This window comes from Gopherus flavomarginatus, chromosome 3, assembly GCF_025201925.1.
Source record: "Gopherus flavomarginatus isolate rGopFla2 chromosome 3, rGopFla2.mat.asm, whole genome shotgun sequence".
Taxonomy (NCBI): Eukaryota; Metazoa; Chordata; order Testudines; family Testudinidae; genus Gopherus; species Gopherus flavomarginatus.
This window is the reverse complement of record NC_066619.1, coordinates 92,163,788-92,452,145: the sequence shown is the minus strand read 5'-3', so window position 1 is coordinate 92,452,145 and position 288,358 is coordinate 92,163,788. Positions and strand designations below refer to the sequence as shown.

Sequence of the window (288,358 nt, the reverse complement as noted above, 5' to 3'; positions counted from 1 at the left end):
CAGGGCTCCCCTGCATTATATTCCACAATAAATATCTAAATTGTGGCTCTTTTCAGTCAAACACAGGTAGACAGGAAAGTCCTGATTCTCTTCTCATTTCCAGGCTTCTCTCTTGCAACACATTCCTTTTGGGTCTAAATGCCCCTACACATCAAATCAAAGCGGCACCAGACAAAGCAACAAGAACAACAGATGCAAAATCTGCAGACATATCTCACGGTTACAGTGATCAGCACCCTCCACAACACACTGCAATAGCATTGGCCTGCTAAACCCAGGGTTGTGAGTTCAGCCCTTGAGGGGGCCATTTAGGGATCTGGGTCCTGCTAGTGAAGGCAGAGGGCTGGACTTGATGACCTATCAAGGTCCCTTCCAGTTCTAGGAGATAGGATATCTCCTTAGAAAAGTAAAATCCATGAGTCCTACCCTGCCTATCACAACAGCTGGTGAACCTCATCCAGGTGCCAATAACAACTATGTGGGTAAAACCAGCCAATCGCTATGCTCTCAAATGAACTAACACAGGAAAATGATAAAAGACAAAAACACCATATTACCTGTGGGTGAACACTTCTCACAAAGTGGCCACCTCATATCTGATTTATCAGTCCTCATCCTCAGAGGAAACCTGCATAACATTTCCAAAAGATGAGCCTGGGAACTTAAATTCATAACTTTGTTAGACACTAAAAATCATGGTCTTAATAAAGACACTTGATGTATAGTTTATTACAACAATCTGTAACCCACTAACCCCCCCCTTTTTGTCCTATGAGCCCTTCACCTGGAATGCTGCCTTAGAATATGTGCTTAGAATACTTATGCTAAACTATCTGTTCAACATGGTATTTAGCTGTGTGTGACATTCTATACCTTGGGGGAGCATGCTGTAACCCCCATATTCCTCATTTTCATATAATCATGATCTTACGTATAAAACATGCCTTGCAAGGTATCAGGAGAAAGGTTATGATCTCTTGAAAGTCATTTCTCTATCCATATATGTATATCATTAATGCATATGAAGTTATGAGAATTGTGTAGTATGGTTGTCATTAAAACATGCTGTAAGTTGGGGGAATCAGCCAAATATTAGTTCTCCAGAGGCAAAGGCAAGGAAAGTAACCAATGCCCATGCAGGGTGTCAAACAACCCATCAACAGCCATTGTCCAGCAAGGTAACTACAATGCAGTGACTCATCTGCATGGGGCCACACCAGGGGAATTGCTCAGCCTTGCTGGGAGAGACTCAGTAATGCTCACCTGACTCTGAAGAAGGGGACAAGGCCAAGGGGGAGGAAAGGACCTGATAAAAGGAAGAGATGTTTGCCATGCTCTTCCTCTCTCTTCCACCTACATCTACAGACATCACCACCAAGTGACTGAAACACTGATCAAAGGGGAGATCCTGGCTGAAGAGCAACCAGCCAACCTGTGGTGAGAAACATCTAAGTTTGTAAGGGCACTGAAAGTGTTAAGATCAGCTTAGAATGTGTTTTGTTTTTATTTCATTTGTCCAAATCTGACTTCTTATGCTTTGACTTATAATCACTTAAAATCTATCTTTATAGTTAATAAATCTGTTTGTTTATTCTACCTGAAGCAGTGTGTTTGGTTTGAAGCATATCAGAGGCTCCCCTTGCGATAATGAGCCTGGTACGTATCAATTTCTTTCTGAAATTGACAAATTCATATAAGCTTGCAGCGTCCAGTGGGCATAACTGGACACTGCAAGATGGAGGCTCCTAGGGTTGTGTCTGGGACCAGAGATATTGGCTAGGGTCATTCGCTTGCAAGTAGTTGGGAGCAACTTACGTGCCAGAGACAGTGCATGAACAGCTCAGGAGTGGGGGTTCTCACAGCAGAGCAGGGTAAGGCTGGCTCCCAGAGACAAAGATTGGAGTGCCTAGCAGATCACTGGTCTGGATAACACCAAAGGGGAATGTCACACTGTGACACTCTGAGTACCTTTTCCAGACCTGAAGAAGAGGTCTGTGTAGCTTGAAAGCTTTTCTCTCTAACCAATAGAAGTTGATTAATAAAAGATATTACCTCACCCACCTTGTCTCTCAAGGAATCATCTGTCTATTATGAATGATGCTATCACCAGTAGTACTTTCCAGGAAAACTGTATTGTTGTTTTGTTGTTCGTTTCATGGTAGCAAAACTAGAGCTGGACTCGAAGCCCCCTCCCCCTTCCCTAAGCCTAATTATTTTACATAGATGGGGCTGGCTCCAGGCACCAGCCGAGCAAGCTCGTGCTTGAGGCAGCAGATTCTAAGGGGCAACATTCCCTCGAATCTTTTTTTTTTTTTTTTGGTTCACCGCTCTGGCTGCCCTGTCGGAGGTGGTGGTGTGGAGGAGGGGAGTGCCTTGCTGGGAGCGGGCTGCGCCCTCCGTCTGCCCCAGCTAGTGCCAGGTCTGTAGCAAGCCCGACAGGACAGCCCACGTTCTTCCCTCCCAGCCAACTGGAGCGGTGCGGAGCCCTCCTGGCAGGCGGCATGTAGGAAGCCCAGGCCGTGGCCTCGCTTCTCTCTCCCCCTCCGCTCTCTCCCCCCTACTGCCCAGGGCATGTCTGCAGCGCCTGGAGTCCCCCTGCACTCGTGCTCCGGCCATCCTGCACGGTTTTTTTTTGCTCTGCTGCTCCGGCCGCCCTGCAGGTTTGCTTTTTTTTTTTTTAGTTTGGGGCAGCAAAAAAGCCAGAGCCGGCCCTGTACATAGATATATCCTGTAAACAGCAGTTACACCTAAGAGTTAAGTCAGCGACACTGACGCCCCAAATCCTGCAAGTGGCTTCATGCGGGCAGACTCCTGTGTGCAGAACTCCACTGATGTAATTGTGGTTCTTTGTAGGTACAGAGGTTTGCTCACAAGAAGCTAGTTGCAGGATCAAGGGCTTAAGGCTTACCAGTGGTACGCTCAGCTGCTTTAAAAACAAAAAACATCCTGCATCACAATTAACTATGAACACTTCTCCAAGATCTAATTGCCTACACATTCAGCCAAACAGAATTGTAGGACTTCAAAAGAATTATCTGGCAATTTCTAACGTTACAGCAGCCACCATCTCCTCATTCAAACCACTCTAAGACATTTATATGAAGCCTGTCAAAGTTAATTTCTGAGTGACAGGTTTGAGATATAGCTACATGATATCCAGCACTATTTTGAGTTTTGACCAATCACCTGGCCATCCACACATTGTGTTTATAAATGTGTATTTGTCTACCTTAGAGCTCATCAGCTTCTGTGAACATAATAGACTCACATATGTGTTTCATATAGGGAAGGACATAAGCCATTTGTAGCATTATCACCCTTTCGAATTTGTCATTTAAAGGGCAAGCATCACAAGCCAGGGACCTCTATATTTTATACATAAGTTTGGAAGGATTAGAATTTTAATGTGGGTAAATGTCAATTTCACCAGACCAACAAACTGATAATCAAAACTGAAAGTGAAGCAAAGTGAGAAAAATTTTGCTTGAGAAGTTATTAGAGTTTGAGGTAAGTGTATTTGTTTTGTTGAGAGGTTGCCAGTTTTTGTTTTAATGGTTATAAAGCTTTAACTTATTGAATCTCAACATCCACTGTAATTAAATAATTGATCCCCACCCATACTTACCTGCTATTGTGAAATTTTAAATTAAAATGGAAAAAATTCTTAAAAATAAACATTGCTGTTAGCTGTCAAAATGATAAAATAAACATTGACTTCCACCAAGCCTATTTACAAACATCAGATACAAACAGTGACTCAGGCCTGAAGGACCCTTGGAGGCAGAAGCCCAAACAGAAATCCCTCTGGATGGACAAAGAAAGGAGAAAAACGTAATAGCAAAAAAAAATTTAAGAACATCAGAAGTAGGAAGTCTGCTAAGCAACCAGTGGGGCCACTAGACGATCGAGGTGCTAAAGGAGCACTCAAAGACAATGAGGCCATTGTGGAGAAACTCAATTAATTCTTTGTATCGGTTTTCATGGCTGAGGATGTGAGGGAGATTCCCAAACCTGAGCCATTCTTTTTAGATAACAGATCTGAGGAACCATCCCAGACTGAGGTATCATTAGAGGATGTTTTGGAGCAAACTGATAAATTAAACAGCAATAAGTCACCAGGACCAGATGGTATTCACCCAAGAGTTCTGAAGGAACTCAAATGTAAAACTGCAGAACTACTAACTGTAGTCTGTAACCTATCATTTAAATCCACTTCTGTACCAGATGACTGCAGGATAGCTAATGTAACACCAATTTTTTAAAAGGACTCCAGAGATGATCCTAGCAATTATAGGCCTGTAAACCTGACTTCAGTGCCGGGCGAAATGGTTGAAACTATAATAAAGAACAATATTGTCAGACATATAGATAAACATAATTTGTTGAGGAAGAGTCAACATGGTTTTAGTAAAGGGAAATCATGCCTCACCAATGTACTAGAATTCTTTGCAGGGGTCAACAAGCATGTGGACCAAGGGGATCCAATGGACATAGTGTACTTAGATTTTCAGAAAGCCTTTGACAAAGGCCCTCACCAAAGGCTCTTACACAAAGTAAGCTGCCATGGGATAAGAGGGAAGATGGTCTCATGGATCGGTAACTGCTTAAAAGATAGGTAACAAAGGGTAGGTATAAATGGTCAGTTTTCAGAATGGAAAGAGGTAAATAGTGGTGTTCCCCAGGAGGTCTGTTCTGGGACCAGTCCTATTCAACATACTCATAAATGATCTGGGAAAAGGGTAGACAGTGAGGTGGAAAAATGTGCAGATGATACAAAATTATTAAAGATAGTTAAGGCCCAGGCAGACTGCAAAGAGCCTCAAAAGGATCTCTCGTGACTGGGCAACAAAATGGCAGATGAAATTTAATGTTGATCAGTGCAAAGTAATGCACATTGGAAAGCATATTCCCAACTATACATATAAAATGATGGGGATCTAAATTAGCTGTTAGCTGAAAGAGATCTTGGAGTAATTGTAGACAGTTCTCTGAAAACATCCACTCAATGTACAGTGGCAGTCTTAAAAGCAAACAGAATGCTGGGAATAATTAAGAAAGGGATAGATAACAGGAAAGAAAATATCATGTTGCCTCTATATAAATGGTCGCCCCATCTCAAATAAGATATATTGGAACTGGAAAAGGTTCAGAAAAGGGAAACAAAAATTATTAGGAGTATAGAACAGCTTCTGTATGAGGAGAGACTAATAAGACTGGGCCTTTTCAACTTGGAAAAGAGATGGCTAAGGGGAGATATGATTGAGGTCTATAAAATCATGACTGGTGTAGATAAAGTAGATACGGAAGTGTTGTTTATTACTTCTCATAACACAAGAACTAGGCATCACCAAATGAAATTAATAGGCAGCAGGTTTAAAACAAACAAGAGGAATGTTTCTTCACATAATCTATGGAACTCCTTGCCAGGGAATGTTGTAAAGGCCAAAACCTTAACAGGGTTCAAAAAAGAACTAAAGTTCAAGGAGGATAGGTCCATCAATGGCTATTAGCCAGGATGGGCAGGTTGCCAGACGCTAGGAAAGGGTGTCAGGGGCTGGATCACTTGATGATTACCTGTTCTGTTCATTCCCTCTGGGACACCTGGCACTGTTGGAAGACACTTAGGATATTGGGCTACATGGACCTTGGTCTGACCCAGCAGGGCCATTCTTCTGTTCTTCGGGCAGAAGAACGGGAGGGAAGCAGCTAACAGTCAGCCCAGTGCAAGGTCAGGGCTGCAGCCTGAACTCTAGCTTGGCCTCACGCTCGCAGGGAGCAGCACAGCACAAACCTAGGCAGCGAAAGGCCGCGGTGCCTCTTCAGGGACAGAGCCGGAGGAGGGGCGGGGCAGAGCGGAGAGAACGTGAAGGCGGCAGGGGCTGGGCACAGAGGAGGAGCAGGTGCGCGGCGGGAGAGGCTGCTGCTGGGCTTGGCATGGTGCTGCTGGTGGTGATGGGAGTGAGCGGCTCGGGGAAGTAGGTGCTTTCCCCTCCCCGGAGCCCCTGCGGGGGAAGCTCCTCGCCTGGACGGCTCCTTCCGGGTCCCTCCCTGCGGGCGGGGGGCGGGCTCGGGTCCCCGCGTGTCTTGTCCCGGGCTTGGCCTGAGGAAAGCGGGTGGCCCCCGCTGCAGGGTCTCAGCCTGCCCGCTTCTGGGCCAGGGCTGCGGCTGCCGGACAAGCCGGGGCCCCTTCGGGCTGCAGCTCCAGGGCTCCCAGCATTGCCCTGGCCGACAGGGAATTAGCTGTGCAGTAACCAGGAGACTGGTTGCGTTGCCCTCAGCACCACGCGTCTTTTAAAGGGGCATTTCCTCCTGTCTGCAAAGGGCAAAAGTCTTCTGAAACCTGCGCTGTTGCAGGGGCTCTGGGACAACAACTGAAGACTTAACCCAAAGGCGGCCTGTGCTGTGGTGCCTCTCTTGCGAGGGCACTTTTCAGTAGTTCGTGCTTTTTCGTTCTTCAGAAGGGCAAAACGAAACCACAGGTGCTCTAAGGAGCCTTTGGTGTTTTACACCCACACAAGTATGGAGGCGACTCAGGCACCTCATTACAGTCAGAAGATACTAGTTTCTATGAGCCCAAGTTGCCTACAAACCAGACTAGCTTTGTGTAATTTTTACATGCTAGGTTATGGTACACCTTGCATGCACTATTAGTGGATTTTGTTTAATTGAGTGAAGAGTTGTTACTGAGGGAAGGGTGGCTTTATATTCAGTTTCTTCTGTTTTATAGCTATGTAAACAATTTAAAAAACTAGCTCATGAATAACAAATACACACAAGTGAGGAGTTAGGCTAAAGTTTCCCTTTTGTTTCCTGATATTTCAGCACACATCAGAAACTGTTCAGGTAGCTAGCTACCCATTATGCACTGTGGGGCTTAGTAGAGATAACACTCTCATTTAATTGCTCTTGTTGGGTTAGAATAGACCTTTGACTGTTTAACTCGACTTGTATCTACTTTGCTTTGTCGATGACAGCAGTGACACTGTGGTAGAGAGGGGATCTCAGATTGCGGGACAATGGGAGAAATCAGGTTTAGAGGGTTGAGCAGGGCCTAACTGACCGGTGTCCTCATTGCAGGAGTTGGAATGCTGAATTAGTTTTATCCTATGCAGTTTACCTCACAGTTTACCATGTGCAGCTGTGGTTTCCCCCACTAAAGGGTTTGGAGGGTGACAACAGGTATGAAGCATTGGCAGCAAAGCTTCTGATTTAGTGACTGGGAAGCTTTTCCCTGGACTTGTAACTAAGTAAAAAGGACCAAATAACTTGGGACTCACAGCTGTGCTTGCTCTTGTCCACCTTTTTTTTTATTTTTTCAAATGGCCTTAACAAGAACTTTCAAGGGTGGACTTCCTCACACAAGATTCCACACTACTGTGACTCTTGTTAGCTTGAGCAGCAAAGAATCCTGTGGTACCCTATTGACTAACAGACATTTTGGAACATGAGCTTTTGTGGGTGAATACCCACTTCGTCAGATGCATGTAGTGGAAATTTCCAGGGGCAGGTATATATATGTAAGCAAGCTAGAGATAATGAGGTTAGTTCAATCAGGGAGGATGAGGCCCTCCCTGTTCTAGCAACTGAGGTGTGAAAACCAAGGGAGGAGAAACTGGTTTTGTAGTTGGCAAGCCATTCACAGTCTTTGTTTAATCCTGAGCTGATGGTGTCAAATTTGCAGATGAACTGAAGCTCAGCAGTTTCTCTTTGAAGTCTGGTCCTGAAGTTTTTTTATTGCAGAATGGCCACCTTAAGGTCTGCTATAGTGTGGCCAGGGAGGCTGAAGTGTTCTCCTACAGGTTTTTGTATATTGCCATTCCTAATATCTGATTTGTGTCCATTTATCCTTTTCCGTAGAGACTGTCGAGTTTGTCCGATGTACATAGCAGAGGGGCATTGCTGGCATATGATGGCGTATATTACATTGGCGGACATGCAGGTGAATGAACAGGTGATGGTGTGGCTGATCTGGTTAGGTCCTGTGATGGTGTCGCTGGTGTAGATATGTGGGCAGAGTTGGCATCGAGGTTTGTTGCATGGATTGGTTCCTGAGCTAGAGTTACTATGATGCGATGTGCAGTTACTGGTGAGAATATGTTTCAGGTTGGCAAGTTGTCTGTGGGCAAGGATTGGCCTGCCACCCAAGGCCTGTGAAAGTGTGGGATCATTGTCCAGGATGGGTTGTAGATCCCTGATGATGCGTTGGAGGGGTTTTAGCTGGGGACTGTATGTGATGGTCAGTGGAGTCCTGTTAGTTGGTTTCTTTCTTGGGTTTGTCTTGCAGTAGGAGGCTTCTGGGTACACATCTGGCTCTGTTGATCTGTTTCCTTATTTCCTAGTGCGGGTATTGTAGTTTTGAGAATGCTTGGTGGAGATTTTGTAGGTGTTGGTCTCTGTCTGAAGGGTTAGAGCAGATGCAGTTGTACCTCAGTGCTTGGCTGTAGACAATGGATCGTGTGATGTGCCCAGGATGGAAGCTGGAGGCATGAAGGTAGGCATAGCGGTCAGTAGGTTTTCAGTATAGGGGGGTGTTAATGTGACCATCACTTATTTGCACCGTGGTGTCTAGGAAGTAGACCTCCCGTGTAGATTGGTCCAGGCTGAGGTTGATGGTGGGGTGGAAGCTGTTGAAATCGTGGTGGAATTTTTCCAGAGTCTCCTTCCCATGGGTCCAGATGATGAAGATGTCATCAATGTAGCGTAGGTAGAGAAGGGGCGTGAGTGGACGAGAGCTGAGGAAGCGTTGTTCCAAGTCAGCCATAAAAATATTGGCATATTGTGGGGCCATGCTGGTGCCCATAGCAGTGCCACTGATCTGGAGATATATGTTGTCATCGAATTTGAAATAGTTGTGTGTGAGGATAAAGGCACAGAGCTCAGCAGCCAGTTGTGTTGTGGCATCGTCAGGGATACTGTTCCTGACAGCTTGTATTCCATCTGTGTGTGGGATGTTTGTGTAGAGAGCCTCTACATCCATGGTGGCTAGGCTGATGTTTTCTGGAAGGTCACCAATGCATTGTAGTTTCCTCAGGAAATCAGTAGTCTCACGGAGATAGCTGGGAGTGCTGGTGGCATAGGGTCTGAGTAGAGAGTCCACATATCCAGACAGTCCTTCAGTGAGAGTGCCAATGCCCGAGATGGTGTGGCGTCCAGGATTTCCAGGTTTGTGGATCTTGGGTAGTAGATAGAATAACCCTGGTCGGAGCTCTAAGGGTATGTTGATTTGTTCTGGTGTTTAGTGTAGGGAGTGTCCTGAGTAGATGATGCAGTTTCTTAGTGTATTCCTCAGTGGGATCTGAGGGAAGTGGCCTGTAGAATTTGGTATTGGAGAGTTGTCTGGCAGTCTCCTTTTGGTAGTCAGACCTGTTCATGATGACAACAGCACCTCCTTTATCAGCCTCTTTGATGATAATGTCAGGGTGGTTTCTGAGGCTGTGGATGGCAGCTAAAACTCCTCCAACGCATCATCAGGGATCTACAACCCATCCCGGACAATGATCCCACAGGCCTTGGGTGGCAGACCAGTCCTCGCCCACAGACAACCTGCCAACCTGAAACATATTCTCATAACTGCACACCGCACCATAGTAACTCTAGCTCAGGAACCAATCCATGCAACAAACCTCGATGCCAACTCTGCCCACTTGTCTACACCAGCGACACCATCACAGGACCTAACCAGATCAGCCACACCATCACCAGTTCATTCACCTGCATGTCCACCAATGTAATATAAGCCATCATATGCCAGCAATGCCCCTCTGCTATGTACATCGGACAAACTCGACAGTCTCTACGGAAAAGGATAAATGGACACAAATCAGATATTAGGAATGGCAATATACAAAAACCTGTAGGAGAACACTTCAACCTCCCTGGCCACACTATAGCAGACCTTAAGGTGGCCATTCTGCAGTAAAAAAACTTCAGGACCAGACTTCAAAGAGAAACTGCTGAGCTTCAGTTCATCTGCAAATTTGACACCATCAGCTCAGGATTAAACAAAGACTGTGAATGGCTTGCCAACTACAAAACCAGTTTCTCCTCCCTTGGTTTTCACACCTCAGTTGCTAGAACAGGGAGGGCCTCATCCTCCCTGATTGAACTAACCTCATTATCTCTAGCTTGCTTACATATATATACCTGCCCCTGGAAACTTCCACTACATGCATCTGACGAAGTGGGTATTCACTCACGTAAGCTCATGCTCCAAAACGTCTGTTAGTCTATACGGTGCCACAGGATTCTTTGCTGCTTTTACAGATCCAGACTAACACGGCTACCCTTCTGATACTTGTTAGCTTGAAAAGAACTTGGGGAAGACTCTTTTCAGAATGCACCAGGATTTATCTTGACTGGGATAAAATGTGTGTTGTTAGAACATGTTAGCTCAAGAGTTCTCAAACTAGGGGTCGGGACCCCTCAGGGGGTCATGAGATTATTACATGAGGGGTCATGAGCTGTCAGCCTCCACCCCAAACCCCGCTTTGCCTCCAGCATTTATAATGGTGTTAAATCTATTTTTTTTAAAGTGTTTTTAATTTATAAGGGAGGGGGGTCACACTCAGAGGTTTTCTATATGAAAGGGGTCACCAGTACAAAAGTTTGAGAACCACTGTTTTAGTTAGAATCTTAGGAACTTCTGAAGAACTAGAAAAGAGACAAGAGTGTAACTTGTAGAATAATAAATTCTCATTCTTCTATGGAGAGGTTAAAAAGAGCAGAAAGGAATCAAAAGAGGAAAACTAAGGTATGTGATTAAAAGTGGTACAAAGGTGAATATCACAAACCAGTATATGACAGATTTAAGAACATCAAACAAAGCAGAGAAAGGGTGAGGAAGAAACAGGAGGAAAAACTTTTTTTCGCTGAGAATAATTAATGCTTAGAATGTACTAGTAAAGGCAGCAACACAAACAGGTATCATTAACACACCCCAAAAAAGCATTAGTTACTTAAAAAAAAAAATCATGTGCTGTATCAGTGATCCCCAAACTTTTTACCTCAACACTCCCTGCCCCCAGCTCTGTCTGCATCCCCGCCCAAGCTGGGTCTGGAAGCAGGGCTGTGGCTCCAGGAGGCAGGGACACAGACAGGGATAAGGAGGCCGAGGCTGGGGGTTGGCGTGGCTGCCAGCACATTGGGAGTGGAGCCTCAGAGCAGAGTTCTGGGCCTGGCAGCTGGAGTGCAGGGCCAGGGACATGCTGGCCGCTGCTTCCTGCCACCACTTCCCACAGCTCCCATTTGCTGGGAATGGCAAACCGCTGCCACTGGGAGCTGCAGATGGCCGTGCCTGCAGACGGTCAATGTAAACAAACTTTTGCCGCATGCCAGTGGATTTCCCTGATGTTTCGCGGGTTGCCCATCACTAGATTAGACCATCTGGTATTCCCAGGCCTCTATCCAACATCTCTTAGAATCATAAAAAGTTAGATATTAAAGAGATTGGGTTATCTCACTCTGGAAGTTATCATGAAAATGTATCAGCCCAGAGACCCTTCCATCTTTTACCATGAAGTAAGGAAATGACTAATATTTCATCCACAGATCAAAATTACTTTTCCAGGCCAAGGTCATGTAATGAGTTTATCTGGTCCACCCTCCTGGGAAGTGCACAATTATTCCCTATAGTGGTTTATCCAGTTTAGTTAGTGCCACACAAATAAAGTTATCAATGAGGTTTCCACCACATCCTTTAGCAGGTTATTCCATCGTCTGATTTCTTCCTCCAGGATGAAACTGTTTTCTGATTCCCAGGATAAACTTCTTCATGCTCAGTTTCATCTTAGTATTCCTAATTATATACTCTTGAATTATTTCCCTTATATTTAATGTGGATGCATAGGTTTCACAATATGGTTGGCATTTAACTCCTCAATAATCCAACTCCGCATAGATACAATCACCCAGTCATTTAGAATGAGGCCCTCAGCACATGACCTCAGTCAAAAAATAATCATGTCTTTACATGCTGCAGCTTCTGTTGATCTAAAAGTTAAAAGCATCTTGTGATGGGTGAAACACTGGTGGAAATCATTGCCAAACTGATGTAACCAAAGACGACAGCTGACTGCTTTTCAAATAAAACAAGTGTGGCTGCAACTTTCAAAGTTTTACCAGGAGCCCTGCTGTTTCTAAAATCTTAATTTAGGATAACTTTTAAGAACTTGCAATAGTGAGTCAAATTCTTTTTAATAACTTGAATGATAATAGCTGTGTTGTGTTTAAACTTAATGTGTCAGATATTATTATTGTTTCCAATAGTACCCACAATGTGCTAGCTGCTGTACAAACACAAAGGCTAAACCCCATGCCCTAAAGGGCTAGAGTATGTCACATTATTATATTCTAAATATAAAGAAAATTCATTATTAGCCTAGGCTACTACATGACCAGCTAAAATGAAGCTAAAAGATGTTAGCCTGGATCTACACTAGGAGAAGGGTCAAGTTTAGATCAGGGACTAGCTAGCATGTGTTAGCTAAGCCCTACCTAAACTTGACTATTTTTCCTAGTCAAGACAAAGACTTAGGTGCCAGACAACATACATAAGTGTTCTATTTTGTGCTAGGCAGGGGGCATGACTGATGCTTTCAATAGCACTTTTCAGCCCCCATGGGACACTGGCAGGACTGTGCACCCACTGCAGATAACTGAAATCAAGCAATGAATACAATGTATGTAATCTGTCATATGTTCTGTTTGTTCAGCACCTAGCACAACAGGGTCTGGTCCATGACTGGGGCTCCTACATGCTGTGTAATAAAGGTAATAAATAAACTAATCATAATAATAGGAATGCGGCTGAATATGTTGCCGCTGTGCATCCTGCCCATTAAGCTTACAAAGGCAGAATGGTTCAGGGAACTTTGTTGATCCCTTCAAGTTTACTCCCCTCCACCAACCTAATTTCATTCCTGTTGTTTTAATAATAGACTTTCCCAGTTACAGCTATATATTCACCAGCACCTACCATTCTTTAAAAAATATAATTTAATAATATTGGGTGTGGGGTGAGTTAAGAGGTGGTAGTTGTACTTGTGTGTTAAAGTGAAGCGCTCATCAGTTTGGTCTCATGCCACAGAATGCTTAACTGCATATTGTTGCTTGCTGATGTGCTGTATCTTTGCTAAAATTCAGGTATAACTAAGGCCAGTCTAATTTATTCACTACAGACTACTACAGACAATATTGCTGGTAGATGCCATGTTTGCATATCCTCAGCCTTTTAAATATTACCAGACCAGAATATTATCAAGTAATCTTAATTGAATTTCTGGTTTTCCCACTTACAGTTGAATAATTCCCACTCTCCTCCCTTTTCCTTTCTCTGCCTGACACAATGACCAAAGTTTTATTGGGGTTTTTTTAGTTCAAAGTGTGTTTTTCTTTTTTTTTTTTTACGGGTACAGCTAACCATACATATTGGGGAAGAGGAGGAAAAAAGTATGAAGAGGCAAAAGCTGCCTACAATTTACAGCCCTGATAGAATCTCTGGCTTGATTTTATATGTGTAAGGATTTATCCTCACAGCAGATTATACTTATTCTTTTTATATGTTGATGTGGTAATTGAGTGTATATGAACATCCACTTTGTGCTGATGTTGTTATTATTTCTGACCACTTATGATTTGGAAACGTCAGGATTTTGGGGACAGAAAGGGACTTATACTTTACTCTGAAGCATATGATTCTGGCTAAAGCTAGAGACCAGATGAAGAATTAGATGGCCCATTTGTTTGAGGTACTGTGGCAATTACTACATTCCTATGACCTGTTCCATCCCAAGAAGGAGAGAGAACACCTCACATCATTTTAAGGGGAAGTTAAAATTATCAAGTAATGTTTATATAGTGCTCTCCCTGTGTTCTCTTACAGATCAACTGTTGGGTCGCATCTGGCAACTAAGGTATGGTATTTTCTAACTATGCTGGTTTCATTGTAATTTTACATAGGATTTTCTTCACTTCTAGCAAGTCATTGTTAGCTAAATTATAAATCTTATGTCATATGTAAATATTACCAATTTGTGAATAGTTGAATCTGTTCTGACTGAGTCAGGCATGGATGAATATAATTATATAGTGCAGTGTGAATTTGACTTATCAACAAACATGGTATATTGACTTGATATTTTCTTCCTCTTGATTATACCTTATATTTCTGGGAAGTGTCATTATGTAGATGGTGAGATTCATAGTGGGGTGCAGAAGTCCTACATGTATTCCACAACTGTACTTGCCAAAGTGTTCTTAATAAACTAGTGAGTTACCGTGAGCCAGTTTGTTTATGCTAAATTATGTATAACTTTTTCTTAGCTGGGATGGAAATTCTATGACGCTGATGAGTATCATCCTACAGAGAACATAAAGAAAATGGCACAAGGAATACCACTAAATGACCAGGTAGTTATGCTGTATATAATCCCAAAAGCAGAGAAGTCAACATATGTTTACCTTTCTAAGCATTGACATATCTTCTTACAGTGAGTTATGATTAGCTTTACTGCTTCCTGGCCCATTGATTCTGAACCCAGGCTGAGTTTGCAGGGCTGGTGTTAAGTTAGGGGAATTATTTTTTACTTGTAAACTATTAGTTATGTCAAATTATTTGAGTGTCCCCCAAAATATTCTTGGTGCCTCACAAAACCAGAAGATACACTATAAGGTGCTGGTCTGTCTCCAGGCCCCAAAGGAGCTCTGTCACAGCCAGAATCTCCTTCTAAGCACAGTTTTATTTCCCAAACATAGGTTAAAAAAACCCACAACAAAAAACAGTTCTTTGGCCCTTCCTAGAGTGGGAGTTATAGCCTCCCAGGAGATTTCCCCCCCTTTGCCTCTGTCACTCCCTGCTGCTTCAGGGAGTGCTGCAGAATTCTTCCTTGCCGTTTATGCAGGGCACCACCACCCACAGCTTTCTCCCTGGAGGCCCACAGGTTTTCACTGCCTCATCCTGAATGTGGGGTGGGGTAATAAATTCCTCCCTCCTCCAGCTGCTGATCCCTTTCCTTACTGAAAGTCTGACTCTTTATAGCCCCAGGTGCTGTCCCACCTTCCTAACTGGCCAAACTGGGAGCACTTGTTCTGGCACTGTGGCCTGGGACCTGCTTCATTTAAAGGGGCCAGACCCCTGGCAAAGACACTCTTTGATCATTAGAGTTTACATAACTGGTATGTGACATGATAAATGAGGGTAATAAACAGGAAAAAAAAAGGAGTAAGGGAAGAGGAAGAACAAGGGTGACAGTAGGATCAATTGCTTAGTAAGGGAGGCACATGCCTTGATGGCTGTTATTGGCTCGGGATGGGATTATGAAATGCGCTCAGCATTGGCCAAATTTTTCTCCCATCAAGGTATTTAGTTCAGTTCCACCCTTACATTATCCTTGCCCTCTCAGATGAGATGGCAAGAGCAGCTTGTAGGAGGGATTTGAAGGGGGCAGAAGACATGGCTTGGATAATAATTTGGGGGAAAGCACTCCAGGCATAAAAGTCAACATGAAAGGACACCTGGAAACATGTGAGAGGAGACAAGAAGGTTATTAAGACTGGCATCATTCATTATTAGCAAAGCAGAGGGTTGACGGTTGCTCCGCAGGGGCAACTACTCAGAGAGGATTTAAGATGGATATAGCACCAGTTTGTTGAACACCTTAGATTCCATATCAAAGCTGCCTACATCAACACAGCCACGTCTTTCACACCCAGTGTGTAAGGTGTACCAGGTGGAAGGTTGGCAATGATTACTGCAGAATTAAGATTACCTGGCTGATTTTGCTGTGTAATTACATTTGTATTTTCTGGGAAAGTTAGTGTTCCTAAATGTCCCCCCCCCCCACCCCCAATCCCTGCCCTACGTGATAAACATTTACAACCTTATCCCCAGTTTAAAAAGCTTGGTGGTGGTAGTTTGTTTGTTTTTCCCTCTTTTTTGCCCTTTGGAATTTTATAACATTTGTCCCAGAGAAAGATAAACACTCATCTATGCAAACAAGACACACACCCAAATGGGAGGCATGTGAGGGAAAAATGGGATCAGCAGAAATTCACTCTACCTGCCTATACACGCATTCAAACAATTAGTTACCTACTCACAAGCATAAATGAAGCATATACAGACTATTAAGCCCCATTCTGCAAGCTGAGCCACTTGGATGGACCCTAGCACCTGTGAAGGGCTTTACAGAGTTCATTGGAAGTCTGCTCATATGGATCAGCTTGTAGGGTTAGGGCCTTAGGACTGATCTACAAAAGTAGTTAGGTGCCTAAACCCCAGATTTAGGTGACTAGGTCCCAGTTTTGCTTCCACTGCAATCAGGGCTGGCTCTAACTTTTTTGCTGCCCCAAACAAAAAGAAGAGCACCGCCCCGCCGTACTCCCCCTGCGAGCTCCGCGCCGCCGAACCCCCCCAGCACCTATGAAAGCCCTGTCTCCCTGAGCACCACGCCGCCCAAAGCTTCCACCTCCCCCGAGTGCCGCACCGCCCGAAGTCCCGCCCCCCTGAGCGCTGCACAAGCCCCCACCCCCTCTCCGAGTGCCGCGCTGCCCAAGCGCCGCGCTGCCTGAAGCCCTCACTCCCCCCAAGCGCTGCACCGCCCGAACCTCCGCCCCCCTGAGCGCCACACTGTCGAAACAAAAAAAAAACCCCACGCACCGCCCCGCCCCGCCCCAAGGTGCCGCCCCAAGCATGTGCTTGATCAGCTGGTGCCTGGAGCTGGTCCTGACTGCAATCTACAAAACTCCTGCCAAACCTTGCAGGTACTTAAGCTCACTCAGCGCCTACATTTTTAAGGTAAAAAATGCCAAGTTTCTGCCTCTGAGCATGTGCACTCTAGGCATCCAGACACCTATCTCCTGCTTAAGTCCCAAAGTGATTCACAAATCGGAGGGAGATAGCTGTTCGTCCTCCTAAGTTGCTTGTGGGGTCAGGGCCCGTGCAACCATTTAGGCAGACTAGGCAGTTGCCTAGGGCGCCGAGATTTGAGGGCGCCAAAAAGCGCCCTCAAATTTTTTTTTAAATGGTTGAGCAGCTGCCGCTGCTGGGACAGAGAGGGAGTCTAAGGGCTTGTCTACATCAGAAAGTTGCAGCGCTGGTGAGGGAGTTACAGCGCTGCAACTTAGGAGGTGTACACATCTGCAGGGCACCACCAGCGCTGCAACTCCCTGTTTGCAGCGCTGGCCGTACTCCCGTTTTGTCTCTGGTGTAGAGGATCCAGCGCTGGTGATCCAGCGCTGGTAATCAAGTATAGACACTTACCAGTGCTTTTCTTGACCTCCGTGGAATAAGCAGGTATCCCAGCATACCTGAGGAAGCCTCTGGTAATCAAGCTGGTCTCCTTCCCCGGCTTGCTCTCGCGTTCCCCGAACCCCGAGCAAGCAGGTCTCCTTCCCTGAGGTTTGCAGGGTGGTTCGGGGAACGCGAGAGCAAACCGCGGCGAAGCTGGTCTCCTTTCCCGGTTTGCTCTCGCGTTCCCCGAACCCCCCTTGAAGCCGCCCAACAGCGCTGCAGTGTGGCCACATCTAACACCACTTGCAGCGCTGGTTGCTGTAAGTGTGGCCACTCTGCAGCGCTGGCCCTATACAGCTGTACTAATACAGCTGTAACAACCAGCGCTGCAAAATTTTAGATGTAGACATGGCCTGAGGTGCTGCAGTCGTGCCTGCGGATGGTCGGCTGCTCGCGTGGCTCCGGTGGACTGCCCGCATTCACCACTTATCACTGTTTGGAATGTTCAGTGTCCCCCTTAGAAATGCTAACAAGCTTATTCAGCGAAGTTTTGATGTACTTGATGCATGCTATTAGATCGTCAATTAGGCATCAACGAGATAATTTAAGAGTAAATGTCTTTTTGTTTGAAGTACCACTGAACACTAATCTGTCCGTTGCCCCCTCCCTCCTGTGTTACTGCTTGAAGCAGAATCCTGGGTAACAGTAATGGGGATGCTGGTAAAACCTTTTAAAATATTTCCCCTTTATAATGCCACATTTTTAATACAATTTTAAAATTAGATCCCATAATTTCAAAGCATCGATTTCCCTGTTTGGACAATTAAATTGCAATTGTTGGCATGAACATCATTTTAAAGCTGGGTTTTGAAAATCTAATTTAACTTCAAAAATTAATGACCAAAAGATGGGCACGTGAAGTAAGGTAAAAGTAATTAACCGAGGGTCTAGCATTCACTCCCAACACCGCAAAAGAGCTGAGGTATTTCCAAAGAACTCCACTACAGTGTATCATTCAAACATGAGAACATAGTTACTACAGATAATAAATAATAAGTTACCTGGGTTGGAAATAGATCTTTATGGAAGGGAAAGCAGGAAACTTGTCTTTTTGATTACAGAATTATTTTGCTTCTGGATCCATTAAAATCATAACCGATTTTTTGGGGGAGGGGATGTGGGGAAGAAACTCTTTTCTCTACTAGGTTTGTTTATAGGCAGCTGAAAAGAAAATTTAACCGGCTTTGCACAGAACTGAAACCTAAAGGTCTCTCTTCCCTCCTTCTCTACTCTGACCCCTCTGGGCTATTCCAAGTTAATTGTCATCTAATTGCCCAGCAAAGAAAGAGATAGTGGCAGCAATTAGGCATAGCCCCCACCAGTTCAGGAGTCATTAACACAGTACAAAGATATGCTGCATGCTTTACAGGCACCCAGGCCTAATGAGGGACTGGGGGCAAGAGGAGCAGAGCTGAGCCCCTAGGGAGTGAGCCGCAGAGAGCCAGTGCCCAGGAGGCTGAGAGGGCAAGGGGCTGCAGGGGCGTCCCCGCTAGTATTTAAAATGCAGATCCCACAGTGGTACCTCTCCATGTGACAGAGCCGGTTCCTCACAGAAGCTTCTGTCCAACAGCTCTTCCTTCTACAGCTGCTCTTTGTGCTCCAGCTCCATCCATGGCAGCTGAACCCCCTGTCCTGACTGCAGCCAACCCCTCATCCCCTGCCCTGCCTCCAGTCAGCCCCACACCCCTTCCCCTGCCTCCAGCCAGCCCCTCACCCCCTGCCCTGCCCGCAGCCACCCCTGCTGCACCCCCTGCCCTGCCCGCAGCCACCCCTGCTGCACCCCCTGCCCTGCCCGCAGCCAGCTCCTGCTGCACCCCCTGCCCTGCCTGCAGCCAGCCCCACACCTCCTGCCCTGCCCGCAGCCAGCCCCACACCTCCTGTCTCCAGCCACCCCACACCCCCTGCCCTGCCCACAGCCAGCCCCTCACTCCCTGCCCTGCATGCAGCCAGCCCCACACCCCTTGCCCTGCACGCAGCCAGTCCTGCACCCCCTGTCTCCAGCCAACCCCACACCCCGTCTCCAACCAGCTTCGCATCCCCTGCCCTGCCCAGAGCCAGCCAGCCCCATACCCTGTCAGGTTATTCAATTATTTTCATTAAATATGTAGGCTAAATAATGAAATTAATAAATTTTCAAGCCGAATATGTATTAATTCTAATGAACAATGCCACATTATGCAGTATTCATTTTTGAAAGTTTATAATAAGCAATGCTCTGGGAGGAGGGGTGGGGGCAGAGGGCGCAAGGTGGAAGTTTCGCCTAGGGCGCAAAATATCCTTGCACCGGCCCTGTGTGGGGCTTCCTTTTTTGTGTGGAGTGAGGCAGGCACCAAAGGTATTCCCTCAAAAAAATGCCTTAGGTGCCTACCTAAGCCACATGACTTCAGGTAGCAGGTTCCCATTCACAGATTATTTAGCAGAGCTAAAGGTATGGCTACACTTACAGCTGTACAGCGCTGGGAGTTACAGCTGTCTTCGTACAGCTGTGCAGGGAAAGCGCTGCAGTGTGGCCACACTGACAGCTACCAGCGCTGCAGTGTGGCCACATTTGCAGCATTTGCAGCGCTGTTGGGAGTGGTGCATTGTGGGCAGCTATCCCAGCGTTCAAGTGGCTGCAACGTGCTTTTCAAAAGAGGGGGGTGGGGTGGAGTGTGACAGGAGCGTGGGGGAGACAGAGAGTGTAGATTTTTGGAGCTGACACTGGGTCAGCTCCCTGCCTTGCAAGTTCTAAGGAGTGGAAGATACACAGTGCCTACCTTCAATCATTTTAAAAGTTCGACCCCTTCCCTCACCCCTCTCTTATTCACTAAATGCAAATTATGCACTCCTAAATAGCCTTCAGACCAGATAAGCAGCTGCTTCAAAACGGACTCCCCCCTCCTCCCTGCCGTGTTGCTTCTCTCCTCAAACAAACTGTGAACATTGCAAAGGAATCCTGCTGCCTGCCTCTGCTTGAGCAAACGAGCTGTGTTTGTTTTTTAGATAAGCAGCTCTGGGAGCCCGGAGTTCACAACAAAAGAGCAAAGTGGCTGAACAGGCATTCTGGGATACCTCCGAATACCTCGGAGGCCAACTGCAGCTCTTTTGGTGGCCACACTTGTGGAGCAGCGCTGCATCACCTGCACTGCAATCCTTATACCCGAGGCAGAGTAGGAGCACAGCCAGCGCTGCAGCCAGGGAGATGCAGCGCTGTATGTGCCTTGCAAGTGTGGACGGTGAGTAAGCTGCAGCGCTGTAAAGCCACCACCAGTGCTGCAACTCTCCAGTGTAGCCAAGCCCTAAGTGTCTCCCTGCAGCCTTGTCTTAGGCACCAGAGTGTCTGAGAAGGGGTGGGGCTTAGCATACACCCACATCTCCCCTTGGCTATCTTAGGTAGTTCCCTACCTAGTTTTCTGGCTTTTGTGGATCACATTGTAAAGCACTTATCTCTCCTCTTTCATTGTATAGGGAGCCTAGGTGCCTAATGAATGCTTTGTGGATTCAGTGTTGTTCCTGTGGTTTTCTAGTCACCATAATGCTCAGCATTGCAATGCTTAAGTCCCTTTGTGGATCCAGGCCATCGTGTGTATTCTGTGAAGTCAAACAGTTTTTCCTTAGTTACATACCTTAGTCTATGAAAGCTTATGCCCAAATAAATTTGTTAGTCTCTAAGCCCTCGTCCAGACTAACCCGCGGCATCGGCGGGTCAAAATCGATTGCTCTGGGATCGATATATCGCGTCTAGTCTGGACGCGGTGTATCGATCCCCGAGCGCGCTTACATCGATTCCGGAACTCCATCAATCCGAACGGAGTTCCGGAATCGACACGGAGAGCCGCGGACATCGATGCCGCGCCGTCCAGACTGGTGAGTACCTCGATTTTAGAAATTCGACTTCAGCTACGTTATTCACGTAGCTGAAGTTGCGTATCTAAAATCGATTTTAATTCCTAGTCTGGACGTGGCCTAAGGAGCCACAAGGACTCCTTGTTGTTTTTGTTAATACTAACAGACTTCTCGGTTGGAAGTAGTGTAGCTGTGGCCATGTCAGTCCCAGGATATTAGAGAGACCAGCTGGTAGGGTAGTATCTTTTATTGGACCAACTTCCATTGGTGACAGAGAGACAAGCTTTCAGGCTGCTGCTTCTGTGGGAAAAAGAGCTCTGTGTGGCTTGTCTCTCTCACCAACAGACGTTGGTCCAATAGAAAATAATTACTTCACCCACGTTGTCCTCGTTGTTTTTGCTGATACAGACTCACGCAGCTATCACTCTGAAAATGGTCTCTTGTGAGCTGGAAGTGCATTACCCACCACCTGCTGAAACAATCGCTATGTAAACTCTTATTCCATACATTCCTCTTTAAAACTGTGTTTCTTGCTCTGACTGGTCTGTACACCACAAATGAATCATCAGAAGCCTAATTTGAAAACAATACTTAACTAGCTTAATTCGACTGAGGTTTCAACATATGAGACTATTGACACCCAATACTTTAAACACGCCAATCCTTCGCCGGATTTAAAAACTCAAATCCGCTAAGTACAGTAATACACAGGAATCCCTAGTGTATTACTGTGATCGTATAATGAAGTTGCTAACTGTGTCATCACAAGTATTGCATCATAAGAATTCACTTTATATTTTTGAAGTGCACCAATATCTGCATGTTTTTCTTTTCCAATTTATTTTGTATTACTTAGGGTGTAGGGTTAAGCAGATAACAATATTAGTCTTATTCGTGATGATAGAATCTTGGAAATAAGCTACTTTGACACTTGAACAATTGAACTAATTCTTAAGTCCATTATTGTCACTGCAAATGCTCTCCTTTTGAGAAGCAGCCTGAACAAGTGAAGTGTACATAAACATACACCCAGAAAGCAGTTCATCACATACAGTACTCTTATCTTAATGGCTTTACCTCACTCCACACCAGAGGTGTTTTAATCAGTGTTCTGGTGCGTCTTGTTGCACTGTGGAACAAAGACAAGTCAAGATACAAAACATTTCAGCAGCAGAAAAATCAAACGGAAATAGAGGATCTTTGATATGATTAGGGCCCTACCAAATTCACAGTCCATTTTGGTCAATTTCATAGTGATAGGATTTTAAAAACTGTAAATTTCATTATTTTAGCTATTTAAACCTGAAATTTCATGACGTTGTAACTGTGGGGGTCCTGACTCAAAAGGAGCTTGTGGTGGGGTTTGCAAGATTATTATAGGGGGGTCACAGTATTGCCACCCTTACTTCTGTACTGTCTTCAGAGCTGGGCCTTTGGCCAGCAGCCCCTGCTCTTTGGCCACCCAGCTCTGAAGGCAGTGCAGAAGGAAGGGTGCCAAAACCATGGACATCCCCTCCACATTATAGCTCCTTTTGTGGGTTGGGACCCCCAGGGCCTCAATTTGAGAAACACAGGACTCCCCTGTGAAATCTGTATAGTATAGGGTAAGAGTACACAAAAGACCAGATTTCACAGAGGAGACCAGATTTCACGGTCTGTGATGCGTTTTTCATAGAACAGCCAGAAATTGTTATGACTATTTTTGTACAAGGCAGAATTGTGATATTCTTGAAAGGAAGCATGGGTGCTGAAAAATGTTTCTAGACCCTTTTTATAAAACTTGAGTTAATGCTATGAAATTCACACAGGTTTGTATCTAGTGTTTTCCAGCTGAAAGGCTTATACAGAGGCCTATAAATTCACTAGACAGATCAAACTACAACATACTGCACTGACATATAATGCCATGCAGGTGGCGTGTAGCTTTCCTGCACCATACCAGTCGTGAAATTGTGGAGAGGCCTACTTGAAGGCACCCAGGCAGGAAAGTGTTTTGCAATGGATGAACTAGCTCCTTTGTTGTTTCCATGCTCTCATTTATTAAACTTACTTGTCCAATATGAGTTGGATGGAAAGGTGAAACCTGGGCATCCATATAATACTGAGCAGTTATGATAGAAGCAGCAGGAATCTTAAAGCTTGAATTGGATTACATTAAGAAAGCTGATCAGTCATTTTTATTGTATTTGCCAAGCTCATTTGAGGTAGTGTAGTCAGAGGGCATTCCTTCAGTGAGCATAAATGTGGTTATGAGTGAGTTTGTGATTGCCATAGATGTAAATATGATGTAATTAACTTATCTGTGATAACTGAATTTAGGTCTGTTTTTGACTGTTTGAGATAGTTCCTGAGAGCCTTATGATTACATGTATCTGATCCAAAGCATTACACACATATACTAAGCTGTTAGGAGAAGTGTGCGGGGGGGGGGGAATAACAGTTCCAGCTATTTTAGATGTGAAAACAGCTATGTGAGAATACATTTGCTGTTTAAATTGTCAAATAAAACAAGAGCTAATTTGGTTCTTTGAAAGGTTCACAATATGTCATATTAAACCTAAAACATACGTTACTACTACATGCAACTTCCATTGATTCTCCTTTTCCATCCTGTATATAAAATTCAAAGCACTTAAAGTTTTCAGTGTAGATAAAAAATCTCCCCTCTCCATCCTCCATGAAGTGGTAGCAGTTCTGGATTAGAAAGGAAGAGGGGAGAAGGTGAAAATCTGTTTGCATGGTGCAACGTTACATTATTTATAAACTACATACTGAAGGAAGTAGGGGTCTTCTAGAAGAAATCTTATGTGATCATATCATTAGAGATGGGATCATAATGTATAGGCACAAGGGTAAGAATTAAAGTTGCACAAGCAACCTAACTGGTGTTTCTTAACTTTCAGTTGCTTGACTTTGCAACCTAAACAAATAAGGTATTTTGTTTATATGTAAAATATAGTATGTATACATACTGACAGGCATAAAGGCATGGATCTATTGCAGAATAGTATAGACTGAATTTTTAATTTATTCAGTTTTCACTTAATGGAAACAAATGTTAAGAATTCATATTCGTTTGGTGTTTTATTCTGTTCTGCTCCAGTAGTTTATTTTTTCAAGTAATGGGTTTACACAATTTAGATATGCTCTTGTTTTTGTAAATTTAAATGAAAAGTTGTATAGGTTAGCTTTGAAAGTAGAAACAGATACTGGATCAGTTTGCTAATGTGCCTGCAGGGGAAAAATAGTTGGCCTATTTGCCTCCCCACACCAAAGAAGGATTGAAAGAGATTCACCCAGTTTGATATTTCAAGTTAAGTGCTACATAGATGTTAAACAATTTAAAATGAAACTTCATAATACATAGTTTCAGCTAATTTGTTTTGTTTCTAGGACAGGATTCCATGGCTTTGCAAATTACATGATATATTAATGAGGTAAGAGAACCTCTGACTTGCAGAGTGATTGCATCTGTGGCCACGTCCAGACTAGAAATTAAAATCGATTTTAGATACGCAACTTCAGCTACGTGAATAACGTAGCTGAAGTCGAATTTCTAAAATCGAGGTACTCACCAGTCTGGACGGCGCTGCATCGATGTCCGCGGCTCTCCGTGTCGATTCCGGAACTCCGTTCGGATTGATGGAGTTCCGGAATCGATGTAAGCGCGCTCGGGGATCGATACACCGCGTCCAGACTAGACGCGATATATCGATCCCCGAGCAATCGATTTTAACCCGCCGATGCCGCGGGTTAGTCTGGACGAGGGCTGTAATGATTACTGGCTAAAGAGGTTTTTTTTCAGTTGCATTAGTGGGGATAAGTATGTAGTATTGTAAAAATATTGTAGAGTCAGTAAAACCATTCTGTAGTCATTAGTCTGTGAAATGCTTTAATATTTAAACAACAGTAAGGAAACACCTAATTACTACTACTTGATGGAATTGTTTGGGGATGAGAGTTCTTTACCCGTTGTCAATACGAAGATATTTACATTACAAGAATCCAGTTCAGTAATAAGTTTGACACCAGTTAGGTCTAGAGGGCACACTGTACAAACTTAGGGCATTTTTAGAAAATTTTGCCCAAGTGACTTCAAAGCATAAATTCCATTGACTTTCAATGAGATTTAGGCTCTTAAGTACCTAAGTCACTTTTGAACATAGGATTAGGCTCCAAAGTCACTTACGTGTTTTAGAAAATTTTATCTTTAGTCACTTACTCCGGTTGACTCACTTGCCATTGAACTTTGCAAGATGTGCACTTCCTAAATAGTGTTCCTTGCTCAAATATTTAGACCTGTTAAAAAAAAATGGGAAAAATAATGCAAAAGTAATTTCATGAGGCTTGGGGGAGAGAAGAGTCAAACCTGGAACTTTAAATTTCTACATTTTAAATTTGCATGGGTTTATCACAATAGCTATCACCCTCCTCTTCCCCCACAGACAATTACATACATTACAGTAACAAGTTGATGATCCCCATCAGTAAAGATAGGTCTGAACCAAAATCTGGATTTGGGTTTTGCAGCATTTACCCTTCTCTGCTTGTCAGATGTATACTCAATATATTCTCCATCCTGATGATTCATTTAAGTATCTGAATGTGAGAGAGACAGGAAAAAGGAGCTTTCACATTCCATATATGTGCTGCTTCTCAGAGGGGCAGGAGGCTGCTGAGCTCCCTGGATTAAGCAGGGGATGTAGTTTCTTTTAAGAAGGGTAAGGGAGGACATGGAACTCAGAAATAATGGAATAACCTTGAAAGGGGTAGTCCCGCCTTAACCAAGAGTCAATGACTCTTACTGCACCCTGCAAGTAACAGGGTCCAAACTGGCTATTTGCCTGTTGAATGTAAGTAACAGAATTGCTCAAGTATAATAAAGGGCAGTAACATTAGTTTACTACTACATATACTGTGTTCACAATTTGACTGCAGAATATGAGTTTATTTTTTTATTTTGCACATCTCAGTCATCAAACCTGTATATTCATTTACGGTGTCTAATGCCAAAACTAACTGGAAGGCAGGATATGGGATTTCCAGTGTAACAAACGCCAGTGCTGTCTGGTTACCTGAAGCTTTAAAGGACTCTTGCCAGAGTAAAATGAAAGAATTACTCAAGTGTATTTATGTTAATTTCACTAAATCCAACCCTCCAGAGTAACTAGAGTTAGGATATATACAGAGTTCCCATTAATATTAACAGTAGTATGGCTAATCCAAACTATTTAGTTCAAAATCTGAAAGTGGAACCGGTTAAGAAGTGTGTGTATTGTTCAGGATAGAACTATACTCTAGACAGACCCTTATAGTCAGCATGTAGGTGGGGCAGGAGAGTGCCTCATGCTGTCCGACAACCATCCTTCTCAGCAACTAAGGAGCAATGCTGATGGCTCTCTCTTTGGAATCTAATTACGCTTCCACATTTGGGATGGTGGTGGCCATTATGAAGGCTCCAGTATATGGAGATGTTAAAGGGACACTGGGTGAAATCATAGCTTTAAAAAGCAAGTGTCCTTACCTGTGTTAGAGAGTTGACATCAGAGTCTCGTTAAAATGAGGGAAGAATCCTTACACTTCTTTGTGAGGCCATGTTGGGTTGCCCACCTTACCATCTATCGAGAACAATCAGTCAGTGTTTGAATACACCAAATATGGGCGTGATATTATTAAGTTATTGCTACTGACATTTTCTTCTCTTAATAGAGAAGAGTCAGCTGGACAAAGTGTGATTCTAGCCTGTTCAGCTCTGAAGAAAATGTACAGACGCATATTAGTAAGTGGAGGGGATGCTGTGTATTCTAAAAGTGAACAGCTAGACTCTGCCACAGGGAAGGTCCTTTTTATCCATTTGGATGGATCTATGGAACTCATCACCAGCCGCTTGGACAAGAGGAGAGGACACTTCATGGCACTCGAACTACTACAATCTCAGTTTGATACACTGGAGCCTCCGTCAGCACCAGAAAACTTTATCACTGTGAGTCTAGAAAAGTCTGTTTCTGAAATAGTGTCTGAAATTGAGAAATCTCTTCACTTAGAGAAATGCTTTTCCACAGCAGTTTCTGAATTAGATGCACATTAATTCTTTTAACCATGTCATATTTGTGGAATAGCATTTTAGTTGCTTTCTCAAGTTAACCAGCATGGTTTGCAATATTAACTTAATTGGTTTGACATACTTTAAAGGGACTGGGACACTATTACTGATGTTTTCATTAAGATCTGATCAAACCTGGAGATACAATTTTCAGAAGTGAATGGCATTTGCCTAACTCTTTGTCCATTTAAATCACAGGTGAAACTCCCATTGGCTTTGATAGAAACAGGGGTAGGTCAACACCGAGTGCTTGTGACAATCCCACCCTAGGACAGAATATGAAAATCTCAATAAATTTAGCTTTAACTTTTTTCCTCCCAAAACACGGAAATTGGCCCCAGTCATCACTACTGACATTTAAGTGTTGAATGGACCCTTGAAAGGTGAACATCCGTTTAAGAGGAGGCAGAGTTCTCTAATAGTGCAGAGGGGCAGGAGCTGGGACAGCTGAGTTCAGGTCCTGACTCCACCATTAGCTCCATGCCTGATCTAGAACAGGTCACAACCTCGGTGTCTGTGTCCACATCTGTGAAAATATTTGCCGACCTCATAGGGGTGTTGTGAGATTTCATTGATTCTGACTTACACAGCTCTCTCCTCCCACTGTGTTTAACTGCAACATAATATTCTACCTAAATCTTTAACAATAAACTAAGTAGCACTGTATTGACTGTGATTTAGTCTTTCATATGCAAAATATGCACACAGTGAAACAGGAGAGAGAATGACTCAGACAATGAGGTATGATTTATGTACCACTGGGTTCAGCAGTTCAGAACAGATGAATGTTCTCTCTTCAGCTTGACTGGCAGGCAGCTGTTCAGCGTAACTTTTTCTGGCACCCTCCACCTGCTACCGCAATAGCCTCACTCTAGCCTCTACTGCTCAAGCTGTATCACACAGCATGACTTTCGCTGTAATAAAAATTCAGAGCTGGTGTGAGGAAGAGCAAGGGCGAAACTCCCCTGATAACTCACTTCAAGTAGGTGACTTGCACATTGCTCCTCACAGACACACATTCTTTGGATTTCGCAGATACATTCAAGCAATTCAGCATATTATTTTCAGTGTCCCTCTCAAACTGAGTCAGTGAATTAAGGTTCTTTGTTACAGTCGTTTAAAAATGTGCACACCAAAGGCCGTGCTCCCTGTTAGTTACATCTCAATTTAAGTACTCTGTTCTTAAAATCTTGTTTACTTTCTCTTCAATTTGTAATGCTTTGTAGGTGTTAAAATCCTTATTAAAGTTAAGATGATACAACTACAGCCTTGAGTAGTCTTAGCGGAGACAATGGACTCCTGTGTCAAGATATGCTCATACATATATGTGTTTACAGGATAAGGGCCTAGGACAGCTACATACAATCACTACTCTCAATCCAGTATATTCATCGCCAGTCTATTAAACAACAAAAACCCTCATTACAACAAGATGAAAAAAAATAGTCCACTTTCACATGTTAATTCTGTACTTAGAAATTTTTGCATAAAAAGTCATGTACATAATTGACAGAATTTAAAGAATATGAAAGCATGTTTAATTTTTTTGGTGTGTATGTATGTATCAAAATGTGTTTAAAATAACCATAGCTCAGTGAATGCTGGTCTGGACTGCCCATATTACTTGAAACCAGCCCTCCTCCTTGGTATCTACCTGTTCATTTTAACCTTGTAAGTCATCATAGGATACATTTTCTATGAGAGATGATCTTCAAGAGAAGTAATATTGTGAAGAACCTTTCTGATATATTGCTGTGTATATTTTACCCCCATTAGTCCTCTCATCTCAATTTATGACCTTGATTAATCCAACTAGCTCTCTCCTTTTCAGGCAAGGATGGTGGTGTGCAAAGACATCTTTGGGGAAATTAATTGAATCATTAGCTGGGTTACAAGTTTAAAAATGTGTTTTATAGCTTTTTTCTAGTAGAAGTTAGACTTGCTCTTGTGGTACCCCAAAGAAATACCAACACTGCCTCCTTGGCACCATGCTATGAATGAGCTTTGAGAACAGCAGTGAGAGAGAAACTCTGCTATACCAGACAAATCAAAAACTAATAACTGTCTGGTAGGTATTTTCCCTACAAGTGACACAGCCAAAAATCAGACTGCAAAAGATTGATCCATTTCTTTCTGTAATACTGTCTTGTATAAAATGCCCATAAACTTTAATCCAAAATCTGTACCCAAACTGTTTGCTTCAGTGCGACAGAGTCCAGGACTCTCAGCCAATTCATTTCAGATTACTTTTTGCACATCCTTATTTGTTATAAGAGAAACAAATTAGAAGTGGGCCCCAATTATAAGATTATGGTTCAGTGCATCACGTCGAAATGGCCAAATGCAACATTCCCAACACACACACAGTTTCAGATATTGTTCAGACCTATTGTCTGGTTCATGCCAACATTACATTCAGGTAAATGGCACCCTCTTGTGGTGATTCCACTAGGTCAGCTCTACATTTTAATAAAGTCACAGTTCTCCCAATACATGTATCCAGTGCAGCTCTCCAGGCAAAAAGGCTTACTCTGCCTCCTACTGCACAGTGTTGAAGTTATGCTTGGATTTTATGAAGTGTGGGCCAAAAAAACAAAACAAAACAACCCCTCTACCTCCAAAAAAACCCCCACACAATTCAGGACATGTATCTAACATACTGCTTGGAAAACAGTTACATCGCCTCGTGTCGTATATGACCAAGCCCTCGTCCAGACTAACCCGCGGCATCGGCGGGTTAAAATCGATTGCTCGGGGGATCGATATATCGCGTCTAGTCTGGACGCGGTGTATCGATCCCCGAGCGCGCTTACATCGATTCCGGAACTCCATCAATCCGAACGGAGTTCCGGAATCGACACGGAGAGCCGCGGACATCGATGCAGCGCCGTCCAGACTGGTGAGTACCTCGATTTTAGAAATTCGACTTCAGCTACGTTATTCACGTAGCTGAAGTTGCGTATCTAAAATCGATTTTAATTTCTAGTCTGGACGTGGCCCAAGAGTCAAAATTAACCCTCACTCCTTCCCACCCAAAAACTATATTGGCTAAAAATTTTAAATGTGTACCTAAAGTACCTAAACATCTACATAGGCATCTATATATAAGTGGGCTGCTTTCCAGAAGTGCTGAGCACCCACAAATTCCACTGAAGTCTTGGGTGCTCAGCACCTTTGAAAATCAGTCCTCTTTTATTTAAACCTATATTTAGGCACTCATATTTGAAAGTCTGCCCAGCTGTCTTTAATATTCAAACACATTTTTCTTTTTAATTACAATCCAGCTCAACTCCCTTGTACAGTCTGAGGCCTTTTTTCTGCAGCCATATTAGGAGAGCGGCAGCCATTAGCCGGGAAGCAGAAAGTCACATCAGCCTCGCATTCCTTCTAAATTATAGCAAAGCAATGTAATATTGGGCTGTTATGAAGATGTACCTCCTAAATCCACCATCACCAAATAAGCAAGGAGTCGCTTAAGATTGTTAAAGAAAACTTTGTTTGATGGCATTCTGGCTGGCAAGGAATAGCTTATCAACAGTTTGGGTGTGAAATCTCTACTTCTTTATTGTTTTGCCTTTATGGTCCCTATCATCTCTCTCTTGTTTATCTGTATCGTCCCTCTCTGGTTCTTTGATTGTTTCGGTCTGTTGCGTAACTAATTTTGTAAGATTTAAATCAACTAAGGTGGTGGGGTCTGACTGCGTAAAGAATTGTTTTACAACATGTTAGGACTCGGAAGAGAATTGTTTAGTAAAATGATTGGTTAAAGTACAGCAAAGCAGGACTCAAGTTTCACTATATAAACTGGGGTCCAAAAGGAAGTTCCTTGGAACCCACTCCAGGACACAGCCTCAATATCAGAGCTGCCAGACCTCAACACCCAGCCAATCACACTGTGCAGGAGCTGACGTCCCCAGACGACCTGATCCAGACTAGCCCCCAGGAAAAGTTCATCTGCCTTATTGGGAGTGGTGAGAATTGTATGCTTAGCGTGTGCATTCTGTTTTGGTGACTGTTAATAAATAGAGGTTGAGGATATTACCGTGTCAGGCTCTTTCACTAGTAAAAGACCCAGCAAACCTGCAGAAGATTACGCACTGAGCCCTAAGAACTGGGTAAAGGTAGGTGCCCTAGAGGCTGTGGGTAACACCCCTCCCATTTAAAATTAGCTTATTTTGATTGTTTATAGTTTAGTTCCTGCTTACAGAAATTAAACTAACAGGTTTCTCACTTGCCTGAGGGGAGTAGGGCTAATCCCTCCCCCCCCCAGATTTATCTGTCATATTACTTCAGATTAAAGCAAACCAGACTTCTGTTTCCAGTTCAAACAGCTATCAAGAGGAAAAACATCAAACCCAGCTATGTAAATAATTCTGCAATAACCATTGTAACTGACAAGTGTAGATTCTGCTACTGTAGCTCTCTCTATACTTTGTTCCGTTATGTCCTATTTGTTCCAAGCTGAAGGTCATGTAAATTCCCAGCTACATATTTAAAGAACAAGGTACCTCATTGGCTTAATTATACCAACCCCCACAATGGCCAGCAATTCCCAGTACATCTAGTTTGTGCACAGACCTCAAACTAGTTACGTTACCTTGTAGGGTTGCTGTGCCTATCAGCCTCACTCGTCCGAGAAGTGAGGCTCACAGTAAAGGATCGGTCTTGGTCAGATCTTTAGGCTGTTTGTAGCATCAGCAGCAGGAATGGGAGCCAGCAGCATCTGTCTGTCATAACAGGTCTGGAGAGCAGACAGCAGGCTCCCCTCCCACCAGTATAGCAATGAGCAGCAACAGGAATGGTGAGAAGCAGCAAGCTGTCACCCTCTGAAGGAAGAGTGGGAGGGAGCTCAGTGCCAAGGCATTTTCCTTTGAGTGCTTTCCCCCTAAATTCCTCCTACCCATCAGCTTTCCATTTATTTCACGAGATCAGGTCCACTCTTTTTCCTCTACAGGATTCCTGGGAAAGACACAATCTCCCCCCCATCATCTTCAAGCTGTTACTATCTGAAGCCAGACAATCTAGTTTTCAGGTGCTACTGCCCCTTCTAATAATGGAGGGAATTACCTGAGCAGGGAATGGGGTTTATATCTGCAAAAGCAAAGAGGGGTGCACTTAGTTCATGGGTTCCTTGCTAGGTTACCTCTTTTTAACCACACAAAGACTGGTCCGCTTCCTCACCATTAACTATTATTGTCTGGAAAATTTGATGAGTAACTACAGCTAGCCTTCTCTCTTAGGAATAGCTGCGCATTATGGCCTTTTTCCATTAGCAACTCATCCATATTTGTGTTTGTTTATAAATAATACAAACAGGAAACATTTCTCTTTCAAAACACGATTTCACCAAGACAGACCCAGCCTTACGGACTAAGCATGGCCTTGATATTCTAAGTCAGTGTTTCTCAAACTTTTTACTGTCATGCCCCCTTATACAAACAAAGGAGCTCAGATCCCAATTACACCCTGCTACAGACTATCACAGTGGCTATAAGGAGTCTCTGCAGCCCTCCAGCATGTGTGAGAGCCCACCAAGATTAGAGGAATGCATGCAGGGAACCTGACAAGAATGTTTTCATTTTAAAAGATGATAATCTCAGGCCCATCAGTGCAATCTGGCTGTATAATTTGAGAAAACCTAAACTAAGCAATATATACATTATGCAAAAGTGCCCTTGCCTCTATTAAAGGAATGCTGTCAGATTAAAAGATTTTTTATTTGAAACCAAGTTACCAATATTAGACACCACCTTACAGTGTTAAAACTGAAAGATGTAAGAATTTACTTTAATCTATTAATGTTTAGTTACTGTTTATACTTCCCTCAGTTTAGAAATTAGAGTTTATAGCCCCACTCCTGGAACATTTGCATTACTTTACACAATTAGGTCTATTGAGTTCATAGGACTACATATGTATTTACTTGTTGGATCAGGACCTGAATTAACCAGGATATTTAAATATAGATCCACCTGTGATTAGTCTGCACAAATTCAATCCTTGGTTTGGTTGCACTTAACAGTTTTGTTGTTTTTGTTTTTAAAATGAACCCACATTATATGTAGGGTTTGAAGGATTTGATTTTTATCCAAAAATGTTGGTAAATTTTGATTTAATTGTATATACATGTGCAAACCAAAGGAAAAATATTTCCATTGAAAGTTGAAATTTACAGAAAAATGTTTCACAACTGCCTCATTATAAAGCAGTTTTGACTTGCAGGAATCAGGCCAGTGTCCACGATTCAGTGCCTGGTTTCTCCAAAACAGCCAAACGTGGGGGTAGTTTTATTGTGTGGGCACCTGTTCACTAGAAACTGGACTGAGATCACCAGATCACTAAGTCAGCAGCCAGCCAATAGTAAATAAACTTTTAGACACTACTGACCTGGATTGAATTTGAACTAACAACTTTGAAGCAATAGGTTCAGCTTAGAAATGGCATGGGACAGGTTCAGTCCTCCATGACTATGAGGCTTTTTGCATTATTCACTGTGCCAACTCTTTAACACATTTGAAATTGTTTTCTTACAAAACTAGGCTCCCTCCAACACATGTACAAAATGGTCAAGTGTTACAGCACTGTTTGTGAGCAGGAGACTGCTAGGATTTGTGTTTTTGATAAGTGGAAATGTATATGCCTCAAAATATCAAACTTGGCCCAGCTTTCAAGGTAAACCCTTGAGCCTACCAGCTTCAACCTCAAACATAAGAACAGCCATACTGGATCAGACCAAAGGTCCATCTAGCCACGTATCCCATCTTCTGACAGTGGCCAATGCCAACTGCCCCAGAAGGAATGAAAAGAACAATCATCAATTGATCCATCCCCCATTGCCCATTCACAGCCTCAAGCAAACAGAGGGTAGGGACACCATCCCAAGAATTTGAAGCAGAAGCAAGAGTCCCCTTGGTAGGTTATAAAGAAATCATGATCCAGCCATAACTTAAAACCTATATATTTGTGACCTCCATGGACAGCTCATACAATTTGAACTTAATGCTTTATACTTCTTTCAGTGAATTTGAGGCTTTGGAACAGAGTTCATTTTCCCCTCTCCTACTTTTTGACAGTTTTTTTAAAATTAAAATTTTATTAAAATGTCTAGAGATATTTTAACAACTTTTGATTCTCAGTTCAAGTCCTCTGAACTACCTACGTTCTTTAAGACCATTGAAATCAAGGAATAAAAGCCCAGAATCACTAGTCACTTGAAAATCTCAGCTAATAGTAACTAACAAAGTAGGGTGGTTATATAGGCAACTTGCTATATCTTCACTAACTCCCTCTAAATTGCATCTGAAGAGATGCCTTTTCCACAGATTCAGTAAAAGTTTTAAATTGAAGATTCCCAAAGATTCAGATTAAGGTATGGGAAGAAAACCCCTTAGTTGTCTATTTTCTCAGATGAACAGTCCCAGTCTTGTTACTCTCTCTTTATATGGAAGTTGTTGCATACCCCTAATCATTTTTGTTGCTTTTCCAATTCTAATGTATCTTTGAGCTAGGACAACTAGAACTGCACACAGTATTCAAGGAGTAGGTGTACCATGCATTTATAAGTGGCATTTATAATATTTGTTTTATTATCCACCCTTTCCTAATGGTTCCTTACACTGTTCGTTTTTATTCCCACTGCACATTGAGCAGATGTTGTGAGCAAAGAGGTTTTCTTGAGCTTTTCCCAGCACTGTGCATGAGCTGTAATTGAACAATTTACTTATTAGTGCCAAAGTTCAACTAAAATGTTTACCATCCAGGAAAGGTGCAAGTCAGAGCATCACATTCTCTTGTGATTTGCTCTAACAGACGTTAGAAGATTTCAGTTTTATAACCAAGTGATTTAAATACAGAGTACCTGATCTCATTTTGCTGTTTATTTTTCAAAATTCTTTTGGTTCATCTAACTTGGTGAACTTTGAATCTATGAACTATGTTTGGAAGGATAAGTTTAACCTGTTTCCCATCACCTTTTAAAGTAAATCACATTTATACTCAACACCAAAGGAAGTGATTGTTTAAATGATTTGAAAAAATATAATGCTGAGATTAAAGTATAAATAGTACAAGTGAATAATCTTCAACTACTAACATATAAACTTGACATAACAGGCCCCAAAAGGGATGTATCATCCAAGCCAGAACCAGTTTGCTAAACAGGATATAAACAGTCGAATATGCTCTCTCTTATCCAGTGTTACATTTTACCTACTGTAAGGGGAGTCCTCATACATCTGATTTCCCTTACTTTCCCTCTCGCCTTTATAATCCAAACATTGTTTATTAATCCCAGTCAAAAGATAAAAGTGTGTATGGTGCTCCAAATGTTTCCCTTAAAGGCCAAACATCAAGATGTTTCACTTTTCTGAAAGTTTAAGAATCAGCAATTGTGCAAAAACACTTGAGACAAATTGCTCAAAGAATTTTTAATTCATTTATTACCTGTGCACAAGAGAAATAACTACCAATAAAAACTCAAAAGATATACAGTATTTTTACATGGTGGTTAAAAGTAATTAGAATATCACATGACACTGTCAGTGAAAGTAATTCTTCCAATTACAAATCATAATGCATGTTAGAATCTCAATGAGAGAAGCCAAAAAGCCTTAGAAGCAGTTTCAGAGCATACAGTAGTGCTCCTTCAATCTGCAAAAAGATTAAGATAATTTACAGTCAATCCTTGTGAATACTGAGAATGTTACAATGCAGGTTTCTGTACAGTTAGATGTAGATTTAGAGATAATTAGATCAATAATTCTAGCATATTTTAAATGAATTTGCCTAAACTCTTCTGCTGAGAGATGTTTACCAAAGATGCTAAAAGTTTCTGCACTAGAAATGTGTCAATTTTATTTGTTCTGGATTTTTTTGGTTACATAGATTCATTCTATTGCAATGTGCAAATTTCTAGATGTGAGCTGTTTCCAACATGTATATTGCGTGTATATTTTATACAAATAAAAGCAAAAATGACAGATAAATCAAATGGTATAAATCTTACAGCATTTTGCTAGCAAAAAATACATGCTGAAGTCACAAAAAGCAGTATTGGTACCCACAAATTACAGCTTCATTTAATTTGTTTCCTTTTTAATAATTTGTATTCTACATAAATTACTACCCAAAGCTAATGTTTAAGTAGTAAATAAATTGGACAATTGTAGGTCTGACAAAACCTGTTCATTCAACTGTAAAAGATGATTCAACAAAATCACAATAAATGCTGAACAAAGAAGTGTTTGATGCATGCAACAACTGTGAATGAAAAAGCATTGCTTCCTACTGTCCAAAGAAAACTACTGCACTCCACCTTAAAATGCATCAGACTGGGTTTACTTATGACAAGACAATCCCAAGAGTCAGAATGAAATAAAGCAAGTATTTTAAAGATTTAAGAGCTGTTATCAAAAATAAATTACATTTTTCAAATTAAAGAAATGTTGCTATGATGGTTGGGAGCCCAGTAGCCTTTCAATAGCTGCATTGATATCTCCTCCTGTTGCTATTAGAGCTTGTAAATTTGCTTCACGGTTCAAAAACCCCATTGCACTGAGCTGCTCCAGTTGTTGCTGAAATCTGACTTCTGGATTTTGTAACTGCTAAAAAGAGGACAATTTATTTCAAGCTGTAGACACAGGCTTAATACAAATACTGTGAAGAAATTGTACTAGATGATTAAAATACATTTGATTCTATTCCGCACTTCGGCCTGGTGTATTTCTGCAACTAAGGTTTCCTTTAAATCTCCAAAACTAGAGAGCAAAGTGGAAGTGCTTGAACAACTGCAACTGAATAGCATCCTTCTCCAAGGATAGTCTGCTGACTGGTTTAAGAACACCCTTGTACTAAAAGTCGATTGTTTCTGAAGTGACTACAGGAAGTGCTGCATGTTTGATGTGATGTAAGGGAGCAAAGCAAGATAATCTGATTGAGAATCATTTCCTTAAAATAGTTCCTTCAAAGTGTCATTAATAGATTGTTCTTGTAAGTGAAATGAAGAGTTAAATCCAATGAGGCTATTCTTCAGAGATTTTTAATAAACTCATTGTTGGTTACTGAATGTGATGAGGCACAGTAAAGTTATCCCTGTTAGTGGCATATCACCTTTATAATTTCTAAAGGCTTTTAAAAAGGTCAAGAAGTATTTGAAGTTTGCAGTTTTATAACAGCTAGAACTTCCAAATGGGAAACTGAACAGCTGTGCTTTTATGGTCTGATCATGCTCCCACATAATTAGTGGCAGAACTCCTACTGACTACGATGGCACAGGATCGAGTCCTTACAAACTTCTGATGGTTAGACAGATTCTTTGAAATCATTCTAGTTGTAAGTAACAGTACGTTTAACATGGGTATTTTAAAACAACAAGGCCAAAGAACTAAACTTCTTGCTGTTTCCAGAAGTTGTCATTCCAAGAGTTCTTTAACTCCAGTTTTGGCAGATAAGCAACAAAGGAAAAACTGTTTTTCAAATACTAGGTTTTAAAAAGAGTCAACACAGTTACAAGAGTTAGTGATCAACCCATAAAAATACAAAAACTTTTTTTGTTCATTGTTCAGGCTGCCATTCTGTCTTGATTCTAGCTATTAAGCCCATGTTCAAGTATTACCGCACAGATGGTATGGCTATTCTGAACTCCCTACATTACCTAAGTAGTAAGGGAAAATTAAATGGACACACAAAGAATTCTCTTATCCAACATTTTTATCTATTTTGCCTATTTACTATTTGTTACTTGGAACTCTCAGTTTAACTGATTAAGCAAACACATTTTGCTCTGATTTCTAGTTTGTGTGCATTTTGCAGAATGTTATCTATAGTGAGTGTCCTTTGTCTGTATAGGTCCTTGATATCGCAATTAGGCTGACAAATATTTTGAAGATAAAATGTTACTTTACAAACAAGAATTAGCAGAAATCTTAGGGGCTACTGAGTACCTGAAACAACAACAACTTGAAATGAACTAGATTGCAATAAAAGCAGTACCCAAATTAATAATTTTATAGCTTTTGTCAGTTTAAGTTTGCTCTTTGTACTATTAAGGACATTTGTGAGAAACTTCTACCACCATTTCAGTCTTCCACACCAATACAATACAAATGACACCTACACAAATTGAAATAGCTTTAAAAAACCCTGATTGGGCAGAGGCATAAATGAAAGGCTTAACATTGACACAATCTGTGCACGTTAACAACTCAAGGGCTAATGGTCCCCAGGACAGAAGTATTAATTTCAATTTTTCCAGCATTTATTTTCACATCTGGGAAAATAATAGTTTTCTAGCCTGGTCCACTCATCCATCCATGAGCCAGCAGTATTAAGCATGTGTTTTTTCAAGTACTTTCTCCTAACTGCACCTTTCAGCCTACATTGATAAATCAAATACTAGATACATCTTAAAGTTTTAGGATTTAACCATCTGCTACCTTACCTGAGCATTTGCACCAGCAAGTGCCTGCAACATTTGCTGAACAAACTGTTGGTGACCAGATTCAGCAACTCCTGAGGCTGGACTTGTATTTTCACTGGGGACGGAGCTAGGTACAGTTGTTCCTGTGCTTCCTAATCCCCCTCCAGTGCTTCCTAATCCCCCTACACCAGGATTAAATCTGCAGAGATGAGGAACAGCAATGTTAACATATTTTTGTATTAAAGTTGATCGTATACTGTTACTCCTCCCCCCACCATCTGTCTCACTGGAATTCTGTGGATACCAGTGGGAATGGAGAATGTGCATTTAATGTAAATAAAGCATCCAAACACAGTAAGATCCATTATAAATAGGGCCCGACCAAGTTCAGGGTCCATTTTGGTCAATTTCACGGTCATAGGATTTTAAAAATTTAAGTTTCATAATTTCAGCTATTTAACTTTGAAATTGCACTATGTTGTAACTGTAGGGGCCCTGACCCAAAAAGGAGTTGTGGGGGGGGGGGGGGGTTGGAGAAAGGTCACAAGGTTATTGTGGGGGAGGAGTTGTGGTACTGCTATCCTTACTTCTGCACTGTTGCTGGTGGCGGTGCTGCCTTCAGAGCTGGAGAGCGGCAGCTGCTGGCCAGAAGCCTAGCTCTGAGGGCAGAGCTGTCAGCAGCAGCAGCATAGAAGTAATGATAGCACATTATGGTATTGCCACCCTTACTTCTGCATTGCTGCATGCAAAGCTGGGCCCTCAGTCAGCAGCCACCACCAGCCACTCAGCTCTGAAGGCAGCGCAGAAGTAAGGGTGGCAATAACGCAGCCCCCCCAAAATAGCCTTGCAACTCTCCCTGCAACTCCCTTTTGGGTCAGAACCCCCAACTTGAGAAACACTACTCTCCCCCGTTAAATCTGTATAGGGTAAAAGCATACGAAAGACCAGATTTCATGGTCCGTGATGCATTTTTCATGGCTGTGTATTTGGTAGGGACCTAATTATAAATATTAGCATTAACAATTTTTAAGGGGAAAAAAAGTAGAAGATGCCTAAAATAAAGCTGTTTAGTAAATTGAAGATGGCGTTTGTGTGGAACAACCTGTGCAACTGGACAAGCTTCTAAATTTAAAGAAGCAAGACAAAAAGTTGACAAATAAACCAAATAGATTTAAAATAAATAAGTACAGAAATGTACAAGTTCGTTGGGCCAACTCTTACCCTGGTATAAGCCCTGGTGCTTCTGTTGCTAATGTCTGCAAGCCCTGCTGAATTTGTAGTAAAGCTTGCATTGCTCTAGGGTTTGACATTGCCGACAGCGTGTCCGGGTTCTGCATCTAAGAAAAGGAAAAACTCGTTATATAACTGAAACATGTACAAAGTTAATCATCATCACTGTTTTCTGTAGTGAACCCATCCCCTCAACACCTGCTATTGCTCATCTTTTTATTCTAATATCTCTCTGCACCCTTCTTGTGATGGTTCCCTCTTTTGCAGTAACAGCTCCACTAAGACCTTTTAAGTATGTGGAAGAGTGACAGATAAGGCAATATCCTCAAAAAAATGTTACTGTATTAAATGCAAAGCTTACATATTATTGCGGGCGAGGATTGCAGGTAACCTCTTGGGAGGATATGATGTAAGACCAGGGAGTTCCAAGGACTATACTGAGATTATGCCAGACAAGAATGGATTTTCTGTGCCAGTAAGGGTGAACTGAATTACCTAGGGAATCCCTAGGGAAACACTAATGCAAATTACTCACTTCTGGTGATGCAAAAACTCAGCTTTTTGAAGCTACACCCCGAAGAGAGGGTGATTGTCTTCTGACTATCTGGTCCTGGAGGCTAATGGCCTGAGCTGTATAGAAACACGATGACCTGCCAAGTCTTAGTTCTGAGACCGTTATAAACTTGTAACCAGAGGAAAAACCAGATGTGGGTTTTGAAGGACTGACATCTACCAGAGCCCGAAGTTGGAGCTCGAGTGATCTCTGGTAACTTTTTAGCATGCATGTAGGTTCTTCTATTGTTTTTGAACATTTTTTCTGCAATGCTTTTACCTTAAGAATAAATGTGCTTCCTTACATGGAGCTGAGCGGTCATTTATAATAGCAGGCAGTATATTGGGCATAGCTTTTGGAGAGAAAGAAAAGCACAGATGCTGGCTTTAGGCAGTCTGGCTTGCTAGGAATATCACAGTGTACATTAGAGAGCTGTGCAGCTGTAACATCCCAGGACAGGAGGGAGAGAGATGTGGATCTCTGCCCAGAGAGTTGACAGCTGAGGAGCTGGAAGCCTAGAGGGAGTGGCTTTGGTGAACCACCAGGGGATAGGGGCAGGAGGATAAAAATGCAATTGGCCTGAATTATGACAAGCAGTATTCTAGAAGCACTGTTTCTCACTATTCTTCCAGTGAAATGTATCATCTGACATATATGAACTTCAGAACAGGACTGCTATTAAGTTCAGACTTTGCAAGTGTATGCCCACTACCCCCTCTCTGCATTGTCTATAATGTCATAGCCTACTTATGTACATGAATGCTATCTAGATGATGCATACAGTCTGATGTATACACTTATGATGGCTGGATCAAGTTCCTCTTCACCTGCTGGAACATCTGAACCTGTAGCTTTCACAACTATTGATTAGCACAAGACAAATCCTGAGATCTGAAAATCTCTAGACACTGCGAAGTTTCAAATATGAAACTGAAGTTCATGGCTTTGGCCCATCTCTTATGAGAACAACTGCATAAACAAACGATGAAATCTTGCAGTGACTTTTGAGTAACAATCTTTGTCTAAGATTCAAACTCTCGGGGCTTACAACAACGACAGCATACTCATTTACCATTTGGATGATCACCTAATGGATCCTAAAATGAGGCTAGCTTAGTATTGGGTTGTGCTATTTATCATCTTGTTTTTAATGTTACAATGGACTGCTACTGGATTTTTGACGCACATTGTGCTTCAAAAGGAAGTGGCTGAAAATTACGACATGCCAACAACTATTTCCTTCTGTGTTTTGAGATTGTGGTACTCCTTTCCTCTTAGGGAAAGGGGTCTAGTTTCAAGGTCCACACTTGAAGACCAACAAAAGCAAAGTGTTTCAAGAAGGCCCTACCAGAAGTGGCTGCTCCTCTAACAACCATTCTTATTGGGTGATTTAGTATAGGATAAAAATTATAAAAATCCTACCATGTTAGGCTCCTAACCACCCTGTTTTCCCATTTTTCCCTTAGGCTATGCCTGCACTACAATAAAAACACCCATGGGAGCTGACTCAGGCTCAGGGGGCTCGGTCTGTGGGGCTATAAAATTGCAGTGTAGATGTTCGGGCTCAGGCTGGAGTCTGGGCTCTGCGACCCTTGCATGGATCAGGCCAAGCTGTCAGCTTCCACAAATGCAGAACAGGATCTGGAGAAAAATTCTAAAATCTTCTCTGGTTAAAGTTCAGGCCAGTAACGCTCAATGAGATATTAGAAGTGTTGTGGGCCCTTCATGCCCACAATATGTCTTTTAGATAGGTTGGGGAAGACCAGAGGAAAAGAGCTAGATCCACAGCTGGTGAAATTTTTCAGTGTCTCTGAGGAAGAACCCATGCCAACTTCTGTAAAGTAAGCTGCTACACACTCTTTGCTTAGCAAAACATAATGTTGACAACTTGTCTATCATCTAGTGTCCAACAGTCTGAGTTATGTTATAATAGAAAAGACTGACAATTCAGAGCACCTAGATGTCTTAGATTTCCTTACTCCTGTTAATCTGGTACAGATCTGAGTATAGATTAGAAACTATATTGATGGATGAAGATTTCTCCCAAGAGTGGGTAGGGCTGCACACAGCTGTGTGTGTTCTTCCTTGCCGAGCACTCCCACAGAGTAGAACTATGCGATTGCTCATTATCCCAAAAGACACAGTCACAACAATTGCCATGGGATTCTGTCTCCCCTTCCCTCCCCCTAGAGGATTGGTGCAGAAATATGGGCTGCAGTGCTTTTAGCTCTGCATCTCCATCTCACCCTACTCAGTCAGTGGTTTGAATACCTGACCCAGCCTCTGCAGAGACTGAAAAAATGGATGAGAGTGAGGTGGCTAAAGCTCAATCCAGATAAAAGTAAGGTTATCTTATTTGACATATGAAATCTGGTCAAGCCAAGCCAGTGCATTCTTATCAACCATGTTCAAGGCACGAAGACCTCCAGGAGGCTGAGTTATTGTGCAGTTCTCAACAATATGCGTCATGATTTGTGGCTGTACACACTGACATAGCGGACACTCATTCAGGGCACACTATCAGGCCTCTATCTTTTAGGGAGGGAAAGGCAAACCAAGAGCTCATGTTAGTGGTGGAAGAAAAGGGGTTTGATTTAATATTTGCAAAGCAGCACAAGGAAGAGGTAGAAAAACTGTACTCTGGAAACAAAGCAGCAGAAGCAATACTTATCTTCTAATAGGTGTGAAACTTTGGAACAAATGGGAATGGGGAGGTGAATCTGATGAATTAGCTATTTACAAGTATTTAAATCACTAAAAGCCCAACCTCCAACTGAAGCTAGAGTTTGCAGTAGAATCATAGACCAGCCTTTATGCTTTCAACCCCAGACCAAAGCAAGACCATATGTTTGCAATTCGGCTAACGCTACATGCAAGATGTTCACTGACAACAGTTAGCCTCTCTTTTACTCACTTGTTGAAGGAAAGTTGGGAGTTGTTGTCTCATTTGTTCCTGAAGCTGAGGATTTCCAGCAAATAAGGGATTATTCAGCATCATCTATGGGGCAAATGTTCAATTTTGGCTGCAAATACTAAATGCAGTAAATAACGCTGCTTCCCACCCCCCCAGCAGGTGATTTAGTGCAACTTATATATTCAGTACATTTATAATTAAACTGTTTTACATTACAATTAGGATCTTCTTTGAAAACCAGAAATCTTTTAAATGACCATGTTGTCTTCCTTCACTTCCTGTCCCAAACCAATTTCTGGTAGACATCCAGTCGTCTAACACTGGACAAAGTGGGATGTTTTGTTTTGTTTTTTAAATCCAAATGGAAGTGCCAGATATTTGCATAAACATTCCTTTGAGAGAGAGACTGAAGAGGATGAACAGGATAAAACTTGCATACTACAGAGTTGAGACTGTTCCCCTATGCACACATTCAGTGTGTCCAAAAAGCCAGTGAAGCTCCCCTAAGTTTTTTTTTTAAAAGCATGAGATACTTTCCATTCACTCCACATAGCACACATCCAACCTGTGCTGACGCTTTAGAAGCTGAACCCATAGGCATATTTGCACCATAAGCGATATTAGGAAAAGACTATGCCACCATTCATAAAGCTGTAATAGTATTTGCACTTATACATCCAATGAAGCTGTACAGGAAGGCCACAGCTGAAGAATGAAGATATAAGTGCCATGATCACACTGACAACCTGAACAACTAACTCCTAAAATCAGTTTGGGGCTACGTTTACCAGTGGCCCTGCCTACAAGTTTGAGACTAACTTTTCAAGGTGGTTCCTATATGAGGTCACCTTTACAGTTTTTAAAATGTTTCACACTAAAGTACACAAAAAAATTTCAGCTCCAGTGGTTGTTCTATCCATCTAACTTTGGTTCACCTAAGGTTCTGAGCCAAGTGTTTTTGCAGTTTGCTCTGCAGTCTTGCCCAGAGGAATGTCAATGCTCACTGTTTAGCTCTATCCTGCAGTTAAGACTCAGGAGGCTGACTGTTAAGATGTCTAGTGAGGCACTGGAAAGCATTTTAATAGGCTAGTAGGTGTTGGTGTTAGCACATAAAATCGTCAATTTGTTGTGACAAGTTATTGCATGAATTTGCAATACCTCTCTTTTCATTCAGTACATACAATACATAGGTGCATTTACCTGTGCTGCAAGATCAGGGTTCTGGCTCAGTGACTGCATCATGCTTCTCATATAGGGTGCAGACAACATGTTCTGCATAAGCTGTGGATTTTCTGTTATCTGCTGCAACAAACTCTGCATTCCTGGAGTGTTGAACATACCAGCTTAAAAAGTAGATATGGCCACTTTAGCAATTCATAAGCATGAAAATAGTGACAGATGCATTTTCATTTATTATAATTAAATATGGTGATGAGTCCATAACACATTTCCATAATTTAACATGAGAGAGTAATTACTGTCTATAATGGACATCAGCTACCACTCATCTCAAGAAGCGTTTCCACTTTTAACTCATAATCCAGAGGTGGGGAACCTATGGCCCCTGGGTCAGATTCAGCACCCTGCTTAATTTCATCTGGCCCGTTGCAAGTCTCGGTGCCGCAGGCCAAAAGCACTGACCCTCTGTGCCGCCCTGCAGGAGACTCACCCCGCTGTGGAGTGAAGCTGGGGTTGCCAGGCCATTAAAAGTCCAGTCGGTGGTGCAGCAGGGCTAAGGCAGGCTCCTTGCCTGCCCAGGCTCTGTGCAACTTCCAGAAGCAGCTGACATGTCCCTGTGGCCCTCAGGTGCAGAGGCGATCAGGGAAGCTCCACCAGGAACCGCGGCCAATGGGAGCTGTTGGGCGGTGCCTGTGGGCATGGGCAGCATGCACCGCGCAAAGCCATCTGGTCACACTTCCGCCTAGGGGCTGGACATGCCGTCTGCTTCCAGGAGCTGCATGGGACCAGGAAGCCTGCCTTAGCCCTGCTGCACTGCCGACCAGGAGCCACCTGGCAGAGCCTGCGCCCCAAACTCCCTCCCACCCCCCAACCCCCTGTCGCAGGTCAAAACCCCCTCTTGCACCCTAACTCCCTCCCAGACTCTGCACCTCCACCTGCATCCCAACCCCCGCCACCTCCTGCACTATGAACCCCTCATTTCTGGCCACACCCCAGAACCCACACCTCCAGCTGGAGCCCTCACCCCCTCGCATCCCAACTCCTTGCCGCACGCCCTCCTGAAGCCCGCACCTCACATCTCCTCCTGCACCGCAACCCTCTGGCCCAGCCCTGAGCCTGCTCCAAAGCCCTTGGCCCCAGCTCAGAGCCCTCTCCTGCACCCCAAACCTCTCATCCCCAGCCCCACCCCAGAGCCAGCATCCCCAGCCAGAACCCACACCCCAACCCTCTGCCCCAGCCCAGTGAAAGTGAATGAGGGTGAGGGAGAGCAAGCGACTTAGGGAGGGAGGCTAGAGTGAGTGGGGGTGGGGCCTCAGTGAGTGGGGAAGGGGTGTGGGTGTTTGGTTTTGTGCAATTAGAAAGTTGGCAACCCTAGGGGAAGCCCTGAGGCTCGAAGCCCTGCTGCAGGGCTGTGTGGGGTCCTCGATAGATTTTTTTTTCCTGTGGGTCAATGGCCCCTGATAGGGGTAGGGAACCTTTTTTCTATCATAATCAAATGGAAGGGATGCGCAGTGTTTAAATATTTTACAAGTAACTAGCACATAACTGCAACAAATAGCTCAAGAGTAAATTCCCTTTTTTGGGAAGGCAGGTTTCAGAATGAAAAGTAGATTCTAACAGTGGCAGAAAAAACAGTTACTCACCTTCTCGTAACTGTCATTCTTCGAGATGTGTTGTTCATGTCCACTCCAACCAGGTGTGCGTGCACGCATGGTGCATGGCAGCTGGAAGATTAAGAAGGAACTGAGGGGGGGCAGGTCAGCAGGGCTTTATATTGAGCGCCATGAAGGTGAGACTCCAGGGGGTGTCCAGGCCGACCCCCACAGAGGCTGCTAGGGAAAAATCTTCCAGCTACCGTGCATCTGCGCATGCACACACCTGATAGGAACTGACATGAACAAGCAGTCAAAGAACAGGCTGTTAAACTAATAAGGGCACTTCTCAAAATTGTTCACTCTCCATAATTCTTTTAAATCACTCAGAAAACCTGATTATCCTATCACAAATCGTACCAAACTTCTAGAACTGTGTCCAGTCACACCCTTCCAGTCTTACATAGGCCTTCTGCACAGAGTTTTGGACTGTGTCTTCAAATGTTAATGTACATCTCTTCAGTTATTCATTCTAGTCATTCCTTCACCATCTCATCACGTGCTATCACTACAAAGTCAGATCCAGCATGCCTCTTCCCATACCTTGTATGAATGTGGTGTGCTTTTTGGGTACCCTGAATAATCTACCAACATTAGTAAGCTTGCAAACAGCTCCGAAGAGAAGTCAACTTCCAAAGCTGTGTAAGAGCACTTTGAACAAGTTCTTCCTTAACCTGCAAAACTTCAGTTTGTAACCAACCGAGTTATATGAGTGTGGAGTTGACACTGAAACCAAGATATTCTACTTTCCATTTTGCACACTTATTCAAAAACTTTAGTTTTTGAAGTATCAGAGGGGTAGCCGTGTTAGTCTGGATCTGTAAAAGCAGCAAAGAATCCTGTGGCACCTTATAGACTAACAGACGTTTTGGAGCATGCATCTGACGAAGTGGGTATTCACCCATGAAAGCTCATGCTCCAAAACGTCTGTTAGTCTATAAGGTGCCACAGGATTCTTTGCTGCTTTTAGTTTTTGAAATTATTCTCTGGCAAAAAAAGGTTTATATGCCAAATTTTTGCCTGATTTAAATTTTCACATCTAAGTTTAATACCCATATCCAAAGACTTAGAAGTCATATTGAAAGATATGTACTAGTTACATCAGCATGAATTGAAACAAATTTGAAACTTTCACAACTGAAAAAAAAACCAAAAAAAACCCCAAGACTATCTTGGATATCAAAACTCTATAGACATTTGAGTTATATTACTAAATCCTAATTTAGGTAATTCCATTTTATCAAATAATCCTAGTCCCCCTTCTTTTGGGCGGGGGGTGCTTCTTGTCATATGTTTTCCATACTTCTGTGGCGGAACACAGCACTGGTTTAACACAGAAGTGGCTGCAACAGATCTTTCTGTACCTCCCCCTCTGCTCTTGTGCCTGCCCTTATCTCTCTCCCCATGTTTATCCCCTTTACCATGGACCTCTCTACTCTAAACCAGTCTGTCCCAGAAGACTGCCCCAGCGTTCCTCCTCTCTGCACAAGAGCAAGTCAGGCTCTTACCCTCTCCATGCTACCTGAGAACCAACAGGAGGATCACTGAGAGCACAGAGTCTCCCTGCTCTGCTCTGGTGCATAGAGCCACACACAAGGGCCCTTGGCCTACAGCACAGAGTAATTACCAGCAATGTCAGCCCCTGCAACCTAGGGATGCTGCATGTTTAGTAACTCTGTGGGATGGGGCATACTAAGTGAAGATGAAATCTTCAGTGAATACTGCTGCCAGCCACTAACAGATTTATGAGCATGAATTAAGTGCAAATTATTTGCAAAGCCTTGTAATTTGGAAAATTTTTGCTGTTTTCACAGGAATCACAAAAAAAATCCCTTATAATAGGGTGATCACTTTATATCTGCTCCAAAGCACAGAAATACTAGGGCTTCAAGGAAGAGAATAATTTTTTTTATTTTTAACGTGAGTTAACCATGTTTTCCCTGGCTCATTCTCAGAAATGGAGAAAAATTTTTGCTTTAAAAGGTTTTGCTGAAAAACCTTTTAAAAATTCAGTGTTAGATTGAAAATGTCTATGCTGGTGTTGGATTAAACTGTTAATATGGCAAAGTTATAGGCATCTGAAAACAAGGTTTTATAATGTGAAATGTTCAACAACCTTCATTAGAAGCCTTGATACCAGCACCAACGATAATATAATTTTATCTAAACAAGTACTTTATTTTCCCTTCTTATTACAATGTATCTTTTGCCTTTATATTGTAGCAAATCCTGTTTTCCTCCAAATCTATACCAAAGTAGTTGACATAGACTGATTCTGATCTCCACTCTGCCAGAGATGTCAACCTGCATCGACTACTTATTACATTTTCAAACAAGCACCTTTGTGCTCTCTTCTATAGTGGCTTTCACACATGAGAGGTGATCCCCATAAACATCCACTAAACTACTTCATTGTCCTTAAACTCTTGTTTGCTGTGTTGCCTACAGAAAACTTGGTATCAGTAAGTAGAGCAGGGCTGCTGAGACTCATGTGCATCATGCTGGTCGCTATTTTCTTGTTTCCATGGGCTTTTCCTGTCTACTGTGTCCACCCTTTGTTTCTTGACTTAGATTTAGACTGCAAGCTCTTGGAAGCACAGACAATTTTTTGTTGTGTGTTTGTGCAGTTCCTAGCACAAGGAAGCTGTGGATCCATGACTGGGACTCCCACGTACCATGATAATACAAATAAACTGACTGAAGTTGGGGCATTACTATTACAATTTCTAATACTGGTTTATTTAACATTCACATTTCATTCCTCTGTTTACATGGTAAAATTTCAGATCTCATATGAACTCCAGATGTCCTTTCAGGTAAGTGGGAAAGATTGAGAGGCTGTATCTAACAATATCTCATTCAATACCTACCTTACTGGGCTTTTGCACTCTGTCTAGTGTGCAGAATGTCTTTAATTTGTCTAGTGAGTCTCTACTTTTACTGTTATTTTAGCAGATTTGTGGCTCCTCTTAGTATTCTTGAGATAAGTTTACTTTGCATGTTTGTTTTCCTACATAGGACTTTGATACTAGTAAAGAGAGCTATGCAAGTAAATATTAGTAACACTACATCAAGTAATTTAAGCACAACTTTTTTCAACACAAAAATGTCTGTCATTTCAATAATTTCTTGCATAGGGGCAAGTAAATACAATTCTATCATAATGAACATACCTCCTACTCCGGGTCCCAGATTAGGCATGGTTGAGCCTGGTCCTGTACTGGTGGTGGTACTATTTCCAACACTACTACTGCCCCCACTTTCGCCACTGTTGCTGCTACTGGTTGTGGAATTCTGAGAACTGGACTGAGGAGCCCAAGGATTTGGTAAAGGGTCTCTATTTTCTGTACGAGACGGCTGATTTTCCCCACCTGAAGATGCATTGCTTACTAAGGAAGCAAATGGGTTACCTCCAAACTACAAAGGAGGAAAAACAAGGAATATCCTCTGTTAAAACCATCAATTTTATCTCTGCTAGAAATGACAGATTGAGACATATGCAAAATTACAAATTTGAAGACTACTGATCCTGAGAGCAGTCTTTAATTATATTCACCATCCTAAAACCAGTTTCATGGTAGAATAATCAGATGTTTTGAGATGCTAATCTTAAAAAGGGAAATTTAAAAAAAAAAAAAAAAAAAATCACATCTCTGAAAATGTACCTTACTATAGCAGCAAAACACCCAGGATTTCAGGCTGAAAGTAGTTAGGGAAAAATCTATTTTGTTAACTTGGTGCATTTGTCACTTTTCTTACAGTGAAACTGACTCTCTCTCTCCAGTATATTCATTTTCTCTCTTGTTGAAAAGACTTAAGAAAAGCAGCAAAAAGACTTCAGAATCTGTTCATCAGGAATCTAAGACAGAATTTCCTGAATCTATTTAAAGAGTACTTTTAGGAATTTAAGTCAATTTCAGAAAAATTCAAGTTAAAAAGGTGTTCCTTTATGAAACAGCCACATGCCATAATCACTTTCAGACAGTGTCACAAAACTAAGAAACAGAAACTTTACTTTTTCCAAGGTTGAGAGTTGGGATTTCTGCAGCCCTACTTCTATAAGTGGAAACAAAGTGCAGTGACATCTAGCACCTAATTACATTTTCTTGAATGCTTGTTTAAACAGTGCATAATTTCCTTCACTCCTGAGACAATGATTTAATATTAGGTTGTATGTAGCCATTTCTCACCTGCTCTTGGGCTGCATTCAACATTGGCTCCTGAATATCTGTGTACATGCGTCGCAAGGCATTGTATCCACCTGGGATACTCTCAAGGTTGCTCAAGGCTCGGTCTTGGTTTCTCATCATTTCCTGCATCATTGCAGGGTTTCTTGCAAGTTCTAGTGTCTAAGTAAGTGGAATATTTAATCTGTATTAGTAAAAAATACATTCTAAAGTGAAAATAATCTGAAGCAGTGTCTCAATTATAACAACTATTTATAGATTATCCAACCTGCTGCAGTTTAGTTTGAACTGCTGTTAGAGTTAGAGAAAGAATTTTTCTTGTTGGAATCATTAAAAAGTTAAGTCAACTGAATTTTCATTAGCCATTTTATCAAAATTGTAAAATTCTGAAAGTTTAGTTATATAGCACTGATACATTTATACTGTTTATATGGTACTGGACAGGAGAAAGAAAGGAAGACACAGAAAGGTATGTCCAAGTTCATTTCTATTCAAACAGAATTAGTGACTTTACTATTGTTTCAACTCAGAAATAGAGTATACTGCTTCCAAATAGGAACCATTAGAAATAAATACCTGGTTTCTCAAATCCACAGTATTCATTAGTTTGTGTCTTAAAAGCCTCTACACAGTAGACGTATACCAGCAGCTTTCAACTGCATTTAAAATCGGACTGAAGTACTAAAAGTTAGATTAAAACAGGGTTGGTTTTTTTGGCAAGTACAGCAACCCACCTTTCTCAATGAAAACAGGAGATCTGAAGTGCACACAAATTCTGTTCTAGTTTAATTTCAGAAAATTTAGTTATGTAATCCTGAAATACTCTCCAGGGAATGTTATAGAATTATTTAACATTAAAAGACAATACACTCAACTATTTCAGACATTAGTGACCAGAAAAAAAAAAATCAACAGTATTTGCCTAGAGTAACATTCTATGAGTTTTCCTATACGATCCTAAATTTCTCAGCAATACTTCAAACACTCAAGTCAGCATATTTAATTGTATTAAAGAATTTTAAAGTTTATTAATTTACAGAGAATTTTCAACATACTTGTCTCATTATATCTGGATTATTAAGCATGTGACTGATCTCTGGATTTCGCTGTATCAACTGCTGCATTTGAGGATTGGCCATAATTAACTGCCTCATCAGGTCAGGATTTGAAAGCATGCTCTGAACAAAGGGATTTTCCATTATCTGAACCATCATTTCCGGGTTAGACATGAGCTGTCGCTGCATCTGACTTTGTAACTCTGAAAAGTTAGATGTATTCAGGCCCAGGCTACTCAGACCTGCAAGTCCTCCAAGGCCACCTTGGGTTTGGGTTGGGGGGGGGGGGGGCGGGGGAGGAGGAGAGAGAGAAAAAAAACAATTGAACTTTCTGCGTTTAGTACATTTCTAAATCAATTTAATCCAGACAACTTTTCTTACATACAAAATACTTTAATGTATCACCCACATTTCCAGACAATGCGAAACAGTGGGAATTCCATTGTTCCTAGACACTAAAGAGTCCTTTCTCCAGTGTCTTGTTTTAATAATGAATACATTTGGCTAACAACCAATACTTCGGATAAGACATATATGTCACTACCACTCTAGTAATGTTGATGTCTGTGCCCCCAAGATTTCAAAAATTTCTTCCTTTTAAACCATGCAATATATACATACATGTCTCAAGAGTACATTTGCAGAAGGAGTCACTTAAAATTTAACTGACTGTAAGTCAAAGATAGCATTACAATACAGTATATTTTCCTTCTTTTGAGATAAAACAGAACTCTTCCCACTTCCTAATGCATCAAGTACTAAAATAAGGTAAATAGTTTTCTACAATCTTCATGCTGCCTAAATTGCATAACTGACCCCAAAATTGTGGCTCCCAAGATCACTTGTGAGATTTGAGCCACTTTAAACCCATAACAGCAAATGCTTACTAAGTTTAACTTTTTTATTCTATTCATTTTTCAGAAAATGGAGATAGAGGGCCTGAATCACCAGTGCTAAGTCTGGTGCGGTTAGCAGGAGAAAAACCACTTTTCAACTGCAGAACAGGGGCCTGTCTGTGCTTGGGAAATGTATGCTCTGGAAGAGAAGTTAAGAGAGCTATTAGGCCCAGTGATTCTATTTGGTCAGAGAAGTATGCTTGCAGGTGGGGAAGCAGTTTTGTCACAGTTGTTCACAATCTGGTTGACACTAGGGTCCCAATTTCTGCAGTGCCCTCACTCCTTGGACCAATCAGGATACACTGTAGAGCATGCACAGCTCACAGGGAGCTCTCTAATTTTCACATTACCAGTAATGTTGGAATGAAACACCAGCTGCACCTCGCTATTTGTTCATGTGCTATATATGAAGCAGTAGCATAGTGGAATACTCTTATGCAAGATTTTCCACAGAGGAAGATTTCAAGGAAATAAGATTCTTGCATTAGAATGCTGAAGTTAAATCCATTCCTCTAAATGTCTAGCACATGGGCTGTAACAACTAATGGAAGGGCAGTGTTCTTAACCCACAAAGTTAGCAAAGAATCATACCTAAACCAAAAGGGCTGCTGTTTGTTGAGGCTGGTGTGGAGGTACTACTACTGCTTGATGTCGATGTGGTAGAAGTATTCCCTGTGGTGTTTGTTTGCTGTACTGGATGATCTTGTGATCTGAAAAATAAAGTTAAAACTATAAACCACTTTATTGAGGCAATTTAAAAGATTTCTGAAACAATCCAGAGACAATTTAGCATGAAATAACCAGAATATAAATTATGACTACTCTCACATAGTGTGTCAATACCATTATTTAAATATGGACACCAAGTAATCTGGCTTTTTTTTTTTTTTAAATAAAAGAACATGCTTTGGGTATTTCTATTTTCTGTCCAACTGGATATTAAACTCATATCTCCAGCCCAGACAAAAAACAGAATCTCAGGATTCTCCAGGACAATCTCTAAAAGGAAAGATTTAGACTAATAGGGTTAAAAAGGTGATTGTGCATGTTTTATCATTCCAAACTGATGTTTTCACTGAGATCCCAAACCCCACCCCTCACTGCAGCTGGAACCATGATAGGATTTCAGCCAGTCTCTGAAGCAATGAACACAGTACCACAGCCATTATTTCTGACAAGTTTCAGTTGTTTTCTGAGCAAAAGCAGGTACCAATCCATTTCCCTTCCCACTGTTATCCTGCCCAAACACTGGAAGTAAACTGAGACACAAAACCATCCATTCCAATCTGGTGAATGTCAGTTGTGGATACAACCGTAAACAGTCTACAGCCAATACAAACAAAACAGAGTCATTTCGAGTTCCAAGTGTTGTGACATGTATGCAAACTACTGCCTATTCAAAGTTAGAACTCTTCAGAAAATGGGAGCACAATTATGTAAACCTGGCTAAGTTTATGACCAAGTCTGTTCCCAAACTTAGTCATGGCAGATTTCTCATTTTCAGTGTCAGGATAGCAGTTCTGCACTTGATGGATCAGCTCAGCTTTGGACAGGTCAATCTGTCCTTTGGTGAAATTATCTGGACCAGTCCCAAAAATGTGAACACACTGACTCACAGGAAGTTAGACATGAGATAGCCTCACTTCTACAGTACAAATCCCATCTCCAGAACATCAGTATGAAGTTGTTCCTGAAGAAACCAAATGGGTACAGGGAGGGACTCAACATTTGGACATGCACGCATTTCAAAGCCCATTCCTAATTGCAGATTTGTCCCTGAACTGTCACCAGCCCTGTGAAACCCAGAGGTTGGTTATTATCCAAAAAGTCCCTGCAATGCTTGCTCTCAACTGGGATTCTGGGGTCTGCTGAGGTTGTCTTGTGCCATGGATACCACAATTTCATCCATAAAATCCAGCTTTCATGTCAGCTCAGATCATGCTATTTTCTGGCTGACAAATCCTAGCCACCAGAACGGTGAATCTTGGATCCTATCATGGCACAGGAATGCTTGCAGTTGAACTGTGTTCTGCAGGGCTTTTATGTACTCCATGTATTGGCTAAGGACAAGTTTAGATTTAAACAGCTTAAGCATAAACCAGAGCAATGTGAACATACTGGTGGTGAGAATGAAGATATCCTCCAAAGAAGGATCCCTGATCAGCCATTCATCCAAATAGAGCAACATGTACTCCCAAACTCTGCAAGCAGGCATTTAGTGAGAAGAATACAGCACTGATGCAGGCCAGAGAAAACTGCTATTCCTACAATCTTAGATACTCAACGTGCTAAGGAAGAACCATTCATCCATGAGATCCACAGCATAGTCAGTTGCCTTTTCCTAGAAGAACCATGATGGTACACAAGGTGACTACAACAAATTCTTCCTTGACTAATTATGATTCTGTTCCGAGATCCAGCATAAGCCTTTTGTCTCTGACTCATGAAATACCTGAAATTCTTTTTCACTCTGTGGCACAAGCCAAAAGAGATTGGTTCTTCTGTAGCATATCTTCCTGATAAAACAGTGCCCGAGTGCTTTCCAGGGACAGAGGCAGTCATGTAATTCGGAGGGTTTTATGAAAGCCTAATCATGTAGCCCCAAACAGGACCCATGTCTGATGTGATGAAGGTCACCAGATAGTAACAGACTGGGCTACAGCAAGTGGTACACTGACGCCTTTTTACACGTCTTTGTTTTTTTGATAATTGTTCAGAGGGAGTTTAGGATCCTTGGCTTCTGCTGCCGTTGAAGCTGCGCACCACCTACAGGGCATACAGATCTCTCCTGAAAACCAACCTGAAAGGGAACTTTTCCCAAATTCTTCCTTTTTCCCCCACTTTTGAGGGCTGCTCCAGAAGATCTCACTGTGGCCTGTCTCTCCTTTGCCTTCTGCATAGCTATCTCCACCTATTCCACTAACAGGTTCTCTCCAACATAAGGAGTCTCCTTGGTCTTTCAATAGACTTACTGGTGGAACCCACAGTCCTCCAGCCAAATGGACCTATGGATATCCACCGATGATAGGAGCCTCATAACCATCAAAAGTTGTTCATGTAAGCTCTCTATTCCAGTCTACATCCTCATACATATTTCTTGATGGAAACCTCAACTTCAAGAGTGATGGCTCTGGACACTTTAAAGGTGAAACTACCCTACTAGAGGACATTGGGTTTATGCTCACTCAGGTGGTGCTGATAGTGTCTTGGCAGTCATTAGCTTTTGCCATCTCAGTCTTCTGCTTTAATTTTTTTACCTTTCAAAGCACTCTAGCCCAGCCTTGCACAAGATACACAGGAGTGCTCTTGGAAAATGTGAGACTGGAAATCTTTCACCTAGCCACGTGCGGCCAGGAGTGGGAACCCTGGATCACATCCCCTCAGCTGCTTCTGGTGCAGTTCACTGTTGAAGAAGGTAAGAAACATTCCTGGAGCACCGCTTACATGCACCCTGGACAACTGCAATGGAACTGCCCTCTGTTGCAAAAAAGGCCTGTGAAAGCAGCCATATGTTTCTATGATTAGACAACATTAAATTGTCCTGGCTAAAGAAAATATATGATTTGCACTTTGTACAAAGTGGAGGTGGTTAGCAGTTGTGGGAAGGCCTTGAAAAATGGTATGCTTAGTTGAAAATACTGGGCTTGGAATGTGGCTTAACTAGAAAAACTGGACCTGGAAGGTACCTGATAAAACAGGTGAAAAGTCTTGAAGAAGCCACCCCAATCAAATATAAATTCATAAAGCAGTGACTAGTCACATAGGTTCTGATATATAATGTAAGAAGGGTAACTCAGAAGGTTCATTACTAATACCTGCTGTCCAGTTGAAGCCAGCCAACATGGATTTGAACGTCCTCAGTCTAGTCCTGTAGTAAGTACCTCAACAATGCTTATAACTGCATGTTACTGTTTTTGTATGATTGCTTAGGCATTTAAGGCACATTTGGAGCAGCTGTATAAATAGCATTCAGCCTTTGAATTTAATAAAGGAATTTAAGATTAAACTGATGTCCTGGTGATAACTGTATTATCAATAAAAATAATTCCAATAGGGTTTCCGCGCTATACCTGGAGATTGACTTAAAGGTAAACAATACAGCTGATGTGCTCATCTTTTGCAGATATTTTTCTGCCATTTGGGCATGGTTTGAAGTTGCTAAACAGGCTGCCTTCATCCTGGAGAGGTGAAAACTGAAACATCTTAGAAGCTATAGGGCAACAAACAATGTTGGTGTTCAGCACTCAAGTGCCAGGACTGAGTGCCCAAAGAACAGAAATTGTTTGTTTTTTACTATTAACAACCTAAACCCATCTACAAGGGAGGAACATGGCAAACAATACCCATGAAAAGAGCACTATGACTGTAGAGGCCCAGCTCCTGCAAGGAGTTTTCACTGACTGAAGCCAAGGAGGAGCTGACTGGAAAGTTCTAAGTACAGTAGTGAAGTTCAGAAGGTGGCACATGACCGCCAAGAGAGGAGGATGACACTCACACTATCCTGCTATTGCAGCATTTAGGGAACAAAAAACTCCAAGAGTTTGCAGATTTCCACCTATGTTTTTGCAAGGGACTTCAGGACCAGGAGTAAGATTTTTTTTTTTTTAGCCAGACGTAGTAATTGCACAAGAGTTGTCTAATTTGGAAACGAGAATGTTTATTTGGTTTCTTACAGCTAAAGAACAGAAAACAGCTTATCAGCAAGGTTACCTGTTTTGTGTTTTGATGACAAGGTGAACAGTGAGTCCATCGTGAATCCCATGCTGGGTCAGAGTATCTTGATCTTTTAAAATTTTTCCAGCAAATATTAATACAAGTTGATCGGTGTGGGACTTGAAACGCTTAGAGATTTCTTCCTTAAACTAGATATTAGAAAAAAAAATGTGATTATGTGTAAATCAGTGTATTAACTATTCTATTTTAAATAACTTTTGAGATTTGGTGAAGTTATTTTGCGCACGATTACTATTAAGTTTCAAGTATATACAATATATGCCCTCTTTATTAAATGCTTCCTCAGCTTTTTATTTTTGACAATAACTATGAAGTCAGATCATTCCTATTTGTACATTCAAAAAGTTAAACAGTATGTCAATCAATAGTGTTAGAAAATGATTAACTTTAAATAGTTTCATGCAACAGCCTCATATACAACAAAAGCTTAAATGGCAAGGAATGAGAGAAAAAGATAACCAAAATCTTTTTTTAATTATAGCTTCTCTCATATAATTTTGTATAGGCGTAAATGTAAGAGGTAAAACTCTTGTTAACACCTGTAACAGATGTAAGTATTTGAAAACAGCATTTTCACACAGAGTAAAACCCATTTTTGACAATGTAGTATTGACATAATGTTAAGCTTGTTACAACCTAACAAAAAGAAGCATTTCAAGTGTTCTTATATCATCGCCATGTACTGAAATGGGGTCAAATTTCCTATAGTCAAAGCACATATAAGAGAACCATAGCTAAGCTGAGCTAATGCTACCATGGCCATCTAACTCGATTTTCTTGCTCTTACAGGGGTTATACAGCACACTATTTTGAAATACTTTTGTGTAGTGTATCATTTCACCACTTAACTTATGTACATGATACTATGCATCAGCTTTACAGGACTGGTGTGTTATTTACAAAGTTATGGAAAGCAGTTATGACAGATATAGCAATTTCCTGCATATCCTTGGGAGATCTTAAGTTTAGGTATCTTTGAGATCCATTGTATGAAATGCAAAGTTTATATATTACTGTGGGACAGGATTGAATGTAACCTGGGGAAGAGGGACAGGAGGATGTGATGTGATGCCTGGAATTTCAAAAGACTCCATGCCAGACAAGAATGGACTTTTGCGTCAATAAGTGTTAAATGGATTTCCTGGGGAATACCTAAGGGAGAGGTTAATGCAAATTCCACACCTCTGTTTAGAAAAGTCCGGCTTGCTTGGAATATCACAGTATTGGCAAAGACCAGGAGGGAGAGAAAAGTAGATATCTGCCCAAGAGAGGTGACAACTGAAGGGCTGGGAGCCCAGAGTGGGTGCCCTTGGTGGAACACAGCGGGGGAGAAATACAGGTGCAATTGCCCTGAACTGGGACAGCTGTTGCATATGCTTTTACTTGTCTTAAGTTTATATTCTTATCACCAGAAAAAAATTATAGAACACATTTAAAGAAATCAGGCCAAAGAACAGGAATGACTCAGTGAAACTCATAGTGAAATGCAACATTTTCAACATCTAGATCACTAGTTCTAATTAGCAGTGACCAAAGTTTGTTTGCATCCTATGACTATGTTGTCGCTTCAACCTAATTGTACTGAACATACCTCCACACCACAAAACAAACAAAAACAAAAAACATACAACAAATAGCACAAAAGCCATCTTTTGTTTGCAGTCTCAGCAAAGAGAATGACAAGGCAAGCTAACTATTTTGCTCTCTGCCCTCCAGAGGTGATCCTTGCAGGCCATAGTTGCAGCATGCTTGGGCTACATAAGGAAGCTTGGACAGCCATCTGTCTGTGCTTCATCTATTCTGTGGATGGGTGCTACACTGACAGTACCTCATTAAAGCAATAAATGCATTTAATTTTAAAGTAAGAGAAAAGGAAGATATTTTAACAGGTTGATGACATATTGTGAAAAAAATCAAACTTTCGATTTATTTCTTGATTTAAGGATTAAGCCTTCAAGCTAAACTGCTTGGAAGATTTTAGGCTTTTAAAAATCTTTCAGAAGCTTGCCTTTTTATTATTATTGATATGATCAATTTAATTTTAAAGAAATCACGCTCTAAGTGTACCTCCAGCTAGAAGTGAATTCTCATTCCATGCAAGACCCCAAGATACCGATCCTGAAACAAGTGATTCATTTATACTGTAGTAGCACCTACAGGCCAACCAAATCAAGTCCCATTGTGCGAGAGACTGTATAAACACAGAAAGTGACAGTACCTAATCCAAAGAGTTTGCAGTCTGACAAAAAACACCAAGAGAAAAGATGGATGAGACAAACAAGAAAGTAGTGTTGTAGCGGTGAAGGCAGGAAAACTCTGTGCCTACACAAAGCTTTATTAAGTCAACAGAGCTCTTCACATGTGGAACTCATTTCAGGAAGAGGGTCTAAAACAGGGGTCGTCAACCTTTCAGAAGTGGTGTGCCAAGTCTTCATTTATTCACTCTAATTTAAGGTTTCGCATGGCAGTCATACATTTTAATGTTTTTTAGAAGGTCTCTCTCTACAAGTCTATATATTATATAACTAAACTAGTGTTGTATTGTAAAATAAACAAGGTTTTCAAAATGTTTAAGAAGCTTAATTTAAAATTAAATTAAAATGTTGATCTTACACCACTGGCCCGCTCAGCCCGCTGCCGGTCTGGGGTTCTGTTCACCTAGGCCGGCAGTGCGCTGAGTGAGGCCTGCGGCCGGGACCCAGCTGGGAAGTGTCTGGCAGCCAGAACCTCAGACCAGCAGCAGACTGTGCGGGGCCAACGGGACCCCAGACAGGCAGTGGGCTGAGCGGCTCAGCCTACTGCCGCTCAGGGGTTCCATCCTCCAGCTCCTGCCAGCCGGGATCCCAGCTGCCGGACCTGCTCAGCCCGGTGCTGGTCTGGGGTCCCAGCCCTGCCCACATACAGTGGGTACCTACCTTCTCCCTGGTTCTGGCCCATTCTCTTCCTCTCTCTGCACTGAGCTTAGAGTGGGAGTGGACTGAGCACAGGGCTGGGGGTGAAGGGTCCGACCAGGAGCTAGAATGAAGGAGGGAGCTCAGGGTTGGGGCAGGAGGTTTGGGTGTGGGGGCACTCACCTGGGCAGCTCCCATTTGGTGTGAGGGGTGGTGCAGGGGCTCCCGTTTGGTGCTCAGGGCGGGGATGGGGATGTGGGGGGGGGGGGCTGGGGATGTGGAGGGTGCAAGAGTCAGGGCAGAGAGCTGGGGGCATGTGAGGGGGGTGCAGGTGTCAGGCTAGCAGGGCTGGGTATGTATGGGGGTGCCAGGCAGGGCTCGGGTCATGGAGGGGTGAAAGAGTCAGAGGGCTGGGTGATACAGGGCTCAGGGCAGGCGCCTGAGGGTGTGTGGAGGTGCAGGGCTCAGGGCAGAGGGCTGGGTACGTGTGTGTGTGGGGGGGTCAGGGCTCAGGGCAGAGGGCTGAGTGATTGCTGCCCCCCAGAACCCCCAACCCCCCCAATCCTTGTCCTGATTACTCCCTCCTCGGACCCCTGCCCCTTATCCCCTGATTGCCCCCCTAGGACTCTACCCCCTACCTGTCCCCTGACTGCCCCAACCCTTATCCACACCCCCGCACCCAGAAAGACCCCCTGGACTCCTATGCCTATCTACCTGCTCCCCGCCCCCTGACAGGACCCCCAGAACTCTGGACTCATACAACTCCCACCCCCCCCCGCTCCCTGACTGCCCCAACCCCTCTGCACACCCCTGCCTCCTGACAGGACCCCCCAGAACTCCCAACTCATCCAGCCCCTACGCCAGCTCCTTGTCTCCTGACCACCCCCTCCAGAGAACCCCCCACACACCCTAACTGCTCCCCCAGGATCCTCCTTGCTCCCTGTCCCCTGACTGTCCTGACCCCTATCCATCTCCCAAACAGACCCCGAGACTCCCATGCCCCATCCAACCCCCCTGCTCCCTGATTGCCCCCTCCAGAGACCCCCACCCCTAACCACCTCCCGGGATCCCACCCACCCTGCTCCCTGTCCCTTGACTGCCCCCACCCCTTACCCAACCCCTCCCTCCCCCGCTGGCCCCAGACCTGGTCCCCTTACCATGAGGCTCCCCGCTCATCTGGAGCTCTGGCGCCGCCACCCCTGTGCGCGTAGCCCAGCCCTGCCCTGCCCCTCAGAGCGCTGTGCGTGCAGCAGCAGGGCTCCGGATGAGCTGAGAGCGTCTTTCCCTCCCCATGGAGCCAAACGCTGCCCTGTGGGAGCGCCTAGCCCCAGCCCCCAGAGCGCTGCGCGTGCGGCGGCAGGGCTCTAGGGGAAGGCGAGGGCTTGTTGCGCTCAGGCTGGCACTCCGGCCTGGGACTGCGGACCCCGCAGCTTGCCACGTCAGCAGGATTTTTAATGGCACGCGGAGTCCCAGCAGGCAGCCGTGTGCCATTAAAAATTGGCTCGAGTGCCATCTTTGGCACGCGTGCCATAGGTTGCCGACCCCTGGTCTAAATAAAATTATGGCTCAGAATTTTCTTTGTTAGGGGCTTTTTAACCTTAATTGACTTTGATGGCTACTTTCTGGTCAAAAAATACATTTTAGATAAATCAGAACATGTAAATAGCAGTGTCATAAAACAATAGTGACTGCTAAATCATTGTTTAGTAACAGCTTTAAAGCTGAAGAAAAAATTAAAGTTGCAATAAATGAACATTAGTATTAACTTTAAATTTTATCTTAAATCAAGTCTAATCTGGTATGAACCAATTTCCAGAAGGAAATACTCAGTCAAGAGGTCAAGATATTGAACAATTTGTGGGAGATTATATAACCACATGCTATCCAGTGCCATTAATATACTGTCATCAAAAGCAGCACCACTCCCTTCTCTTTGCCCAGACATATCTATGGTTTTCAGATGACACACAAAAAAATACAAAAAGGTAGGAGACTATGCCAGTGATGAAAATTTTAACAGCCTCTGACAAGAAAGGCACAAATACTTCCTATATGACATACCTCTGCCATGGAATTGGCCAAGCAATCTGTTCTGCCTAGGTAGTAAAACTATTCTGAACTGTGAGCCATTTGACAACCTAATGGATTGCATCACGCAGCTCACTGTACAAAAATCATCTGCATTTGCAATAGTCGCAATTATATGGTTATGCACAATGAAGATACAATATCCCTCTTTTTAGAATTTAATCTGTTAACACAATAGGAAGCCCTAGAAACATTGAAGAAAATCCAAGCCATCATTGGTGATTTTCAGCAATAATTTTTTGGGCTGGTGAAAGGAAGCCAAGAATACCCAAGCCCACAGCTAACAGACTGCCAGTTTACAATGCACTTGAAAACCCAACCCACCAAAAAACAGAACACAAGTTGAACAATGGGTACTCCAGAAACCAATTTTCAGTACGAGTGACTTCTAAACTATTGCCAGCAGCTAATCTCCCATTCCTGAACAAAGTTACTGTTTTTCATTAGCTTCTCAATCTCCAACGCAACTGCCAGTATAATAAACCCTTATCAAGCAGGTTCTACACTAGAATTTTGCACAGAGGAGCTGCTGGTTGCACCTTTTAGCCAGGCACAATGGACAAATAATCATATTCATTATTCTGAATCTCAGTACTTGAAACGGTACATTACAAGATACTTTTCACAGTATGGTTGTGAGGGAAGACATTTAAAAAAAAATCAGAAAAACATTATTCTAGGGAAAATTACAAAATGAGAACCTGAGCTGCCTTTCCACCCTCCCAATATAGTAAGCCAAACACTGTCTGCTGACTCACAGTAAGCAAAAACCAGCAGTTGTGGATGCATTAGTGCCCATTCACGTGCCTGACTGAAGACAAAGAGTGTTGTGAAATAAAAGGAATACAACCAAGGAAATAAAAATAACGAGAAAGCCCACTCCCCATTTCCAACCAATCATGGCCTAGCCTGAGAGATATCTATACAACTCATAAGTATTAGCTATTATAGCAAGGATTTTCAAAGAGGCCTTGAGAATTAGATATCCAACTTCCATGAAAACTAGGCACCAAACACCTTTTGGCCCCATTGAAAATGCGAGACTGCAACTTTATATATCTAAACAAGAATGTTTAGATGCTCGCTCTGCCAAGCACAGGACTTTTGTTTTGAACAGTGAAATACCTGCAGTCCTGCACTATAGGAGAGACTGTCCAGGCTTTTTAGCTCGGTGAAAGAAAGAGTTACAAGATTTATGTTCCTAAAAGTCATTTAAAGTGCAGTTCTAGGTCAAAGATTGACACCACCTTACTCAGAGCTGATCTCTGTTATGTTCCAAGTCATATGTAACGACAAATAAGTTTTTACTATTATTGATTCCTATTAAAAACAGAGGCAACACAGCTAGAAGAATTAGCTGGATTGCGTTCAGGCCTGGTCTACAGTACAGTGTCAGGTCGACCTAATTATGTCGGTGTACATACCACAGCCTTGCTCCCACTGATGTAAATGCCCTAGTACACTGACATAACTCCACCTCCAAGAGACACCCAGGGCTTATTTCAGTGTATTTAGGGGGATGCAATGTCTCTATAGACATTCTATTACTTATATGCACAGGCTGTCATTCTTGTCAATTTCACTGCTCCGCTGGCACCAGGCTTCTCAGCTTCCTGCTGCGAATGGTGCAACCAACTGGACACCAGATGCAGATCTCCCAACTGTTAGCCTGGCTGCCACTCCCGCCCCCTCAGGCTCTCAGCTCCTCACTGGAGCATGACTGTACCTGACAGGGAGCTCTGCACCCAGAGTCTGGTCAGCTGCCATGCTCCGGGTGGAGAGCAGAGAGCCCAGTGGGGAGCTGAGAAGCCAGGTATGGCTGCCCTGTTCCCCACAGGGAGACCAGGGGGAGGAGGGGAGCCCAGCTCATGGCGGGATGCTACACGCAGAACTGAGAGCCCCAGCTGTCAGCCCCCATACTGCACCTCATAAGTGGGTGGAAGTACTCCAAGTGAAGTACACACCACCGACAGAAGGGCAGTGCAGACATGAACCACTGCAGTAATTACCACTGCAGGGGCTGTAAATCAACCTAACATAGATCAACTTAAGTTTATAGTGTAGATATGCCCTCTGTCTTACACAAAGGAACCAATATTCTACTTGATGGTCCAAATACTTCAATTAAATCTGTGCAACCCCGGAAAATCTGCAGAATTGTCATTTCTTGTGATGAGAGAGAGCAGGAAAGAATCTCTCTCAATTCTTTGGCTGAATTTGTAGAGTTGCCAGTTTAAAAATAAAAGTTACTAGTGAGGCAGTGTAGTCTGATGGAAAGAGGACTGGACTGGGAACCAGGAGATTCTAATCCCAACTCTATTGGGCAAGCTACTTCAACTCTGTGCCTCAATTTCACAATCTGTAAAATAGGGATAATTATACTCACCTCCTTTGTAAAGTGGTTTGAGATCAAGTGACAAAGATCACTATATTCCTGTAAACTGAGAAAAATGACCTGGAACTAGATCGCTAGAAAGTTAACATGGAATCCCATTATGCCTATCACTTTTTGAAGGAGAACAAAACTTTGAGAACCCAGCCAACTATCCTTTTTTAGCATGAGTGCTACAAAGGTGTTAAATTTAAACTTGCAAAGCTCGACAATTTAGCGGCATTCTCACTGAGAAAATTGAGTGAGTTCAGGTTCTACTGCTCATAAATGGCAAGTATTTGCTTGAGAAATAATACACACACTGCATCTACAGGTTAGTTCTTCCACCTAATTATAAATTAGGCATTATGGAACCAAAAACATAGTTAACATACAAAGAAAAGCTAGGAGGTTTATTTTAGGCAACACCAGAGCTATCTTAAAAGGGATTTTATTAAAGTTCAACTAACCTTATCTTCTTAACGTCTAACATAACTTTTTATTAGACTGCTTTGTTTCTGCTACTAGAAGTAATATTTCTTTGGTATGGTAAATTTTAGTGATACAGGACATAAATTACCAACCCCTATCAACAAGGGCAGGTCCAAATAAATAATTTTTCCTCCCTCTCAGCACACAATCCTTAATACTTTAGAATGTGGTCCAATATCTCACATAACCAAATAAAGTATCTGACCATCCACTGCCATTCTGTCAATGATTCCTCTGCAACAAAGTATTTCATTGATTAGTTTTTCCTTGTGGACTACATGTCTAACAGTATTTAGAGCTGCCTTTCAAAGTTCTACTTTCCCAACAGACCCAGAGCGAATGATTTTTTTTAAAAAACCCATCAAGACAGGGAAGAAAAATTAGATTTTGTGCTTTGGTTTATAAACTTTCATGACAATTCTGATTTACAGAAAAAAGTGATGAAGCACAGGCAATTTACTTCATTTGGAATTATCACTCAAAAATCATTTGATTACAAGAGACTTCAGACCTTTATTCTTACAGCTGTTTGATGCTTAACTATTTTGTCAATCATTTATCAGAAAAATGTTGGTAAAATTCTTGACTGTATAAACTTTTTTTATTTTTTTATTTATTTTTTTAAAATATGGCACTATTTCTACCTTATCCTGGTTTTGGAGGAAAGTAAATACATATTTTTTAAAAAGTCACCACTACCAAACCAAGCAGTATGTTTTTGTTGTTCTTGAACAGCTTTTAAATCAAGTTTCCAAAACGTGGGAGAAAGAATTTAAGTTATGAAGTGCTGAGTAATTCATCCCAGCAGTGTGTGTGTGTGTGTTTGTTTTTAAGAAAAAGAAACGGATGAAGAAGAGTTGATGATTTGCAAGGGTGGGTCAGTTCACCTGAGCTGGCTGTGAGTTTGATGAGTTTTAACATGTAGTTAAGGGAATAGAAGAAAACTAGCCACGTTTTTACTCCATTTTTGAAACTTTTATGCACTCGGTTGCTTAACTAGAAGAAAGCAATCAGACAGATCACACTATCAATAGCTGGAGAGAGCAAGAAGTCTGACTTATGTAACTTTAGTAGTTTTGAGAGTGAACCTAGGTTGATGAAAGCCACACCTATTTATACCATTCGTCAATCTGTGGACTGCGAGAAAACCACAGAGAAAGGATTGGTTAACACAAGTTTACAGGAATTGAAAGCAAATTGCACACATCAGTAATATGAAAATATGGTACCAATATTCTGTTCCATTTCATATATATAGTTTAATAATTACGTTAACACTGTTCAACATCAGGCCTTAATATGTGGAACGTGGCTAAGCTGTAATTGTGGGAACCAATAACAATTTTGAATTGCATGATTAATGCATTTAAACATTCAACCATAGTGTTCCATGAACAGCTTTTTTCCTTTTGGTATTTTAAAGATAAAGAGAAAGGTAATGCACAAATAGCCATCTTTTTATCATGCAGAACTCCAGAATAAGCTATACGTGTGCATGTACGCTTGTAAAAAGGCACTCCAGCAGCATTTTAAAATTGAGTACAGTGTAATGTGCACAGCACATTATTTTAAAATATGTAGCATCTTATTTTTAATCTATTGGAAATTACTCCAAACATATCAAATACACTTCAAAGAGGACAAGAAACACTCCATGGCAAGGCTGAAATTTCAAAAAGGAATCATGAGAGCACAGAAACACTTGAAATTTTCTTCTGTGGTTTGATGCTTTAAGCTGCATTGTACTAACCTTACCAAGAGAATATTTACTTGTGAGCTTAGGACAAATATGAATAATTTCAGTCCTGAGGGTAATTTTTTGCAAGAGTTATAAGCACTTAAATACAGCATCCTAAAATAAGAGTGCCTTGACAACTACAAACAATCTATAGCAGGGGTCCCCAACACGGTGCCCGCTGGTGCCATGGCGCCTGCTGGGGCATCCAAGTGTGTCCGTGTACTGGCCGGCGGTTGAGCATCCGCTGACAAACAGCATCATCCAGTGGCGTCGCTGCCGAAATGCCGCCGATTTTCAGCGGCAACGCCTCTGGATGACGCTGCTTCTCGGTAGTATTTTGGCAGCAACTCCTATTGACGTTGCCGCTTGTCGGTGGCATTTTGGCAGATGCTTGTCTGCTGCCATGGTCCTCCGTGGCTCGTCGTCTGACGCTTGCCAGATGAAAAAGGTTGTGGACCACTGATTTATCGAATATTTCCAAGTATGTTTGGAGCATTTTAATATGTAAGTGGACTGTTTGCATACAAGTTCAAAACAAAGCAGGCCGCATTTTTCTGCCACAGGACTGTAGTATTTACAAAATAATGCATGACTTGACACTTTGGGATATTTGTGTATGCGTATGGAAACAGTGAACCAACTACACTCAGAACCTTGAACATTGCCAACTTCAACCCTGGATTGCATGAAAGGTTAACAGAGAGCATGAGCTCAGGAACACAAAAAAGCAAACCAGTGAATGCCCAGTGAGCTTTAACTCTTCCAAGGTAAACTGCCTAAAAATGAAAAGAGTAAAGTTGTTTAAGGTGGTTGATTCCAACATCTTTTACCATTCAAACACAGTTTAAGTCATACACTACAAATAGGAGGAGAGATTATTTAAGGAACAAAACGCCCTTAAAATGACTTCCTCTTCTCCACCCCACCCACTTTTGCCCTCTTTCCTAGGACATCTCCTAAAACGTCTCTTCTTAAAACAAATCAAAGTGAAAAAGAACTAACAAAATTATCCCCTTGAATACAAGAACATTCTGGAATATGCATCTTCTGGAAGAGTAGTCAGCATGCTCCTGTATCTATGATTAATTCTTCAAACAAAAAATGAAAGATCTAGCCAAATAATTTACCTAGTCTGGAGTCAGCAGGTTTACAGCTATTCCTCATCCCTCAATATACTACAAATATTTGTACAGTTGGGCAAGTTTAGTAGTAGCCCCATTTCAAAAACAGTGAAGATACAGGCCCCAGTCCTTGGGTCAGGCCCTCCTGGGCTCAGCACAGAAACTAAAGGTGCTGGGAAAGAGAGAGGTGGCTATATTCCACCTTTATGGTCAACTAGGCTGCCTACAGCTTATTTGGGTTTTGATGCAAGTTAGAGCAGCCTAAGCGCTGCTCTAATCTGTGAATGGCTGTAATGGTCCCCCAACAGGCTGCTTGGCATCCAGGGATTACAAGAGCACAAAAGCACTCTAGACACATTCCCTGCTTGCTTAAATACACCCTACACTGTGGCTTTGTCTACACTAGCAATTGAACAATAAAACTTTTGTCTTTTAGAGGTGTTAAGAAAAAACAACATACCTCGAAAGGCAGAAGTTTGCCAACAACGAGCGCCAGTGTGAACAGCACTTTATCGGCAGGAGCACTCTCCTAATAACAAAGCTAACCCCGCTCATCAGGGGTGGAAGTTTGTCAGCAGAAGAGCTGACAAACAGCGGCTACACTGCACGACTTTTAGCAGCATGGCTGTAGCGATACAGCCATGTTGCTAAAAAGCTGTGTAGTGTAAACATAGTCTGGATCTTGCATGTACATTTTCTGACTCACCAAAGAGTGTGACATGAGGTGTCATACAAGATGGCACCACATTGGTCATCGCTATCATTGTGAAATGCATGTATGAATGTTGTGTAAGGAGTTATTTATATATAAGGCTACATTTTTCTCACACATATTTTTAGTAAAAGTCATGGACAGATCACGGTCAATAAACCAACATTTATGGAAGCTCATGGCTCACCCTTGACTTTCACTAAAAATATCCCTTACAAACTGGGCAGCTGTGGGGAGTCCCCACCACCTGCCCTGACGAGGCAGCTGCGGGACCCTCTGATGCCCCCACCATTGTGGAGGCTGGGAGCTGCAGGGGGAGGGGCCTGGCTGGGAGTTCCAGCTCCAGGACAGAAAATGTCAGGGAGGTCAATGGAAGTCACGGATTCTGTGACATAACTGTAGCCATATTTGTATACACTGAAAATTCTGTTCTGAAACATCTGTTGTCCAGGGACTGGTTACCAGTAAAAATGAAAAACAGTTTTTCTGTCAGAGAAGAAATGTTTATATAGTTGACTGTTTACATGTAAATTAAGTATTGTATGTTTCACAATAGGTCTCCTCCTACCAGTCTGAAACAAATGCTAATGAAGGACTATGGAAAAACTTCAGAGAGAAAAGTAATAGGAAGAAGCAAACAGAGGAAGAAAGGCAGAAATAGCAAAAGTTTCTCTGCTGTAATGGGGCGACACCTTGTTATTCCTCACCTAGTAAGGAAAGTAGACAGCGAATTTGCTTCATGAAAGTGGGATCTCAACCAGGCTCGGTTGAAAACACTGGAGAGAACTTCAGGTGAGAATCTTCTTCAGGTAAGAGGATAACTTGATAGTTAAGTTTAGTTTCTAAAAAGCATGTTATGATTTTGTTTTTCATGTAACCATGTTTATTCTTATGATAACTTGAATCTTTGTTCTTTGATTATAAAACTTATTCTTGTTTTCACTATGGATATATCTAAGTGTTGTGGTGCTAAGCACAGTGGTGAGAGTTGAAACTTACAAGCTGGTCTATACTGTTTCTTTGGGGACAGCAGACCTGGTAATTCGATGAGTGTTCAGTGAATAAGGGGCTGGACACATTGCAAGAAATGCTCTGAGGATGGGGGTTAGTGTGTGCCTATCACTCACTACCTGTACAGACAGAGCGAGATCTGGAAGTCAGTGTTCGTGCTGCCAGAGGCTGGTGATTTCAGGGAACTGACCCACCACACTGCAAGCACAAACAAGACTTCCTCACACTAAGGACAGTTGATGGTGAGATGTCTCACAACCTTGGGTGCTGCCACACTGTTCTATTCCGGAACTCACTGCGCAGTATACTTTTCTTAGAATGAACTCCAAAAATAAAGTCTCAAATGACTAAGGCATTATGCTGGTTACAGATATACAGTTTAAGGTGAACTGAAAGGCTATTGTATCTGCCCACACAAGTTCAGACCTTCGCCTTATTTCTATGTTTTTCCTGCAGCTATGGAGGACGTCATTGTCTCTTCCTACACTAGCAAAAGGACCCATTGTTGACTATGTGTCAGCAACAGATGCAGCTGAACTGGTGTTCAAAACTATTTGATCCTGTCTACACTTGAAATTAATCCATTTTTAGCTCTGGTTCAACTACATCCACTGCTGACAGTGAGCATCAACAACAGATTAATGTGAATGTATAGCAAGAGCTGCTAATATCTACAGTATTACAGGAGCTTCAGACCTTACATCTTCTCAGCTGTTGGCAGGGGCATCAACTATTGCAGAGATGAAATCCTGGCCCCACTTCAGTCTATGGTAGCTTTTGCCATTGATTTCAATGGGGCCAGCATCTCACCCAAAGTCTTACCAGGTAAAAGTAGCATCTAATTTTAACTAATTTGCTTAAGTATTTGCAATTTATGTATATATATTCTGTAAATCACTTGAAGTCCAAAACTTGTGTTTATTTTTGGAAAATATTTCATTTCTCTATTAACTAGCTTATAACAAGACAGCTGTCTACTAGCAGAGAGTGCCTCTCCATTAAAATATCACATTTTTAAAAGGCAGCCAATTTATATATCTATGGTACATGCATTTCATGTATAGATTCAAGGAATGATATTTAATGATAAAAAGTCATGCATAAGTACATTGGTCTACCCAGATACTTATAATGAACCCATTACTATAGTACCTAAGCAGGGCTTGGAAAATCCATTTGTAAGTGTAAAGCTTTTCATGACAAGTGAGAGACCTAAACTAGTTCCTATACAGAATATAAGAACCTTGAAAAACAAATTTCCAGATGTAAAATGATGCAGAGTCGTTATTTGTAGCCCACAAACAGTGAAATCCTCAAAGCCATCTAGGAGAAAAGAGACATATTTCAGCAAAAGATTTGTCTACATCCCTGAAATGGCTTTGAATATCTCAGTTCTAATGTTGAAAGTTTTGGCAAAAGAGTGAAATAAGACTAATCAGTTTCACTACTGCTATTCAGAACTCTCAGGTCAAGGGGGAAATGAAAAAATTGTCAATTTCACACAGCTGCTGCTTTGGAAAGCAGCCAGAAGTATCAAAGCACACTGGAATTTTGCCTAGGTAAGAAAAGTCCACAGGCAGTAGCAAAGAGCCTACCCCACTATAGCAGTCTCAAGGCTCTGGAGAAGCTAAAGGTATGTCTACACTGGAAATGCTGCTGCTGCAGCACAGACAAATATTACAGAGATGGAAGGGGTTCTTCCATTGCTGTAGTAAATCCAACTCCGACGAGCAGTAGTTAGGTTGACAGAAGAATTCTTCTATCAACCTAGCAGTTTCTACACCAGGGTTTAAGTCATATTAATTATACTGCACAGGGAATTAAATTTTTCACAACTCTGAAAGATGTAGTTAAGCTGACTTAACTCTGTAGCACAGATGATCCCTAACAGGCAAAGCAACCAAGAGGAAGACTATAATGAAAATTCTGGCCTAGTAGTTAGAAACTGGTCTAAAAAAACAAAATCAAATTCCTGAGCAGGGCCAAAGGGAATAAATACCTTGGTAGAAATTTCAACATCTTACTCCTTCCTAGTAGCAGCAAGAGAATGTGCTTCTAACCAGATTGTTGATCCTAGGTCTTGCTACTGGAGCTCCCATCTTGTCCTTTATATCCTTATCTGGCTAGGATGTTACGACCATCAGCCAGCTGGCAAAATTTTCTACACATTGGGCGTGTTCCAAAACACAGAGTTGCAAAGGCTTAGAAAAGAAGGCTACTGCTTTGGTTGAAGACATTATGGCAGTAAATTTAAGTTGCATACACTGAATACTCAAGTGATGCGCAAAAATTAAGCACTTTTTAATAAGAGCATAAAGCAAACTCTCATCAGCAACATTTCTTTGGTTTTTGTAGCTCTGTTAGTGTGGCAAAAACTGTATCATCCACTGGCAGGAAAACTTCTACTCTACAGCTAGTTGCTTTACAGTTTAACTGTCAATATCTTACGACCTACAGCCACAGAACTGCAGGGCTCTCCTAAGCTAAATAGAATCAGGCCTGGTCCATACTGGATGGAAGGTCTCCAACAAGAGACTTAAGTATCAGGGGAAATGGTGTTGATTCAATAGGTGGCAATCTTCCCCATGAACCCAAGGTGCAAAGGAACAAACTGATTTCCACTAGAACACAGAAAAAGACCCTAGCAGCTCATGATCGTTAGACATGGAGAAACTACTGTGTAATGGCACCAGCACATTCCCACGCAGCTATGGCTGCATTTCACTGGCAGCATCCTTATCAACACAATGTTAAGCAGTAAGACTCTCTTTAGGGTGAAGACGTCACATGTACACACCCTAACTAAACTACACGCTATATCAATGTGCATGTCAGTTCGAGTCCCAGGCTCCCGCTGTTAGCACCGCTCAGGTGGCTGGGCTTAGGCTCAGCTCACAGTATGAGAGCTAAAGCCACTCATCTCCTCTCGCCGACGGGACTACAGAAGCAGGCGCTGAGGACTCGCTGCCCGTGGGCGAGGCGGCCGGTAACAGCGCTAGCCGTACTATAGCGGGCAATACTCAGGGCCAGGGCAGGCAGCGGCAGCGCACAGGGTAACACAGCGGGGCGCTGCTTCGTCACCCGGCAGGGCTCTGGCTTGGCTAGGAGGCCCCCGCACTGCGGCTGGGCTCGGCGGAGGGAGAGCGCTGCCAACCTCAGCCTCTCCCCACGGGAGCGGGGCGGCTGTGGCTCCCCAGGGCTCGGATGCTCAGCCGGCAGCAGGAAGCTGCGCGGCCTCACCCACCTTCCCCCCGCCGCTGCTACCGGCGCGGCCTCCCGGGCCCGCCCCACTCACCTGCCGCACGTTGCTGGTCTCGGATACCGCGAACTCCTCCTTCTCTTTGGGGGTTTTCACGGTGACTTTGATGATCCGCGGCTCCGAAGAGGCGGCGCCTCCCGGGGCAGGGGAGTCCGGGGAGCTGCGGGCCCCGTGGGGATTCTCTCCGCTCTCGGCCATGGCGGAGGAGGGGGCCGGTTACTCGAGGTCTCGCTCTCGCCACGCGGGGCACGCTACGTAACCCAGCCCCTCACCGCCGCTGCCTCTCGCGCGCCGACACCGCGAAACACTCGCGACACTCTCACTCCCGGAGAGTTAAACGGAAACAACCCATCTCAGGCGCGGCGCGCACTGATGACGTTGCGAATGAGGGAAGTTACTAGAAAGGGATGTTGTCTCGCCTGCCGTGGAGCGCACAGGTCAGCCAAGCGCATGTGCAACGGCTGTTGCGCAATGCGCACGCGCAGTATCGACTTGCTGGCCATGCGCAAACATACCACCAACGGAAGGCTCTAGGTTACCCGCCGTGAGACTCCTTCCGGTTTGCATGCATAACCAGTGCGCCTGCGCTTGTCACCCGACCAGGTTAGAGCGATGGTGCGTGCGTTCGCTTTGCCTAGTGCGCATGTGCGGCCTTTTGCCTTCCGCTTGAGCGTCTGAGAGCGAGTCCTCAGTAGTTTCTGAGTGTCTTGGTTCGAGCCCAGGAGGGTCCTGCCCCCCTCTCTCCTCGTGCTCCGCTGTCACCGGGTGGGGCCAGAGGGTCCGTGGTGCCCCAGGCCACTCCCAGCGCAGCACGTGCAGTGTTCACCGTGACCAGGACTTGTTCATTGCTCAGGCTTCTGAAGCAGCCAGGCGACCTGGTTTCACTCTGCAACTTGCATGGTGCACAGCAAGGGGCCACATGATAGCTGCGCTCCAGGCCGTGTGAGTGGGCTTCATGCCCGACTCGGCACAAGTAAGGTTAAGCACAAGGTACAGCCCACCCGCCCCAGTGAGTGCAACTGTGTCCCCTTTATGTAGAGCTGCTAGGTCATGGTGTCATGCATTTCACCTGACACATGCATGTCAGCTTTGTCACAGCACCCGCCCCACTCTCCCCCAGAACTGGTACATTGTCAGGTGTGTGTGACAGACAGGGTCTCAGAACCTAGGGGGTGTAAGTAGTGCTCACCCCAGCTCCCTTGCCATAGATCAGTCACTTTCAACCGCTTTTCATTTGCAGACCCCTCAAAAATTTCAAATGGAGGAATGTACCCCTTGGGCAATCTTAGACCTAGTCTGTAGACCCCCAGTTGAAAACCACTGATCTGTCATAACTACCACCTTTCACAGACCCCTTCAATATAATCTGTGGACGCCAGGTTGAAAACTATTGTTCTAGTGATACCTGAGAGGTTACAAAAGATCCAGATGGATCTGCTTAGTATAGAGTGCAGATCTACAATCTGGCATACTCAATGTAATATCTACTTTGCCACAGTGCTTTCCAGAACACCTGCCAAGTTATCTGCTTGGTTGTGCTGTCTGTAACCTTTAGACTCCACTCTGCTCCCAGCCCCAGGAATAGAATCCTAGGAAATTGTTACCCACCATTCCACTGCTGTCTCATAGGCATAAACAGCTATATAACCCATTGGTAAAATTGGTCACATCCCCTCTTCCAGTTCGCCTGTATACAACATAATACCCTAGTATCACTACCTGTTACCCCTACTGGAAGAGATGTGCCAAGTATAGATGAAGATTCTGAGTTAAAACCTTGTTAATAACCCAAGTAGAGCTGTCAGTCAGCAGAAGAATTTACTGGATGGCAAAACTAGACATAATAGTATGGCAGGATTATGGAATTTATATCACTACACTCCTGTTGGTGTCACAAAGCATAACCCTAAGTAACTTAAAAGGTAAAAGGCAATAAGGACACGAAATCTCCCTGTTTAGGCCTCAGATGAGCAAAAGTCCCTCCATGTTTAAACTCTAATTGACCTAACAGGCCAATAAATAGAAAAGGCCAGGTGCAACATCCGTTATCAGTTGCCATACAGCTCAAACCAGTATAAGGCAGAACTAATGAGGCCTGCATACTTTTGGCCGAGGGAGAGGAGATAACGGTTCACAAAGAAGAAAGGACAAGGTCGTAATTCAAAGGAGTGGACCTAACAAGATAGACTTGTAGTCTCCAGTTTTAATTAACTGTTTAGTGTATCTGCTTGATGTGACTGCTACGAGGGGGGAAAAGGGGGAGGGAGAAAAGAAGGGACAGGCTTAGCTAAAAGTAAAGTATAAAATGGTAAACTGCTTGTATTAGATGTGCTGGATCTGAGGTGTGCCAAGTCTCCCCGCACCGCTTTGAGCTCAAATAAACTTGTGTTTTGCTCCTCCACCCTGGTGTGTTTATTGGCGCTAAGCACTCCGGGCACGAACCACTGTTGCTTGCCTCGGGCAGCGTCTGTGCCTGCAACACTCCCACAAATTAGTCACATACCCAGAAGATCAGAGTGAAGGGCAAATCCTGTTCCCTGCCTCTACTACTCCTGTAGTGTCTTGCCAGCAAAATTGGTGCAGGCCTGCATAACAGCAGAATTACAGAGTGCTTGTTCCTTTCCTTGGTATGGAGTGGCAGTCACACCCTATGCTCTAATGCAAAGGAACAGGGTAAGAGGAGGATCTCCTGCTATATAGGAAATTCTGTACACATTTAAAGTGTGCTAAAGCCATAGGATTAGTGCAGCCTCAGCTCCCCTGCCACTCCAAGCCTGGCAGTGAGGATTCCTTCACCTCTTTCCTTGTGGGGATTTCCTTAGAGCTCAACTACTTTGGGTATGTCTACACTACGGGATAATTCCAATTTTACATAAACCGGTTTTATAAAACAGATTGTGTAAAGTCGAGGGCATGCAGCCACACTAAGTACATTAATTCGGCGGTGTGCGTCAATGGTCCGAGGCTAGCGTTGATTTCCGGAGCGTTGCACTGTGGGTAGCTATTCCATAGCTATCCCATAGTTCCCGCAGTCTCCCTCGCCCCTTAGAATTCTGGGTTAAGAGCCCAGTGGCTGATGGGGCAAAAATCATTGTCACGGGTGGTTCTGGGTAAATGTCGTCACTCATTCCTTCCTCCGGGAAAGCAACGGCAGACAATAATTTCACGCCCTTTTTCCCTGCATTACCCTGGCAGACACCACAGCACGGCAACCATGGAGCCCATTCAGCCTTTTTTTTTTTTTTTTTTTTTTTTTTTTTTTTTACAGTCACCGTATGTGTACTGGATGCCGCGGACAGAGGCGATACTCCAGCGCTACACAGCAGCATTCATTTGCTTTTGCATGATAGCAGAGATGGTTACTAGTCATTCTGTACCGTCTGCTGCCAGTGTAATTTGGCAATGAGATGACGGTTATCTGTCCTTCTGTGCTGTCTGCTGCTATCATGGGTGCCCCTGGCTGAGATCAGCCAGGGGTGCAAAAGCAAAACTGGGAATGACTCCCCGAGTCAATCCCTCCTTTATGGTTTCTAAAAATAGAGTCAGTCCTGCCTAGAATATGGGGCAAGTGTACTAGAGAAGCAGTGTATCAGAGAGCACAGCTGCTCCGTGTCAGATCCCGCAGAAATGATGAGCTACATGCCATTCACGGGGGTGCCCCTGCAACAACCCCACCTGTTGCTTCCCTCCTCCCCCAACCTTCCTGGACTACCGTGGCAGTGTCCCCATTTGTGTCATGAAGTTATAAAGAATGCAGGAATAAGAAACAGTGACTTGTTAGTGAGATAAAATGAGGGGGAGGCAGCCTCCCCGTGCTATGACAGTCCAGGCAGGACATTAAGCGGTGCGGGGGAGAGGAGCCCAGCATGCCGCTGCTATGATAGTCCAGGCAGTACAGAACCTTTTCTTTACACAGGAAAGGGAGGGGGCTGATGGAGCTCAGCCCCCAGTTGCTATGATGAGGACAGTTACCAGCCGTTCTGTCCCATCTACTGGGAATGACCAGGAATCATTCCTATTTTTATCCAGGCGTCCCTGAGGCCAGCCAGGGGTATTCAGCAGTTATCAAGCATGGCCTGATGGTGACAACAGATAGCAGTCATATTGTACCATCTGCGACCGGGGAGGGATACTGCTCTTTACTGCTGCAGCATCGCGTCTACCACCAGCACTCAGTAGACATAGGGTGACACCGAAATAAGTCAAGAAACGATTTCTTTCCCTTTTCTTTCACGTGCTGGGGGGAGGGAGTAAATTGACGAGCTATACCCTGAACCACGGTGGACAATGCGTTTGAACCTACAGGCATTGGAAGCTCAGCCAAGAATGCAAATACTTTTCGGAGACTGCTGGGGACTGTGGGATAGCTGGAGTCCTCAGTACCCCCTCCCTCCCTCCATGAGCGTCCATTTGAGTCTCTGGCTTCCCGTTACACTTGTCACGCAGCACTGTGTAGCCTGTAGATTTTTTTTTCAAACGCTTTGGCATTTCGTCTTCTGTAACGGAGCTCTGATAGAACAGATTTGTTTCCCCATACAGCGATCAGATCCAGTATCTCCCGTACGGTCCATGCTGGAGCTCTTTTTGGATTTGGGACTGCATTGCCACTCGTGCTGATCAGAGCTCCACGCTGGGCAAACAGGAAATGAAAATCAAAATTTCACGGGGCTTTTCCTGTTTACCTGGCCACTGCATCCAAGTTCAGATTGCTGTCCAGAGCGGTCACAGTGGTGCACTGTGGGATTCCGCCCGGAGGCCAATACCGTCGATTTGCGGCCACACTAACCCTAATCCGATATGGTAATACCGATTTTAGCGCTACTCCTCTCGTCGGGGAGGAGTACAGAAACCAATTTAAAGAGCCCTTTATATAGATATAAAGGGCCTCATAGTGTGGATGGGTACGTTAAATCGGTTTAATGCTGCTAAAATCGGTTGAAACGCGTAGTGTAGACCAGGCCTCAGTCCACTCAGCTGCCAATCCTGGAATCTTTTACTCAGGATCACTTTGTTATAAACATTCACCATTTTAAAAGGCTGCAAGCACTATAACAGAAGCATCCACAGCAATACCATTGTTAAGGTATAGGAGGAATTGTGTCGTAACATATCTATAGCACTTCTGTTGCCAGTCTCTGAAAAGAAAGCAAGCAGGTCTGTTTAAGCAGACTGTGCCAGGAAATACATAGTAAAGGCAGTGAACTGTGCATCCTGGAAATATGATCAGAAGGCAGAGATGTGGATCTCCACCAAAGAGAGGCAACAGCTATGGCGCTGACAGCCTGAGAATGGGTGCTCTTGGTGGAGCGTGGGGGTGGGCAGTGGAAATACAGATGCCATTCACTCTGAACTGTAACAATTCCAGCAGTCTTGAAACAGCATTTTATACAGAAATCAAGCATCAGATTAGGGAGCAGAATTTCATTTGCAGTCCACAGGCTATAGATATATAAGTTGAGGTAACCCAGGAGCTAGTCTATGTTTTACATATAATTGAATCCCAGCTACAAAGCCTTTGTACAATGGGGGTGTCACAACATAATATATTCTTACAAATATTAAGAATTACACAATTCCACATTCTTTGGAACAGCCCTTTTATAAATTTTCTGCTTGAATGAGGCAGATCACTAATTCCTTGATTCAATGAGAACATTTAAGAAAATGGGAACAAGTAATTTACTGCAGCCTTGTTGTGGAGAATGACTTACTAATGCACTAGAGAGGGTCTTCATCATAGAATTAGTCAAGTGTGTGGGAAAAGTTCATCAAGAAATTAAGGTTTCTTTATTCACCTACTCCTTTCAGTCGAGATGATAAGGAAGAGTCAGTTTGTCAAGTTTCAACATCTTTTTCCTTGCCATTTTCTCAGGGGACAAGAAAACAAGATATTTGTTCAGAGACATTAAACTACACTGGTATGAACTCATCTCACACCTTTTAGCCAGCAGCATATGAGAACCAAAAAGTGAAACTAACCCTAAACATATGATTTTTACAACTGTTCTAGTTTCTGCCCTCTACAAGCTATGGACGCACTGTATCCAGAAGGTATAATTCCCAAGTTGGGTAAATGTACACACACTAGCTTTGCTCCAGCTGACATGCTAAAAATAGTAATGTGGTCATGGCAGCACTGTGGAGCCTTCTGAGCACATAACCAGGATCTCAAAAACAGGATTGTATTTGGGTGGCAAGTGTGAGCTGTTGTGGCACATTGCTATTTTTAGTATGTCAGATCACGCAGAGCTGTCATGTGTACATCTACCAAAACTAAGAATTACACCTCCCAGCTGCAGTACAGATATTAGTAAGGGGAAGTAGATTTTTTATTTTAAATTTAAGAATATCTTGACAATGTTCTTTCAACTCACACTCCCCTTCTCCACTTCGTTCTTTTTCTTCTTGCCCTGCCCCTCACCGTCTCCTTGTCCTTTCCCTTTTTCAGCTAGTTTTTCTGCATCAATTTCTGACTACAAGTGTTTGTGCAAAGATTTTGAATAGTTTTTGTTAAACTGATTTTAATATATTGTTTTATTTAACCCAACAAGATACATTGTTTGAACTGTGTTAGGATATTGCTGCTCTTTGGTTGCACTGGTAAGTGCCTGGCTGACGGTCGAGTATTCCAGCCACCAACGAAGCAGTGATACACTCCCTAAAGTGTCCTGTGTTTATAAAATAGCTAACACTTAGGAGAAAAGGGATTTTTAAAATTGATATAAAACGCATTACATCACTTATAAATAGTCCCAAAGGAAAACAAAACATAACTAAAAATTACATCTTCTGATTTTAATTAAAAGGACTTTTCAGATTTATGTCTCAGGTAGCAAGTGTTTTATCCATTTCTCCACCTTCTCCCTTTTCTTTTCTCTCTTTCCCTTTCTGATTAAGACTTTAGAACTTAAATTTAATTTTAAAGTTGAATCAGAAGTTCTAAACTATGTTAAATTCACAGCACTGCCTAGTAAATTATAGGTATATTCAGAATTACACCAGTTTAACTTTAAATCAGTTTGAAAGCTATTTTAATTGAACAGATACAAACTTCTGTATAGACACTCTGAATTCAGTTTAAGCAGTGTCTATTTAGTTTAACTGGGTAAGAACTGAGCCAGGTTTAAACTGAACAGAGTATCCACATAGGGTTTTGAACCAGTTTATCTAAATTTAAAATTTAAAATTTAGTTAAACTGGTGCGATTTTGACACAACCTTGGCTAGTGTAATTACATTGGGCTGAAAGAAGATGTAAAGTTACAGCAATTTAAGATCCACTCAGACATTTGACCACACTCCACATCTGAGACCTCCAAGGAGTGCTCCAGCAAAACCAAGGAAAGCCACTTAACATTCCTACTATTTAAGATTAAAAAAAAAAACTAGGAACCCCCCCACACACACCTTTATGGCCTTGTTTATACAAAATGGAGCACCAGAGGGTCAAAACCAATTTTCCCTTTGTAGGTCATCTTTTAGGGATTCCATTTATCACATACAGTTTACCTGTTGCTAAATAACAAAATAAGCATTTAAGACTCCTGCTGTTGACAAAGAATGCAGCTCTATCTTGAAGGATACTGTAGACTCTGTTAAAGAAGTTAAGCTTACAACAATAAACTAATATGCTAACTGGATAGCAACTATCATGTATTATTATTACTGATATGGGCTCAGTGCTGCACACTGTGGCTCTAACCCAGTAAGACACTTAAGCATAGTGCTTTGCTGCATCAGGGCTAGAATGCTCCGCACCATGCAGCATTGAGCCCATGACAAGGATTAGTTGGTCATGAGGTAAGAATACTGCATTTTGATTAAGTGGGATCTGACTTTTCTTTTAAGGAAACTGTGACGTTATTGACATGAACTGTGATCGTACAGATCATTGTTGCAACCAGGGTCCTATGGTTGCACTTGGTCTTGTAAAGAGGAGGTCAAGAGGGGTGTCTATGGAAAGGTTGTAATTTTCAGTTTATGATTATGCTGTATGTGTGTATCATTTTGGTATTTGAACTTATGAATAGTGGCTATGTACTTGTATCTCAATGTGTTTGATTCTAAGTAGCCTCAGTGAAGCATTTGGTCAGCTCTTGAGAATGGGCACTTACTGAGAATAGTCCTATCAAACACTTAACTGACTTTTGGAGGTGCCAATCCAAATCTGAGCTTTCCTGGGAATGTTCAAACTAACATGTAAACAATGGCATTGGTCCTGCAAAGAGCTGAATCATTCATAGACATATGACTTTCCTGGGTGACTATAAATTCCATTTTGTTGCTGTTATTTTGCACAGAACAACAAAGGGGTTTCTGCCCACAAGAGAGAGAATATAAAAGGCCCTGGAAACTCCTACATTTTTTCTTCAGCTGGCTCAAGAGATGGCACCTCCACCCAAAAGAGATGCCTGAAAGAAACTGGAACAAAGGACAGTAACTACAGGTGTGGGAGTGACTGCTGGACACAGACTAGGAAGAAGTTCAGTCTGTGAAAGAAGCTTATTGGAACATCTCGGGGTGTGAGATTTTATCTGCAATCAGTTTCTTAATGTATTAGGCTTAGACTTGCGTGTTTTCTTTCATTTTGCATGATAACTTACTTTGTTCTGTCTGTTATTACTTGGAACCACTTAAATCCTACTTTTTATACTTAATAAAATCATTTTCCTTATTACTTAACCCAGAGTAAGTAATTAATACCTGGGGAGCAAACAGCTGTGCATCTCTCCCTCTCTGTGTGTGTTAAAGATGGCGGACAATTTATGAGTTTACCCAGTGTCCAGCCAAATGGTGAGGGGGGCTCGGATACACTCAATGAAGCCATATCAGGTGCATAAGTATAACTAGTTTTATTGCCAAGGTATAATAAGCTTCCCAGCTTTTACACATTACTAAATGCATGCCTTCCAACAAGCAAGCATCAATGCTTACACCACTTCTGCTATGGACAGTTCCGGACCCTCCAGCCTTGTCCTTGAGGGCTCGTAGCGGCGCTGCTCCAGTGTGGGGAATTCCTGGGCACGCACAAGGCCAGGGTCCGCAGGTGTGACTGTTTATTTAAAGCAATTTGCATAGCCATTTTTAATCATCACCTCCTTCTGAAGGGGTGGGGGGGCATATTCACCCACAAGGAGGGTCTGGCAGGAAACACAGAGCAGTGTTGTACAAAAATCAAGGAGTTCAGGCAAGCATACCAAAAAGCCAGGGAGGCAAACGGGCGCTCTGGGTCACAGCCCCATACATTCCGCTTCTAACGTGAGTTCCATGCAATTATGGTAGGTGATGCCACCACTACCCCATCACTGTCCGTGGACACCTGCAAGGGGGGAGTTGCGAGGAGGAAGAGGAGGAGGAGGAGGAGGACAGTGCACAGGCGGCAAGTGAGGAATCCATTCCCTACCCTAGCCAGGAACTATGCTTAACACTGGAGCCAATAGCCTCCCCCAACTCCTAGGGCAGACTCCTGGACCATGACCCTGGAGAAGGTACTTCTGGTGAGCAAGAGCCTGACCGGAGCCATGCGTGTGTGTATGTTGTGTGAAGTGATCATCCCAGAGAGCCCGCAGGCCCTCCTTTATGGCAAACCCACCAGGCATTGCTTGCTATAGGAAAGGAGTACCAGCAGTTTGAAAACACTGAAATGAATGTAGAAGAACCAGAACCCCGCATGCCCCTAGGCTGACTGCAAGCTGAATTCTGTTGCCCGGCTGTGTGTGAGGGCTTACTCACACCAAAGTGTCCCCTTTGTTCTCTGAAATGTATATTTTAAAATACTTCCCTCCCTTTTTCTCCTCCGGCCGGTGCAAATGTTTCAACGCAGCCCCAATCTACTCCGTCCCAAAGGCTGGTTCAGATTAGAAGGTGGAAAAAAAAAAACAAAAAACTCAGGAAAACATGTTCGCCGAGCTCATGCAGTCCTCCCACATTGATAGGGCCCAGCTGAATGCATGGAGGCAAACAATTGTGGAGTCCTGTAAAGCATTACAGGAACATGAAGACAGGAGGGATGTGCACGATGAGAGCAGGCAGGACGCTATGGTCAAGCTCATGGGGGAGCAAACTGATGTGCTCCGCTGTATGGTGGATCTAATGCAGGAGAGGCAGCAAGCGCACAGACTGCCGCTGCAGCCCCTGTATAACCGCCCTTCCTCCTCCCCAAGTTCCATAGCCTCCTCACCCAGACGCCCAAGAACACGAGGTGAAGGCTACGGGGCCCCACACACTCAACCCCAGAGGATCGCCCAAGCAGCAGAAAGCTAGCATATGTGAACTTTTGATTTGGTTTCTTGACCTGTCCTTCCTTCCTTCCCCCTTCTCCACCCCCCTAACCCAACCACGCCTCCCCCAGTCTGCCTTCTGATTTCTCTCAATGTGTTGTGCAACAAATAATAAAGAACCGTTCTTAAACGATTTAGACTTTACTTCCTTTCATATATATAGGGGGTGGGTAACTTCAAGAGAAACAAACAACTGTCACACTGTACCCTGGCCAGTCATGAAACTGGCTTTCAAAGCTTCTCTGATGCACAGCACCCTGCTGCGCTCTTCCAATCACTCTGTTGTCTGGCTGTGCGAAACTGGCCGCCAGGTGAGTTGCCTCAACCTCCCACCCCGCCATAAATGTCTCCCCCTTACTCTCACAGATATTGTGCAGCACACAACAAGCAACAATTACAATTGGAATATTCGTTGTACTGAGATCTAAGTAAGTCAGTAAACTGTGCCAGTGAACTTTCAAATGTCCAAAAGCACATTCTACCACCATTCTGCACTTGCTTAGCCTATAGTTGAACTGCTCCTTACTACTGTCCAGGGTGCCTGTGTACGGCTTCATGAGCCCTGGCATTAAGGGGTAGGCTGGGTCCCCGAGGATAAACTATAGGCATTTCAACATCCCCAACAGTAACTTTCTGGTCTGGGAAGTAAGTCCCTTCCTGCAGCTGTTCAAATAGAACAGAGTTCCTGAAGATGAGAGCATCATGCACCTTTCCCAGCCATCCCACACTGATGTCAGTGAAACGTCCCTTGTGATCCACCAGTGCTTGCAGCACCATGGCAAAGTACCCCTTGCGGTTTATGTACTGGCCGCCCCGGTGTGCTAGAGCCAAGATAGGTATATGCGTTCCATCTATTGCCCTGCCGCAGTTAGAGGACCCCAGTGCATTAAAGCCATCCACAATAGTCTGCACTTTTCCCCGAGTCACTACCCTTGATAGCAGCTGGTCAATGATTGCATTGGCTACTTGCAGCACTGCAGCCCCCACAGTAGATTTGCCCACTCCAAACTGATTCCCGACTGACTGATAGCTGTCAGGTGTTGCAAGCTTCCACAGTGCTATGGCCACTCGCTTCTCAACTGTGAGGGCTGCTCTCATTCTGGTGTCTTTGCGCTTCAGGGCAGGGGACAGCAAGTCACAAAGTTCCATGAAAGTGGCCCTACACATTTGAAAGTTTCGCAGCCACTGGGAATCATCCCAGATCTGCAACACTATGCGGTCCCACCAGTCTGTGCTGGTTTCCCAGGCCCAGAATTGGCGTTCCACGGCATGAACCTGGCCCAATGCCACCATTATCTCCCAATCGCCACATGCCGTGCTTCTAGGAATGTCTGTGTCCATGTTCTAGTCAGTATGGTAATTGCATTGTCATCACTTCCTCGCCCAGTTTTGCTGGTACTGCACATACTGTTGGATAATGTGCGAGGTATTTATAATGGTCAAAACTGCAGTGGAGATCTGAGCGGGCTCCATGCTTGCCACGCTATGGCGCCTGCATGGGAAATCGTGGAAAAAAGGGTGCGACACGAGCTGTTTGGTTCAAGATGGCCGATAAAAGGCAGTAAATTGTTATCTTCTGCAGCTTTCATGGAGTCAGGAAGTTAGAGCTGCAAGAGCGGGAGAGCAGAGTTTGCGGCAGAAGCCGTGTGGCTCTGTTCACGATGGCCAAAAAATGGCAGGGAATTGTTGCCATCTGTAGCTTCCATGGGAGCTCACGACCAACAACATGGAAAAAGTGGCGGAAGCTGTGCGGCTCAGTTCACGGTAGCCGAAAAAAGGCAGGAAATTGTTAGATGAAAAAGTAGATAAAAAGACGAGAGGACATGCGAGGTGGATTCATAGTACCAGGAGACAGGTGGTGCACTGTGCTGCACCATCTGCTGGTAGTATGGCATCTGCCGTAGCTTTTACAGAGAGAGGAGCGAGTGATGGCACATCCAGAAACACCTGCGAGAATGTTTTTGCCCCATCATGCACTGGGAGCTTAACCCACAATTCCAATGGGCAGCAGAGACTGTGGGAACTGTGGGATAGTTTCCCACAGCGCTCCACTCCGACATTCAATGCTAGTCTCAGTACTGTGGACGCACTCCGCCAAAATCATGCACTTTAGTGGGGACACACAACACCAAATGTATAAAATCACTTCCAAAAATTCAAATAAAATAAGTCTGAATTAATTTTGTACTGTAGACGTACCCTTAATGTAGATTTGGTCTCATTGTGATGCAGAGTACGCAAAGCCCTGGTTATACTCCAACATGTTGGCCTTACTAAAGGCTTGGTTTAGGTACTGTAAAATCAAATATTTAATGTTTTTTTTTTACTGCAAATAAACTTTCAGCAGCCATGTTCTTGGTTTCAATAAGAAAGTCTCTCACTGACATATTTACAGACAGAGATGAATGGTATTATGGAGACACTTTCCCCAGGGCACTTGTATTCTAACAAGAGCTAAACAATATTGATAATTCAATGGCAAAAAAAACAAACATTAATGTGGAGTTAAGGTTGCTTGGTGCTATGTTGTTCCTCTTGCAGAATGCTGAATTGATCAAAACTCAAACTTCTGAAAATCAGGAAATGCAGTTAAGGTTACCTATGCAACCTTAACTTTGCCCTCTTTCAGCAATGCCCCAATACGCTCCATTGACATACATGCCTTTACTCCGCCAGTTGCTGAAATGTACAAGCTATTCACCTTTTACAACGATTCATTCTCTCCCACAGGATTCCATCTAACATTATTAAGGGATGCAAACAAAAAATCCAAGACTACATTAATATGAACTAGAAACCTTTTAGTTCATGCCCACAGTGTCCACTTGGGGAAGTTACAGCACAGCAGTTCGATGCACACTGCTATCCATATCCCTGTAATCAGTGATGAGCTCCCAAAATCCTAATAACCAGTTCCCTACCGGGTCCTCGTGGCACTTTGGCAGCGGGAGCTCAGGCAGATCGGACAGGACAGTCCTGCAAACCAGAGTTTGCCCACCCGCCAGCCCCTTTAATGACCGGTTCTACACCCACTTCTAAATTTAACTGGTTCTTGCGAACCGGTTCCAGCTCACCACTGCCTGTAGTTTGAACATAATCCTCAGTCATTAGTACCTCTGTCTCAGTTTTACGGAACAAGGCAACAGAAGAAAGCCAAGTGGGGCTATAACTTGTGAAGCCCTCAGCTGAATGATCCCAAATTTGCATCACTAATGCTACTCCCACACTTTTATGGAGCGCATCACATTTCAAAACAATTGGATTAACTGTTCAAAGTTTAGAGAAGTTTAGAGTAGAGCTTTAAAACATAAAATGGCAGGAATGGAAACTCTAATCACCTTTCTGTATTGGGGCATGCACAGTGTAAAATTGCACATTTTCTTACATACCATTCTGGGTCACCCAAAGATTTAGTGAGTGCCAAGCACTATCTTGGATAAAACGTGACACAGAGACTATTTTTACCCTAGCTCATCGATCATTTGATCACTAGCTTTGGACAAAAACCCCACCGAGAAACCTTTTTTAAAATGGCTTTTTATTTTCTGGGGCTTATATCTCTGGAAATCATGGCTCAAACGCCTCCAAATTTCGGTCACTAATCCTATACTGCATCCTTCTAAAAAACACACTTAATTTCAAAAGAAATCTAACTAAGCTTGTCAGTTTTAGAGGAATTAGAAATGTTGACATTTAAATAGATGTTATGATGCAACCTGTTCTAAAAAGCAAGAATTTAGACATGCACATGAAAGAGTAAATTTTATTAACTGATGAAAAACTAATTATGGCATTAACAGCAACAATGTTGGAGCTCTGCTGGAACAGTTCTCTACTTTTTTTCTTTAAACTAACAGAAAGTGCAACAAATTAACTATTTAGAATGTCAGTCAAACTAGTAATTGTTAGCTTCTTTCCAAAAAAACTGCATAGCTTTGCAGTGTACAACAAATATATACATTTCTGCAAAACCCTGACGAACAAGATTTGATTTTTTTGCTTTCAACTTGATGGCAAGTACAATCACCTGCATTGGTCAGATTCTGAGTTTCTCTTCCCTTTTCTCCCACCCTGCAGAGGAAAAAAGAGAAATAGTAAACTAAAAATACATTTGACATATTTGAATACAGGTATAAAGACATGCATGTCAGTTAAATCAATTATTTTTGGATAGTTTAAATCTTGAATTGTATAGCATTTTACATACACAACTGAAGTCTTATTATCTGAGCACCAACTGTGCTGTACAAAAATAGATGAAGATAGTTCTTGCCTCAGGGAACTCACAAATGAAGAGAAAGATTGAGACAACACATCTGATCAAAGCAAAGAATATTAAAAACACTTTTGGTAGAGTTATTGAAAGGATTCACAGACAAAGTGTGTTTTAAGGTAATACTCAAACTAAGAGGTGGTGTGCAGCCACCAGTGCTCAAGGCAGCGCGGTAAGAGGGCAGGGAGGATTAGATAGAGGGCAGGGGAATTCGGGGTGGTGGTGAGTGGGCAGGAGTGTGGATAGGGGTCGGGGCAGTCAGAGGGCAGTGAACAGGGGGGTTGAATGGGGACAAGCGTTCCCGGGGGTGGTCAGGAAGGAGAGGGGAGTTGGATGGGGTGGTGGGGGGCAGTCAGGGACAGGGGTTACGGGGACGGTCAGGGGACAAGGGCAGAGGGTTGTATTGGACAGTCGTCCGGGGGGGGGGGACGGGACAATCAGGGGGCAAGAAGAAGGAGGAGTCAGATAGGGGCGGAGCTGGGCCACACCTGGCTCTTTGGGGAGGCACAGCCTCCGCTAACTGGTCCTCCATACAGGTTTGGAAACCCGATGCGGCCCTCAGGCCAAAAAGTTTGCCTGCCCCTGGACTAGAGGATCATGATGCTCTCTTCTGGCCATAAAATTTATGAGTCTTTTGGTTCACAAATATGAGAGGGAGCTCATAAAGGTGAGGGAGGTCATGGAAGACTGTGTAAAGACAAAACTAGGAGAAGAGGTCCTTTGATGGACAACCTAAGAGAATTATAAGAAGGAATAAAAGTAGAAATAGTGATGGTGTAATTGTGCTGTGCCCTTAAACAGAGGACAAGCTTGAACTTTGCACAAAGAGGCAGCAAAGGGGATTAAATGAGGAAGAAGATAATAGGAGTAGAGGAAAGGGAAAATTTTAAAAGCAGAATTTGTATAGACAGAGAGGGAAGAGAAGAAGACACTACAATAATCAAGACAAAGATGAGGATTTTTGTAGGAATAAAAGATGGCTTTTGGAGATCTTAAAGAAATGAAAGAAATTAGCAACAGCATGAATATTAGAGAAAAGTTAAATGCAGCAGTAAATTTGTAAGTCTGAGTAACAGGGAACATGATGGAGTTTGATGGCAACAGGAGGGTTTGTTTTTGTTTTGCTTGATTGGTTTTTTAAGATTAGTGGTGTGGCATGCTGGATGTTAAGATACAGCTGGAAGTGTGAGAATGAACAGAGTGAGACGTCAAGGTGTGCATGTACACATTTGGGAACTATTACTGTAAAAATAATTTTTGCTTTAAGAGTCGATGAGATCACTCCTGGGAAATGCACAGGGAAAAGGCAGGTGAAACTGAGGATAGACCATCGTGGAATACCAGAGAGGGAAGATGATGAAGCAATGAGAAATGTTGAATCTGTTGCTTTGTCAGAAAGAGTAATTAGATTTGAATGCAATGAGGTATTGTCATGGGATGAACACACAGTACTCCAGCATAAACAACCAACAGGTTATAGCTTGAAACAGGAGCACTTACTGTTTACACCTAAGTCTATGCAGCTACTTGAAAACTTTCTATTTTAATTTACAAGTGATTAGCTTTCCCTATAACTAAGGATACGATTTAGTCACGGAAGTCCTGGATTCCATGATTTTAACAAACCTTCAGGACTCCTTCAGCTTCAGTCCCCCTGGTGATCAGCCCTCCCACTCCCCCGGTTATTTTTAGTAAAAGTCACATACAGGTCGTGGGCTTCTGTTAATTTTTGTTTATTGACTGTGACCTGTCCATGACTTTTACTAAAAATAACTGACAAAATCTTAACCTTACCTATAACTGAAGCAATATTTTCTTTCAGCATTGTTTTAAGTCTTTTTCCAAAGGAAATACTTACCATACAGAAATAAGCACAGCATCTTATTGCTGTGAAATCAAATAATTTCACTATTTTGAAGATGCTCATAATTGAATAAATATAAAAGCATGCAAGTGTGAAAATTCAGCTTACATTAAAACAATTTCAAACATTTTTTCATGTCTTATATTTCACTAACAAAAATTACTCTATTGCTTAGCCAAGTAGAAAATGCCACATTAAAAAGCACAGATCTGTAAATGCACTCTTCTACATATTAAGAGCAAAATGAAAATCTATTTCATTTATCTCATTTGAAAGGTGTGCCACGGGTGAGAGAAAAAGGCAATAATCAATCTACTAAGACTTGCACTTGGCTTCAGGTTATCTGTCCCAGATAACAAGAAAAATATACAGTAACTCCTCACTTAAAGACGACCCGGTTAACGTTTAGTGGTGGTGGCATGCTGGTTGTAACGTTGCTGATCAATTAGAGAACATGCTCATTTAAAGTTGTGCAATGCTCCCTTCTAACATCGTTTGGCAGCCGCCTGCGTTGTCAACTGCTTGCAGGAAGAGCAGCCTGTTGCAGCTAGCTGGTGGGGGCTTGGAACCAGGGTGGACTGGCAGCCCCCCTATCAGCTCCCTGCTCCTCTAAGTTCCCTGTGCAGCAGCTGCCCAGCAGGTTAGCAATTGAAGCTGTCCCTCCCCGCACTGCCATGTGCCACTCCTGCCTTCTGCCTTGGAGCTGCTCCCCGAAACTCCTGCTTGCTGGGGGGGGAGGGGAAGAGGAAGAGGAAGAGGGGGGCTGTCAGGTTGTCCCACGGCCCCTGCACCCCGCTTACCCCATCTTCCATAGAGCAGGGGGACACACGACAGGGCTCAGGATGGAGGGAGCTTGCTGGCAGCAGTTGTGGTCTCAGCAAGCTAATCTAATTAACAAGGCAGCTTACTGAAAGGGGAAATGCACATCTCTCTCTCACACACACAGCCTGTGTCTCTGTCTGCGATGCTATCTCCCCTCCCTCCATTCCTGCTGCCTTATAGAGTGAGAGTGTTAACGCTTGAGGGCTCAGCCAATTCCTAGTTTATCATTTAGCAGTAAGGCATTCCCTGGAAAATATCCCAGCCTCTGACTCCTCCACCTCAGCCAAGCTTCACAATCTTCATCACTATATACCAGTATTTATTTTGCGTGTGTGTGTGTGCACATGTGAATTCCCTAGAACCTAACCCCCTCATTTACATTAATTCTTATGGGGAAATTGGACTAGTTTAACATCATTTTGCGTAACGTCGCATTTTTCAGGAACATAACTACAATGTTAAGTGAGGAGTTACTGTATAAAAATCAAGTTACTAGTTTCGATGTAGTCTTATATTCAGAATATTAAGAGTATATAGAAGCAACAAAGGTGTGCAATCTTGTTTACCTGTGTAATTCAAGTATGTTTTGAGGCACAAAATGGAAAACTAAATCCATTCAGCCACCCAAGTAAATGCATAACTATGCTTCAGTTTTGTTACTGTTTTTCTAAAAAGTCCATTATATTTTTAAAATCGCCTAGGTCAGGGGTAGGCAACCTATGGCACACATGCCAAAGGCGGCACGTGAGCTGATTTTCAGTGGCACTCACACTGCCCACGTCCTGGCCATCAGTCTGGGGGGCTCTGCATTTTAATTTAAATTTTAAATGAAGATTCTCAAATATTTTGAAACCTTATTTACTTTAAATACAACAATAGTTTAGTTATATATTATAGGCTTATATAAAGAGACCTTCTAAAAACATTAAAATGTATTACTGGCACACGAAACCTTAAATTAGAGTGTGAATAAATGAAGACTCGGCACACCACTTCTGAAAGGTTGCCGACTCCTGGCCTAGGTAGTACTAACTTAAGCAAATACACAGACACGTTACCTTCAAAGCAACTACTCAAAAGTCAAGATTCTCTTGTATCAACGCTTCCACATACTATTAGAATTATACTAGACATAGGTGAATTTATTTCTAGAGACAATACAAAAATAAATACCTGATATTTTGTTAGTTCTGCTTGTAATAATTTCACTTTAGATCTTTCTTGTTCTAATGCAGCATGAAGTGTAGTCACCTACAACAATTTTTTAAAAGCGTTACAGAATTATCTTAATCTTCCAATACGCACCAAACATTTCTGCTGCAGTTCAACAGCCTAAATAATATTATAAATATATATAAAGTGTTGCTGGGAAGAGAAGTAAATAATTAGTTTATTCAAGGAAGAGATTATTCTCAAAATGATCAACATTTGATGTATCACAAAGTACAAGCAGTATTTCCTAAGTCTCTATTAGTTCCCTAGTGCCTCTTTATGTGTTTGCCTGAATAATGTAATATGAAAAGTGACAGTTTTCTTTCAGATTTTAGCCATTGCATATTTTATTTTGTCAGTGTACTGTAACTGATCTAATATAATGCAACACTATTCATTCAATTACCTCACTCTTAAGAAGTGATTATCTCAGAATTCATAATTAATGGAAACTGAATTATATTATTTCATGTCATCCTATGACATTGCACAAATAGAATACTGGATCAAGTTTAAGATTTTAATTAAATTACTGCAAAGCCAAAACAAATACAGAAATATGGTGTGTGTTCCCTATTCTATGTTCATATAATAAATGTTAATGCTTCACCTTGAAAATCTGCTGACTCTTCCGCAGTAGAAATCTCTGAATGCACAAATGCCATTTAAAAAGGGTAGCTGGATCTTATATACTCTATGTCCATTAACACAAAGAATCCATATAGAGGGGAATTCTGCACCTATTTCTGTGCTTATACTCATTTTCAGTTTGGCTTTGCTGTTTGCCTTCATATACTATTTTAAAAAAAATATTCACAAGGGTTTTTTTAAATTGAAAAAAAAAAAAAACCAAAAAAACAACAAAAAACAAAGAAACAAACAAACAAAAACTTACCTGTAAGGTCAACTCATTCTTGATACTCTGAGATTCATCAACCTGTAGAAGTATTTCTGCTTTGTCTTTCACTTAAACAAAACAAGAACATTAGGCTGTCTCTATCCTTACAAGTCTTATATATAACTGTAGTTGGGGTACTGCTGGATCCATTTTTTTTGCTACTCTTAGGATATTTTCCTCAGTTATCATTGAAGGCAGGACCAACAACAGAGGTTGCGTGGAGCCAACAGTCTATTATCATTTCCAGTAGCAGCAGCCTGTGAATATGGGAAACTTTCAGGCCTTTTAGGAAACTTTCACTGCCAGTACCTGTATGGGATCCCAAAGACTTCACAGAGACTCACTACAGACCTGTGAAGTTCTCTGGTTATGGATGGAGCTTGAGACTGTAAGCTTTCCAAAGCCATGCCTTAAATCAATGTGAAAATCTTGGCTAAAGTTTTAGATACGTAGCAAAATTAAGGTGTGCTGAACATACATACTTGGTTACTTTCTTTGAAGTTGTGGATAATACAGAATAGTGCTATCATTATAAACCTTTACTGTACATGTGCAAATTGGGATTTTCAAGGCTCAATTCTACCACATTCAAGCTAGTTTTTACCAAAAGACAAAATTAATTTTCCTCAGTAACTGTTCCATCAAATTAATCTTTCTGCCTCAGCTATTCAGCAAGAGAGCTAGTAAAAGAGGTAACAAGATTATTATTTTATAATAGGACATTGTTTCTACATAGGGTGACCAATTTTTTACTCGCACAAAATTGAACACCCTTGCCCCACCCCTCCTCTGAGACCCTGATCCCCGTTCACTCTATCCCCCTCTTCCTCTGTTGCTTGCTCTACCCACCATAACTCACTCAATTTTCACTGGGTTGACTCAGGGGGTGGGGCTGAGAGCTCCGGCTACGGGTGCAGCCAGAAAAGAGGCATTCAAGAGTGCGGGAGGGGACTCCAGGCTGAGGCAGAAGGTTGGGATGCAGGAGGGGTAAGTGCTCTGGCTGGGGGTGCGGGCTCTGGGGTACAGCAGGGGGCTCCAGGCTGGGGGGTGGAGCTGAAGGTTCGAAGCATGGGAGAGGGCTCTGGGCTGGGGGCGTGGGTTATTGGGTGGAATCAGAAATGAGGGGGGGAGGGGAGCCTCAGGGATGGGGCAGGGGGTTGGGGGGCAGGAGGGTGTGAAAGTTCCATCTGAGGGTGCAGACTCTGGGGTGGGGCTGGGGATGAGGGGGTTCGAGTGTAGGAGGGTGCTCCGGCCTGGGACCAAGGGGTTCGGAGGGTGGGACGGGGATCAAGGCTGGGGCCAGGGGTTGGGGCATGAGAGGGGGTCAGGGGTGCAGGTTTTGGGTGGCGCTCTCCTCAAGCAGCTCCCGGAAGCAGCAGCATGTCTCTCCCTCCGGTTCCTACATGGAGGCGCGGCCAGTCAGCTCTGTACGCAGCCCCATCTGCAGGTACTGCCCCCACAGCTCTCATTGGCTGTGGTTCCCGGCCAATGAAAGCTGCGGAGCCGACGCTTGGGATGGGGGCAGCATGCGGAACCCCCTGGCCACCTCTACATGTAGGAGCTGGAGGGGGGACATGCTGCTCCTTCCAGGAGCAGTGTGGAGCCACAGCAGACAGGGAGCCTGCATTAACCCTGCTGTGCCACCAACTGGACTTTTAACGGCTCAGTCAGCAGTGCTGACTGGAGTCCCCAGAGTCCCTTTTCAACCAGGCATTCTGGTTGAAAACCGGACATCTGGCAACCATGTTTCCACACTCCTCCAAAATTGGCTGAACTAATAATTTTTTCCCCAAAAAAATATTTCACCCTGACCCGGACACCAGAAATTTTCAGTAAATTATGAATGACTAAGAACAGGGGGTTGGAATGGAAACACTTGGGCAACTTTAACTATAGTGTCACTAGTGAGCCTGTTATAGTGTAGCATCCCCAATACTGGTAAAATTACAAAATTTCTTCTGAAAGTTACCCTCCTCTCTCACATTGTTTTACAATGTGAGATACGCTAAAGTAGAGTTTACATACTGATGTCATGGAAACAACTTGAACATGCATGACCCAGCAGTATTAAAAAGTCTAACACAATCACATGATTCTTATATTCATATTAGGATGTTGCTTATAAAGACAATTGTATTGAAATAGTAACTAATGAAATTGAACACTAGTCACTCAGACTGAAAATGAATTATCAGAAGTTCCTAGTAAAGGAAATTGTCAGATTAATAATTTCACCATTACAATTTACAGTTGCCACTCATTACTCTTAGTAATTTATCTTTAAAAATTGTTTTTCAAAGTCATTTAAGTGAATTTTTAAAATAACTTTGTACACATCAAAATTAACATCTTAGAGCATAAACTTTACTTACTTTCACCTTCCTGTAGCATTTTCAACAGCTGTGCATTTCTTGCTTTTACTTCCTTATACTTCACCTAATATTAAGAGATTTAAATAAAATCAAAAGGGACAGTCTTTAAATTGGTGTTTAAAAATAACAAACATCAAATTTGAAAGAAGTGATTTTACTGGTAATTTAAGAAGCACAAGGGTTCTAGGCTCATCTATTTAAATACATAGGAGTCAAGGATGAGAGAACATAGGAGATGCAGTTTAAACCAGTTAGAGGCCAAAGTCAAAGGAGCACAAGCAGGCACTGGCACTACAGTAGATTCAAAATCCACTACACATGGTGTGAATGAAGAAAGAGAAGAAAGAACTGCTAAACAGAGAACCAGAACTTGCTGGAAGATTTTAGCTCCATGTCTAACAGAGGTTTAGTGGATTCTCTGGAAAAAAATTAAGGCCACATGAAAGAACTTTAATGCCAAAAGTAGTAACATATAATTTATACTATGGTGGTAGCCACAGAGCACAGTTAGGACTGAGTCCTCATTGTCCTAGGTGCTATACAAGGACACATAGGAAGACATGATCCCTGGCTCCAAAGACCTTACAGTCAAGGAAATTCTCTTTTGGACTCTTCATCTTTCAGTTTTTCTACTCAGGAAACGGACCTTACTGATCTCTCCTGTTCATCTAATGCCTGAATTGCCTCTTCTAAGGTAGTACTTCTCATGACCGGTCACTGGCAATTCTGGCAGTTTGGTTTCTGTGTCTTTTCTTAATTCTACACCCATTTTATATTTTCCTCATTCTCTTTTCTCCCCATTTCGGTGTCCCTATATTGCTCTCTCTGGCCTTAGAGAAAAGTTAATTTTTATAGGATATCTTGAACCTGGTGGCACGCTACCATGCTCCACTTACACATCAATCTTGTCCCTCACGTTACCTTCATAATGCTCCACACAACAAAGTCAGCTGATTTATAAACAGAGAAGGAACACTGTGCTAATTAACGGGATGCTGATTCAATTGCATGGGAGCAGCATGAAGAACAGCAAATGCCAATATTGAAAAGGGGTGGGTAGATAATTCTACAGTAGAGTACCTTCAACCTCTCCAAGAAAGTATACTGGAATGCCACGCCATCCCTACTACAGCCATGCTTTAAAGCAATATTTATAGGACCAAAGGCAAATAAAAGTGAATTTAATTGTCATAGTAATGAATTATTCTAGACTTACAGCTAGCTAAAGCTTTCTATGCCCTTCATGCCCAATTAGCATACAAGACTATCAAGTAGAAACTCTTAACATGTTACATCATGTGAAATGAAGCATTTAACAAAAATTCTTGTGCACTGCATTATTCTGCCAACTGTACTCTAGGAGCAATATGAAACAGAAATGGTTTTCCATTTCAATTAAATTTCATCTGTGAGCCCCACTTTTGCACATGACAGCAGCTGTTAACCAAAAAACTTGTTTCCTGTTTTGTAGTAGGTTGAAATCATTTTCTAATCAGAACTTAGCAGAAATGCTGAATGTCACTATTGTCAACAATTTCATGCTGTTTCTACAGAGTTCAACTGTTTGGTACCGAATGCTAAGTTATGCAGTTTACATATCTATCAGTTCTTATTTACATAAACAAACTATTCCTCCTTGTATTCCTGTTCACCACTCACAAGCAAGGATGAACAAAAATTGGTTTAATGTGACCAATAAGCAGTTGGTCCTGCTGCTTTAGTGCATTTACCAGAGCCTTTTGACATAATGGTAATTTCTCATAAAAGTTCCATCCCTGCTGCTTTGTATTCATTTTCAAGCTGTCAGCTAGAGAGTTGGGACAGATATTAATGTGGTGTTCCAGGGCAGCAATTCTGGGAATTTTCCTATCTAATTTAGCATCCAGCAACACCAGAGGATTTGGCAAGGGGTCAACCTTTGTACTGAATGTTGTTTTGAAATCTTCCTCCTAGGTTGGGAGAAGGGGCACAGCAGATGCAAAGCTCCATTTCAATGCTACAGGGCAGCAGCTCTAAATGGTTTCTCTTGTATCTGGAGAAGTATGTACTAGTTTCTTTTTTTAGGCATTTCAGATTGGTCTACAGTCTTGACAACTAACAAAACGGCAACATCTGGGAAACAAATGGTACTTGGGTACGCCAAAACTGAAATATTTACTCCTTGATGGGTGACCTTCTTAAAGTATTCAGTTTATTTTTAGATACCTGTCTTACTTACTAAGAAAGGTCAATCCATCTGGTACTGCAAGAACAACTTTGGAGAAAGATGCTCTGGAAAGGTAATATTTTGGTGGACAACACAAAGTTCCCTTTCAGACTAGCCATGTTCTGGCTTAATCAAATGAGTAAAAAAAAGAAGTTAGACTTTGTCCAATACTTGGAGAGATTATCAACTACATACCTCCCATTGAGTAATGATGCTTTTCAGTTGCTGAATTTCTGTATCTTTCTTTTCAAGTTCCAACTTTAATCGTTCTGTTTTTCCATCTTTCAAAACAGCCTCCTACAGAAAAATAAGCAACCACACAAGTTTAGGACTAACTATAAGTCTGCATTAGAATTTCAGTCCTGCAAAAGGCAGAATTCAGCTGCCCTTGACTGCCTCCAAGCAAAGAAAAAATACAATACTATTAGCCTGGTTGTTTCAAAGTAGCTCTTGTGCAGAAGTGCTGGTTTTCCATAGCTGCACAACCATTAAAATAAGATATACGTAAATCAGTAACATAAGGTGTTTACGTTTTAACAAATACCTGCATGCTTCAAGTATGTTTTGAAGGACCAAGCCATAAAACATTTAAAGACTGGGTATCTGGCAGAATCATGTGACAGAGCTTCTGTAAAATGTTCATTTTAAAAATATAGCTTTAAAAATATTATCAAAGCTTTTATGGATGGATACACAAGCACAGTATTTTTTTTAAGCTTTTTCAATTTAAAAAAGGAGCACATTCTGTGGAAGTGCAAGCAAAATGGGAAAAGCTCTCTAAGCCTTGACTATTAAATCCTGTTCGCTAGCAATAAGAACAAAATCAAGTGTGACAAATTATTTAAGTGTTTTCAAATATTAGTGTACACACTTTAACCCCACCTGATTATACAGAAGCTGTTAGAAAAATTGCTTGTACCCAGCATGAGACACAACTTTGCCCTTTGCTTTTACAACTGAGGAAGTCCTAGTTTACTAAACCATGCTACAAGATTTTAGGAGCTAGCCAACTTTTTGATGCTTTAGATGTATGAGAGGAAGAGGGGGAATGGAAGTAGTTTTGGGCAAAAGTGTTTTGTATTTTTTTTTTAAAAGGTGCTACAAAGAACTGGGAGTGAAAGTACACACAAACCAGATTAAATGCTAATGCTGTTTCAAGTTCACGCTCAAAATGATTGGATCCTGCACACTGTGTTTAGCTGGAGCATATGCAATGCTAACAAAGTCATCTTTTCTCCAAAAAAAGGTTTTGATTAGTTCTAATCTTCTTAAAAAAACAAAGAGAATATCATTTTTTTTCCCTAAAGAACTATAGCAGGGTTTGTGGAGGTTGTGAACAGTTAAGTCACAACAAAGATTGTAACCTCAGCTCAGCTCTCTCTCAGCTGAGTAGGGAAGGAAAGGATATCAAGTTGGTGAAAAAAACTAGGACAAATGAGAACACATAATTTAATCTTAAAAGTACAGTTGTAACTAAATTACTTCAGCTTTTAACAGTCAGATCAAAACTAAGCTTGTTCTCTAACATTAAAGTTATATTCTTAAAATACAGCATTTGTTCTCCCTTCTGACTATTTCCTCACTGTAGGGAAGAAATATCCCACTCAACAACGTGGAAGTCATAGGAAATATCCCAATTATTGTTTTCTGCAAGGACATTCAGTCACCATTGCAGCAAAGGGCAGAGACCAGTAGTAGTATTATCTGAAGAAAAAAAAATAAGATTTGCTAATGTCAGGCTACTGTTACAACAACAATAGCCCTAGAAATATCTACAGGTAGTCAAAGGACCTGATGACTGATCCATGAGACCTGCAACCAGACCGCAGGGACCAAGGGGTTAAAAACTACCACCCCAGGAGACAATTTTGTCATCTTCCCTTCTCCAAAAGATATTTATGCTACTGGAAAGAGATAAAAGAGGAGTGGGTCTTTGCCATTCCTTCCTCTTGACCTTCTTCTCAGAGGAGGAGATTTGGCAGTTCCATTTCAGTTTGTTTGCATTTTGTTTTTTCTTAAGCGATGCATTGACCTATAACATGAACTAGTCAAAAAAGTTATCCATAAATTGTGTTTTCAGCACATAACTGAAGTTGTGAGAGCATAAGCAGTCAGATTCGGAGGGGGAGGGGTCAGAAAATTACGCCAGAAGCTTCACATTTTATTTAGATTATCCACCAAGCAAATATTCATTGTGCAATTGAAAATAGCTGCCATTGTACATGCCTGACTATGTTCATGTGATGTACAGTTATCCAAGCCGTTGTAATCTGTGAGTTGGTCTCTCTTTTTTTCTCTAATAAGTATTTTATGAACATCATCTTCCAGTCTATTGAAGAATCCTCCATCATGCAATAAAGTCTGGGAAGAGCTCAGTTCCTGTCAAGAATTAACTTCGTGATTTATCTCCATTTAAATAAAAGTCAGTATCCAGCTAAACAATGAAATATTTAGTTGAGTTTAAAAGAAGTCTGTGTTTAAAGTCACAAAAATGCACAAAATACAGGTATCAGCACTTTCTCCCTTAATACATAGACACACATAATGAAACAAAACGAAGTACTAAATTTTACCTAGAGCATATTTTACTGTCAACTATAAAACTCTGAAAAATAAGAACACTTCATAGAAGTGATATCAGGTGAGAAAAATACTTCCATTGATTTAATAATTTTGTGCAATGCCTCCCTAGATTTTTGAATTATAAAGAAATATTTAACATCAAACTGATTTTTCTTCCTAAAAGGGTTACAATACTAGGAATGTTCCACTGCACAATATTTGCCATATTTTCTTATCTACTCTGCTTCTAATAGTTATTTAGCCTCTTGTACCCTGCCTACAGAACTTTGAGGGCCAGGCTTTCAAATCTGTCTGAACTGTACCAATAACATTTGCAAGCCTGTAACTGATGGCACAAAACTGGAAAAGTCATGTATAAGTTCTCATTCATGGACTTTTATCTTTGCATTTGCTCACACAAGTTTTATGGACATACTTTAGGTAGCCAATTTGAAAAATTAATTCTTGACTGTAACTTCAGAAAGTAATTAGGCCTCTTCGTTTAAATACTTATTTAATAACTATCTTCTGCATACAAAAACCTCATTATTTAAGCTGGTCTTTGGTGTTGTGTTAGGTTTATTAGTTTAATAAAAACTAAGTCTTACCTCGTGTTTTTTAGCAAGGGGATCTGAAAAAGAACACAGGAAAAATAAAATGTTACTTTTTAAAAAAAACTACTACATTGTCTGATTTAATCATACCAAAAACTATCAAAGTGAGATAACTCAGAAGAGGCTGAAAAATCCATTTTGGTTCTCCAGCATTAACTCTCATTCTTTTCCCAAATATTACACTAAAGAATTAAAGAGGACTGTCTACACCAGTGATACTCAGACCTCAGTGATTCAGAAGCCAAATTAGTGATAAACTATTCAGAAGAGCCACAGTAGTGTGAATTGTTTACTATGGTATTATATTTTATATACATCTCTACCCCGATATAACACGGTCCTTGAGAGCCAAAAAATATCACCGTGTTATAGGTGAGGCCACGATATATCAGGGTAGGGAGAGGAACCGTTCTCTGTCCCAGCTCACCTCCGCTCTGCCTCTGCCTCCTCCTCCCTGAGCGCGCTGCCTCCACTCTGCTTCTCCCTCCCTCCCAGGCTTGCCATGCCAATCAGCTGTTTGGTCCGGCAAGCGACAGGGGGGAAGAAGGCAGGCGGAAGCAGAGCAGCGGCAGCATGCTCAGGGGAGGCGGCAGAGAGGAACTGGAGTGGGGAGCAGTTCTTCTGCACTCCCACCCCCTGCTACTTGCTGCAGCCCTCCCTGGGGCCCCCCCACCCCAGCTCACCTCCATTCCGCCTCCTCCCATGAGCACGCTGCAGCTCTACTTGTCCCTCCCAGGCTTGCCGCGACAATCAGCTGTTCAGCGCAGCAAGCCTGGGAGGGAGGAGAAGCAGAGCTGCGGCATGCTTGTGGGAGGAGGCGGAGTGGAGGTGAATGGGGCAGGGGGGTCCCACGGACGGCTGCAGCAAGTAAAGGGCAGGCGGAGAGGAAACACTTGTGGTAACACAAATTCAGATATAACGAGGTAAAGCAGCCCTGTCCCCCGGAGCACTGCTTTATCATGTTATATCCGAATTCCTGTTATATCGGACCGCATTATATCGGGGGAGAAGTGTATATTATTCTCACAGCAAATAAGTTAACTCAGTGCAAGTTGATAACTTAGTTAATAAAAGTATCCTGATTGGTTAATAATTATATCACACAGTGTTTTATTATCATGTGCTTCAAAGATTCGCAAGAGACAGGTTAAAGATCCACGACTTGCAGCCTGCGAGCCTCAGGGCTTCACTACCGGGGACATCAACGCTGCTGCAATCGATGCAATGGGTGTCGATTTAGCGACTCAGGTACTCCAGCTCTCCAAGAACAGTAAGTAAGTCTCCCATTGACGCAGTGCAGTGAAGATACCAGGGTAAATCGACCTAAGCTAAGTCGACTCCAGAAATGTGAATAACGTACCTGGAGTAGAGTAACTTACACCGGTAGTGAAGACAAGCCCTCAGTCTGAGTATCACTGGTCTATGTTGTATTTTAAACCCTATCCCTTAAAATAATGTAACAGAAAGCAGATCCCAATTTGTTAAATGCAGTGAGAGTTCATAACTGGCCAGCAACATTTTTGCAATAAACAAACTGCAGACTGTATTTAATTCTGTTCTGGTTCTTATATTACTCTCACCACCATAGTATCTCAGTGCCTTTCAGCAGCATATTAGGTGACATGACCAACATCTATAATTTGTTCAGACTCTCATCCTTCGTGGGTGTTTTATTGTTTGTTTCTTGGTTTATTTTTAAAATCAACCCACATTTAATAAAATACTGGGAACTTAGATAAGTGCTTAGAATATTTTTTAAATAGACCTTTGATTCAATAGTACTTTTTCTCTTTCCAGATCCTACCACTGTTTCTCTGCTAAAGGCAGGAGCCACTGCTCTGAAGACAACAGGAACAAACCAGCACCCAAAGAATTTTCAAAGAATGTACAAGCTGCTGTGGTAAGCAATATTTCCCCCTCCCTTAACTCTTCTTCCCCTAAAGAGCCAGCTTTGGGTGCAAAGGGCAACTGCCACTGTCTGGGAAACAAAGGGAACAGCAAGGCAACAAGTACAACGAAGTTAGGAGTGAAGAGTTTTTCCTCGAGTGATCCTGGACCATTGCAAGATGCTGCTTACTGCAACAGGTTCAGTACTTCTTCATACCCCAGCAGCTGAATACTTCTCTCATTTGCTTCTCTCCTTAGCTAAACTGATTAGTCCACATTAAAAATAATAAGATTCAGGATACATAAAGTTAGATTTAGAGCTATCAGAACACAGTGTTTAGTTTACTTGTTTCTAACATTGTTCAGTGAATATTATATTTAAATACAGTGTTCGTGAACTGAGACTTTGGAAATGCAGAGTTTCAGTATAGACGGTGTTTTGTTATTAAAAGTATATGTCATAGTAATTCCAAAGAATTAAACATTTGGTTTGTAAAGAAATATTTAAACATAAAAATGCATACCTATATTAATGTCTGACTGAAAATCTTTGAGAGACACTGTGAGAGGTTTGTCTTTTCCCTGCTGGTTCTTTCTTTTCTCTTTCTTATTTGCTGACTTTGAGGGAGGTGAAGCATTTTCAGAGTCCTGAAAGGAATAAAACCCCACTGATTACACTATTTTACTCTAATGAATAAACCAATTAGTAATTTAATTGCTCTAAAGCTGAGGTCCCCAAACTGTGGGACATGCCACCTTAGGGGGGTGCAGAGGAACATTTGGGAACATGCAGAAGGCCCAGGCCAGCCCCCCTGGGGGCACGGGAGGATGGACCACCCAGTCCTGTCCCACCCCCAGCTTTGCTTTGGCCCCACCCCCAGCCACGGTCATGGCTCCCGGACCTGAGCCTGGCCCTATTCCCAGCCTCAGCATGGCTCCACACTCAGCCAGGGGCCAGCTGCTGACCCCACAGTGGCCTGGCTGTGGCTTCACTCCCATCCCCACCCTCGGCCCCTGGCTGCGACTCCGTTCCCGGCCTGAGGCAGAGGCTGGTGGACGAGCCGCACTTGGATGAGGGCTGAGCAGCCGGCCCCCAACCTCTGTTCCCTTCCCAGACCTGCTCTCAGACCCACCTCCAGCCCCCTTACTCCTGTCCATGTCATGCCCAACCCCACTCTCAGCCCCAGAAGGGTTGGGGGGCACATATCCCTCAAATGTTTGGGTACCACTGCTCGAAAGTTTTGTATTCTTAAGGCAAAAAATGACAGTACACAAACAAAGCCCTTGGTCTAAAACAATTTGACAGCTTTTAGTAGACATCTTTCTCGCTCTGTACTCCAATTAGCCTAAAGAAACAACCGTGTTCTTTAAACCGATATAGCGATTCACAAACAGTACAATGAATTGTCAGCCTACTACCCAACACCTCGATAAAATGTTATCTAAAAATCAATTTGGTATAATATAAACAAAAAGTACTGTAATACAGTAGTGTCACAATCAATTATACATGCTTTAAAAATAAACATCTGCTTGACATTTACTCTCAATATCCCTAGTCATTCATATAGCAGCAGACTGCCAATATTCTATGATCATGCTCTAGCCAACTGACATTATTGCTTAAATGAAATTAGACAGAGGTTTACAGAGTTCTTTTTAAGCCTGAGGTTCTGTTTTCTTAAATGTGCCATTACACTGAAAAGAGTAAAGTGTGATTTGAAGGTTTTACCTAAACAGAAATAGTTATATAGAAAATAAATAAAGCAGGGGAAAAACATAAAAACGAGCTCTGATGTTCTGTATCAGCTGCTCTCAGCCGGGCACTGCCTGATAGCTGGTTTCAGGGGGTCCACAAAGCAGGTCAGCATTAGACTGGTTGGAGCCAAGGGCAGGAAGTTCAGAGCCCCCCAGCATCCCATGGAGCAAGAGTCTCACCCCCGGCCCCCAGCTGAAGCCTAGAGCGCCCCCCTCACCACTCGCGGCTGAAGCCCAGAGCTATGTCTCTTACCCACCCCAGATGTGGGGGGAGGGAGGGGCTCAGAAAGATAGAGGTTTAGAAACCCTGTTCTATACTATGAGACTACAATATAAACAGCTACTAGATTTTAAATTTACTAGCATATACAAAGTTCTCCCAAACTGCTAAAGAATTAGCTTTACTTGCAATTCATGCAGATGCCATTTGGACTCAAGAGCAAATCCCCAACAGCTATGCTTAAAGACTAAATCTTTGCTTGCCTGAACTTAAACATGCATTTTAAAATGAAGTTAAAATTGGAAGTTAAAACTAAACTGTAATTTAAGAACTTTAACTTAATTGTGGGGATTCCCTTCTAACAAACAAAAAACCTCTGTGAAGTCTTAGTTTGTCCAACAGAAGTACGAGACACTACTAAATGCTGACACTCGAAGCAAAAAAATGAACATGTGCCATTTTTGCTTTTTCTTCTGTATAATTTAAAGGTTTTTGTTTTTCTAAACTTCCCTACTTGTTTTTCACAGTAGAAATTCAGGACTTATCAGTACTTTCTCTCCTGGAACACTATGTAGATGACTGGAGAACTAGCAAGACAACAATACAAGTACCAAAGAAGGTATACCTAACCAGTTGAGAAGGAATTTTTAGTCAGCCTGTTCTAAACTGTTATCTATTTAAGTCAAATAACTGAAACAATTGGGAGGAAAAATGTTAAAGATTCAACATGCCTACCACTTCAATTCAGACCTAAAAAAGATCCTCTTCCCCTTCAGTTCTATGATCCTCTAAGACCACCTCTCCAGGGACTACACCAAGATCAAAAAATAAAGTAAAACAAAAACACACACTTGCACACAGACGCCTACATGGAACAAGGCTTAGCAGTCTTATTATTTCTAAGGTGAAAACAAATGTCTTTATATATCAAAGAAGCAAAGAGGGTACAAACTCATTTGCCCCGTTGGCAGGTCATCTTTAATATTCTCAAACTGTAATATGGCTTCAAGTATCAGAGGGGTAGCCATGTTAGTCTGGATCTGTAAAAGCAGCAAAGAATCCTGTGGCACCTTATAGATTAACAGACGTTTTGGAGCATGAGCTTTCGTGGGTAAATTCACGTTTAGGTGAATTCACCTGAACGTCTGTTAGTCTATAAGGTGCCACAGGATTCTTTGCTGTAATATGGCTGTTTGTGGTTTCCCTCACCTCTCTAATGATTCTCTCAATTCTTAGTAGATCTTTGGGTATTAAGAAACTAAAGAGTTAGTTTACATGAAATTTTGCGGAAACCAAATTATTAATCTCCTTTATCCAGAACTCAATAAAGGTCAAAAACTTGCACAATTTTCAGATCAGGATGAAGCCAGCAAATACCTTTTTGTGCTCTTCATATTCCAGTTTGCTTAGCAGTAATGCCTTTTCAAGATCTGCTTCAAACATTTCAGATGTCAGCTGAAGAAATAAGATTAAGACAAAAAACTCATGACAGATTTTTGTTTTTATTAATAAAAAGCAAAACCAGCTTTCAATTGCACACCTTTAAAACTTAATTTTAGCCTATGGAATGTTACAGCTGCTGTCAACACACTCTTGGTAAAATGATGAAATGCACCAGTAAGAATGACTAAATACATTTGTACAACAGTTGGTAGAATATCTTATTGGTTGAAACACATTTTGTTAAATAAAAGTCTGTGACTGAAACTATGCACTACTTAGTCACTAAAGGGAAAGGTAAGTTCTCTTTTTTTTTTTTCAAATTGCATTTGTTCAAAATGCTTGCTTGTAACTTAGATCTTGAGGTTCTGCATGCAGAAGCTTGTTGATTTTAATGCCTAAAATATCAACAAGTAGGACAGGGGTAAGAAGAGCCTCTCAAAAGCAAAGAAGAGACCAGGCCAAGACTAATCTGATAGCATTCTTTGATAGGATAACGAGCCTTGTGGGTAAGGGAGAAGCAGTGGATGTGATATACCTAGACTTTAGTAAGGCATTTGATACGGTCTCGCATGATATTCTTATAGATAAACTAGGAAAGTATAACTTAGATGGGGCTACTATAAGGTGGGTGCATAACTGGCTGGATAACCGTACTCAGAGAGTAGTTATTAATGGCTCCCAATCCTGCTGGAAAGGTATAACAAGTGGGATTCCGCAGAGGTCTGTTTTGGGACCGGCTCTGTTCAATATCTTCATCAACAATTTAGATGTTGGCATAGAAAGTACGCTTATTAAGTTTGCGGACGATACCAAACTGGGAGGGATTGCAACTGCTTTGGAGGACAGGGTCAAAATTCAAAATGATCTGGACAAATTGGAGAAATGGTCTGAGGTAAACAGAATGAAGTTCAATAAAGATAAATGCAAAGTGCTCCACTTAGGAAGGAACAATCAGTTTCACAAATACAGAATGGGAAGAGACTGTCTAGGAAGGAGTATGGCAGAAAGAGATCTAGGGGTCATAGTGGACCACAAGCTTAATGAGTCAACAGTGTGATACTGTTGCAAAAAAAGCAAACGTGATTCTGGGATGCATTAACAGGTGTGTTGTAAACAAGACACGAGAAGTCATTCTTCCGCTTTACTCTGCGCTGGTTAGGCCTCAGCTGGAGTATTGTGTCCAGTTCTGGGCACTGCATTTCAAGAAAGATGTGGAGAAATTGGAGAGGGTCCAGAGAAGAGCAACAAGAATGATTAAAGGTCTTGAGAACATGACCTATGAAGGAAGGCTGAAGGAATTGGGTTTGTTTAGTTTGGAAAAGAGAAGACTGAGAGGGGACATGATAGCAGTTTTCAGGTATCTAACAGGGTGTCATAAGGAGGAGGGAGAAAACTTGTTCACCTTAGCCTCCAATAATAGAACAAAAAGCAATGGGCTTAAACTGCAGCAAGGGAGATTTAGGTTGGACGTTAGGAAAAAGTTCCTAACTGTCAGGGTAGTTAAACACTGGAATAGATTGCCTAGGGAAGTTGTGGAATCTCCATCCCTGGAGATATTTAAGAGTAGGTTAGATAAATGTCTATTAGGGATGGTCTAGAGAGTATTTGGTCCTGACATGAGGGCAGGGGACTGGACTCGATGACCTCTCGAGGTCCCTTCCAATCCTAGAGTCTATGAGTCTATGAGGGGAGCTTTAGTCTTGATGGAGTTTCTTGGGACGTGGGATAAAAGGGGAATTGAAATTTTGTATGTGGGGACTGAAAAGAAAAGAAAGTAGTAAGAGTTGCTTAGCAAAGGTAGAGAGGTAACATCTGATTTTATAACATGGTGGCATGGCAGAGGGGTAGCTGAGTTTTGTTTAGAGCACTGTATTAATCTTCATGGGAAAAGAAGGTGAGCCAAAAAAAAAATACACCCAAGCCAATACAAACTTATTGAATGGGGGACACAGATAGGTTGAAGGTAAGCAGAGGTAGGGATTCACCTGGATTCAGGGTATTGGTGGATCAGAAGGAGGTTGGAAAAACTGCAGTGTGCACACAGCAGTAATATAAACAAACATGCATACCTCAGATGTAACTGATTATAATACATCTCTAAAAATGTAGCAGTTTGTTTGCATCAGATATTATTCCTTTAAATGGTTCCCAAATTATCAGAGCAATCCCCAGTGTGATGAATAAGCAAATATTATCATGTTTCTTAGTTTGTCTTTGCCTGTTCATTCCACTACTCTTCTCTTTCATCTGTCATTTGTCTGTTCTTTGAGTTGCAATTAGGATGTTTTTAGTCATTAAGGATTAAACTTGAAGTCTCTAACTCACAATTTAAGGACTTCAGAAACTCAGCCAGAGATTATGGTTCTATTAATGGGTGGATGAGGTTCTATAGCCTGCAATGTGCAGGATGTCAGACTAGATGATCATGATGGTCTCTTTGGCCTTAAAGTCTGTGAGTCTTTGCACATTCTTAGCTCAATTTGATCAAATTATAAATGCTACTTGAGCCATTTTTATGTTTTAGGGATAGCATACAACATTCTTGAATATGATAACTGTGCCCTTAAAGAACTTACAGGGTTTCAGGAGACACAGATTATTTAAAATACATGGTTTATGCAATCCTCCAAAGATCTTGGTTCTCAACCTATTTAGCACTGTAGGATGCATGGCTCACAATAGTGAGCTAAGAGCCTCTCCTTTTGACTTAGTCCTTGAACACAATCATATAAATACCCGCTCAACAGGAGGCAAGGACATGAGTGAGACTGCCAGTATGCAGGTATCTCTGTGCTATTACTCTAAAGAATTTGTTTATTCTATGGCTACAATTTAGTAGCAATTGTACAACAGAATCTGAGCCTGAGCAAGAAGGATGTCTACCAAAAAAAAAAAAAAAAAAAAAAAAAAAAAAAAAAAAAAAAAAAAATCAAGGCACAGTGATTGCCGTGAAAAATTCAAGTAATGAAAAAAGAAGGAAGGGATGGAGGTCGAAGGGGGGGGCTAAAGTTATAAAAAGGCAATGCTTTACATGGATGTGGAAGTTAATACTGTAAGGGTACGTCTACACTATGAGATTATTCCGATTTTACATAAACCGGTTTTATAAAACAGATTGTATAAAGTTGAGTGCACGCGGCTAAACTAAGTACATTAATTCGGCGGTGTGCGTCCATGGTCCGAGGCTAGCGTCGATTTCCGGAGCGTTGCACTGTGGGTAGCTATTCCGTAGCTATCCCATAGTTTCTGCAGTCTCCTCCACCCCTTAGAATTCTGGGTTGAGAGCCCAGTGGCTGATGGGGCAAAAATCATTGTCACGGGTGGTTCTGGGTAAACGTCGTCACTCATTCCTTCCTCCGGGAAAGCAACAGTAGACAATCATTATTATTATTATTTCGTGCCCTTTTTCCCTGGATTGCCCTGGCAGACACCATAGCACAGCAACCATGGAGCCCGTTCAGCTATTTTTTTTTTTTTTTTTTTTTTTTTTTTTTACAGTCACCGTATGTGTACTGGATGCCGCGGACAGAGGCGATACTCCAGCGCTACACAGCAGCATTCATTTGCTTTTGCATGATAGCAGAGACGGTTATCAGTCGTTCTGTACCATCTGCTGCTGGTGTAAATTGGCAATGAGATGACAGGTATCTGTCCTTCTGTACTGTCTGCTGCTATCATGGGTGCCCTTGGCTGAGATCGGCTGAGGGCGCAAAGGCAAAACTGGGAATGACTCCCCGAGTCAATCCCTCCTTTATGGTTTCTAAAAATAGAGTCAGTCCTGCCTAGAATATGGGGCAAGTGTGCTTGAGAACCAGTGTATCAGAGAGCACAGCTGCTCCGTGTCACATCCCGCAGAAATGATGAGCTACATGCCATTCCCGGGGGGTGCCCCTGCAACAACCCCACCTGTTGCTTCCCTCCTCCTCCCCCAACCTTCCTGGGCTACCGGGGCAGTGTCCCCATTTGTGTCATGAAGTTATAAAGAATGCAGGAATAAGAAACAGTGACTTGTTAGTGAGATAAAATGAGGGGGAGGCAGCCTCCCCGTGCTATGACAGTCCAGGCAGGACATTAAGCGGTGCGGGGGAGAAGAGCCCAGCATGCCGCTGCTATGATAGTCCAGGCAGTACAGAATCTTTTTTTTACACAGGAAAGGGAGGGGGCTGATGGAGCTCAGCCCCCAGTTGCTATGATGAGGACAGTTACCAGCCGTTCTGTCCCATCTACTGGGAATGACCAGGAATCATTCCTATTTTTACCCAGGCGCCCCCAGCCGACCTCACCTGAGGCAAGCCAGGAGCATTCATGGGCTGATGGTGATGACAGATATCAGTCATATTGTACCGTCTGCCACCGGGGAGGGGAGAAGAGCGGATAGTGCTCTTTACTGCTGCAGCATCGCCTCTACCACCAGCACTCAGTAGACATAGGGTGACACCGAAATAAGTCAAGAAACGATTTCTTTCCCTTTTCTTTCACGTGCTGGGGGGAGGGAGTAAATTGACGAGCTATACCCTGAACCACGGTGGACAATGTGTTTGAACCTACAGGCATTGGAAGCTCAGCCAAGAATGCAAATACTTTTCGGAGACTGCTGGGGACTGTGGGATAGCTGGAGTCCTCAGTACCCCCTCCCTCCCTCCATGAGCGTCCATTTGATTCTTTGGCTTTCCGTTATGCTTGTCACGCAGCACTGTGTAGCCTGGAGATTTTTTTCAAACACTTTGGCATTTCGTCTTCTGTAATGGAGCTCTGATAGAACAGATTTGTCTCCCCATACAGTGATCAGATCCAGTATCTCCCGTACGGTCCATGCTGGAGCTCTTTTTGGATTTGGGACTGCATCGCCACCTGTGCTGATCAGAGCTCCATGCTAGGCAAACAGGAAATGTAATTCAAAAGTTTGCGGGGCTTTTCCTGTTTACCTGGCCTCTGCATCTGAGTTCAGATTGCTGTCCAGAGTGGTCACAGTGGTGCACTGTGCGATACCGCCCGGAGGCCAATACCGTCGATTTGCAGCCACACTAACCCTAATTCAATATGGTAATACTGATTTTAGCACTACTCCTCTCGTTGGGGAGGAGTACAGAAACCGATTTAAAGAGCCCTTTATATCGATATAAAGGGCCTCGAAGTGTGGACGGGTGCGCCGTCAAATTGGTTTAACGCTGCTAAAATCAGTTTCAACGCGTAGTGTAGACCAGGTCTATCTCCTTAAATGTTTGTACAGAGAGTCTAGCACAAAAGAGCCCAAGTAGTTATTGGAGCTAAGTACTACTGCAATATGAATGCTATCACTAAATGTCAATAATTTAACCATAGAATTAGGCCATCCTGGGGCTCCTAGTGTGAGGACAATCCTCTTGGGTTATGTCACCAGAAATCCTTTACCAACTTTAGGATCTTGTAATTCTATTACTAGTTAAATATTTTCCATATACTGTGGGAGCAGTATTTTAACAAATTTACAATTTAAACATTTACACTGCAGTTGAGATTTAAACTGGAAGACTAATGGCTACATCCTCTACTGTAAAATAACTTTAGCAAATTTACTGAAAATATTTAGGTATTCTTGTGGTTAGTCTCAAAATCCACATGACAAAGTACACCTGTACCCCGATAGAACGCTGTCCTCGGGAGCCAAAAAATCTTACCGCGTTATAGGTGAAACTGCATTATATCGGACTTGCTTTGATCCACCGGAGTGCGCAGCACCGCCCCATCCCGGAGCGGTGCTTTACCATGTTATATCTGAATTCGTGTTATATCGGGTCACGTTATATTGGGGTAGAGGTGTATAAACTAACTAAGGTCTCTCCTTCAGCCTTCTTTTTGGTCCAGTATCCCTTTTTCCTCAAAAATCTTCCCCATCCCTCATTCTAACAGGCTACCTAGCTCTAAAGAGCCAATTGAATACACTGCAGCACTGGCAGGCATTACTGGCAGCAGCTACAAACAGTGCTTAAGTTTCTAAATTAAGGAATAGTTTTAAATACATGTTTTATAATAAAACTTTGTAATAATTAGACAGAGCATATGCAATCTACCTATACTTGTTAAGGATACTCAACCCGTGTACACCTTGCACCAATACTCCAAATTGTCTCCAAGGTTCAATTTAAGATAGCTTGCAGTAGTGTGCACTACAAACATATTCCTAGTGGTGGCCCCCCATCAGTTTCTGGAGAAACTCATCTTTCATTCAAAGAAATTGTGGTTCTGGGTGGAGTTTTCAGAAGTGCTTAAGTTATTTCGGAGTCTAAATTCCACCAACTTTGGCTCCTAAGTGACTTAGGTGAATTGGAAAGTTTTACCCTCTAGCTCTTGCAGTAGCCAAGAAAAGCCTACAAGATATAAGACAGCAGACAGCATAGTGACAGAAGTAAACTACTTAATTTTTGTAATGGGATGTTAACTCTGCAACCTAATGAGGACAATGTTACATTTTTAGCTATTTCACTACTGATGAGCTTAGAAAAAACAACACCTAGTTATTCAGGTATTGTGGGCAGAGCATGTGCCAGGAGCATCACAACTCCCCATCCTCTACTGTGATCCCTCACAATTGCTTAAAATTTGACAGTGTGCTCAATACAATACTACATACACAAACAGTTCGTGCTCTGATCTCAAAAACTGCAATTGCCTCTATTTATGATATTCTCTACTACCCACTAGTGAAAAAGTGTCTTATCATGGCCCCAAAGTCAGAGTGGTATATTTCAGGACACTGGCAAAACCATGAAATTACTTTTCAAAGTGAAAGGAAAACCCAAGACAACTTTATAACCTATAGGCCTCTAGAATGCAAATGAATTAAGAATCAACTGTATGTCCACCATCCAGTCCCACTGTTCAATAATACATTCATAAATACTTAAACAAGGGTTAATATATTTCTCCTCTTTTATAATAATGAGGGCAGAGACATGCGGCTTGTAAGCTTCATGCAATTCTCCAAAGCACTTTATAGTCACTACTACATTGCTTGATATACCAACCATCTAATCAGAAGGCACAGGCAGGCTGAAAAAATAGATACCTTTTCTTTTGTTTTTTTTTGTTTTTGTTTGGTTTTTTTTTTGGGGGGGGGGTCTCCTGACATCACAGTATTAACAACTTTCAACAATTTATTATCCACCAAATGTTGCCCTCACTTAATGCTTGATCATCTTCCAAAATGGGATTTCTGAAATTCTTCCACGTTGTTGACTCACAGATTGAAAATCTCTCTACATGTCAATAAAATCCAGGTAGCTGTCAATAGAGGCGTTTAACCTAGCTCCTGAACTTCACACAGACCTTTTAAAGACATGCCACCATCAATACTGACCCCTTACGGGGACCTTACACGTGTACAGGGGTATCTCAAAATGCATAATTCATAGAGAATTGTGATGTCGCCAACTCTGTATGAAACAGTTTTCTTATAAAAGGAGAAAACACACTCAGATATCTTGATACTCAATAACCAAAGCCACCAGATCATCACGTGCCTATTAGTAAATGTTGTAAAGAGTTTCATACAAGCTCTCCCTATTCTAGAACAAGGAAAAAAATGTAAAAACACACACTTAATGTGAGATGTAAAAACAAAATGGCATTGCACTAAATAGTAAAATAAATTTTGACATTCTATAAATCAACAAAATATGTAGGTGAAGTACTGAACTACCATAATCAGCAAAGGAACAGTTTTAATTATGAATGTTTCTCCTACTGACATCATTGGGAGGAAAGGCACATCAATCAGTTAAGAAAATGTATGGTTTTTCAAATGGTCTTACCTCAAGGCTAAAACGTTTGTAATATTTTGAAGCCATCACAATTCTTAGTGTAATTTCTGCCTTTGGTAGTTCTACCAAGAGGAATCATGGTAAAAAGGTCTCAATGGCACTCACTGCACACACAGACACTCACTCTATAGTAGCCTCTGCTTTATTACATTTTTAAATGTTGGTGACCCCTAGCTCTATAGAGAATACTTACTTTTGGTAAATATATCAACCAAGAAAAATAGGGATATCTATTGCAATTAATAAGTATCTTATGTTGACAGATGTGACAGTCCTCATACCCTTGTGGCTTGTTGGGTGCGCTGCTCTTCAAGAGATTTGGATTTGAGAGTGAACTCAGCACATCAGAAGACCAAGAATAAACCAACTGAAATGCTCTTTTGATAATAAGAGTGATAACAAAGATGCTTCAAAAGATTTTTATGGAACAGAAAATCTTTAAAATATGAGATTTAAGTGAAAAGATTGAGCAAAGCAGGAGATTCTATCTCACATCTTCCAGTAGACATTAAGAGCAAAAGAGCAAACTATCTCATTGCGTAGGGGGAAGTATGGCAAGAGACTATCCTGACTTAACCAGGAGATCTGCAATGATCTAAAAATCAAAAGAGTCCTACAAAAAGTGGAAACTAGATCACATTACAAAGGATGAACAAACAAGTATGTAGGGACAAAATTAGAAAGGCCAGGACACAAAACGAGATCGAACTAGCAAGAGAGACAAAGGATAAAAAGAAAACATTCTACAAATACATTAGAAGCAAGAGAAAGACCAAGGACAGGGCAGGCCCCGTTACTCAATGAGCAGGGGAAAACAAGAACAGAAAATGTGGAAATGGCAGAGATGCTTAATGACTTCTTTGTTTCAATTTTCACCAAGAAGGTTGATGCTGATTGGACATCTAACATCGTGAATGCCAGTGAAAATGAGGTAGGATCAGAAGCTAAAATAGGGAAAGAACAAGTTAAAAATTACTTAGACAAGTTAGAAATCTTCAAGACACCAGGGCTTGATGAAAAATATTCTAGAATACTCCAGGAGCTGACTGAGAAGATGTCCGAGCCATTAGCTATTATCTTCAATTATCTTTGAAAAGCTGGAGAGATTCCAGAAGACTGGAAAAGGGCAAATACAGTGCCAATCTATAAAAAGGGAAATCAGGACAACCCAGGGAATTACAGACCAGTCAGGTTAACTTCTGTACCCGGAAAGATAATGGAGCAAATAATTGGTAAACATCTAGAAGATAATAAGATGATAAGTAACAGTCTGCATGGATTTGTCAAGAACAAATTGTGTCAAACCAACCTGATAGCTTTCTTCAGCAAGGTAACAAGCCTTGTGGATAGGAGGAAGTGGTACATGTGGTATATCTTGACTTCAGTAAAGCTTTTGATACTGTCTCACATGACCTTCTCATATACAAACTAGGGAAATGCAACCTAGATGGAGCTACTATAAAGTGGGTGCATAACTGGTTGGAAAACCGTTTCCAGAGAGTAGTTATCAGTGGTTCAGTTATGCTGGAAGGGCATAACGAGTGGGGTCCTGCAAGGATCAGTTCTGGGTCCAGTTCCGGTCAATATCTTCATCAATAATTTAGGTAATGGCATAGAGAGTACACTTACAAAGTTTGTGTACGATACCAAGCTAGGAGAGGTTGCAAGTGCTTTGGTGGATAGGATAATAATTCAAAATGATCTGGACAAACTGGAGAAATGGTCTGAAGTGAAAAGGATGAAATTCAATAAGGACAAATGCAAAGTAATCCACTTAGGAAGGAACAATCAGTTGCACACATACAAAATGGGAAATGACTGCCTAGGAAGGAGTACTGTGGAATGGGATCTGGGGGCATAGTGAATCACATGCTAAATCTGAGTCAACAATGTAATGCTGTTGCCAAAAAAAAGCAAACATCATTCTGGGATGTATTAGCAGGAGTGTTGTAAGCAAGACATGAGAAGTAATTCTTCTACTCTACTCTGCGCTGATTAGGCCACAACTGGAGTATTGTGTCCAGTTCTCAGGAAAGATGTGGACAAATTGGAGAAAGTCCAGGGAAGAGCAACAAAAGTGATTAAAGGTCTAGAAATCATGACTTATGAGGGAAGACTGAAAACATTGGGTTTGTTTAATCTGGAAAATAGAAGACTGAGAGGGGACACGATAACAATTTTCAAGTACATAAACGATTGTTACAAGGAGGACAGAGAAAAATTCTTCTTCTTAACCTCTGAGGATGGGACAAGAAGCAATGGGCTTAAATTACAGAAAGGGAGATTTCAGTTGGACATTAGGAAAAACTTCCTAACTGTCAGGGTGGTTAAGCACTGGAATAAAGTGCTTAGGGAGGTTGTGGAATCTCTATCATTGGAGATTTTTAAGAGCAGATTAGAAAAACACCTGTCAGGGATGATCTAGATCAGTGGTTCTTAACCTGGGGTGCACGCGCCCTTTCTGGAGATGCAAGATGACCTTTCTGGGGGTGCAAGACATGCCAGATTTTTTCTGAAGGTAAATCATTGAAAACACAAATTAAGCACAGGCATGTACATACAACTACTTTGTTTCATCAAACCTCTGTGTTTATTAACATTATACATTTTTTTTAACAATTACTATAATATACAAACAAAAGCTATATCTAGGTTTAAGGGCGCAAGAATATATTTTGAGAACCAAAGGAATGCAGGCTGCAGTAAAGGTTAAGAACCACTGGTCTAGATAATACTTAGTCCTGCCATAAGTGCCAGGGATTAGACTAGATGACCTCTCAGGATCCCTTCCAGTCCTATGATTAAAATTTTTTGCTTGCACTGTTGTAGCCACATTGACTCAGGGTATTAGAGAGACAAGGTTGGAGAGGTAATATATTTTATGGGACCAACTTCTGCTGGTGAACGAGACAATCTTTTAATCTACACAAGCTCTTCTTTGAATGTCCAGAAGAACACTGTGTAGCTCAAAAGCTTGTCTCTTTCACCAACAGAAGTTTGACAATAAAAGATATTACCTTACCCACCCTGCCTCATTAAAATTTTTGGAAGATTAATGAAAATCCTCCAAGCTGCTTTGAAAAATCTCAGCCATAGCTATTTCTCTCACACATTTACCTTTGAAGTTACTTACTTACTCTGCAAAGCACCCCAAGTAAAGTCATTTGATAAAGCAAGCTGTACCTGTTCATCTCTTTGTCTCCACTCTTGCCAATTTTCTTCCTGAGAGTCTTTCTGCACTGGGCTGTGCAATGTTTGTTCATGTTGAGACAGACAGCCTCCATGCGAGGATTTCTGAGGAATCTTTTTAAAAGCAAGATTTCGAAGCTGCAAAGCAAGAGCCAGGAATATAAATCAATGGTGTTGCTATTTATTAGAATATTATTGATTATACAGAAACAATATGCCAATTGGGCTATCATCTTAGACATTTAGGCCATGTCTACTCTACCCCTTATGTTGCCAAAACTTATGTCACCCAGGGATGAAAAAACACACCCCGAGCAATGCAAGTTTCGCCAGCATAAGTGGTACAGTGCACAGCACTATGTTGGCAGGAGAGCTTTTCATGCCAACATAGTTACTGCTGCTTTTAGGGGGTGATTTATGTCAACAGGGGAGCTCTCTCCCTTTGGCATAGGGCAGCTACACGAGAGACCTTACTGCAGCACAGAGCCGCTTGTAAAGGCTCTAGTGTAGACATAGCCTTAGGATCTGCCTATAACTTACATTCATTTCACCAATTACTTAAACCAATACAGTCAAAGTAGTTTTAATAGCTGATAATGCTGATATTTGCAATAGTTTAATGTTTGCAGTGTCAGACTCAGGATATTAGAAAGACAAGGTGAGTGAGGTAATACCTTTTATTGGACCAACTTCTGTTGGTGAAAAAGACAAGCTTTCGAGTACACAGCTTTTAAGTCACAAGTGGGCAAAGTTTTTGGCCTGAGGGCCACATCAGGTTTCTGAAATTGTATGGAACACTGGTTAGGAGAGGCAGTGCTTCCCCGAACTGCCAGGCGTGGACCGGCCCCCGCTCCTATCAACCCCCCACTTCTCACTCCCTGATGCCCCACCCCCACCCCTCGGACTCCTGCTCCATCCAACCCACCCTGTTGCCTGTCCCGACCGCTGCCTCATCCACCCCTCCCTGTCCCCTGATCGCCCCCAGACTCCCCACCCCTGACTGCCCTCCACCATCCCATCCAACTCCTCCTCTCCTTCCTGACTGCCCCCTGGGGACTCCTGCCCCATCCAACCACCCCTTCTCCCTGACCACCCCCAGAGCCCCTGCCCCTGACTGCCCCCTGGCCTCCCCATCCAACCCCCCTCTCCTTCCTGACTGCCCTCCCAGGACCCCTGCCCCCATTCAACCCCCCTATTTCCTACCCTCTGACCACCCGACCCCTATCCACCCCTGCCCCATCCACTCCTCCCTGTCCCCTGATCGCCCCCGGACCCCCACACAACCCCTCCTCTCCTTCCTGATTGCCACCCCGGGACCCCTGCCCCCATTCCACTCCCCTGTTCCCTGCCCCGACCCCTATCCACACCCCCACCCCCTGACCACCAACCCGAACTCCCCTGCCCTCTATCCAACACCTCCTGCTCCCTGCCCCTTACCACACTGCCTGGAGCACCGGTGTCTGGCAGTGCTACAGCTGTGCCATCCAGAGCATCAGGTCAGGCTGGCTCTGCAGCTGTGTATCAGGTAAGAGCTCATAGCCCCGCCACCCCGGCACACTGAGATGGGGCTGCGGGGGAGGAGCCGGGGGCTAGCCTCCCGGGACAGGAGCTCAGGGGCTGGGCAGGAGGGATCCACAGGCTGGATGTGGCCCCTGGGCTGTAGTTTGCCCACCTCTGTCTTAAGTCAAGCATGTGCTAAGTACTACATCAATCTGGGAGCAGTTACTTTTATAATTGTTTTCTGGTATGTGACTACCATAATGATAGATGACTAAGAAGTACCATAGACAACTACAGAATAATACGTTGAAAAGTAACATTAAAGATTCTCCAACTCAAAAGCAAGGAATTTCACAGTTCACATTTAAAGTGCATAGATGACCTCCCAGCCGTAATTTCACACTAAGTTTCATTACTCTCTCCTGTTTTTATTTTATAAAAAAAGTGCTCAGACATAGGAAATACAATAACAAAAAGCTCAGTTGTGTATTTTCACGAACAGAAGTCAATTCCAGATGTTTCAAAGACAGACTTAAGACCCCCACAATGCAACTAATTCTGAAATGCTGTTTCACCGGGAGATGGGGAAATACAATTTTTCTGGACCCCATATGTCATACATCTGACTCTGACGCTTACAATTTTATTGTAGGTAGCGTAACATTAGATGTTATTTTCACTCTAATTAATAATTCTTAAATATAAAGATGGTGCTGATAATGTTGGATCAGCAAGGCTAGGCACTTACCAAAAAACCAGAAAATGTTCAAGTTAAAATTGCACGAAAACCACAGTTTAAAAAACACATTTGTCCAAAGTTGTTTTACCTACTATTCTTACAAGTAGGTATTAAGATTAGACTAATCCTTTCGGAATTTTTTTTTAAATAATACTTCTAATTCTTCCTACTTTTTCAATTTTATAATGTGTCAAAGAGGTAACTGTTCCAGACAGGAGACACTAACAAGGAGACTGAGTAGGTGGACCAGATGTTGCTGCACCAGAAAGGAGTAGTTTGAGGCTGCCAAGCATTGCACTTCTATACTGTCCCTTGGATCTAAGATTAAGAGGCCCTATATCAGGGACAACAAGGCTTCAGGAAAAAAAAAGTGTGAATCTAACAGACTCAGGGCTTGGATCCAAGGAGACTCCAGGGATATTTCTCTTTGCAAGGCCTGTATAGGCTTGGTGGATAGTACCAGAGAAGCCAGTATGAAGGCTCCTTAGATACAGCCAATGGTTCTAGCCATCTTATGAATATTCAGAAGGACTCTCAGATCCCCTTGAATCACAGGATGCTATCAGTGTCAAGGGACAACCAGAACTCAACTCCTGCACTAAGTCCCTGACCCAAAGGAAAGATTGTTGCTTCCCACTGGATCCCTGTACATCTATGCTTTTTTCCTGGTAAATGGAGGTGCTGAGAAGATGTGAGATCCCTTGGAGAACTCTGCTGCTCTCCTTGAGGAAACTGTACCATAATAGCTAAGTCTGAAAAATTAAAGCTCTTGAATCTGGACAAGGCAAATTCTTCTTTGCCAAGAGGACTTTTTTTTTTTTTTGGAAGAGATAGTGAATATCATTCTAAGAGTTGAACAATCTGAATCTGCAACTCTTCCCACAGGAGATTCTCTGAAATGCAAAGGTTTCCATAAAGTCTACAGTCGTTTTCCCTACAAGCTGGTGTGAAGACAAATTGTAAACAAAGTAAACAAATTGAACATCCCATCCTCAAGTGACCTTCTCCTGGGCATTATAGACACAGGATGCCTTGGTCCATGTCCAACATTACATCAGCACAAGAGCATTTCATGAACACTAGCTTCTCCCCCTCCCCCCCCAGATCTGCATGGCTGGCTTCACTATAGGAAGCTTTGTTTACATTTGTAAGATTTTCCAAGTGAATATTTTCAGCAACTTAACCATCAAAAAGTTTAACTAAGAAAACTGTCCCAATGCTGGGAAAAGGGATGGGTTCCAAGTTCACTGAAGCTAGTAGAAAGAGAAACTGAGGGATGGTCAGGTTATGGGGCTTTTTATTCGATCAATTCTAGGACATAAGATCCAAAGCGTTCTTTTAAAGAGTTCCACTACTCATCTCATATATAAGTCCTACAATCTGAATCTGCACTGGCAATGTATACATTACTAGCAAGTATCCTCTTTCCTTTTTACATGAGCTGACACTATTATACTAACTACTTTAAAGGGCATTTAAAAAAATACTATCAACATACATATCCTTTGATGGAACAAGGAAATACAAGCATGTTATTATGAATGGGTCTTGCCTCATTTCAGAAATGAGATGCCAAGATATTTCTAGGTTATTGTTTTTTACCTTTAAAAGAACTGAAGTGTAGCTGTGCTTCCCTAATTTCATTTTTAAAATATGGGAAGGTCCTGCTAAATAATTTGGAACTTTCAATGAATAAAAGTGTTTACGTAAGTGTTTTTTTCCAATAAGTATTCACCACTTCCTCACTGCAGCCCTTCTGCAACTCATGTGGATATCTATCTCACAAGGCAAGAGTTTTGCAGAAGTTCTCCCGTATAGTCTAGATCTCTTTCTAGAAGTAGCAGAATCCTACAGAAGACTAATGGAAATAGGAGATCCAATTTTGAGGGAAACTATTAGTATTACCAGTGAGGGAGGTTGGTGAGGAAGCTAACAGCAGTGCTTAATTTGTAATGAAAGAAGTGCCAAGACTGAAGCAATTTTTTCCCTTTCATACTTTAGGCAGCAAATCCAGAGGTGCTCGGGCTGTGAACTGCCAAGTCTAGAGGTGTCGGGGCTCAGACCTGGCAAGCCCTGGAAAACCGCCACAGTGTGGTGAATGGTAAAGAGTCACCAAACAGCAACCTGAAAAGAGCACTGGATGGAGTTGCCAGGAGCGAGGAAGAAACCACAGGCTTCTTACCATAATGGGTCAGCAATCAAAGCTTTTGGCACTAAAAATACTAATAAGAAAGGAGCAGCACAATCATACCTTGCCCTCCTCTATACTGTCAGAAGCTACCTTCCATCCTGCTGCTCTCCAGCCTTTAAAATAAGAAACCTCCGGTCCTTCCTCCATTTGCTTCCTGCTTAGCATTACATCCTTTACTGGCTTCAGCTGTACTCAACAGCCTCTGCTCCTTTACATTTTAGTTTAGAAACAACTATTCCAGGTCAAAGCGAATCCGCAACATCCCTCGTTACTAGCCCCACAACTTATGATTCTACCAACTTGTTCCAAGGCCTCTCCATTCCTTTCTGTATGTAAAGAAAAAAAACCTATTGGAACTACAAGAAGCCAGCTCCCACTTCCTAAGATGAATGTTTCCCTGTCTCCTGCTGAATAAGGTCTGCAAACAGGAAATGGGGATATATAAGAAACCAAATTATTTTCATTTAAATATATAAATCTAATTGTTTGATTAGTCAAGAACCTCCCACATTTAAAGAAGCATAGTTATGACTGAACTCTAACAAAGTTTTAAGGAAAAAATTTAGTTTTTAAATAATACCTTTTAATTACTATAAACTGAAATTTGTTTTTTTACAAAAGTAACATGTCAAAAGCAACAAAAATAGCCACATTACTCAGCTAACAGATGAACAATTTACCCAAGGCATACGGGTATCTGGCATAACTGCACACCTTGTATGTTACTGAAAATATAACAGCCTCTCTACCTCATTAGCCTCGCTCTGCTGCTGTTCCTTCTTTTTTCTCCTCTTTTCTTTCTTCTTCTCATTTGTAGTTGATTTTCCCCCTGAAGATTGAGACTTCCCAGCACCTCGACCACTTCTTCCCTTTCCAGTCTCTGAATCAGAGCCACTACCACTATCCACTTGTAACAGAGCAAAGCGAGATGCAGTAGTGGGAACTGAACTGATTACAGCTGAGGCCATTGTATGGTTTGAGATTATTTTGAGGATGACTTCTTATTCAAAGAAAATGCTTCCTGGGAATGTAGCAACAAAAGAAAGAATAAAGGAATCACACTATTCTGCTGTACAAAAACTTTTTGCAATAGCACATGCCTTCACATCAACAATTCTGACAGGTCAATTATCCAGGCTTTATGTAATTTTGGGGCAATAGACTTCAGGATAAATTAGTGACTTATTATACTTTTGAATTAACTATTTTGATAGTTTAATAATTATAATGTAATGTTTAATATTAATATATGAACAAAAACAATGAAAGTGAAGGTTGCTTACCAGTAACTGGAGTTCTTTGAGATAAGCCACTATGCACATTTACACTTTTAGAAGATGTAGCAACAATGCAGCAAACAGAATCTTCTCAAAGCAGTGCCCATTGTGGCACCTGCCTGCTTCTCTCACTGCTCCTAATGTTTTGGGAGCCAGAGAATAAAAGTGGCTGAGACACCCCTATAGCCTCAGCTCCTTTCACCTGAACCTAAAAGTCCAGCAAAGAGACAAGATTCCAGGAAAGGAAAGCGGGTGGCCAGATAGTATGAATTTGTAGAGGCAAGCTCATCTCAAAGAACTCCAGTTATTGGTAAATAACCTCTCTCTCTTCTTCAAGGAGCTGCTGTACATTGCCACTTCTTAGAAGTTTAGCAAGCAGTATTCTCCCCCACAGAAAGCTTAGCTGAGGAGTTCTAGGTGAATAAAGATTGTAATACTGTTCTCCCAAACTTTGCACCAGATCTTGAGGCTAAATGTAGGGAGTAAAGTTTTGTAAATGTGTGTAATGAGCTTTAAGTTGCTGTCCTACAGATTTCAATTATGTGAATGCATCTAAGACATACCATCAAAGTCACATTTATCCTAATGTAGAGGCTCCTTGAAGAAGAAACAAAGGTTATTTACCAGTAACTGGAAGGGAGGGGCGCGATGAGGTAATCTGGTGATGGGAGGAGCTGGCGAAGGCCCAGGAGGGGACTCTGTCTGACAAATGAAGCAAATGGGCTCTGTGCAGGAGATCTCAGTCAGCAAGACCCAGGCTCCTCCAACTGCCACAGCTGCAGCAGCCACCAACCAGCAGTTACTGGCAAGGACTCTGCAAGTGGGAAGCAGAAGGCTGCATCCCAGGAGTACTACCCTCCCTGTCGAAAGGGGCCCAATCTTGACCCCAGCCCTTAGCACTGAGTGATGTTTCCCAAGGGTACCCAGGATTGTGAGGCCCTTCGCTACCACCTGCCCTTAGCACGAGGGAGTTTTGTCTGCCTGCTGCGGATCAGCTCCCTGACTCCACCAAATTCTGGCAAACACAAGCACTGCCTTCAACATCTCCGCAGGCCTCACTGTCTCTGTCTAGGTTGGCAATAGGCATACTCCACCCCCCTAGTCCTCCAAATGTCCCTCTGGAGTGCTCAGCCCCTGTTCCACTGGACACTCAGATCCTCTGCCCCCAAAGAACCCAGCTCACAAGAAAACTCAGGATCAGCACTCTGCTTAACACACAACCCTTAGATTATTTATAGTGAAAACAAGAATAAGATTATTATCAAAGTAGAGAGATTCAAATGATTATAAGTAAGATGATTGGAAACAAATGGTTACATAAAAAACAGAAACATACACACTTTCTAGAGTGTGAATTTAAGTCAGAGGACATTCCCATATCTGAGGATAGCTTACCCCAAGTCTTTTCCCCCAGTGTTTTCAACTAGGATCGCTGAGATCCCTCTTTCACAAGATCAAGCCTGAAGGCAGTTTGTCTTCACAAGTATGCCAGTCTCTCTCTCTGCACCCTCAGATGTACAATAGACCAGACTAGACCTTTGATCTTCACCTGAAAACAGGATTCTCATCTCCCTCCCCACCCCCTTACCTCTTCCTGTTAATCTCCCTTCTGAAAAATCTACAAACTCTTCATTAGCATTTGACTCACTATGCTAATACACCTCTGTTGTAAGACATTCAATACACAATGGTCCATCAGGGAGACAAGAGTCTCACACTTCCCACCTGGAGAAGTTTGTCTCACAACACGGTAACTTTTAGTGACTTGCCTTTAACTACAAGGCCTAGAGAACATAATTTTCAGCTTGAATAAATAACTCCTCATATTCTTTCTATACATACATCTCCCAATGATTATGACAACCAGTGTGACACATGCTTTCAGTGAAGACCTGACATGACTCGTTTTTGGTGTACCCCTTTGTGAGCCGGCATCAAGAGGTTCTTGAGTCACACACAGCCCCAGAGCAGAGCTCCCGTCCCCCATGCTAGATACAGCCAGGCTGAAGGCCTGGGGTTAGGAGGAGGCTGTATCCAACAGGTGTAACAGTCCTCCGGGTGCAGCCTTCTCCCCTCTTAACCTTTGCCTCTTCAGCACAGCCCCATTTGCTTTCCCTTTGCAGTAGGGGGATCAGGATGGGAAAGGAGCCGGGTCCCAGCAGTTGAAACCGACTGCTGCAGGGAGCAGGCTTGCTTCCTCAACTGCCCCATAGGTATTACATCTCCCCAAGACTGTTGGTACTGGGCTCCACTCTCCTCTGCATATCAGTGCTTGAGTTATGCGGGTAGGGGGGTAAATGGGCCCTTAAGGATGCAGATGGTTGTGAAGGCAGGAAGGGGTGAGGTGCCAATATATATCTTGGGTGGCTCCTGTGCTGACATGCTCTGCATTGCCAAGCCAAGCCCAGCTGCAGCAAGACTGTCTTCTCCCTTCTGCCCTGCCTCCTTCTTCCTTACCTGTTAATCTCCACCTTCTGCCCACCTTCTCGCCTACCTCTCCCTGCCTGCCCCCCCTACTTAACCCTCTTCCCCTGCCTCCCCTAAGCTACCCCTAACTCCATCTCCCGTTACCCGACTCTCTCCCCTACTCAATAAGTCCCCTTCTGCCTGCCACTATCCCTGACATCCCCTAACTGCCTTTTGCCCCATCTCCACCTACTGCCTTTGCCTTTAACCTGCCTTTCCCTGATTTCTACACCCAGACAACATTCCCTAGCTCCCCTGCTCATCTCCACCTACACTAAACAGTGCCATCCCCATCTCTGCCCCCTCTCTTCAGCTGACCCCCCCCCCGAAACCACAGACCCTCTCTTCCCCAGGACTAGGCTTTTACCCCCTAACTCCTTTGGTTCCCTATGGTGACAGCTCCCATTCTCTCACCTCTTTCAGGTTCCCCAGACCTTCACTCCACCCCCTGGTCCCCACCACCCAGCTCACCCAGCCCCCAACCTCCTCTGTGCCCCTGATATCTTTTCCCATCTCTATTCCCAGCTGGTCAATGGAGGAGTTGTGGCCAGTATGGCCTGAGCTGATCGCTGCATAGCAACTGGCCAGGACACTGAGCAGTGCCTTTTGCTTCCTGCCAGGATGAAGAGGTTTGTTCAGCACTGGGCAGCATGAGAGCCTGGGATCTGCCAATGAAGCACCAACCCCAGACAGAGGGATCTGCTGTGGTCAGGGAAAACCCTTCCCCACTACACGAAGGGCAAGTGCTGGGATCCTTGATCACTCCAGCAGACTCCTGCTCTCTCTACAGACCATTCCCAAATGCATTCTCACTCCCCCCACCAAGGGATAGTGGCACCTGCTGATGTTCTCCTTGTAGCTCTTGGCCTTGCTGCTGGCCCAGGAGGAAGTAGTAGGGAGGCAAAAACATCCCCCACTCTCACATGCCTTTGAATAAGTCAGAAGTGGAGTAGCCCCTTAAAGTATTAAGGGGGGGCTGGACTCCCCAAATTTACCCTTAATGTGAGCACTGCCAACTGCTGTACTTCATTTATTTATAGACAATTTCCTGGTTTTTAATTGTTTGAATAAAACCCAATACATTCTGGGAAATGAAACTAAATAAAAACATTTTAAAAATTAAAGGTCTTACTGGTTAGGAGGCAGATTTGTTTTCTTGTTGTTGTTTCTTCAAAATATTGTTGATAAAAATAAGAATTCCCCTTCAGAAAAATCCTGTTGCAGCCATTACACATGGGTTTTGTCCCACAGATCTTAAGATTACCTGTGCATAATATCAATGTGCTCCTGCCACATCAGCACTCCCTAGTTCCAGCACTACATAACTCACGTGAATGTGACATTTCACTCAAATGGCCTTTCAGTGTGGAGAGACCAGTTGCTTTGATGTTTGATAAGAGTGAATGAATGGAGCATTTTTTGAAGTGTATGATGCTGATCCTTCGAAAGGAACAAAAGAAAAAACAGGAGATATGACCTTTCCTACTTGAACTTGGGATTCACATTTACTGGTTCTGATGAAAATCCTCAACCACAGCATGTTATTTGTGCTCAAGTTCTTGCTCAGGACAGTATGAAACCAAGCAAACTAAAATGTCACTTCAGACATGCCCTCAAAGAAAAATCATGAGATTTTTTTTTTCCTGATGAAAGGTCTTTCAACTGAAAGGACAGATGAAGATAACAGAAGAATGCAGTGCTACCCTCCCAAAGCACTTGTAGCATCCTATGCTGTCTCATAACAAATAGCAAGAAGTAGAGAATCTCATACAATCGGTGAAAGTCTTCTGTTACTATCAGCAATTGAAATGGCATCAATAGCAGGTGGAAGAAAAACTGCTGACCAGCGAAACCTTAACCCACTATCTGACAACACGGACAGCTGCAGAACTATGGGTAGGGCAGCAGACGTCGAGGAGCAACCAATTGAAGTAGTAAGGCAAAATCCTTTTTTCATACTACAAATTGATGTGAGTACTGACTATGCCAACGCAGTACAAAGGAGGGTTTTTGTTCAATATACAAGCTCATCTGAGATCAAAGGGGACTTTAGTTTGCTATTCTGTCCCAATAAGAACTACTGCTGAGAAACTTCAAAATTTTAGACCGATACATGACAGATAAAAAATATCAAATGGAATTGTAGTGTTGAAATGTGTACAGATGGGGCAAAAGCCACGACTGGATGCAGTAGTGAGCTTACTGCTCAGGTGAACGCTGTTGGACCACACTGTATATGGTGCCATTGTTGTATGCACAGGGAAGCACCAGCCACAAAAGTGATACCAAACGAATCTCTCAATTCCTTGAGGTTATGTTTTTGATCAACTCTGAATCACCACTTCACCATTACTTCCCTGAGCAGGACTTCAAGGTTTTACTGGATTATTGGACAACACAACACATTTGACAAACTCAATGAACTTAACCCTTCTTTGCAAGATAAGAACTGTAATGAACATTTGAATTATGCACAAAAAAGTACATAGCTTTGCCAAAAAATTTTGCTCTTTGGAGTAGCTATGTGCTGCAAGACAATGCAGTCATGTGCCTGACATGGTCTTCTGCCATTATGGACTGTGAAATGTTGGTCCTAGAAGTTAAAGATATAATTCTGGAACATTTGTGTCAGTTTTGCACACAATTCAGAAATACATTCCCAAAAGCGAGGCAAACGAATTGCAGGATATCATAGAAATGTAGGGGTGGAACCGACCTCAAGAGTCCAAAATCTTCCTTGCTCCAGATTAAGCCCACTACTTCTTGTTCTACTGATCTTCAGTGGACGTGGAGAACAACTGATCGTAGTCCTCTTTATAACAGCCCTTTTACTTTACGGCTTATCAGGTCCCCCCTCAGTTTTCTGTTCTCAAGACTAAATATGCCAATTTTTTAACATCTCCTCATAGGTCAGATTTTCTAAAATTTATATAATTTTTGTTGCTCTCCTTCTGGCAGCTATGCCCGTGGAGGTGGGTTTTTTAAGAGTGCTGGGAGCACAGGTTTTTTTTAGAACATTGGGCTGTGACCACACAAGCCACTTTAAAGCATTGCCGTGGCAGCACTTTAGCGTTGCCAGCGTAGACTAGCCGTAACTCTCTGGAAGGCTTTTTCACTTGTATAAAGTTATTCAGGGATCCCCTCCCCTCCCCTCCTGCCACCCCTTGCAGCAGGTCATGGGACCCTCAAGAAGGGGAAGAGGCGGTGGGGGAGGGGCACCATGGCCCAGGTGTAGGGTGGCTGCACTAGGGGCTGTCTGACCATGTTGTTGACTCAGTTTGTGATCCACTATAACCCCCTAGATCAGTGGTTCTCAAACTTTTGTACTGGTGACCCCTTTCACATAGCAAGCCTCTGAGTGCAACCCCCTCTTTTAAATTGAAAGCACTTTTTTATATATTTAACATAATTATAAATGCTGGAGGCAAAGCAGGGTTTGGGGTAGAGGCTGACAGCTTAGGACCGCCTCCCGTCCCATGTAAAAACCTTGCGAACCCCTGAGGGGTCTCAACCCTCACTTTGAGAACCCCTGCCCTAGATCCTTTTCAGCACTACCACCTAACCAGTTATTTCCCATTTTGTAGTTGTGCATTTGATTGTTCCTTCTTAAGTGTAGCACTTTGCACATACCTTCATTGAAATTTATCTCACTGATTTCAGAACAATTCTCCAATTAGTCGGGGTCATTTTGAATTCTAATCCTGGTTCAAAGCCTGCTTCAAAGGACATTTTCAGAGCACTTTATATTGATGGTAATCTTGCCTTTTGCTATTAAGGAGAAACTGTCTGACACAGCTGTTAACTCTATTTTGAGAGATGATTTTAAAATCATGCCTGTTGATCAGTTCCAGCTCTTAATTCAAAAACAATTCCATGAATTGTCTTAAACGGCCATCAAAATACTTGTTCACTTTGGAAATCTGAGTGAAATGAGTTTTTCTTTGCCTATTTGCATCAAAGGTAAGTATAAAAGCTGCTTGAACATAGAGACTGATCTGCAGTTGAAACGCTCAGAAATCAGATCAGGACTGCACAAACTGTGTGCTAGCAAACAGGCTAATCCTACTCACGGAGACAAAGATGGGTCACCAAGTATTCTTTTATGTTCATGGTTATTCAGCAGCAGAGTAGTTATATTGTACTATATATGTTGCTTTCTATACAGGGCCGGCTCTAGCCATTTCGCCGCCCCAAGCACAGCGGCACGCTGCGGGGGGCGCTCTGCCGCTCGCTGGTCCCGTAGCTCTGGTGGACCTCCTGCAGTCTTCCCTGCAGGGGGTCCGGTGGTCCCGTGGCTCCGGTGGACCTGCCGCAGGCGTGCCTGCGGATGCTCCACCGGAGCCGCAGGACCAGCGGACCTCCGCAGCCACGCTTGCGGGAGGTCCACCGGAGCCGCCTGCCGCCCTCCTGGCAACCGACAGAGCACCTCCCACGGCATGCCGCCCCAAGCACGCGCTTGGCGCACTGGGGCCTGGAGCTGGCCCTGTTTCTATCTTAAAAATACATTATTAGCCAAGATAAAATCCTCCTGTACTATGGAAAAATACTGTTTCTTAGAAAGAAGGGGCTGTCATAAACAGATAGCTAAGGGTTAATGTCTCTTTCACCTGAAGCACCTGACCAGAGGACCAATCAGGAAACCGGATTTTTTCAACTTTGGGTGGAGGGAATTTTGTGTCTGAGTCTTTGTTTTCTGTCTGCCTGCTTTCTCTGAGCTTTGGAGAAGTAGTTCTGCTTTCTAGTCTTCTGTTTCTAAGTGTAAGGACAAAAAGATCAGATAGTAAGTTATATGGTTTCTTTTCTTTGGTATTTGCATGAATATAAGTGCTGAAGTGCTTTGATTTGTCTTCTTTTTGAATAAGGCTGTTTATTCAATATTCTTTTAAGCAATTGACCCTGTATTTCGTCACCTTAATACAGAAAGACCATTTGTATGTATTTTTCTTTCTTTTTTATATAAAGCTTTCTTTTAAGACCTGTTGAAGTTTTCTGTACTGGGAAATTTCAGGGAAATTGAGTCTGTACTCACCAGGGAATTGGTGGGAGGAAGAAATCAGGGGGGAGATCTGTGTGTGTTGGATTTGCTAGCCTGATTTTGCATTCCCTCTGGGTGAAGAGGAAAGTACTTTTTGTTTCCAGGACTGGGAACAGAGAGGGGGAGTCACTCTGTGTAGTTTCACAGAGCTTGTGTCTGTGTATCTCTCCAGGAGCACCTGGAGGGGGGAAGGGAAAAAGGATTATTCCTCTTTGTTGTGAGACTCAAGGGATTTGGGTCTTGGGGTCCCCAGGGAAGGTTTTTCAGGGGGACCAGAGTGCCCCAAAACACTCTAATTTTTTGGGTGGTGGCAGCAAGTACCAGGTCCAAGCTGGTAACTAAGCTTGGAGGTTTTCATGCTAACCCCCATATTTTGGACGCTAAGGTCCAAATCTGGGACTAAGGTTATGATATGGTGTGCAGTGGTGAGACAGAATCCAGAAGCCAGTGGAAATATTTTATTTTTCTTTTCTCTGCTAGGGGCTTTTTAGCAGAGAGAAACAGTTTGGTTTTAAAAGGGAACCAAAGAGAATTTTTTTTTCTGCTCTCTCTGGCAGTCTGTGGCTTGCATGTTAAGCAAGAACCCATTACCAGACTGTTAAGGGTCTTTTGTCACACAATAGCACTCCCATTGAGAGTCAGTACCAGCACTATATGCATGCAAATAAAGTGGTTTTTCAGGTTTACTTAACATTGAAAATTAGCTAAAGGCACTGTTGCTAGGCAGACTTCAGGAGGCAACAGAGAACCTGCAGTTCAGAAGATAAACACCGGAGGGCACCCCAACACAAGAAAACAGGAACCATGACTTCTAAGGCAAAAATTGAGGCCGAAGAACAAATCAAAGAAGCTGAACACAGGCGAGAGATGGAAAAACACAAACAGGAACTAGAAATAAAACAAAAAGAGATGGAGCTAAAAGAAAAGGAAGAAAGCATCAAACTGGCAGCGTACCAAAGAGAACAGGCAGCCAAAGAGGCAGCACACAAAAGAAAACTAGAAGAAGAAGAGGTGGCCCACCGAAGGAAACAAGCAGAAGAAGAGTTGGCCCACCGCCGAGACATGAACAAACACCAAAAAGAAATGGAAAAACAACAAAAAGAAAATGAAGAGAAGGAAAAACAGAGAAAACATGAACTGGAGTTGGCAAAAGCTGGGCTGCATGTGCCAGCCAACCCTAACAACCCGGCGCCAATTATTGCTCCACAGCACAGGAAATTTCCCACCTACAAGGCAGGTGATCACACCGAGGCCTTCTTGGAAAATTTTGAAAGAGCCTGTCTTGGGTACCACATCCCCGAAGACCAGTACATGGTAGAATTGAGGTCACAGCTCAGTGGACCTTTATTAGAGGTGGCAGCTGAAATGCCTAAGCAGCAAATGAATGACTATAAACTTTTTCAAACCAAGGCCAGATCCAGAATGGGGATAACCCCAGATCATGCCCGTCGGCGCTTCAAAACCCAAAAGTGGAAACCAGAGGTGTCATTTCCCAAACACGCCTACTACATTGCAAAAAACTATAAGGCTTCACAATGTACTTGAATCTCTTAAGCGGGGGGCTCAGCAAAAAAGAGTTTGGGAACCTCTCTCCTAATGAAATAGACCTCAAGTCTCAGTAGCAAATTTTTTCCAAATTTTAACACTCCTCTCTATCGAGCCTTGTCTGTTTGGACAGGCTTTGGGAAGTGATGTCATTATGGTTCTCTTCATAAGCAATTAAAAGCCTAGATGTTTTGATATACTACTAATCTAGTTTGGCAAAAACATAACATTTAAGATGTATAACTTGACTTCTCTTCATATGGGAGTGAGGTCTTGGAAAGAATAATAGTAGATTGTCTGATTAAGGCAGTCATCCATCAGCACCCTGCGAAAGGATTTAGGGTAAGGACAAAAAGATCATTTCTTCCTTATGGAAGATTGTAAAGGAAAGATCAGCTACAAGAGCCTGAATCTCACTGACCCTTCTCCAGAAAATGGAGATAAGAAATGTGAACTTCTCAGAGAAATTGAAAAAGAGAGCTGACTCCCAGAGGTTCAAACAAGGGGGCTTTATGAGTCCTGCGAGAATTAAATATAGTTTGGAAGAACATGTGTGGTGTTTTACTCAGTGGAAAGATGTTCATGTCTTTCATAAAACCTTTTTCTAAAGTAGGACTAAAACACATTAGTTACTTCTACACAGTAAGCAGGAAGGGACTTAAGATAATATCATTCGATTTCCTATAACGGTATTAAGTGCTTTTTGACTGAAGACACTGGAACTGTGGTTGGAGAGGGTGGGGTATTTTTTGTCCACAACAAAAATATCTTCACTACTAAAAGTGCAGTAACCCCTCGCTTAACATTGTAGTTATGTTCCTGAAAAATGCAACTTTAAACTAAATGATGTTATGCAAATTCAATTTCCCCATAAGAATGAATGTAAACACAGGGGGTTAGGTTCCAGGGGAAAAAAATTTCACCGGACAAAAGAGACTATATATTTTTATTTATATATATATATATATATATACACACACACACACACATACATACATACACACACACACACACGATTAGTTTTAGTTTTTCCCCTTTTCATAGAATATCAGGGTTGGAAGGGACCTCAGGAGGTCATCTAATCCAATCCCCTGCTCAAAGCAGGGCCCATCCCCAGGCAGATTTTTGCCTCAGATCCCTAAATGGCTCCCTCAAGGATTGAACTCACAACTCTTGAGTTCAAGAGACTGATAGATAGACAGACAGACACACACAAAGCTCTAAACAAACAATTTAATACTGGTACACTGCGATGATGATTGTGAAGCTTGGTTGAGATAGTGAAGCCAAAGAGTGGGATATTTCCCAGAGAATGCCTTACTGCTAAATGATGAACTAGCAATTGGCTGAGCCCTCAAGGGTTAACTCGTTGTTAATGTAGCCTCGCACTCTACAAGGCAGCATGAATGGAGGGAGGGGAGACACCGTGTGTGTCTCTGTCTGCCATGCTGTGTGCGAGAGAGAGATGTGCATTACTCCTTTAAGTACACTGATCCCACTCTAAGTACACTGCCTTTTTAAGTAAATCAGCAAGCTGAAACAGCAGCTGCTGCCAGGAAACTCCCTTCATCCTGAGCCCTGTCATGTGTCCCCCCTGCTCTGTGGAAGATGGGGTAAGTGGGGTGTAGGAGCCAGGGGACACCCTGACATTAGCCCCCTTCTCCCCTCCCGTCCCCTGCACAGCAAGCAGCAGGCTTTGGGGAGCAGCTCCACAGCAGAGGGCAGGAGCAGCACATGGCAGTAGGGGGAGGGACAGCTGACCAGCCTAGCAATTGACAGCCTACTGGGCAGCTGTTGCACAGGGAACTTAGGGGAATGGGGAACTGATGGGGGGCTGCCAGTCCACCCTAGTTCCAAGCCCCCACCAGCTAGCTGCAACATGCTGCTCTTCCTGCAAGCAGTGGACAAAGCAGGCAGCTGCAAACAACTTACAAGGGAGCATTGCACAACTTTAAACAAGCATGTTCTCTAATTGATCAGCAACGTAACAAAAAAATAACATTAACCAGGAAGAATTTAAGTGAGAGTTACTGTACAAGAGAAGAACAGGGGATTTCTTAGGCGACGTCCATACTAGAAACTTCAATGCGCTCCCGCAGCAGCTTTGAAGCGTGAGTGTGGTCACGCAAGTGCACTGGGAGACAGCTCTCCCACCGCTCCTGGTAATCTACCTCCACGAGAGGAGCTCCAAGCTCGTTCCCTCCAGCCCCATTCCAACTCTGCCCCCTCCCTGCCCCAATGGACCCTCCCCAAATCCACACCCCACCCCGCCTCCTCCCTGAGCACGCCGCATTACTCCTCCTCCCCCCTCCCTCCCAGAGCTTGCTGCGTGAAGCAGCTGTTTGTTTCGTGGCACAAGCGCTAGGAGGGAGGGGGGAGAAGCAGGATGCGGCAGCGCTCAGGAGAGGAGGCAGAGGTGGAATGGAGGTGAGATGGGACGGGGCGGTGGGTTGGGTTGGGGAGCTGCTGGTGGATGCAGAGCACCCACCAATTTTTTGCCATGGGTGCTCCAGCCCTGGAGCACCCAAGGAGTTGGCACCTATGGCTGGCAGCGCAGTTCCCAGCGCTCAGAGCCTGTCCATCCTAGCGCTTTAAAATGCTCAAACTTGCTGTGCTCAGGGAGGTGACTATCTATTCTTGCTCTGAAGAACTTTTTGCATCTGGTGGAAAAGAACTCTCTCTCTGAATGCCTTCATTTTGAAAAATCCAGCCTGCCACTGTTTTAGAAATCACTTGTCTTGGTCCTGGAGGATTTGACTGATCTGATCTGCTAAAACAGTGGTCCCCAAATGTTTTCCTCACATCTCCTCCTTATCCCTGTCTGTGCTCCCCTTTGGAGCCAGGAGCAGGGCCATGGCTCTGGCAGGTGGGGACGCACACAGGGGTAAGAAGGCCAAGGCTGGGGTCACAGCTGGAGGCAGAAGTGGACCCTCGGCCAAGGGTCGAGGCTACAGCCATGCACAGAGCCCCGCGCATAGGGCCGGCAGCTTGGCCCTGGGCCAGGAGCAGAGCTGGGCGGCGCTCCCTCCCTGCCCCCTGAGAGGGCTGGTCCAGACCCCAGCCACACCTTCCCAAACATTACTCCATGCCCCTCGGGGCTGTGCCCTACAGATTGAAGGCCTCTGTGCTAAAATATTGGCGATGTCCGAGATGGTCACTGAAAGAGGCTGGAAGTGCAGAGAATATTCCCATCTGAATAATGTTCCTATGATTCCATCACTTGAGGCAAGTGAGCACCTTTTTAGGTATTGTTAACAAGAATAATGTCTTCCATATTTAGAACACAATGATGAGCTACCTAGTGTTACAGAGGTTTCATCCTCAGTCAAGCATAAGGAGTACCCTAAATGGCTGAAGTCTCAAGTCCCAGCTGACAAAAGAAAGATCAATTGCTGATCACAATTCTCAGACAGTAGAATCATAGATTATTCGGGTTGGAAGAAACCTCAGGAGGTCATCTAGTCCAACCCCCTGCTCAAAGCAGGACCAATCCCCAGTCAGACTTTTGCCCCAAGACCCCTAAATGGCCCCCTCAAATACTTAACTCACAACCCTGGGTTTAGCTAGCCAATGCTCAAACTACTGAGCTATCCCTCCCACTTCATGGTTCTGCATATATTTAGGTACCTATGTTCTGTTAGGAGTACTTTCCCTTGTGCCAAATCCAACATAGATATGCAATTCTTTTCCACACTATGCTGCCTTCCAACCCCTCTTCCAACCCCTCCTTCTCATGAGACAGTATGAAGGGCATAAATGCATTCTCTTCTGGGGCTGGGAACAACAGAAGAATAATAGGAGAGGGGTTCTATTAGAAATGCTTTTTGATTCCTCAAAAGAGTCAGAGGCTATTTTGGATCTCAAAGTTAAATTCCTTAATCAGAAAGCTCAAGTTTCAGATTGTTGCCCTGGACTTGAGTGTTCTCAAAATGTCAGACATTGGTATGGCAGCCGACGTAAGGTGGCAGAACAATCATGTCTATCCTATACCTGGATGACTTGTTAGTTTAGGCCTCATCTCAACAACCTCTAAGAGTCCATGCAGAGGATCTGCCATCTGTTTCACCCTGCTACTTGCATTACCCTGACTCAGATTGCCTTTACACGATGTTCAAAACTATTCAGTAGCTGAGTGAAGTGCTTATTTACATCAAAAGTACTTGTATGGAAGCTACTGTCTTTTTTTGGGATCAAAAAATATTTCTAATAGAAACCTTTCCCTCCCTCATCTTCTTTGTCTATTGTTCCTAGCTCCAGAAAGGAATGTATTTATGCCCTTTACACTGTCGCACTAAAAGGGTCCCTGAATAGAGATTAGGAGGCAGCATAGTGTGGAAAAGGACTGCATATCTATGTTGGATACTTCAAATTGCCATGGATATGATCTAGTGTTAGTAGAATATTTTTATATTTCTAAAGGTCAGCAGAGTAGTCAATAGGAGCACCATATTTATAATCTGTTTCAGGGAGACAATATTAGCAGATCCAAAATATAGCTCATTTCCTTCTTATTCATTTGCAAAGTCAGTAGATTTCTTTATATATGAATACACTTTCCATTAAAATTAGCAGCATCTGAAAACTCCTGAACAACAGTACTGTAACAAGCCATTTTCTGACAGAAATGTTATGGCAACAGATTTAAATTTCAAACATCCAAGGAGCTATGAACAGAAAGCATTTAAAACTTTATGAAAAATACCATGGCAGTCTCCTTTTAAATTGTTGTATAATGTATATCAAGAAGGCTGACCGCAAGTTTGTAACCATCATCATTAGAATTGGTTTATTTACTAAAAGTATATTATAAATGTAAGGCACTTGATCCTTCCTAAAATGTTTGGAAGTTTTATTTTATTTTTACAGCAACTACAACGTATCAATGCAAGAACAGAAACTGTCATTTAAAAACTGCTTATTTTTGATCCAACCAAACTGAATCTACCCATTTTGGTCAAGATTTTCTAAAAAATAACAAGTGATTTTGGATGCTCTACCCAAGATACCTTAAATGGGCCTGATTTTCATATAGTGCACAGCAAGCAACTTCTTAATGTCAAGCTCCATTAAGGTGTCACATCTGGGCAGCCAAAAATTAAGATGCTCAAAAATACTATTACTTTTGAAAAGTAGGTTTGTTTATTTTAAAGGTTGCAGGTTTAAATAATGCAAACTCACATTTCCAAGCTCTGAAAATATTTTTTAGCATAATGGCATACTATTTCTGCCATACAACGGAGCAGTTTTTACAACTGGAAATACACATGAGCAGTTATGATCATGTGTTATAAGCTCGAATGCATATGTGCAAAAGGGCAGTTACAACGTTAACTTTCACATTTCCTGTCTCAGGTACTTTGTGCAACTGTAACAGTCCATGAACTTAGTTTTTTTACATTTAGTTTCCAGTGTGTGTGTGTGTGTGTGTGTGTGTGTGTGTATGTAGGGAATTTTTATTTTGTTTCAAAAGAAAAGTCCCCAATTCTCTAACACATACCAGTCAAAGACTAATAGGCATTGATCATCATCATTAGTAAACTCTGTACTAAGAAGCACCAAACAGCCAAAGTTCAATGCATTTCATTACTGGAGACCTTATACACATTGCCTTATCTCTGAATTCATATAACTATGAGATCAGCTCAAGAAAAACACCTCCTGCCAGTTGACCAGTGTTCTTCTCCCTTTAAATCCTGCCTTTTCTGTAGTTTTACCAGAGACCTTAAATCTGCATTAAGTAGCTTAAACCACTCAATCTTTAGAGCAGCTTAAACAGATTAAACCTATAAAGTCTTAGACCCCAATTCTGCAATGAGCTCCACCACTGCACCCACACAGAGTTGTACTGAAGCCAAAGGAGTTTAGCTCAGAGATCCACCTCTGCAGAGCTTGTCGCACAATTGGAGTCTCAGTCTTAAGAAGTTTAAACTGATCTAAAGTCTTACATTTAAACTGGAAAAAAATACCAGGGGATACTATGTAAGTGGTCAAAAAGGTGGAAGGACAGCCAAGTGACGTAGCTGGGTAAGAGATGATATAATACAAGTTGGATTTGGTTAAGCTTTTCTTAGTTCAGGATTCTGATCACTAAGTAGTCGTAAAAGCAGCAAAGAATCCTGTGGCACCTTACAGACTAACAGAAGTTGTGGAGCATGCACTTTCGTGGGTGAATACCCACTTCGTCCGACGCAAGTAGTCATAAATATCCTAAATATTCACAACTCTACAACCACCAGACAAGTTTTCCCTAACCTATGATTTGTTTAGGGATACATCACTGAGACTTAAAATCAATCCAAGATTAAGAAAATCAGTTTGCTAAATTTTAAAGTTATGAATGTTTAGGTAAAGAAATTTTGAAGTCATACTCAACCTACCATGCATCCAAGCACCACTCCTTTACCAAAAACATACCCATATAAACAACTCTTATATCTTTAGTAAATCCAGAACATTTTGCCAGCCAAGCAGAGGCATTAGTGCTCATTGTCTGCTATGACCAAGCAAAATCTCAAGTTTCAAACTTTTAACAATTTTTCTTTTATTCTTCTGTAAAAAGGTACAGTTAGATTTTTTTAAAGAAGAGTCAGAAGTATTTTTCCATCTGCAGTGACCTAGAGCACATCTAAAGGGATTTGGCTCAAGCTTTGGGAAAAGGCCTCAAATTAGGTGAAGTTTCCATTACACCAGTGAACGTTCCAAACGTGTGAACACACGGGCCTTATTTTACACATACTGGGCCCCAGCGGTAACAGGCAGAACTTGGCCAAGCAGTGATCAGGGAGCAGAGAATGAGCTGTGCGTATCAAAAAGGTCAAAGGCTAGAAAAAAGTCGCTGTTTTCGAGAGAGGGGAAACTAGAGGCAGCAGGAGGGCCAAACCTCGGGGCGCGTCCCGACGGGATCCCCACGCGGTTGCGGGATGGTCAGTTACCAAACACCCGCGCTAGCAGCAGCAGGATTTGGCTGCGGAGCGAACAAAGCCCTGCGCGTCTCGAGCAAGGGCGGGCGGGCGGACTAGCCCCGGCGGGGAACAGACTCGACGTGACCCAGCAGGGCTCTCCCGACCGCAGCTGCGCTCAGCGCTTGGAGACTGCAGCCCCCACGCGAGAGGCAGCAGCCGAGCGGCGCCCGAGCCTGGCGAGAGAGTTGCGGCGAATGCCGCGGGCGCAAACGGCTTCTTCGCCAGCACCCTACTACCACCCCGCAAGCAGGCCCCGCTCCGGCAGGGGCAGGGGCAGTGTCCGCCCGAGCCCGCCCCTTCTCCTCGGGGGAGGCCGCAGCTTGCGAGCGGGGGGCCGGCGCGATACTCATCGTCTGCGCCGGGGAATCGGCGCCAGGGGGAGGGGCGGGTACGCGACAGGGCAACTTGAGGAGCCTCGGGGGCCCGCGGAGGCAGGCGGCTGGACATACTGTGTGGCCGCAGCACTCACTCCTTCTCCAGGGCGGGGAGGCTCTGTCCCCAGCAGCGGAGGGACGCTCAGTGTCACTGCTGGCTGCTAACAGGCGGTTATAACGGGTCTCGAGAGACGGGGCCGGGCAGTTGCGGAGAAGCTCGCGCCGCGGTGGCGAAGGGAGGGGGCACGCTGGTCGCTCGCGGGTTTGTTTATTTACCTCGTTCGCTGGTTGGCTGGCTCGGCGCTGCCAGCGCGTGCGCAAGAAAAAGGATTTGTGACGCACAGTTCCGAGCGGAGGGCACCCACCCAGAGCGGGTACGGACGCCGGGCTGGCTCAAAATGCCCAGTGTGCCGGCTGCGGGGAGGAAACCCCAAATTTCTACATATAGCAGGCTTTTAGCAGTCTTTATACTTATGTGATCTAAAGCATTTCAAAAGGAGTTACGTGTTGGTTGCTTAAAATGCCATTTGTTTGTACAGCTCTTGCTCTACATAAAAGTTTTTGTAGTGCCTCTTACTCCCAAAGTGAAATTATCACAGAACTCAAAAGTTATTTACATTTTCAATAAGGTGTTTTTTATACCACAGTTCACATTTTTTAAATTATATTTTAATATTTTCTTGAATAATACTGGTGGTGTACCCACATTTCCTTCTGATCATGGGAGCACTGGAGAGGCCTATGCCTCTCACAACAATTTCCTATATAATTGAAAATGTAAAGATTTGTTTACCCTACAGAATTACACCTTTACAGTTTTCAAACAGTTAACTGAACTGTTGGATCTTGTAATTGTGAAATACATCCAACATGGCTAGCATAAACTCACATCATTTCCTTTAATCATTGCAATATCTGTGCATGAGAGGTACCTGTCCCATAGATCCTAGCACAGCTTCCCAGAACTAAGATTTGTGTTAAAAATTGACTTGGATAGGTGATGTACTTCTATTTTTTTTTAAATGCAAACCGGCTATTACCATGTTTTGCTGTATTTAGAAAAGTTAAATGGCAATGGTATTGCATCAAAATATGTTTTGAAACAAAAAATATCTTGTATGCATCAATTACACCTTATAAAACAGAAAACTCACAAGCATAAGATTACAGAAGCTTCACCAGCTCAAAACAAAGGCATGCAGGAAACTACACATTCCATAGAGTGCGAACTAAGGGAGTATAAAAGTGCTATGGGACTTTGCTGAGAGGACCAAATCTAACATTGCAGCTACAGTACTAGTATTTTAGTCTATATTAGGCCTGGATTAGTACAGGGTACCCAATGCAGTGGTGAGCCTTGCTAGGAGTAAGTGCAGTTGTAATGTTTGGGAACAATTGGGCTTTGTTGCAAGCACTTGCTTGTAGTCAAGAGGTGTGCTACACATGCCAGCAATACTGAGTTTTTATAATATAGACAAAGGTTAATGTTATTCATGTAGAGCTAGCTGTGTTCCTTAGCTGTTCTCAGCTGTGAGATTTTTAGGGTTGCATCTTGAATGAGAGATCCTATGCTAATCTTTAACATGGCAATGAAGGAATTATAAATCTTGAAATGTCTGGAAAGCCTGAACAGTATTAAGTATCAGTAGCCGTGTTAGTCTGGATCTGTAAAAGCAGCAAAGAATCCTGTGGCACCTTATAGACTAACAGACGTTTTGGAGCATGAGCTTTCGTATATGCATCTGACAAAGTGGGTATTCACCCAGGAAAGCTCATGCTCCAAAACGTGTTAGTTTATAAGGTGCCACAGGATTCTTTGCTGCTTTTACTAAACAGTATTTACATTTCAAGATTTAATAACCTGTCTTTAAGTTAAAATAAGAGAAAAAAATACCAAAAAGCACCACAAAGAAGTGCCTAACCATTTCTTTATTAAATTCAGAAGTTTAGTGCTTAGAGGCTGAAAATAAGAATATCATCAAACTTAGCCCCGGTGAACAATGCAGCTGAAGTCGACGTACTTAGGTCTACTGCAGTGTCTTCCCTGTGGTAAGTTGACTGTTGCCGCTCCCCCATCAACTCCGCCTGCACAGGAGAGCACTCGGGGATCAATTTATTGCATCTAGTCTAGACGCGATACATCGATCCTCGCTGGATTGATTGCTGCCCGCCGATCCGGCGGCTAGTGGAGTCATACCCTTACTCTGAAACCAGTACAGAATAATCCTCCTCATCAAATAAGAACTGATTTAAGCCATTGTTCAGAATTTGTATACTAAATGTCATCCCAATATGCCTAAAAATGATTCATGCAGGATGAAACTCACTGTAATGCAGAGATGTATATGAAGTCTTATGTGCCTCTTAAATCTCACCATAAGTTCCTTAAACCAAATCCTTGTCCTATTATAGACAGTAGTGAAACTCCCATTGATTTATGGGTCAGGGATTTAACCCTTAATATATTAAATGGGTGCACAGAGCCTTGTGCAGAACATACGCATGAGATGAATTTCACTATGGTCTATACCAGGTGTGGGCAAACTACAGCCTGTGGGCCGGATCTAGCTTGCAAGCTGTTTTAAGCTGGCCCATGAGTTGCACCTGGCTCGACCCTGCTCTTGCCAGGGTGCTGGGTCGGGGGCCGCACCACGCGGCTCGGCCCCACTCCAGCGCTCCGGGCAGGGCATAGGGTTGGGGCCAGAGGTGAAAGTAAGCATACCGGAGCATACCACCAAGAGCCAGTGTGCTGTACAGGGGAGTCCTGGCTTCCTGAGGCAGCAATTTAAAGGGCCTTGGGCTCCAGCCGCTCCCAGCAGCAGCTGGAGTCCTAGGCCCTTTAAATTGCCGCCAGAGCCCCACTGCTGGAGCCCTGGGGTAGTGGCGGGGTTCCAGGGGTTATTTAAAGGGCCAGTGCTCCTGCTGACTCTACTGCCCTGGGCCTTTTAAATAGCTGCCAGAGCCATGGAGTAGCAGTGACAGCTCGGGGTTCTGGCAGTGGTTTAAAGGGCCCAGGTAGTAGTGGCGGCCGAGCCCAGGGCCCTTTAAACTGCTGCCGGAGCCCCCAGCTGCCACTGCTATCCCAGCGGGGGAGGCGGAGGGCACTTACAGGGGGGGCCATGGCTGGCTCTGACCCCCCCATCCCTTCCCCTTCCATCCGAGGTCCTGCCCCTTCCAGGGGCCAGAGCCGGCCCCGTACCAGTAAGTCTCTATTTCTACTTTCACCCCGGTTGGGGCCGCACCATGCGGCTTAGCCCCGCTCCGGTGCTACAGCTGGGACACTGGGTCAGCGGTCGCACCATGCGGCTCGGCCCCGCTCCAGCTGGGGTGCTGGGTCGGGAGTTGCACCAAAGGCTTGGCCATGCTCTGGCGCTCTGGCCAGGGTGCAAGGTTGGGGCTGCATCACGTGGCTTCGCCCCGCACCAGCTGGGTCAGGGGCTGCACAACCTGGCTCGGCCTCGCTCCGGTGCTACAGCTGGGGCGCTGGGTCGGGGCCGCACCACATGGTTCCCAGAAGCGGCAGCATGGCCCCACTCCAGCTCGTACGTGCTCCAATGGCCCCCTCCGGTGCTCCAATGGGAGCTGCAGGGGCAGTGCCTGCAGATGGGGCAGCATGCAGAGCCGCCTGGCCGTGCCTCCGTGTAGGAGCGGAGAAGGGATATGCCACTGCTTCTGGGAGCCACTTGAGGTAAGCGCAGTAAATAAACCTCCCGCCCAATCCTACACAAATTCACTGAGCATCTAGTGACACTTAGTAGTGACTGAATCATTCATTCGTACATCTGCCTTTTGAGCCCATATGGACATGGCTGGTTTGTTTTTCGTGTGTAAAACACAAAGCAAAATCAACCCAGATCTATTTAAATGCAGGCTAACACAAGATAGTTTGAGGTATATGATTAAGGTTCAGTATGTGTCTTTAAACAGTTGTGTTTCATACAGCTGGTACTGTGATGTAGAAAACTGAAATTAAGGCTTTTAATACATTTACTGTATTTCCATGTATTAAGTTATGAATATTAAATACATTTATATAAAGTTTAACATTACTAAGTCTCAATTATTTAGACTTACAGCATAGTAAAAACTCCTAATCAAAACCACCAACCAATGAAAAAAAACAAAACAAAACCTCCAAATCCCTTATATCACAATTCTACAGAACAATATGTAATAAGTCCAGTTTTCACGGATACAATTATAGAGGCCTTTATGGGGCTGCAAAATGGTTCATCAATATGGGTATAATACAGTTTTGGGCAATCTATATAGAAAAGACTAACAATTGTGTTATAAGGCAATCAGAGCATTTTCATGTTACAACATGATCTCCTGACACAGTAAAATTTGCTCTGTAGACAGGCCTTCAATGGGAAAATGAAGTTCTCTTTCTCTCAGTGGCCATGACCATGTACTGGAGGCTTCAATCCAAGATTCCTTAAATACATGAGCAAATAATCTCAGTTCAGATTGGAGAGATTTACTGTTGCTAAGTGCAGCAAATAATTCAGGACTAAGTTTTCAAATATGAGTGCTTAAAGTTAGGTCCCTACATAAAAATGGGCTGGTTTTCAAAAGTGCTGAGCTCTGAGGTGCTTATCACGTTTGAAAATCAGGTCACTTTTACTTAGGAGCCTAAATATGAATGTAGGTGCCTAACCTAGAACACTCAAATTAAAAAACCTTGGCCTCTGCCTTCAAGTCAGCTCAGCTAACTAGCTTCTTGTGAATGATTACTAATCTCTTACAAAACACTATTCAACTTATTATCCAGAACTAAACAAACTAGTTGTAAACCAGTGGATTTGTGTACTATCTGCTCTGAAGTAGATTTGGATTTTAAAAGAATGATTCATATTTCCTTCTAAATGAAAAATTGTGAACCATTATTACCAATAACAATGTATTACACTGGAATGCTGGCTTACCTTAACATGATGAATTTTTGGTCCCATATTTTACCATTTCAGTAGTACACAAACATCACACTTCAAAGCTAGATATGTCGAATGTTAAAAAAAAAAAAAAAAAAAAAGCCCACAAACAAAAAACACAAGAAGTGAAATAAGTAATGGCACCAATTTCACAAATAAGGCATAATATGTGTTTCGCACAAAGCTTAAAAAAGTTTATATAAACATGTAAGGAAAAAGACTTAAAAACAGTTTTTAAGGCATGTTTAGCTCATGCAATATAATTCTTACATAAGAGTAAGTAATTAAACACTGAGCAAAAAATAATTTGAAATATTTACATATGCCTTTTGAAAAACAAATGTAGTTTTAGATCCTGACTCTGATATCAAGCATATGCTATGTAAGATACGTAGTATGAGTGATGGGAATTCAGTCACTGCCAATTACTAGGTGCAGGTCCAGTAGCCAAGCTTTTAAACTATGTATTTTGCAAATTACCATGGACCTTAATGTTTTTATAAACCATGAAAGTGAAATTATCTTAGTCACAGAACATTCTTGTACAGTTCAATAGTCTTCAATCTTCACTAACGTTAACTTTTGCAAAATGCACCAGAACTTTTAGAGTGATTTGAAAAACCAAGGAATATAAAAGTTTTTTTTCTCTCAGGAATAAGCAGCTTTTTAATCATGTGCCTGTTTGTGGTTGTGCCAATAAGAAAGTATCTCAGATTCCTTGAAACTGCGTAAGTGCGACAGACACATATGATCCCTGGTGCTCTGAATACAACAGTTACAGAACAATAGTTCATTCACCTGTGGCTGCTAGTTTACTAGTGCATGAATAAAGGAAATGTAATACAGTGATTCTAGTAACGTGCTACTATACATGGGTCAAAGAATAACTATATCTTGAAGTCATTAGATTTTCCGGACATTTCAATGGAATCTGCAGCAACAGAACTGACACTGACTCCAAGGCTGGAGCGCCTCAGTGATAGTTCGGACGCAGGAATATGCCGTAATTCTCGGCGAGACAGTTTTACTGGCGTCACTCCTTGAAGCTGTATTATCTGTTTTGTCTGAGAATGAGAGAATAGTTGAGGATGAGATTTTGAAGGGCATACTTCATCAGGTCCTGCTTGGTCTTCAGTACTACTTGATAAACACCCTCTATTGTGTGTTAGCTCTGAAACATCTTCTTCAAGCTTGTATGAATTCTGCAACCACCTTAAACCACTTGCTGGGCTATCTGTTTGTCTTAATCTTCCTGATGGTTTGTTACTTTCAGGTTTGGATATCAATTTGAATTCTTCTGAAGAAACTTCTGCTTCTTGGCTCAGTATCCTGTTAGCAGCATCATTATCTAAAAGGAAGTTTTCAGGAAAGCAAATGGTTAGGATACAATTCATATGAGAATCCTCCCAGTCAAGGAAACACTGTTTTACACAACATTAACTAGGACTTACAGTCTTAGGGCATTAACAAGATTAAATGTGAAAACTGTCCCCAATAATAACCATTCAACACTGGTGCATGCAGTGTAGTTGTAGCTGTGTTGGTCCCAGGATATTAGAGAGACAAGGTGGGTATGGTAATATCTTTTGTTGGACCAACTTTTGTTGGCGAGAGAGACAAGCTTTCGCACAACACTGGAGGCATTTTTTACAGCCTGCTAAACAAACATCTCATGTATAATGACTGAAGGTAACTAGCTGTTACTTCCATCCACCTAGGCCAGCAATTCTCAAACTTCATTACATTGTGATCCCTTTCTGGCAACAAAAATTACTACACAACCCCAAGAGGGGGGACCGAAGACCAAGCCCACCTGAGCTTCACTGCCCCAAGGGCAGGGAGCAAAGCTGAAGCCCAAAGGCTCCTGCCCTGGGTGGGGGACATGTAAGCTTAGCCCTGGGTGGTGGGGCTTGGGCTTGAGCTTCAGACTTGCTGGGGCCCAGAGCCAATGCCACCCTTGGCAACCCCACTAAAATGGGCTTGCGACCCACAGTCTGAGAACCCCTGGGTCTAGGCAAATATACCTAGCTCTTCACCATTTTAACTTATAAGTGCACCTGACCTAATGGATTGATGCATAATGGGTCAAGTTTTCAATACCTAAAATTACTCCTGTAATTATGCAAGCAAATGCACAATTCTGCAAGTTCAATTATAATGTGCATGTTAATTTCTTAGAATTTTTTGAAAATCTAGTCAATAAATTTAAATAAGCAGAAAAAATAGATTTTATTCTGTTGCATGAACACATACAACAACAAATCCAAGAATAAATGAAAGGCAGGGTGAGAAGTTTAATGGTAATATTATAAGAAAACTGAACCACTATTGGATTTTGTATCATCCCCATCAAAAATGTATTATGAAAAATTAGATTGTTCCAGGGCTCATGCATTTTTCTTTGATTACATGGCCAGGACTAGTTTTTGGAGAAATTCACTTGTCCTGAAAGATGTGCTTATCTAACAATTAAAAACCTCTATTGTAGTCTTTTCCACATTCAATTAGAATCAGCTCTCCTATAGTACTAGAATTTGTGGCTAATGTTCTATAGTGTAATGAACTTGTTGGCTCATTACACCACCTCAGATAAGCTAGAGGGAAAGGATTCATCCATAAGAGCAGGTCCTCAAGGAATCCATTCTGAAGCACTTGGAAGAGAAGAAGGTGATCAGGAACAGTCAGCATGGATTCACCAAGGGCAAATCATGCCTGACCAACCTGATTGCCTTCTATGATGAGATAACTGGCTATGTGGATATGGGGAAAGCAGTGATGTGATATATCTTGACTTTAGCAAAGCTTTTGATATGTCTTCCACAGTATTCTTGCCAACAAGTTAAAAAAGTATGGATTGGATGAATGGACTATAAGGTGGATAGCAAGCTGGCTAGATTGTCGGGCTCAATGGATAGTGATCAATGGCTCAATGTCTAGTTGGCAGCTGGTATCAAGCACAGTGCCCCAAGGGTCAGTCCTGTGGCTGTTTTTTTGTTCAGCATCTTTATTAATGATCTGGATGATGGGATTAATTGCACCCTCAGCAAGTTTACAGATGACACTAAACTGGGGGGAGAGGTAAATATGCTGGAGTGTAGGGACAGGGTCCAGAGTGACCTAGACAAATTGGAGGATTGGGCCAAAAGAAGTCTGATGAGGTTCAACAAGGACAAGTGCAGAGTCCTGCACTTAGGAAGGAAGAATCCCATGCATCACTATAGGCCGGGGACCGACTGGCAAAGCAGCAGTTCTGCAGAAAAGGACCTGGGGATTACACTGGATGAGAAGCTGGATATAAGAAAGCCAATGGTATATTGGGCTGTATTAGTAGGAGCATTGCCAGCAGATTGAGGGACGTGATCATTCCCCTCTATTCGACATTGGTGAGGCCTCATCTTGAGTACTGTGTCCAGTTTTGGGCCCCACACTACAAGTAGGATGTGGAAAAATTGGAAAGAGTCCAGCAAGGGCAACAAAAATGATTAGGGAGCCAGAGCACACAACTTATGAGAAGAGGCCAAGAGAACTGGGATTGTTTAATCTGCAGAAGAGAAAAATGGGGGGGCGAGGGGGGTATTTGATAGCTGCTTTCAACTACCTGAAAGGGGGTTCCAAAGAGGATGGAACTAGGCTGTTCTCAGTGGTGGTAGATGACAGAACAAGCAGCAATGGTCTCAAGTTGTAGTGGGGGAGGTCTAGGTTGGATATTAGGAAACACTACTTCACTAAGGGTGCTGAAGCACTGGAATATGTTACATAGGGAGGTGGTAGAATCTCCATCCTTAGAGGTTTTTAAGGCCTGGCTTGAAAAAGCCCCGGCTGGAATGATTTAGTTGGTGTTGGTCCTGCTTTGAGAAGGGGATTGGACTAGATGACCTCCTGAGGTCTCTTCCAACCCTAATATTCTATGATTCTGTGATAAGACACTCAAGGGACAAGTTGGGAGACAGGGACCCAGATCAGCATACAGCCAAAAGGAGGCACTATGTTACCCAGAATGGCCCAGAAAAGGTGACATTTTGGAAGCAGAACTGATGAGGCTCAGTGAGCAGCAGGCTAGAATCAGTGATCTGGTTCTCTGGAGGGATGGTCAGGGGGAGTAGTCTATAACCAGAAGACATGAGGCCGGCAACCACTTAAACAGAATTACAAAAAGACAACATGAGGACGGCCCCCAACTAGGCATGCTATAGGAGTGAACACCTGCCAGTGGGATACACAGGCCAATACTTAATTACCCTCTAATGGTAGGATGGACTAGAAAGGACACCCTAGGTAATAGGCTTGAGAAACTCCTCCACCATATAGTTGCCTTTGGTTCCCCCTCTGCTGGGCTGTACTCTAGAGCCAAGTTAGGAACTAATGTGTTTATCTTTTTATTGTATTTGTTTAAACCATGTTACCTAGGGTATCTACATCCTTTCTGCTAGACCTAGTAAAGATTCCTTTTTTACTTACTAGAAGTCTCTGAGTATTCAATGGGACCTCACCAAGAGGTAAGTAATATCTGTGTAGCATAATACTTGAAGCAGCTACAGTGCTTGCCTCAGAGTCAGTGATATGCATCACATGCTACCACATATCTAAAGAAGGGACTGGTGTACCTCAAAATTTACAGTGACATCCTGCAGTGGGGTTAACTACAGTACCATCTGAAAGCTTTCAGTTAGTAAAAATCCTTTGTTTTTAACTCTATTTGAGACAGTAAATACTGAAATGTTAGAATCCAGAAAAGCAAGATAATAATCTGATGCAATTCTAAAGGTACAACATATTGCAGATTGTTGAGACTGGAAACAATGCCTTCTTCCACTTGAAAGCAATGGAAGCAATAAATTTTCCCAGACAGATATCATGATTAAAAATTAAATTGAGGAAAAACTGCTTTGCTCAGGTCTGCTCAATGTAAGAAGTTCAAAGCTTGAGACTCTCTGCATTAGCTATTTTTGAAATGTTACTATTAAAAGTTGTATATTGTTTCTATTGCGACTACACAACACATACTTTTAGTTGGTGCCACCAGCTGATAAAATGACTCTCCTACCAGCTCCTTCAGTTTCTTCTTTAGTTCTCTGCTGGTTTTCTTATAGAAGAACAAATCTTTTTCCAATTGTTGGACTTTAGTTTCATACAGTTTCAGAGTTTCTGCAATACTTTCACCATCTTGTTCTAAGATAAACATTTTGAAGCTAAAATTAATGTTATTTCATTTTTACAGATGCAAATAATAATGCAGAATACAGAATTACACACTACATCCTACAGCCCACTGCTGGTTTTCCCTAAAAAGTTTAGAATTAGCATTGTAAACATTATAATTTACTTCTTAACAGGATTCTGCTGCACAGCAGCAGAAAATGGGAGAATCCAAGTGTCTCCTGGGAGTTGAAGGTACCCAGCAAGGAAACACTTAGCACCTTAAAAGATTGGACTCAAAGCCCATGTCTCCATAGTTTGAAGATTTTGGGCCAAGACCTGCTCACTTTACTCACACAAGTAGTTCCGCACAAATGACCACTGATTCTGGGTGTCCAACAGGAGACACCTGGGACTTAACTATTCACAAATGTAACTGAAATCAAGAATTGTTGATATGCTGTATGTCTGGCAAGACAAATAAAAGAAAAACCAAGGTGTCTCAAGCTGTGTACCCAAAAATCAGCACCTACTTTTGACCACTAACTTTTTAGGGAGTAATTCTGAGAATAACACATGCAAAATATGGTCTTTTAATTCTGATTTACATCAACAAGTTCCACAGTTTTTAAAAAGGTCATTCAATTTCCTGTGTCTAGTGTGAAAACTTTAGAAACTGATTTCAGAGTAGCAGCTGTGTTTTCCTTTCATACCAGAACTTATATTGTGACCATACTCCAGCATTCTATCATGCAATAGAATTAGGGCTTTTCTACATTTACAGTGGTGCAATGGTGCAGCTGCACCAGTGCCGCTGTGGCACTTAGTGAAGACACTGCCTTCGCCAATGGGAGAGCTTTTTCTGCTGGTATAGGTACTCCACCTCCCCGAGTGGCGGTAGGTATGTTCACTGAAGAAGCCCTCCCATTGACATAGCGCTGTCTGCACCAGGAAAATCCACACCCCTGAGCAACGTAGTTATACCAACAATATTTTTTATAGCGAATAAATAGTGTTTGCCAATAGAGACCCTAAGAAGCAAGTACCTTTGAAATGATGCAATATTAACTGTATCTTTTGTTCATGTTCTTTTTGCTGGAGGGTCAGTTGCCTGTCACACTGTAGCGTGAGGTGTTCAAGTGCCGATTCTAGTTCACGTATTATGTTTTCCTGTTCTGTGACTCTCATTTCCAGCTCTTCAGTCTGCAGCTGTAATTTACATTCTGCTTCACGTAGACTAACAACCTAATAAAGAAATATTCTTAATTTGACTAACAAATAATTCCTAGTAATGAGTAATTGAAACAGGCTCAGCCAATGCCCTTTTTGAATAAAAAGGAGAAAATCTTGAAGGAATGTACTTTTTTAAAATAAAACACTTTATTGTACTTACAGGAAAGTAGCAGCTTAATGCATATAATATTCATTAACCAATGGGGAATAAGTCTTTATAAGCCACACACACATTGACTGGAAAAAGAATGGTCTAGACTGCACATCCACAGCAAGAGTACAAAAGGCTTACTATACAGAAGGCTCTTCCTTGCTCCTGGTGGATTCCGCAACCATGAAAATTCCTGCAGAAGTGCACTTTCTTTTTTTTTAAATTATGTATCTAGCCCATACAGTTATAAAGAACTTAACAATATGAACCAAATGTATATTAATGTTGTGTTGTCTTCCTCATTTTGTAAATGCCTGTAACAATATGAGATGTGACCTGTCTATCCAGCTAAATGGATTGTTTACTCTGAAACTTAAAAACAACAATTTAAATGTCAAGGTGGTTAGGCATTTCACTGCTATTAATCTTAACAAAACTATCTAGCTAATGTACTTATCTCGTAATCTCAAACTGCCTCCCACACCTCAGGTAGCAAAAGCCCCAGTTGTCACCTACTCAGCTGCCAAAACCTCCAGCTTGTTTCATGAAAACTTGTGAAGCAGTTATGTTGTCAATAAAAAAAATTATAGTATACTGTAAACTGAAAACACAGAGCCAGCATAAAATAAATTGAATGTAGTATCAAAATATATACAGGTGCTAAATGCAATGACTATTAATTTTCAGATTTAATTCATTTAAAAAAATTAAAAAGTGAACTGTGACAGAATTTGCAGTCTTTCACACCAACATACTGCAGTATCAGGTGTCTTGCCACAAAATCAAATCAAACCAGAGAACAGGATGAATTATTTCTTGGAAACCTGTCTGTAATGTCTGGAAAGAAAAATTGTGTTCTTTTGGGGAACTTCAATCTAGGAGATGTATGCTGGAGATGTCATGCAGCCAGTAGTAAATCTTCATCAAGTTTCTAAATATTATACGTTTCAGAGTGGTAGCCATGTTAGTCTGTATCAGAAAAAAGAACGAGCAGTGCTTGTGGCATCTTAGAGACTAACAAATTATGCCCAAATAAATGTGTTAGTCTCTAAGGTGCCACAAGTACTCTTCATTCTTTTTTCTAGATATTATAGATTATACATTTTCTAACAAAAAAGGAATTGCTGCCAACATGAAGTAACTGTTTTGGACCTCATGACACATACAGATGAATTAATTACTGGACAGGAAGCTGGTGGTTGCCTAGGGACCAGCAATCATGACCTGATTACATTCCATATGTACAACCAGAACTAATTACGTTCCATATGTACAAACAGACTCAAAAAGGGGCTAATTTCCTAAAGTGGAGAAAAATTATGAGCAAAATATATTGGGAGGAAAAAATTACAAAAAAAGTGAATGAAAATTGGGAATTTTCTAAGAAGAGTTTATTAGGTGGCCAAAAAGCCATGGTTCCACAATCAAAGAGAACAATTTTGGCTAAAAGAAAATCCTGATTCAGTGGCAAAAGTGAAGGAAACAATTAGAAATAAAAAGCTGTATATAACAAATGGGAAAAGTGGGAAATACACAGAATAGCAATCAATATAAGTTAGGAGTTATGAAGTACTGAAAATTGATATCAGAGGCTAAACATATCCAGGAAGAATCCATTGCTGGAAGGGTGAAGGACAATAAAAAAGTGTTTTAAGTATATTAAAAACAAAATAAATCCTAGCAATGATATAGACTCATTATTAGATGGAGATAGTAAAATTGTTAATAATGATACAAAAAAGACAGAAGTGTTCAATATTTCTGTTCTGTATTTGGTAAGATGCGGCATGCACTCATCTCAAATGAGGATGATTATGTATTCTCAAGTCCATTAGTAACTGAAGGATGTTTGACAACATCTAGGGATAAACATTTTAAAATCAGCAACTCAGATAATTTGCAGCGCAGAGCCCTAACAGAGTTGGTTGAGAGGTCTCTGGCCCATTGATGTTAATTGTGAGTAAAGCTTGCAATACCAGGTTAATTCTAAAAGACTGGAAGAGTGCTCATGTTGCACCAATATTCAAAATGGAAAATGGGACGACTAAGATAACTATCAGCCAGTTATTCTGACATCAATCCCAGACAAAATAATAGAAAAAACAGTCATTCAAGAGTCATTCTTAATCTCTGTCTCTGGCCCAATGAATATTTAAATATTTACGCACAGTAGAACAACTTCAATAGGAAAGTGAGAGAGCCCCATCCCAGAATAATCTATAGCTCAGTGTTTAGGGAACTCTCCAAGAGGTAGGAGACTCAAATTCCTACTCCACATTAGGCAGACAGGTGAACTGAACTTGGGTCTCTCACATCTAGGGTGATTGCTCTAACCACTGGGCTAAAGTTATAAGGTGGTGGGAACCCACCATCATTATCTCTTGATCTTCGTTTTTCTTGAGAAAGGTGCGTAAGCCAGGTCAGCCCCAACTCCAAGTAGAGCTAGGCACCTATAGTTTTTTCCAGGATTTGGGTGTAGGCCACACCCCTCTCCTTAGCACTGGCTAGTTTAGTCTGTTCCCAACTCACTGTGCATGCTTTTGTGATTTCCATTTTCTACGCACGTAACTCTGCCTATGCACTGTTTAGGAAGCCTGGAGCCTAACTTGTGGTTGTGAATTCCATTATGTGCCAGGGCACCTAAAAGAAGTTAGGCACTGCAACACCCAGTGCTGCAACACCCAAATAATCTAGTTCCTTGCTGCTAGAAGAATCAGGACCACACTGGGAAAGGGAGGGAACCCTTACCTCCACATCTAAAAGTAAATACTGTGTAGGCTGGCAACGTCTGAGAGGAGGTTGACAAACCTGACATGTAAAAGTTCAATACTATTTACAGAAGTGAGAAACACTGCACAGTATCTGGCTCAATACAGGGGAGACCGAGCCTAACTTCAGCCATTGTCACTGAAAACACAACTTTTAAAATTAAATTTCCTTCTTTTTGTGGGGGAGAGGGATAGTTCTAAGAAACAGAATTGTTTAATTATATTACCTGTGACACTAGTGAAAAATAAAATTCAATTTAATATTATTAATCAGCCAAAACACACCTTGTTGAAGTATTTGAAGAGAATAGCTCTAAGTTCAGTAGCAGACAGGGAAACTAGTTTTCCCATTACATTGGTCTCGCTCTGTGTAAGGATTTGCGATGAGCCTCTAAGTGACTGCTGGCGATTCTGAATATTTTCATTCTTGTAGTCAATGGCGGCCTCCAACGCTTCAATCCCTTCTTCCAGTTGGAAAAGGATATGTTCTTCCTACAAATAAAAGCAGAAACGAGGTGCCACTCTCCATTTCAATTAAAAAGCTATGCAAAGGTCAGTATACTCCAATATTAATATGTTAATTTATTTTGTTATATAGACTCTGACCGTTCTGAGAGGAAATGCAGTAACATACTACAAATTGAGAAAAATATTTTTAAAAAATAAAAGTGATATTTTTCTTTTTCACTGAGGGTTAAAAACAGTACATTACTGAGTGGAGGGCTCATGAAAGAGTCTATACACTGTAAAAGGGACTTACTTCACCCTAATTTAAGTTAATTATGCTGATTGGCAGGATTTTTACCTCACACTGTGCTGGAATCTGGGAATATCCCTAGCAACATACCTTATTGTCACAATGGAAATTTGGGGATATTTCAGGTGAGACTTCCTTCTCACAAAACCCAGTGAAAAGTCAAGTAAAGCCCTTATTAATAGACAAATGGCCTCAACCAATGTCCTAACATCATAAGAACCAGCTGCGAAAAACTGATAGTCATCCACTGAAGTTTTCCTAAACAGTAGGAATTTTTAATTATATGGTTATTTGGAAAAAAGGGTAGGTGTGGGTATTCCAAGAAAGCAGCACATAAAAAATAACTTTAAAAGATCTTGATCTTCTTAATAGAAAGTACATTTAAATTTATAGTACACCTCTACCTCGATATAATGCGACCCGATATAACACAAATTTGGATATAATGCGGTAAAGCAGTGCTCCGGGGGGGCAGGGCTACACACTCTGGTGGATCAAAGGAAGTTCAGTATAACGCGGTTTCACGTATAACATGGTAAGATTTTTTGGCTCCCAAGAACAGCATTATATTGCACTAGAAATGTAGTAGTCACTATAAATATGCATAACTCTGTTTGTACATTATATACATAATCTTAATTAATAGAAAATCATGGGAGCTACAATTTTCTACCTTTAATTACCTGTTTTAAGTAGAAAGGAACTTAGTATCTAACTTATCAGGATCCTGAATTAGAGTGACAGTCTGCAAATGTGTATCTTTTTAGCATAGTGAAGATGAAGCTATGTCAGGAGAAGGAAAATGGAAATGAAACACAAAAAAACAGAACAATGCTTTTTATTAGTTCTGGTTTTTTTAGTGTGTGGATGGTGAGAAAGGAAACGGAATCTCTTGGAAGTTTTAACTAGGCTTTGTCCTGGAGTGAGAGACATAAGTTTGGAGGCAGTTTTGTCTCTTGCTTCCCATGACAGATGTCAGACCGCTGTGTCATGAGGGTGATATATTTTTAATAAGAATTTCCTGCTGGCCAATCCAGTACTGATGTCAGTTTCAGTGGTAGCTATTAGACAGCTGTCTCTAATCTATACAAGAAATTACACTGATTTAACTAAAGATTTAAATCACGCAGGTTTGAAAGTCCTATTTCAGTTTAAAGACAGAATTGTGATGGCCATCTAGAACAGAGAAGCACTAAGGGCTCAAGGAAGAAAAACAGTATGCCACAAATAAAAGAACAAGGGAGGGTTGTCAGGACACCAGCTGGAACAGACCTGCAAACCTAAACTTTCTTATCTAGCAAACCAGGCTACTACTGTTGTACTTACTTCAATTCCTTTCAATTTCCTAATTAAAAAATTTATATTTTAACAAAAACAGTTCCAATTTCTCAATTCTAGTTTATCTGATATTTGGAAACATGTTTAGATCATGATTAGTGTGTTATATTATAAAATAGTAACTAATAGTAGCTAATGGCTGTTTTTACTTACTTCAGGGGACAACACTCTACCATCTTTAAGTTTCTCATCCACACTATTTCTTCTTCTGAGCAGCTGGTCTCTTTCCTTCTGAAGAACCTGAACTTCTTCCAAAATCTGTCTCTTCTCTTCACTGGCACTGGTCTGGAGCTGCACACTTTTATCACACAATTCCTTGTCCAGCATATTCAGGCGGGTAGATAATTTCAAACTATCTTTGTTTAAAGCCTAAAAAAAACCCAAATTCACAAATGATACAAAAACGCGATCCATAATTAACCAAACTGTACATAGTTTAGACTGTAATCCCTTCAGGGTAGGAACTGTCTCTTTTCCATGTTTGTAGAGCACCTAGCACAATGAGGCCCCAATGCTATTTGGGCACTATAGTAATATAAATATTTTCTACTAACTATAAAAGTGAAGAAACACTCAAGTTCAGCTTTCTACATACAGAAAGTTAATTCATAATTTAGTCATCTGTTATAAAGACACTTGCTATTAAGAAATCTGTGTTTAAATTTCTATTCATTTTTGCTTTTAAAGCCAAATAATAGCCAAAAAAGATATTTTGTTTTCAAATTGAAAAGGGATCAACCAAATTTTACAAAGTATAATACTTTGCACTTACATAAAGGAATTTGGCTCCAGAACTCAAAAGTGTTTTACAGAAGGTAAAGAGGGAGGACGGATAGCTCAGTGATTTGAGCATGGGCCTGCTAAACCCAGGGTTGTGAGTTCAATCCTTGTGGGGGCCATTTAGGGGACTGGGGTAAAAATCTGTCAGGGGATTTGTCCTGCTTTGAGCAAGGGGTTGGACTAAATGACCTCCCAAGGTTCTTTCCAACTGTGATATTCTATGATTCTAAGAAATATCATTATTCTACATTATCCCCAATTTAAAAAGTCAGAGAAATGGAGGTACAAAAAAACAGATTGTCTTGCTTGAGATTACAGTGACAATACCAGGGGATTACACAAGACCCTACCGCTGCTTCTCTTTCTAATACGTTTTATCTAGACTCTCCAACAATGGTATTGTAATAATAGTTACATAGTATCAGGGCTGGCTCTAGCCATTTTGCTGCCCCAAGCACGGCGGCATGCCGCGGGAGGCGCTCTGCTGCTCACTGGTCCCGCGGCTCCGGTGGACCCTGCCGATGCTCCACCGGAGCCGCGGGACCAGCGGACCCTCCGCAGGCACGTCTGCGGGAGGTCCACCGGAGCCGCCTGCCGCCCTCCCAGCAACCGGCAGAGCACCCCCCGCGGCATTCCGCCCCAAGCACGCGCTTGGCGCACTGGGGCCTGGAGCCGGCCCTGCATAGTATTATATAGAGCACCTGGCTAGATCTTAGTTTCTTGATTTCCAAATGGCTCTTCTCTTGTAACAATGCTTCTTTCTTGTTTATGATAGCTTCTCTTTTCTTTAAGTCTTCTTCCAGTTCTGCTAATTCTTGACGTTGATGCAGAACCTTCTCTAGTTCTTCATCTAACCATTTCCTTTGCTCTTCCTGTTTCTACATTTCAAAAAATAATAGAGATACACATAGTATTAGTCAGGGCTCAAAAGTACCTCCTTTGTGCAGCAATCTTTAAGTACAGTACTTTCTCATCTAGAATCATAATTCTGTCAATTTCAGATTTTTATAACTTAATCCAAAATTGACATTCTTAGTGTTAACAACAGTAACTCTACAACAGAATCTTGATCCGGATCTCAAATAATTAAGTTATTTAGTTGGAGAAATTTGGAAAACCACAGCAGTATGACACTGCAAAGTCTGCTATGCACATGTCTGTATAAGACAGCCCTTGCTGAAATACACGTTATTTTCCTAATAACACTTCTATAGCTGAGGTACAGGGTGATCATTACATTTCATTGAGACTATTTACTTTTCAGAAAACAGCAATTGAGAAGAAAACGAGAAGCTAAAAACTACATTAACAACCGAAGTCAGAAAACTAGTGCACTGGTCCTACATCAAGGTGTGCTACTTGGACCTTATGCCCAAGTGAAGTCCTACTGAAGGCTTGTTTTGAACAGGTTTAATCAATGTTAGGGGACTGGAGAGCTCCAACAGGCCATCCCTTAGACGCTCCTGTGTCCCCAGGGTGAGGCACCTTTGTCCTTTTTATTTTAATGTCTATTTTCTTAGCATGTATTTCACATTTTCTGGCAGTAGAGGGAACCATGATTGGGCATATCTGGACATGCTGTATATGTGACATAAGAACACAAGAACGACCATAATGGCTTAGACCAAAAGTCCATCTAGCCTAGTATCCTGTTTTCTGACAGGGGCTAATGCCAGGTGCTTCAAGTGATTCATCCCGGTTGCCCATTCCCAGCTTCTGGCAAACAGAGGCTAAGGACACTATCCCTGTCCATTCTGGCTAATAGCCATTGATGGACCTATCCTCCATGAATTTATCTAGTTCTTTTTTTAACCTTTTTATAGTCTTGGCCTTCACAACATCCTCTGACAGAGTTCCACGCACTGACTGCACCAGGGCTCAAGGCTTCAGCCCCATGGGAAAGTGCCAGGATTCAGGGTTTCAGCACCAGGGGGTGCACCAGAGCTCAGGGCTTCAGCCCTGTGGGTTTGAAAATATTTACTGAAGCTCTGCTTCAGACAGCTCTGGCTGAATTTAAGCGCTGCTTGTGGTCATCAGAAGATGCACGCATAACTTAAGATATATGGGGGAATGCTACAGCTAAACTGTGTGGTGGAGAGGCGACAGACTCTGAACAGAGAGAAAAGTGCATCTGCCTTGCCGGACCACCAGCAGGGAGTGAGATTCTTTACTTTACTTTCTGTACTGTAGCTCAGCCTATCACATATTTGGATTGTATTGTAGTTTTCAATAAATGGTTAAAATCCATCTAGTCTCTCTCAAACTTAACTGAATTGCACTGGGGGAAGGGCAGCTCATAACATCAACAAAGTATTGAAAATAGCATCTAGAGCCCAAAAGCTGGCTATATGAGCTCCCAACACTCCTAATGCTGGAACAGCCAATACTGCAGAGATTTGAGAGAATACTGACCATAGGCAACCAGCCCGGAACCAGCACTTTCCTCATGAAGAGCTGGACACAGACAATGATGCCTCTAATTTGTTCTCAGTCTTAAAGGCTTTCTACATCCCATCCGATCACTCACTGCACTCGGTTGCCCATTCACTTTTGGTCCTATGTTCAGGCTTGGAATAATCTAGGTGGCACTGTCACAGAGGTTGCTCCACTAAAGTTGCCACAAGTAACAGAAGCTCTATGAAAAGAACTTTGAAACTGTCCACATTTGGGTGAACAAACCCAATTCACCACCCTCCAACCCACCAGCTAACCTCACCTAGTGGATGACCAGAAGAAAGGGTAAAATAGCCCTCCCAGCTGCTGGCAAAAGACTTTTACAACTCTGAGCGACAATCAGCTGCAATCCAGAGCCTGTAAGGAAGTACAGCAGAAACCCTGAACCCCTGTGCCGACCAGAAACTAAGTTCATTGTACAACAATAAAGCCAAATTAAAACCATCACTGAGAGCAAGGGCAGGCAGCCAGAAGTTATTCCTGCTCCCTGCTAGAGGATTACCTTTCTCTTTATCTCTGGTGGTCAATTTATCCCTGTTTCAAAGAAAGAAGGGCATCTAACAATTGAGTTGAGAACAATTCTGCCAATTAGCAAACAGAATCTTCCCTCCTTCCCCACAAGGCTAATCAAGAGCTGAGGAGGGGGGAGATGAGTTTTGTCTCCCCGCCCCTTGCTTCTCACAGCCCACCAAATTTGGAATAAATTAGCTACCTGTAACTGCTTTGAAGTTCCTGCTGAGTTTTTCTTCTTTTTAAAAGCAGCAATTTCTTCATTTTTAAGTTTGAGAATTTTCTGCTGTTGCTCTGTCTTTAACTGAAGTTCCTGTAAGTAAGAAGATAAAACTATTTTCCTGGCCTCATTGAGTCTATTGTCATCAAATTTAGTTTTGTTCTGAAGGAGCTAAGATAAAAGATTTCATTCCACTAATGAAGGCTGTATTGTAATGATAGGAGGTGGATAGTAAAATAAAAAAGCATAAAGAAGAAGAAAGTAATTGTAAAAATTGTAGGTGAAAAGATTTTTTATGCATATTCTTCATTTTTCTTATCTTGAAAGGCATTTCTTGTATTTATCAGAAGTCTTACAGTTATGCATCATGATTATGAGAAAGTAACGGGGTGAAATTGTACTATATGCTTATCTATTCTACAGAAAAGAAAGCCTCTTACTTTGATTTGCTGTTGGTCCCGTGCAATCTCTGCCTCAAGAATTTTCTTTTTTTCACTCTCCTCTCGCAGTCTTTTCTGTAGCTGGGCCTGCTGATGCCTCATATGATTCACAGTCTGCTCAAGTTCTGTAGCCCGTTTCTCATTTTGGGTGGATAATGATGCCAACTTCTTAGTGTCCTGCTGCTTCTTCTGTAAGACCTGAATTCACACGGCATATTTCAGTCTAACAGCATGAACACTTGAAGAAACAAAAACACATCTTAGGACAGATACCAGTAAACGAGTTCACTGATATTTGCACAGATTTAGGATTTTGTATAGTATTTTGATAGAAGACTTGTGCTACAAAGCAGATGGTTTGCAAATCAATTTAAAGCATTCTCCCTACATTCTTACCTACTGCCAAACACCACTAATCTCTTTTTTGTCCACCTTTCTAGTAAGAAAATACACTTCTCACATAAGGATATTGTTAGAGACATTTAAGTACCATCTATTGGTACATTAAGGGCCTGATTATCTACTGCAATTCCACTGACTTCAATGGAGTCACAATGGCATAAAACTTGTGTAACAGAGCAGATGATTAGGTCCTAAGTGTTCTATGGGATACAGCAGTAATTTATAACTCCTAACGACAAAAATCAAAACTACCTGCACTTTTAATTTAGCTGCATCCATCTTCTTCCGAAACTCTTTTTGTAACTTGGCCTTCTCAGCCACGTCTCTCAGCTCCTTGTTATCCAGCTCCTGAAGCTGCTTTTGTGTTTCAGCTAATTCCATCTTGGCTTGCTCACCTTCATGTTCCAGTTTTGTTATTTTCAAAGAATACTGCCTGCTTACAGACTGAGAATCATTGCCTTAAAAACAAAATATTACAAAATTGTTTGAAAATTGTGTTATTGAAAAAAAACAAGCCGCTATTTCCAAATTCCATATGAAAATCTAATCCTTAATTATATATCTAAAGAATTTACTACTACTTAGCATTTATTTCTGGTAATACCCACAGCCTACCAGACATGTTCCAACCAGAAAAAAAGACATAGTTCCTTTCCTTAAGAATTCACAATTGAATACCCTAACAAAACAGGCATAAGGTGGGGGAAGGAGTACAATATACACATAAGATGCCAGATGTTGATAGGCCTCATCTTGATAGTACAAAGTATTTATAACCCAGTTACCAAAAATATAGACAGACTATTCTCAGTAACACTCTTGTCATTATTGGCAGCTAGTTTCTGGCAAGTGTCAAAGTAGAAGTAGATCTTCAAGAGGAATTTGAATATAGCCAAGTTCAAGAAGGACATTCCTTCCGCAGTACATGGCATGGGAAAAGTACAGAGATAATTACAGAACAAATAATAATTAGGAAAGCACACTAAATATTTAATGAAGGTATTTAATGAATATATGGAGGGGCCCCAACCCACATCTGGGGCCTTAGGTGCCACCATAATACAATTAATAAACCATTATTCATAAGTGACAAAAACGTAATTATTTTATAATAGTCCCCACTGAACAAGATTAATTATGGACAACTAGAACAATTAAATAGCTAATCCTTACTTTCATTTGTACAGTAGAACTCAGAGTTACGAACACCAGAGTTACGAACTGACTGGTCAACCACTCACCTCACTTGTAACTAGAAGTACACAATCAGGCAGCAGAGACAAAAGAAAAAAGGCAAATACTGTACAGTACAGTACTGTGTTAAATGTAAACTACTAAAAAATAAAGAGAAAGTTTAAAAAATTGACAAGGTAAGGAAACTTTCTGTGCTTGTTTCATTTAAATTAAGATGGTTTAAAGCAGCATTTTTCTTTTGCATAGTAAAGTTTCAAAGCTGTATTAAGTCAATGTTCAAATGTATACTTTTGAAATATCATAACATTTTGTTCAGAGTTATGAACATTTCATAGTTACGAACTACCTCCATTCCCGAGGTGTTCATAACTCTGAGGTTCTACTGTATGTGTTTTTAATTCAAATGTGCTTTACACAAGTCAGTTACCTGTTTTTACTATTTCTTTAATGAGTTCCTCCTTCATTTTGATATTAAGTGCAAGTTCTCTCATCTTTTGCTTGGCCTCGGAGAGTCTCAGCTCTGAATTCTTTAATTTCTGCATGTTTATTACACGACTCTTATGGAGGCATTCAATCTCTTCACCTTGAAAGAAAGGGGCAATGCTGAGAACAAAGATCTGGAACACTCTATCTATCCAGAGGATGAAATTCTAGCCTATTCTCTGCATATACACTGGGGAGGGAATCAGAAAGACAGGATACAGGGAGTCTCTTCCTCACCACCTGCCATCTGCACAAAATCAGGACAGGATACAGAGTAGGAGCACTAGGTTGGGAAGGAAAGATCCTTGGCTAACATACCCACTGATGCTCCATGACCCAAAGGGGAGCGAATAATGTACTTACAGCCACATGTGGCCTTCTACAAGTTGCTTCACTTTTCTGTCTCAGTTTATTTGTGAAACAGGGATAATACAACTTACCTCCATCAATTACAAAGGTGTTGTGAGGATTAATTAAATATCTATACAGTGCTCTGGATATGTGGCACACTATATAAATGCTATATATTATTTTTAAAGCACCAACCAGTAAGAACATGAATGTATTTCACACGTACTTCAGGAAAAAAAAGTATTTAAAAACAATTCCAAATTAGGACATCAAAAGTATTTTTATTTAAAGTCCACGTTTGAATGGAAAAGATTAATTTACTATAATAACACTAAAAATGTAAATTTTCATGGTGTGACATAAGCATATGTTAGTATCTCATAATTTCCATTTGTAATTGTTACCTGTGACAGTGTCAGTTTGCAGTATGGTTTCATTTGGTAAATTGGATTTGTGCATTTGGAATTGTAGATCATCCAGTTGAAGGGGAGAACAAGGAAGACCCTGTTTTCGTGTCCATGTGCGGTTTATGGAGCGCCTAAGGAAAAAATGAAAAGCCAAGCCATATTCCAAATTTGTTTTTTTTAAATTTCATGCCAGATTATGTAATCCTAATGCACTAGGTCCTGAATCTAAAAAGACTTGCATGCTAAAATCTACTTTTACCACCACCTGCTTCCCTCAGGTCCTGCAAGTAGACATATTTATTCAAGACACATTATGCAAGACATATTTATTCAAGTGAAGATGCATTCAATCTAAAGCTATGTTAAATGGAATAGAGTAGGTTATTAGCAATACCTATCGTGTTAACTTATTTTGTGATGTCAGGCGGTTCTACAAATTTACATAAAACAACACTGTAAACTGGCTTCATGATATGACAGTATTTGGTAGGAATATACCCATTAAATATCTATTTTTGAATGAAAGCTTTAAAGACTGAATAAAACAACAACAAAAAGATTACCTAAATGCTGATTTCTTTTTGCTGTCTGTGTTCCTTTCTTCTTCATCACTGTGATCAGAGAAATGGCAGTGAAGGACTTCATCTTGGTCTTCTATATGACCCAATATAATTTGCCTGCGAGTTTGAAATCCAGCCATTACTCGGGCCAATGAGTAAGTAGGAGGGCTGGTGTGTACCTTCCAAGAGATCCAAAAATAAAACCAGGTGCAAAGTCACTTGCAGAAAACTAGGAATATTTAGAGCAGATTTTTCTACATAAATCTGCTAACACCTGAACTTGCAAGCAAAAAAATGAGGAGAGTTGCGCAAATTTTGTGGATTTCTTTTTGGAGAAACTTTTGAGAATTTGGTTCCAACTGTTACAGAATGGGATACTGGCAAGTCAGTACATAGCCCTCTTTTCTTGGAATTAATGCAGAATAAATATATCATTATTAGTAATTATTTGTATTTTAGTAGCACCTAAAGGCCCACTCAGGAGTACAGCTCCTTTGTACTGGAGGTTGTACAAATAGATTTGCATTGGATAAATTGGTGATGCGTACATTGCCACAGATCAGAAATTAATGTTTCACGCTCTTTAATGGGCTATAAGCAGAAAATGTCAATACAACTGTTAGTATCGCCTTTCAACTCTTGTACCAAAATCAGAATAATTACAAAATGAAGGAGAAAAACAGAAAATGTGTTTAGTCATTACCTTTCGGGACTCCAGTCCTGGAGCCATATGAACGGAATGTACTAAACTATTAGTGAGCGGCACACTATATGGTCTTCTTGCGAATGTCACCTCAGCTGGCCCATCTCCACAAGCACCTCTGGATACTGAGGCTGTAGTCACAGTAAACTTCTCTAACTTATCTTTCAGCTGATCAATAAGGAGTTGCTGTTCTACCATTTTCTCATTCTAAAAAACAAACCAAAAAAACCTGGTAGGTGACAACTCTATCTTATATTTACATTACTCTAACCAAAACCACATTGGTTTGAATGGTAAAGCTATTAGCAGGGTGCTGTGTTTGGTGTAGCACACTGATCCTAAATTCTCTTGCAAGGCATAAGTTTATGCAATGCACCAGTGCTAACTTCAAACAGAAAATTGATGGCGGTGTTAGTTGATTGCAAAATCTTTCGATTCTAAAACATATAATTTTAATTAAATTAATCTAAAAATATGCACCATATAATGAACAAGCTTCAAAAAGGTTTGTTAAAAACATGTCATTAACCCTTTCAGAAAGGCCCATCTCAGATATGTTATTTAAGAAGATTAACAAGAGCTGGAGCGGATACTTATGAGTCCATATTTGCTTTATTAATGCATAACTGGAAAAGAACAAAATATGAGTCAGCCAAAATTGATATTCAAAATGGAAGTTACAATCCTAAAGCATGGTGTGTATGTTTGCTCAGCAAGTAGTTCCATTCAAGTAAGTGAATTCATATAAATAAAACTACACACATAAATGTTTGCAGGATCAGGATTTTGGTTTGATCTTGCTTGCCCCACACAAGTCTGCCAGTGATGCTAGTCTGGAGAACCTACTCAACTGCCTTTCCCACAAGAGTCTTTGTGCATTGTTCAAAACTGCCCCTTATTCAAGAACCGTCATCTCTGAACTGATCCATAAAGTAATTATCTGATCTTTTTTCAAATCCCTCACCAAGATCCACATCTTTCATAACACCTACAAAAACTGCGTAACTAACAGTGGAGAAGTTAATATGACAGTCAATAAAAGACAATCAATATGAAGATATTTAATTATAAAACACATATAATGTTGTCCTATTTTGAGTGCATCTTTCTTACTCATCTGAGTCTGAGCCTTTCCCTGCTGTCTGTCCTTTGCCAGAGACTTTCCCTGCTGTCAGAGTCTTTCCCTGCAGTGAGGAACAGCTCTAGCAGTGAGGAGCTGCTTTCCCCCCAGCCAGAGCCTTTCCCTACTGCCAGAGTCTTTTCCTGTAGTGGGAAAATGCTCCAGCAGTGGGGAGGCAGCAGAACACTACACAGCTAAAAATAGGAATTTAGACAGAAAGGCCTGGCTTGGGCAAGCAGAGAACCATATAAGCTACATAACCACACTCTTCATGCAGGTCTGTACTCTCCTTGCCTAAGTCATGCCTCACTGTCTACACTGCTACTTAAACCCATGCTGGGGGGGGGAAGGGAGGGAGAATATCCAAGTACACACTCTACATGCCACCAAAAAAGTATGCAGTGTAGACGTAGCCATAGACAAGCTGTGTCCTTCTCATGCTGCCTGAATATGAACAGGGTGATCACAATGGAGACAGTCTCCCTGCTCTTACTTCTGGTGCTTGGCACCACAGTGGCTCATAGAAGCTGGGAGAAGCAGCTGCAGGGGAAGTCTTGCTCAGACCGTGATTCCCCAGGAACGAACAGTCTCAGTATAGATGGAATCTTCGAGAAATTTAGCTGCAAAATGCTTAACAAGTCTCCACTGATCATGTGCAAACTGACAATTTTCAAAGGATTAAAAATTGGCCAGATTTGAATGTTTTTTTCCATGGGAACTACAGGGCAATCCCATGCCAAATTTCAAGTCCCTGCTCCAAAATACAGTAGCAGTAGAATTTCTCAGCTAAATATTTGAAAGAATCTCTTTCCAACACAGAAAAAGAATGTATTTCCCCCAACTTCATTCTCAAAATGACTGAAATGTTTCAGCTGAAATTAAAATAAACAAATAAATAAATCAGACACACCCAACATGGAAAATTTTAGTTCGAATGGTTTAAGTTTGGAAAGTTTATAAGCTATTGAAAATAAGGTCTTATAATGGAAAGTGTCAGGCAACATTCAGTTGCATAAGATATGATATTTGCACATAATACCATATATATGTATTGCAATTTACTTTTACAGTTCTGATCCAATTTGAAGTGCCAATCAAATCACATATTCCTGTGAATTCCATTAAAAACTATTTGATTCATAGATTTGAAAACAGGTATTTTTACATCAAAATGGATTTTACACTGAAATCCATTTTGATGTAAAAACACACCTGTTTTCAGCTATCTCATTTTCATAGCTATCTCAGTATAAAATCCCAGTGGAGACAAGGCATGGGTAATTTTTACCTCACTGTAGTTAGTCAAGGTAAAAACTACCTGAGCCTCACCAGAAATTGCAGAAAAGGAAGAGAAGGAGCAAGAGAGGAAGAAGGTGATAATTGGCTTACTCACCTTTTATGGCACATTACTCAGTGACCTGCTTACAGGGCATCAACAGAGGGAGGAGAAGGAAGAGAAGATGAGAGAAAGACAGAAAAGGGAGAGTGAGGAGAACAGCACTGATTCTCCCATACTTGGAATATTTACAACTTCTTCACAAGTTTTAGGGAATGGTAATATTTGTGGATCTTATGAGACAGTCAATTTTAGGAGAAATATACTGAATATTCCATTTGTGATCTGACGGACCTCTGGCTACCAGGAAATTGCCTAAACCATTGTAATTATTTTATTGAGAAATGCTCGAAATGGAGAGGCACGTACTGTCTCCACTATTGCTAACACAGGAATCAAGGTAGCAATCTTCCTATATATTTAGGCTGAAATCCTGTTCCATTGACAAAGCTCCCAATAACTTCAATGAATTTAGCAGCGCCAAGATTTCACTCCTAAACTTTTTAGTATTATAATACAACAGACATTTCTATACAAGGCCGGCTCCAGGCACCAGCATTCCAAGCAAGTGCTTGGGGAGGCAATCTGCAAAGGGCGGCAGTCCATGTGTTTCTGCTGCCCTAAGCAGCACGCTGAATTGCCACCGTGGATGGCAGAGGGAGTCCATGTGCCCTTAGGACAGCAAGCGCGTTTCCGAGGCAGCGGAAATTTGGCGGCAGCTTCTACGTTCAGCTTCCCTCAGCGGCAATTCGGCGGCTTCTGTCTTCCAGATGAAGACAGAAGCTGCCGCCAAATTGCCGCTGCAGCGGAAACATGTGTGCTGCCCTAACAGCACACAGACTGCCTCCGCCATCCACAGTGTGCGACTTGGGGTGGCCAAAACGGTACAGCAAGCCTTGTTTCTATAACCCCTTCCATCCAAAGATCTCAAAAAGCTTTACAAACATTGAAGAATTAAGAGACACTACTCTCCAGTAATGTTGGTAAATATTACTGTTCTTGTTTTACGGATGGAACAGGGAACAAGTGACATTAAGTGATTCACCTAAGATTATGCAGTAAGTATGTGGTAGAGCTAGGCTACATTACAGATCTCCTGAATCTCAGTCCTATGTTCTAGGCACTAGACAAAACTAGACAAAGATAATTTTCTCATAATTGGTCACAGTTATGGAATCTAAGGCATAAATTGTACAGTCTGAGACAAAATTACCATTGATAAGAAAATAATTTTTGCCTGCGGGCTACAAAATTTGGCCCATACTATTAAATTGTAATTACTGCATTCTAATATGCATCTTATTTGAACCAAACTTACACAGTAAAATGTGCAAGAGGAAAACTTACCTGTAATTTATTTGTTTCTTGTGCCTCTTTAAAAGATTCTAGATGTTCTTGGTTTTCCTGTATCAGTGTTAGTATTTGATCCTGTAATACCTTCAGCTCAAGCTCCTTTTGACTGAATACTTCTTCGTCTGTAGCTAAAGCCTGCTACATAACAAAAAGGAGATGGGGTGGGATAGGAAAGGTGTTATTCTGACAACTGAATGAAGAGATTCTTCATATGGTGTTAAGAAAAGCAGATCTGAACTGCAAAATTTCCCAGGGTATACCAATGATGTGCTGATTCTAGTAGATCTTGACGATGCAGTATCTCTAATTATTCCCTCAATTTTATTCATCTATTGACCTTTTTTTGATAAGTTCCTTTCTCCCTATGATGTGGTGGAATAGGCCCAGAGGCCCCTACCTGGGGGCCTCGGGGTCCTGCCACACCCGTCTCAGGAAAAGAGCAGTAGCAAGATCCTCTAAGCTGCACAGACAGACTGTGTGGGACATGGCCAATTGGGAGAGGCTGCAAGGGGCTAGCCAATCAGTATAAAAGGAGCTGCAGTGCAGACCAGAGTGAGTTCCTTGATGGAGCCAGAGGAGTTCAACTGGTGCTCCTGGCTGGTCAACAAGAACTGCAGCACCATGGACAGCTCAGTGCGGGCACAGACTGGGGGAGCAAAAAGGAGCTCTTGGCTGGCTGCTGGGCCTGAACACAGAAGAGCCCTAAGGTAAGGGTGAAGGATTGGTGAAGGCTGGGGCCATGTGGAAGTGGCCCAGGGAACTGAAAACACTTTTGTTAAAGGGACATGGTGGCATGTGGCTACTATTCTTAGGGTCCCAGGGCTGGGATTCGGAGTACTGGGTGGGCCAGGTTCCCTCTTCCCACAATAGGCCACTGGGGAAATAGCCTAGAATTAGACAGTGATAAACCCCAAGAAGGGGATCTGAAGTACTTAGAGGCCAGAAGGGTCCAGAGAGGTTAAAACCATTGCCTCCAGGGAAGAAGCCCTGAGAATACAGCCTGGTCCTAGGGCTAGGACTGTTAAAGACTGCAGACATACACAATCTGAAGGGGACGCTTGCAAGAGGTAGGTGCATGCCATTACACTCCCTAAGAAAAATGCCAATAACCAGAACTACTGTATGCAATGGTATATAAATACAATGCTGCTTTCAGCATGCAGTAAAATTCAGTCATAAAATCCATGCACTTTAACTGCAAGAGTAGTGCAAATCTCTCATAAAATAATGAAGAAACTAACACTGCCTTCCTTGTTCTACAACTGTGATTACAACCACATGAATAAAGTCAGAATAGGCTTGAAAATTTCTTTTGATGTCTTTACAGGTATATGATCCAATGTTGGTCTAAGCAACTTCCAGAATGCAGGGGCTGCAGTAGCTGCATAGCATACTTGAGCTCTGCAGCCATGGATGCCTGGTAGATCGGGGAGGGGGAGAATGGGGGGGAACAGTCTCTCTGATGAGGCTATCACACCCAAAACCATTCTTTCCCAGAGCAGATTCACAGTCATTCCACCCCAACTATCACATATTGCAATTGAGCCCTGGTGAATGACTCCAGGAAAGCACAGGGTGTGTTCAGTACCTCAGCTGCAATTACAACAAAGACCAGGTCCCTCTCCAACTAAATGACAATTAGCCAAAGGACCCTTAAAAAGGAACAGCTTCAAAACAGAAATACCATCCAAGAAAAGAGATTGTGGGTGGAAAGGGGGCTGAGAATGTCCCACCTAGTAATTATGGGGACTGATTCACAGCTTAGATCGAACCACGCACAGAGGCATACACAACCCCTCAATAAAAAAAAGGATGCCCCTTCCATTTCTCCTGACACTGAACTGATGATGAGGGATTCTGTACCCTCCCCAGGACCACAGCAGAGAGAAGGATGTTAGACAGGGCATGTAGGAGGTTGATTAGGGGGCAGAGGTTTGTTTATATGAGCTCTACATCCAAAAAGCAACTCTGAATACTCATATGCAGAACAGGCCTGAATCATCTCGATGATTCAGGACTGGTTAGCCTGGTTACAGCTGTTCTACCTACCTCTTGCTGCCAAGTATACTGAAATGGGCCAAATTTTAACATTATTTAAACTGATCATCCAAGCGATTTATGAAGCATTAGAAGGTAGAACTTTATTTTGACTGTGTGCACCAAAGCATTGAAGTGTCTCGGTCACTTCAAAACTTAACTGAAACTTCAATTTCCTGGTCCACATTGGACCTGTAACATCATTCAAATTCCAGGCAATCACTGAAAAACAAGAATTCCCTCTTCCTATTCTGACTTGGCTTAATTAATAGTAGAGAAAACAACGGCTAATAATAAAAATAAATGTGCAAATTGTGGGCGAGATGTGAGAATAAGTAGTATATTGTCCATTTACTTCCTTTTTGATTTTACATTCAAATGCCAGAAAGCTGCACTCTTATGTACATGAAAAAAATAAAGCTACATCAAGAAAATGTTACAATAAATAATGTTAATTATTAAAACAGAAGAGGATAATGAATTAAGCTAAAGCATTTATCATATCCAAATAATTTTACTTAACATTCATAAGGAGGAAAAAAACAGCCTGAAAAATCTTATTTAATTTTTCCCAATATAGGATTATATTTTTTAAAAAAATTAAGATCAAAATTAGAATGTTACTATTATTTGCAGTATTAATGTGGAACAGAAAAGAGTAATATGAATATATACTTGGAACCATTCACTGAGGAAGCACATTTTGACAGATTGAGCTAGAAATCTTAGAACATTTTCCCTGCTCTACTATATTCTCATTTATGTTGTATAAATCTAGTTTACCCATTGCTAAAGAGGCAAAACAGGATAATTCTCGCTGCTTGAGACACAGCAACAAGAAGGAGCAGTGGTTTGCTTGGCAACCTTACCTATAAGCAATTAAACATGCAGCCTAGACTCTCTAGAGAAGTAGGAGGTTTAAAATAATCCAGAGGGGGGAATCACAAGCGGAGAGAAAGATAATTCAAAGTTAAAGGAACCAAGAGTAGAGGCACATGATTCCTTTTTAACAAATTATGAGAAAGTAACTGGAAGACACAATTTATATAGGCATTTCCCAAGACAGATTCTATAAACTGCATCAGAATTCATGTGCAAACCTCAAAGTAGGTTTCCTCAACAAAACATGCATTTTGTTACACTATTTATAACACATAGAAGCACAGATTCCTTCTATCACAAGATGTAGACTCAGATTAAGTTGTTATTGTTGACCTATTATTAATGTTCTTATTCTTTTAATGCCACTTTCAGTCAGTTTTCAACTCTTTGATTCAAATGTCTTAAGTTACACCATTAACTTTTGATTTGGTTAAAGCTGCATGGTTTAGTGTACTTTTTGTTATCCATACACAGCATGTTAACATTGTTTCCAAAAGTTCCACCTGCTAAGAGGCTGTCCCCAAAAAAGTTATATATGTTTATCATGTAATATTTTTTGGGGGGAGAGGCGGAAGTCATGATTGAGATGGCAGAGAGCTCTTCTCTCTCAGCAGGTCATTGTCTAGCACTATTATGAGCTGAAAGGCTGCAACCTTATGTCTGCCTCTGAGAATGAAGTGTTCAAAGTTGCCAGCACCATAGTTCCTCTCTCACCTCCTCCTAGATAGCAGTCCTGCTGAGAATCTCATGCCTTCTTCAAAATTCTCACCTCAGCAGGAGAATTGAAAAGAAATGTTATGGCACCAAAAAGCAGAAGGCTGATATTTAACATAGAAGTACATGTCCAAGAAGTGCTATGATAAGAAAACCTGTGAATAACAGATAACAAGAAAAAAAACTGCAGTTTTGAGAAACTCATTTCAACTTGTTTTTTCTTGAATGTTACAGCTCTCAGTCAACTAAGGATCTGACAATTAAAAGAAAGGAACAGCTTTTTGTCAGGTATTTTTATTTTTGAAGTAGGGCTGTCAAGCAATTAAAAATATTAATCATGATTAATCACACAGTTAAACAACAGAATACCATTTATTTTAAATATTTGTGGATGTTTACTACATTTTCAAATATATTAATTTCAATTACAACACAGAATACAAAGTGTAAAGTGCTCACTTTATAGTTATTTTTTATTACAAATATTTGCACTTTAAAAACAAAAATATTGTATTTTTCAATTCACCTCATATAAGTACTGTAGCATAACTTTCACGATAAAGAGATTGAATTTACAAATGTAGAATTATATACAAAAAAACTGCATTAAAAAATGAAACAATGTAAAACTTTAGAGCCTACAAGTCCACTAAGTCCTACTTCTTGGTCAGCCAATCACTCAGACAAACAAGGTTGGTTACAATTTGCAGGAAATAATGCTGCCCGCTTCTTGTTTACAATGTCACCTGAAAGTGAGAACAGACCTTTGCATGGCACTTTTGTAGCTGGCATTGCAAGATATTTATGTGCCAGATGCACTAAAGACTCATATGTCCCTTCATGCTTCAACCACCATTACAGAGGACATGCTTCCATGCTGATGATGGATTTTGCTTGTTAACGATCCAAAGCAGTGCGGATTGAGGCATGCTCATTTTCATCATCTGAGTCAGATGCCACCAGCAGAAGGTTGATTTTCTTTTTTGGTGGTTCTGTAGTTTCTGCATCAGAGTGATGTTCTTTAAGACTTCTAAAAGCATGCTCCACACTTCGTCCCTCTCAGATTTTGGATGGCATTTCAGATTCTTACACCTTGGGTCGAGTGCTGTAGCTATTTTTAGAAATCTTACGTAAGTACCTTTTTTGCGTTCTGTCAAACCTGCTGTGAAAGTGTTCTTAAAACAAACATGCTGGGTCATCTGAGACTGCTAAAACATGAAATATATGCAGAACAAGGGTAAAACAGAGCAGGAGACATACAATTCTCCCTCAAGGAGCACAGTCACAAATTTAATTGATGCATTCGTTTTTAAATGAGAATCATCAGCATGGAAGCATGTATCCTGGAACGGTGGCTGAAGCATGAAGGGGCATATGAATGTTTAGCATATCTCGCATGTAAATACCTTGGCTACAAAAGTGCCATGTGAACACCTGTTCTCACTTTCAGTGAGATTGTAAATAAGAAGCAAGCAGCAGTATCTCCCGTCAATGTAAACAAACTTGTTTGTCTTAGGAATTGGCAGAATAAGAAGTAGGACTGAGTGGCCTTCTAGGCTCTGAAGTTTTACACTGTTTTGTTTTTGAGTGCAGTTATGTACACCCCCCATCTACATTTGTAAATTACACTTTCACGATAAAGAGATTGCACTTTGGTAATTGTATGAGGTGAATTTAAAAATACCGTTTCTTTTGTTTACCATCTTTGTAATAAAAAATAATAATATAAAGTGAGCACTGTGCACGTAGTATTCTGTGTTGTAACTGAAATCAATATTGAAAATGTAGAAAAACATCAAAAAAATTTAATTTCAATTGTTATTCTATTGTTATAAATGCAATTAATCATGATTAATTTTTTTGAATCATGATTAATTTTTTTGAGTTAAGCATGTGAGTTAACTGCAATTAATTGACAGCCCTATTTTGAAGGATAGCTTTTATCATTCATGTGAAGGACTGGTTTAATTATAAGTACTAGGTTCAACATTGATACTTGATACTACAGTGTTGAAGCCAAGTAAGTAGGTAGATTAGACAAAACTTGGCATCAGATGACCTATGTTGTCAACTTGTCTGTGGCTCTGATACATTAAATTATACTGGTGGGATATAAAATGAGATTTCTCGGTTAACTTGACAGCTTCAATTATCACTGTAAAGGAAAGAACTAACAGATGAGAGGTCATACTGCTATTCAATCTCTTTAAAGGTATAATGAAAATTAATTAGCCCGAGCATAAAACCTATTTGCCCACCTCTAGTACAATGATGATTAATGTTTTAATCACCTATCAAAATGAATAATTCACCGAGGTGAGCAGGCAAACAGAATTTTGCAATGCGGCTATTATTTAACTATATAAAACCCTAGATAAAATGCAGATGATATGGTTAAGGATTTTAAAACTATCGAAGTCTAATGAGAATTCTACTAGTGGGCTACCCTTTCATGTAACAATACTTAAATTAACAAGTTATAGTTTAATACCTGGCATTTTTTTAGTTCCCTCTTCAGTTGAAGAATTGTGATATGATGTGGCTCCTCTTGGTCGCTTCCAATTCCACTATCAGTTCGTGGCATGACAAGAGCTGCCTCCCTTAGCTCCTGTGCAATGTTGATACAATCCTGCAGCTTCTCTTGTTGACTCCTTGTTAAGCTGGCAATGTCATTTAGTTCAACTAGGAAGGGAAACGCTTCCTCTATGCAATTTCTGTAGTTGAAACACTCCACCTGAAGCTGGGAAAGCTGCTCTTCAAGAGAACGAATTCGAGTCCTATCTTCACTCATATCCTGTGATCCCTGGCTAGCATGGCTCATTACAGTAACCTGCTGATTCTGCAAAGCTTCCCGGAGCAACCTGATCTCAAGTTCCATTTCATCAATCCGGTCCCGCTCAGGGTTATAGTTTACAACTGGTTTATTTCTAATATTCTTGGCTCTGTTGGCATATTTGAGGGAATTTAAAGACTCATCAAAGTCAGATGAGGATGGATTTATACATGTTATCATGACAGTCTTGGCATTTCCTCCTAAGGAGTCTTTCAGAATACGAGTAATTTTAGCATCCCTATATGGGATATGTACACTTTTTCTCTTTGGGTCGCCAAGAGCACTTACCACATTTCCCAAAGCCAATAAGCCACTGTTGATCTGAATCGATTCCTTGAACCGTTCACCGGTGTTCCCTGTTTTTGTCACCCTTTCTGATCCTGCCAAGTCCACAAAGTGGAACTTAGACGCAATGAGCTGGCCTGATCTCAGAGATGAATCTTGTGCAGTATCTGCCTTTATCAGAGACTGTGGAGGCTGTTGCTGACAAATACTGATGGTAAAAATAGCATGAGATCGACTGGAGTGCTCATTCATTTGTGTCATACCTGTGTGGCGAGCTGCATTCCCACTTTCTAAAAGGCTCATCACTTCATCCACACTTTCAACTTGGCAATCCTTGGCACCAACAATCACTACAAACATCAACCCCAAGAAAGCATGAATAATGGGTTAACACTAGATTCTCAGCAAAAGTTTACAGAAAAACTGTTTTTAGATAAAGTCATGAACAGTCAAACTAATCCACAAAAAAACATATAAAAATCCAGCAAATAAAATTAGCTATAATAATGTGTATAAGCTCACATTAGCATATGAGCTCACAGCAAATACCTATAAGAAAAATTTATATGAATGGAATCACTACATACAGCATATTAAACCTGTAGTGTATGTGTAAAACGCATTTTTACCTTACAAAAATAGCTTATTGAGACTTTATTCAAATCAATACAAAAACAACAAATGCAAGGTTACAGTGAAGACTTTAAACAAACAAAAGATAGAAAATTCAAAGTTATGGTTCTCACAAATCATAACTTTGACAATAATACAAATTTTATACAGGTATAAAATGACAATCGGCTAACATAACAAACACTTACATTTGTGAGTAATTTTACTCATGTGAGTAGCCCCACTTAAGTCAATGAACTATTCAGTTGCTCACTTGCAGGATTGGACCAGAGGGTATTAATGCTAATACCTTACTACATCTAGGAAATATGACCAAGTAACACTTACTTCAAGCAATTAATTTGAATTTCCTGACTACTGAGCTCTTCAAATGTCTACATGCAGGTCTATGCACACACAAAATAATTGAGTGCAAAACTGGAGGACAAGATAATGCCATACTGAAAAATTGGGCCCCATATTCAAGGGAGCATTGTGCCATGTTGCCTTATGATCAGGGCCGGCTCCAGGCAGCAGCCCAGCAAGCAGGTGCCTGGGGCGGCCAACAGAGAGGGGCGGCATGTCTGACTCTTCAGTGGCAATTTGGCAGCGGGTCCCTCACTCCATGTCAGAGGGAAGGACCAGCCGCTGAATTGTCGCCGAAGACTGGAGCAGCAGAGCTGATCACGATCGTGTTTGTTGTTGTTGTTGGGTTTTGTTTTTTTGCTGCTTGGGGCGGCAAAAACCCTGGAGCCGGCCCTGCTTATGATAAATTAGGAAAAAACAGTGTATCCCAGTGGTTCTCAACCAGGGGTACACATATCCCCGGGGGTAGATCAACTCATCTAGATATTTGCCTAGTTTTACAACAGGCTACATAAAAAGCACTAGCAAAGTCAGTATAAACTAAAATCTCATACAGACAATGCCTTGTTTATACTGCTCTATATACTGGACACTGAAATGCATGTACAATATTTATATCCAATTTATTTATTTTATAATTATATGGTAAAAATGAGAAAATAAGCAATTTTTCAGTATTTATGTGCTGTGACACTTTTGTATTTTTATGTCAGATTTTGTAAGAAATTAGTTTTTAAGTGAGGTGAAACTTAGGGTATGCAAGACAAATCAAACTTCTGAAAGGGGTACAGTAGCCTGGAAAGGTTGAAAGCCACTGGTGTATCCTATGGATACCACAGAATTTTATTTCATTTGAAAACAACATTTCTACAGTCAATGCATTAGCTATCTTTGAGGATGCTGTCATAGCAAGCTCAGAATAATGGGCTAAGAAGCTATGTTTAATTCATCGGGGCAAAACAAAAAATCCAAAATGTGTTAAAAAATGTATCTTAATGGAGATAAAAGTTTCATGTCTGAATAACTTAAACACAGCTCCATGGAATTTTACAAACTTTATCTGCTCTAAGAACAAGAATGAGAAATCTCAGTTCAAAGGATAATTTCCCCCACACCCCAGTTAAAAAGAAGTGAAAATAGATGCTTATAATGAAAATTGCTTCTCAGCCGCAACTACAACACTGTGGTAGAGATTCCATAATATGTTGCTTAAGGAGCAAGGATTTTCTGGACAGCTTCCTTACCTCATAGGTCTCTGATTAATTGGATAGTCAAAAATACAGAAGTAATAAAGAATATTACTGTCCAATATAGATTTTCCCCAGGATTTTACTGATGAATGGGAAGAGCTTGCCATAGAAGGATACGTGGTCAGCTGAGGCTGATTGGAAATTTACACACATAAATGTTTGTACTAAAGAAGAGTAATTGATCCCTGCACACTATTTTAAAATGTATTGATGGATCATTGTTCAAAAACCCATGCTTCACCAAGAGCATTCTGGCACTCATCCATTTCAAAGCCACCAACAAGACCAGCAGTTTATCTCAGTATCATTTTCTCTTCTCTCATTTCAATTTGTGGCCAGCTGTTTACTACATGTAGAGCTTCTGCATAATGCAACTGAAGGCATAACACAACAGCTTGTACAGTATAGAAATTGTATATTTTATATGGAATTAAGTGTAAGGAGGCTAGGAGGCAAGGGTCCAATCTGCAGCATTTACTCAGGTGAATAATCCCATTGAAATCATTGAGATTACTCTGTAGGATCTGCAGGACCAGGACCCATATTTGCTCCTTATCATTTCCACCCACTCTAGCAGTATTTGTTTTCTTGATGTATTAACAGCTATTTAAAACCAAAACTGACTCAGACCATTCGAGATGAACTTTACATTTATCAGTAAAATGTATCCCTACAATAGACCTCCCCTCTTGTTTCCTAATATCTGTAATTAATAAGTGCTTTTTCTTCTAAGAGAAAACAAGAACATTTTGCATTTGCTTTCATAAACTTGCACTTAGAACAAAATATTCTTTCAAGCATATAAGTAGGAACAAATTTAATAAATCATTGAGTTCAAACGGGCTTCTCTACCTGTGTTTCCCTTTTCATCTTCTCTGATGTGTAAATCTTTCATAGAGGTATCCAACTCCAGCAGATCTCTGAGTTCTTCCTTGTAGACCTCTATATAAGATACTTTCACACTGAAGTCAATATTATGGTTTTCTGAGATGCTCTGAAATAGTTCCTGTATAGCGCGTGGAATGATACCTTTTTCATCCTCTGCTACCGATGCTAAAATATAAACAGAAATGTGACCAGGTTTGCAGTGAATATATCTTTATAATTTAGACTAAAGTTTAAACTTCTGAAACGTGAACAAACGTCTGTGGCCATTGGCACTAAGGCACCTGTGAATCTGAAGAATTTAGTCCTGTCAAAAAATCATAATATATGAATACTATTGAATGGCTGAATATTTGTTTACAGTCCTTAACAGGATTCATATTCAAGATCCAAAAAAATTACTTGTTAATATAAACTGGAGGGCAACATGGTGAGTGGTTCGGCAGTCAAATGCATCACTATTATAAGCCTATATTTCTCATGAGTCACATTTTACACTCAGGACATTGCACAATTTTACAATGACAACCTCAATTTTCAGTAGATACCTCTTGCTCCAATAAGGATACAACAGTAGTTCAGTAAATTGCCATGTGCTGGAAATAGGAGATAGCTTTTAGGAACACTTCTTGTTCTTTCAAAACAACATACGGCTCACCAGTGCCATGTCAAACTCCTGCTTTTAAATATCAGTAGGATCTCAGATGTTACTTATTCCACAGTATGGAAATTGGTTGAGGGTTGATGAGAGGCTTCTGAGTGGCTCACTCCTTCTAACCAAGAAAATTAGAAATTGTCCCATCTAATCAGTGACTCAATAGGTATATGTGAAAAAAGTTGCTGAGCTTTGAACAGCTTTGTATTGTGGCACCTGCTATTTAAAGCTTCTAGGTAACAGACTTAACATTAAATAATCATGGTCAGCCAAAAGATGACAAGAAATGAAAAGAATAAAAAGAATTAAGAACAAGGAGGATTTAAATTTTTATAGAGATTTTTTAAATAATCTATTTATATCCACTTGGAAAGGTCAAATTAAAAAAAGAACTGTGATGTTATAATTTGGGTTTTTCTATTAGGGGAATTAACACCTGAAAGCAGTGAACATGGTCAAGGGGAGGAAATCTAATCTTCAAATCATTCAATTTAAACACAGAAAAAAAGATAATATGACCCAGTTAGTCTGAAAGATAAAAGAGACTGTTTTCCATATTTTAGAATAACATGCTGATTACCTGATGATGTAGTCAATATTTAAACAGCAGGAGTCTAATCTAGAAACTTGAACCACAAAGACATTGAAATAAGAAATGTCTTACAATCTTGTTTTCTATTATAAAATTCTGCAGCAGCAGCACGCTATAATAGGAATAGAATTCCAATAATAATAATGTCTGATAACTCAGAATGATGATGGTTAAGGGAGCTGTCATTACTGGCAAAATAACCCAAAACAAGATCAGATGTTTGCCATTTTAAGCCAAAATTCTGATCTCTATGACACTGATCTGGTACTAAAACTGTATCCTTTTTTAGATCATCGTATGGAGACAGAGGGTCAAATTCATAAGTGAGTCTAATGGAATCTAAGGTGGTGTACTTCCTACCTCCTGACATCCTCAGTAATTTCAAACTTAATTACACTCAGTTTGAGTCTAAGGAGAGGCTATATTGGTGTAATTTTCATGCTAAGGGAACAAAAAGGAAGTGTATATTACAGTGGCCTAGACTCACTCAGATTCACCAATATATTGCTAAAATAATATTTTCTCAACTCTTACTTTAGATAAAGAGGTAAGCAGCCTCTACGTTGTTCAGAATGTAGTATTCAGACTCTCATGGTGCTCAACTGAATTATTTGAAGAGCACAAAAATATTCTGGGCACTCAAGTACTACAGTGATGGATATGCTAGAAATACCTAAAGTAGATAAGATAGATTTGCTCACCATTGCTTTTTTTTAGTTAATACCAAATAAAGCTAAGATCAAACAGGTTAAAATAAATGAGCTCTTGATGTTCAAGCACAGGCTGGGATTAAATTTGGAAGATGAGAGCAAATAGTCGCACATCTAAAACAATCCTATTTTAAATGTGGATCAAATCCAGAAGCTCCAATGGCTGGCACTAATTTAATGTTGGGGGGTGGAGAAAAAGCACTTCCTATGATACTTCTCAGGGTTCTTGAGTACAGCCTAATTTAAGGTAAACCCCTGTCATGGATAGCTCATCTAACTTATGTTTGGTCAGAAGAGTATATTAGTTTATAGTAGTGTTTTCCATTAGCCTTTTAAACATTTTTTGTCAGTAGCACAGAGCTTAGATACTGTGGCAATGAGCACTGTAGAAACTTCTCAGATATAGATAGACTGTAGTGCTCTCTATGCTGCATAGACACAGTTGTTGGAATTATTAATTGCATGTGGAGCCAGCCCAGTGTTCTAATGAGAAAAGTCAAGCAAGCAGCAAAAATGAACAAAAATCCCCACACACATAAACAAAAACCCAACAGCCTGCCTGAACAACAACTTGCCTCAGATTTTTAAAAATACACCTGTAAAATATAGTTATTTCACAAATATTACATAGCCTTCCAGGTATTATTTATTTGGGTTAGGCAAGTACACTGGTCACAAATCACAGAAACAAAATAAACTTTCCAAAACATACCAATGTGACCTCCACCAATGGTGTACGTCTTCCCAGACCCTGTCTGTCCATAAGCAAAAACTGTAGCATTATATCCTTCAATCAATGACACCACTAAAGGCTTAATGCAAGTTGTATAAACTTCATCTTGGGTTGAATTTTTGCCAAACACAAAATCAAAAGTGAAGACACGGTCTTTCCCAATGATAACTTGCTGTGTGTTTGGGACCAGTCTCACACATACTTGATGGTTATGAAGAATCTCTTTGGAAAGCAGAGGTCTTATTCTTACAGCAACTTTAACTGGAATCTCTTCCATGACAGCCTCCAATTTTAACATTTAACCTGAAAAATTTTCTTATGGTTCTTGTCTTCATAACATTCTCAATCTTCTGCATCTAAGAAACAAAGTTTTCTGAATTACACAGTGAATAGAAGTTCATGTCCCAGTGACTTAACTTTTTCCAAAGTGGAAAGTTAAGTAACTAAAGTGAGTGAGTTTCTGTCCTGTAAAATTGGCATAGAAGGGTCCAGTCCCATATTTCTTCAGTTTATAGGTAATATTTTCCCCTTCTTAAATACCAGACCAGCAAATTCTACCTGGAACTGAAAGTCAAGTAGTCTTCTTTCTGGACATGGCATGATTACATTAAGTCAGCAGTTCTCAAACAGGGGGCATGCACCTCTGGGGAAGCCTGCTAAACTTTCTATGGGGGTACGGCAAGTCTTCTCATTCACTTACAGGGTTGCAACACCAGGGCCGCCCAGAGGATTCAGTGGGCCTGGGGTCTTCGACAGCAAGGGGCCCCCGCTTCGGCAATAATTCGGGGGGTCTTTCTGCTCCAGGATCCGCTGCTGAAGTGCCCTGAAGACCTGCGGCGGGGACACCTGCCACCAAATTGCTGCCGAAGGCCTGGCACTTTGGTGGCGGGTCCCGGGGCGGAAGGACCCCCCACCGGGGGTCTTCGGGGCACTTCGGTGGTGGGTCCCGGAGTGGAAAGACCCCCTGTTGCCGAATTGCAGCCGAAGACCCGGAGTGGAAGGAGCTCCGGGGGCCTGGGCCCCGCAAGAGTTTTCCGAGGCCCCCAGAGCAAGTGAAGGACCCCGCTCCAGGGGCCCCAAAAAGCTTTTGTGGGGTCCCCTGCGGGGTCCAAGGCAAATTGCCCCACTTGCCCCCCGGGCGGTCCTGTGCAACACCACTCGGTGAAATTTAGCCCATCAGCCACACCATCTGACAGTGGGGTGGCTAGGACAAATTTCACTGAGTGTTATGACCCTGTAAGAGAACGGGAAGGCTTGCCGTACCCCATGGAAACACTAGCACTCTTCAATGCTGAATTTGAGAAATACTGCCCTGAAAACTTTGTGGATATTAAGGCATGTGCTTTTAAAAGATTTCCTAGCCTATGCACAGTTAGCAGGATCAAAGGACTGATTTATTTCAAGTAGAATTCCCTTTATTGGATTCAATGTATTAATAGCCCCAATTCCACCTAGATTACATTGAAAAGTCCCATTTTGTAAGGGGGGGAGAGTGGGGCTCCAAGTTAAAAAAAAGTTGGGGGGATGGCATAATTTTGAAAAGCTTGAGAACCTCTACATTAAGTAATAGAGACAGCGCCATGAAAGCTTACTTATCAATTCTGTTGATGAAGCATGTGCTCAGAATTAATCCAACTCACTCTCCCACAGCTACATTAGCTCTGTAGGGGAAAAAGAAGTAAAGCACATTAAAAATGTCTCCACTTAAATAAGATAAGTAGATAGGACTTGAAAACCACACGGGAAACAGATTAGTTGCATACAACAACAAGGTGTGATTTTAAATACTTCTCGGATTATTATACTTTAAGCAGCCTGATGTAGAAGTCAGGCCTTTTTAATCACTGTTGAGTACCTACCTAATTAAAATGACAGTTTTGGTTTTTTTGTTTGCATCTGTTTTTTGAAAACAGGTAACTTATAGAAATTGTGATTCCTTTTGTTGCCCTCTGCATATTCACTCGTAGGGAATGCATCCCGTCCCACAGCTACTTTCAAGAACCTTCCGGAAAGATGTTTGTCAGGCATGGATGGACACCTTCTTGGGACACCAAAGGTTCAGAGTTGAAGTTATGGAAAGGCTGCATGACCACAACAACTTCAGTTCAAAGAGTCCCATGAGAGCAGAAATGAGGGGAAGAAGAAGTAGCACTGTTTGCTAGACTTCCATATATAGGACTATATAAAGGCCAGCTTAGCATATAAATAGTATGTATGGATTACCTGCCTTTTTAATACTTTAGGATCAAAGCCTAAATAAAAGGTTTTATAACTAGCTTCTTCTTGAGGTTTAGTGTAACCTCAAATTCAGTATCACTTTAGTATCTGATATGTTCACTGTCATGATCACTTTCAGCAAACTATATTCTGCAGTTGCAGAGGGATGGACCAAAGATGTTTTCACTATTTTCTAAACTGGATCCCTATTTAAGTATTTATTTTTTAATTGACAATAGTGAGTGGAAACGAGTGCCCCAGGAATCAAACTGAAAGAAGAACAAGTAGTGGATTCCAAATTCCATTGTACTGTAGCTACTATATGGGAGGGAGGGGGGAAGAAGGATTTGTTTGTTATTTAAATAGTGCCTGTGTATAGAAAGAGAGATGGTTCCACTATACAAGGAACTTACTAGGGTCTCATAACAATATTATGTACTATGTTGGTTACTGAACATTTTTTAATTAAAAAAAGCACACAAAACTCTCAAATACGAGAGTCCAGAGTTGGGGCAACAGGGGTATTAGATGAAATATTTTATAAGATCTGTAACTTCTAAACATTTTCAGCATAGACAAAAAAGTCTTTAAAGAAACCTACAAGGAGTCCAGTGGCACCTTAAAGACTTATTTGGGCATAAGCTTTCTTGGGTAAAAAACCCACTTCTGCAAATGCATGGAGTGAAAATTAAAGATGCAGGCATTATTATACTGAATTATATATAAGAGAAGGGAGTTACCTCACAAGTGGAGAACCAGTGTTGATAGGGCCAATACAATCAGGGTGGCTGTAGTTCACTCCCAATAATTGATGAGGAGGTGTCAATTCCAGGAGAGGCAAAGTTGTTTTTGTAGTGAGCCAGCCACTCTCAGTCCCTAATCAAGCCTGTTTCTGAAGTTTTTTTGTTCAAGTATGGCTACTTTTAAATCTGATATTGAATGTCCAGGAAGATTGAAGTGTTCTCCTACTGGCTTCTGTAGGTTACCATTCCTGATGTCTGATTTGTGTCCATTTATTCTTTTACGTAGAGACTGTCTGGTTTGGCCAATGTACATGGCAGAGGGGCACTGCTGGCACATGATGGTATATATCACATTAGTAGATGTGCAGGTGAATATGTCCCTGATGGTGTGGCTGATGTGGTTGGGTCCTCTGATGGTGTCGCTAGAGTAGATATGGGGACAGAGTAGGCAATGAGGTTTGTTACAGGGATTGGTTCCTGGGTTAATGTTTCTATGGTGTGGTGTGTAATTGCTGGTGAGTATTTGCTTCAGGTTGGGTGGCTGTCTGTAAGCGAGGACTGGCCTGTCTCCCGATATCTGTGAGAATGAGGGACCTTTTTTCAGGATAGGTTGTAGATTGTTGATGGTGTGCTGGTGTGGTTTTAGTTCAGGACTGTACTGTAATTTTCACTCCATGCATCTGAAGAAGTGCGTTTTTAACCCATGAAAATGTTTATGTCCAAATAAATATGTTAGTCTTTAAGGTGCCACTGGACTCCTTGTTGTTTTTGTGGATACAAAATAACACGGCTACCCTCTGATACTTTAAAGAAACCTGATTGTGGTTTACAAATACACAGAATAGAGTCGCTCTACAAGCATAAAGCACAGATACAATGGTTTGTAGTATGCAGAGTAGAAATAATTATTTTGTCTGATGACTCAGCACAAGCAAACCTCAGTACACACAAATAAAATATTTTGGTTTTTTTAATTATTTCTGCACAGAATTGTTTTTTAGTCTGAATGAAAATTTCATGAGCTCTTCAGAAACCACTAATTGAAATATAAATCAGTATTTATTTATTGTATTGTATTACCCTTTATGTTATTAAACAAATATAAAACTACTTCCATGGACTATTACCTTGTTATCACAAAGAATTTTGGAAAGCTGTGGAAAACACAATGAATGCGGAGCCTTTAATTAACAGGGGATCAGGTCACTAAAATGGGAATCAGGAGATCTGACTTCTGGGTTCACACAGCTTTCATATTAACACTGTATCTTGCAACTGAAATATTTAATACAAGAATATGGTTAATAGCTCTTCCTTTGTTCACCTAGTGCCAATATTATGCTCATGTATTATGCTAATATATTTACTTATGACCTGAAATATTCTATTTCCCCATCCTCCCCCAGACAGACACCACAATCGAAAGACAGACTAGCACAGAGATGTAATGTATATAATTTTAAGAAGTCTATTATGAATTACTCACATAACCATAGTCACAGTACACATGCAGATGTCACAGTTAGTGTCTCTGCTCGATCATTATAATTAATTATTATTATTAAAATCGGGTTCAGAACTCATCCTCAGACTAAGCCTAGGTTCGGCTAACAAGAAAGCCATTTGGCTGCACTGTTTGGAAAGGGGTCTCAAGCATAGTAGACCCTGCATGGTGTGGTGCCTGCAAACCCTTGGGAATGCCATTGTAGCTCCCTAGCTCAGTGCTCGAGAACCACCTGCTAAGACAGGGCTCAGGCCTGGCACCCAGCAGACTTGGCTGCCAGACCTGGCTCTGCCACTGGCCTTGGGCACGTTGCTCAACTTCTCCATCCTTCTTCAGCGCCCGGCCTGTGACACGGGGATCAGGCAGCTCCTCCCGGGCGCGGCTCCTCGGCTGAGCAGCATTACTGCCCGGTGCCCGGGGCCATGCCCGAGCGGGACGGGCAGCGTCAGGCTCCTGCCGGGCCGGGGGCAGGAGGGGGGTATCCAGCTTTTCTCCCTTTTCCTCTCCCCTCGGGGAAGGCCCCGCGCCGGCCTGTCCGCTGGAGGGGCCGCTGCCAGGCACAGGAGAGGCTGCGGCATCTCGGAGGGCTGGGGCGGGAAGCACCGACCCGCGGGACTGCGACAAACCCACCTGCTGCTGGGCACGGGCGGAGCGTCTTGCAGGCCGGCTCCCCGCCGCTCCCCTTCTGTTTACACGCGGTCACCAGGCAACAGCGGAACCTTCCGCCCCGGCGGCGACCAGCGAGTCCGAGGCCTCTGCCGCCCACCAACAACGGCGCCTCCCGGCCGCCCAGCGCAGTGCCCCCTGCAGGGCCCTGCGAAAGTCGCTGCCCAGCCGCACCCTTCCCCGCGTGGCCCTGGGGGAGGCCGCATATGCTGTAGGTTTCAAGCTCCGGACTGGAGCGGCTGGCCGCGGGGTTTGCCTTTGTCCCTCTTGGGCGTGTATGTTCACAACAAAAAATAACTAAAACCACACTCATGGCATCAATAAAGGCAATTACTGGATATAGAGGGGGAGTCGTAGGGTACGCTGGCCTGGTGCTATCAGCTTTGGTGCTGCTTGTTAAAATGGCATGTCAGGTCAAAATGTCAAATCTGTTCACATGCACAGTAACCCAAATATCAAACTGAATTATGACCAAATGACAAGAGTACTATATTTAGCTTAATGTACAGTCTGTTAGTAGTGACAAAATTCCTCTGCTTTGATTTAAACAAGCAATAACATCATTCAAAAGGAAAAAGGCAGTAAGCCCGCCTTTCTTTCTTTAGCCAAGCCACCTCCCAGGCTGGTGTAGTAAGATGAGGCCCTGAAATATAAACTCTTGTGTCAGAGGCCTAGTCTGAGGCCTGAAGCCTGAACCAAAGTACTTCCAGGCATCACTAAGCAAAAGCGAGACTGTGAGCCAGAGGCAGGCCTCATTCACAGAAGTGGCAAGAAGAGGAACTTGTACCAAGATGACATCAGGACACTCTGCAGACATAACAAGGAACAGGCAGGCATCTTAAAGATAAGACAGCATGATGGATAGATCTGTTTGTCTGGAACAACATGATCAAAGGGGAGACAGCACCCTAATGAGCCAAGGGGCTGTACCTCAATATGTCAGTAGGGATGAGTAATCTGTCCTGTAACTGTATAAAAGTAGGTCTCGGAGTGTGCTGGCACTAAACGTTAAAAAGGTTGTATAGCAGTTTTTAAACTAAGAGGCAGGGGAAAGCCGACTGCTGCAGAGGAGCATGTGGATTGGACACAGACTTCTCTTAGGGGAGAGTCTAATGATAGAGAATCTCCAGGTTACAGTCAGGAGCAGAGGGTGGAAGAGAATAATGTAATGGCCAGATCAGATGATAAACAGTCACATAAAAAAGAATCTGGTTCATCAGAAAAGGGCAGACAAATAAACAGGGACAAGTTTTTTAAAGTGCTTGTACACAAACGCTAGAAGTCTAAATAATAAGATGGGTGAACTAGAGTGCCTTGTGATAAAGGAGGATATTGATATAATAGGCATCACAGAAACCTGGTGGACTGAGGACAATCAATGGGACACAATCATTCCGGGGTACAAAATATATCGGAAGAATAGAACAGGTTGTGCGGGGAGGGGGGAGTGGCACTATACGTGAAAGAAAATGTAGAATCAAATGAAGTAAAAATCTTAAGCGAATCCAAATGTTCCATAGAATCTCTATGGATAGAAATTTCATGCTCCACTAAAAATATAACATTAGGGATCTATTATCGACCATCTGACCAGGACAGTGATAGTGATGATGAAATGCTAAGGGAAATTAGAGAGGCTATCAAAATTAAAAACTCAGTAATAGTGGGGGATTTCAATTATCCTCATATTGACTTGGAACATTTCACTTCAGGATGAAATGCAAAGATAAAATTTCTTGATACTTTAAATGACTGCTTCATGGAGCAGCTGGTACGGGAACCCACAAGGGGAGAGGCAACTCTAGATTTAATCCTGAGTGGAGCGCAGGAGCTGGTCCAAGAGGTAACTATAGCAGGACCACTTGGAAATAGTGACCATAATACAATACTAAACATCCCTGTGGTGGGAAGAACATCTCAATAGCCCAACACTGTGACATTTAATTTCAGAAGGAGGAACTATGCAAAAATGAGGGGGTTAGTAAAACAGAAGTTAGAAGTGGCTAAAGTGAAATCCCTGCAAGCTGCATGAGCGCTTTTTAAAGACACCACAATAGAGGCCCAACTTCAATATATACCACAAATTAAGAAACACAGTAAAAGAACTAAAAAAGAGCCACTGTGGCTTAACAACCATGTAAAAGAAGCAGTGAGAGATAAAAAGACTTCCTTTAAAAAGTGGAAGTCAAATCCTAGTGAGGCAAATAGAAAGGAGCATAAACACTGTCAAATTAAGTGCAAGACTGTAATAAGAAAAGCCAAAGAGGAGTTTGAAGAACAGCTAGCCAAAAACTCCAAAGGTAATAAAATGTTTTTTAAGTATATCAGAAGCAGGAAGCCTGCTAAACAACCAGTGGGGCCCCTTGATCGAGATACAAAAGGAGCGCTTAAAGATGATAAAGTCATTGTGGAGAAACTAAATGGATTCTTTGCTTCAGTCTTCACGGCTGAGGATGTTAGGGAGATTCCCAAACCTGAGCCGGCTTTTGTAGGTGACAAATCTGAGGAACTGTCACAGATTGAAGCCTCACTAGAGGAGGTTTTGGAATGAATTGATAAACTCAACATTAACAAGTCACCGGGACCAGATGGCATTCACCCAAGAGTTCTGAAAGAACTCAAATGTGAAGTTGCGGAACTATTAACTAAGGTTTGTAACCTGTCCTTTAAATTGGCTTCGGTGCCCAATGACTGGAAGTCAGCTAATGTAACGCCAATATTTAAAAAGGGCTCTAGAGGTGATCCCGGCAATTACAGACTGGTAAGTCTAACGTCAGTACCGGGTAAATTAGTCAAAACAATAATTAAGAATAAAATTGTCAGACGCATAGAAAAACAAACTGTTGAGCAATAGTCAACATGGTTTCTGTAAAGGGAAATCGTGTCTTACTAATCTATTAGAGTTCTTTGAAGGGGCCAACAAACATGTGGACAAGGGGGATCCAGTGTACATAGTATGCTTAGCTTTCCAGAAAGCTTTTGACAAGGTCCCTCACCAAAGGCTGTTATGTAAATTAAGCTGTCATGGGATAAAAGAGAAGGTCCTTTCATGGACTGAGAACTGGTAAAAAGACAGGGAACAAAGGGTAATTAATGGTAAATTCTCAGAATGGAGTGGGGTAACTAGTGGTGTTCCCCAAGGGTTGGTCCTAGGACCAATCCTATTCAATTTATTCATAAATGATCTGGAGAAAGGGGTAAACAGTGAGGTGGCAAAGTTTGCAGATGATACTAAACTGCTCAGGATAGTTAAGACCCAATCAGACTGTGAAGAACTTCAAAAAGATCTCACAAAACTAAGTGATTGTGCAACAAAATGGCAAATGAAATTTAATGTGGATAAATGTAAAGTAATGCACATTGGAAAAAATAACTCCAACTATACATACAATATGATGGGGGAAAATTTAGCTACAACTAATCAGGAAAAAGATCTTGGAGTCATCGTGGACAGTTCTCTGAAGATGTCCACGCAGTGTGCAGAGGCGGTCAAAAAAGCAAACAGGATGTTAGGAATTATTAAAAAGGGGATAGAGAATAAGACTGAGAATATATTATTGCCCTTATATAAATCCATGGTACGCCCACATCTCGAATACTGTGTACAGATGTGGTCTCCTCACCTAAAAAAAGATATACTGGCACTAGAAAAGGTTCAGAAAAGGGAAACTAAAATGATTAGGGGTTTGGAGAGGGTCCCATATGAAGAGCGATTAAAGAGGCTAGGACTCTTCAGCCTGGAAAAGAGGAGACTAAGGGGGGGATATGATAGAGGTATATAAAACCATGAGTGATGTGGAGAAAGTGGATAAGGAAAAGTTATTTACTTATTCCCACAATACAAGAACTAGAGGTCACCAAATGAAATTAATAGGCAGCAGGATTAAAACAAATAAAAGGAAGTTCTTCTTCATGCAGCACACAGTCAACTTGTGGAACTCCTTACCTGAGGAGGTTGTGAAGGCTAGGACTATAACAGCGTTCAAAAGAGAACTGGATAAATTCATGGTGGTTAAGTCCATAAATGGCTATTAGCCAGGATGGGTAAGGAATGGTGTCCCTAGCCTCTGTTTATCAGAGGGTGGAGATGGATGGCAGGAGAGAGATCACTTGATCATTGCCTGTTAGGTTCACTCCCTCTGGGGCACCTGGCATTGGCCACTGTCGGTGGACAGATACTAGGCTGGATGGACTTTTGGTCTGACTCGGTACGGCCATTCTTATGTGCATCTTTGGCCAGCCTAGTCCCGCCACTGACTGAGGTCTGTCCATTGCCAGGGAGCACATATTCATAGTATGTCCTGTAGAGTCTATAGGAAACGATTACTGTGCTTCGTTTGACAATAAAACTGGCTTGGGTTCCTTCGTACCTTACTAAAGTCTGTGGTCTTTGGGAGTTCTCTCGGGGTTTGCTGTGTCAGCTATCTGCGCAGAGCCGGGGCAGCGCACAGAGGGTACACGCACGCAGCCGACTATTATCATTGAACAAGAGCAGAGCACCACACCGGCAGCTACTAACAACAGCTGGCAACCCCAGGTCAAACAGTGAACCAAAGGTCCTCAGCCCTTCAGTGAATAATAAATCTATACCCATTTTAAGCCTTGTTTCTGTGGAAGGTCCCTGGAGGTTCATAGGAACCTCAGGCCGTTTTTGTTATCCAAACACTAAAAAGAGCATTTGAAAAATGACAACCATGTGACCCTTCCCCACATTCTAATTACCCCAAAACAGTCCAAAAAATTTAAAGCCAAACTTCTACTTTAAAAAAATGAAAACAAATTCCTGTAGATAGCTTCAACACTGCATAAGCCTGAGTAGGTGATGAGGTAATTGAAGTGATGAGACAAAGTAGTGAGGTCATCTGTCCACCAACAGCCCTCACAATGATGGCATAGCTGCCTGCCTCAAATATTTGCAAGACAATGGACAAACCTCAGATATCTACCCCAAACACATTGTCAGACTCATCCATTTCATCCTCACAAATAACAATTTTACATTCGAACAACCATATTGTCCAAACTATGGGAACAGCAATGAGTACTAGAATGACTCCCAAATACGCAGCCTCTTGACAGGCCACTTTGAAGAAGAATTGCTGGACAAATGCATCATAAAACCAATGATATACCTGAGATACATCAGTGGTATTTTCATCCTCTGGACAGAAACTTCCTCACAGATATCCACCAAAACTTCAACAAACACAACCAGTCAATTAAACTTTCTTTGGAACTCTCCCATACTAGAATCAACTTCACCTGGACTCCACAATCAGCTTTAACAATAGAACCCCTCAGATCACCACACCTACCTCCATAGATCCAATAACCACCCCAAAATCTGTTATTTACATCCAGGCACTTAGATTCTACAGAATATGCTCCTAGGAGGAAGTCTGGGATACAAACCTTAACCCACTCAGAACTGCCTCTACTGAACAAAGACACTCCACCAGAGAAGTAGATCACATTATGGAACGCCACCCCACCCCCCCAAAAAAACACGAGAGAACCTGCTTCAATACAGAAATAATGTCCTCCCACTCCCAACTGCACACCTCTAGGTATCACCTACCAGTACCACCCCAGACTGGAACCCATATTGGGTATCAAACTCCAATGCATACTCCAAGGGAACTCCATCCAGAAAAAAATCTTTCCTGAACCCCTACTTCTGGCCTTCTTCAGAAATAACCTCCACAACATTTTCAAAAGACGAGCCTGGGAGCTTAAATTCATAACTTTGCTATACACTAAAAATTATGGTCTTAATAAAAAATCACTGGATTTATAGCTTTTACAACAATCTGCAACTCACTAACCCCGCTCCTTTTTTGTCCTATGACTACAGAGGTGTTAAGGGCACATATTCTAAGGAACTATTCAAGGTACTTATGCTAAATTATCTGTTCAATCTTATATTTAGCTGTGACATTGAATACCTTTCCCAGACCTGAGGAAGATCTCTGCGTACAGGGCCGGCTCCAGGCACCAGCATTCCAAGCTGGTGCTTGGGGTGGCAATCTGCAAGGGGAGGCATGGTTTGCCCCCAAGCAGTGCTCCGAATTGCCACCGCAGACGGTGGGGGCAGTCCCTGTGCCGTTAGGGCGGCACGTGCGTTTCCGTGGCGGCAGCAATTCAGCGGCAGCTTCTACGTTCAGCTGTCCGTGGCGGAGCAGCTTCTGCCATCTGGCTGAAGACAGAAACTGCCTCCAAATTGCCACTGTGGAAACCGGAATTTGGTGCGCTGGTTAGGGTGGCGAAAACAGTAGAGCCAGCCCTGTCTGTGTAGCTCAAAAGCTTGTCTGTCACCAAAGTTGGTCAATAAAAGATATTACCTCACTCACCTTGTCTCTGTAAATAGGTTTATTGATCTAGATACATAACTTTATCACAATAATGCCTCCTAAACCACAAGTAATACTTGGACAACAGTACATTGCAAATTTTATTCTGCTTGTAAAATAATTTATGAGGAATTAGCTACAAGCATGCCACAAAATGAAATATTTTATCCCCTTAGAAGGAATGATTGCAGCACATCTAGCAGAGGGCTGTACATGAGAAATCATGATTTAAGGGCTAAATTATGGATTAGAAAGTCTCTTATGCTTTGCAAATCCTTAATTAAAATTGAATTACTGGCCTAGTGCATGGGGCGGTTTGAGGAGGAGGGAAGAGAAGAAGAGGACCTGATGTATCTTGATTTAAGTAAGACTTTTGGTGCAGTCACACATGACATTCTCATAAGCAAGCCACCTACAGAAATATGATCAAGATTAAATTATTATAAAGTGGCTGCACCAGTGCTTGAAAGACTGTACTCCAAACATAGTTATCAATGGTTCACTGTTGAGCTGGGAAGGCATATGTAGTGGGATATTGCAGGGCTCCTGTACTATTCAGTATTTTCATAAATAATCTTGGATAATGGGGTAGATAGTATGCTTACAAAGTATGCTTGAAGGGGTTACAAGTACTTTAGAGGACAGGATTAGACAATTTTAATTGGTCTGAAATCAACAAGATGTAATTCAATAAAGACAAAGTGCAAAACACTATCCTTGGGGGGGGGGGGGGGAAATCAAACACACAACTACAAAATGGGAAATAATTGGCTAAGCAGGGGTACTGCTCAAAAGAATCAAGTGGTTATAGTATATCACAATTGAATAATAAAGCAAGTTTGCCAGCTTCTGTTTGGGCAGGGCTGCAGGGTTTGGGGCATGTGTTAACAGCACAGAGGGGAATCTTATAACCTCACATCAATGTTGCCACACATTTTACCAGGTCAATACTAACCAGCAAATTGTGAGTTTTCAAATGATACCTTACAAGGCATACTTTGTAGAAATATTATTACAATAGTGTGCAAGTGTAAATACAGGGGAGTATGCCCTATAAGGAAGATTAAAAAACTGGGCATATTTAGTCTTGAGAAAAGAAGACTGAGGGGGAACCAGATAAGTCTTCAAATATGTTAAGGGCTGTTATAAAAAGAGGATGGTGATCAATTGTTCTCCATGTGAGCTGAAGGTCGGATAAGAAGCAGTGGTCTAAATCTGAAGCAAGGGAGATTTAAGAAAAGCTTTCTAAGTATAAGGATAATTAAGCTCTGGAATAGGCGTCCAAGGGGGTTGCAGAATTCACATCACTGGAGCTTTTTAAGAACAGGTTGGATAAACTCCTGTCAGGACTGGTCTAGGTTTACCTGGTCCTACCTGAGTGCAGAGGGCTGGATCTGATGATCTCTCAACTCAATGTCTCTTCCAGCCCTGTGTGTCTATGAAAATGCAGTTATGTTGTTTAAGATTTACAATGCAAATTAGATTAATTGAATATTTACTCAATCAAGTGAATAAATTTTAATAAAGTTTTATTATATAGATCCAGATGTCTTAGTTTTATTTCAAGCATAATTATTTATTGAATACAAAAAATAGCCCTTCCCTGAATGTGAACTCTATGGAGTACTAATACACAACTGCAATGATGCACAAAGTGTTAAAATATCAGAGAATAGGTAACAAATCTGCATGATGCATCAGTGAGAGATCTATAAAATTGTTGTCAGTAGTATATACAACGTACACGATGAATTGGAATTTCTTTCATATCTTCCCTGTGATCCCGGGCATAGTCCCATAGATAATAATCAAGAAGAACTGCATTGACTCTTTCACTCATGTTTTGTCCCTTCTTCTTATAAAGTTCCAGCAGGTGATCACAGATCAATCCACAACACCAAATAGAACAACCTCGTATCTCCACTTCTTGTTTATCTCCAGACTGAAACATTATTCCTATAGAACAGAGTAGAGAGCACTCCAATTAAATGTTCAGTGGAACAGAAGACAGGAGTCACAGATGTTATACACTTTATATTTAACTATATATGTAGCTTAGAGAGAAACCAGAGTTACAGATTTGATATATTGCACCATAAATCAAAAGAATTCAGCCTGTGCATTTTCTAGGGTTTTCATTTTGTTTTTCTGCGTATATTTATGAGTTGCCACATTGTTAAACTCCCATCTACTGAGAAGTATGTCCTATATATTTTAGTTATTTCTAAAATACAGCAGTAGGTGGCTGCGGATAAGGGTTGATATACAGGCAAATCCAGATACTACACCACTATTCAAGGTAAGGAATGTTGCAGGCGGGCGTTATGCACGCTGCCCATATTTATGAATACACTTTACTGCTGTTCTTGCAATTCCAGTCCTTATCTTTTCCTGACAAGAGACGGACAATTACGTATCCACCACTGTATGGCAGCAGAATCTGATTATATCACCCCGGCACTAAAAGACCACAAGACTCTTAAGCTCCTGTGATTTAAAACAGAATTCAGATCTGTTTTCTAAAAGCTAGTGAACAAATCCACTGTGTCATATAATTCCTCATCTTTTTTTGCCATTGAGGAAGGTAAAACAGACGCATTGTTTTGCATGTAGACGATATTGCAGTTTCTCATTTTCTCCATTAACTTTTTTAAGTAATGCATTATATTTTAGAAGAGTTAACCTACTCCTTCTGAACAGCTCACTAACTGAACAGAAGACTATTTTAATCTAAAAAGGATTTAACAGCTAAAACAGAATAATCCAGAAAATAAAGATTGTGTCCTGAAACATTATTAGGTGGGACTATAGTTCATCCCATTATTTTGATGTCCTTTACCTCTCCCGAGTGCCTGCAAGAATGGAACTGTAGCTTTTATTTTGTATTTGATGCTGCCAGTCAATAATGAAAGATTTGTGAACATTGAAACCAGGACATTAGAGGAGAGCAACATTGGGTACATGAATAAAGTGCAATGCACTGTATTCAGATTTTCAATGAGGAGGATTTTGTTTGTTCTGGAAGACTTGCTAAAGGGAAGAAAAACAAAAGTTGGAGGACTGGGAGCTGCTTTCTTTTAAGTTAGTGATTGGTGTAATTAAGGAGATAGGGAAGCGTAGATTTAATAAATGAACTATTGTTTATAATGTCTTGATATTGGATTTACCCTACTGCCAGGCAGTATTGTTTCATCAGAGAGATCAACTAACAGCCAAAAATTACCAATAACTAAGTACATGGTAAGTGGTTAAGCCAAAGACAGGCTACAGGTTTTAATGAGAAAAGTGAAACAAATAAATAAAAAATTTAGAGACAAATCCTATTTCCTACTATTAGTTGTTTTACTGTTAACATGCACAGGAAAATGGAAACAAGTATCAATAAATAAAAATGCAATACAGAAGCTGTATTTGTTGGATATAAGTGTGCTACCATGTATTGACAAAACACACCACAGATTAGAATAGAGGCAGTTGTCAGTGGCCATGACTAAAGGACTGCCAGATGTAAACGGAACCATTTATTCTAATGGCTACAATAGCTAGGCCTTTTCTATGACTCTAGAGAGAATTTGCTTATATGGTCTTCAGAATTTCACTTCCCATGGATATGTTTACAGAATAACTAACAAAATAACTTTATGTTTCTATATTACTGTTCTTTTCACACACAAACTGATAACAGTTACTGTGAGGTAAATGACTGTCCCCACCCTTTTGTTTTTTCAAATTCAGAAAAAAAGGTAGGTACAACTATTAGGAACTCACTAATGGTACGTCTACACCACCCGTCGGATTGGCGGGTAGCGATCGATCTATCGCAGATCGATTTATCGCATATAGTGTAGACGCGATAAATCTATCCCCAATTTTTCACCCGTCGACTGCTGAACTCCAGCTCGGCAATAGGCGTAAGCGAAGTCGACAGGGGAACCATGGCCATCAATCCCGTGCCACAAGGACATGACGTAAGTAATTCTAAGTCGATCTAAGATATGCAACTTCAGCTACGAGAACAGCGTAGCTGAAGTCAATGTATCTTAGATCGATCCCCCGCCCTCCCCGCAGTGTAGACCAGGCCTAAGGGTATGTTTACACTACAATTAAAAATCTGTGGCTGGCCCATGCCAGCTGACTCAGACTCACGGAGCTTGGGCTAAGGGGCTGTTTAATTGCAGTACAGACATTCAAGCTTGGGCTGAAGCTCCAACCTGAGCTTGAATGTCTACACAGCAATTAAACAGCTCCTTAGCCCAAGCCATGTGAGCCACAGTCAGCTGGCATGGGCCAGCTGCAGGTGTCTAACTGCAACATAGACATACTCTAAGCCACAAACGGGCAGCTATAACCTTGTTGAAAATGGCACCAGCCCAAACAGAAGCTCAGTGTTCAACTGGTATACATCCATTTAAATCCAACCTTAGTAGTGTTTAATCCAAATAAATTTACAGCTTAATATTTATATACGATGAAAAAGATGACAGGGGGTGGTCTCCTCATCCCCGATCTTTAGATCATGTACTTTCTCTCCCTTTCCCCATCATTGGATGAAAACCCTGCACAACAAAAAGGAAAAAAAAAACCTCTCTCATACGTCTTTCATAGAGGCTAATAATCTCTATGCTACAAAATATTCATAAATGCGGACAAACACCACAAACACACTTGATGCAATAAAGGAGTTGCAAACCTTCACGGAGTTTCCTCATCAGTTCATCAGAATATCTCATTGCTCCCAGGTGAACAAGGACTTGAGGGATCCTATAGTCAGCAAATACAGTCAGACTAGAAATGTCACCGAAGCAGCCATCTCCTTTCCCTTCCAATGCGCTCCAAGTATCAGCCACTAGTATTTGTGCCCGTTTATAAAAAGACACCTTTTTACCCTGACAGATAACAAGAAAACAACTGTTTAGGTACCTGAGAGATGTAGGTATTCAGAGACTTCATTTTGTTAAAAGGAAATAATCATTATTATGCTTACTCAACTAAGCATGGCTAGTTAAACAGAATATGGTATCCTAGTATACATTCCAGTAAAAACATTGTAGAACCACATCCAAATTTTATATGCAAAAAACCCTTAAAGAAATACACCTGAACTTACTGCAGTGGAACTAAGATACTGTGATATCAGGTTATTGAATAATATTAGTTTATTACCTGTGAGAATTACTGTGATATCAAGTTACTGAGTAACAATGGTTTATTGTTTTATTCATTATATTGTTGTATAATGGTTTGTTATAAGTTATGCTACTTGGAGCTCAGTTAAATCAAAGTTTCTTTCAGAAGTCCTAGAGTTCACCCAAGACTTTATCTGGAGGAAAGTAACATATGGAGTATCTTAGTGGATGAGACCACTGGTACATCGAGTTCAACAGTTTGCCTCTAATACTGATCAAACAATATTCCAGTGAAGGCAACGCTTAACATTCATTCCATACATCTTGCCAATTACACAGGGATAGAGGGGAAAATTCATTTCAGTAATTGTCTTATAGTCTGAAGCATGAGATTTGCTTAGATTGTTAAAATGCTTTTATATTAGGCCTCAATCCTGCAAAGACTTATGCATGTGCTTCATCTAATTCATTGTGTGCAGTCTCATCGACTTTAAAGTGCAAAGTTGAAAATGTGCATAAGCCTTTGCAGGATTGGGGCCCTAGCTCTATAAATATTTTTATCAAAATAAAACCAGATCTGATTAAAATACAGCTATGGCAGAATAGGGTTTGTTTGTTGAAGTGGCTACTATAGAACACTAGCAAATGAGATAGGACTTTCATTAGATTTTGGAATACTTTTCTGCCACTTCCCCTCCCCTCGAATTTTCACAATGGACAGCAAGAAAATTATTCTTTTTCTAAAACTGTGCTTTAAAACTACTCCAGCGAATAGAGCGTATTTTTTGCTGTTCTGTGCCCAACTCCAAAAGGACCAAGAGATCAGCAGTGCCAAGTCTGTTTCTCTGCACACCACTTGAGTGTTTTTTTTAGTTCTCCCTCTCCATCCTCCACTCATCCTGCATGTCTGCTCCCCTCCATTTTTAAATAAATACTAATTTTAGAATCTTATTGTGTTTCATTCAAATGCAACTCAAAGTATAGCCTGATCTATGTAAGGAAGTAATACTTTGTATTTACAGCAACAATTTCCAGCGCTTATCATTTTAAAAGAAAGAAATTAAAGCCTACTGGACTGTGATAGTAGTTTTCATGTCCTTCCCGAAATGCTACCATAGTGACCCCATCTCCCTCTAAGCCTTCATAACTTGTCTGTTGGACAGAGTAGAATTAGCTAGGGTTGTTGGTGGCAGTTTCCAGGAAGAAGCATATATCGTTAGAGAAATAGTATTACCGCTTAAACTGTTTTCTCAGATTGTTTTTGAGGGAAGTTGGACCAACTATCAGTTTTGGCAGTGGGACTCCATTGAAAGATTAAATTGTGATCCCTCCTTCCCAATGAAAAGAGGAAAAACAGCTGGAACCATCAGAACCCTTACTAATTCTGACCTACCAGTAGATCTCATCTTGAGAGTCAGACAGAGGCCTAAGTCCCATGTTACCAGGGCTAGTTGCTGCTAAAAAAGCAGTGTATTGAGCATGAAAGGTATGATAATGCTTCTAGTACCAAATCAGAGAAAAGGTGGATTGTTAGAGAGTGAGGATTTTACAGTTCCAGAATGTTGGACGCAAAGTGTATATATCATTCATGGGTCACTGCTTAGAAAGGATTCCATAGTTTAACTGGCAGGCAAGAGACTCCTGCAATGTGAATCCTGGGACACATTTCAAGTACAGCAGTGATTTTGAGTACAACAGTGATTCACAAGCAATGTGTCTCTGGACCTCACTTCAGCAAAGCACTTAAGTGCTTGCTTAACGGTGGCAACTAGTTTTTTTTGTTTTTTTGGGGGAGGGGGAAGGAGGGAGGCAGGGAGAGGGAGGAAGCATACCAGGTGGGAAGAGATGGAGGGCAGTCTATTAATATTAAGGTCTCTTTTTTTGGTGCCACTTTTTTTGGTTTATAATTTGCCTTTAAAAAATTAAGGACAATAGGGACTCTGATTACCGTAATTTTAGCAACAAAGTGTCTCATATGTAGTACATCTTGTGAAACTTATGCCCATAGAATTGGGGACATCTTGTCTTAGTTGTAAAAATTCCCCTGGAAAATCAGAGCATGACTGAGAAAAGCTGAAGCCTAGTATGGTTATACTTTTGAATATGAACGAGACACACTAATGCACATTACATTTTTGTTCTTAAGTGTTATTAGGGAAATTTTATTTGTTTTCAGATTCCTCCCCTACCCAACTTCAGTTTCTGCTACTTCCTGATCCTCTATCATGTCATGGTCCTGCCTTGTGACACCCCAGTCTTCTACCATGGAAGCAAAGTTGATAATGTGCAAACTGGGACTGTCTCTCCACTGCTAGCACTTGTTTTGTTACAACCAGGGTATAAATTTGGCCAGCAGTGTTTCATCCACCTTCAGAACATATAGCTGCCTGGCAAAAAACAAAAGATAGGCCCTGCATTAGTGCAATAAACTCTTTGATCATGTAAATGTTTATGGTGCAACATCAGCATTTGTGACTGATTTTCATTCTGCAGTTTGTTTGCAGCTGCTATTTATAATGCAAGACTCATTAACCCAGGGGTAGGCAACCTATGGCACATGTGCCGAAGGCGGCACGCAAGCTGATTTTCAGCGGCACTCACACTGCCCGGGTCCTGGCCACCGGTCTGGAGAGCTCTGCATTTTAATTTAATTTTAAATGAAGTTTCTTAAACATTTTAAAAAGCTTATTTACTTTACATACAACAGTAATTTAGTTATCTATTATAGACTTAATAGAAAGAGATCTTCTAAAAACATTAAAATGTATTACTGGCACATGAAATCTTAAAGTAGAATGAATAAATGAAGACTCGGTACACCACTTCTGAAAGGCTGCTGACCCCTGCATTAAGCATTCAGGCTCTTGTGAAGGTTACATAAACACATTTTGCCATTCCGCAGATAAGAAGCATATTCTGCTTATCACTTTCCAGTAAAGTGTTTATCTTTTAATCAGACATGTATTTGCTGGAAGGAGGAAAAATATGCTTTGAACTGTTTAACTTGAACAGCATAGTAAGTTCAGAAACCAGTTAGGGTGGACTTCTTTTAGAATATAGGCCCACCTTAGATTTGGATGAACTATGATTTTAAATTGAGTTGGGATATTAGCATGAGCAACAGATCCAACACAAATGACCAAAAAGAATAAGACCTGTGAGAAAGAGGAGTTGTGGTGTTAAATGTGTGATGACCCTTTTGTGGCAACATTGCAACATGACCCCATTCTGGCCTATCTCGGAGTGAAGCTAGATAGCACGCTAACCTTCCATAACCAACTGAAGAAGGTAAATACCAAGACGAAAACAAGGGTCAACCAGGTCCAGAAAAAGACGGTTACTCACCTTTGTAACTGTTGTTCTTCGAGATGTGTTGCTCATATCCATTCCAGGTAGGTGTGTGCGCCGCGCGTGCACATTCGTCGGAAAACTTTTACCCTAGCAACTCAGTGGGCCGGCAGGTCGCCCCCTAGAGTGGCGCCATCATGGCGCTTGATATATACCCTTGCCGGCCCACCCGCTCCTCAGTTCCTTCTTGCCGGCTACTCCGACAGTGGGGAAGGAGGGCGGGTGTGGAATGGATATGAGCAACACATCTCGAAGAACAACAGTTACAAAGGTGAGTAACCGTCTTTTCTTCTTTGAGTGATTGCTCATATCCATTCCAGTTAGGTGAATCCCAAGCCTTACGTAGGCGGTGGGGTCGGAGTGAAATGTGGCAGAATGAAAACTGCTGAGCCAGAGGCTACAGCATCTCTTGACTGTTGAACCAGGGCATACTGCGAAGCAAAGGTATGGACCGAGGACCAGTGGAGCTGTGCGATAGATCTCATGGGTAGGAACACGAGCCAGCAAGGCGGCAGATGAAGCCTGAGCCCTGGTAGACTGTACGATGATGTGGCTTGGGGAAATATGAGCCAAATCATAACAAGTGCGGAAGTCCGCCATCACCCAAGATGAGATCCTCTGAGAGGAAAACAAGCAAGCCCTCCCTTTGGCTCGCTACCGTGACAGAGCTGGGGCACCTTACGAAATGGTTCTGGCAGCGCAATATAAATGCGAGCACTCCACAGATGTCCAAGGAGTGCAATGGTTGTGCCCATTGCGTTGAGCTGTGGGTAACATGAAAGGCCGAAACCACCTTAGGGAGGAAAGCCGGGTGCGGTCATAACTGCACCTTGTCTTTGTGAAACCTAGTGTACGGCGGAACCCCCGTAAGAGCTCTGAGCTCGGAGACCCGTCTGGCCGATATAACAGCTACGAGGAAAGTTGTCGTCCAAGACAGGTATATCAGAGGGCCAGTCGTGAACGGCTCGACTGGGGGAGACATAAGTCTGGTTAAAACTAGGTTGAGGTCCCAGGTTGGGGCTGGGCGGCGCACCCGAGGGTGCAAGCTCTCCAAGCCCTTGAGGGATCTCGAACCCATAGAGCGTGAGAACACGGAACGTCCACCTTAGCCTGGCTGGAAGGTAGAGATGGCTGCTGAGTGTATCCTCAGCGATGATACCGCCAGGTCCTGCCGCTGAAGGCCAGAGGCAGGCCAAATAGAGGGGATCGAGACCTCAGCAGGAGCAAGATCGAGCGTATTGCAGCTGTAGAAGAAATGCTTCCACCTGGCCTGGTACGTTGACTAGGTGGAAGGCTTCCTGTCACCCCGGCTCAGTTACGCAGCAGCCACACCGTAAGGCGAAGAGGCTGCAGGTCCGAGTGACGAAGCCTGTCGTTGCCCTGAGTGATGAGGTCTGGGTGGGGTGGCAGGGTAATTGGGTCTGTTATTGACAGGCCGAGCAACGTGGTATATCAGTGCTGCCTGGACCACTCTGGAGTGATCATGATGATGCGCGCTCTGCCCCTGCGGAGTTTGAGCAGGACCTAATGAACCAGTGGGAACAGTGGGAAGGCATAATGGAGTTGGCCTTTCCACGGCATCAGGAATGCGTCCAAGATCGATCCCGAGGAGAGACCTTGGAAGGAGCAGAACATCTGGCATTTTCTGCTCTCGCGGTGAGCGAACAGGTCTATGTGAGGAAACATCTCCGCTTCTGGAAAGCAGAACGCCTCACATGGGGCAGAGTGATCACTCGTAAGACAGGAAAGACCTGCTGAGTCAAAGCGCCAAGACGTTCCGAACGCCTGGGAGAAAGGACATCACCAGCTCCATCGAGTGGGCCATGCAAAAGTCCCGGAAATGGATGGCCTCCTGACAAAAGGGGGGAGGACCATGTCCCTCCCTGGATATTTATGAAGCACATGGCCGCTGTGTTGGCTGTAAACACCGAGATACAACGGCCTCTCAGCTGCCGCTGGAACCCCTGGCACGCCAGGCGGACTACTCTCATTTTTGGGGCATTGATGTGGAATGCCAGCTCCCGAGAAGACCAAAGGCCTTAAGCTCGGAGGTGACCATGAGCACTTGAGCAGAGAGATGACGCGTCCGTCATCAGGGGCAGTGAGGGCTGGGGCGGATGAAACCGCATCCCTGCCCACACCAGGGAGGGAGTTAGCCACCACTCTAGGGAGCCTAAGGTGCTCAAGGGAACGGTGACTACCATGAACATTGGCTCCCTGTCTGGGTGGTACGCCGAGGTGAGCCGGACTTGGAGAGGACGGAGGCGGAGCTTGGCGTGTTTGGTTACAAACTTGCGGGCAACCATGGATCCAGGAGACTGAGACAAGTATGAGCTGAGGTCGTTGGGAAAGCCTGCAGACCTCAGATGATTGTTGCCATCACCTAAAACCGCAGTTGTGATAAGCAGGCTCCGGCTAGGTAGGAGACCAGGATAGCTCCTAGGAAGTCCAACCTCTGCGTGGGAATCAGAGTGGATTGCTCTATAGTAATCATCAGGCCTTGACCTGTGAATAAGACCGTGACGATGCCCACGCGCTGAGTGGTTTGTGTCTCAGAGTCTCCTCGGATAAGCGAATCGTCCAGATACGGAAAAACGCATATCCGACATCAGCGAAGGTAGGCGGCGACTATGGCCGTAAACCAGAAGTACTGACAGTTGGCTAGAAAGCGGAGGTATCTCCTGTGCGGAAGGAAGATGGCGTTGCGAAAGTACGCGTCCTTCATATCCAGGGCGGCATAGTAGCCCCCAGGAGGCAAGGATGGAATAATGGTTCCCAGGGATACCGTGCGGAACTTCAACCTTATCCTAAACCGGTTGAGTCCGTGCAGGACTAGGAAGGTCTGAGACCTGCGTTCGAGTGGGGGACTAGGGCATAACGGGAGTAAAACCCCTTGCCCCTTTCGTCCATTGGCGTCTGCACCTCTTGTACGAGGAATTGCTCATGAGAGGGGTCCCTGAAGGGGGGACAGGGCTGGAACAAATTAGAGGTGGTACCTATGCTCCACCGTGCGCAGGATCCAGCGATCTGAAATTAACTGGGGCCACGCCAGGAGAAAGCGGGATTGGGATCCCGGCCTGTGACTGGTACACCGCCCTCAGGTGCACCTTGGAAGGTTCGTCTTTGGTCCCAGTGGTAATTGCGAGGGACCTTGACCTTGGCTCTTTAGGGGTCCTGATGTTCGTCTGCGACCACCTTGGCCTCGCCATTTGCCAAAGTCCTGACTCTGGCTAGGCACAGAGTATGGCGGCTGGGGACAGAAAGGCCTGCGTTTGGTCGCTGGCATATGCATGCTGAGAGAGCGCATTAGGACCCTATTGTCCATCAGGCTTGGCAGCCTGGGGCTGTCTTTGCCGCGAAAGGCCTTTACCAACAAAGGGTAAATCCTGAATGGCATACTGCAGCTCCGGCCGGAGGTTTGAAACCTGAAGCCATGAGATGCACCTCATGGCGACACCAAAGGCCAGAGGCCTGGCTGCAGAGTCTGCTGCGTCCAACGAGGCCTGGAGGGACGCTCTGGGTACCTTTTTTCCCCCGTCCTCCAAGACGGCAGCGAACTCTTGGCGGGAGTTTTGAGGGAGAAACTCCATAAACTAAACTACCTTCACCCAGGTGCTATAATTATCGCAGCTAAGCAAGGCTTGTTGCTTTGCTACCCAGACCTGCAGGGCCTCTGCAGAGTACACCTGGCGGCCAAACAGGTTCATTCGCCAAGCCTCTTTCGGTTTCGGGGCTGGCGCCCGCTGGCCATCATATCAGAATCGTGGTCCTGAGCATAAGATCTGCGCATGTGGGATGACACGGATGCGTGTCCGGATGGCCATGGAGGTACTAAAAGAAGGCACAGGCAGAGTCTCTGACTCTATCGGACCTTGCCCAACTCGGCACCGGGAACCGGCACCGGGAGGCGTACCGGTACCTGGAACGAGATCCAGACCCGCAACCAGAATGGTGCCTGGAGGTCGACCGAGATCTCGAGGCTCGGGGAGAGGCTACAGGAGTCACGGTACCTGTCGCGGTGCCGGGAGTCGGAATGGTGCCGATAGCGGGTCGGCGAACAGGATACCGACCGGTGCAGCGAGTGCGACCAGTACCGATGAGGAAAACAGCACCAGGACTGCAAGTGGTGTCGGGCGTGCCGACAGGATCTGGAGTGTCTGCGGGACCGTGATCATGAACGGTGCCGCTCTGCTGTGCTGACAGAGGACGGTCACATGAAGAGACTATTACCCGCACCGGCGGTGCCGGGGTCAGGCAGCATCGACTCTGTCATGGCAATGAGATCCCTCGCCATTGGTAATGTCTCCAGCGTGGAGGGAACAGCAGGCTCAACCACAGTGCATACTGGGGAGCTGTCAGGCACCGGATTCGACAGCCCTCGTGGGACCGGGATCGACGGTACCGAGGTCGTCAGAGCTTCGGTAGGCGTCGGTGCCGGGTGATCCGAGTTAGATGAGCTGTCTGGCTGCGGTGCCGTCGGCATGGAAGCAGCAGGAGCAATAAGCTCAACCACGGCGCGCGCCGGGGAGCCGTCAGGCACCGGATTCTACGGCCCTTGTGGGACTGGAATCGACGGTGCCGACGTTGTCGGTGCCTCAGAGGTGTCGGTGCTGGGCAATCCGACTTAGACGAGCTCTCTGGCTGCGGTGCCGTTGGCACGGAAGCAGCAGGAGCAGTAGCTCAACCACGGCGCGTGCCGGGGAGCCGTCAGGCACCGGATTCTACGGCCCTTGTGGACTGGGATCGACGGTGCCGACGTTGTCGGTGCCACAGCAGGTGTCGGTGCCGGGCGATCCGACTTAGACGAGCTCTCTGGCTGCGATGCAGGTGGCACGGAAGCAGCAGGAGCAGGGGGCTCAACCACGGCGCGTGCCGGGGAGCCGTCAGGCACCAGCAGGAATTGTAGGCTCTCTCGACCTCGGAGGAAGGGAGCGGTGCCGAGTCGACTTCGGTGCCGGCGACGGCCGGTGCCGAAAGGCCTTGGCAGTACCGGCGGGGTCCGGTGCCGAGGAGGCGCTTCTGCCAGCCGCTTGATCATTGCTCGGCGCCAAAGGTGGAGGGGTAAGTGAAAGTCCCGCTCCTTTTTGTTCTCGGCTTAAAAGCCTTGCAAATGGGGCACTTAGCTGTCAAGTGTGATTCCCTGAGGCACTTCAAACAGGAGTCGTGTGGATCTCCCTTCGGCATCGGCTTCTGGCAGGCCGAGCCCATTTTAAAACCCGGTGAGCCGTGCATGGGCTCCGGCACCGGGTTCATGGAAGGGGCTACTTCCTGAACCCCGCTAACAATTACTAAACTAACTATGTTAGCAAAGAAAAAACGTATAACTATACAAATATATATATAAAAGGATTATAACTGCATAACTATATACGAGAACTACGAGTAGCTAGGGAAGTGGAGGTCAGCTAAGCCGCGCTCCACTGTTCCAACGACCGACACGGGCGGTAAGAAGGAACTGAGGAGCGGGTGGGCCGGCAGGGGTATATATCAAGCGCCATGATGGCGCCACTCTAGGGGGCGACCTGCCGGCCCACTGAGTTGCTAGGGTAAAAGTTTTCCGAAGAATGTGCACGCGCGGCGCACACACCTAACTGAAATGGATATGAGCAATCACTCGAAGAAGAACTGGCAAGCACAAGCTGGTGAGCATCACCATCAGTGCTAGACACATCAGTCCTTGTGTACTCCATAGCTGAGTACTGTGCACTGGTATGGACCAGAAGTAGTGATACTCAACTCGATGCTGTCCAACTGAACACTGCAATGCAATGCAATGCATCACTGGAATCCTCAAGCTGACCCCAACACCTTAGCTGCCAATGCTGTTGCACATTGCAGCAAATGGATGGAGGAGCAATGCCACAACCCTTCTGGAATTCCAGAGGACCACGGAACATGAAGTCTTCCCATTCTCTAGGACCTTAACACCATTTCTCACCACCACTTGAGGTTGCATAAGCACTTTTGGACTCACATATTTAAGCTTCAATAGTGCGATTTCAACCCTGATGAAGCTTGGAAAGCAGAATGGAACTCATATGAAGTCAAAATACTTCATTGGGTCTTTCACAATGCATTAAGATCCCTGGTTTGATCTCCCATGAAGCTCTTGGGCAACCAAAACCACATCTGCACAAATGATGGCAGATGCGGATACTTGCTGTACAAATGGAAAATTTAAGACTCTCCAGAGTGCGACTGGGGTCACTCAGAACAAACCATGAAAAATAGAACAACTCAATGCCTGATTTACAAATACGAAGGAGGCATCACAACAATACACTGCTACTCCAGATGCAGCTATCTGGCTTGCTATCTAAATGTAAAGATGCTGCTCTACATTTACATCAGCCATACGAAGAAGAAATATCAACTCTTCAAAATACCAGTGTTATCTTTTTTAAGTTTCAGGCACAACAACAGAAATAAAAACACGGTTAACTGGGTACCAGATGCAGTAAATAATCGGTTAAAAAAGAATGAAACTCCATCTGGCCTTAGCTAAGGTCCAATAATTGGTAATTACATCACTTATTTGTTAAAAGGTATAAAGAAGGAAACTCTTAAAGGGTTCATTGCTAATACCTGCCTGACCATGCTGGAGCTAACAAATACGGATCTAAGCACCGTTGGGCTTAGGCCATTTGTAAGTATCTTGATCAAATGCTTATAAAATGTTTTGTTAATGTTTGGAAGTAATAAATTGCTTATTATTTATGCTTTTTAGACATGTTTAGAATCAACTGTATAAATATCATTTGATTGAATAAAGGAATTTATGATTAAATTAATATCATGGTAATACCGTGCATAAATAATAATAATTCAAACTCATCTGAACTGTTTTCCATATAGAAGACATCTTATTTCTCAGTAGGAAGCCACACAAAGAAATAAAATAACATCACCTACTGAAGACCTGCCAGGGAAAAATTAACAGTTATAAATGCCATTCTGCACTTTATTGGCCTGTTTCCTCTTTGCATGTTGTCAGTATACTTTCGGTTCAAGTTCAGATGTTCAAAAGAGGGTATCTTGAAAAGACCACCTATTATCACTAATGCTCGTGCAGGTCTTCTTCATGTGTGGTGTGAAAGCAGAGCTGTCATAAAAAGATAGTTACGGGTTAATGTCTCTCTTACCTGTAAAGGGTTAAGAAGCTCAGTAAACCTGGCTGACACCTGACCAGAGGACCAATAGGGGGACAAGATACTTTCAAATCTTCGTGGAGGGAAGCCTTTTGTTTGTGCTCTTTGTTTTGGGGGTTGTTCGCTCTTGGGACTAAGAGGGACCAGACGTCAATCGAGGCTCTCCAAATCTTTCTAAATCAGTCTCTCATGTTTCAAACTTGTAAGTAACAGCCAGGCAAGGCGTGTTAGTCTTGTTGGTTTTCTCAACTTGTAAATGTTCCTTTTTGCTGAGAGGATTTTACCTCCGTTTGCTGTAACTTTGAACCTAAGGCTAGAGGGGGTTCCTCTGGGCTATATGAATCTGATTACCCTGTAAAGTATTTTCCATCCTGATTTTACAGAGATGATTTTTATCTTTCTTAAGAACCTGATTGATTTTTCCTTGTTTTAAGATCCAAGGGGATTGGATCTGGACTCACCAGGAATTGCTGGGGGGAATGGTTAAATTCTCCTTGTGTTAAGATCCAAGGGGTTGGATCGGTGTTCACTAGGAACTTGGTGAAAAAGTCTCTCAAGGCTGCCCAATGAGGGGAAGGACAGGAAGTGTTCCCAACACTGAAATTTCTGGATAATGGCAGTGTTACCAGATCTAAGCTAGTAATTAAGCTTAAAGTGTCCATGCAGGTCCCCACATCTGTACCCTAAAGTTCAGAGTGGAGGAGGAACCTTGACAAGAGCACTAGTATAGACAGTACTAAACACAGTGCAACTCACCTGCTCTGACATCTGGGACAGAATATGCTAGTACAGACCAAGTTCCAGTATAGACAGGAGATGCCAACAAATGAAGCAAAAATTGACTAGACCCAATTTCCTGGACAGCAGCCCTTTCCTTTTATGAGACTTTGATTTAATCTGTTTTATTCTGCTCCATCCCTGTAGAGATGGTGTATGAGCAGAAGTATAACATTATGGGTTAATTATATTTTATATTCATCTATATACAACACCCACTGAACTCAACAGGAGTCACGGGGCAGATCCCCAGCTGCTGTAAATTGTTATACTCCATTAAAAATAAAAGTTTCTTCAGTGGCTGCTGAAACTCTTAAAAAATGGGGAGAAGGGAATTAAAAAAAACCCTGGAGACAGATAAAAGGAAAAATAAAAAGTTAGTGGGAGCAGAATATAAACTTTCAGCTGCCGGAATTATCTTTTCCTGTGTGTTTATATAGACCCTGGTACAATGGGGCCCTAATTTGAGTGGGAACCCTGTCACTCCTACAATACAAAAATAAACAAGAAGCGTGGTGATGAGGAAACAAATAGAAGAGGGGGAGAGAAAAGGAAAACTGTGTTTTTACTCATAAAAGTGTATATCATCCACAAGGAATGCATCACTAGTACAGGAGTTATTTAGCAGTGCAAGTAATTATGGAAGTCCCTATTGGGTTTCAAGGAGCACGAAAGCTTTAGTTAAGCAAGTGATTTTTAAGTATTATTTGTAATTTTGTTGTTATCTGTTGTTTGTTTTTGTTTATAAAGCTATTTTACATCTTAAAAATTAATTTCTTTAAAAACAAAGTTCCCTATATTACTTATGATTAAATATCATTATTAAAAACCCATTAAAAATTTCACTAAATGCTGTTTGCTTTTTACCCCAGAGAAACATCAGTAAAAATTGAATAGTCAATTTCACTTTTATTTCTAGTCAATTTCACTTTCAGGTTCTCAAGCACTAACACCATGCTATTATGTTTGGATAGCAAACATAGTAGAAGAATTGTTATCATTGAAATTTAAAAAAAAAAAAGAAGATTTCATGGCAACGTTTCTGTTAGCCTTTGATTTTATGGAAGCTTATTTTCACAAAAATCTCAATTCTGAGTAAAAATTTGACCTGTTGTCATTAAAAAAAAAAAAAAAAAAGTTCTCATGGATAGCCTAACAATAGTTTTGGGGTACACTCAGTAATAAGTGAGCTCCTTTTAAATTCAAAATTCCCCAGCAGAACTAACTTACCTTAAATGTAGCCTCATCTCTGTAAGAAGGAAAATTCTCTACTACTATACGCAGTAGTTTCTGAGCACTTTTCTCACTCATTTTAACACAAGTGACGAAAGAGCCTCCAAACTTCTCAAGCAGAATTGTCCCTGTTTCATTCAGAATACGATGTCTCTCTTCAATCAAAGGCATGGGGACATCTGTGTCAGAGCGAAATACATGTCTAACCTGCTCAAGTGTCATAGTGGCGTAATATGCGGCACTGGTAATAGGTATTCCTTCAGAAAAATAAAAAAAAAACCCTTTTAGAATGTCATGTTATATAGGCATTTGTGAAATAATAATCACTTAGGATTGGAACAGTTATATTACAGCTGTACACTAGAATGTTATGTTCACAAATTAAGATGAAGCAAGTACTCAGTCAACTGTTAAGTTTGATTTTAAATGGAGATAAAGGTTTATTATGCCCATAGACTCCTACACATAACAGCTCCCAAATGGCAAGTCATCATTGTACGTTTCTTCTTTTTTCTGTATCTTTCCCCATTTCGACTAGTCTTCAATACTTGACTTGACATTTAAATAATATCCCATGCAAATATCAGCACCCAATTCTTACTCCTATTTTTACTTTAATTGCCAGTCATTCTGAATCCACATAAAATATCCTTATAGCTTTCCCCTTATTTGTATGCACTCATTGTGGTTTCTTCATAAAGACATTTAACTAGACCCACACTGAGAATTTTTGGCCATACCTTCACATAACATAAGAACGGCCGTACTAGGTCAGACCAATGGTCCATCTAGCCCAGTATCCTGTCTGCCAACAGGGGCCAATGCCAGGTGCCCCAGAGGGAGTGAACCTAACAAACAATTAATGATCAAGTGATCTCTCTCCTGCCATCCATCCCCACCCTCTGACAAAGAGAGGCTAGGGACACCGCTATTAGCCACTAATGGAGTTAACCTCCATGAATTTATCCAGTTCTCTTTTAAATGCTGTTATAGCCACCATTGGTCTAGCACTCCTTCAGTGATAGCAACTGTGGAAGCACCAGCCTGCACCAGGTACAGGTGTTTCTATTACTGTGGTTTCTAGACTTGCTGGAACTGCATTGGAGAGATTAGATTAACAGGAGAGAATTCTCTAAAATTCTCAGTGTAGACAAGGTTTATTTGATAATCACAAAAATATAAAATTAATTTAAAAATGTACCTGAAATAACAAGAGTCACGTATGCATATGACTACATAATTGACAATAGTATAATTAATTGGAAAAAATATAACCCAAAACAAAAATTTTGCATATATGTGATTAAATAGTTTATTTTCTATAAGAATGGGTATTACAGTCCTTCTAGTTCATCTCATGTGAACTGAATAGGACTACCCAGATATACTAAGCTGCTCACCTCCATGTATTTGCAGGGTCAAAGAGTACATTTGAAACTGTCTCTGAGACAGTCTGAATTTCCTCCTTCTCCCATCATAATTATAACTAGTATGTAGAGTTTTAGTTTAATAAGCAACTCAACCATATAGCCACCATTCAGCTCCACTACAATTCAGAGTAATTATGTACTAACCACCATCAAGTGCTCTGTTGATTGCAGCACAAAGAGACCAGTAACCACTGTACATCTTGCCTCTGTACTTCACCAGACACTTACGGTCTTCCTGTTCGGACCAAAAGGAAAAGTTAAGGGTATCTACAAGAAACACCCAATTCACTGCATCGTCACTCACTGCTTGAGGGTTCAGTTCGTGAAGAGATTTCCAGCCAGACAAACTAAATTCTTTTGCTGAGACTTTGTCAAACAGAGCCTCTGCAACTTTCTTCACTCCCTCTTCTTCAAGGAGCACGTCTTGGCTGTTTTCGGCTATGAACTTGGCAGAGTCTTTAGGAGACAGGAACGCTTCCATGGCTCTCCTTCTAGCGAGAGGGAAAGAAAAACATTCAGAGTCATCCTCTGCAGGACTCAGAGAGCGCGAGGTGACCCAAGGGAGTGACAGGGCCCAGCACGACCAGGGCCATCACTAGGTCCATACATCACCAGGTATCGCGGTAGGTTGCCCCGCCCCTTCACATGATTAGCTACAGGCCACCACAGCACTTCTCTCAGCAGAACGTACCGGGAAAAGAGAAGAACTAACCCCCTCCCCTCGCATCGGGCGGGCGCTGCTACGGGGGGACGAGCGTTTACCTGGGCAGGTGCGCGGGCGCTTCGCAAGGAGGACTCCGCACAACGAACGTCAGTACCGAGCAGAACAGGCAGCAGTAGCAGCGCATAGCCCGCCCCTTCCGTCTTTCCTCCAGCCGTCACACCTTCAGCCACCAATGACAACTTGCCTGATTTGCAGAATAGTGGAGATACGATCAGAAGACGGTGGGCGCTAGCTTTTGAGCTCAGCCACAGGCTGCACGAAAGAGCCGTTTAATGGAGTGGGGGCTCAGCCTGACCTTTACAGCAGCTTCTCTTTATGACGCTTCTACCAAATTCTTTCCCTCTCTGTGACTCCTGGTGCAAGGAGGAGAGAGGACAATTTGGGGGTAAGGGAGAAGGCAGGGAAGGCAGTTCTGATGGAATTTTATTGCAGCACGGATAAATGAGTTGCTTGCACAGTGATCTGAACAGAGAAAGCACCATGCTTTATTTTGAAGTGTTACACACCTACAAAAAGCTTAAGGACCGTGAACAAAATACCATGTCATGTTCCCCCATAGAAGTCGTTTGTTAGCCTCCAGTTGTCAGAAAGACATGACACTATGCACTGTAACTCAAAGCCTTTACATCATAATTTGAGGATTTCAGTAACTTAGCCAGATGTTACGGGTCTATTACAGAAAAGATGGGTGAGATTCTGTGACCAGCAATATGCAAGTCACTCTAGCCCAGAAGTTCTCAAAGTTCATTGCTTCCTGACCCCTTTCAGACAATAAAGTTACGGGTCAGGTGGACAGAAGAGCAGGTAGAGTGCAGGGTTTAGCTTCGTGCTTGGGTCCCAGCAAGTCTAATACTGGCCCTGGCAACCCCAGTAAAATGGGGTCACAACTCACTTTGGGGTCCTGACCCAGCTTGAGAAGCACTGGTCTAGCTGAAAACTGTCCCATCTGCCCTCAAAAGCTAACTATTCTAACACCAGTTTAGGCTTATTTACACTGAATTATGAAATGGTCCTTACAGTCACGCTAAAATAGTCCACTTTTTATAAAATACAGTTGGACACTACTGCCATTTCATGCACAGAAAATACTAGCAACCCCCTATCTTCTATTCAGTGGAATAATACTTGCAGCATTAACACAGACCCAAAGCACTGAGTTAGGCAGAGATACTTACGTCAGTAGGTATTTCTCTTGCAAGTACAGGAAAGCAATATAAACAGCACCACTCTCAAATGGAGGGATTCATTTTTGCAGTGTTCCTTTCCCCAACACTGATAACCCACTCAAATGAAAATAAATGAATGGAGACCGCACAATAATTTAAGAGGCTAGATTAGACAACTGGCTTCATTTGTACCGTTGCTAGAGGTCTAGATTTAATTCAGTTTATATGGAAAAACATGTGCCACTAAACATTGGCCTAGAGAAAGCTTGCTAACTGTGGAATTTAAAATATAAGAGTTTCATAATGAACTTTACATTCTGCATGGCTTAACATATTTGCACTGGCTTGGTATGGCCTAAACACTGATTCTTAAGTGGGACAAAGGTTAAGTAAACCTCTGATCACTTGAGCTTCCCCTACAGCTGATTAAAATACTTTACCTCTCCATCACAAAAAGTATAGCAGCTCAACATCAGAACAAAAGGTTATAGGAAAAACGAGAAGAGGCTCAAAATACCTAGATTGTGGTAGTTAGTTTAAATACACTTTCATACAAATAAATGGTAGAAGATACATGGATACCATCAGCATGCCAGGAGAAACTCCCTCTGAAAGCAAATAGCCCTAGGTTTTGAAACAGGAAATGGATGGAATTTGTTATTCTTACAACTGTTGAAATTGACCCTACAGTACAGCCAACTTACTTTTGCTAGCCTTCAAATAGTCTTATGTGCATTTTAACCTTTCATATCCAAACTTTTCAACTATAATGCATTAGTTTTAAGAAGCAGCTATTTTAACTTACATACCTCGCAACTTTCTAACTATTGATGCTTTATATAGATTTTAATGAACTGACAATTTTGTTTCCTCTATAAAAATAGCTTTACTAGATCTTACTTATTCTAGAGCAATGTGTAAGAACATCTACACCTCTGCTGTATCAGTGTTGTCAATAGCTGCTTGGGATGGTGGTGGAAGTGAAATGTCCCAGTAATCAAAACAAGGATCCACAGAAACTGGATTGATCAGATCTAGCTGAGTGTAAGGTGGGTGCATTTTTTCAATTTATTTTTATTTAGGAAGTGAAATTAAAACTTGTAAACTATCAATACAAATGCCAAGGTACATGAGATATCCAGAGGTACTTTTATCATTTTTTGAATTTCTCACAACTGTTTCCTACATAATCCAACATTCAACAGGGAAACAATACAAGTGTTTCATATAAGCCTGTATACAATGAAAAACCAGGATATTTGTACAAGTTACAGAGTATCTATCAAATTGCCATTTAAAAATGTCTACCTCATACAATTGAAAGATGTGAAAACAATCAAAAGGTATTTATTAGAGGTACACCGTCTTTCATCTCTATAACAGTGTTATTTGATACAGCAAGGCTGTCAATGACCAGACTTCAGCTGGAACCTACCATTGTAACTCGGATATCACAAGGTTTTAAAGATTTTATTCACATACAGTCAGTAATATAGACAAATGTGCTGCAAATCAGGTAAATAGGGGCAAACACTTGCAACAAACCCAAACCCAACCCAACTTTTGCATATGTTGCAATTTATTCCCAAGCAGCAAAGCTTTGAATCATGGTATTTTCACCAATATACTTTAATTTGCCAAAACACGTCTATATCAGAAGCAGAAGAACTTAACAGCAATTTTCAATTACAATTTCTTGCGGGGGGGGGGGGGAAGGGGGAGGCAAAAAAGAGCATCGACTTTAGATATTACCTTCATGAATATCTAAAAAAATGACAACCAAGTATAGATTCACTAAATTTATTTTAAAAATCATAAAACATTTCTTACAAAAGAGCATTACATTCTGCACACTGCTCTGAATGGATGTCAGGAACATGTGGACTACTAATATTCTCCCCCTTCAAAAAAAAATACAGTGTACATAAAACAGGGTGTTCACAATAGTTACAGAAAAACATTACAGATAACCACCAACTAACAAAAATAAAAACCACTCTCTCTGCTGCTGCTTCAAAATTCCAATGTTAGTCTCACGCGCCACCCCGTTTCCCCCCCTATATTTGTAAGGAACTAAAACATTACATCTGGTGGACAGCAAAGCTTTCACTACACCTCAAATGCAGAACACCTATGAAGCAGAGGAATGTTGGCTTTTTAAACAGAAGCAGATAAAAAAAAAAAGATGCAGGACTCCTTCAGTTCTTCACTAGTCTTAGAAAAACTTTCCAGAATACTGCTTCACACTATAAAAAAGAAAAAATATCTTGCATTAGAATCCTTCAACATCTGCATACTGCTTCACACTATAAAAGAAAAAGAAAAAAAAGCATGTATTAGAATGGTTGAACATACATTTTGCATCAATTTTTACACACATTTTAAAAAAAAATTCAAAATAACAAGTTCTCAAAACACTTGCATATTTTTAAAGACTAAAGGTTTAATTCACATTTAAGCATTAGTACTCTAAAGTCCAACATTCAAGTCAATTATCACAAAATATTTTCTAGTTAGCCAACATGTTAATACAGAAGAATTAAGCACATTAAACCTAAAGCTGTTAATACTTGGCAGAAAAGACAAGGTAATGCCAGTAAGGTGTGAAATGCTGCATTAACAGCACCAATCGTTTTCAACTTGTCCTGTAGAGGCATGGCCTGTGCCATATGGCAGACTGCGATTTGTTGTCGATTTAGTTATCTAAAAACAACAAAATCACTAGTCTTCCACACAGAACTAGACCAACATCCACTGAAATCTTCTATATTTTCTACAGGCTCTATATAATTTATTAGAAGTAGTTTTTGCAGCAGTTTTCACCAGAGAAATGAGAGGACTGCTTGGTTAAGGCGTCTTCCAGCAAGATTAGTTTTGAGGGTGTCTTCATTTTAGTAAGAATGGAGAACAAAAGGAGAATAAAGGCAAAACTACCAAGTGTAGAAGTCAGGTCCTAATATAGATATTTTTAAAACCCTGCCTTCTAAAAGCGACATCATATAAATAGAGAAGAAGAGCTTTAGAATTTAGTGGGAGTGCAACATTAAAACTTCAACTTGCCTGTTCTGCAGTAAATACTGTGCATTCTGTATCTGATCCTGTGTGCCTGTAATAGTTATTATCCGGTCTTCTGAGCCTTCTAAAGGTTCATCAATTTTGATCGAAGCCCCTGATTCATGACGTATTTGTTTGATCCTCTGACCTCCTTTCCCAATAATAGATCCAGCCAACTAGAAAAAAAGTCAGTCAGTCACATTTTAATATGACATTTCTCTGTAAAAGCAATTACAAAATTCAAGGTATTACTCTCAGTAGTTTCTGTGATTTTTAAGACTGCCAATGGAAACCGCTCCCTTGCGGCCACCATTTGTTCTCAGCATGTGAGAGAAACAGTCAAACTGACTAAGCAAAAAAAAAAAAAAAAAAAAAAAAAATCAAGCTGACTAGTCTATTTTCATTACTCAAGATCAGTAAAATACTAAATTTTACTATTAATTATTTTTATAAAATGAAGGGACAAAATGAACATCCAATAAGTGAAGAGTGGTAGTTTGGAAAAATGTGTACAGTTTAGAAAGAAAAAGGTAAGCATCTGAAATATTTTTGATTCATTTGTATAGTCTGGGGAATATGTTTTAGAGAGTTATTACAAAATTACAAAAGAATAAAATACTTACATCTTTGGGAATCGTTACTTGTGTTGTGATGATGGGTCCACCGAGATCACCGTATGATCCACGACCCCCTGCATAAGAATAGTCTGATTTAAACGTATGCATCAAGTCCTTATAATACCAAACAATAAGCTATGCATAAAATTCTATGAATATGAACTTACCATATCCAGACCCACCCTCAAACTATAGGAAAAAAGAAAAAGGCTCAGTGTTATGTAATGAATCAAACATTTAGATGAGACAAACTTTCGTAGCAAATGTACTTAGCGCTCATTAAAGGTGCTGAATTGTTAACTATGGGTATATCTACATAGCAAAGAAAACCTATTGCTGGCCCATGCCAGCTGACTCGGACTCAGGCTGTGCGGCTGTTTCGTTGTTCTGTAGACTTCCAGGCTCCAGCCCAAGCCTAGAAGCCTACAGAACAATGAAACAGCTGCACAGCACAAGCTCAAGTCAGCTGGCCTGGGTCAGCCGTGGTTTTTTTCCTTTGCTGTGTAGACATACCATCTGAAGACTAACCCCATTTTGTGCAAAGAAAAACACAGTGCCACAGAAGCATATACAGAAAGCTCTGCACAATTTTTCCAGCCCATGTATCTCAGCCCTACTCTGGAAGATACATCTAGTAGTGAGATAGCAATGATAACAAGGATCTGAATATGTAAGTTAACAAAAGAATGTGAATTAATAATGATATTTAGATATGCAACCAACTGGACATCTCACAGTAGTGACCTACTGATCCAAGACCAGAACTTATGACTTAGAAATGAAAAGCTCAGCATTTCAAAGCCACCTAAACTACTTGGTATGACGACAGCTCATGTTCCCCCCAATTTTTTTTTTGAGCCCATACGTGACTGTTATTGAATCTGCGGATCACATCAGCCCTCCTCTCACTCTGCCTAGGTCTAGGCCAACGGTTCTCAACCTGCAGCCTGTGGGCTGCTTGCAGCCCAACTGGCATTTAGTTGTAACCCATGTGACTCCATGCAGCCCACATAACCCATAGAGAACTGCACATGAAAACCACTGGTCTAGGCAAAAATCAAGTGGCAATTGTAAGGCAGTGCTTTAAGATTAGCCCCAGTACATAGCCCAATATAACATCCTGCCCCCACACCAGTCTAGGATAGAAGAGTGTTAAAAAGAATCAGAGCACAATCTGTGCAGAAACCTGTCACTACTCCCATGGCAGTTCACCTGATGTCTACAGTGCTTCTTCACCTTATGCACTTAATTATCCAATCTTCCTGATTAAACATATTTTAACTGACTCCTCTAATTTATCACGTGTAAAACTAAATAGATTTGGATACTTATTAAAATTCAAATGATAATTCAGTAAATTAGTCAGAAATATGGGAATATGCAGAATTGTTATTGGTTTGCAGAATTTCTAATTGAGTTGCTCCTTAAAATAATCTCGCATTTACCTGCTACCTCTGGTCCTTTTTGAGAACTATGTCAAAAGGAAGCTATTTAGAACCAAGTGTTCAGTTAATCATCTGTTCCTAAGCAATGAATATGGTGTAATCATGTTACTTAGCAATAGAGTTATCAATGCAGCATAATAGAACTTACAGTGGAACACAAAAAGAGTGGAGAATGAAAGCTTTGAATGAAGCCCTGTACACTGGCTATGATTTTATATTTTATCCTGTACACTCTAATAGTGCAAAGGCTATAGATCAAACAATGCATACCTGATAAAGAAGCTTATCGATAAGTGTATGTAATATGAAAATGTTAAAACTGGGTTAATTAAAATTTAGAATGAAACCCAATAAAAATATTTAGCTTCTTACCATTAACGAGTTAAGAGTACATTGCCTCATACACAGTGGGATATAAGCACAAACAGTGCTGTTATAAGGGACATTTCTGCAATGCAGCAAGTGATGTGCTAGAGTAATAGCACCTCATGGATCAAATGTTAGGACTAAAAAGAGGGGCAAAAGGGGAGAACGGATCTAAAGAGGCAAGATACTGAAACAACAATAGATAGAGTCTCTTTACCATTATCTCCTTTGACAAAGCTTCTGCACATTTGCACTCTAGGATATTAATTGGTAGTACAATTCCCAAAAGAAAGCCCAGCAACTGCAGCACTTGCTCTCAAGAAACAGGAATGCCAAATGAAGAATATACCTTCTTGAATCTGTAGTGAAAGAGCTAAATGGCAGGTTTTTATAACTTCACAGTACACCTCTACCTCGATATAACATGACCTGATACAACACAAATTTGGATATAATGTTAAGATTTTTTGGCTCCTGAGGACAGCGTTATATCGAGGTAGAGGTGTACTACACAAGCCTGTCATGGGCTATACCTAAACTGAAGAACTGCCCAATGTCCTTCTCATTGTCTTAAGAGGACATCCTTAACCGGCTAAAAAGGCACTCCCTCAGAAGCAGTGATAATAGCAGACTAAAATAAAAAGGAAAGAAGGAGCTCACTCACCAATTCTGGTGGTTGTATGTCATCACAGGCATCCACATGACATTGCATCATCTTGCGAGACAGGACATGGTAAAGGGAGAGAATGGGGACAAGAGAAATGTAGCTGAGTCCATGTCCTCAAGCAGACCTATATCTAACCCAACAAAGGTGTGCGTGTACACACACCCACACACACGGTGGAGATGTGTATGGGAATACCCTTGTGCTCCCAACCACCTGCCCTAGTACAGAGTACTGAAAAGGGAGAAGGAACCAAAGGGGTCACTCGGTTTCCTCTAGATTCTGGCCAGTGGCAGGGCGCTCTCCCTTTTATTTTTGGAGGGGGGGAGCTTGAAATGGTTCATCATTACTTATTCTCTGCCCCTTTGGATGGGACAGAGATTTTCCTGTTAAGGACGCAAAAGACAAATAGGGTACTCTGAGTTACCTTTACCACCTATTGGCAGAAGTTACCCCCAAGCACCAAATCCTCATGCTTTTACTTCGGATTCTTCCGCCTGATGAACCCTCATTTCAATAGTGAGTGAAGAATAATGAAGAGTGGGAAGCTAAAGCGCTCTCTCCTTTTTGCAGAGCGGGAACTGTACTTCCTCCTTACTTTAGTATCCCTACTCATGAAGACAAGCTAGGAGAGGTAATATTTTATTGGGCCAGCTTCTGATGGTGAAAGAGACAAGCTTTAGATCTTACACAGAGTTCTTCAGGACCTGCTCTTTCACCATCAAAAGATGATCAAGTTAAAGGTATTATTATCTCACCCACCTTGTCTCTCCATTATCCTGGACCAACATGGCCACAACACTGCAAACAATGGAAGACGTCCCCACTCAGAATTGTTTCACTTGTGCTGAAGGTGCAACCTACTCTCCCTTCTCCCCACTTATGGACTATGTTCCTGACCCTGAGATTCACATAAAACATCTATTGTCAAAAGACTCAGTTATCTCTGAGTTGTGTTTTACACACAAGTGCTGCTTGTGGTTCCACAGCTAAGTCCGAGTACTTAAAGCAGGGCTAATACCACTGTGTTACATCCTCACAGCACATCCTTCCTGAAATTATATCACTCTTCGGGCACACAATAAACTTCCTAAAATGCCGGAAATAAACTCTTTAATTAGTTTCGGTTAAAGGATTCTTTAATATGCTTAGTACTCAAAAGTTAAAAATAAATAAAAAAAATTTTTTTAAAAGGAATAATAGTACAGTTTTGTCATTATTTTTCAACTTGAAAAATTCCTCTTTCAGCAAAGCCTCACCAATAATTTTCCACAAGAAACTGCTTGTTGCCCTGTGTTTTAGGGCAAAGACTAAACATCTGTAGCATGGAATCAATATCCAGAGAGAGACTACGCTAATATTTAATATGTTAAACTTGACTTAGTTGGCAATTAACTCACTCAAATGAAATAAAAAAATCTGGTGTTGATTAAACCCACTGGAAGTCAAGCTGCCATCAACAAAATGATTTATTTGAAAATGACCACCATTCCCCATTACTCCCAATGGGATTGGTGGTGCCCTACACTGGCAGTCACGGGCCACCATCTTCCCCTAGGGCAGCTTGACTTCATCCACACTGAGAACAACAGAGGGCTGTGATCATTCTGAAAGTGGGTATTTGCTCTGCTGAAAGAGAAATGTTCAGTAATGGGGTGTGGGGGGAGAGAAAAATTACCTGTTGCACCAGGTCTACTCATCAGCTATAGCAGGTGGACATTTGGGGGTGGTCTCTAAGAAAATCTGGTGTACTGGTGGGAGGGGCTAATATTAATTCCATCCTGTAGTGACACCATTCAGTCACAATAGTCATTAGCATGTAAGTGTTTGCAGTCCCAGATTACATTAAACAGATTTTTAAAAGCCAGTCTGTTTCTATAGGCTTGAAGGCAACTCTATTTAGCCTGGACTAGATTCAAATCCAATGTCTACAGTGGTTCTGTAACTAGAGACAGCACAAATCAGTCCTTTATAGTCTTCCTTGTGAAGAAATTTCTTAAACAGAACGGCTTGCACAACTAGCAATATATAGTTATAGCTCTTAACTGAGAAAATAGACTTGAATATTCCAATTTAACGGATTTTAAGTGAGGAGAACCAAAAATTAAAAAAAACCTCTTTTTATTTTTGAGATCTTTTTAGGTTCGGTTATGACTCGAACTACCAAATCGATTTACCTTCAGTCTGGATAGAAAATCCAATAGTTCTAAAAAAAGAGAGCTGGGACTACTGTAGGAAATGTTGACACCGAAAGTGCTGAGTACAAATTGGGGATAAGAGAATAATATCACGCATGCTTGTAACAGGAAAAAAGTGGCAGAGAAAAACAAGCACTCCTGTGTGCTTCACTTCCATCCAGCCACATGGCATCTGAATGTTGTATCTTTTCCTATCTTATTAGAATAACGTTGTGCTGTCTTTTGAGTCAGTAGATTTATATAAACATGATCCTACTTTCTGAAGAGGGCCTTTACCAGAGTCCTTCAGGGACTATATTCATATTGGTTCTGCTGAGACTCAGATATCTGCCAGAGAATTTTGTCCTTTCCTGTTGAGAAAATGCAGCTGGGAAGATCTTACGTTTTATGTATCACTAACTCCTACAGGCTCTGCCTCCAATCAAGAGCAGCATCTTTATATTTCACATACAACCATACTTCCCAAACACACATGTACAGCTGAGGTTGCTGGGACATTAGAATTTTTGCTGGCCCTGAGAACAGCAAATGGATTCAATCTGTTTTGGGGAAGCAGTAGTTCTAGGCAGAGTATACGTGATCATAAAAGTTAATTAATCTTGTAATCTGAGGGAACGGAAAGAAGTGAGCTGATTTCTGTAGTTTTTAGACTTGTTTTGAGAGCAACTCTTACGTCACCAAACAATCAAAGGACACCCAATAAAAGTTGGCTTGAATTGGACAAAGTGGACTTTCTAGGCTTATTCCATGTTTGAGTCCATAATAAAAAACATTACTATGTGAAGAGAATATTTTGAAGAGATTGTGCTTCCATCAATCATCCAAATAAAAACACATCACTCCAGAAGTCTTTTCAGACAGATCAAAATATGAAAACCAGTCTTGAGAACATGAGATTGGAGGTTGTCAAATGGAAGACAATATCATCTGGTATTTGCATCTGTTGATTAGTTCAGTTTCTGAAGATGCAGGATAGAGTAGAAAACTCTTTCATGATTACAAGAGGAAACTCTTCCCTTCAATACTTCTGGGAAATTTCTACTTCCCTGTTACTTAAGGACAGTAACTTCCTGCCATAGCAGGTTGTGAGGTCTCGAAGAGTTGGCTAAGGATGGAGTGCAACTGGATCACATAGCTTTCTTGAACTCTAACATCACAGATCAGTATGCTCAACTTTATGTTACATGGAAGAGCTACAGAGAGAAGAAAAAGGCATGTCTAGTTAAACTTACTGCCTTCTCTGAGGTTCCAGACTGAGCCAACAGAGTAGAGAACAATACCTTAGATCAGTGTTAACTCAGGGATTCATCTCCAAGGCCCAAAATGAGCCTTGATATACACTTTCCACATCCCCACAACAAGTCTTAAGAGGAGGAAACCTGAAATTTATTGTGACAGTGGATGACTACTGTGAATGTTTCTTTCTGAATCAAGACTAACAGCCTGAACAGCTAGGCCATTAGTGTAGTTTTGTTTTAGTAAATGGGTCCAACCTTTAATGGACATATTTTCATACCAGCTAGGAGACCTGTAGACTCAACCCGTGCATGTCTATGCAGATTTAACAGGTAACCACAGCCTTTGCAGTTATCATCACTTAATGCTGTTAAAGAATATGCACTGAAATTTTGCAAAAAGATCTTTAGCTTTCTTAAAAATCAAACAGAAGATATTACAGATATAATTATGCCTGAGAGAAAATTTGTAAGAAAACAATGACCTGAAAAATAGCAAAATTTAATGCCTTATAGCCAAAGACTAAGCCTTTCTTCCTAATTTCCTTTGCTCCAGATTTTTCTGCAGACATGGAGAAAAGAGAACCAGGAATGGGACAGAAAAGGGAATATGCAAAAGCCACGTTAGAAGATTTGATGCAGATTATTCAGATTCTTCACCACAAGCGTTATGGATGCAGGGGTGAACCAAAGACAGAGATTTCAATAATCTGTCACTAAAAAGAAAAGACAGAATTGTTCTGAGAAGATTCCAAAACAGACTGTACATTTAAGTCTTTTCTTGAGTTAAAGACACTTCCAACTCCAGATTTTCTGAAATCCTGATCAAGAAGCCTTAAAACTACCCTCAAGGTCATCACCATCTAATGTTGAAGCAATGAAAAAACCCACCCAAGACTAACAGTTTATGCTCAATCTTGCCTTATAATCACTAATCCAGTGATCAGATAACTTTGAACAGGTCAATTCTAATCTTAATACAAGAAAAGATGATCTAACAAGGGAAAGAACTGATATCAGAGTTTCTAGCAGTCGAGAGAGAAAATACCCCAGGCATCTCAGTGAACTCTTCGATCCTCACTCTCTAGACAAGAAAGATGAATATCTTATAGAAAAGATCTTAACTTTTGTTGGGACAGACAGACTAGGAATCTCTCTATGGACTTCACTTGTCCCCTAGCGTTCATCAGGCTCCTTGTGACCATGAAACAAATGGGCTGTATTGACAAAATCCGACAAACTATGAAGAAGAACGACAAACTATGAAGAACAAGAGAAGTTCATGGAAAATGGCTGTGAGAGCACATACTTCCTAGCACAATTCAAAATCAGTGGTAAAAATCACACATCTAATTTTTCCTGATGTAAACAAGAATCTAGATGAGGGGTTCTCACAACACATTTCTTGCTGGTGGCCGATGACAATTTCTCCTAAAATACTTAATTAAACTTTAGAAAAAAACAATTAAATATGCACATATACATCACAGAATATCAGGGTTGGAAGGGACCTCAGGAGGCCATCTAGTCCAACCCCCTGCTCAAAGCAGGACCAATTCCCAACTGAATCATCCCAGCCAGGGCTTTGTCAAGCCTGACCTTAAAAACCTCTAAGGAAGGAGACTCTACCACCTCCCTAGGTAACCCATTCCATATACATGTCCAAATCATAGTAATCTATCTATGTAGGGTTTTTTGTTGTTCTCTCTATTCTTTACTGGACCAAAACAGAACAAATACATAAATAAGGTACTTTGAACAGTCTTGCCTTTTTTCTTGTTGTTTCTTTTGCTTTTTTGGGTTGCTGGTTTGGGGTTTTTTTAGACTTGCTAGCTATAAGTAAGTCTGCTATGAAAAGTATTTGTATGTTTGTTAGTATCACTTTTCACAGCAGACTTACCTCAGCCCCAGTAAGGCTGGGGCCAAATTAAGCCCTGGATGTGGAGTTGGGTTCAGAGGCAGTGGGTGCTATGGGCAACGGGGAGGCAGCACGAGCCAGAGGTGATAGGGGGGTGGGGACAAGCTCGGGGACAGAGCCCGCCACCACGCAGCCAGGGAACAGAGCCCCATACACAAGGGACAAGGCCTGGGGACACAGCCCGAAGCCCCGTGGCTTAATCCTGCCATCTGCCACCCCAGGACTGAAGCCTAACCCCACCACTCCCAGGAAGGTGGGGAACTCACTAACTCCTCCAGATTGTCTCCCGTCAGAGGGAGGTAGGGCCCTGGGGAGAGGCCACTTTGTCCCCTGCTCCCTCAAATCACTGCCCAGGAGGCTGTGGTCGCATTTGAGAAACGTTGAACTAGATGTTTGTGGGTATATTTAGAGACAGAAGGTATGGAAAAGCCATCATGAAACATCAAATTTAAAATTTCTGATTGGAGTACAGATTGAGTTGAAATCCAGGTACCTCTGGAATTTACCTGAACTCTCAATCCAGAGGAAAAAAAAAATCAAGTGAAGAACATGAGTGATAAGATATTCAAGATAACTGGAGGCAGGTGACAATCTGCAGAAAAATGGAAACTGACATCTGAGACTTGCACTGGGGGGCCAAATGTGCAATACCTGCAGCAGGATCCAACCACACTAAAAGAGAGAGCAGCAAACCATCTGAATGCTCATATTTGGCTTGCCTTTTAACGCAAAATCATTCTTGGACCAATGGCACCTCTCAGATGATGGCCCCAACCTTAAGTTAGGGTACCACTACATCACTTTTTCTGAAGCCATGATGAATAAGTCCCAGAAGCTTCAGAATACATGAAGCCACAAAGATCCAATAGCTTTAGATCTTAACATCTTAGATACTTTTCTGTGAGGAGCACTTTTAGGGAAGATGTGCACAACACTGAGGGCAAGAGAACTTCTCTGGCCGACACAGCCACTACTGTTCATTTAGGCGGGTTTATGTTGACGAGTCAGCATAGTGGCTGCATGAGTAATCATGCAGCTGCACTGCCATAAGCTTGCCAGCGTAGACATGGCCTAACAGTTTCTCAGCTATCTACAATATCTAACATATGGTTTAGCGTGGGCAGTTAACACAGATTCAAGATAAAGTGGTCTAGTAGCACCCATGTGGTGATAGGACAAAAAGGTGAGTTAGTGGAGACTTTAGGACATGGCTACACTTGCAGATGTAGAGCGCTGCGAATTAAGCCAGCCTTTGGAGATCGCAGCAGGAAAATTGCTGCCCTGTGTTTATAGTCAGCTGCAAAGCACTGGTGTGGCCACATTAGCAGCTCTTGCAAAGCCACAAAGAGCAGTGCATTGTGGTGGCTATCCCAGCGTGCAAGTGGCTGCAACATGCCTTTCAAATGGGTGTGTGGGGGTGATTGGGGGGTGTGTGGTGTGGCGTGACAGGGTGTTGGGGAGCGGGGGGGAAGAAGAGTTAGGATGTCTGGGGTTGCTTTAATGTGCTCTTATTTGAAAGTGTAGCCAAGCCCTGAAACTGATAAGAGCACCACAGCTGACAATAGCAGGAGAACAAGCTGGCTGAGGCAGGGGTGTATGCCCCTCTTAGCTTCAGTCCTAAACGTCCCTTTCCATGAAGGGGCTGTGAAGTGTTCCTTTTGCACTGTTCTGATGGGTCCCTGCTTTCTAGAACTTTGAGAAACAAAAACACATATCCTAGAGCAGTTGTTATCTGAAGAGGCAATTCTTGAAAGCAAACAAACAAAATAGGTTTTTTGGTGAACACATGGTAAATGACAACATAAATGAAAATCCTTACCATTCCATCATAACGGTCTCCAGGTCTGCCCCTCCGGTCATAAGACATAAGATCTCTACAATGAAGAAAAAAACCCCAGAACTGGTTTGTAACTTAAGTATTTTCACTTATGTAAGGTCACATTTTAGTTCAAAATTATTAACTCAATTTGATAATCTACAATGAACACAGGAAGCACAAATAGAAAACAACAATTTCTACCCTTTGGAATAATTTTGTATATCTTTGCACAGCAACTCACCCGCCACGAGGAGGTGGAGGAGGAGGAAGAGGAAGATTACGTGCTCTGCTACCACCTCTGCCACCACGACCTGGAGGAGGAGGAGGGGGTCCTCTGCGAGGGCTCATGTCATCATAATCTCTTCTTGATGGAGGCATGGGACGCCCACCACGACCAGGAGGCATTCGATCAAAGCCTCCCCTTCCACGCATTGGAAATCCTACAGGACGTCCCCTTCTATCATCAAACATCATTGTGAAGCCACCATAGTCATATGTTTCATCATAGAAATTGGGATCATATGGCTGTGCCCGTCCTTTGATTGGAGACTAATTCAAAAGTAAAGACATTTCACATTTGACTGTTAAAATTAATATACCTCAATATAATACACGAAAGTATAAAACAATACTTTAAATCACCAATTTAAAAAGAGTTGGAAAATTATCCCCGTACACTTTGATACGTATCATGCTTGCGAAAAGTACATCTAGCAACCCTGGCATGTCCTCACTTTAGCCACAGAACAGGAACAGAAGAGGTAGTACGAGCATGAACTTCCCTATTAGGCAATGTCTACACTCCCACTTATGTCAGAAAAACTATGTCGCTCAGGGGTGTGAATATTCCACCCCACTGAAAAACAAATGATGCTGGCATAAGCACAAGTGTGCATACTGTCATGTCAACAGAGAGCTCCTTCCACTGATTACTGAGGGTGGATTAATTATGCCAACAGAGGAGATCTCTTCCGTTGCCACAGAGCCGCTACAGGAGAGCTCTTACAGCGGTGCACCTGAATTGCAATGCTGCACTGCTGTAAGCTCTCAGGTGTAGATAACAGCCGTAATGTGTTTCCTATGAAGTTCAACTGTGCTGGAGACACCACTCAAGGATCAGAGAGTAATTCAGTTTCTGTGCCCATTCTTTTCTGATTTTATTCTACTCCGGACTCCCTTTATATCATTCAGTACACAAGAAAAGGGGACCAATGACTATTTTTTTGTAGAAATACTGCATTTTTTTTTATTGTAAAAAGAGAACGTTTTCTAGAATTGGCCTGAAACTTATTTAAACACAAGGCATCAATAACCAAATAGTAACTTTTGGTTATAATTTCCATATGCTAGAATAGAAATGGAACCCTGAAAACTGAAGTGTCATGCCCCTTCTTGAAAACATCTAGGCCCCTTACAAACAAAATACTGATCTTTAAATAAGTTAATCTAAAAACATGTTACCTCTGATATAAGATCCAGGATGATCTTGATGCATTCCACAACTCTATCAGGCTTTCCACCAATAAGCACCACTCTGTCTGTGGAATGAGGACAGCATTCTTGAAAAAGTTTAATGGTGGTCTGAGTGTTCTGTTAAAAAAAGAAACATTTCAACTAGCAGTACTTAAGCACAACTTTAATAGCTTATCAAGGAAACTAACAAAAAAGCCAACAATATCTCTGTGTGAGTGTATGTTTGTTTTATAGATGTACAGACATACACACGAGATATGATCAACCTAACCTAGTAAATTAAAATTCTTAGTTGTTTCAGGTACATTTGGTTCCTGAGCTCCCCAGCCAATATCTAAAACCAATTCTACACAACATTGTCAAATGCATAAACTGAAGGAGAAAATTTTTTCCTCTCTCATCTTTCAGTTATAGTAACTCAAGATTCATTTTAATGATAGGATAGATTTAACTTTTAATGTAGGTCATTGTCTAATGTGGTACAGAAATATCAAAAAGCTTAGTATTTTTATAGCTGAAATAGTAAATATTTGACTATTTTATACAATACAAAAAACTCAAGTAATTAAATTATACCAATCTATCTTGAAGAGCTAATGATGCATCTCAATTACTAATGGTTTAAAATGAAAGTAAACGGATTGATCGGTTTTATCAGCATATAAATTTAAAACCAGCAGACAAGAAAAAACATTTTTTGTATATAAAAACCATTACACCAATATGAAAAGTTAGAGATTTAGGTATTACTGGTAAAAAATTGTTACTGAACAGCAGTGTGTGAAAAATATTAGAATCTTCTAAGCAACTATAATTTTACAATTTGTAGGAATGCACCCTGCCATGCTGGAACCACTTATAAATACAAAACTAGTAAATAGCTTACAAAACCAAACTGGATAACAGAGGGGAAAATGATGATACCTCTCGGAGTTCTTTGATTTTAGCACCCTTGACGCCAATAATTCCTCCTGCCAGACTTTGGTGAATCAACAGCCTTAGCTCGCAGTCAAAGTCACTTCCTTTGTAGTGCTGGTACTGTGTTAAAAGTTCATAAATTTGTACACAAAAAAAGATCAGCAAAATATAGCACAAATATTTCTTGTATAAATATTTAGCATAGTGCTATTCTGACTCTTTCAGATCTTACAAATTTCTAAACAGATCCACAGCTGGCCAATAACAGCTGAAATTTTTTTTTTTAATTTGCTTTGACTACATAACCACTTAAGAACCATGCAGCACTGCATGGGGTCAAGATAGCATGTTGCAACATCAGAACCGGAGCAAGTAAAATGAAGCGTTTAGGAAGGAAAGTTCTCAATGTCCATTTTTGCCTGATTATTGGAAGCATTTTAGTAACTGTGAAGTACCAAATTCTTGTACTTTTGTAGATCACAGTTGACTTATGTTAAACCTTAAAACGATTTTTTTCTGCTGTAACAGAATGCAATTTGTCAAACTGAATCCAAAAACTGATCTCTTAAATTACTGATACTTACTAAGAGTTTGTAACACTTCCATCAATTAAAAGCAGCTTAATTTAAAGAACAACACAGACAGAATTGTCATTTGATGTTTTACATTTCTGAAGATGCAAATAGAAGAAAAAGGCATACCTCTTCTAAGGTAGGGATAATTTTCTTCAAAATCTCTCCAATTGTTTCAATATCTGCACTTATACTCAATATGCTGTCAAAGGCCACAAGTGCCAGATAATAAAGAAAAGGTGGGAAAAAAAGTAGAAGTAAGTTTTGCATTCATAATCACAGAACTCAAACAACAAATTTACTACAGGGAGTAGAATTTACAGTATTCCCCACTTAAAGTAAACCTGTTTACTGAATTTACAACACATGCATCTTTGTTTATGCCCAATATATACACATGATAAATTTAAGATTAGGTCTTGCAGAGGCAGAGAGAGCAAGAGACAGAGCAAAAGACAGAGCAAGAGAGAAAATGGGATTTTGGAAGGGCTCAGATTAAGTGGGCAAGAAACTGACGCAGAACTGAAAGTCGAAGTGAATATTCGTGTTCCCCACCACCACTAATTCAGGATATCCTTGCTATTACATTGGTAAAACTGGCACACCTTCTCATAGGAAAAGTGGGGATATGCAAGTGGTGAACATTATATTCGGAGTAAGGTTATGAGACCAGTTAGAAATTACTAATGGGGCTCTGCAAGAAAACAAACACAATGTAAGACCAAAAAAACCAAACAACCCCCCCCCCACAAATAAATAAAGAAGACAACACAAATAAATAAAAAGACAACACAAATGAGAAGTGAAGGAAAGTGAACCAGAGAGTTAGCATTTCATCAGAAAAAATTATGAACAGGCAATGTTGGGGGAGCAAGGTGGGCCACAAAGACAGAGCGAGAGACTATTTTGAAACAATTTGATTTACAATGCAGCGAATATGCAACACTTGAAGCTGTGCTCCTTCCATTGAAATAAAATTAGTGGATTGTTTGGGTGGGCAACTCACGTAAAAGTTCAGTGACAAAAAGACTTAATGGGGAAAATAAGACAGAAAACTTGAATAAACAATACACCGTCTATAAGGGGATACTATTTAATTATATAAAAGGCAGGTAATAAAATACATTTCTCTCTTTCTAATCAGGCAGTGAGGCATAAACTGTTGGGACATACCGCTCGGGGCCACTGCTGTCTGGGACTGAAACACTGGCATTGTACTGCATTGGTCATTGGCGTTCGTGGATGTTGGCATTGGGCATGGGCATTCAATCGGAAGTTGTCAAGTATGGCACCCGTTTGGCAACGAGCACATTTTTGGGCATAGCCAACCAGGGTTTTCACATGGGCGTTCAGGGGCGGATGGGCCAACGTCATGATGGGCAACGCAGGGGCAAGTCGATCCAGTACATGGGCAACGGAGATATATGGCCAAAAAAACAAGGAGAGGGAAAAGGGGGAAAAGCAATAAATTTTAATTTAATACAAACTATACTCATTACTCTCAATTAATGAAACAAGATTAAGTTGTTCTGAAGACTAACACAATAACGGATTGCTACATTGACTGTGGCTTAACATTTATGGACCTTAAAATGAGTTACTTGATCTAACTATACTACTTTTTACTTTTAGCATACGATGTTTCAGTAGTAGGCTGGCTCATGAGGGTAGACACAAAACCTGTTGAGATTCAGATTACTGAAATCCTGGGCAAACTGGGAAAGTTATTATTCCAGATAATTATATACGATATCTGGATTTGTTTTTTCCTTTAATAAAAACATTAGCTGCCAAAGAAGTCAGTTAATGCACATATGATTCTTGACCATTTTCAATTCTAGTTGCTGTTTATGAACAATTTCAAGCACAATTTTTACAAGTCCAGTTTACATATTTAAAATTTAAACAATCTAATGAAAAATGTAGACAAATCTAACTGTGAAATGATATACTACCAAATACTGTGTTTAACAAAGTGTTTCAAGAAAGAAAAACTGCTGAAACCATACCTGATGTTAAAAACAAGAGTGTAAACTAATGAAATTTCTTTTTAAGTGCTGCTAAGTTTTATAAACATTTTATAGAACATTTATATTGAACATGTGTCTAATCACAAGAGTCAACCCACTATAAATTGTGAATAGTAGATAAATCATGATCATTTAAAATCTTCCAAGTTACAGAATAAAATGTTTCTGTGCTGTTCTATACCCATATTTAAATCATGCAATCTTCTTAACATTAATGTCTTTGTGCTTCATGTGCAAGCTGTTAAAGTAAGAACAGATGGACAGTTTTAAAAAAGGAAGTTTAAAAAATATTCATCTATCATTGGGTTAAGCCAGCCACCTGCAATGGTTTTCAGTAATACTATAATTGATTCACACATATGGGAAATGGTGCAATTAAGGGTTTTAAGCTCTGTCAATACTTCTAATTAAGATGTTAACTCACTTGAAGTATATAATTTAGTGGAATGCTGTTAAAATGCAAAGAGGTTTAATACAAACCTCCTCCAACATAACTCAATCTGGGTTTTAATTACAATATAAACTCAAAAACCTTGAGGTTATCTATTCTAACAGTCATTACAAATGGCTTGTAACTAGACTATTGAGGTCTCTAACTGATCTTCTCAATTTCTAGAAATGCACGTAATCAGGTTTAAATGCAGTGTTTTGAAAGAATCGTTAAATTAGTTCGAACTCTCAAATACTCACGTCTGTACGAAGTGCCTTAATATTTTTGCCACCTTTTCCAATCACTGCTCCAGCATTCTGAAAAAATATTCAAAAATTACACAATGCCAATGCAAATTTTATTTTTTCCCCAAAGAGAAGTAAAGCTTCCCCCCCCCCCCCCAATCAGGTTGATTTTAAGATGCCTTTAAACAACTTTTTTTTTTAAAAAAAGGGTTCAAATTAAATGATGGTGAAGAAACTGAGACAAGCTATGCAAACTGAAAAAAGGCTGACAGAGCTGCTAATGCTCAATTAAGAAAAAGCAAAATTTTGCAATCAAAATTTCCATGTTAACTTTAAATTTCTGGGTGTTTCGGTCTGCATCACTGCAATATCAAGATATAGTTCATCTCTGAAAAGTGACATTGGAGAAAAAAGGCATTATGAGGTTCCACACTTCTTGTGTAGGTCAATGGCTTTCAGATTAAATCTGTTCAGTTTATAAGAGGTTTATCCTCTTAATTGCCAGCACTATAAACTTGACTTTTAGATCGTACAATGCTTCTTGACCACTACTTGTAATAAAGGCTCTACAGTCCAAGTGTTGCCCTTGATTACACTTGTGCAACTCTACTGGCCTCTTGTAAGGTACAACCCAAGTTATGATATGAAGACAATGGAGTTGCAGAGGCCTGCAATTTGGATTTATTCGATTTATTTACAAAGCCAAAAAATAATCCAGTTCACATTTAGAATCCACCATGTTGTGAAAAGTTAATAACGGTAAAAATCTTACTTCAACTAAAACAGAGTAGGTATAATTGAATACATATAGAGATTTGTTGAGTAACGTGATGCCAATTTAGACGGTCACTTTTCTGAATAAGTCTGCATTTCAAGTTTTTGATTAGCAGAATAAATTTGCAGCAGTCTATAAAACTGGTACATGTTCAGCTTGCAAATAAATGTATCAAATTAGGCTGTTACACTGACTGGTGTATTAAAATCTCGATGCTATGCAGCGGGATCTTCAAATATTATAATGAACATGTCAACTTGTTCTGCAACAATTTATGTAACCCCTGTTCTAGGAATACCACAAACAGTTAAAGAAACATAAATCCCAACACTAACCCCCCCCACCCCGACTATAGAATACTGTACTTTACTTCAGCAAAATGCAAAACCAAGCTGTGCCCAAATTTTGATGTCTTGATCGCAATTTGAGAGAACCAAGGAGTTAGCCAAAGCAAGATTATCATCTTCAGTCTCAGGAGGAGCTACCTATGTATTCTTCCACACTGCTGTTTGTTTACTATGCAGGTGACTTTAAAAACTGCACTGTTGAAAACTAGAGTTATCAAAATTCACAGGCACAATTTCCTCCCCCATATTTAAGTTCATGATCCCAATTGAACACTGTTCCCCTTAAGCCTTATTATCTGAGCTTAATGAATAGCATTTCAGTTCAAATAACCAATTTTTAGATCAAGTCCAGGAAATAGCCTGCACTTTAGCTGTTATTGTTTAACTTCTTGGTTACTGGCTTAAAATGTGAGACTTTAAAATCACTAAGGACTAATCCTTGTAAAAATACGTTTAAAAAAATCACTTTTTATCTGCTACATCCCGTCACCACATTCAATATTCCACACCAGTTAAGTTTAATTAGACTATTTTAAAAGATAAACTACACAGTGTTGCTATTTCTGCTACAACACTGCACATTAGTTCTCTCAGTAGAGTGAAAAATAAAGGTTTTCTTTACATTTTTGTTTATAAACCTTCAACTAGAAACTCAAGCACCAAGATTATATGCTTTGCTACGATTGTCTACATAATTGCTACAATACACTTTAAAGGGGCAACGTATTTCAAGTATATTACTTTGCTCTGAAGCAGGATGCGCAGTTCTACCATTTCATCAGTGTTGCGAGATCTTTTGAAAGCCTGTTCTTCTTCCATATCTTCTGCAGGACGTTTTCCTATAGTTTCATAGGGAAGGAATGCAAACACTCATTTAGCTTTCTCTATGCCATATTCAAAATGTATGCACTTCAACCACACGCATCAGTGTTCCTAATTAAACTTTCTGCCTGATTAAGCGGATACAAATGTCAAATCCATAAGCTGAATATATTGAACATTTATAACAAAATAATTTACAATTCCAATACAAGAACTGAGGTAATTAAGATTCTTATAGAATGACCTTAATATTGCAATCATTTAAAATCTATGAAGTACAGTTTAAACCAAGATTTTGGGGGTTTGTCGCTTTCATGAAATTTAGGACTCATAATTTATTAAGATAGCACTAGTGTCATCACAAGAATGTTTTAGAACTTACAAAATTCTCAAAAGATTAACACTAACATATCCAAAAGGTTGAAAACAGTTTGCCCTATTGCTGAGTACTACTGGAATAATTTGCAATGGAACAATTCAAATATTCTCTTTACAAGCTGGCAACAATAACTATGAAAACTGAATTATTGCTGCTGTTTTGAATTTTACCACTAATTAGAAGATCTGAGTAATTCATGCATACTATCTGTAGTTTTTTTTGTGCAAAATACTAAATAAATAAAAGCTGCAATGATGCTGATCAGTACTTGCTTCTGTTGAATACAAATATGAGCTAAATAATGGATGGATAATGAAACAATTTGCACTGACAAGATAGCTAAAGCAAACATACAGCACTGAATCAAAATTCAAAATGTAATGTTATTAGACCATTAAGAAATTTGAAAGTGTCATAGTCAATGCATAAGAAGTACTGCTCCCTACTGTCTTGCAAACATTTAGTATGTCTCAGTTATAGAACTTGTGAATGCAACTAGTAATTTAACAATTTAAGCCTTCTAAAGTATTTAAAAGCATATAGTCCTGTTACAGAACTTACCATTTGTCTCTGTGTTGGTAAAGGTCTCCTCTTGCTGTTCAGTCTCCATCACTACCTTTTATTTTTAGACTTGTAAATGGAACCTGTCAAAGAATAAAAAGGCTAGCACAAATAGTCTTTACAGAAAAAAAAATCAAACTGTGCATCTTGCTAAAAGGAACAAAGAGACAACTGCTTCTAGAACTTACGATTATATATCCTTGCAGAGCAAAACTGAAGTGTTCTGGGCGGGATCAAACCCAACAGCCTATTGCTTCAGTAGCCTATGAAAACCAACATACATTAGTTTTAGTCTTGTTCATTTACAGTAGGGGCTCTCAAACTATGAGTTGAGACTCCTCGGGGGGTTGCGAGATTACTACATGGGGGATTGCGAGCATCCAGCATTAATAATGGTATTAAATATATATAAAAAGGTGTTTTTAATTTATAAGGGGGGGGTCACACTAAGAGGCTTACTACGTGAAAGGGGTCACCAGCACAAAAGTTTGAGAACCATTGATTTACAGTTACAGTCTTGAATGAGAGTACATCGAAGTTGATGCGTTGAGCTTTCACTGTAAACACTATTATCCAGTTTTTCTTTACAACTCAGACAGCATGACGCCTTAACATAAAAAGGCCAACAACTGATTTTTCCCACTTCCAGTTAAAATGTAATTATTGAAAAACTGGTTTGCATTTGTTCATAATTTTCAGATGTTTAGCAGTATTTCAGTATTCATCTTTTACTCAACAAATGGTAACTTCAAATTCTAAAATTAAATGAGCCAAATCAATCCTTATTACACACAGTACACTAACACTTGCACTTCAGACTTATGCAAATCTTATTTTGAGGGGTTTCCACAGTCTATCTGTAAATAGGAGAGTACTCAAGTACAATTGCAAAAGCCTGAAACAATGTATTATCCACATCAACTTGTTTTTAATAGGGCTTTTAACTGCAACATCAGCTATGAGTCTTTAGAATGATAAAAGATCAACCTGTAAACTTAGATAGGTTAACTTTACTAAAAGCACTACACTGTATATTATGCATTCATATGCAATTGCCATCAAACATTAAAAGCAGCCGAATGCATTCAAGTGTAAATTATCCATTTGTCTGCTTGTGTAACTCTGCATAAGAATGTTCAAAAACTGCATTGTCTGAAATCCTATTAACTATAGATTTGCATATTATTCTTTAAATCCACATTTCAACTAAACATATCAAAAAATGGGTTTCCTAGGCTAACAAAAACTCTATGCTGGTTTACAATTCAAGGTGAGAATACCAAGAAGTTCGCCAGAAAGTTCAAATTTATTGCGAATATATGCCCCTGGGGATGTAACCCTGACATTTCCGAGCCTTATTTACAATGCTACTAATACCACTAGGAAAGCCCATAAATGTAGCCATTGATACGCCCCCTATTTACTGAGATGCTCAGAGGCGGCTGGAATGATCCCAAACGGGAGTGGTGTCCGGCTAATTCACGCTGGCTATAGTGCTAGGCTAGAAAGTGGCGATCCAAAAGCATTATACGAATAAAGCAGCAAGCCATAAACACTGTACAAGACCCGATATTCATTAGGGCAGAGGAAGACAGATTAAAGTGCCTACAACTTGCCAATCCTTTGCGCATCGGCACGGGAGGAGCTAGCGGAGATTGGCCACAACAGCCGCACCGCACTATGCGAAGTGGAGGAGAGTCGGCCGCCACCCCACCCCACTCGCTCAACAAGCAGGACATTCCCTGTGTGAGAAACTAGCAGCCCCGCCGCAAGAGTCGGCCGCTCCCGGTGTCGGCTCTGAGATGGCTGTCCCGCTCCCGCCTCCCCCGCCGGCTGAGCCACCCAGCCTAAGCCGCGTCGCGCTCAGAGAGGGAGGAAGAGGCCGACCGGCCGAGTTATATAATCTCTTCTCCCCCTCCCCCCAAACCTCCGGATCTTCTCTCGTTCCCGGCGGCAGGCCAGGGAGAAGAAATGGCGGCCGCTGTAATGGCGCCTACGCGCTGCTAGGCGGAGCTGGGAGCGGAACAGCCACCACCACGCGGTCACACGGAGGCCTACCCCTTGGCTGCCGGGCAGACACAAAAGAGGCGCCTGGGAGCCTTCGCATTACGACATGCCCGGACGAATAAAGGCGTCCCAGCGAGAAATGCGCCCCCACGGCCATGATCACCCTGTGGGAGCAGAGACCCAACCCTGATCCCACGGAAATCGACACAGGCACTGCATGGGTCACGGGCCGCCGCGCAGATTAGACGCCTCTCCCCGACTGCGCGGTCTGATCCCACAACAGCCAGTCCCCCCACACCGTTAGCAAATCTAGCCCGCAGAGATCAGCGCTTCCCCCATCCGCCATGGCCGACTACGGTGAGCGGGAGAGACTCCGCGTGTGCGGGGACAAGACCGAGGTGGGGGGGGCTACAATCCCTAAGGGCACTGACCTACTCAACCCACCCAGTGAAGGGGGAGACGTCTGCCCCCGTGCAAAGGAGGCAGTGCCCTGGTGCGGAAAAGGAGCTGGCAGCCTGACACTGTTGGCTAAGGCCCAGTTACAACCAGGCCGCTCGCATCGCTGGGTCATGAGCTGCATTGGCGCAAACAGGGCCCGGCTTCATTTATAGCGGGCAGAGAAATCCCAGGCGCTGCGATATCCCCCTCCCCCCAGAGCCGGTCTCTCCTGCTGGCGTCTTACCGCGCTGCGCGCTCTCCGGTCCCTAGCAGCAACGCACTAGCCGCCTGCCCCACCGACTCGAGTGTGAGAGAGAAAGAGGTGTGGGAAGGAGCAGCCCCACCACCAACGCGCACACAGAGAACTTTCAGCCGATTGGCTCAGCCTACAACACAAGATGGCACGTCACAGCTCTATTGGTTAGTACAGCTGCCCATCGCGGCTAAAGGCGGTTCCCACTTAGCCCCGCCCTCCGTGGTAGCTACGCAAACCTATTTGGGCCCGAAAACCATAAGAAAGGTGCCCGGCTTTATTCCCCGGTCGCGCCGCATCGCACCAGCATGTCGGACACCCTTTACCTGACAGGCAGGAGTCACGATAAAGGCTATAACAGCAACACGAACCAGCGGCCGCTGTAAGGGAAGCAAGAGCGACCTCCGTCGTGTGACGAGAAAATGGCGTTTGTGAAAACTCCGCCTCCCTCGTCCGTCTCCGAGATGGGCGAAGCTCTCGCGAGGTTGAAAGTCGCGCGCGCTTGGCGAGGCAGTTCCCGGCTCTAAATGATCGTTGGGTTTTAGGCTCGTGCTGTGGGGGAGAGTATGGAGTACGCTTAGCCCTGCGCATCCAGGCAGTGCGCGCCTGTGGTATGAGGGGCGGGAGGAGTGGTCTCTGCCCGTGCCTGGCCCGCTGCCCCGCTCGGGAGCGGGTAAGTGAGGCCGCTCCCCGCGAGACGGGGTTGGTGGGGGTGTACTGAGCGCGTTCTCCTCTAACTGCTGTGGCCGTGACACTTGCTGCACCTTGCAGCCGGGCTCTACCTAGAACCTAGAGGCCATGGCTCCTGCGCTCGCAACCGGTTCGAGCGCCGCAGCGATGTGGTGGTGATGGTGTTAACGGAGGGGCCTGCGTTGCCTTCTGTCTATGGGGCACTCACGCCACTGCAACACAAACGGCAAAAATAATTTACAAATGCAAAGCCTCAGGCAGCAAAACTCCTGGTAACAAAACAATCCGTCCCATTGTAATCGTACTGGAGTCAATTTGCTTGCACAGGATGACCTTGCCCTGCTTGCACAAGATGACCAGGCCCATAAATATGTGAACACACTACTTTCTTTTCACTTAGGGGAGAGGCGAAGTCTTGCCCTGCAACGTGACTGATTCAGACAAAAGTTTAGGCCAGGTTGGCTTTTGCCAGACTAATATATAAAAAGAACAGGCGTACTTGTGGTATGTTAGAGACTAACAAATTTATTTGAGCGTAAGCTTTCGTGGGCTACAGCCCACTTCATTGGCTGCATAGAAAGGAACATACAGTGAGGAGATCATATACACATACAGAGAACATGAAAAGGTGGGAATTGCCCAACCAACTCTAAGAGGCTAATTAATTAAGATGAACTGTTGTCAGCAAAAAAAACTTTTGTAGTGGTAATCAAGATAGCTTCTTGTCAAACTGTCTTAAATGGGCTATGAGGATTCTTAACATGGGGAAATAGATTCAATGTGCGTAATGGCTCAGCCATTCCCAGTCTCTGTTTAAACCTAAATTGATTGTATCCAGTTTGCATATCACTTCAAGTTCAGCAGTTTCTCATTGGAGTCTGTTTTTGAAGCTTTTCTGTTGCAAAATTGCCACCTTTCAATCAAACCTTTCTGAATGGCCAGAGAGGTTGAAGTTTTCTCCTACTGGTTTTTGAATGTTATGATTCCTGATGTCAGATTTACATCTGTTTATTCTTTTGAGTAGAGACTGTCCGGTTTGGCCAGTGTACATGGCAGAAAGGCATTGCTGACCCATGATGGCATATATCATCTACTGACTGCTATACTTACCTACATGCCTCCAGCTTCCATCCAGGTCACACTACACGATCCATTGTCTACAACCAAGCTCTAAGATACAACCGCATTTGCTTCAATCCCTCAGACAGAGACAAACCCCTAATGGCCGCTACTCTGAGACTAATATATAATTTAGAGTATCATATGGGCAGCCGTGTTAGTCTGGATCTGTAAAAGCAGCAAAGAGTCCTGTGGCACCTTATACACTAACAGACTGGAAATATCCACTACATGCATCCGACGAAGTGGGTATTCACCCACAAAAGCTCATGCTCCAATACATCTGTTAGTCCATAACAGGGATCGGCAACCTTTCAGAAGTGGTGTGCCGAGTCTTCATTTATTCGCTCTAACTTAAGGTTTCACGTGCTGGTAATACATTTTAACATTTTTAGAAGGTCTCTTTGTAAAGTCTACAATATATAATTAAACTATTGTTGTATGTAAAGTAAATAATGTTTTAAAAATGTTTAAGACGCTTCATTTAAAATTAAATTAAAATGTAGAGCCCCCTGGACCAATGGCCAGGACCTGGGCAGTGTGAGTGCCATTGAAAATCAGCTTGCATGCCGCCTTTGGCACACATGCCATAAATTGCCTATCCCTGGTCTGTAAGGTGCCACAGGACTCTTTGCTGCATATCATTGAGAATTTCACAGGGAGACATTTCAGAATAGCAGCCGTGTTAGTCTGTATCAGCAAAAAGAACAGGAGTACTTGTGGCACCTTACAGACTAACACATTTATTTGAGCATAAGCTTTCATGGGCTAAAACCCACTTCATTGGATGCATGCAGTGGAAAATACAGTAGGAAGATATATAGATACACAGAGAACATGAAACAATGGGTGTTACCATACACACTATAACAAGAGTGATCAGTTAAGGTGAGCTATTACCAGCAGGAGAGAGAGAACTTTTTGTAGTGGTAATCAAAATGGCCCATTTCCAGCAGTTGACAAGAAGGTGTGAGGAGTAATAAGGGAGAAAAATAAACATGGGGAAATAGTTTTACTTTGTGTAATGACCCATCCACTTCCAGATTTTATTCAAGCTTAATTTAATGGTGTCCAGTTTGCAAATTAATTCCAATTCAGCAGTCTCTCGTGGGAGTCTGTTTTTGCAGTTTTTTTATTGTATTATTGCGACTTTTAGGTCTAATCGAGTGACCAGGGAGACTGAAGTGTTCTCCGACTGATTTTTGAATGTTATAATTCTTGATGTCTGATTTGTGTCTATTTATTCTTTTACGTAGAGACTGTCTGTCTGGTTTGGCCAGTGTACATGGCAGAGGGGCATTGCTGGCACATGATGGCATATATCACATTGGTAGATGTGCAGGTGAACGAGCCTCTGATAGTGTGGTTGATGTGATTAGGTCCTATGATGGTGTCCCCTGAATAGATATGTGGACAGAGTTGGCAATGGGCTTTGTTGCAAGGATAGGTTCCTGGGTTAGTGTTTTTGTTGCGTGGTGTGTGGTTGCTGGTGAATATTTGTTTCAGGTTTGGGGGCTTCAGGTTTCAGGCCAGTCCTTGCTTACAGACAGCCCCCGAACCTCAAACAAATACTCAAGACTTGGATGTATCTAGATGCTACTTTAGTTCTAAAGCTTTCATCCAGCTGCAGCATTTTTAAGGCCCCCTCTGTGCCATAACTGTACACAAATCTCCTGAGTTGCTTGTAGAATAGATGGGTCCTGTCACTTTTATGCATAAGTCTACTGGCAGGAGTGAAAATAAGGACCATGTTCCCTTCAAAAGTAGAGAAAGTACTAGCGCCATTCCGGCAGGAAGAAAGCAATTATAAACTGAGGCTGAGGGGGACCTCCCAGCCTGCTTCCATTATTTCGTTTGGCAGGGTGGGAGGGAGACAAGAGGATGACAGCAGGAGTTCTTTCTGCCAGCAAGAAGAAAGGTTTTTGAGTTGCAGGCTTGTCAGAAGTCTGTACAAAAGATGGAGTCACCAAGATGAGTTCAGGGAGAGGAGCCTGGTAAAAATCTCAACACTTTCTCAGTTCTTTCTAGTGACCAGCTGGATACTTAGGCTTTGTCTGCACTGCCACTTACAGGTCAAAACTTTATTTGCTCAGAGGTGTGAAAAAACACCCCCCTGAGTGATGCAAGTTTCATGCTGCAAAGTGGCAGTGTAGATAGTGCTACAGCGCTGAGAGCCTCCTCTCACATGGGTGGTTTTATTACAGCACCAGGAGAGCTCTCTCCCAGCGCTGGAGCCACGACTACAGAGCTGCATTAACATCGATTGTGTGGACAGACCCTTAGATTATATATGCCAGTTAGTTTATTTGCTGGCTACATCAAGGCCACGCTTAAATATTGAATATGTATGTTTGCTTTAGAATTATAGTTCTACAGCAATGCATTTATAACTTATTTAAAGTTTCTTTAAATTGTTTCTGTGTGGTCATTTTGCCTTATTTCTCTCTTGTCACAGAAGTGGAGTAGCTACCTTTCTATGGCCACGTCCAGACTAGGTATTAAAATCGATTTTAGATACGCAGCTTCAGCTGCGTGAATAACGTAGCTGAAGTCGAATTTCTAAAATCGAGGTACTCACCCGTCTGGACGGCGCGGCATCGATGTCTGCGGCTCTCCCTGTCGATTCCGGAACTCCGTTCGGGTTGATGGAGTTCCGGAATCGATGTAAGCGCGCTCGGGGATCGATACATCGCGTCCAGACTAGACGCGATATATCGATCCCCGAGCAATCGATTTTAACCCGCCGATGCCGCGGGTTAGTCTGGACGTGGGCTTTATTTCTGCTGTAGAGTACAAATTAGTAAGTGGCTGAAGAATAAACTTTTTTTGTTTCTTTTCAGGGGATTCATACATTTTTCCTATAACTTAAAAGAAAATGAGTGCATCTAGTGTTGCAGGAAAAGTGGAAACCTGGCTTTCTTCTACGTGGCATGTTAAAGTTCCTCTGACATGGCTAGCAGCTTGTATTAACTGGATCCAACAAGAAAATGGTTGTAATTTAACTCAAGCTCAAATTAACAAACAGGTATTTGAGCAGTGGCTTCTTACAGATCTGAGAGATTTGGACTATCCTGTTTTGCCTAATTGCATCTTAGATGGTCCAAAAGGAGAACTTAATGGCTTTTATTCCATACAGATTGATTCACTGGTGGACGTTAGCCAGCCTGCGTATTCCCAATTGCAAAAGATAAGAGGGAAAAATACTGTAAATGAAGAAGTAACAGCCAACACTCAGGCACCCCAAAAGTCCTGGGAAGCAAAGCCTACTCGAATGCTCATGCTGCAGCTAACTGATGGAATACATCAAATTCAGGGTATGGAATACCAACCCATTCCTGTCCTCCATAGTAATCTTCCTCCAGGTACAAAAATTACAATACAGGGTAACATTGCATATCGTCTTGGAGTTCTTTTGTTAAAATCAGAAAATGTGAAATTGTTGGGGGGCGAAGTAGATGCTCTTCTAGAGGAGTATGCTCAGGAAAGAGTCCTTGCCAGGTTAATTGGAGAAGCTGAGAACCCTAATCCTGTCAAGCAGCGTGATCATGAACAAGGAATTTTAGGAGCTGTTGATGAACTAGGACAAACTCTAGGACCTTCAGATGAAGAGCTTCTAGCAAGTCTTGATGAAAGTGACGAATTTACCATAAATCATGCAATTCCTTTAGAAAGTGGATATTGTAGCAGAAGTAACAACTCAAATACAGCCACACATTTGCTCCTTTCAAGCAATGAAAACTACTCACAACAGGAATTTGGGATGCTCTTGCCTGGGGCAAATGAAGAACAAAGTGTTCAAACTGTGGAGTATGCTGATGGAGATTTAGATGACCTCTCATTGGAAGATGACTTGTTTTTAGAACAGGAGATCCAAGATGAAATTCAGACAGTGCAGTCACCGGTCATAAACAATACTATAGATATGATTACACAAAGATTTTCACATATGCCTAGATCTTCACTAAGTTACATGTCTGAAAAAGATGGCAGAGGTCAGTTGGATTCAGTTATCAAAGAAAAATCCTGTGGGAGAGAACTGTCTGGTGATGAAAGTAGTACAAGTAATTTTTCACTACACGATAATGTACAACACTCCCAGAGCTTTACCAATGATTTCTCCTTGGAAAATGTTCTTGAACAGAAGTGTAATAAGATAGATGTAGTTAAGAGCAGTCAAAACTGTAGTTTTTCTGGCAGCAGATTGTTAAACGAAAGACCAGTTAAACAACCTAATTCAGAGATAAACAAACAAAATTGTGTACAAACCTTTTCTTACAGAACAACAGAGAAATGCAAAAGTCTTGAGTTAGATTCCCCACCTTTTACATATATTTCTGTTCTACTCGCATATACCCCAGAAACTGTTGCAACAGTGAAAGTTAAAGCTTTTATTGTAACCCTTACTGGAAATCTCACAAGCAGCAGTGGCTTCTGGAGTATAATGGCAAAAATCTCTGATGGTACTGCGTATCTAGAGGTAGACATTGCTGATGAAATTCTAACAAGCTTAATTGGATTTTCAGTGCCTGAAATGAAACAATTAAGGAAAGATCCCATTCTACATCAAAAGCTTAAGGATGGTTTACAGAAATGCCAAAGAGAACTGATAGATCTTTGTTGTTTGATGACTATTGAATTTAATCCCTTTCAGTCTAAAGCAACATTACTAATTTTACAGGATGTTGATGTAGTAGATCTAGAAAACTTGAAGAAACGTTTAGATAAATAGTTGGAGGAAAAATCTATTAAAAAGTAGTCTAAGGAAAGATGTAATTCAAGGCATAGCAAATAAGTGTTGAGAACTCCATTAAGAAGTCCAGTGGTTTGTGTTTGTTTTTATTAATGTCAGGGAGGGACGGTGGGGGAGGGGAATAGCCATTCTTTAAAGGGGGAAATATTTGATTAAAAATTACAAATAAACTTGTTTTGATAAAATGTTCATGTATCTAATTATTTTTACAAAAGCCACCTTGCTCCTAACTGGGGATGAGGAATACCAGTTTTCTATCTGAAAGTTTGTCATCGAGTGCTGATCAGCTGATCCTTACATTTTTTTCCTGTGGAGTTATCATTAGAACTAGGGTCACTGCTAAGAAGTTTTATACAAGGGAGTACTATCCAGTCCTGGAAGTAAATCTAATCAAATTATTTGCTTTCATCACAAGGCACTGAACCTTTGTAAGATACAGATACAGAATACCTATAGTACGACATACTATCAGGATAAAACTCAGGAGTTGTAACTCAAATTCGTATGTAGTGCATGAAAACCTGAAAGTGAATAGAAATGGTTTATGATCAAAAGTAAAATAGACTATTTTATTCTTATTGTCCAGTATGAGAAACAAACACTAACTAGAATAAATAACTTTACACTTCTGAAAATCTAAGTGTTTTAAAAAACATTTCATTTAACAGAGGGTGGTGTCTATCATATAAGTAAGATTTGTTTATTTTAACCTGACAATGCCTCTGATCAATCTAGTAGTACAAGATTGAACCTCATTAACATAAATTTCTTCTCTCCAAATTAGTTATTTACCTTGATAACAATTGCTTTTCTAGTCTTTGTGCAATTTAGTCAAATGTTTTTCATGTTCCTGAAATGTATCCTGTGCCTATGGTTATCATATTTATTAAAATCTCACTTTGTACTGTCTTAAGACTCACAGAAAGGTCCAGTTTGGAAATTCTGATATTGTGAATGGATCCAGAGATGAACATTTTTAATATTACTGGATCATACATAAAAATTAAAATATCAGATGACTGTGTGATTTTTTTTTTGTGAGAAGTTTTAAAAGTGACCTTTAAAAAAAAATGGATGTGTGCCTTTTTTGGATCCTTTGATATGCGCAGAAGGTCTGAAAGCATTTTTTTTCCCATTGCATCTTTTTTACAGTAGAAATTTGAATCTACTGTAAAAAAAGGTGATAATACTTTTTCTTCCACCTTTATATCGTCTATTTAGGTTGTAAATTCTTTAGAAGAAGGACTGTCTCTATATGTTTTTACACTGTAATACAAACTACAATAAATAATGGTCTTAAACCATTACAGTGTAAAAACATACACCAATCCACTATAATACAAACAACAACAATAGTTTAACTCTTGACACCAATGTAGTTACTGCTGATAAGAGTAGAATCAGACCTGTTGCCTTTATTGGGGAGTACTGCTTAAAACTCAGTATTGAAATATTTCCCTTTGTTTTCTGGAAAATTAACACAAAGGCTGATTTTTGCACTCAGTCAGACAAAATCCCCCTTGCCTGTGTGTGCGAAAAGTGAACTGATAATTATTTCTATATTGAGGAGGAAATGCTTTCTTTGGCAACATTGAGAATAAGCACAGAACAAGCATGGTGAAAACTGCATTAAATTGCATTGTGGGAAAAATGATATTAAATATGGCAGATGAATAACTGATTTTAGTTGGCAGCACCAGCATTCACAACACATTTCTAAATTGTATAATAGATTTTAAAAGATGAATGTGAAAATATGTATATGTGCAAAAGATTGCTGGTAGAAAGAGAGCCTGATTTATGATAATGAAATGGTAATATTCTATACTACTAACAACATTTAAGTAAATAAATGTAATTACCAACTGAAAGTTGTTTAACTGGCTTTTCTGATTTTAAGACAGTTTAAATTTAATATTTACAAGTACATTGCAGTCAACATTTAACAAATGTATATGCGGAAAAGCATGTCAATATTAAACCTTGAAACTTGCCTTAGTGATACAGAAGAAATGTGCAGCCCAGACAAGTACTTAAGAACGTGCTTTGGAGGGAGGAAGAGCGCCTACTTCCTGGATCCAGCTACTAGTATAGAATCAGTCCTCACACAGTTGCAATTTGCTACAAATTGAAGGATACAGTGCATTTAAGAAATGCATTAGAATGTGGGAAGAAACTTCTGTAACTTTAAAACACTTATTTTTACTCAATGTGTAGACATTTTATGAATACACACGGGTGATATTGGCTGGATCCCTTTATTTACAGATTAAGAAGGTCTTCTCTTGTGTTCTTTGGGTACAAGAACTTCACAAAATATTCTTGATCTGCAAAAAACAGGACTGACACAGTGTATGTATAGCTGAGGCTGATTTAAACTAATAGGGTTAGAATTTTTTACAATGCACGTAAGTGTTCATGAGCTGTTGTATGCACCATACTTGCATATGCTCAGATCTTGATGTGGGTGTACAAGTTGGGAGCACACATATATCAGAATTGGCTGGAACAGTGGCTCATTCCTCTTATCTTCATATGATGTTTCTGAACCACCAGATCTGTGCAAGCCTGACACCAGTGGCATCACTCCAAGCAAACCCTCAAGTGTCCCTTACACACCATTTACACTATTTGGCTTGCACAGAATACCTCTCTGAAATGCACCAAATATGCAGAGATTCCTTTGTAGGGCTGTGCAGTTTGTGCAACGCTAGATTTTCTTACAGGGCTTAAGTAGTGCAGAGATCCTTCAATAAGATGAATTTCACCCACATAATATAAACACTGCAGAACCACCAAGGGTATAACTACACTATGAAAAGAGGTTCTCCTCCCCCGGGGAAGTTGGCTCAATTGAGTTAACATGCTAAGAAAGTCTCAACACCTATGGATCAACAGCCAATATAGCTGTAAAGGTGTTAATTGGAAAACCCATCTAGACATAGTTTCTGTCAAACTAACTCAATGGGGCTAATTCAACTTGAAAAATCTCTACCTTTTTTCACTATGTAGACATGGCCTATGACTGCAGAAATGAGGGAGTCTTATTCTTGTTGGTACCATCTCTTTCTGTGTTTGTACAGAGCATAACACAATGGGGTCCAGGTCCATGAAGGGGGCTCTGAGGCACTCTGCATAATAATTCTATTGTATCCCATGTAGCATAAGACTAATTTCTAACTCAACACTAAGGCCCAAATCAAAGATATTTAAGTACCTTAAGGCCTTTGACAATCTGAGACAAAATATAACATTAATTTATGGACTGGTGACGGCTGGTAAAGTATGATGCAGAAAGAACCCAGTTTGATTTACGGGGATATCAAATGGATTACTACTTCTTCCCCATTGACTTTTGGAACTTCTGTTGCAATCCTTTCTTATTTCTGCTTGTACTAGATTCAGCACAAAACTGGAATTCCGCGTTCTAAGCCTCACTGATACTGATCCTCTCTGTGACACTTAGTAAGGCTTGGTCTAGACTACAAAGTTAGGTTGATGAAACATGACTTGCATTGACCTAATGATGCATGCATCTACTTTTAAATGTGTCTCCCACTGAAAGCTCTCCATGATGCCAACATATAAATACCACCTCCCCAAGCACTATGGAGCAGGGATCAATGTGCTGAAGACAATGCAGCACAAAGGTAGACATTGCATTATGTATATCACAACCCTAACAGTCCTCCAGCGATTGTCCCACACTATCCAACATTGACTATTCTTGTCAGAATTGTGAACTTTACTGCCCAATGGTCACAAAGATTGGAAGGCCACCCCATTAAAGCCCTGCAAATTTTTGAAATGCCTTTTCTTGGTGTCCAGCCTGGAAAGCACACTTACCATCTCCTGACTTGTGCACATCTGCCCAGCTGACCATGCCAGCTACATGATCCAGATGTGCTCCTGCTTGGAGTAGACAGGAGATACTGGATCTCCTTGGTGTGTGGAGAGAAGACATTGTGCAAGCACAGCTGTGGATTAGCTATAGAAACAGATATCTACAAGTAGATTGCACAGGGGATGCAGGAGAAGAGGTATGATGGGGAAAAGCAACAGCAGTACTGCCTGAAAGCAAAGGAATTGTAGTAGGAATACCATAAGGTCAGGGAAGCCAACAGTTGATCTGGTGCCAAGCTGCAGACCTACCCCTTTTATAAAGAGTTTTGAACGCCATATTTGGCAAAGAAGCCATCACCAGCCCACATGCCACCGTGGATACCTCCAAAAAGCCCAAGTCACAGGCTCCTGGCATGAACAGTGAGGAGGAGGAGGATGGGGAACATGCAACCAGAGGGTGCAGCTATGCCATGAGCCAGGACTTACTTGAAACTCCACCACAATCCAGTAAGTCCCAGCAGTCGAGCACAGATGAACCCGATGCAGGGGAATAAACCTCAGCCTGGGTAAGTGTGTAAATTTTTTCCCAATTACAGTGATCGCACCCCCAACTCAGCAGGTTCCAGCTATCGACTTTTCATTAATTTACTCATACTAGAAGAGGTAACGGTCCAACAGAGAGGCAGAGTTGTTATCTGCCTTTCATTCCCCTTTAGGCGGGGCAAAGCATGCTGATCAGTTTATGTTTATGTACACAGTGATTTCCCTTCAATCCTGAGAGATATCGATGAAACTTTCATGGAGGTACTGTGCAATCCTTTCCCCAAGTTTTCTGGGAATGGCAGCCTTGTTTCTTCCTCTGTGGTAGGACACTTTCTGCACCAATCAGCAATAAGTCACAGTCCTGTGTAGCAGGAGACGATTAATAGCCCTGCACGCTTGCATGACAGTAGCCCCCAAGGTGGATTTTCTAACTCCAAAATGAATTTCCACTGACTGGTAGCAAGCCAGTGTTGCAAGTTTCCACAGTTTGATGGCGACTTGCTGCTCCATGGTCAGTGCAGTTCTCATTTTGGTGAGATGGACTGGGATGAGCTTGGCACACAGATCCAGGAGTGTGGTGGCCTTGCGCATCCAAAAGCTCAGCAGCTTCTGCTTGTCATCCTAAATGTGCATTCTGTTGTGATCCCATCAAACAGTGCTCATTTATCGGGTCCAGAAGCAGTGCTCCATGAATGGCACCAACAATCTTCAATTGGTTCTCATTATGTCCCACATGCTTCTATCAGAGATCACATACAGCTACAAATCCTGCATGAGTTTGTGGGATTTTCAGAATAGGAACAAAGTTATGGGACAGAGATGGCATTATAGGGTGGAGAAAGTTGCATGATAGGAACTCCCTTTCTCCCAGTCAATCTTGCATGATTTGTTTCAGCCCCACCGTGCATGTCCATAACTTTCCAAAAGATAGTGTGCTGTATGGTGGCGAGTTGCATTCTGGGACACCTATCCATAGTGCACCATATCATGCACTGACACGAGCATTACTAGTGTGCAGAGATTACCTGTGACTGCTGATAGTGGAGTGGCAGAGTGAGGGCAGCTGGCTTCAGTAGTGTTCTGAGCATGCTCAGTACAAGCCAAGCATAAAATCTGGAGGATGGCACGTGACCCTGAATGTCCCCCACCACAGTCACCTCTACTAGTGAGCATGCGCAGTACCAATCTATGGCACCAATTATGCATGCACACAAGCTATATGACAGGTTTCAGAGTAGCAGCCGTGTTAGTCTCTATCCGCAAAAAGAACAGGAGTACTTGTGGCACCTTAGAGACTAACAAATTTATTTCAGCATAAGCTTCCGTGGGCTACAGCTCGCTTCTTCGGATGCATAGAATGGAACACAAGCTATATGCTAACTACAGCAGCTTTATGCCAACGTAATGTGCTGCATCAAAAGTTCGTAGTGTAGACATGCCTTAAGTCATTTGGGCCACTGATTTTGAGTGCCTCAATTTTGGGTGTGGTATTTTAGACATACTGGACATGATTTTTAGACATGCAGAGTAACCACCATTGGAGCTGTGGGGGTCAAATTTACTAAAGTTTAGTATCCAAGAACAGCCTCAAACATGAATGGACACCTTTGAAAATTGTTGCTTTAACCTCACCCTCAATTTCTCCATCTTTAAAATAGGTATAATACTTTGACCCACCTGGCAGGGTTGTTGTGAAGATTAACTGCAAAGCATTGCAGAAAATTCTTGGTCTGATTACATCTCTCCTCCTGATCCAATTTCTGTCCTCCTGCAGAGACTATATGATCCATTCCCCATACCACACCAGAAAAGCTAAACGATGTTCTAATGTTGACTCTTGGGGCTGAATAATCAGTGGTTGCATGCGCAAAAATGCATGCACAATTACAATCCTATTTTGCCTATACAATTACTACAAGTGCTCACACAAAGAGCTAAGTAAGGGGTATCAATTTGCATGTGCAATTACTCAGTTTATATAGGGTGTTGCAGCAATTGTACAAAAATACATGCATGAAACTGCACAGACAAGTGAGTTTTCGTTAATGAAATTTGTCTACATATGTGCTCTGTCGTTCAAATGCCCTTTTGTCATTTCTGTACCATTGCAGCTGCACAATCACTAGTATATGTTCTGAGGGAACTAATTTTTTAAAAAATGTCTGATTTGCAGACAAAGGTGAAATATTGTTATCTCTTCTATTTATGATTCTGTGTAAAGAAGATTTTTTTCATCTGCATGTATAATCCCATGTGAATCAGACTGAAATAGCTTCATTTTTTGTATTCTATTTTTTCTTTCTCACCTATTATTACAATAACTGTACTAGTCTGATATATTCACAGGTCAGCAATGTAAAATAGATATATTGCACTTAATTTTGCCAGATTAATGCCTTTAAATCAGTGGTGAGCAACCTGCAACCCGTGGGCCGCATGTGGCCCATCAGGTTAATCCACTGGCAGGCCACAAGATAGTTTGTTTACATTGACTCTCTGCCCGCACCGCTTCCTGCAGCTCTCATTGGCTGGGAACGGCGAACTGCAGCCACTGGGAGCTGCGGGCGGCCATGCATGTGGACCATCAATGTAAACAAACTGTTTTACGGCTCACCAGTGGATTATCCTGTGGGCCATAGGCTGCCGACCACTGCTTTAGATGAATAAAATAAACTGAGAAAACAAGAACACTGCTTCTGTTCCCTCAATAACCTTGTTGTCCTTACTGTAGATCAGGGGTTGGCAAACTCTTTGGCCCAAGGGCCACATCTGGGTGGGGAAATTGCATGCAGAGCCATGAATGTAGGGCTGGGGCAGGGGGTCGGGGTGCAGAAGGGATTTTGGGCTGTATGAGGCGGCTTAGGGCAGGGGGTTGTGGTATGAGGTGTGGCAGGGGGCCAGGGGCGGCTTCAGGCCCCAGCACGCCAAGCGCTGCTTGGAGCGGCATGTCGCGGGAGGCGCACTGCCGGTTGCCGAAGGGCGGCTCCAGTGGACTTCCCGCAAGTGTGCCTGCGGAGGGTCCGCTGGTCCACCGGAGTCGCCTGCCGTCCTCCTGGGGACCGGCAGAGCGCCCCCGCGGCATGCTGCCGTGCTTGGGGCAGCGAAATGTCTAGAGCTGCCCCTGCAGGGGGCTCAGGGAAGGGGATAAGGGTGCAGGAGCAGTTTGGGGTGCAGGCTCTGGCCTGGCGCTTCTTACCTGGAGCGGCTCTGGGGTGGCAGTGGCACACAACAGGGCTAAGTCAGGTTCCCTGCCTGCCCTGGCCCCACGCCATGCCATTCCTGGAAGCGTCCGGCCCGGCACCACATCCCCGCGGCCCCCGGGGGTAGAAGGGGCAGCAGAGGGCACCGTACTGCCCTCGCCTGTGGGTACCTCCCCTGAAGCTCCCATTGGCTGCAGTTCCCCATTTCTCAACCAATGGGAGCTGCAAGGGGCGATGCCTGCGGGCAAGGGCAGTGCACGGAGCCCTCTGCCCCCCCTCCCCACATCCAGTGGCTGCAGGGATGTGGTGCCGGCGGCTTCTGTTAGGGGCACAGGGCCCATGGTGCCATCGGGGTGGCAATCCTCCTGGCCCTAGTTTGCCCACCCCTGCTGTAGATAATGCTGAACAATATGGACTAGTATAGTGTTTATCATTTATCTGTGACGGACATCAGGGTTCTTTCTGATCTTTCAGGATCCAAGAGAAAGATATGTTCTATTAAGGGAACAGGTGTCTAACAGACATGCATGTTGATGTTGCTCAGTCAAGGTTTTGCATTACTGTGATTATGAGGTGTGTGACATACTTTTTTGTCATTATGTGTGTTAGAGGTATATAGGTTTTATTTATAGAGGTGTGTTGTCTGTTAGTGAAATGAACATGTAATGGAGGTTAAGATATAAAGAAGGATATTTCAAATTGGATATTCCCTTGCTTTTAAGGGATTATGTGGGAAAGCATTCTCCTTAACTAATTTTTAACATTTTTAACAAAGTTTTCTCTTTGTGGAAATATATATTTAAACTAAGGTGTCTGTACTAGGTAAGGAAACAATGGCCCTTACATACCCAGGCCCTAGGTATTCATGTTGTGTTGCTAGCCTTTACAGTGTGAAAGCCTAGCCGTGCTGAAATCAATGGCAAGACCTCAGTTGACTTCAATGTTGTCAGCATTTCACTCACAGTGAATGCCTTCCAATATTTTTGCACTGCCCACAGATTTTCAATAGGAAAACTGTAGACTGCTGAGCTTGACAATAGTGCCACGTCCAGCATATCACAGGGACCAATAGATTTGATGGTTACTTCAGGGAAAAGACCTTTAAAAAGCTCAAAGTTCTTGGCAAATCTGTGGCCTCTCCTACTAAGAGATTTTTGCCCGTGCAGTTATACTGGCATAGTTAAATTGGTAAAACCCATAGATGTTGTTATATCAGTGTAAAAGTGCTTATACTGGTCTAGTTTATGCCAATTCAAGGAACTGGCATACGACAGACTGGTATAAGCACAGCTGTACTGATATAACTGCCTCCAGAATAGAGCTCTGCTATGATTTTGTCACGGATATATTTAGTAAAAATCACGGACAGATCACAGGCAATAAACAAAAATTCATGGAAGCCCGTGACTTGTCTGTGATTTTTACTAAAAATATCCCTGACAAAATGGGGAGGGAGGAAAGTCCAGCACCCACAGCAGCTGGGCTGCTGCAGGCTCCAATCCCAGCCATGGCAGCTGGGCAGATGTAGGGGGCTCCCGCTGCCCCTGGGGTGGGGCTGCTGTGGAGGGGCTCCTGCCACCCGCCGCAGCTGGACTGCTGTGGGGTCCCCCTGCCCTCCTCCTGCCAACCCCTGCGGCTGGCCGTGACTCCATGACATAATCGTAGCCCAACTATAGCTATGTCAGTAAAAAGACTCCCTTAACCAACATAGCTATAACAGTATAACTTTTAAGTGTAGACCAGGCCTGAGACACAAGTGGAAAAAGAACAAAGAGTAGATCATTTTGGACACAATGCAGTTTCTAATGAATTGGGATGATGAGAGAATTGTTGTATTTTTGAATTGGCAGGAGGAAAGGAGGAAAAAGATATAATTAAAGGTCAAGAAAAAAGGCAAGATAGGAAAGCTGAGATGGATTGAATTGTTTGAGTATAGCTAGAGGAACAGCTGGTCGAACCCTTTCTTTTTGTCTCTTTTTGTCTGTTTCTGTCAGCCCAGTTAGGAGCACAAAGGGAAAATACAAGGGGAAAAAATCAAAGATACAAAACAAGTGATAACTAGGCTGAAACACTAAAAAAAGTCAATAGCCATAGAGAGTCAGACTTGAGTGCAGGAGACAGTAGAAATGGGAAAACAAAACAAAAACACACACAACCAAGAAAAGAAAATAATCCAAATACACTTATATGAGTAAGGATGTCAGAAACCTGAAATGCTGGGAAAAGGTTATTTAAATTAATAGGGTTTACCACTCCCAAGCTTATCTGCTTGGATTTTCATTTTTTTTTTAAAAGGTAGGTACAGTGACAAAATATTTGTTCTATACAAAATGAAAGTTGAATAGAATACTAAAGTCTAAAATACCTGAAAATATTTAGTAAGTCTGTTTCTTCCCCCAACCAGAGGGTATGCCTCAGTGTCATTTAGGGCCCAGTTCTGCTACCTATACAGTGAGTAGTACATTACCCTGCCAATAGACCTACTGAATTCAACTTAGTGTGAGCAAGGACTCAATTCTGCCATTGCCTTCATTAGTAATTAGAACACGTTCCCTCATGCTCACTGCCATACTCACCGCTGTAAGAAATGAAAAGAATCAGACGCAGCCAATTCCATTATATAGGCTATTTAAGCCATTAGAAAAGAGCCCTGTATGGTGAATATTGTAGCATTATTTAAGCATGGGAATAGTAGTTAGGAAAAAAAAGAGAAAGGATTATGCTCAATGCTAAGTTTTCCCCTGCTGCTTTTTAAACAATGCATTTATCTGGTCTACATTTTTCTAAGTATCTTCTCCAGCTGTGCAGTTCTAATTTAGCAGTAGTATGTACTGTCACTTCTGCATTAGTAAATACCCAGGACCTGCTGAGTAATTACTGAATAACCTCATAATGAAATGCAGCAAAGAGTTCTAATTAAAATTTAAAGTTGCTTAACAACTACTCTACTTAAAATGAGAATTTTCCAGCTATGTACCTTAATGAGTTCTCAGAATACATTACTAAAAATTTGTAAATGATAAGGTAAATATAGACTATTTCCTCCTGTGTGTGAAGAACATTTGTAAACAAAATAAACACAATATACTCAAAATATTAACATGCTAAATAATATTAAAATGCTGGGACAGGTACATTAAATAATTTATGAACTCTTGTATTACAAGTCAGGAAAATGCAAAGATAAGGCTAGGTCTACAATATAAACTTTTGCCAGCATACTAGAGGTGTGATTCTTTATGACATTTTTAAAACCATACACAGCCCAAGATTTGGTGGTGATGGGGGACTTCAACTATCCAGATATATGTTGGGGAAATAACACAGCAGGGCACAGAGTATCCAATAAGTTCTTGGACTGCATTGCAGACAACTTTTTATTTCAGAAGGCTGAAAAAGCTACTGGGGCGAAGCTGTTCTAGATTTGATTTTAACAAATAGGGAGGAACTCATTGAGAATTTGAAAGTGGAAGGCAGCTTGGGTGAAAGTGATCATGAAATCATAGAGTTCACAATTCTAAGGAAGGGTAGAAGGGAGTACAGCGAAATAGAGACAATGGATTTCAGGAAGGCAGATTTTGGTAAGCTCAGAGAGCTGACAGGTAAGGTCCCATCGGAATCAAGACTGAGGGGAAAAACAACTGAGAAGAGTTGGCAGTTTTTCAAAGGAGCACTATTAAGAGCCCAAAAGCAAGCTATTCTGCTGGGTAGGAAAGATAGAAAATGTGGCAAAAGACCACCTTGGCTTAACCACAAGATCTTGCATGATCTAAAAAATAAAAAGGAGTCATATAAAAAAATGGAAACTAGGACAAATTCCAAAGGATGAATATAGGCAAATGACACAGGAATGCAGGGGCAAGATTAGAAAGGCAAAGGCACAAAATGAGCTCAAACTAGCTACAGGAATAAAGGGAAACAAGAAGACTTTTTATCAATAAATTAGAAGCAAGAGGAAGACTAAGGACAGGGTAGGCCCATTGTTCAGTGATGAGGGAGAAACAGTAACAGGAAACTTGGAAATGGCAGAGATGCTTAATGACTTCTTTGTTTCGGTCTTCACCGAGAAGTGCGAACGAATGCCTAACATAGTGAATGCTAATAGGAAGGGGGTAGGTTTAGAAGATAAAATAAAAAAAGAACAAGTTAAAAATCACTTAGAAAAGTTAGATGCCTGTAAGTCACCAGGGCCTGAAATGAAATGCATCCTACAATACTCAAGGAGCTAATAGAGGAGGTTTCTTTGGAAAATCATGGGAGACAGGAGAGATTCCAAAAGACTGGAAAAGGGCAAATATAGTGCCCATCTATAAAAAGGGAAATAAAAACAACCCAGGAAACTACAGACCACTTAGTTTAACTTCTGTGCCAGGGAAGATAATGGAGCAAGTAATTAAGGAAATCATCTGCAAACAATTGGAAGGTGGTAAGGTGAGAGGGAATAGCTAACATGGATTTGTAAAGAACAAGTCATGTCAAACCAATCTGATCGCTTTCTTTGATGGGATAACACGTCTTGTGGATAAGGGAGAAGCGTTGGATGTGGTATACCTAGACTTTAGTAAGGTATTTGATACGGTCTTGCATGATATTCTTATCAATAAACTAGGCAAATACAACTTAGATGGGGCTACTATAAGGTGGGTGCATAACTGGCTGGATAACCGTACTCAGAGAGTAGTTATTAATGGATCCCAATCCTGCTGGAAATATATATGGTATAACAAGTGGGGTTTTGCAGGGGTCTGTTTTGGGACCAGCACTGTTCAATATCTTCATCAACGACTTAGATATTGGCATAGAAAGTACGCTTATTAAGTTTGCATATACCACCAAACTGGGAGGGACTGCAACTGCTTTGGAAGACAGGGTCATAATTCAAAATGATCTGGACAAATTGGAGAAATGGCCTGAGGTAAACAGGATGAAGTTTAATAAAGACAAATGCAAAGTGCTCCACTTAGGAAGGAACAATCAGTTTCATACATACAGAATGGGAAGACACTGTCTAGAAGGAGTATGGCAGAAAGGGGTCTAGGGGTTATAGTGGACCACAAGCTAAATGAGAGTCAACAGTGTGATGCTGTTGCAAAAAAAGTAAACATGATTCTGGGATGCATTAACAGGTGTGTTGTGAGCAAGACACGAGAAGTCATTCTTCTGCTCTACTCTGGGATGATTAGGCCTCAACTGGAGTATTGTGTCCAGTTCTGGGCACTGCATTTCAAGAAAGATGAGAAATTGGAGAGGGTCCAGAGAAGAGCAAGAAGAATGATTAAAGGTCTAGAGAACATGACCTATGAAGGAAGGCTGAAAGAATTGGGTTTGTTTAGTTTGGAAAAGAGAAGACAGAGGGGACATGATAGCAGTTTTCAGTATCTAAAAGGGTGTCATAAGGAGGAGGGAGAAAACTTGTTAATCTTAGCCTCTAAGGATAGAACAAGAAGCAATGGGCTTAAACTGCAGGAAGGGAGGTTTAGGTTGGACATTAGGAAAAAGTTCTTAACTGTCAGGGTGGTTAAACGCTGGACTTCATTGCCTAGGGAGGTTGTGGAATCTCCATCTCTGGAGATATTTAAGAGTAGGTTAGATAAATGTCTATCAGGGATGGTCTAGACAGTATTTGGTCCTGCCATGAGGGCAGGGAACTGGACTCGATGACCTCTCGAGGTCCCTTCCAGTCCTAGAATCTATGAATCTATACCACAGTCCTATTGTCGACACAGTTATAATGGCAAAAATGTCCCTTTCTCAGCATGACGATTCTTGCAGCGCCCAGGACTGACAGCCACCTTGTTACCCCCTGCGTCCAGCATGACAGTCTTGCTTGTGCCTAGTGGGGTGTCAGCTCCCTAATGCTACTAGCCTGTTAGCCACTCAAGCACTCTCCTCTGACAGGGATCTATGATAGCCGGTCTCCACATTGCAGGTTAACAATAGGTGCATCGCAGTCCCTGAATGCCTTTGAATTATTCCCCTGTGATATCCAGCCCGACATTTGCTATTTACAGAAATCCCAGATCCTCACCCCGCAGAGGAGCAATGTAGATTACAAGTTTTACCTTAAACTACTCGTCATGTAAAAAATCACACAGAATTTGTGAGCGCTTATTTTAAAACCAGAAGTTTATTGAAGAAAGAATAAAGATTCAGCTTGAAACAGGAGAGAGTGATGGAAACAAATGGTTACAATACACAAAAAAATAATCAAAGATGAGCCTGGGTCTACACTTATTAATAGTTACCTTTCCTAACTAACAAAGTAGGTTCCCCTCACCAAAGTTCAGTCTGTTGCAGAGCTGTCTGCCTTCACAAGAACCAGAATCCAATTTTTCATGAGAACATCCCCGTGCCCCAAGATGTCTCCTTTGTGAATGGATACAGAGTGCCTTTCTCCACCCTAGGTTACACTGAAAGAGTCTTTTGTCTTCATTCATAGGCAGCATGATTCTGAAGCATGGAGCCCACACAGCATTCATCATTATCATGAGCACTGCAAGCACAAGACACATGATCCTCTGGGTTTTGCAGAGTCAAGAAGAGCTGTGGGGAATATGACAATTTCTGGGACTCAGATTGCTGTGGGACATGAGAACCAATTGAAGATTGCTGGTGGCATTCGCAGAGCAGCTCCAAATGGTGGAGCGCCGCTTCTGGGCCTGAGAAACAAGCACTGTTTGGAGGGATGGCAATGTAACACAGATTTGGGATAACAAGCAGTAGCTGCAGAACTTTTGGATGCACAAGGCCACCACACTCCTGGATCTGTGTGCCAAGCTCATCCGCAGCCCTCCTCCAAGGGACACCAAAATGAGAACTGCACTGACAGTGGAGCAGCAAGCAGCCATCGAACTGTGGAAACTTCGAACAGTGGCTTGCTATCAGTCAGTGGACATTCATTTTGGAATTGGAAAATCCACCTTAGGGACTATTGTTATGCAAGTGTGCAGGGATGTTAATCATCTCCTGCTACACAGGACTGTGACTTATTGCTGATGGTGCAGGAAAGTGTCCTACGCAGAGGAAGAAATAAGGCTGCCATTCCCAGAAAACTTGGAGAGAGGATTGCACAATCCCTCCATGAAAGTTTCATCGAGATCTCGCAGGACGACTGAAGGGACGTCCCTGTGTACATAAACAAATTGATCCACATGCTCTGCCCCACCTAAAGGAGAATGAAAAGCAGATAACAACTCTGCCTTTCTTTGTACTGTTACCTCTTCTAGTACAAGTAATTTAATGAAAAGTTGATAGCTGTGTCCTGCTAAATCAGGGGTGCCATCACATTAATGGGAAATAAATTTACACACTTATCGGAGGTTTCTTTCCTTGTGTCAGGCTCATCTGTGCTTGATTGCTGGGACTGACTGGACTGTGGTGGAGTCTCAATTAAGGCCAGGCTCACACAGCATAGCCAGACCCCCTGGTTGCAAGTCTCTCCACCTTATCTTCACTCTTCCTGCCAGGGGCCTGTGACTCAGACTCCTCTGAAATATCCAGAGCGATGTGCAGGCTGGTGGTGGTGTCTTCACCAAGTATGGCATGCAAAGCTCTTTATAAAAGGGGCAGGTCTGCAGTTTGGTATCAGATCAACTGTTGGGCTCTCTGGCCTTCTGGTATTCCTGCTACAATTCTTTTGCTTTCAGGCAGCACTGCTGCTGATTCCTGTCATGCCCCTTCTCCTACATTTCCCGTGCAATCTGCTGGTAGATGTTTATGTTTCTACAGCTAGTCCATAGCTGTGCTTGCACACACAGGCGCTGACTTTCCCTCTTTCCCCTGGGTGCTCGACCCACCCTCTGCCCCGCCTATGCCCTGAAGGCAGGTCATAGAATGGACATGAGCAACACATCTCGAAGAACACCATTTATGGAAAAGGTAACTGTCTTTTCATGGAGTGCTTGCTCATGCCCATTCCATATTAGGTGATTCCATAGCAGTAACCCTGGAGGTGGGTAGAAGTTCACGAATGTATAGATTGCAACACAGCTCTGCCGAACCCAGCATCGTCGCTGGCCTGCTGAGTGATGGCACAATGAGCGGTAAATGTGTGAACAGAGGACCATGTTGCAGCTCTACAGATGTCCTGGATAGGTATGTGCACCAGGAAGGCCGCTGAAAATGCCTGAGCTCTCGTCGAGTGGGCTTTGACAATCAGTGCTGGCGGAACCCCCACCGGTCCTTATGCATGAGATAATCCAATTGGAAATCCTCTGCAAGGACACTGGATAACCCTTCATCCTATCCACTGTAGCGATGAAGAGCTGAGTTGATCTGCGGAAAGGCCTGGCACGTTTTAAGTAAAAAGCCTGGACATCCAGGGCATGCAAACACCTCTCTTCACTGGTCTTGTGCGATCTGGGACAGAACACTGGAAGGAAGATGTCCTAGTTCATATGGAAGGTGGAGACCACCTTTGGCAGGAAGGCCGAGTGGGGCTGCAACTAAACCTTATCTTTGTAAAAGACTGTATATGGTGGTTCTGAGGTCAAGGCTTTAATTTCTGAGACTTGTCTCACTGACATCACCGCCACCAGGAATGCGACCTTCCATTACAGATGGGAAAGGGAGCAGAACCCCAGCAGTTCAAAGGGCGGGCCAGTGAGCCTAGAGAGGACGAAGTTAAGATCCCACTGCAGAACAGGAGCCTGCACCTGCGGGAAGAGTCTCCCCAGTCCTCTCAAGAATCTGACCGTCATGTCATGGGAAAACACTGCCTGTCCTTGGATCAGTGGGTGAAAAGTGGAGATGGCACTCTGATGGAAGAAGTGTGCCAGGCCCTGGTTCCTCAAATGGAGCAGGTAGTCCAGGACAGCCTGTACAGAGGAACACAAGGGAGAGATGCCCCATTCAGATGCCCAGTGGGAAACCTCATCCACTTGATCAAGTAAGTCAGTCTGGTTGAGGACTTCCTACTTTCCAGGAAGACCTGTTGGACTCCTTTCAAACAGGTCTGTTCCTCCAGGTTCAGCCACACAGCATCCATGCCAAGAGGTGGAGGGGGACCCGAGGTTGGGGTGTAAGAGCTGACCCTGGTTTCTTGGGCATGGGCCAAACAGAGGCTGCTGACAGGCTCATAAGTGTGACGAACCAGTGCTAGTGAGGCCACTCTGGGGCGATCATGATAACCTGCGCCTGGACTCTTTTGATTTTGATGAGTGGAATTGGAGGGAACATGTACATCAGGCTCCCTGACCATGACAGGAGGGAAGGCATCGGAGAGGGAGTCCTTGCTCAGACCCTATCGAGAATGTCAGTGGTATTTCCTGTTCTGTCTGGTAGCGAACAGGTCCATTTGGGGAGTTCCCCACCTTTGGAAGATCATGCAGGCTACCTCTGAATGAAGCAACCACCCGTGGTGAGAGGAGAAGTCCCTTCTGAGTTGGTCTGCCAACGGATTCCTGATGCTGGGAAGGTGACAAGCTTCCAGGTGGATTTTGTGGCTGATGCAGAAGTCCCAGAGACAGAGTGCCTCCTGACAGAGAGCTGATGAGTGTGCACCCCTTTGCCTGTTGATGTAGAACATCAAGGCTATGTTGTCTGTCAGGACTCGTACCACTTTGCCTGACAGATGGGGCAAGAAGACTCCATATGTCAGCCGGACTGCTCAGAGCTCTGACGTTCGTGTAACCGCACCTCCTCCATGGACCACATGGACCTCCATGGACCACATCCCCTGTCTGGAGGTTGCCGAGATGTGCTCCCCAGCTGATGTCTGAGGTGTCTGACACCAGCTCAGTGGAGTGAGGAGGATCGTCGAATGGAACCTCGTCCAGGACAGTCCTGCGGTCGGACCACCATCTCAGTGAGATAAGTCTTGCCTGGGGAATGGTAATGATCTTTTCCAGGGGGTCTCGGGACTGGGAATAGACCATTGCCAGCCATTGTTGCATGGTGGCCCACATAAGTGCATGCTGCCACGTGGCCCAGCAGGCACAGACAGACCCTGCCTGTAGTCGGAACACAGAGACTTCTGCGATGAGGTTCACCATTGTGTGGAACCTTTCCAGCATCAGGAATGCTCTGGCACAAGTAGAGACGAGGATCACTCCAATGAACTCTATCCTCTGCACTGGCACTAACGTCAACATTTTGTTGTTCACCAGTAGGCCCAGAGAGTGGCACTTGGCCTGAAACACCGCGACATCCCTTCAGACTTGAGACCTGGAGCTGCCCTTGACGAGCCAGTCATCGAGCTACGGGTAGATTTGGATACCCTGGCACCGGAGGTAAGCTGCTACCATCAACATACACTTGCTAAACACCCTCGGTGCTGTCACTAGGCCGAATGGGAGGACCGTAAACTGGTAGTGGTGGGGCCCCACCATAAACCAGAGGAAGCATCTGTGTCCTTGAAAGATTGCTTTGTGGAAGTATGCATCCTTCAAGTCAAGGAGGGCATACTAGTCTCCTGGATCCAAGAATGGGATAATAGAAGCCAGAGAGACAATGCAGAACTTTAGCTGCTGTAGGTACTTGTTAAGGTCTCGCAGGATGGACTACCGTTGGCCTTTGGAATTAAAAAGTACCGGGGATAGAACCCCTTGTTCCTGTACTCGAGAGGAACTTCTTCCACTGCACCCAGCTGTAGTAACCCCTTTACATCCTGCACGAGGAGACTCAGGGGTCCCTGAAGAGGGATGGGGAAGGCAGGTGGGAAGGGGGGGTAGAAAGGAACTGGAGAGAATAACCCCATCCCACTGTGCTGAAGACCCAGCAGTCTGAATTTATAGCAGTCCACACTATAGAAAGGGGAAATGCGGTTGGAGAACACTGGGAAATATCATAGGCAGCGACTCCACGGGTGCTCTGGGGCTAGAAAAATTGGTGGCTGCTTAGCATCCACCAGCAGCTCCCCGCCCCACCCCAGCTCACCTCCGCCTTGTCCAACCAGTGCCAGTCACTGCATCCCAAAGTCGACCTGTCTGAGTGACTGTAGAGGTGCTGGCCGGGGCTCAACTCTCTCCAGGGTGGCGGGGAGCCACATCGACTCACTGCACACTCCTGAGGTTTAGGGAATTAGTCCGGCTGCAGGAGTCTTTCCTGGAGGCCCTTGTGGTAACTGGAATAAGTACCATAAGCCCAGGCCCTGGGTCAGGGCGAGGCAACAATGAGTCAGGTGCTCAGGCCCTCAGGCAGGGCTGAGCAGTAATAGTACAAATAGTATCAAGCCTAGGCCCTAGGTCAGGGCGGGGCAATACGGAGTCAGGTGCACAGGCCCTCAGGCAAGGGCTGAGCAACAACAGGTCAAAGAGTAGCCAGCCCAGGCCCTAGGTCAGGGTAGGGCAATAATGAGTCAGGAGCTCAGGCCCTCGGGTAGGGCTGAGCAACAACAGTAGACCCAAGCCTCCAAGGCCTGGGAGAGGGGGAGACTGCCACCCACGATTTGGGTGGCAGGGGGGACGAAGGCCCTTCCACTCCACTGCATCCCAGCCCGGGGCCCTAGCAGCAGCAGAAGACCCGCTGCTGAGTCAGTGGGGATCCTGGCCGCAACCCCCTCTTGTGATACCTGAGGTCCAGCGCCATGGATTCCTCGGAGTAGTGGTCCAGCAGTCGACCTGGCAGCTCCACTGGGTAGCGAGTGCAGGGCAGGTCCAGCAATTCCTCCGGGTAGCAGCTGCAGGGCAGGTCTGGCCAGTCCTAGTGGGCACCTTGGGCCGTGGGAGTTTCCCAGTTGTGGGTTAGGCAGGAGGTGTCTGGCCTCCCCGGTGGCTGGGGCCCTACTGAACTCTGAAAGCGAGCCTTTATACTTCTGGGTTGCCGCCTGACTCTCTGAGGGGCAGGCTCAGAGCTCCCTGGCCCTGCCCACTCCAGCCTCCAGGTGGGCTCGTCCTGCTCCGGGGCGGCGGGGAGCTACACCACCTCACTACAGCAACACTATCTTGGCCAGGCTCTCAGGGACCGACAGTGTTCGGTGGCTCTGTGTTGGCTACCTGGCGATCCATACCTCATGCTGGTTGACTGGTACCGGGACGTCGAATGGGACTGGGAGCTATTATGGGTTGGTTCATCCTGAGTAGGGCAACCTCCTTCTTGGAGACAAATGATGATGGCCCAATGATCGGCGGTCTCTAGTGTCCAATTGGTCCCAGGATCGGTACTAGGCTCTTGGAGATGGTTGGGGCCAATCCCACAGTTCTTGCTGGGTGGCACGTGCCTCAGAGGCTCTGCACCAATCTACCATCGAGGTATGCCTTGAGTCCCTTGATCACTGCCCCCAGTGTGGAGACAGAAAAGGGCCCCACTGAGCCTGCCTCTCCTATTCTGAGGCATGACGGTTTTGGTTGAGAGCAAAGTTGAGAATGCTGGCGGGACATCCCCCTCAATGGGGAATGGTGCTGCTGAGGTGGGGACTCACGCATAGGTCCCAATGTGGGTTTTCCCCGAGACTAGGGTATTGCGGGAGCCAGTGTGGGTGGCACCAGGAGCATCAGGATCTCGAGCCGCTCAAAGAGCTTTGTGCGTCAATGGCACCTGAAGCTGGCTAGGACCTGCACCACTATCCAGGGTCGCAGGCAAAGCATGGGATGGGCTGCACCACTCAACTTGAGCTGGGGCCCGACTTCCAGAAGGGGGTGTTGAGCTGCCTGGTGCGGCTCATGGCTCACCCCCAGCCCTCTCCTGTCCCTTCCAGGAAGTAGGAGATCTTTCCCAGGTTTTTTTTGGCTACTTCCCCAGAGCCATGGAGGGGGACTGGTGCTGGCTCATGGACAATGCTGGTGGAGCACTGTGCACAGAAGCCGTGGTGCTTGGTGTGGATTTGGACGGCTGCTCCAGTGCTGGAGTGAGTGCCAACTCCATTAGGAGCACTTTCAGATGGATATCGCACTCCTTCTTCATCCTAGGTTTAAAGGACTTGCAGATATGGCACTTACGTGCCCTTCGCCTAAGCACCTTAGGCAGCTGGTATGTGGATCACTGACAGGCAAAGGCTGTTTGCAGCGATCACAGGGCTTAAAGCCTGGGGACTGGGGCATGCCCCATCCCTTCGCTGAGTCCCGTTTGGTATGAACGAAAAGTTGAGAACTACTACTAAGGGTAACTAAGAAACTACTAACTATATACAACTAGTGATGAGCTGCCAAAATCTTAACATCTGGTTCCCTCCTCACTCTACGAGGGGGGTGCGGCCCACACCCCGGGACTCCTGCCCCATCCAACCCCCCTCATTCCTTGATGCCCCTCCTGGGACCCCTGCCCCATCCACCCTTCCATGTCCCTGACTGCCCCCTGCCACCCCATCCAACCCCTCCTCTCATTCCTGATGGCCCCCTGGAACCCCTGCCCCATCGAACCACTCCTTTCTGTCCCCTGACCGCCCCTGGAACCCCTGCCCCTGACTGCCTCCCACCGACCCATCCAACCCCTGCTCCTTCCTGACTGCTCCGCTGGGACACTTGCCCACATTCAATCTCCCTGTTCCCCACCCTCTGACCGCCCCAACCCTATCCACCCCCCCACCACCACCCTGATCTCCCCTGCCCTCTATCTAACACCCCCTCCCTGTTCCCTGTCCCATTACCACGCTGCCTGGAGGTGGCTTGTGGCGCTACAGCCACGCCGCTCAGCTGGAGCTGGGCTAGGCCACTGCCACCGCGCACCATGTGGAGCACTGGTGTCTGGCAGTGCTATAGCCGCACCGCTCAGCCTGGAGCACCGGGTCAGGCTGAGCTCACCGCCCGGAGCATGCGCTGGCGGCAGGGTGAGCTGAAGCTGCGGGGAAGGGGGGACAGCCGGGGACTAATCTCCCTGGCCGGGAGCTCAGTGGCTGGGCAGGAGGGTCTCGTGGGCCACCGTAGCGGGTTCCCACCCCGCCCTGCCCCTAAGAGCCAGAGGGACCTGCCGGGGGGCGAGATCGGGAGTCTCGGTGGTGCTTACCTGGGGCAGCTCCCAGGAAGCATCTGGCAGGTCCCTCTGGCTCCTAGGGGCGGGGTAGCGTAGCTAGGGGGGATCAGGGGGTTACCTTCCATGGCGCGGGCGGCCCTCCTCATGCCTCCCCGCCCCAGCTCACCTCTGCTCCATCTCCAGCTCCCTGGGTCTGAGCACGAAGCCACCGCTTGCTTCTTAGCCCTCCCAGACTTCCTGCACAAACAGCTGATTTGCGGGAAGCAGGGTGGGGGAGGAGAAGCGGGGTGGAGCGTTCAGGGGAGGGGGAGGAGGCGGAGGTGGAGCAGAGGTGACCTAGGGCCGGGAGCGGGCCGGGGAGCTGCCAGAGCTCATGGAGTTGGCGCCTAAGGCACCACTTTAAATTTAAAAGCCCTTTTAGAACCAGTTGGACAACTGGTTCTAAAAGGGCTTCTAAATTTAACAACTGGTTTCCGTGAACTGGCTCCAGCTCACCACTGTATACAACTATGTTACAGGTTTTCAAAGTTCACAAGAACAGAAAATTAAACAATACTAGCCGAAGCAGATGTTCCAGCACCATCACTGGTGGCAAGAAGGAACTGAGGGTGGTGGGAGCCGGTGGTGCATCGTGTGCCATGCTGTGTGGGCTCCACTCCAGGAGGCGCCAGAGCCAGTCCCCTACAGATTCTGCCTAGGGAAAAACTTTTGGTACCAGTGCATGTGGCGAGCACACACACCTAATATGGAATGGACATGAGCAACACATCTCGAAAAATACCATTTACAGAAAAGGTAACTGTGTTTTTCATTCTGGGAACTGGTACAATTTATACTGGCAATATAACTCTTTGGCTGGGATAATCTGCATCTCCACTATGGAGGTTTGACAGTATAGCTATAGTGGTATACTCATATAGCTATACTGACAAACTCTTTGTAGTGTAGAGTGTTACCTAGATTTCACTAGAAACCAGCTCAGGGTTACACTTTTATTGGTTTTATTAAATGCTGCTATTGGATCAAACAGAAAAGGGATGGAGCTTACTCATGCACACACACATTCACTGCATTCATACCCTCAGGCACCCACACACTCACGCAGGTGGAGAGTTACCAGAGACAGCAGAGGAAGCTGAGAAGTCGGAGCATAGTAGATCTGGTGTGTCCGCCTGCGGACACAGATCCGAGCCGGCAAGCAGGTCAAGAAAAAGAGAGCTTGTGAGCATGCTTTCTTCCTTTTATCGGAACTGGGCAGTTCCTGTCACTTATACTGATTTTTCCTTCTGTGTCCGTCACCAAGAAACATTCCCAGACCTCGTTCTTTTCATGCATACCAGGTTCTTCTTTTCTTTACAGCTCCCTGTGACTACCTTCTCAGGGCAGATTACATCAGACACACCTGGTTCCTGGCTCCCAGTTGTTTTCTCTTTGCAGTTACTCTCTGCCCAGTCCCACATACACTCCCTTGTTCACACTCCCTTATCTCCCCCCCACACTCCCTTGTTCACACTCTCCCTGATCGCATGATGGAATATTGCAAAGCTTGGAGGTTATACAAGTGGTAACTGAAAAGGTTATAAAGCTTGCAAAAGTTACAAAATTTAAAAGGCTATGCTAACAATGACTAAAAGTTACAAAGTTTGCAAAAGGTTACAGAACTTAATGATTATACTAGCAATAACTGAAAAGCTACAGATCTTACAATCACATTCTACTGGATTGAGTGAAGGCTTTACACAGCATAGAGTAGGTCTAAGTCATCAAGGGATGCTATCTGGTTTAAAACAATTTTTTTTCATAGTGGTTTTATTATATATATTTTTGATTTTTTTAATGCAGGATAACTTATCATAACTAACCAACCAACTAAATAAAACATAACTAATTAAACATTGCTAACCAATACCAAACAGGCTTAAGCGTAGTAATGGAAAATAATAACTATATGGAGTACAACTTCATATTTATAGTAACATCAAGTAAAATGGTTTATCACATTGACAGAATTCAGTACCCAGTTTATAATTAGTTATTGAAGACCAATTAACTCAAGCCTAAATTGAGAAAAAATGTTTTAAAAAACTAATTATATTACTGGGAAGAAGGATGGTCTTGTGATTAGGGCACTGGGCTTGGACACCAGAGTCAGTTCCTTGCTGGGCAGGTCATTTAATCTCCCTGTGTCTCAGTTTCTCATTTACAAAAAGGGAGATGACAATACTTTTTGTTCTCCCCTCCTTTCTGTGTCTATTTGGACTGTAAACTCTTTGGGGATAGGGACAATTTCTTACTCTGTGTGTGTGTGTGTACAGTGTCTAACATAGAAGTCAGTGCTGATGTCAGTTGGGGCATCTAGGTGCTGCCATAATACAGGTAAATAAAACAGATTGCCTTACCTGTGGTTCCATATAGTCCCATCTGCAGGCTTTCACTATTTCAGGAACAGGTAATTCAGTGGGCTAGACTCTCAGGCAAGCAAGAACCCCAGCTTTCAATCTGTCCCCACCACCCATAATCCTGGGGGAATCTGGGGATTGTTGTGGCTGTTGGCACAGTTTAAAGCAGCCTCTGCAAGCTGGGGATTGCCAGATGATGGACAGATACCCAGCATGGAAAATTTCAGTTTAAACAGTTAAAGTTTTACAAAGGTATAAACAACTGAAAGCAGGATCTTTTACTGGGCAACCTTAAATACCTTTACCACCTATAATATCATTAGCAGAAGTTTTCAAGGAGATACTGTCACCTTACTTGAATTAAATGCGTAAAGAATCTAATTACTATCTATTTAATATATCCAGTAGTTAATAATTGTGTTTTACCTACGTCTTATACTGTCAGATTTTTTTAATGCGTAAGCAACTTTTTACTTATTTATTTAATAAACGTATATTATATTTTAAGTCAGTGAACGAGATGAACGACACTGCAGAAAGGAATAAAGGAAAAAGATTTACAGATTTTATTTGTCCTTGAATGAAGTTTATTCTGGTTTAAGATTCACATTAATGTCGGATAAATATTACAGGCCTGATTCTCCTCCACTTTCACTGAAGCAAATTAGGAGTAACTCCACCAAAGACAATGAAGTTACACTGACGTAAAATTGGTATTGGTGAGGAAAATCAGGCCATATAATTTGGTAAATTGCCCTGACTGTAAAACTTAAGCCCAGTTCTGACCTCACATTGTTTTTTTATCCAGCTCTCCACTGACTTCAGTGCCTGAAGTATATTGTGGTACTAATTGTTTAAAATTAGTCATGTAATCACCAGAGGGCCTCCCAGTGGAATGGATCTCTCATGTGATTCACCCTCAGCCTGGATCTGCATGCTCAGAGACTAGCCTCTGTAGGAGCTATCTTGTTACACAACTAATAAAGAGAGTTCTACTTTAAAGTTTATATCCCTGGTCTCACTCTGGGTTGCTGAAGTGGCATATTCACAAGGACGATACTCTCTGCTGTCTCACTGCATTGCATAGGAAGCATGCAGTAGCCTTGTCTAGACTTTGAGAAAAGGTATTTTAAAAAAGGCATTAACACATTTTCAAACACCATCTAATACCTAGTGTAGAAAAGAGTTTAAAAATATGCTAGGTGGTCGAGGTCAAGAGGTTGACCAGGACCAGCTAATATTTTTTTCAAGGTGCTAACACTTTTTAAAAGTGTTAAGCCATGTCTATACATGTATTTAAAATGTGTTAATTAAAACATGTTAGCTAAAATATTTTTAAAGACATTTGTCTAGAACAGGCTATAGTTCTTGCTGAATCAACTCCTTATTTTAGACTCTGTGGTAAGGCATAGAAAATATTTTGAAGTAATAATGTTATAATACCTTGTACTTATATAGTGCCTTTCATCAGAGGAACTGAAATAATTCACTTCTTAAGGGGAACTTGTACATTACAATCTGATACTGTGAGGATTTTTTTGGATAACCAGAAAATTTAGTTCAAAAAAATCTTTTAAAATTACTTTTGTTTTCTTCCTAGATGTTTTATGGCACTAATAAAGCACTTTGAGATCTACTGATGGAAAGTGCTATATGAGAGGTAAGTATTATTATAATTATGATTAATATAATTGGGACTCAAATATTCTTAATGAAGAGACTCTGAAGCATTGTACGCTGGGCCCAATCCTGTAAATCCCTGCTTCCCTGAGAGTCCTTATTCTTGTTATTTTTTCATTGAAGTGAATTAAATTAATTAGGTGATTAAGCATTATGTCTTCAAGAATGGATTTGGAATACTGTGTCTATTGTTGTAATCCCCAATGATGTAATTCCCAGGGGGAGGGATAGCTCAGTGGTTTGCATATTGGCCTGCTAAACCGAGGGTTGTGAGTTCAGTCCTCAAGGGAGCCATTTAGGGATCTGGGGCAAAAATCTGTTTGGGGGTTGAACTAGATGACCTCTTGAGGTCTCTTCCAACCCTGATATTCTATGATTTGCTATAATGGGCAGTACTGAGGATAGTGTACAAGCCCCTTTCTAAGGGAATGTCTACATTGCACTTCAACACCTGCATCTGGTCCATGTCAGCTGACTTTGGCTTGTAGGGCTCAAACTACAGGACTGTTTAATTGCATTGTTGATGGTTTGGCTGGTTCCTGAGCCTGAACATCTACACTACAATTAAACAGCCCCCTGCCCTGTGAGCCTGAGTCAGCTGACAAAGGCCAGCCACAGGTGTTTAACTGCAGTGTAAATGTACTGTTATGTCTTTTCTGTTTTATCTATTTTCATATAAGAACTAGAAATAAGTAAATCTGTGCTGATTTCATGAAGATCCATCCACTTCAATCTATCCATTTCCTGTTACAAAAAGTGTTTCTGAAAGCAGTTTCGCAGTAAGTGGGGCAAGTAGCCAGATGAGAATAGTCACTTTTGTGCTGGAGGAGATGGAATGGTATTTTCTATTCCTGAAGATGTGGTCTTATTAAACCTTTTATCAAATAATTTGGTTTCACAATACATTTCCAGGAATTAGTGAGATTGGTTATGTTCCTAATTATGTTTTTTAAAAAATGTCCTTAGTCTACTTTGAAAAATTTTAAAGTGGACCTTTATTATAGTTACAGAATTGTATAAAAGAGCATTGCCCTCATAAAATGAGGGTCACAGGTGGAATGTAGCAGGGCTAATATGAAGGGTAATGGAAAAATCCACTACATGTGTTCACTACTTAAATGACATGGTTGGGTAAATGGATTTCTCTCCTTCCTAGGAGTGTGCTTCTACATTAGTCTAGCAGCAATTAGAGAGAAGAGGTTGCTCTGCAAATTGGCTCTGCGAACAATGTAGTTCATCTTTTTATTGTGTAAAACATAAAAAATTGCTGCTAATCAATCCACTTCAACTTTCTGTCTAAAAATTATTTACCATCCCTTTCAGCCTAGAGCACTTGGAGAATGTTTTCCTTAAATTAACTAAAAGGAGGAGGTATTTGTATCAATAAGCAGATTATGGTTATGTGGGATAAATCTTACCACGGAAGCAGTAAAGAAACTGCATTATTACTCAAGAGTTCTTAACAAATTGATTAATGCTTTTAGAATAATTAGCCCACATTTCAGATGTAGTAGTGCTGTCTTATTTAATAAATCAGAGATGCATTACTTGACCATAATGCTAAAAACAGTTTGTTTTTTTCTTAAATAGGAAATAAATTGTTTTGAACTTTTCTTTGTTAACAGACAGTAAGTCACTTATTAAGCACAATTTGGCTTCCACCATAACATGTATCTCTTTTTTTCAAATCTACATTGTGACTTGGGCATTTCCGGACAATGACAATAATTGAAGTTGTGGCTTAACTATAGTCAATAGTTTCCACATCTTGAAAGAGTGATCTGTGATCAGTCCACCGGACTGGGTGTCAGGAAATACTATTTCTACAGCAGGCTTTACCATTCACTATGGACAAGTTACTTGACCACTGTGTCATATTTTCCCCATTTGAAATAAGGGAATCATACTTACATGACAGGGGTGTTGTGAGGCTTAACTATTTGCACTTTGAAATTCTTGGAGGAAAGATGCTCCAAAAAGAAAAGTATTATTTAATCCAGATGGACATTTTGAATCCAATCATTTAGTCTTCACTAAAACAAAGCTGAAAAGCAAAGCCTCTTTTCTGATTGTTACAGCTGACTGGAGAATTACAGTTCAGTTTCATGAAAACCTTTGAGTTTTCAGAATTTGTTTTTATTTTGTGTTAGAACAAAAAGAAAAGCTTGTGAACATTATCATGAAACAGAATGATATTGAAACATCTGTTTCTGGACTGAAAAGGTTCAAAATAATTTCTCTTTGTCTTGCTTTCTTTGGTCAGAACTCAGAGGTGACCAAGGAGTCCTGGACCTCAAAACTTTATCATTGAAAACCTCACTCGTCAACCCTTTTTCCAGATCATTTATGAATATGTTGAACAGCACAGACCCCAGTTTAGATCCTTGGAGGATCCTGCTATTTAACTTTCTCCATTTATTCCCATCCTTCGTTTCCTATCTTTTAACCAGTTTCTGACGACTTTCCCTCTTATTCCAATACTGCTTACTTTATTTAAGATCCTTTGGTGAGGGACCTTGTCAAAGACTTTTTGAAAGTCCAGATACACTATATCCACTGGATCATCCTTGTTCCCATGCTTGTGGATACCCTTAAAACATTCAAATAGATTGGTAAGGCTTGATTTCCTTTTAGAAAAGCTATGTTGACTCTTCCCCGTTTATCTGTGAGTCTGAATTCTATTCTTTACTATAGTTTCAACCAATTTACTTATTACTGAAGGACCTACCAGTCTGTAATTGCCAAGATTGCCTTTTTCAAAAATTGGCATTACATTAGCTACACTCCAGTCATCTGGTACAGAAGCTGATTTAAGTTACAGGTTACATTCCACAGTCAGTAGTTCTGCAGTTTCATATTTGAGTTCCTTCAGAAGTTCTGGTGACTTATTACTGTTTAACTTAACAATTTTTTTCCAATACCTCCTCTATTGACACCTCAGTCTATGACAGTTCCCCACACGCAAGCAGTTTTTTTAAGGTGATAAATGTGAGGATCTCCCCCATATCCTCTGCAGTGAAGATCAATGCAAAGATTTCATTTAGCTTCTCTGCAACAGCTTTGTCTTTACCATGTGCTCCTTTAGCATCTCAATCATCCAGTAGCCCCACCACGTGTTTGGCAGGCTTCCTGCTTCTGATGCACTTCAAAAAAAATTTTCTGGTAGCTTTTGTCTCTTTTGCTAGCTGCTCTTCAAATATTTTCTTGTCCTTCTTACTATACTTCTACACTTGTCAGATTTTATGCTCCTATTTTCTTCACTAGGATGTGATGTGCAATTTTTAAAGGATGCCTTTTTACCTCTTTTAGTCTGCTGTTTAGCCATGGTGGTATTTTTTAATCTCTTTTTTTAATTTAGGGTATATATTTAGTTTGAGCCTCTATTATGGTGTTTTTAAATAGTTTCCATGCAGTCTGCAGGCATTTCTCTCATGATTTCCTTTTAATTTCTGTTTAAAGAGCTTCTTCATTTTTGTGTAGTTCTCAGTTTTTAAGTTAAATGCTACAGTGGTGGGTTTCTTTGGCATTTCCACCCCTTACAACAATGTTAAATTTAATTACATTATGGTTGCTATTACCTAGTGGTTCAGCTATATTAATCTCTTGGACCAGATTCTGTGCTCCACTTAGGGCTATATAAAGAATTGCCTCTCCCTTTGTGGGTTCCAGGACAGTCATTTATGGTGTCTAGAAATTTTATGGTGACATGTTCCCAATCAATCTGAGGATAATTGGAATCCCCTATTATTACTATATTTTCTAATCTTCCTGATTTCCTCTCTAGTCTTCCTCACATTTCACAATCATTGTAACCATCCTGGTCAGGTGGTCAGTAGTATATTCCCACTGCTATACTCTGATTATTCAAGCCTGGAATTTCTATCCATACAGGTTCCATGGTACAGTTTGATTCAGTTAAGATTTGTACTTTACTTTTACATATAGTGCTCCTTCCCAACCAACATGATCTACTCTGTCATTCCCATATATTTTATACCCTGGTATTACCATGCCCCATTGATTATCCTCATTTCACCAAGTTCCCACAATGCCTATTATATCAATATACTCATTAGTGCCAGCCACTCTAGTCCACTCATCTTAGTATTTAGATTTCTAGCCTTTATATATTAGCATTTGTACATTCTGTCAATATTCAGTTGCTTGCCTTCATGTGTTACATTTAAATGAGACTCCTATGTTTGTCTGTTGCTCACTAGCTCCTACCTGTACTTTACTAACTTCTCTCTTGTCCTCTTTACTAGGATATAGACTTTCCCCTTTAATAAATTAATTCCTAAGGGATATCTTTGTCTGAAACGTATGCTTCTCCACATCTTTCAGTTTCCTCCCAGCCCTTAGTTTAACAATCCGCTACAACTTTTTAAATTTTACATGCCAGAAGTCTGGTTCCATTTTGGTTTAGGTGGAGCCCATCCTTCCTGTATAGGCACCTTCTTCCTCAAAAGGTTCCCCAGTTCCTAATAAACCTAAAATCTGCCTCCCTACACCATAGTCTCATTCCTGCATTGAAACCCTGCAGTTCTGCCTGTCTTTCTGGCCGTACATGTGGAATGGGATGCATTCCAGAGAATGCTGCAATGGAGGTCCAGGACTTTAACTAGTAGCCTAAATTTGGCCTCCATGACCTTTCTCCTCACAATTTGACATCCAGGTTGAATTTGCAGGATTGGGAAGTAGAACAAATGTTTTTAAACTTGTAAACTGATCAGATTTGATATGGAAATCATAGAGAAACAATGAACAAAAACTCCATGATGACATTTTTATAAGATTATTTTCAGAGTAGAATAATACTTTAATTATGGTGATTCAGACTTTCTAGCTGCAGACACAACAAGACAACTGCACTGGGACATGACATACAATAACAGTATTATGTTTACATTGTCAAAGCTAACTTCACAACCAAAAGACAGAAGTGTTATTTATTTTAAATTAAAGTTTAGATCCTGGAGAAAATGGCAAAATTCACTTCTAATTTGGTTATGGTCACAGACAAATGCCTGGTTCTCCTGTGCTCCAAGGAAGTGGGTTTGAGGGACGAGCGCTCAATCAGTATTTTAAAAAACATTTCAGGGCACTGAAAGGCTGCACCAAAAACTTAGTTGGGTCACACACACAGACACACAGACCAAACTGCTTGTGAGTAGCAGAGAGGGAGAGAGACATTTGATAAGAATCTAGGAAAAATGGAAGTGGGGATAAGAGACTGGCAGGAACAGAGGCACATAACGGGTGAGAAAAAGTATTAAGAGTTATGGTCATAAGTTTGGAAAAGCAACTGAGGGATACTGCTGTACAACATCATGCTGGCCTTGTATATACTGCTTGCTAACGGGCTCTGGACTGGAACCCAGGCGTAGAGACCTGGGTTCCCCTACCGTTCACTGCAGAATGGCATTCCCTGGGGCAGTGAACAGGAAGACTTTCAGAGTCACTGCAGGAGTGACATGGTCAAGGCAGCAGGCATGAAGACTGTCTGGCACTGCTTGTGCAGAGTGACTTGGAAAGACGCTCCTGGAAGAGGAAATCACAGTATGACCCAGCTGGAGGACCAAGTCATGAAGCAGCCATACTGCAACTCCATGAGCGGAAGGAGAGCGTAACGATGGAAGAAAAGAAAAGGGGTGCTGAACTGGGTGGAGCTAATCCCAGAATCACCAGAAAGGGGTGCCACCCAGTGGTGAATAGAGCACTTCATGACAACACCTCAGATACAACTATACCACACAGGACTCATATCACTGATAAAAAGAAGACATTTGCTTCTTTATATACTGTTTGAATATACTGTGTCTGAAACCATAAATCAGAGGGCAGGTTCTCTGCTGAGCTTTGCTCAGTGCAGTGGAGGGGGTGGGGCATCAGTTGGTTATAACTCCTTGATTCGTTTGGCTCCTCTGCAACGTTGACTAGTAAAGTTTAGGAGATGCTTTGACTTACACCAGCTGGCAAATTGTTCATCAGCAGCATGCTCCATTCACATGCTTCCCCATCCTCTACAGTAGTGCTGCAGGGGATGGAGGTGTAGGTCCTGACTTTACCAACTCTGTGCTGTTTGGTGACTCTCCAATACTATGCTAATCAGCAGGGGAGATACAGTACTTTCTGTTTTTTTCCATTACTCAAAGAGAACAAAGAGAGAGAAATAGGGCAATAGATCTGCTCCCAGGAATTGTTTAGATTCATAGATTCCAAGGACAGAAGGGACCTCTGCGATTATTAAGTCTGACTTCCTGCATAACCCAGGCTATAGCGCTTCCGCAAAATAGTTCCTAGAACATATAATTTAGAAAAACAACTAATCTTGATTTTAAAATTGCCAGCAATGGAGAATCTACCATGATCCTTGGTAAATTGTTCCCACAGTTAATTACCCTTGCTTCCAACAATTTACACCCTATGTTCAATCTGCATTTGTCTAGCCTCAACCTTCAGCCACTGAATTGTCAACAGACTCTTCTGTTAAAGGTTTTGTAACTGGAATTTTTCTAAACTACTAATTCAAATGAAGGGGAATAATTCTACTGATAGCAAGACAGCTGAAATTTCTAAGTATTTGGATATGTCATTGTTAGAGAGTTCAGATGCTGATTACATTTGTTAGTCCTTCAAGGACTTTGGTGTCCTTTCCTTTGCTAGTTTGTGTCTAGTACAGGTTTATAGGTTAAACACAATTTCTGAGGCTTTGTGAAAAGGATGCAGCCTAGAATGTTTTTAAATAAGGTTTAAAATGCCTTCTCATTCTCCGTTGTTCATAAAAATTCTTTGGGAGTCTGACATTGAAATTTGTTTCCTGACTCAAGTTTATTTAATAATTTTTATAAAAATAAAAAAATAAGCAGTGTGCAACATCTGAATTTAAAAAAAAAAAGATTTTAGAGGTTACATTAGCAAAGTCTTAACTCCATAATTACAGATTTTTTGTTTAAGTGCTGACTGCCCCAGTTGCAAAAGAGGGGAAATGAAAAGGTAGATTTTAAAAGTACTGTTATTTTATTAGGTAAAGGATAGTTGGTCTTGTAACTTGAGCATAGGATTGGAAATCACCTCAGGCAATTCACTTACCTTATCTATGCCTCAGTTTGCACAGCTGTGAAATTGGGATATTAATATTTCCTTCCTAGAGGGGCAGTATGAGGTTTAATGCACTAATGTTAGACTTCAAGCTACATGATGCTTGAATAGAGGTGCTATAGAAGCACAAAGTATTATTTTTAGGTTCTTAAAAGCCATGATTCTGACTCTCTTATCTAAAATGTCCCAGCATGCAGTATGCCAGTAACACCACATCACCAGGGAACCCAGCTAGAGAGTGGAATCAAGGTTTTGGGATCAGATTGGGTATCTAATGGTGCTGGAGTTTGGCTTACAGAAGTAGCAAGTCTATAACGGTAAGGGATGAGTCAGTGTTACTCTCAGTGTCAGATCCAATACAACATCAGGATTTGCTAGCATGGCACCTACATCCATGCAGACTTCAATGCAGGACTGAGTCTTTAGATCATAAAGACGGAACATGCTTTCACTAATATAAGGAGAGGGTACAATATAAGCAAAACTTGGCTGGCTGCTGCATGACAACCCATCCGCAGCTGGAAAGACAGCTGCTATGCCCAAGCCACAGCATGGTAGTTATTACCACTTGGGCACTCAGATACTACAGTGATGGACATAGTCTAATAACGTAACTAGATGGATATACTGCAAGGTAGTCTTTAGTTTCAACATATTTGACTCCTCAAAAGTTACCTTGCTTTCTGTAGAATACTGTATTTTTTAAAACTGTATGTCCTCTGCCTTGCTGTTTATCAATGGGTATCGCAATATGGATTGTTGCATGCACTGTTTACTCCCTTCCTCTCTCCATATTTATTTGCAGTCCTAATAAGACACTGATTTTGTGAGTGGAAATCCCACCCTGCAATCATTTTCAAGTCATGTATCTTCTAAGGCTTTTCTCTATATTTTGGAAGTCTTGCATTTGGGTCAGAGAGAGAAATAAAGTAATTCCATTTACATAGAAATGCTAGATGGGAATTCTTGCATGTATCTGTTGGGCTTTTCATTGTTAAGTGCTAGGAGTTGCACAGGGATATTACAGAAGATTAATTTAAAAAGTAAATTTTAACCCCCTACCAATTTCTAATTTGATTACTGGGCATTCTTGGAAACAAACCTTCTGAATGTCATTGTGAGAAAAGAATTCAAAAACTGGATTTTAATGGATATGCTTGCATTGAGAAAGGGGAGAGTAGGTTCAATTAATGAAATGTTTGTGCCCCTAATAGTAAAGTATTTACCTCTACAGTAGCATGCTGTTCATATAATTAAAATAAAAATGTATTTCTCAACAAGTTACATGGTACTTGAATGGCAAATGTTGCTATGGCAATACTGAAACAAACAAGAAGGAACTGCATTCAGATGAATCACGACATTATATGTAGAAGACAAAGAATCAAATGTTTTCCAAATGGGGCTAGATACAAAATTATAGCAAACATTTTAATGAGTCTTTTCTTAATTGTTTCATACTGTATGATAAACAAGAGGAGTAAGCAGGAGCAGGGAATTATGTTTCTTATACAGTGTTTCAGCAAAATGCAGTTGAAGGATAATCTCTCTCACATGCTCACTCTCCCCACCCCATTGCCACAGTAGGGCTTATTGAAAGTGGCGGTAAAGGAAGGCAGTATAGCTTAGTGGCTAGAGCACTGGACTTGGACCGAGGAAACCACAGTTCAATTCCTAGCTGTGCTACTCGCTGGCTGAGTGACTGTGGGCAGGTCACTTCTCACCTCCGTATTCCCATCTGTAAAATGAAGATAATGAGACTGACCTCCTCTGTAATGCACTTTGAGAGCTAAAAGACAAAAACAACTACATAAGAACTCAGCAATATTATTAAATCGGGAAGGCACACCAGCCTGCTGTAGATGTGCATCGAACAGCCTCTCCACACTACATGTATGTATTTTCCACTTTTAGAGATGTCTAGTTCTATAAGCTAGTGTGGATAAGAGAACATATTTCTATACCCAACTATATAAGGATCCTGGACTAGTCAGCTTTACCACTGACATGCTGTCCTATCCACACTAAGATTAAAGAAAATGGTTAGAGCACAGAGATCCCTGGTGGTGATGTTATACAATAATTATATAATTAAAAAACACACTAGAACATGGATATCCTTGTCTGTGGGAGACAACTCTGTTAACACATGACTATACCGCTTGTCTGAAGCCTTCTCTCTCTCTCTCTCCTGGTGTACTACTCTCTAAAAGCCATTCAGTGCTCTGAGTACCTCTTTATATGTGTGGAGTGTCTTCAGCTTCCTTCCGTGGGAGGACTGGTAAAAAGGAAAAGCTTTCAAGCATCATTAATAGAGGAACAAAAAAGGACAGGAAAAGGTACTCATGTAACAACAGGAAAAAGTAACATCCGAAAGGAGATAACTGAAGTGGGGAGAGGCAGGACAGGGCCTGTGAAAAGTAAGATGATGAAGTGCTTGATCTCACCCGATAGAGGGAGGAGCAGAGAGTTGGAGGAAAACATATTTTAAAAAAATAATATGAAAGTAGGAGAAATAGGCTCTTTCATCCCTAGAGAAAACATTTGCAAACTATACTAATGGTGTGAAAAGGAGAGATGTGTCACCAGGAGGAGGAGGTTACTGACATGGAAACATCTGCTTCAAGAAGCCACTTGTAAGGTAAGTGTACACTTAAGTGGAGGAATCACCTGCAACTGGCCAACAGCAGAGCAAAAGAAGACAGTCTCCTCTTTACTCTTGCAAGTAGAAGAAACTTATTTTCAAGTTCTCGCTGGTCATGTTTTATGATAGTAAGACTGGTCAAAAAGTTGTGACCACAGTGCATTACTGGAGATAGTCATGTATCAAAACTTGTTGTTGCTTTTCCCTTGCCACACTCTCCCCTACTTATATTTTGTTCTCGTCTTTACTATTTCTCAACCTCTGTACTCTGAGTGCCACCACACGTCCCCCAATCAACCAGTTTGGGTTCTACAATGAAAAGAGTAAAGAGAAACCCTATCTTCAACTAATTGGTTCATGCTCTTTGACAAACGTTAGCCAGTTTCCAGAAGGCAATTGGAACCCTCTTCTGCACTACTATCGCCTCCCTCACTCAAGTGGTCTGGCACTGGATGATTGGTGCAAGCTCCTCACACAACTCCAGGGACATTTACTTTCTCATGTGGAAGCTCTAGAGCCACTCCAGGTCATCCCAGAACTGCAGGACGATTTGTTCCCATCGTGCTGTGGTAATTGTCTTTCACAGATAAGCACCAACTGTGGCATTCATTAGGTCTGTCCAGTCTGCCATGAATTATTCGCCCTCCAAGTACCACCACTTCTTTTTTTTTTTTGGTCTCAGAAAGTGCTCCTGGAATGCCATCCAGCATCTTGCTGATTGTTCTGCTGCATGAACCATTTACCCACAAGCAGGAGCAGCTGATCAAATAGATCAGGGGTCGGCAACCTCTGGCACGCGGCTCACCAGGGTAAGCACCCTGGCGGGCTGGGCCAGTTTGTTTACCTGCTGCTCAGCAGCTTCGGCCAACCGTGGCTCCCACTGGCCGCGGTTCGCTGTCCCAGGCCAATGGGGTGGCGAGAAGCCGCAGCCAGCACGTTCCTTGGCCTGCACAGCTTCCCGCAGCCTCCATTGGCCTGGAATGGCTAACCGCGGCCAGTGGGAGCCACAGTCGGCTGAACCTGCCTATGCGGCAAGTAAACAAACTGGCCTGAGCTGCCAAGGTGCTAACCCTGGTGAGCCGCGTGCCAGAGATTGCCAGCCCCTGAAATAGATCCATGTCTTGTCTCTGGGTTGGAATTTACAGAAGTGAGGAGCATGCACAGCCAGATATGCCTCAGAAAAAAACTGCATTTGAAATGTTGCTGGCTAAAAGCACTTATGCACAGGGGTCTGAAAAGGACAGACAAATTCTCCCACAACACACCACAAATCAAGGATTGGAGCGGCTCCAGGAGGTGAGGATGTACAGGACTATGGGATATGCACCCATAAATCCAAGCATGAATCACATGTAGCTACAGCACCGGTATGGACACAGCTACATGTGTCTGACGCATGTGTGAGACTGCAGAGTGGACTCTGGCAGTGGACTTGGCTAACACACGAATGCATGTGCACAAGCCAGGATGCAAGTACACACACTACAGACATATCCTTAGTTATGGCATGCAAATTTATCTTAATGAAGAGCTTCTTTTCATAAGATGACACTAGAAAATTGTAAGTTCTTTGGAGCAGGGACCATCTCTTTGTTATGAGTTTGTACAGTGTCTAGCAAATGGGGTCCTGATCTATGACCCAGACCTCTAGGCACTTCCCTAAGTAATAGTTAATAATAAGAGCCTTATAATGACTAATTAGTACTTACTGAAACTCTGGCCACTAAACAGCAATCTATAAATACTTTGAAAAGGAAAAGTATTTTCTTCATTTCCCAAATGTATGTGTGAGAGAAAGCATACGTGCAAGCTTCCAAAATACTAGTGTATTGTAATTCTGTACTACAGCCTGGAGCTGCCGCTGACACCAGCGCTCCAAGTGCGTGCCTGGCGTGGCAAGCCGTGATGGGCACCCCTGCCGGTTCCTGCAAGGGTGGCAGTCAGGCAGCCTTCAGTGGCTTGCCTGCGGGAGGTCCACTGGGCGACAATTTGGCAAGCCCGCCTGCCGTGCTTGGGGTGGCAAAAAAGCTAGAGCTGCCCTGACTACAGTTGCAGTGAGATGTTTAACATTTCATTTTCTACAAGCACTTTAAAAGGATGCTGAAAAGGACCACACTGGAAATGCTGAGGCTTATATGTAAGCATTGTTTGCCTGCTCAAAGCAATTCTACTAGGCTGGCACTATTTTAATCATTTAAAAAAATTTAAATGAACAAGGAAAGCACGTTACCAAACAGAGGTACTGACTTCAAGCCTGTGTAAGTATAGTGACTAAACTGGAGTCAGCAGGCCAAATTCTGCTCTCATGGGTGCAACTCCCATTCATTTCAGGGGGAATGACTTCTGTGTAAATGAGAGCAGAATTCTTTCTTACTGAGTTCCAGTGTACCAGTTGGCTAGAAGTGTCTGGGAACTATGAACAAATACACTAGCTTCTAACAGTTTGTCCATCCACAGACAGAACTGTGTGCAGGAGTTTTCTATGAAGTGGAACGTGCAGGCTTCTAACTGCTGTTTAAACCTATCATTCTGTTATGACTATTTACTTTTTGTATTACTGTAGCACCTAGAAACTCCAGCTAAGACTGGGTCCCCCAATGCTAGCCACTGTACAAACACCTAGTAAATGGCAATCCCTTCCTCAAAGAGCTCATCTTCTAGCCAAGATAAACAAAGGGTGGGAGAGGAAACAGAGATGTAAAGTGACTTGCCCAAGGTCACACACCAAGTCAGTTGCAGAGCCAGGAACTGAACTCTCCTAACTCTCTGTCCAGTGCTCTAGCCACTAGACTGCACTGCTTCCCCTCTTAGAACCTTTTCCCCATGTTTGCTGAAACTGAAAGGCCCATATAGCTACACAGTGTAGGAGGTGCCCATCCTCCACCACTTCTGATCAGCCCAAACCCTCTTCTCTTTGTGAAGCAGAAGTGCACCTCTTGCACTGCCAGGGGACCCTCTTTGGCTACACCAGCAGTATTGCCCCAGAATGAAATTCAGTTTGGCAATGAGAGCTTGTGCAAGGTGCTCTACACCACTTAAATCCTGCCCTGTTCCCATGCAGAGAGAGGTCAAGTGGAGGAAGATTTTAAGGGTTTGCTGCTGGAGGAACTACTGCAGAGCCAGTGGCTCAAAACCGATGGATGTTAATTGTTGGCCTCTATACTGGGTCATAGAGGGGCTGCTCTTTACAGCCCTGCAAGGCTGTGTGGGTGTGTGTGTGTGCACATGGATTCCATCTTCCCAACCTCCCTGGAGTTTCCCCACACAGAGCTTGACCCCTGAAGGCTTTGTTAGTAGAGGGGTACCTTTTACCTCCCTAATGAAAACCATCTTATTGCAAACACTGCCTTGTGTCCAAAAGACCCATAGAGCTGATATGGGGGCATCTTATGTCATCTTCACTGAAATGGAGTCAATGTGATAGTGGATTAATTAGAACAGTTTCATGTATATTAGCTACAGCTGACCCATGGACCTGAAAAGTTGTTAAAAGGATTTATCTACAACATTAATGTCTCATGGACTTGCATTCACATCAAAGCCATAAAGAAATCAATGCAAATGAGACTGAGATGTCAGTGGGAGACTTTTTTAAAATACATGTTTATTTTGTATTAGTTATTTTATAGGTGCATTAAAACAGCAAAGTGAATTAAATACAAATACAACTGTAAAATGTCTGAAGCCAACAAGCTATTGTTATTGTGTCCTTTAAGGGGCACTGTCAAATTGTTGAGAACCATAACATAGGTCTGCTTTTAAAAATTAAATAAATAAAAATAAGACTTGGTCATGCTGAGCTCTGGGCTCTCAGCATCTGGTCCTAACCTTCAGAGGTGACATTCAGGTAGTGAGTGGTATTTATTCCTTGCCCTTCCCTCAAAAGCTGTTGCCTCCAGATGCTGACATCTGTGAATACTATATTTTGGTCTGGATTTTGAATGTGAGGTGGAAACAGTAAACTGTATGGAAAACAGTAGGGAAGACAAAATATTTTTGTTTCTCTCTTTTTTCTCCTTTACGTGTTCAGTATGGGGAGGAGGGCTATGAAGATAGTGATCTTGCCTTAGCCATTAGCTGTAGTATATTATGTTTTACAATATGGGATTTACCTAACCCACTTCCTGTGACCACTATCTTTTAATCATAGAGCCTGGACATGAACCCCTCAATTCTGTTAATACACACACCAGTACAGTGTCCCATTGAGGTCAGTGGAACTCCATGAGGATGCAAGGGCCTGTATACCCAGCTCTATTTGAAGGGACGTGGCCTATATTCTGCCTTTATGATTCTAGGAGATACTAAAGTAGAATTTTTTTGTGATTTTGATACTGTTCCTTACCCCCACATACAATGTACTTTGAGAATATGAAGTGGCTTAGTCTATAATGTGGCCATGATTTAATCCCATTTTTGGACTAGAGCTAAGTGAATAATTGATTTATTTAGTACAGGGGCCAAACAAAAAAAATCTGAAAAGAATTTCAGCCAAAACTAATTTTGCTCCCCTGCCAGTTTTTGGTTTTGTTTCAAGTTTAATGAAACACTTCTTCAATTTGAACCAAATCTGAACTTATGAATCATGTAATCTTTAACAGAACCCCTTAAGATTTGGCCCAGGATTGATAAACAAGCAACCCACTATACGGACAATATGTTTATTTAGAATCTTGTTTCAAATACTGAATATTTTTTCTTAAAAAATTGGGAAAATATTTGATAAAACCTAATTTAACAGAAATCTTTCCAGGAATTCTTTGTATCCTAAAACATTCACTTGTAGTGCTTATAACCTAGTGCATAACAGCCAGAAAAGAAAAGTGAAATTGAAATATATTATGATGAAAACTGGATGAAATGCATAAAGCAACATAAGTGGGAAAAAGGACATCAGATTTTAAAATTCTTTCAATTTCAATAATCTGTGATGGTGGTAAGTGTCACATGGAAGGAGAGAAGACAAACATTTCAGGTGCCTACCACCCCTCAGAATTTGGTTCCATTAACTGGCTCTGACATACAAAGGCATAAAAGCTTATAGTATATTATGTAAGATCACCCACTGTTCTTGTGGGCTGCAGTATATGCAAGCACAGCAGAGGGAGTCAAGGATAAATGTCAGACTTAGGAATTTTCTAACTTGAGTCAGGGCATGTCTACACTACGGGGTTATTCCTCTTTTACATAACCGGTTTTGTAAAACAGATTGTATAAAGTCGAGTGCACACGGCCACACTAAGCACATTAATTCGGTGGTGTGCGTCCATGGTCCGAGGCTAGCGTCGATTTCTGGAGCGTTGCACTGTGGATAGCTATCCCGTAGCTATCCCATAGTTCCCGCAGTCTCCCCTGCCCATTTGAATTCTGGGTTGAGACCCCAATGCATGATGGTGCAAAAACAGTGTCGCGGGTGATTCTTGGTAAATGTTGTCACTCATTCCTTCCTCCGTAAAAGCAACGGCAGACAATCATTTCACGCCCTTTTTCCCTGGATTGCCCTGGCAGACACCATAGCATGGCAACCATGCAGCCCGGTCAGCATTTTTTTACTGTTACCATGTGTGTACTGGATGTTGCTAACAGAGGCGGTACTGCAGCGCTACACAGCAGCATTCATTTGCCTTTGTAAGATAGAGACGGTTATCAGTTGTTCTATACCCTCTGCCGTGTCATTGTAAATTGGCAATGAAATGATGGTTAATCAGTCGTTCTGTACTGTCTTCTACTGCCATGGGTGCCTCTGGTTGAGGTCGGCCGGGGGCGCAAAGACAAAAATGGGAATGACTCCCCGAGTCAATCCCTCCTTTATGGTATCTTAAAAATAGAGTCAGTCCTGCCTAGAATATGGTGCAAGTGTACTAGAGAACCAGAGAGCACAGCCGCTCTGTGTCAGATCCCGCAGAAATGATGAGCTACATGCCATTCTAGGGGGTGCCCCTGCAACAACCCCACCCATTGCTTCCCTGCTTCCCCAACCCTCCTGGGCTACCATAGCAGTGTCCCCCCATTTGTGTGATGAAGTAATAAAGAATGCAGGAATAAGAAACACTGACTTGTTAGTGAGATAAAATGAGGGGAAGGCAGCCTCCAGCTGCTATGATAGTCCAGGCAGGACATTAAATGGTGCAGGGGAGAGGAGCCCAGCATCCCGCTGCTAAGATAGTCCAGGCAGTACAAAATCTCTTCTTTACACATGAAAGGGAGGGGGCTGATGGAGCTCAGCCCCAAGTTGCTATGATGAAGATGGTTACCAGCTGTTCTGTACCATCAACTGGGAATGACTGAGAGTCATTCCTATTTTTACCCAGGCACCCCTGGCTGACCTCCCCTGAGGCCAGCCAGGAGCACTCGCGGGCTGATGATGATGACGGATAGCAGTCATATTGTACTGTCTGCGGGAGGGGAGGGGAGGGGAGAGGATACTGCTGTTCACTGCTGCAGCATCGCATCTACCAGCAGCATGCAGTAAACATAGGGTGACACTGAAAAAAGTCAAGAAACGATTTTTTCCCCTTTTCTTTCACGGGGGGAGAAGGGGGTAAATTAACGAGCTATACCCTGAACCACCCGGACAATGTATTTGACCCTACAGACACTGGAAGCTCAGCCAAGAATGCAAATGCTTTTCGGAGACTGCTGGGGATTGTGGGATAGCTGGAGTCCTCAGTACCCCTCCCTCCCTCCATGAGCATCCATTTGATTCTTTGGCTTTCCATTACGCTTGTCACGCAGCACTGTGCTGTGGACTCTGTATCATAGCCTGGAGATTTTTTTGAAATGCTTTGGCATTTCGTCTTCTGTAATGGAGCTCTGATAGAACAGATTTGTCTCTCCATACAGCGGTCAGATCCAGTATCTCCCGTACGGTCCATGCTGGAGCTCTTTTTGGATTTGGGACTGCATCACCACCCGTGCGGATCAGAGCTCCATGCTGGGCAAACAGGAAATGAAATTCAAAAGTTCGCGGGGTTTTTCCTGTCTACCTGGCCACTGCATCCGAGTTCAGATTGCTGTTCACAGCGGTCACAATGGTGTACTGTGGGATACCGCCCAGAGGCCAATACCGTCGATTTGCGGCCACACTAACCCTAATCCGATATGGTAATACTGATTTCAGCACTACTCCTCTCGTCAGGAAGGAGTACAGAAACCGCTTTAAAGAGCCCTTTATATCACTATAAAGGGCCTTGCTGTGTGGATGGGTGCAGCGTTAAACCAATAAAATCGGTTTAAACGCGTAGTGTAGACCAAGCCCCAGTTTGACTTAGTTCCCAGAGGACTGCTGTTTAGCTGTTTCAGTGGGACACGGATAAGCATCTCCAATTATCATGAATGAGAATTTTGTGCTGCAGTTCTTCATGTTCTGTTCCTAAACTTAAACATTACTTTGTGTATCTTGTTTGCATTTAATAAGGTTATAATTTAATATAGACCAATAGTCAGCTTTTCCTCTTCCTGGGTTATTCCTTCATAAGGTGAATGAAAAATCCACAAATTCAAAGTTGGGGAGTTTCCTGATAATTCTCTGTTGGGACGAGCATGGGGATTTGCCCCTCTTCACTCCAAAAAATAGTCAGGAGAATCCTCAAAGATCTGCATGGATTTGGAGAACTACAGGAGGAAAAGGGCTTCCACACACAGCCACTTGCCTCCCAGCCCCTACACAGCCTGACTTCTACAGTAGCCAAGATGCTAGTTACTCTCCATATTGAATCCTGAGCCCTAATTTGTAGTAGTGGATGGACAGTCAGGCCAATCACTATAGGAGTGTAGTGGATGCAGTCCACTGCTTTCCACTAGCAGGGATTTTTGGTCAGCACGTGTGCAATGTGCATGGACACGTTGACAAAGCTCTCATCTGCCCCCAATCCATTTCCTTAGGGGTGAGAACCTCTGTGGAGCACAGCTGTGTGATTTACAGGGGCTGCAGAGTTTCCCTGCACAGAGGTGATGTGGCATTGCAGCTGCTTTGACATTCAATGTGGCCATGTATTTGCTTATCTGATCCACACTAGTCTAGGGTTTAATTTAGCTGCTCCATTTTGAAGGCCAAGGCTTGCTTTCTTTCCATTATAAGCCTGATTTTGGCTTACCCTCTAAAATTCTCAAGGTGGTCCTTCTCATTTCAAATGTGTCCACAAAATGTATCCAATTTGAAGAAGAAGAAAATATATTTTTCAAAGTTTCTAATTAGATATCTAGTATACTGAAGGCAATCATTCCCCACTTATCATTTGAATTGCAAGTGGCATCAATTATACAGGTACAACCAAACACAGATTGTGATCTATATTATAAAGATATCCTGGACCCAGTTCAATATAGAACTTACTTGAAAAGAATAAAGATTAGTACAGGATGAAACATCATGTTTAGTATTGGAAAGTCTCTCTCTCTAAAATTTGAAACCAATGATAAAAATGATGTTTGGTGGTTGCTACTGTCAATACTCTATCTGTAAGATGTACAGTACACTGTCTTTTCTCAATTTAAAGATGTGCACAGACTGCAGACTTCTTAAAGCCCTTGTGAAAAAAGATGGAGGGAAGATAGCGGTGGAAAAGTCACTGTATCAATACAGAAAACTTTTCCAAATCTAAGATGTCCACAGCCATACGTCTTGATTCTGCACCATTTAAGTCAATGAGAGTTTTTTCATTTCCTGGAATGGGAGCAAAATCAAGCCCATAGTCTATGAACTACTTAAAGCAGTGGCTCTCAACCTTTCCAGACTCCTGTACCCCTTTTAGGAGTCTGATTTGTCTTGCCGACCCGCTAGTTTCTCCTCACTCAAAAACTACTTCCTTACTAACTGCATCAGCTCCAGCTTTTTTTGCCGCCCCAAGTGGCAAAGCGAAAAAAAAAAAAAAAAAAGATAAAGCCGCTTCCTTCTTCGGCTGCGGGTCCTTCACTCCCTCTTTTCCTCTTCGGCGGGAGCTCGAAGAGGAAGAGAGGGACTGAGGAATCTGCTGCTGAATTGCCGACGAAGACCCGGACGTGCTGCTTCTTTCCATTCGCTTCCCCAAGTACCTGCTTCTTTCACTGGTGCCTGGAGCCGGCCCCGCATACAAAATCAGACAAAAATACAAAAGCATCACAACACACTATTACTGAAAAATTGCTTGCTTTCTCATTTTTACCATATAATTATAAAATAAATTGATTGAAATATTTATATTGTACTTACATTTCAGTATATAGAGCAGTATAAACAAGTTAGTGTCTGTATGAAATTTTAGTTTCACAGACTTTGCTAGTGCTTTTTATGTAGCCTGTTGTAAAACTAGGCAAATATCTAGATGAGTTGATGTACTCCCTGGAAGACCTCTGCGTACCCCCAGGGGTACAGGTACCTCTAGTTGGGAACCACTGTCTTAAAGTTCTTAGAAAATCATTGATCCAAACATAACACTTTTGAGGGGACGACGGGAGGCTGGCATCACTATAGGGGAAGAATCGAAGTTGTTTGGGTGTTCTAAATTGTGGATTTATATACTTTCAAAGGTTTGGGTTTCATTTACTTGTAATCTTAGCTTTCCTGAGTCTCTAATTGTTGTTTTCTTAAAATTGTTTCTCTCTGCCTTAATTTCATATTAAAGTTTTCAATCTGAGAATACAATGTAGCCAGACAATTCTTGTCTAACTGCTAGCTGTGGAGTTCTGTGACCGGAGGACTATAAAAACCACATCAAAAATGATAAATTCAGAGATCAAAGACGTTTGAGAAATGTTTGCAAGTGAGTGTGGTCAATCAAGTAAAATTAAGCTTTCACGTCTGTGATTTAAAATAACTCTCTTAAAAAAGATAATTTGAAAATTAGGTTAATTGAGTCCCACTAGGTAATACCAACTAGTCAAAACAAGATGTTCACCTTTGTCTGATGATACCACGTCAGACTGTTAAGATCTCTCTTTTCCTGGTGTACCACTTTGTTATTTGGTTAGAAATATGTCAGCCTTTTGCAACTGTTAATCTTTTTATTTTGACTCCATAAATAAACTCTAAATAAATGATACCTAAAAAAAGGCATATGCCCAGCAGCTGTAACCCGTAACCTTTACAAAGTTAAAATTTAAACCTACACACTCTAAATATTAAGCAGATTTTTTTTGTTTTGTTTCACATTTTCTCTCCTCTAACAAGGGGGAATTGGTTTG

At 42.1% G+C, this 288,358-nt stretch overlaps 7 protein-coding genes across 23 annotated transcripts; 2 read left to right on the top strand and 5 right to left on the bottom strand.

The window, feature by feature from the left end:
• The first annotated feature begins 5,809 nt into the window (after window positions 1-5,809).
• Window positions 5,810-27,798, top strand: IDNK (IDNK gluconokinase). Of its 3 annotated transcripts, none has more exons than XM_050946031.1 (5): window positions 5,810-5,975; window positions 13,880-13,910; window positions 14,320-14,406; window positions 24,506-24,549; window positions 26,822-27,798. In XM_050946031.1, exons 1-5 carry the CDS (start codon window positions 5,935-5,937, stop codon window positions 27,198-27,200), a joined length of 582 nt encoding a protein of 193 aa, XP_050801988.1. In that variant the 5' UTR covers window positions 5,810-5,934; the 3' UTR covers window positions 27,201-27,798. The 3 variants fall into 3 exon arrangements, with proteins under 3 accessions (XP_050801988.1, XP_050801986.1, XP_050801987.1); XM_050946029.1 differs by having other exon boundaries at window positions 5,947-5,979; XM_050946030.1 differs by lacking the exon at window positions 5,810-5,975 and adding an exon at window positions 13,670-13,745.
• A 7,828-nt stretch (window positions 27,799-35,626) lies between these two features.
• Window positions 35,627-73,068, bottom strand: UBQLN1 (ubiquilin 1). 4 transcript variants are annotated; one of them, XM_050945816.1, is made up of 11 exons: window positions 72,751-73,068; window positions 57,008-57,159; window positions 52,889-53,007; window positions 51,402-51,664; window positions 50,350-50,508; window positions 49,333-49,576; window positions 44,529-44,671; window positions 43,329-43,412; window positions 39,853-39,968; window positions 38,653-38,830; window positions 35,627-36,814 (listed from the first exon to the last, which is right to left on the bottom strand). In XM_050945816.1, the coding sequence occupies exons 1-11, from the start codon at window positions 72,910-72,912 to the stop codon at window positions 36,662-36,664; spliced, it is 1,773 nt and encodes a 590-aa protein (XP_050801773.1). In that variant the 5' UTR covers window positions 72,913-73,068; the 3' UTR covers window positions 35,627-36,661. The 4 variants fall into 4 exon arrangements, with proteins under 4 accessions (XP_050801773.1, XP_050801775.1, XP_050801774.1 ...); XM_050945818.1 differs by having other exon boundaries at window positions 35,627-36,817; window positions 43,329-43,373; XM_050945817.1 differs by having other exon boundaries at window positions 35,627-36,817; window positions 44,529-44,650.
• A 13,674-nt stretch (window positions 73,069-86,742) lies between these two features.
• On the bottom strand, window positions 86,743-138,395 carry GKAP1 (G kinase anchoring protein 1). 2 transcript variants are annotated; one of them, XM_050945923.1, is made up of 12 exons: window positions 138,297-138,395; window positions 121,292-121,563; window positions 116,107-116,250; window positions 105,059-105,136; window positions 102,228-102,351; window positions 99,811-99,833; window positions 98,867-99,019; window positions 96,836-96,937; window positions 94,435-94,498; window positions 92,060-92,130; window positions 91,126-91,203; window positions 86,743-87,064 (listed from the first exon to the last, which is right to left on the bottom strand). In XM_050945923.1, the coding sequence occupies exons 2-12, from the start codon at window positions 121,508-121,510 to the stop codon at window positions 87,017-87,019; spliced, it is 1,104 nt and encodes a 367-aa protein (XP_050801880.1). In that variant the 5' UTR covers window positions 121,511-121,563; window positions 138,297-138,395; the 3' UTR covers window positions 86,743-87,016. The 2 variants fall into 2 exon arrangements, with proteins under 2 accessions (XP_050801880.1, XP_050801881.1); XM_050945924.1 differs by having other exon boundaries at window positions 138,277-138,374.
• Window positions 138,396-140,016: 1,621 nt separating this feature from the next.
• On the bottom strand, window positions 140,017-184,541 carry KIF27 (kinesin family member 27). 3 transcript variants are annotated; one of them, XM_050945585.1, is made up of 19 exons: window positions 184,480-184,541; window positions 180,978-181,046; window positions 179,365-179,741; window positions 176,663-176,863; window positions 172,956-173,932; window positions 166,826-166,969; window positions 163,023-163,229; window positions 162,323-162,498; window positions 161,757-161,890; window positions 160,946-161,101; window positions 159,577-159,782; window positions 158,923-159,120; window positions 158,465-158,575; window positions 156,000-156,176; window positions 154,672-154,887; window positions 152,709-152,915; window positions 149,318-149,516; window positions 148,140-148,304; window positions 140,017-144,483 (listed from the first exon to the last, which is right to left on the bottom strand). In XM_050945585.1, the coding sequence occupies exons 3-19, from the start codon at window positions 179,681-179,683 to the stop codon at window positions 144,023-144,025; spliced, it is 4,254 nt and encodes a 1,417-aa protein (XP_050801542.1). In that variant the 5' UTR covers window positions 179,684-179,741; window positions 180,978-181,046; window positions 184,480-184,541; the 3' UTR covers window positions 140,017-144,022. The 3 variants fall into 3 exon arrangements, with proteins under 3 accessions (XP_050801542.1, XP_050801544.1, XP_050801545.1); XM_050945587.1 differs by lacking the exon at window positions 180,978-181,046; XM_050945588.1 differs by lacking the exons at window positions 179,365-179,741; window positions 180,978-181,046; window positions 184,480-184,541 and having other exon boundaries at window positions 173,846-173,932; window positions 176,663-176,761.
• Window positions 184,542-192,377: 7,836 nt separating this feature from the next.
• Window positions 192,378-211,083, bottom strand: QNG1 (Q-nucleotide N-glycosylase 1). 2 transcript variants are annotated; one of them, XM_050945916.1, is made up of 5 exons: window positions 210,690-211,083; window positions 210,072-210,418; window positions 208,495-208,754; window positions 195,556-195,751; window positions 192,378-192,821 (listed from the first exon to the last, which is right to left on the bottom strand). In XM_050945916.1, the coding sequence occupies exons 1-5, from the start codon at window positions 210,773-210,775 to the stop codon at window positions 192,589-192,591; spliced, it is 1,122 nt and encodes a 373-aa protein (XP_050801873.1). In that variant the 5' UTR covers window positions 210,776-211,083; the 3' UTR covers window positions 192,378-192,588. The 2 variants fall into 2 exon arrangements, with proteins under 2 accessions (XP_050801873.1, XP_050801874.1); XM_050945917.1 differs by lacking the exon at window positions 210,690-211,083 and having other exon boundaries at window positions 210,232-210,325.
• Window positions 211,084-212,871: 1,788 nt separating this feature from the next.
• HNRNPK (heterogeneous nuclear ribonucleoprotein K) lies at window positions 212,872-236,807 on the bottom strand. Of its 5 annotated transcripts, none has more exons than XM_050945896.1 (17): window positions 236,710-236,807; window positions 236,375-236,516; window positions 233,874-233,948; window positions 233,686-233,768; window positions 232,665-232,762; window positions 230,817-230,873; window positions 229,270-229,313; window positions 228,226-228,298; window positions 227,531-227,644; window positions 226,595-226,723; window positions 225,375-225,682; window positions 225,134-225,188; window positions 217,964-218,014; window positions 215,656-215,677; window positions 215,495-215,577; window positions 214,878-215,047; window positions 212,872-214,123 (listed from the first exon to the last, which is right to left on the bottom strand). In XM_050945896.1, exons 4-17 carry the CDS (start codon window positions 233,732-233,734, stop codon window positions 214,090-214,092), a joined length of 1,287 nt encoding a protein of 428 aa, XP_050801853.1. In that variant the 5' UTR covers window positions 233,735-233,768; window positions 233,874-233,948; window positions 236,375-236,516; window positions 236,710-236,807; the 3' UTR covers window positions 212,872-214,089. The 5 variants fall into 5 exon arrangements, with proteins under 5 accessions (XP_050801853.1, XP_050801857.1, XP_050801855.1 ...); XM_050945900.1 differs by having other exon boundaries at window positions 212,872-214,063; XM_050945898.1 differs by lacking the exon at window positions 233,874-233,948.
• RMI1 (RecQ mediated genome instability 1) lies at window positions 236,773-243,131 on the top strand. Of its 4 annotated transcripts, XM_050945807.1 has the most exons (3): window positions 236,802-237,056; window positions 241,033-241,217; window positions 241,329-243,131. In XM_050945807.1, the coding sequence occupies exons 2-3, from the start codon at window positions 241,068-241,070 to the stop codon at window positions 242,919-242,921; spliced, it is 1,743 nt and encodes a 580-aa protein (XP_050801764.1). In that variant the 5' UTR covers window positions 236,802-237,056; window positions 241,033-241,067; the 3' UTR covers window positions 242,922-243,131. The 4 variants fall into 4 exon arrangements, with proteins under 4 accessions (XP_050801763.1, XP_050801764.1, XP_050801762.1 ...); XM_050945806.1 differs by having other exon boundaries at window positions 236,773-236,867; window positions 241,033-243,131; XM_050945805.1 differs by having other exon boundaries at window positions 236,802-236,994; window positions 241,033-243,131.
• The last annotated feature ends 45,227 nt before the right edge of the window (window positions 243,132-288,358 follow it).

What these genes read in the sequence shown, in the direction of transcription:
- KIF27 (XM_050945585.1), bottom strand. Translation starts at nt 179,683, where the DNA reads ATGTTAAAATTGGAGGCTGTCATGGAAGAGATTCCAGTTAAAGTTGCT. An exon ending in TCTTCAAATACTTCAACAAG is followed by an intron (nt 149,517 to 152,708) that starts GTGTGTTTTGGC and finishes TTTCTTTATTAG; the next exon opens with GTTGTTAGTCTACGTGAAGC. An exon ending in AATATTGCATCATTTCAAAG is followed by an intron (nt 148,305 to 149,317) that starts GTACTTGCTTCT and finishes TGTTTATCTTAG; the next exon opens with AACAAGATGGTGAAAGTATT.
- UBQLN1 (XM_050945815.1), bottom strand. Translation starts at nt 72,912, where the DNA reads ATGGCCGAGAGCGGAGAGAATCCCCACGGGGCCCGCAGCTCCCCGGAC. An exon ending in AGACCAGCAACGTGCGGCAG is followed by an intron (nt 57,160 to 72,750) that starts GTGAGTGGGGCG and finishes TCTAATATCTAG; the next exon opens with TTTAAGGAAGAAATCTCTAA. An exon ending in GCACCAGGGCTTATACCAGG is followed by an intron (nt 38,831 to 39,852) that starts GTAAGAGTTGGC and finishes TCATCTCTGCAG; the next exon opens with ATTTAATCCTGGTGTAGGGG.
- RMI1 (XM_050945806.1), top strand. Translation starts at nt 241,068, where the DNA reads ATGAGTGCATCTAGTGTTGCAGGAAAAGTGGAAACCTGGCTTTCTTCT.
- GKAP1 (XM_050945923.1), bottom strand. Translation starts at nt 121,510, where the DNA reads ATGGCCTCAGCTGTAATCAGTTCAGTTCCCACTACTGCATCTCGCTTT. An exon ending in CCCTTGCTAAAAAACACGAG is followed by an intron (nt 99,020 to 99,810) that starts GTAAGACTTAGT and finishes AATTCTTGACAG; the next exon opens with GAACTGAGCTCTTCCCAGAC. An exon ending in AATGCTACAGGAAGGTGAAA is followed by an intron (nt 92,131 to 94,434) that starts GTAAGTAAAGTT and finishes GTTTTGTTTAAG; the next exon opens with TGAAAGACAAAGCAGAAATA.
- QNG1 (XM_050945916.1), bottom strand. Translation starts at nt 210,775, where the DNA reads ATGCGCTGCTACTGCTGCCTGTTCTGCTCGGTACTGACGTTCGTTGTG. An exon ending in GCGCCCGCGCACCTGCCCAG is followed by an intron (nt 210,419 to 210,689) that starts GTAAACGCTCGT and finishes CCCTCTCGCTAG; the next exon opens with AAGGAGAGCCATGGAAGCGT. An exon ending in CAACAGAGCACTTGATGGTG is followed by an intron (nt 208,755 to 210,071) that starts GTTAGTACATAA and finishes ATTTTTCTGAAG; the next exon opens with GAATACCTATTACCAGTGCC.
- IDNK (XM_050946031.1), top strand. Translation starts at nt 5,935, where the DNA reads ATGGTGCTGCTGGTGGTGATGGGAGTGAGCGGCTCGGGGAA. An exon ending in GGAGTGAGCGGCTCGGGGAA is followed by an intron (nt 5,976 to 13,879) that starts GTAGGTGCTTTC and finishes GTTCTCTTACAG; the next exon opens with ATCAACTGTTGGGTCGCATC. An exon ending in TTACATGATATATTAATGAG is followed by an intron (nt 24,550 to 26,821) that starts GTAAGAGAACCT and finishes TTCTCTTAATAG; the next exon opens with AGAAGAGTCAGCTGGACAAA.
- HNRNPK (XM_050945896.1), bottom strand. Translation starts at nt 233,734, where the DNA reads ATGGAGACTGAACAGCAAGAGGAGACCTTTACCAACACAGAGACAAAT. An exon ending in GAGACCGTTATGATGGAATG is followed by an intron (nt 218,015 to 225,133) that starts GTAAGGATTTTC and finishes CTGTCTCGCAAG; the next exon opens with ATGATGCAATGTCATGTGGA. An exon ending in AAGTAACGATTCCCAAAGAT is followed by an intron (nt 215,048 to 215,494) that starts GTAAGTATTTTA and finishes CTTTTTTTCTAG; the next exon opens with TTGGCTGGATCTATTATTGG.